A 288,358-nucleotide genomic window follows, 5' to 3' on the forward strand; every position below is an offset into this window, starting at 1 on the left:
CAGTTCTCACGGCAACCCTAGCCTCTTCCACCCCACCCCCAGGCATGATTTTCTCTCTTAAAATTTTATTTTTAATTTGTTGTGATGAATGAGTGACACCTCTGACAGCCGATTCGCGGAGATTAATAGAAACGACACAATATTTACGTCGGCGCTACGAACAATTATCCTGCCATCTATCTCTGAGATTATCTTCCTGATTGAAAACTACTCATCCATGTAATCGGAATTATTTGGAATTAGAAGGGAATTTATAGCCCCCCTGAAGCACACTCTCTCCCCTGGCGTCTACACCCCGGGCTCCATCATTCTCTCGTCCCTCCTCAGGGCCTTGGCCTTCTCTTTCGTCTTGGTGACGAGTAGCGAAAATTCTCCTCTCTTCCAGGAGGCCCTCTTTTCAGGGCGGTGGGCCTCTCTCTGGAGTGGCTCCAGGGCTGTGTGATGAGGGGTCTGGATGCGGTGGTCGGTGGGAGGGAGCCTCTCGGTGATGTGGGAAGAATCAGGGGTCAGCAAGGGCGGCTTGTGAGCTCAAGACAGATGAACACAACCTGAAGAAAGAGGTTAACGTGAGGGCGGAGAAGAAAGGTGACTTTGGGAGGCGCACGGAGTCAGGTTGTGACAACTGTGAGGAAGCCAAAGAAGCAGGCTAGGGCTCTGAGAACGACGCTGAGATTGTGGTGGAGGGGCCCCTTGAGGAGGCTGAGTAGGGTGGTCCAGAGCTAGACCCTATTAAGGACCACTTTTGGGTTGCAGGGGTGGGGGAGGGGCGCGGCATCACAGCTTGTGCAGATCTTGGGAGGCCAGGGAGTGGGATTCCGTATATGAGAGAACAGAGATGCTACGGCTGTGTTCTTTGTTCTCTGCCTACCCCTGCCTGCTTGCCCGGTGACTACTGAATCAGAGAGACCTCGATCCGACTCCTCATGCTGCCACTTTGAAGCAATGTGACACCAGGCAAGTTTCTGAACCTCTCTGGGCTTTAATTTTCAACCTCTAAATCTCCAATTTATAATCCTCCCCCTAAGAGTGTGCACGATCTGTAAATTGAGGAGAGGACCAGTACCTGCTTCACAGGTGTGTTATGAAGATTAAATGAGATAATGTATGCAGAGGGCTTGACACAGTTCCCTGTATACAGGAAAGACCCAATGTGTGTGGGCACCCCACAGGATATAAACATAAGCCCTGGACCCCTTTAGGAGATAAAGACCTGGGCTCCAGGAGTAGCCCTGCTTGCCAGGTTCCTTTCGCCACCCTTGGCATCCTCATCCTGCTGACCGGCAGCCTCCTGCTCCCCTCCCCCTCTCTAGTATGTCCTGGTACCTGCAGCCTCAGAAAGCAGACAGGTGCTTGCTTTGATGGGTGCATGTTACTAGCTCAGAACCTCCTTCTGGTAGTTCTCCTGTCTTCTAATCCTTGTAACTACTCATGTGTATTGAACATACACTTCCCAGCCACTGTTTTAAGTTCTTCACCAGTATTTAATCCATGTAACATCCCCATAGGCTGAAAAAGTGGAATTGTTAATTGCTCAGTCATGTCTGACTCTTTGTGACCTCACAGACTGTGGCCCACCAGCCTCCTCTGTCCATGGAATTCTCCTGGCAAGAATACTGGAATGCATAGCCATTCCTTTCTCCAGGGGATCTTCCTGACCCAAGGATCGAACATAGAACGTCTGCATTGCAGGCAGGTTCTTTTTTTAAAAATTAATTAATTAATTAATGTTGTTGTTTTCTGTCAGACCTCAGCGTGAATCAGCCTGTAGGCAGTTTCTTTTACCTTCTGAGCCACCAGGAAAACTTTATCCCCACAGGCTATGTGCTATTAATTCGTAACATACCCATTTTACACATGAGGAGCCTGAGGCCCTGGGAGGTTAGATAACTTGCCAAAGCCACATGGCTAATGTGCCGGGCAGCCTCTAAGATGCCCTCACTGGTCTCTACCTCAGGCATTCACACCCATCCTTTGTCCTTGGATGCAGGCTGGACCTGTTCCTTCTTGTTTCTAGAGAACAGAGTAAGACAAAGTGATGGATGCCACTTTAGAGATTAGGTCCTAGAGACAACTGCTGGGTCTCTTCCTAGCTTCGCTCAGGTCCCTTGCTCAGGGGAAGCCAGCTGCTGGGCTGTGAGCTGCTGTCTGGAGAAGCTTCAGGGAACTGAGGACAGCCTTTGGTTAACAGCTCATGAGGAGCCAAAACCTGCCGACAATGCTGGGAGTAAGTTTGGATGCAGGTCATCCCCGGTGGGACCCTAAGGTGTCTACAGCACCTAGTCAGATACACTTTGAAGGTCACCTTGTGAGAGATGCTGAGTCAGAGGACCTAACCAGGAAGGTCCCAGGCCCACACAACCAATAAGATAATAAAGGTTTTAAGCTGCCAAGTTTGGGGAGAATTTGTTACACAGCAGTGAAGAACCTGTACAACTCATAAGAACTGAGTCAGTACGTGGACCTGGGCAACCTGACTCCAGAGCCTGTGCCCTGGACCACTTTGCTCCCTGGACCCTGAGGAGTTCTCTGGAGCTCAGCCACTCAGTTCTGCAGTCCTGTCTGAGATGGGCAAGCAAGCTCACATGGCTTTTCATGTTGTCACAGATTCAGATTGCTCTTAAAGAAATGTCCTGGTTTGAGAGAATAGCAATGAAACATGTGTATTACTGTATGTGAAATAGATGACCAGTCCAAGTTCAATGAATGAAGCAGGACACCCAACGCTGGTGCACTGGGACAACCCTGAGGGATGGGATGGGGAGGGGGGCGGAAGGGGGTTCGGGGCCGGGGGACACACATGGACACCCAGGCTGACTCATGTCAGTGTATGGTAAAAACTACCACAGTACTCTAAAGTAATTAGCCTCCAATTAAAATAAAATAAAAAAAAAAGAAACGTCCTGATGAGAAGTAACTTTCAAACACCACCTGGACAATGTCTCTTCTCCCTGAGACCCTTAGGGTCAATTTAACCCTGTCCAAGAGAAAGAGGAGAAATATATATTGTTTAGGTCTGCTGCTGCTGCTACTAAGGTGCTTCAGTCGTGTCCGACTCTGGGCGACCCCATAGACAGCCGCCCACCAGGCTCCGCCATCCCTGGGATTCTCCAGGCAAGAACACTGGAGTGAGTTGCCGTTTCCTTCTCCAATTGTTTAGGTCTAGAGAAGCTTTATTCTTTAGGCAGCTGATAGGCAAGGAACGGGAACTGGTAAAGAACCCACCTGTCAATGCAGGAGACATAAGATAAACGGGTTCGATCCCTGGGTTGGGAAGATCCCCTGGAGGAAGGCATGGCAACCCACTTCAGCATTCTTGCCTGGAGAGTCCCCTGTACAGAGGAACCTGGTGGGCTATGGTTCATAGGGTCGCAGAGTCAGACATGACTGAAGCGACTTAGCACGCACACAGGCAAGGAAAGAGCTCGCCTTGGTGAAAAAGGGAGTGTCATCAGGGGACCCTGGTGAGAGGAATCTCTGATAGCATCCTCTAGAATGCTTCCAAGCCAAGGAGACCTCCTGTGGTCTATAACAAGCACTCAAGGGCTGGCAGGACTGGTCTTCAGCAGGGAAATGGTCCTTCACCTCTCACACTGGAGCCCAAGCTTACCCCACAGACATGAGCTCATCACCTCTGTGTCATGGAGAACCCCCTTCCCTTCAAGGACTCCCATCCACACCCAGTCCCTTTCCCCTGCCTGTGTCCAGTGTGTGTCCTGGAGACCTAACAGGACCGGGCAGAAGAGACGAGGGAGGAAGCAAACCTAAAACGATGGGTACGGTTACACTTTCTCAGGAACCACTTCGGATGCAAAGCGACGATTCTGCAGAGGACCAGGGCAGGGCCCAGGGACAGACTCTGAGCCTTATTTAAAAACGACAGTGAGATGTCTGTATTTGTTTGGCAGTAAGGATCGTGGGGGCAGGGGGGCGCCGCGGTGGGGCCGTTGGGGTCTCAGCCACCCCAAGCCGAGACCCCAAGCTGATCGGCATGAACTCTCCTCTCCTTGGGCAGCACCTGGCACTGGAACCAAATCAGCCCAGAGCAAGTCCTCAGGGAGCAGGCTGCCTCTTCTTGAGAGGGGCCACGGGGAGGGGGCTGCAGGCGGGGAAGTCATCGGGGTAACCAGCCTTAATAAAGGTAGAAGATGAAAGGCCAGAGGGGTGAGCTGGAACAGGGGAGTCGGGGCGGGGGTGGGGGCGGGAAGGAAATGATTGCGGGAGAAACAGATGCGATTGAACAAGACTCCTGGAGATGGATTTCCCTGCCTTGGTCCACACTCAAATCCCTGCGCTCAGATTAATTAGCAAGGAAATATTTTCCTGTCTGCAGAAAAAGGCTGCTGGATTGCCAGTGGGACACGAGGGTGGGCAGTCTATCAACTAACTACTAATTAGGTTACTTCCCACTGCTGTTGACATGCTGGGGACACGTTCCTGGGCCAAAATAAAGGAGGAGGGAGGAGGGGGGAGGAACAGAGAGAGAGAGAGGTACAGGCCACGATCCTCTCTGCTCATTGTAGGAAACTATTGGCTGAAATTAGAAAGGAGACCTGGGTCCAAAACCCAAAGGGGAGATGGCAGAAGAGAAGCAGTGCTCTGATTAGCACACAGCACTTGGCCAAGAACTGCACTTGGGCTTGCATTGTGCGAGGCTGTCTAACTCTGAAAGTATGCGTAGAATGGCAGTCCCTGAGAAGCTCTGGGTGGGAATTTGAATGACGACAGTAATGACAATGGGTGCTTTTTGAGCCTTTACTACCTCCCTGTAGCACTTCATCCATTCAAGTATGAAATGAGGGATGGGTTAAGGATGGGAGCTTGACATTCATTTTCCTCGTCGTTTCTCATAACTAGGGAGAAAGTATTTTAGTCCCTTTTATAGATGAGGAAATTGGGCCTCTGAGAGGTGAAGTAACTTGCGCATAGTCACACAGCAAATAAGAAGTAGTGAAACTGAATTTCGAACCTCAGGTGGTCTTGATTCCAGTCCTGCCTGCCCTTCATCACTGTTCAATGGATAATGCACATTCAACAAAGACATTGCCTTCCTTTGCTCAAGTTCCCTAATTCTATCCTCACATTCTCGAGGCATGTTTTCCAGTATGTCACATGCGGGAACTTTAAATGTCCTGCAGGAGGGCAGCCATTTCCCGAGGCCTGAGGCCACCATCTAGCCCTGTATTTTAGAGAACTGAACAGGGGGAGTTGGCCAAGCCTTTCCACTGGCAGCGCCATCAGGTCATCTGCATTGTGCGCGCGTGGAGTTCGCCTGTTTCCTTACACTCTCTCGTTGCAGACAGGACAGCGAGTGAATCAGCTGCTATGTAAAGCAGCTCATGGCTATGTCCTCTCCAGGGCCAGTCCATCCTCCACCCTGCACCCTTTCCTTGTGAGCAGAGCGGGATGCAGGGTACCACCCTTCTGCTCTCTGGTTGAACCTCCTGCCTGGTGAGTTCTGCTCTGCCCCGCCTTTCTTTCTTTAAGCACCTCCTGATAGTTAAGTGGCTCTTTGTAGCCTGGTGTCCTGCAGTCCATGGGGTCACAAAGAGGCGTACGGGACTTAGCGACTGAATAGCAACAATTGCAGCCTATGGACAAGTTGGTAAGTTTCTTGAGGCCAGAGACTCTGTCCTGTTCACCTTTGTGTTCCCTGAATGTAACATTGTCCCAGGGACCTCATGGAGAGTGTTCCATGAATGTTTGCCAAATGAGGGGGTGAATGCCTGGATGACTCTTATTTGGCTCACATCCAGCCTGCCTCCAAATGTTTCCCTAATTTGTAATATTGCACCAGACACCGGTACTGGAGCGTCTAAGGATTCTCCGCTAAGTAAGTATGGCAGGAAGATGACAGTGCCCCTAGGATGACATTTTACCCTGTGTGCATCCGAGTTCCCTCTTAACATTGAAAGAGTGCGGACTTTTGCACAGAGGAGTTGCTGCTGCTGCAGACGGTGACTACAGTTCAGGCACTGCTGGGCCTTTGAAGGCAGATCCAGACCTGAGGGCCTGGCATTGGGAGACTGATGGCCGGAATAGAGAGATACATCAGAGTGGCTGGGAACGAAAGAGTGTCCAGAAAACCTGCTTCCTCGGAGCGAGTCGTGTGTGCACAGAAGAAATCTATCCACAGAGCGGTGAGGTTGCAGAGCAAGTGGGTTACCTAAAAATAGCAGCATTGGTTTCCCACGTTTGGAGATGGATCTTCTGTGAATCGTCTTGCCTGGTTTGTGCACCTTTGCTTATTTATTGAGGCTCAGAGAAAAGAATGAAATCATTCACCTGAAGAGGGAAATCTACAACCCCTTCTACAATGAGCAACCAGACAGAGCAGCTGAGCTAGAATCTTCTAAAAGCCAGAGGCCTGGGGCTGGCTGGGAGGCAGGCAGGCAGGCCTAGGAACTTCTCCTCCTGCCTCTACGCCACAGGTGATGGAGGGCAGAACCTCACTCCAGTCACGGGGGAGTTCGATGGAAAAGGCATATATATACAAAAAGTGCCCATAGATCTGTAAGAATATGTATCTTTCGGATGGAGAGGGGTACATAAATGACTTCACCCAGCACAAGGCACCTATAGTAGGTGCATAATACATGTTAACTAGCGAGTCAATTGGGTGGGAGTGAAATCAGGGTGGGAAGAGGCAGGGAGTGAGAAATATAAAATAAAACAGCTGTCATGTTTTTTAAGAAAAAGGATGGATTTTTGGAGTTAGGAAGATTTGGGTTCAAATCCTAACTCAGCTGTTTGCTAACACTGTAACCTCAGGTAAATCACTTGCCAGAATCACTGTCTTCTATAAATTTTTTAAATGTATTTTTAATTGGAAGATAATTGCTTTATAATATTGTGTTGGTTTCTGCCATACATCAACATGAATCAGTCATAAGTATACACACATCTCCTCCCTCTTGAGCCTCTATAAAATTTTAAAAAATATTTATTTTCATTTATTTATTTGGTTGCACCAGGTCTTATTTGTGGCATGCGGGATCTTCCATCTTTGTTGTGGCATGAGAGTTGTTTTTTTTTTTTTTTTAGTTGCAGCATTTGGAATCTAGTCTCCTGACCATGGATTGAACCCAGGCCCCCTGTGCTGGGAGCATGGAGTCTTAGACACTGGACCACTAAGGAAATCCCTATAAAAAAATTTAAAAGGGGGATAATAATACCTATCTCACAAAATTGTTGGGATTATTAAGTGAAATTATACATAGAGAGTACCTATACAAGGCTGAGTTCAGTAAATTAGAGCTATTTTTCTTTTTATTACCATTTGTTATGAAGAGCACCAGCAGGGAGGACCTTCAGATTACTAACTAAATATCACTTTAAAAAAGAATTCAAGTTAAAGATGCCAATTTTCCCCAAATTGATCTATAGATTTAATGAAATCCCAAACTACCAATTTTTTTAAAAATAGAAATTGATGGACATATTCCAAAATGTACATGGAAATGCAAAGTCCTCATAAGAAACCAAAGATGAAAGAGCTATACTACTGGATTTCAAGACTTAAAAGTTATAGCAGTGAAGTATTGGTGTAAGAATAGACATATTAATGAATGAATTAGAACAGAGAGTTCAAATGTAGACCTATAGATATTTTGGGGTGATTTTCTACCTAAGTGCCAAGATTTTCAGTGGGGAAAGGATAGTCTTTTCAACAGATCATGCTAGAATGGCTGGCTATCCATTTGGAGAAACTACAAAACCTCAGTTCTTCTTACCTTATACCATATACAGAAATTAACTCAAAATGGGCTATAGATTTGTGATGGCTAATTTTACATGTCAGCTTGACTGGGCTGCCCAGATATTTGGTCAACCAGTATCCTGCATGTTTCTGTGAGGATGTTTTGGATATGATTAACATTAAAATCAGCAAACTGAGTAAAGCAGATTCATCCAATCAGTTGAAAGCCTGAATACAACAAATATCTTATACTCCCTTGAGTGAGAAGGGATTCCTTCTATTTCCTGCCTTTGAGCTGAGGCATTGACTTTGTATTGCCCTCGGAGTTGACTGAAACATCAGCTCTTCCTGGGTCTCCAGCTTGCCAACTCACTCTTCAGATGTTGGGACTTGTCAACTTCCATGTTTCCAAGAGCCAATTCCTTATAATAAATCTCTTTCCATAAAGATGCCGCTATATCTCCTACTGGTTCTGTTTCTCTGGAGAACCCTAACATGAAAAAAACAAAACAAAGCAATTGTCTTCATTGAAAGACACAGTGGTAGATCGAATGTTGGCCTCCCTAAAATGTCCATGTCCTAATCTTGGAACTAGTTAATATGTTACCTTACATGGTAACAGAGACTTTACAGATGAGATTACATTACGAATCCTGTGATATGGATATGTTCCTGGACTATCCAGTGGGCCTCATATGATTGCAGAGGCCCTTTTAAGAGGGAGGCAGGAGAGTTAGTGACTGAGAAGAGATGTGATGATGGAACCAGAGGTTGCAATGATGCGGGGCCACCAGCCGAAAAATGTATGCAGCCACTAGAAACTAGAAAATCAGTTCTTTTCAAACCTCTAGGAAGAATGCTGCCCCACCAACACCTTGATTTTAGACTGTGGAATTGATCTCCAAAACCATAAAACAATAAATCTGAGTTGTTATTAGCCACTAGGTTTGTGATAACTAGTTACAGCATCAATAGAAAACTAATACAGATACCACTGAGAAAACACACACACATAGGATTTGTACCAAGACTACATAAAGTTTTATAGCTCAATAATAAGGCAAGCAACCCAATTTAAAAATCGACAAAAGATTCAAGCAGACAAAAGAAGACATACAAAAGGCCAATAAGCACACAAATAGATGCATAATATCATTAGTTATCAGGAAAATGCAAATTAAACCATAAGATACTCTCTCATGATCATTACAATGGCTAAAATTGAAAAGACTGCCAATACCAAGAGTTAATGAGGAGCTGAACCAATTGGGACACTCATTTATTACTGGTGGGAGTACAAAATGTTCAGCCACTTTGGAAGATAACTAGTTTCTTATAAAGTTAAACAGATTTACTATATAACTGAGAATTAGACTTTGGTAAATATTGCTGTTTTACCTGTTTTATGTATAGTTGTGTGTATCTGTTAATCCCGAACCCTGAATTTACTCTCACCCCCTGCCTGTTCCTGTTTCCTCTTTGGTAACCATCAGCTTGTTTTTTATGTCTGTGAGTCTATTTCTATTTTGTAAATAAGTTCATTTGTATCACTTTTTTAGATCCCACATATAAGTGATATCATATGATATTTATCTTCGTCTGACTTACTTAGTATAATAATCTCTAAGTCCATCCAGTCGCTGCAAATGGCATCATTTCATTATTCTTCTGGCTAAGTAATATTCATGTATGTACAGCATCTTCTTTATTCATTCATCTGTTGATGGACATTGAGTTTGCTTCCTTTATTGTAAATAGTGCTCCTTAACATTGAGGTGCATGTATGTTTTCAAATTAGTGTATTTGTCTTTCCTAAATAAACGCCCAGGAGTTGAATTGCTGAATCATATGGTATCTCTATTTTTAATTTTTTAAGAACCCTCCATCCTGTTTTCCTTAGTGACTGCACCAATTTATTTAAATTCCACCAAGAATGTAGAAGTTTTCCTTTTCTCCACACCCTCTCCAGCAGTTATTATTTGTAGACTTTTTGATGTTGGCCAATATTTTCCTCTATGGTTAGTGCTCTCTATGACCAGTTTAAGGCATCTTTACCTACTGCAAGGTTATAAAGATATTGCCCTGTTTTCTTCAAAGAGCCTTATTGATGTATCTTTCACTGTTAGTTGTTAAATCTGGAAATGGCTTCTGTGAATGGATATCCAAGTGACCCAATCCCATGTATTGAAAAGGCAACAGTTTCTTACTTCATTGCAGCTACAACATTGTCATAAATCAAGTAACCCATGTGTGGATCTATTCTGCTTCATCTGTCTCATTTTCTGTCTTTGTATCAACACCATATTGTCTTTTCTTGTAAAGTGGTTGTTTGGTTTTTATATTAGGGCAATGCTGGCCTCATAGAATGCATTAGGATAAATTCCCTTTTATTCTATCTTCTGAAAGAGATTGTAGAGAGTTGGTATAATTTCTCTCTAAATGTTAGGTGGAATTCACTATAATTCATCTGGATCTGGTGCTTTATGTCTTGGAAAGTTATTAATTATTGATTAATTTTCTTTAATAGTATAGGCCTATTCAGATTGTGTATTTCTTCTTGTGTGAGTTTTAGCAGATTGTGTCTTTCAAAGAACTGGTCCATTTCATCTAGGTTATCAGACTTGTGAGTATAGAGTTGTTCATAGTATTCCTTAATTAACATTTTAATGTCCATTAGATTTGTTTGATATATTCTTTTTCATTTCTGATATTAGTAATTTATGCCCTGTATTTTTTTTTCTTAGTTTCTTTCTTTTTTTTTTTCTGGCTAGCGGCTTATTGATTTTATCGATCTTTTCAGAGAACAGCTTTTGGTTTCATTGATTTTTCTCTATCAATTTTCTGTTTTCAATTTCATTGATTTCTGCTCAAACTTTTATTATTTCTTTTCTTCTGCTTGCTTTGAATTTAATTGCTTATTCTTTTTCTAATTTCCTAAGATGGAAGCTTAGATGAATGATTTTAGATCTTTTCTTCGTTTCTAACATATGGATTCAATTGCCCTCTAAGCACTATTTTTACTGCATCCCACAAATTTTGATAAGTTATGTATTCATTTTCATTTCATTCAAAATATTTTAAAATTTCTCTTGAGATTTCTTCTTTGATCTATGTGTTATTTAGAAGTGTGCCTACTATCTTAATTAGTGGAACTTTGTAAAGATTCTTCATATCTTTGAATAAGTCCTCAAATTTTGTTTTCCTTTGACATTAGGGGATTCTTTTGAGCCTTTGCATTTTCATATAAATTTTAGAATCAGCTTGTCAATTTCTTAAAAAAACTGTTTGGGATCTAATTGGGATGACACTGAATATATACATCAATCAATGAACAATACCCTCCTTATAGTTCACGAATATTTCTTATCCCTCCATTTATTTCACTTTCTCTCGATAACTTTGTAATTTTTTATGTAAAAAAGTTTTGCACATCTTTCATTACATTTACTTTCAAGTATCTGATTTTTAAAATGTTATTGTGTGTATGTGTGTGTTAGTCGCTCGATCATGTCCGACTCTTTGTGACCCCATGGACTATAACCACCAGGCTCCTCTATTCATGGAACTCTCCAGGCAAGAATACCGGAGGGTAGCCATTCCCTTCTCCAGGAGATCTTCCCAACCCAGGGATCGAATCTGGGTCTCCTGCATTGCAGACAGATTTTTTACCATCTGAGCCACCAGGGAAAATGGTATTGTAAGTGATATATATTTTTAAATTATTTATTTATTCATTTTTGGCCGCACTGGATTTCCATCGCAGCGCAGACTTTCCCTAGCTGCGGTGAGAAGCGGCTACTCTCTAGCTGTGGGGCACAGGCTTCTCATTCCAGTGGCTCCTCTTGTTGCCGAGCACAGACTCCAGGCACACGAGCTTCAGTAGCTGGCGCGTGGGCTCCGTGGTTAGCGGCATGCTGGCTGTGGAGCGCTGGCTCGGTAGTTGTGGCACATGGGCTTAGCTGCTCCGCAGCATGTGAAATCTTCCCGGACTGGGGGTCTAACCCACGTCTGCTGAATTGGTAGGTGGATTCTTATCCACTCTACCACCAGTGAAGTCCGTAAATGATATATTTTTAAACTCCACTTTCTAATTGTTTGGTTCTACTATACAAAGGCAAGATTAACTTTCATGGATTGGCCATGTATCCAAAGACCTTGCCAAATTCACTTATCCTAATAGTTTATCTGTATTGTTTTTGTATTTTCTGCGTAGATAACCATGTTACCTGCAAATAGTGACATTCTTATTTCACTTCCAATTCTTACATTTCTTTTCTTTTTTCTTTGCCTTACTGCTCTATTATCCCAGCACAATACTAAACAGAAGTAATTTCAGTGGAATCCTATCTCATTCTCAATTTCACAGAGGGAGGAAGGGTTTTAATACTTTATGATTAAACATAATGTTTTTTTTTGTAAACTTTAGATGGATACCCATTTACATAGTAAGGAAGCTCTCATTTATTCTCAGTTTATTTTAAAACCTATGTCTAATAATGTTAATATCTGGCTCCCCTGTGGATCTGCTTCTATTGTCTTTGTCCTTTTCTTTTTTTAAAATATTTTTTAATGTGGACCATTTTCAAAGTAGTTATTGAATTTGTTACAATATAGGCTCTGTTTTATGTTTTGGTTTTTTGACCATGAGGCATGTGGGATCTTAGCCGGCCAGGGACTGAATGCACACCCTCTGCACTGGACGCTGAAGTCTCAACCACCGGACTGCCAGGGAAGTCCCCTGTCTTCTTCTTTTGTGTGCCAGGAAATTTTATTCGATACCAGATTCATATAAGAACAATCATGGAGGCTCTGGGCAACGTTAAGTTCCTACAGAATGGTTTAACTCTATCATCTGGAAGGTGGCTAGGGCAGGCAGATTACCTCAATTCAATCAGATACTGAGATGACCCAAAGCTGAATTTAGACTTATAAAGTTTTGTTCTACCTCTAATGCTTCTTACTCTTAGGGTGTAGCCCTTCAAAGGTTCTAACTGGGAAGTTCAGGATGTTTCAAGGCCCCTCCCCAATGACCAGCTGTTTTGGAAGCTCTCCAATACCCTCAAATAGAATTCTGTATTTTATCCAGCTTTTCTATTTGTTCTTGGTGGGGACACTGGTCTAATACAAGCCACTGCATCCTAGTGAGAAGCAAAATATAGCAAATTTTTTTTATAATCTCTAAAACTATATTTAGGCTCTGATCCAAGACTAAAATTCATACATTTTCTGAACAGTATTTATCAAGTTTCTACTTATAATTTTTTTTTTTTTTTTTTTTTTTTGCTGAGTTAAAGTAGGAAATAAAGCACAAAAATCATCATACAAGTGTACCTTGGAGATATGGTGGGTTTAGTTCCAGACCACCACAATAAAGCTAATGTTACCATAAGTTGAGTCACAAAGCTTTTCATTTCCCAGTGCATGTTAAAATCATGTGTATACTATACTGTAGTCTATGCCATAGCATTATGTCTTTGAAAAAACCAATGTGCATATCTCAAATTAAAAATACTTCATTGCTAAAAACAATGCTATCTTTTTGCTGATGGAGGGTCTTGCTGTGATACTGATGGCTGCTGACTGATCAGTGCTGAAGGCTGGGGTGGCTGAAGCAATTTCTTAAAATAAGACGACAACCAAGTTTGCTGCATCGATTGACTCTTCCTTTCATGAATGATTTCTCTGTGACAGGCAATGCTCTTTGATAGCATTTTACCCACAGTAGAACCTCCTTCAAAGCTGGCATTAGTTCTCACAAATCTTGCCATTGCTCTGTCAAGCAGGTTTATGTCATATTCCAAACTCTTTGTGGTCATTTCACCTGTCTTCACAACATCTTCACCAGGAGTAGGTTCTATCTCAAGAAGTCACACTCTTTGCCCATCCGTAAGAAGCAACTCCTCATCTGTCAAAAATTTATCATGAGCTTGTAAAGAAGTTGTGGTGCATATATACAATAGACCATTCAGTTCAGTCGCTCAGTCGTGTCTGACTCTTTGCGACCTCATGAACCGCAGCACACCAGGCCTCCCCGTCCATCACCAGCTCCCGGAATCCACCCAAACCCATGTCCATCGAGTCGCTGATGCCATCCAACCATCTCATCCTCTGTCGTCCCCTTCTTCTCCTGCCCTCAATCTTTCCCAGCATCAGGGTCTTTTCAAATGAGTCGGCTCTTCACATGAGGTGGCCAAGGGATTGGAGTTTCAGCTTCAACATCAGTCCTTCGATGAACATCCAGGACTGATCTCCTTTAGGATGGAGTTGTTGGATCTCCTTGCAGTCCAAGGGACTCTCAAGAGTCTTCTCCAACACCACAGTTCAAAAGCATCAATTCTTCGGTGCTCAGCTTTCTTTACAGTCCAACTCTCACATCCATACATGACTACTGGTAAAGCCATAGCCTTGACTAGACGGACATTTGTTGGCAAAGTAATGTCTGCTTTTTAATATGCTGTCTAGGTTGGTCATAACTTTCCTTCCAAGGAGTAAGCATCTTTTAATTTCATGGCTGCAATCGCCATCTGCAGTAATTTTGGAACCCAGAAAAATAAAGTTAGCCACTGTTTCCACTGTTACTCCATCTATTTGCCATGAAGTGATAGGACCAGATACCATGATCTTAGTTTTCTAAATGTTGAGCTTTAAGCCAACTTTTTCACTCTCCTCTTTCACTTTCATCAAGAGGCTCTTTAGTTCTTCTTCATCTTCTGCCATAAGGGTGGTGTCATCTGCATATCTGAGTTTATTGATATTTCTCCTGGCAATCTGGATTCCAGCTTGTGCTTCCTCCAGCCCAGCATTTCTCATGATGTACTCTGCATATAAGTTAAATTAAGTAGCTCCTCCATTATTATAGAACCACTAGAGTTATCCTCTTAAAAAACAAAGCTAGATTTGTCATATATCTGTTTAAAAGCCTTTTCTGGCTTCTGCATGGCTAGGAGGGGGACTTTTGAACCTAGGACCTACACAGTCCCTGACATCTCAGGTACAATTTAATGTGTGTCATTGTATGTGCATTTTTTTTTCTAGGCATTGGCTCATAGCTTTGTCCAGATTCTTGAAAGTGTCCTTGACTTCCACAGGCTAAGAATCATAGACTTGAAGGGTAACATGCCATCTCCTTTCTTTAGAATACAAGGTCTGCTGTTATTTAACTTCAGTTGTACCTGCTGTTGCGCCTCAGTATTTAACAGAACATTTTTTGAACCAGGTCGTATTGTACTACTCAGTGCTGGGCGTTGTTGTGTGTGCTGGAGAAAATGGGGATAAACAGATGGAACTCACCTTTCATGAAGGGCTGAGATTAGAGAGGATATGGAAACAGAAAGCAAGAGATACATAAAGAGAATAATATATTTTTAAAAAACCAGTAAGTGATACTTGGGAAGTGGAAGTAAGATTATATGAATGGTAGTGAGAGGTTACTTTAGGCGGTATTGTAAATTGGCCAGTTGGTCAATGATAACTCTTAGGTTATTTTTTTTTTTTAGGTTATTTTTAATGGGAGTAGCTAAAGAAGCTTGAAGAGGATGAGTGTTAGCTATCCCGCATGATTTCACAACCATGTTATAAGATTAACCACACCCTGATAGAGACATTCATGAACTAAACTTCTACCAGGAGTCAGGCACTAAATGTCATATACCTATTCTGTAGGCTCAAAGAAATCCCAGCTCTCTGTCCTTTTAAGTGCTCCCCAAAATACCAAGATTCCAAAGTCAGGATTCTTGCTACCCTAAAAGCCCAACAGCAACCAGAATTTTCCACAGTTCACAGCTGGCTAATGATAGAATAACTTGGGATTTGACTTAGAGAGTCTCCTCAATGGATAAAACCTACAGACTCCACTGGTTTTGTGTATTCTGTACATACAAGTGGGGGAGAACGTTTTCATACATTTAAGCTAGCACAGCTGTTTTCTTCTTTGGGGTTCTCCCAGAAACAGACCCTGAGACAAAAGCTTGGGTACAGATATGTTATTTCTAAGATGATTTCAGGAAGCACAAGTGAAGACGTAGGGAAAGTAGAAGAGGAAAGAGAAGAAAGACAGCAAAGGTTTTGCTAAGGAGAAAGTTATTGCTGTGAGTATTGTTGTTCAGTCACTAAGTCGTGTCTGACTCTTGCAACCCCGTGAACTGCAGCATGCCAACCTCCCTGTCCCTTACTATTTTCTGGGGTTTGCCCAAGTTCATGTCCATTGCTATGAGTGGTTGGACCTTAACCCATCGGGGACCCATTGGCACATTACAAAGAGCAAACTTCAGAATCTTTCCACCAAAGGACAGACAGACTGGGGTATTTATCCAATGACTCCCATCTCCTATCAGTTGAAGACTGCCTCTGGGGATACTGACTCTCCTGGCTAAATCTGCTTTTAGCAGAGCAAGCTCCAGGGGCGGCAAATGAGAGTCAACCAGAGAAAAGATACAATGGCTTCAGGTGGGAGGTGGCCAAGCTCTCAGACCCTCAGATGCAGGTAAACCCAAATGGGCAGAAGGGTGATGGGGAGGGGTACCCTCTCACAGGGATCTTGAAAATTTCACAGCAGAACTTATTTCTAGTTTACTAATAAAATCCCATTTCTGACACTGACTGTACTACTTAGCCAAGTGTTTCTTGTTGATCTAGACATAAATACCAGGTGCTCTGACCATGAGCTTCCCAGCTAACTGGCAATCCTCATCCCACACTGTGCATTCTTGATTGAAATGCTAGCTGTCCCTAGCTCTTAACCCAAGTCTCACACACATAATACCATATTTTCATGCTGGGGTCTTAAGGTACCTTACAGACTCTCTGACAGGTGTGTAGCCAGGGAAGGCGTCTTGGAGGAGGTAACCACAAAGTTGAGATCTAAATGACAAGAAAGAGCCAGCGGGACAAGGCTGAATGTTTCAGGCACAGGGACCAGTTCCTGTCACTTCCTCCCCCTCCCTACTCCTTCCTGGGCAAGTCAGAGCTTTTTATGCTTTTGTTTGTCTGGACCTGAAAAACAGCTCTCACCTGCCTATACACTTGAAATGTCCTTTGTATACTTCAAAGCCCAACTCAGATAGTAGGTTCTCAATAAACATTTGTCCCATGAGAAGCATCAGTAAGTTGGGCAGGTGGTCCAGGATAATGAGCCAGGGTTGGTTCCTCTTCCTGAGCCACTGTATTCAAGTCTTCACACCCCCCACCCAGCTCCTCATCTCCAGGAGTACCAGGAAGGGAAATGGTAAAAATGCCTGAAAAGGGAGAGACTTTCTCCTGTGTGCTGAGCACAAAAGCAGGACTTTGGGGATACACCACAGCAGAGGGTTAGCCTCTCCCATTCCATGGTTTAATGTGTAACTGGTCACCTTTCCTGAATGTCAATTTCTTTTATTTGCCAGTAATACCATTCACCTTGTTCGGTCTCCTTGGTTACAATGCACAGTTGCAGATTCCCTGCAGATGCTTTACCAGCCTGGCCACCTAGGCTTCATGTTGATTGACAGGGACTTTGACACCTTGCCTCCAGCCCCAGGAGCCTGACTAAGGCTAGACTTCCCAAATCCCCCAGACATGCCCCCCAAACCACCCTTACCCAGGGGCCAGCTTCTAAGAGCCTTGGATATTCTTTGAGGGTAAGAGCTTTGGGAGCAGGGCCTGCATCTCATACATTGGAGGTGCTCGAAGAATGCCAGCAGAGTTAAACCAAATTGCTCTCCCTTCTTCTGCTAAATTTCCTTCATTCGAAGATGGTTTCTGCCTCCTGGAAGAGATCACACTAACCTAGAAGCTTGCCCACCTTCCCTTCCTCCTCTCCTTCAGTGAGCGTCTAACATGTGTCAGGCACAGTGGGGCCTGTGGTAAATAAGTCATTCCAGGCAGCTCTTTTAAAGTGAGTTGGGGGAGTTGGGGGGCGAGTCAACAAGTCAACGTGGTGACCTCGGATCTTGGGAGATGCTCAAACGGAAATAAGCAGAGGCCACTGATGAAGGGGAGAGGAAGGGAGTCTGCTCTGTGGAGGGCAGTCAGGGAAGGGGCCATTGGAGGAGGTGCCAGAACACTTGATGAGCAGGTCAGTGCCTTAATGATACAAGCTTTTGTTTCCTAAAAAAAAAAAAAAAAAAAAAATCTGTAACTAATGACATAAAGTTAACTTTTCTTCCTTTTGGTCATGAGTACATGGGTATTTATTACCTTTGGCATTTTTTTCTGTGTCAAAAAAGCCTTCTGCATGAAATCATCTAACTGGAAAGTTCTACTTCAACAATTCACCATTTGTGACTCGTGAGCTGTAGCTCGTATGAATGATGAGTAGACACCTTGAAGCATCCACACTGGGTCCCTGAATGATTCTCTGACCCTTGTCTTGTGGCCACCCAAACCTTTCTCCTCTTCTTTTCCCAGCAGACTCTTATTCATGCTTCAAAACCCAGCTCAAATAACACCTCCCCAGAAGCCTTCTAATATTTTTTCTTTTTATTTATTTAGTGAATTTATTTGACTGTGCCGAGTCTTAATTGCAGCATATGGGATCTTAGTTCCCTGACCAGGGATCAAACCCATGCCCCCTGCATTGGGAACATGGAGTCTTAGCCACTGGACCATCAGGAAGTCCCCAGAAGCCTTCTTTTACCTCCTCTTAAGGAGAGGCAGATGTTCTATGGATGGTGGTTACTCAGTATGTCGCTTATATATTTCTAATAACTCTTAGCATATTGTTTCATAGCTTATTTGTTTGCATACATAGACTCTTCCAAAGCATCCTCTGAATCTCATTCAACTTTTTATCCTTGGTTTCTGGCACAGAGCACACAGCACATTGTAGATTCTCAATAATGATTCTCCGTGATGCCTGTTGGATGAATGAATGAATGTTTAACCTTCAAGCAACAAGCTCTCCAAAGAGTATTAATAGAAGATATTTGCATACAAGGAATATGTTAATTAAAATTAGTTTTATTTATTCATTCATGCAAACTCAGCAAGAACCCCATTTGGCTGCTGTTAATGTTTAGCCTGATTTACTGTAAGTACTAGAAATATAAAAAATGTGTTTCTTTTCAAAGGAAAGCCACAGTTCCTCCTGGCTTTTCCCCTTCCCTCCTCCCATTTATCTGAATTAGTAAAGCTTTACTTTAGTTCAGGTCTTTTCCTGAGACTTGCAGGCTGGTTGCATGGTAATTTAATTACTTCTGAATCTACCGAAGGCAAATACCAAGCAATCTATGGGGAAAGATTATGGAGTTCCAGGTTATTTATTAAGTAAGCCTTGGTAGTCCTTGGGGTGGTAACCTCACCCCTTATACCTGCCCCTTGGGGGAGGGAAACCCAAGTAGAAAAGTCTACATTTTGGAGTATGCCAGCAGGGGAATGGCAGAACCCTTCTATAAAGACCAGCCAAGATAGAGGGATGCTTAGCTCCTCCTGAAACTCAAGGGTTCTTCCTGGAGGGACCCAGATTCATAAACACAGAGCAGCTTCCTTTTCTTTCCAGGAAGGAGTTGCCTGCCTCATTGAGCAAGTTGTTGGGGGAAGTGTGGGCCTGGAGGGGAACTGACTTGGTTCATAGCCCAGTTCTGCCTCTTTCAAGGTGGGAATGTTACAGGGCTTCCCTCTGCCTCAGTTTCCTCACCTGTAAAGTGGGGGTGAGAATAGTGCCTCCACTTCATAGGATTCTATGAGGATCAGAGAAGCTAACACATACGAAGTACTTAGAACAGGTACTTAGAATAAGTGCTCAGGTATAAAAGGAACTCTGCAAGAAACTCATCCACGAGGCCAAGCTGATTTAGACTGTGATGTTCATTGCTGTCACTTGTCCCTTGGCTGCTTCCTCACCTCTGTCCCATCTGCCTGGGTGTTCTTTATTGTTCAGTCACTAGGTTCTGTGCCGCTCTTTACCACCTCATGGACTGCAGCACACCAGTCTTCTCTGTCCTTCACCATCTCCCAGAGTTTGCTCAAACTCATGTCCTTTGAGTCAGTGATGCTATCTAACTGTCTCATCCTCTGCCACCCTCTTCTCCTTTTGCCTTCAGTCTTTCCCAGCATCAGGGTCTTTTCCAATGAGTCAGCTCTTCATGTCATGTGGGAAAGTATTGGAGCTTCAGTTTCAGCATTGGTCCTTCCAATGAATATTCAGGGTTGATTTCCTTTAGGACTGACTGGTTTAATCTCCTTGCCATCCAAGGCACTCTCAAGAATCTCCTCCAACACCACAGTTTGAAAGCATCAATTCTTCAGTGCTCAGACTTCTTTATGGTTCAATTATCACATCCGTACATGACTACTAGAAAAACCATAGCTTTGATTATATGGCAAAGTGATGTCTCTGCTTTTTAATACACAGTCTAGATTTGTCATAGCTTTTCTTCCAAGGGGTAAGGGTCATTTAATTTCATGGCTGCAGTCACCATCTGCAGTGATTTCAGAGCCCAAGAAAATAACATTTGTCACTGATTCCACTTTTTCCCCTTCTATTTGTCATGAAGTGATGGGACCAGATACCATGATCTTAGTTTTTTAAATGTTGAGTTTCAAGCCAGCCCTTTCACTCTTCTCTTTCACTCTCATCAAGAGGCTCTTTAGTTCCTGTTCACTTTCTGCCATTAGAGTGGTATCATCTGCATATCTGAGGTTGTTGATATTTCTCCCGGCAACATGATTCCAGCATGTGATTTATCCAGGCCTTTTGCATGATGTACTCTGCATATAAGTTAAATAAACAGGATGACAATATACAGCCTGGTCTTACTCCTTTCCCAATTTTAAGCCAGTCTGTTGTTCCATGTCTAGTTCTAACTGTTGCTTCTTGGTCTACATACAGGTTTCTCAGGAGACAGGTTAGGTGGTCTGGTACTCCCATCTCTAAGAATTTTCCAGTTTGTTGTGATCCACACAGTCAAAGGTGCTTGTGTAGTCAATCAAGCAGAAGTAGATGTTTTTCTGGAACTCCCTTGCTGTATCTATGATCCAATGAGTTTGATCTCTGGTTCCTCTACCTTTTCTAAACCCAGCTTGTGTATCAGGAAGTTCTCAGTTCCCATACTGCTGAAGCCCAGCTTGAAGGATTTTGAACATAGCCTTACTAACATTCAAAATGAGTGAAATTGTGTGGTAGTTTGAAAACTGACCTTTTTCAGTTCTGTGGCCACTGCTGAGTTTTCCAAATTTGCTGACATACGGAGTGCAGGACTTTAACGGTATCATCTTTGAGGATTTGAAATAGCTCAGCTGGAATTCCTTTTCCTCCACTAGATTTGTTCTTAGTAATGCTTCCTAAGGCCCACTTGACTTCACATTCCAGGATGTCTGGCTCTAGGTAAGTGATCATACCATCATGGTTATTTGGGTCATTAAGACCTTTCTTGTATAGTTCTTATGTGTATTCTTGCCATGTCTTCTTAATCTCTTCTGCTTCTATTACGTCCTTACCATTTCTGATGTTTATCGTGCCCATTCTTGGATGAAAAGTTCCCTTGATCTCTCCAGTTATCTTGACGAGATCTCTAGTCTTTCCCTTCCTATTGTTTTCCTCTTTTTCTTTGTACTATTCTGGCTACTGTGACTTAACTAAATGAATATCATTTTGTAAAGTGTTACAAAAATATGCAGGCTTTTTTTCTGGCCCAAACACTAACCATGTGGGGGCAAGGTAAAGGTGGGGGACTTGAATTACAACTAGGGGGAGACAGTGACAACTTATCATCTAAGTCAGAGAACTGGAATAACCAAAACTATGAAATCAAATTCACACCATTGATATTGACTAATGTTTGTGTTTAGGGATTCTTAACCTGTGAGGTCTCAGGACTTTCTGCTCATTTATATCCAGTTTACATTAACTGGTTCCCAGCTTGCATTGCCATATTTAACATTACCCTCCCCTCCCAATACCTCACTTAGAACACTTTGGGAATGTAGGTTGTGGATACATATTACTAATAGTGATGTAGTTATTAGGCAATAACTAATGATGATGTAAGTGATTAAAATGCATGTCATCTCCTATAACGAGAAGTATGTGATTCTTGGGTTGATTTTGGTTCAGCAGGTCACCGATTCTGTTAAGGACCCATGTCTTTTCTCTTCTTGTGCTCTGCTATTCTCTGCATACTGGCTTTTTGTCTTCAAGCTTCTTTCTTCATGGTTGCAAGATGGCCTTTGCAGCATTTCCTAACCCTTTCTCCTTCCTTCTCTCTCTCTCGATCATGGAGGAAAATATTGCCTAAATGTCCCTTCTCCCCAAACAGACTCACCCTGAAGTCTCACTGTCTAACTGGAACACAGGGCAACCTCTAGCCTTGTAAGGGGGACTAGGAAAAACAAGTGGCATTTTTCAGACCTTATATGTATGATGGGCCCAGCCAGCAATGAAACGCAGTGGGAGAAGACTGTAGCCAACCAATTACTCAAGCTCCTCTTCTATAATTCTCATCTATGTTCCCTTTCCCCAAAGTCCCTTCCAACTCATGTTAACTGGCTGGTTATTTTTTTTCCCTGGCAGAGTGTCTATAGGTTCCTAAGTCTGGAGCTGCTACATATTCCTGCAAAGGTCGTGATCTGTTTGATTCTAGGAAGTTCGTGTGGCCCATTACACATGCGGAGCCTCCTGGCGTGTGTACTACTCCACCAACAGGCCTGTGGACCATTTCTCCCTCAGTCTACATTGATCTCTGACCTCACCCTTCACCTTCTCACTAATTTCCTAATTCGTTAGTTTTCATTCATGTAGTCAATAAGCATTTATTGATCACCTGATAAATGCTGGGACCTGGGACAGGCATTGTTTGTTGGCCATGCAGACGATGAAATGTGTGCATTAGTTGCTTAGTCATGTGTGACTCTTTGCAACCCCATGGACTGTAGCCCACCAGGTTCTTCTGTCCATGGAATTTTCTAGGCAAGAATCCTGGAGTGGGTTGCCATTCCCTTCTCCAGGGGATCTTCCTGACCCAAGGATAGAACCTGGGTCTCCCGCATTGTAGGAGGATTCTTTGCTGTTTCAGACACCAAGGAAACTAGTGGTGGGACTGAGGATGAAATAAACATGCAAAAAGCAAATCCTCATCCTCTAGAAGCTGCATCCTAGGGGTGGAGACTGAAAGTGAACAAATATTGACTGTGTGATAAGTGCTGTGGTCGAGCATGCCACACAGTCCGCAGGACAGAACAAGGGGTGGCTGAAGCTGGGAAGGCCTTCCAGGGGAGGTGACATTGGAACTGGGTTCTGAAGTTTGCATGCCATGTTTCAGGCAGAGGGATAAAATGGAATGCAATGTTGTAGAGGAAAAACCTCCACAAGGCAGGATACAATGAGCGATGTGACCGGTCTTGTTGCTCAGTTGTGTCCGACTCTTTGCAACCCTACGCACAGACTGCAGCATGCCAGGCCTCCCTGTCCTTCACCATCTCCCAGAATTTGCTCAGGCTCATGTCCATTGAGTCGGTATTGCCATCCAACCATCTCATTTGGTCTAGAGCAGAATTGTTCAGTATAGTTAGAGCCAGGCAAAGAACCTGGATTTTTTTTAATACATGATTTTTTAAATTTTCATGTCTTTATTTTTGGGCTGTGCTGTGTAGCACACATGTGGGATCTTAACTCCCCGACGAGGGATCGAACCTAGACCTGCAACCCCTGCACTGGGAACACAGAGTCCCAACTAATGGACTCCCAGAGAAGTCCCAGGACTTGAATTTTATCCCAAGGAACACAGAGAACCATTCAAGCAGGGGTCCATGGCAGAGAGGCCTCCAACCGTGGCTAGATAGGAGCGCAGCCTTCTCAGTTAGGCAGTGTATGCATGCTAAATTGCCTGTCACGTCCAACTCTTTGTGACCCTATGGACTACAACCTGCCATAGGCTCCTCTGTCCATGGGATTCTCCGGGCATGAATACTGAAGTGGGTTGCCTTGCCCTCCTCCAAGGGATCTTCCCGACCCAGGGATCGAACCTGTGTCCCCTGTGGCTCCTACATTGCAGGTGGATTCTTTACCACTGAGCCATCAGGGAAACCCCCACTTTGCTGTGGCGTGAGGCAAACACACCCAAGAAGACGGCATACAACTCAGGGCAAAGTGGGATGAGGGGGGTGGCTGGAAGGAGATGCACAGTTGGTGGTAGGCGACCTGCAGGTAGGGGCCTGGTGGCCAGGGAGTAGACTGGCAGGATGTCACACATGAGCTGGACCATGAAGAATGAACAGGAATTAGGGAAGAGAGAGGGAAGGCGAGGGAGCTAGGACTGCGCCCCTCAGGGAGCGCTTGTTGATGGGACCCCAAGCAGGCTGGATGAGCAGCAGGGTGGGATCACTTGGAGTAAAGAAATGGGAGAGACTGGGAGGAGGGCTGGGCCTGGAGGTCTTTGATTTGTTGACTTGGCCCCGTGTTAGTTCTCCCAGTGTTCCCCCATCCCTGTTCTGGTATGTGCCGCTCCTCTAAGAGTGTAGGATCCCCCAAGACAGTTGTAGGTCAAAATCCTGGGTCTGGCAGTTCCCAGACAAGTGGGGTTCCTGGTCGAGAGGCTCCGCTTCCAGTGGGGAGGGTAGTATTTGCCTCAGTGGGGTACCTCCTCGCAGGCCCGAACATCTAGGAGGGGATCGACACCCGCCTCCCGGTCCCTCCCTTGCAGGACATCCCCGACCGGAGCTGGGTTCATCCCCAGTCTGCCAGTGGAATGCTCCCGGAGGGAAGAGCAGGCTGTCCCCACCTCCACCCGGCCCTCGTGTGGAATGCCAGTGCCTGCAATGGCCGCCCCCTGGTCTCCAGGTCCCGGCGGGAGATGATTAATGACCCAGCTGCACTGATGTGTTGTATTTAGGTCTATTCCTGAGAAGATAGATTTTTCTTTCCAGATCAAATGAAGGCAGCCCTTCTCCGGGCTGCGGGTCCCTGCCTGCCACTCCCGATGGCAGGAGGCAACTCTGAAAGGTAAATGAGTTGATAAGCCAGTGGGGCAGTGGTGAGTGTACCTTCAGGGGACCTTGTGAACAGTGTAAAGTCACCTTGATGTGTCGGGACTAATGACGCTGGAGCAAGCCAAACGGAGTCTGGTGGCACGGAGCCAGGAGGCAACCTGCGTGCCTGTGGCATGGAGACGGGCTGCCAAGGCCTCCCCTCCGTCTGCCTGTGTCTCTCCCGTGGTGATGCTCGCTCACCTGTGACTCATACTGAGGAGTGCAAGACATGCAGCTCTCCTGTGTAAGAAGCAATGTTACAGGTTGAATTGTGTTTCCCCCAAAGATGTTGAAGTCCTAACCCTCAAGACCTGTAAACATGACCTTATTTGGAAATAGGGTCTTTGCAGATGATCCCGTCCGGGTGAGATTATTAGAGTGGACCCGAATCCAATATGACTGTGTCCTTATAAAAAGGTGAAACTTGGATCCCCAAACAGACAATGTGCACGGGTTGAATGCCATATGAACAAGAAAGCAAAATTTGGGCTGATGCTTCTACAAGTCACAATTTCCTAGCAAACCACCAGAAACAAGGAGAGAGGCCTGGGATAGATCCTCCCGCTTGGACTGCAAGGACATCAAACCAGTCCATCCTAAAGGAAATCAGTCCTGAATATTCACTGGAAGGACTGATGCTGAAATTGAAGCTCCAATACTTTGGCCACCTGATGCAAAGAACTGACTCATTGGAAAAGACCCTGGTGCTGGGAAAGATTGAGGGCAGGAGGAGAAGGGGACGACAGAGGATGAAATGGTTGGATGGCAACACGAACTCGATGGACATGAGTTTGAGCAAACTCCAGAAGTTGGTGATGGACAGGGAAGCCTGGCGTGCTGCAGTCCATGGGGTCACAAGGAGTTGGACACGACTGAGTGACTGAACTGAACTGACATTCCTTCAGAAGGAACCAACTCTGCCTACACCTTGGTCTTGGACTTTTAACTTCTAGGAATGTGGGACAATCAATTTCTGTTGTTGTAAACCACCCAATTTTGGATATTTAATATGGCAGCCCTAGCAAACTAATACAGGAAATAATAATTGTCTGTCACTGTCACCAGGAACCCCATAAGAGGAAGTGGCACATTGTGGGTGCTCCTGGGGAGTTAGCAGGTCTGGAGGCCAAGGAGGCTCACCCCTAGCCACAGGGACCAAAACCGGCGTAGAGGCCGACAGATAGAGACCACGGAAAACAAGAGGTGTTGACGAATGGTCAGGCTCCTTGTTTCTACAGGACAGACATGTGGGGGCAAGAGGTTAGGAGGAGGCCACATATTATCTGAGTCCATTTATATATAAGAAATGTCCCCAGTAGGGAATCCATTCAGACAGAAAGCGGACTTGAGACTTCCCTGGTGGTTCAGTGGTTGAGTCTTCGCCTTCTAATGCAGGGGGCTGCAGGTGAGAACCCTGGTTGGGGAGCTAAGACCCCACCTCCCTGGTGGCCAAAACACCAAAAGAGAAAAACAGAAGCAGTAGTGTGACAAGTTCAATAAAGACTTTAAAAATGGTCCACATCAAAAAAGTCCTTAGAAAAAGAGAAGCAGATTGGCGGATGCTGGGGGTGAAGAGGGAGAAATAGGAAGTGGCTGCTAATGGGTACAGTGTCTCCTTTGCGGGTGATGAAAATGTTCTGGATCCAGACAGTGGGGATGGTTGCACCACCTTGTGACTGTATTCAATGCCACTGACCTCTGCACTGTGAAGGGGGTAAAAGGCTAAACTTTGTGCCATGTGAATTTTCAGCCAGTTCAGTCACTCAGTCATGTCCGACTCTTTGAGACCCCATGGACTGCAACATGCCAGGCCTCTCTGTCCATCACCAGCTTCCGGAGTTTACTCACACTCACGTCCATTGTGTTGATGATGCCATCCAACCATCTCATCCTCTGTTGTCCCCTTCTCCTCCCGCCTTCAATCTCTCCCAGCATCAGGATCTTTTCAGATGAGTCTGTTCTTCCCATCAGATGGCCAAAGTATTGGCGTTTCAGCTTCAGCATCAGTCCTTCCAATGGATATCCAGGACTGATTTCCTTTAGGATGGACTGGTTGGATCTCCTTGCAGTCCAAGGGACTCTCAAGAGTCTTCTCCAACACCACATGTGAATTTTAAATAGTAATAAAAAGTATATATATCACGTGCTTAAAAAGTTAGTACCGAAAACTCAAGAAATCCCAGAGTTGAGGTCACGTTTGAAGGAAGGAGTAGAGCTCATACTCGCAGAGAATGATAGGTTCAGTGACTGGGGTTTCACTGACACTTTGGTCACTCTTTTCAAAGCCACATTCTGGTCAGCTGCTGGATAGTAGCTCGAGGAGGGACCCTAAGTCTTCAAGGACACTGAGATACAGAATGCTCAGAATACCCAAGGTGGGCAGAGAATCTCGGGGAAAGGGAGGGTGTGGTCAAGGGAGAGGTGAGAGGTTTATAAGCCTGGCTCTTTGGGTGTAAGGGGGTCTAGGTCTCCTGGACCCTTCTATTCTTGCCCTCACTTGCCCCTCGGTTTGCACACTAAACGTTAAAAGATTCCACACAGTCTCCCTGACCTCTGAACTCTGACCTCTGACCTCTGGCCAGGCTCTGCAGACCCTTTCTGTGGTCAAGTGTTGGCCCTTTCAGCTCTCCCTCCTCAAGCTGTGGGGAGGAGCCAAAGCAAGCTCCAGCGAGGTGGCAAAGAGGCATACATGGGGGCTGGTAATGCTCCCTGAAACACTAGTGGAGGATTCTCACGTGCCAGGCACTGTGCTACGCACCTCCTCGCATTGAGTCATTTTGTCAAAGTGACAATCTGAAGAGGCTGACACTTAGAATTTCCACCCTGCGGATGGAAAACTGAAGCACTGAGAAGTTACGGGATTTCACCAGTTTCGCAATACTAAGTGGAAGAAGCAAGATTCCAACCCTGGGAGTCCTGATCCGGTGTCTGCATTTTAACTACTTAGGTGTGTGTGTCTGTGTGTGCGTCTGCCCAGGGGGCCTGGCTCTGGAAGCTGGAGATGCTTTACAATGAGAAAATGGGGCTATAAAAAGCCTCCTGAAAGCAAAGGCCTGTGGCCTCCCGTGATAATGACTAGCATTTCACCAGAGCCCTGTGTGATCAGAGGGAGGCCCGCTGGTTATTAGCCGGTCTCCCTGGGCCACTTAGCTGGGAGCAGACACCAAGACTTGGTTCAGCTGGGAGAGCTGAATCACTAGGAGTGATTCAGAGATGGGCCTGACAGTGAAAAGCCAAAATCAAGGTGCCACGGGGGCTTTCTGGTCTTCCCAGGGGTCACAGTGGTGAAGAATCTGCCTGCTATTGCAGGAGATGCAAGAGATGCAGATTCAATCCCTGGGTCAGGAAGATCCCCTGGAGTAGGAAATGGCAACCCGCTCCAGGATCCTCGCCTGGGAAATTCTATGGACAGAGGAGTCTGGTGGGCAATATAATCCAAGGAGTTGCAGAGAGTCGGATACATTGAACAACTGAGCACACACAATCACACATACAGGGGCTTTGTAAGGAGGATGCCTTGAAGGAGGCATAGCTTGGTTCACCCCATTCACTGAGCGTTTTACAACAGGCAAGGCATGGAGCTGGAAGCCGGTGGTGGCATGGAGGTTGGAGAGGGTGAGGTGCTTGGAGAGGATGCAGCCACAAAGACTCACACGTGATTTCTGCCAGAAGTCAGGGCAGGGTCAGCGAGAGTCTGAATGGACACAGCTGGAGGATTGGAAGAGAGAGCAGATAAGTCTGCATCAGAAGAGAAAGGTTTTCCCCTGGGAAGGAGCCTGGAATGAATGTGAGCCCCAGTGGCCATAGCCCTAGTCATCAGCAGGGGAACTGATCTAGAGCCCCCTGCCTCTTGGCTGGGTTATCTGGCTTCCTAGCAACTCTGTTCACTGAGAACCCCATGAGTGTTCTAGCCTGGTTATTTATTTATTTTTGGCTTTGCTGGGTCTTCACTGCTGCACGGGCTTTTCTCTACTTGCGGCGAGTGGGGGCTACTCTCTAGTTGCGGTGCACACGCTTCCCATTGTGGTGGCTTCTCTTGTTGCAGAGCATGGGCTCAAGGGCTCGGGGGCTTCCGTGGTTGCGATTTCCGGGCTGAGGCGCTCAGGTTCAGGAGTGGTGATGCAGCTGCCCCTCAGCACATGGGATCTTCCTGGACCAGGGATCCTGTGTCTCCTGCATTGGCAGGTGGAGTCTTAGCCCCTGAGCACCAGGGAAGCCCTTCAGGCCTGATTGGAGGGAAGTGCTTGGTGGCCACAATGGCCTGATGCTCAGAGCAGGTGAAATCGTGGCTCAGCGGTAGGCCAGTCAAGACTCTATCTGCCTATTGTTCAATTCCTAATTCTCTCCCTTCCCTGGAGCACTCTCATAATACAGACGTTTCTAGAGTGAATGTCTTGGTCCAAATGAGTGATTCAAATGGTGGGTATCTTAGGCATCACTCTTCACTCACGCATTCATTCAATCAGTTAGTCAGTCAATCCATACTTCAGGGGAGTCTTCCTAAGTGTCAGGTATCATGGTAGAGCTGGCCAGGCAGTGGTAAATAAGACGGACACGTGTCTTTCCCCTCTGGGAGCTTATATTCCAATGGCAGACTGTCTGTGCAAATGTTTGAGGTCCTGCATATTAAATAGGTTTTGACTTTAACAGACTGGACACCCCAGCCTCAGATTATCTGCTAATCTGGAGAGTAAAGAATTAGATGTAACATGAGGATGAAATTCCACTTCATTTTTTAAAAAGTTAGAGATGAGGACGTTTTAAAGGATGATAAAATGCCTATCCCTCATCACACCCAGCAAGCAACTGGGCCCATCCATGACCCTTCTTGAACAGGGAGCCTCATCTGAAATTCTACCTATATCTGTGTGCACAGGGAACCAGAGCACCAAGACAGAGGACCCTGCTGTGACCAAAGGAGGTAGCCTGCAGATGGCAGGAGTCCCTGGGGTAATCAGGAGCTCACCTGGTGAGTGTGGACAGTCCACACTTCCGTCATTTCTCCATTATTCTCCTCTCTTCTAGAAACTTTGCCCCATGCCTCAGCTTTCAGAGTTGGGCTGGACCACCCTGGAGAGGCTGCCCCACCTTTGCGCAAACTGGAGCAGCCAGTGTTTCTTAGAGCCTCCTTACTATCCCAAAGACTGGGAATCTTTTCCCCAAGAAGAAGCTTTGTCAAATAATTCAGTCTCCTAGGAAATCTTTCTGGAAGAAGCAGAGACAGCAAGGCCCCCATGGCCTTTCAACCTTGGGCAATTCTGTCTGGAATGTCACCCCTATTCTTTTAAAACCCACTACAGCTGCGAGCAGCCCACTGGGCCCTGTCATGCCAGGCACAGGTGACCCCAGTCCCAGCCCCTAACCTGCACGTCCTCTCCCCTTTCCCCACTCCAGGAATGTCCTGTGTGTCCCCCCGAAAAGCCTGCCTGGCCTCTGAGCTAGGAAAGCTCTGTCTGCTCCCTCCCTGCCTCCTGATCTGGCAGGAGGCATGGAAACTTTCGTGGAAAGCACTTGGGCTGACGAATGCTCCCAAGTCAGGACTTTGACTCCAGCCCTGATCGGGCCAGGAGCTCAGGATGGGGATGGGGGGTGGGGGTGCGGTGGGGGGACGGGTCAGACCCTCCTGCCCATTTCCCTCCTTGCTCTCTCGGCCGTCCATCACCCCTCGGTTCTCCCGTGACCCCAAGTCCTCCGCTGGAGAAGTAACTGCCTTTCACACTTTCCCTGGTTTTTGTCCTCTCCCCATTTCCTCCTGCCCTTCATTGTATATTTTTCTTCCCGGCTTTCCAATGCCCATCTGCATGGAGTCTGCATGGAGCTCGGTGGGGTTGAAAGTCTAGAGCTTTTTTTGCTGTTTTGTTTAAGACCTGGTTATGGTTGTGGGATCTTTTTTTTTTTTGTCAGCTGCCTGTTATATCAATCACGGAGTCGGGATCTATTTATAGGTTGGGAGTACTGTGTCCTTAGTCACAAAGAGACACAGACAGGGGACTGTCAGCTGGTGCTGGAGGAGCTGAGCGACGAGCCATCAGCGACTGGAAACAGCTGAGGGGAGCCCCTTCCCCGCCACCCTGTCCCCCCACCCCAGCCCCAAGCATGTAAGTACCGGACCTTTCCTACCCTCCGCCCCTGACTCTGCCCTGGACCCTTCTGTCCTTTGCCCCACACCACGCTGCTTTCTTCTCTCTCTCTCTCTCCCCCTCTGTCTTTTTCATGGATGAAAATATCTTCCCCCTCGCCTGCTCTCTCATCCTGGGTTTCGGCACCCTCGAGCATCTCTGGGTGACCCAGAGGAAAATGTTGCCTCTCGCAGCCTGTCCTGGGAAGGGCAAGAGGGACCTGGAAGGGTGGGGAGGGACAGTTACACAAACTCATTTGGAAATCAGTAGGTCCTCTTTTAGTTTTTTTATTTGTTTTCACTGGGAAAAAGTAAGTAAATCAAAAGGGCAAGGGAAAGTTTACATGCGACTCCGCGGGGTGGTTATGTCTCCCAGCGTGAAAACTTTCATTTGCTGGCAGCTCCGGCTCTGGGTGAGCTGGGAAGGTTACAGAGGGAAGACCCAGTTCACACAGGACAGGTGATGATGGAGGGCTCCCGGCAGACTCGGCTTCAGCCCGGGAGCTTCCTGGTTCAGAGGGGAAATTATGAAAGTCCCGATAGCCAGCTTTTCTATAGCGCCTTAAAGGAAAATGACTTTTTTTTTTTTTTTTTGCACGGAGTTTGCTTTGAGAAGTTGGGATGAGAGCTGACACTTTGTCTTGCCTTGCGGGCTTTTGTTGGCTCACTCATTTGGTATGTTTTCTTCATCCTGAAAGGGGAACTGGGGTAGGGACTGGGAGTGGAGGAGGATCCGAAAGGATAGAAGCCGGGTGTGGAGTGCCATGGAACCATTGCTCCGCATCCTTCGAGAAGGAAAAAAGTTGATATGAGGGTCCTTGTCAAAGCCATTCTTGTCTCAGACAAGCAGAGCACAGACTCTGTGAGCACGCCGGCAACTCCTAGAGACGGCAGTCCCCAGGTATTGTCTGCTGGTCCACACCACTTAACACGCCAACAGCTTCCTGTGAAACATTTGGGGCTCTAGTTTCTGGAAACTGCATAGTGTTAGCTAAAAATGCTGCAGTTGGGTAGATTTGTTATATTTATAACAAATATATATATAACAATATTTATGAAGAAATAGAAGCCCTAAATTTTGGGAATAAAAAAGCGATGATGTTTAACGTATATGATATACAACTTTAAAATGCATCCTTTTTTACGAGACAAATAATACCTGAGTCTCTATTTACTAATACAATGCTTCCCATAAGCTACATCGTTAAGCACTACTTTTTGATTTCTTTGGGAAAACAAGATCCCAACTCATCAATCTTTACAACAATTTAAAAGCAGTAAACAAAACAGATATGTCTGGACTGTTTTGATTAAAAACAAAATCATGTTAACAGCAGAACTGACTTGAAGAAAGTTAAATAATATGGACGCCGGCATATATTTAGAGAGGTGGTTTGATCTCAGTTTTATTTTGACCTTTATGAAACTTTCACTTTCCTCCTCTCGGTTCTGTATTTTTATCAGTGTTTATTTAAGATTATTAATGCCTTTAATCCATTCATTTATTATTTTGGAGGACAGAACATGTGAAGTTTACTTTCTAATCTCTTATTCCTTCCTGATCCCCACTAGGATTTGAAAGTAAACTTTATATGTTCACTATATTCACTGCTAGAGAAATTAGAAGAAAGAGTTTTGTGTAAAATCAGGAGAAATGTCATTATTTCAAAACTAGTAGGGAAAGTAGAGTCCCAGAAATCGAGAGGAAAAAAAAAGGAAATGGGCATATTCTGTACCTAGCATTATTACTTTCTCTAGTCCACAGACTCTGTTTTGATAAACATATCCTGCAAAGGTTTCCCATAATAATACTGAAGTGGGATTTGGTGGGTGATTGTTAATTAAAGCTCAAGTGAACCAAGTGATTGAGACATTGCATTCAGAAACCTCAGCAGCCAGCTGTTTGCAAAATTGAACTGTTAGGACTGTCTGATCTCAGTGGCTTTTTAGGTAAAAGTGTGAGATTCTCCAAACCTTTTCATACAAGAGCAAGCGGTTCCCTCCACTCCTCAGCATGCACCCTGGAGCCTGCCGGTCCCAGATTAAATGCAGTGGGGGTGAGTCCCGCGTTTCTGAACAAGTCCTGTGTTCTTATTAGTGTTATCGGTTGAGACGAGAGAATATTTGTTGTCATATGTAGACAAGAACTGCTGCTTCCTTTGGCCACCTGTGGACACTTTTAGGTGGAATGGGAGCTTGTTTGGCAGTATGCTGGAAGGCCTGGCTTTCCCCCTCAAGTTCAGGATGTGGTTTTGCCCCTTTGGACTTACATATAGAGATGCAGTTGGGGAAACTGCAAGGCTTTTGCATAAGGCAGCCTGTGATTACTTAGTTTCTGCTTCAATAGCGATTAATTTTATGTGGACCAAGCTCCTGTCAAACTCATTTGTTTTTTTTCCAAACTGATTTCTTACATGTAATTGGTCACGGGGCTGTCTGTGACTTCAAGTCAGTAAAATCTCCCCCGTTCCATCCTCATCATTGTTTATTTCTTTGATGTAAATTCACAGTCGCCTGTGTACATGCTGCTGTTTTATGCGTCCCCCACCTTCCGCCAGCTCGTAGAAACCCAGCCCTGACCTCTTCCCAAATGGGGGACAGTGGGGCCAGTGAGCAGGTGCTTTGGACTACAGCAGGCTCAGGTGCAGGGCCATCAATCTCGAGGAAGAAGGAACTGCAAATACCTGGAAAGCGTTCCCCTCGTTCAAACGATTTCCCCTCCAAATATCTCACAAATAAAAAATGGCAGCTGGCAGGATTTTTCAACCAAAGCCCAAGTACAGCTGTTTCTCCTCATCACTTCACCTCTACAGTGTATCTGTCCATCTTTTTCTTATCTCTATTTTTACATTTCATTATCCTCCTGTACTCTCCCGCTCTCTCTGTCTCCCCCCTCCCTTCCCTCCCCCTTCTCGCCTTTCCTGAAAAACACATTTCTATCTGGCACAGAAAATAAACTCAGATTGTGGGTAGTTATGTTAATCTAATTCAATCCTCAGCGGGTTAAGAGTGAAATTCTAATAGTGGAGCTGTTGAGGGCTTTTTTGTTAATGGCTTGGGGATTACATTGAGTTAAAGGCTCATTTCCTAATCAAACAGAGAGGGAGAGAGTGACTCCGAATATTTATGAGTCTCCCAGTGAGAATTTAAACATTCAACTCCAAAAGCAGGGTTTCTGCAGGAGGAAAGAGTTAAAACCCCTCAGGGCTGCTGGGGAAAAAAATTAAACCAGTTAAGCCATCAGCATTTCCAGGCTGCTGTGCAACTTGGGCCAAGTGGAAGGTGGAAGAGAGAGAGAGGGGGGATCATTTCACAAAGCGAAGATGGAGACCGTGCAGAAGCTCTGCTGTGTTCAGAAAAAGAGCCCCCCGTAGCAGACGCGGATCCTGGGTTCACTCAGGCCCTGGAGGGGCTGTGTGCCTTCAGCTCCCCAAATCAATTCTCTTCCAGTCCGGAGGTGAGCACGTGGAGACAGGAGAATGGCTCAATTTACAGGCAGTGGGAGAGTTCCCCCAGCTGCCTGGTGGAGCTGGTGGGGAGGATCTCCCCCACTTTGGCCCCATCTCTGAAATGCAGAGGGCGGGCTTTCCCCTCAAGAGCAAACTGGCACCCCCACTGGCTTCCCCTTTGCCCCGTGATCTGTCTGAGTCCCTCACCTGCACACACTGCATGCCAGGACCTCAAAACCCAGCTGGTTCACTGTGCCTAGAAGAAAGCAGGTGGAACACTCCCATCTCCAGCCAGAGAAGGCACGGAGCAATTTGGCCAAGGTCAAGCAAGGTCAAGGCCAAGCTGAGGTCAGGAGTCCAAGTTCTGGGCAAGTGTACAGTAGAGGAGAGGGGAATGTTGGAGCCATATGGCTCCCCGGGACTGTAGCCTCCTTCTCCAGCTTCGGGGATAAGGGCAGGAATCCCTGATACTGGAGGATACTGAGTGCTCTGCACACTTGGCCTTTTTTCTCCACCAGTCAAGTGAGCAGTTTCTAGTCCTTTCGCTTGGCTCTTTCCCCTGCTCCTTGAGGTCAGCAGCGGCTCTGAAAGCTACCTTCTGTCCACAGGGTCCTCTGGCCTTCTGTTTCCCTCTGACCTGGGCACTGTCCTTTCTCTTCGTGTCTCATACTCAGTGGCCATGAGCCCTCAGGTCAAGGTGGCCTTTGAAACGTGTCCACACCAGCTCTTCTGTGACGTCTTCCTTACCTGGTTGGCATCGTCCTCTTCTTGGGGCCCCAGTTGAGTCCCACCATCATTTCATTCACCCCCACGGGAGCACTGCTCCTGTCAGCCTCGCTCACTGCATCAGGAACCCCCTAACTCTAGGGGCTACATAGCATTCCTCTTTGTAAGCGCAGCTCACTGGCCTGACAAGTGCCTCCGTGGATGGCACAGAGCTGTGGTTAAGAGTGTACATTCTGAGTCAGACAGCCAAAGTTCAAGTTCCAATGTTACCTTTTCTCAGCTGTGAGACTTGAGCTACCTAATCTCTTAAGGGCTCCATTTTCTCATCTGTTAAATGGGGGTAATTATAGAACCTGGGCTTCCTGGGTAGCGGTAGTGGTAAAGAACCTGCCTGCCAGTGCAGGAGACTAAGAGCCTCAGGTTCAGTCCCTGGGTTGGGAAGATCCCCTGGAGGAGGGAGTGACCACCGACTCCAGTATTCTAGCCTGGAGAACCCCATGGACAGAGGAGCCTGGCAGGCTATGGACCACAGGATCACAGAGAGTCAGACACGACTGAAGTGACTTAGCATGCACGCACACATAGAACCTACCCCATAGAGTTGTTGGGCAGATGAAGTGCATGTGGAATGTTAGCCTTTTATCTAGTAAGTCTCAGCCTTTTTATTTGCTCAGCACAGAGCAGTCACTTCTGCTCACACCATGTCACACCATTAAAAACACATCCTTATGCCTCCCACTAAGGCATATCTTAGCTTGGACTGCCGTGACAAGACACCATAGATGGTGGCTTAAGCAATAGAAATTAATTTTCTCGCAGTTCTAGAGGCTGGTCCAAGATCAGGATGCCAGCATGGTCAGGTTCCAGGGAGGAACCTTCTCCTGGTGGACTGTCTTCTTGCCGTGTCCTCACATGGAGGTGAGACTGAGAGCTCTGCTTTCTTCCTCTTCTCAAAAGGACACTAGTCCCATCAAGAGGGCTCCACCCTCATGACCTCATCTAACCCTAGTTACCCCCTGAATGTCCCACCTCCAAATACCATCACATTGGGAACCAGGGCTCAGAATCTGGGTGGGGACACATTCAGTCTATAACAGGCTGTTTTCTCTGAGTTTTGGTGAGCAGAGTCCTATGTCAGCAAGACTTGCAGCTTCACCCTCCAGCAGGCCATTGCAACTGGAAACCAGAGTTCAAGGCACATTGGCAACACACCCTGCCCCAACCTGGAAGGAACCTGGGGCTTTAAACCACGGTGAAGAGCAGAGAGTGGGGGAGGGTGAGGGCCGGACCACAGTCCTGAGTCAGGGAACAAGGCCTGACTCTTTTCTGCTCTGTCGGATCAGAGTTTGGTCAACTCGCTTGGCCCCACTCACATTCCAATGAGCAGCTTTTGTTCTTGGCTATCCAAGTCTCTCCTGCACCTTCTCCATCCTGCATTCTCCGATGGCAGTTCAGTCTCGACCCCCAGAGCAGGGCAGACGGATCCCAGCTGTGAAGCCCACCGGGCTGTGCTTTCTAGGCAGCAGGTGCCTGCTCTCAACAGAGTCACTCGACCAGTGAATCCAAAGGCCACCTCACCCCATGAGGTGTCCTCTCCTGGGCTGCACCCAGTGCCGATGCCCTTGACTCTCCCTGTGTGTCTTTGCAGAGACTCTATGCCTCAAGGCAGTGAGCCCTCCTCTCTTTCTTCCCCCACTGGTCAGGCGATCCAAGTAGGAATGCAGTGCCACCCATGTTCCTCTCCTCTGCTCTCCTTCCTAGAGTTGGAGGTACTGCTATTAAACACTAAAGTTGTCACAGCCTCCCTTTTGCCTCCTTGCTATCAGCTTTGGAGGCCCCAGTGCCAAGCGCAATGCATGACACACAGTATGTGCTCAATAAATGCATGCCAAGTGACTTGCACGGAGTCTCTCCTCGCAAGGGGGCCCTCCCAATCCCTCAGTCATGGGAGGGGGAAGTGACTTGAAGCTATGAATGTTCAGCTGCCTTAACTACATCAGCTCCTGACCTGGTGACTGTGGTCCTGCCCCAATCCTTCTCTGTTCCTCTTCACATTTCCTCCATCCAGGAAAAACAAAAGAGGGCAAGGGAGAAAGAGAGAATGAGATGTGTCTTTTATGCACATGTAGACAAACCTTCGCTGGAATTTCATCCTGTTCAGTAAAGAAGCTTTGTCTAAGTCGATGTCAAATTTAATTGCTAAACTGGTATCTGTCCTGTGATGGTTTCCGTCCCCACCCCCTTTCTGGGCGGTGCCTGCCTCCTCTGGCTGCTCTGCGTGGGGCCCCGCGTCCCTCTCCTTTGCTTTAACCATGCTGGTCCTGGGCGGTGCACATGAGAGGGAGACCCTCCTTCTGAAGTATTCCAGAGTGTCTGCTTCCATTAGCACAGACAAGGCTTTGGAAAGGTGGCAACTGGGGAACATCATCTTCGATACTGGATTCTTCCCAGAACAGCATTTGTGCTCTTTGGGAAGACAGGGGAGGGAAAACTCAGGCTGTCAAGGGTTAAATGAGAACAGTGAAAAGTCTAGGCATCTCTCGGGGGGGCTGGTTGCTGGCTGAGACAATTGATTAGCTTGGCTTAGTGATCTTTCTAGCAATATTCAGGAGTGAAATTATTGCTGATTAGGCTGCATGTGTGTGCATGTGTGTGTGTGTGTGTGTGTGTTAGGGTTCACGGCTATGAGGGGAGTAGCATATGATCTGAGATAGCAATGTTCGGGATTGTTTGCTCCGTAAAGAGTCTCAGGAAGAGACCTGTCAGCCCACGTGTATCTGCAGTTGTGTGAGAACTCTGTGTGGGTACCAGTCAGCTGGGAGGGCAGGCTGAATGGTGCACAGAGCCTTCTGTTTGCTTTCTTTTCAACTTCCTGTGATATTAGAATTATTCCAAAATACAAAGTTATTAATGAAAAACCGCGAGTTCCCTAGGAGCCCAGTGGTTCAGACTCCAAGCTTCCCCTGCCAGGGGCCTGAGTTCGATCCCCAGCTGGGGGACTAAGAGGTGGCATGCTGTGTGGCGTGGCCAAAAAAAAGGTTAAAAACCAAACTCAATGAGAGGGAAGTCCGCTGCTGAGGGCTGCTTCCACCTGTGTCTCTAGTGGATGGAGGTAGCAGCCAGGTACCCCGGGGAGAGGCAGGTGCCAGGTGGGTTCAGTCCGGTTCACCCCCGGGCCAGTGATAATTAAGGAGCACAGGGCCTCAGTTCCCTGCATCATAGCATGAAGGAGTGGACGAGATCTCTTAGGCCCTCCAGCTCTAAAAGGTTATATTTTAAAACCATTGTTCATGGCGAACCTGGTTCGTGGTACTCCTGACGTAACCGGTAATTACAGCTCAGCCTGCTCGTGTTCCTTTAAAAAAATTAATTAATTAATTTTTGACTGTGCTGAGTCTCCATTGCTGCAAGCGGGCTTTTCTCTAGTTGCGGTGAAGGAGGGCTGCTCTCCAGTTGTGGTGCCCGAGCTTCTCCTTGCAGCAGGTTCTCTTGTTGCAGAACATGAACTCCAGGGTGAGCAGGCTTCAGTAGCTGCAGCACGCAGACTTAGTCGCTCTGCGGCATGTGGGATCTTCCCGGACCAGGGATCGAACCCACGTCCCCTGCACTGGCAGACAGATTCTTAACCACTGGGCCACCAGGGAAGTCCCTGCCCCATCCTTTAATACAAAACCCTGGGTCCAGACTTTTGACTTTTGGGGGGCTCTGTGCCTTTGCCAACTCAGTCAGTCCCTACCATCTAGCATCTTCCTAGGCCTCTTTCACTTCTCACCTCCCTCTGTCTGTTAAGTACACCTGGGCAGTGAGCAGAAAACTGGTCAGGCCTTCTTTTTCAAAAACAATTATATAAACTCTGCATTTTTAATTTTGCTTTCAATTTGTCACCACCATGATTTTATACCTCAGTGGTCCTGATACTCCTCCCTCACAATCGTTGGCCCCAGAAGTTGCATCCAGGCTTCTCGGCGTCTAGAGAAGCCCCAGGGCCAGGGTCCTGCTCCTCAAGGTTTACTCAGATCCTTTGGTGGGAGCATGGTTGAGATTTGGGAAGAGGGTTTCCAAGCAGGATGACCTCGGCAAGTCCCTAGCCCCTACCTACCTTCATTTCTTCACCAGCAAAAGGGGCTGAAACCTGGGCTGAGGGCCTCACAAGATTGGTGGGAAGCTAGCATAAGAATCAGAGGGCAAAAGAAAGAAAGAAAAAGAATCAGAGGGCAAGCGCTCCTTAAGAAAGGGAAGTGCTTACCTGTTTTAGACTAACTTATTCTGCTGCACACTGACCTCCGTGCAGTGGTTTGGGTGGTGTTAGACAAAACGGGTGCTAGATCCACATTGCTGGACCCATGTCCACCTCGTACCTGCTGCAACCTGGACAAGCTTCCCACCTTCTCCAGTCCACTCAATTTCCTCATCTGTATAATGGGTATGGTAAGACCACCTGCCTTGTGGAGCTATTGTGAAGGTTTAAGGAGATCCTTATAAAGGCCCTTGAACAGTGCCTGCTCAATAGCAAATTTGGAAAGCTGTTGTTGAGGGAGATGACATTTTGGTTGTTGTTGTCATCATTTTCTGGGTCCTGTGCTGAAAAGGTCAAGAGGGTGGAAACTTCCAAAGTCCTTACATTCCTCCCAGCCCCTTCCCAGGCAGCTTATAAGTGCAGCAGTAGATGCTACTCTAGAAGTGGTTTTAATACATCCCTGGCCCCCCGCAATTCCCTGCATTGTCATATCCCATAATCAAGTCAGCATCCTCCCAGTGTCTGCCTGGGCTTTGGTGTGGTCTGGCCAAACCTGTTCTCCCTCATGGAACTCTGTTCTTCATGGCCTAGCATATATGGCTGCTGAAGTCCAGCTGTGAGATTTGAATAGATGGGTTTTCTTTCTTTCTTTTTTTTTTTTTTTGGCTACACTGGGTCAAATTGTAGCTCACAGGATCTTCACTGCAGCCCGAGGGCTCTTAATTGCAGCATGCGGCCTTCCTTGAGGGGTGTGGGATCTAGTTTCCTCATCAGGGGTCGAACCCAGGGCCCCTGCATTGGGAACATGGAGTCTTAACCATGGGACCACCAGGGAAGTCTCCGAGATGGGTGGTCTTGTGCGTCCAGGAGTGCAGTGGTGTCACTGGAGTGTGTTTTCTGCAGAGACAATTCCTCCTCCTGTACAACGTAATGGAGTGGGGATAGCTTATTTACCACATATTTGATGGTGCATATTTAGGGAGTGCTTAGCAAGGAAAGAAAAATGGGAATAGATAAGAGTAGTTTCTGATGTCTCCAAGGGGGCCAAATTGGTACATTTCAAGGGACTTGTAGAAGCGACATCACGCAATCTTAGGGGAAATTTCCAAATCCAGACTTGTGACCGGCCTGTGTGCTGTATGCATGTGCATATGCTAAGGGTATTGTGGTCAGTCAGCCATGACTCTCTTCTTTCCCCGTCTCAGGCTGAGAGTAATCTTGAAGGAACATGTAATTACTATTTACTCCAGGGCACTCAATTGAGAACACCCTCATGTAATGACTCTTGAGTTAATTCTGCCTTCGGATGCCCATCTGCTGTAGCTCCTCTGGAAGTCAGTGGGAACCAGGCACCATGTGGAAAAGGATCGGGAGATGGATATTGGTCCCTGCAAGTTCAAGGTCTGCTCTTGAACAACAGAGATAGGTCTTTCTCGCCAGAATCTTCCCTTGGCTCTCTGCCCTTAGGGACAGAAGCAACCGTTAATCTAATGGGCCGTCTTGGTGGATTTGAAGAGTCAGCAGCGTTGATAAAGGAGAAAGGCATTCAGGAGAATTCTAGAGCTAGGACTGTAGCATTTATATAAAGTTGAAAACATGCAAAGATGCTGTACTTCAGCCTTTGGGGGAGGAGAGGGGTGAATTCGCCCGATCATTGAAGGTGGAGTGTGGGGGCAGAGGGAAGCCAGGTGGATGCGTTATAACAAGACCTGTGGAATCCATCTGCTAAAAATATCAGATTGATATAGTACCTTGAAATGTGATACTCTACTGATGATGCAGTTGGACACTGTTGTGGAGGCTACCAAACCGTTTATGGAAATAAAACTGATTTGTGTGGCAGTATATGGAACAAGCTCTTACATTTTCCCCAGAAGCCACTGTCCTGCTCCCAGCTCTGCCACTGCCTGATGACTGTGTACACTTGGTTTCTCTCTGCCTCTGTTTCTTTATGTGTAAAAGAAATGGGTGGACTAGATCACTTCCAAGTACCCCCCCGGATGTGTGATTCCGAAGCTCCCCTGTGCCCCACCTGGGCAGCGGTCATCCTGAACCACAGCTGTCTGTGTGGGGGTTTCCCATTCAGCATGAAGGCTCCGTGGGCAGGGACCGCTGGTGCTATTACCCAGCACCGAGCCTGGACGTGACACGCACTTGCCTTTGAAGGTACTAACGAAAGAACTGGCACAACTGAATGCCAACGCCCCCAACCCGAGTATCGACTTGGCTGCTTCCAGAAATGCCACAGGCCTGGCTGATGGCTCCCCATGGCTTGAATTTCCCTGCTCTGTCTTCTCCCTCATTGGGCAGGGCGGGTGGTTCGTGCCTCCATGGTGTGAGTTGGAAAATCTTCTAGCAACATATAAATTGAGCTGCTGAAAACCAACCCCCTGGAAACATGGGTTTTAGGAATGACACGATTTCCCAACTGCCATACCTGCTTCTTTGTATGACCATTCTGCTGTGCCTTTTTTCCCCCTCTCTCTCCATCATAGTCTATTAATTTAAAAATATTAAACTTGGAGACTTGCTAAATAAAGAGACCTCAGAGCACAAAATATCCCTTATCCATTTTCTGGGTCCCTATGTGCTTCCTTATACAGATTTTTTTTCTTATTTTTTTACCAAATGGCCTTGATTTTATCATTAATCTCTGTGTGACAATTCTTTTTCTCTAACTTGTTTCTAAAATAGTCTCCCGTAAGTCCCCAACTCCACTTCCATTGATCCCTTGTGCCCCTTTCACTTCTGTCTTTGCTGTTTCATGAAACTTATGAAGTGATTCCTTTATAAGCTGGACCCTTGATCTCAGGCCCCTTTCCGAGTCTTCCACCAAAATCTCCCAGAAGGGCGGTTCTGACAATTGGACTTTCTCAGCTCAGGTGGTCTTGGGTCGCTGTCATTTCCATACTGAGCCTGGGGACATGCTTTGTTCTCTATCCCCTAAAACCTCATATTTTCTTTAACTAGCAGTTTTCCCATTGCACATGAACCACATTACAAATTTAAAGCCTTAAAAAAATCTTCAGCATCATTCTTTTGCTCCATGTTGTGAAGAGTTCCATATTTTTTTTTCCTGACAATAGTCTCACTGAATGTTAACAGTACCATTACCTGGTACCTAAACATGACATTTCCTTAATACATTCCTTTATAGCTTCCTTGCATTGCTGTTTACTGCTTGCTTCGTTTTTTGACTTTTCCACATGTCCCATCTCTGCAACTACTCTTCAGAGTATGGGAGAAGGAAAGGTCTTTATCAAGGGCCTGTTATGTGCCAGCAGCTTTACATAGCTTATCTTACTTTGTCCCTGTAACGACTGAAAGACCTAAGTTTTATTATTATTCCCATTTTACAGAAGAGGAGACAGAGGCACTGAGGACCTTACTTAAGGTGACCCAGGGAGTGAGTTGTAGGCTCTGAAGTCACCCTATGAGGTATCACAACACAGTGCAGGACGAAGTACAAGCAGCCAACCACTGGAAACCACACCAGTACCCTTGGGTATCATTCACATCAACATTGCACTTGGCCCAGCATTTTTGAAGTTTTAGTGTTTTTATTTGTTTTCTTGAAAAGTGTCGGCTGTGTCCCTTAACAGACCTGACGAAAGAGCCTACAATTCTAGCTCTTCTTCCCCAAGTCCCTGCATCCTTGTAAATATTACAAAGCAGATGCTTCCGCCAAGGGAGACCCCTGCTGATTACCCCTTAGCTCTCCTTTGACACTGCTAAGAGTCTTTCCCCTACATGAGGGGGGCCTCTCCAGGGGAACTGCTAACTATATTGGTAACATGTAGACCTAACCTGTGGCTAAAATGGGCAGACTTTAAAGGCTCCCATGATGCAGTATGCTCTTTCAGAAAGCATATTTTGTTTCTCCTGCTTTATTCTGACTGTTGCTTGCCTGCTTCCCCATCACCTTTCCCACTTCTGCCTTTATATCCTCCCTCCAACTAGCCCATCAAGAGTATTTTCACTTTATGTTTCCCGTTTTGTCTTTTTCCCCACCTTGCTCTAGCCACACATCATCTGTCTTGACTTTGTCTTCTGAGAGCTACATCTACTTTGTAAATTTGACCCTCGAGCTGCACCCTTCTCCTGACTTCCTATGGGTTGCCATGCATCCTTCCCTCTTGTCTGGGCTGCACCATCTGTAATCCACACATTTTTTTTTTTTTTAATTGAGGGAGTAAGACAAGGGAGGAGAGATCTCTCACCAATGCCAATGCCACAGCCTTGGATCGCTGGACTTCCTGCCTAGTCTCCTGTGAATTTTAGCTCCTTTTGATCCACTCACATTGGCTCTTGGGATACTAATCACATCCCAGAGCAGAGTTATAGTATCTCCCCACCTTGGGTGGAGTCCAGCGTGTGCTCACTGTTTGGAACAAATTGTTTCTCATTTCCCTGTCCATGAGCTTCCGTGGGTACAGGTTCATCGGATTTCTGACTTTCCTCTGGTTTCCCTCATCTTTAAGGGGCCTTCACAGCCTGCAATCTGCCTTCTGAAGACAGTGGGTGAAGGGTGATGAGTGGTCATCTAATGGATGTCTTAGTCACTGCTATGATTCCTGATGTTTCTCGCTTCCCCCCTGTCCCCGGTCCATGGTGTCATCCTGAGAACCTCCACTGAAGTTGCTTAGACAAACCAGTAGAGAATTTCTCTGAAATACTCACTTGCCTTGGGGACTCGGTTTCCCGCCTTGTCTGAGGTTCTTAGGGTCTCCAACCCTCCATCTGCATTCCAGGAAGAATATGAAAGTTCTGTGTGTGTTGGGGAGGGAGCTGGTTGTTTGACAGGACTATGGTTGTTCTTGGTGGAGGCCAGTAGCTCCCCAGCTGTGTCAGGCAAAGTGTTAGTATGAATTGCAGAATCTGCTGGTCTTCTGAATCAAGGCCTTGACCTGGGCTCTGCTTCCCCAATAAGAGGGACACAAAGAACACCAGCAGTGCTCTTTCCTACTTCTGGGGCCTTTGCAGATCCAAGGCCAGCATTTTCCCCAGATTGGGTGAGTCTTTTGCTTAAACTGTTGCCTCTTCCTCTGATGGATGTGCAGCTGTCTCTTCTAGATATTTTGGCATTTGCCTTGTATGTGGTTCCACTGTTAGGGGAACCACAATGACTGAAACCACTCATCCTGGCCAGGCGTCATAGTAACCATCATCATGAGTTATTTTACAACAGGAGGATCTGGTAAAGAACATGAAACTAATAGGCCACCACCAACTGGAAGAATTTGGGAAGAGTCAAAAGGAGACACCACATGTCCTACTACCTCCCAGCACCCTTCCCGCTGGACACCAACTGCGTCCACTGCAGAGAGGCGGCATAAGGCAGGGTCCTGTGGAGGTCTCAGTCCCTGCGCCTCCTTGTGCGTCTCTCTGGAATTTGATGGTGGATTTCATCACTACCCAGGAGGAGCCCCAGGAAGCGCTGTTGCAAAGCACCTGGGTATTGAAGTTGGCAGGCTACAAACCCAGGGACTCTGAAGATACCAAAACCTGGAGCTGCCTTCCAACCAGCTGCATGGCTCAGCAAAGGCAGAGGAAGAGGGAGTCACTCGCCACCTCCTACCTTCACTCCGTGGGAGCTAGAAACAGATTCAGAAACAGTCTCTTCCTCTTCCATAGAGGATGGCTTCCCTCTAGGTCCCTTGGATGGAATGAAGAGTATCCTCGCAGCAGAGACTCCTGGCCTATGATATGCCTTGAGCCAAAGGCCAGGATAGGGCATGTAGGCACTACCTGTTACTGCGTGTGTATCAGTTGTGTCCATGGACACAAACCCATGAACTGTAGCCCACCAGTCTCCTCTGTCCGTGGGATTGTTCAGGTGAGAATACTGGAGTGAGTCGCCATTTCTTACTCCAGGGGATCTTCCGACCAGGGATCAAACCTGCGTCTCCTGTGTCTCTGGCATTGGAAGGCGAATTCTTTACCCCCGCGCCACCTGGGAAGCCTGCTTACCAAGCAGCATGCTTATAAATGGCCATATGCCTGGCTCTGTGTGAAGAACATATGGAAAGAGCAGTTCTTGGGTTTTGGTTTTGAGTTCGAAATTCGTTGGAAGGGGCTTGAGAAGGGAGGGGTCACCTGCATGCGTTTACTTGGTTGTAGCCTGTCTGGCTGCCTCAGGGGAGAGACCAGGGGATGTGTAAGGAAAGCAGAAACCTAAGGGAGGAAACCTTGTATACTGAGGGACCATGCTTAGAGAACAGGGCAGGGTCTTTGTGTATCACTGCATCTGATGGCCTCTGCAAACCCTGAAGGACTTGTTATCTCCAAAGTGCAGCTGAAGGAGCACAGGCTCTCCCATCAGCCTACCTGAGAGCGCTGCAGACCTACGAATGGCAAATGTGAGTTTCAAATCATCTTTCATCCCCTCTTTAGTCCACATTATCTCATTACTAAATCAACAGGGCTTGGGTACCCCATTCTGGGGACACTGGGGTCAGGTCCCTGAGGGGATGCTGGCCCAGCAGGTCTAGGTGGCCCAGCTCATCACAGCCCCCGAGGGCTTGATGCTTCTCCTCCATGAGCGCCTCTGCCCTCCTCTCATCCACCCACCGTCATGCACATCCATCCTGCACCTTTCCCGAGCCCTCCCCCAGAAGATGCCAAAACACATCTTCTCTGATATTTTCAGACACCTCCACCCCAGAACTGCCCTAATGGTTCAAAGCCCAACAGTATAGTACCGCCATCCCGAATGTTCAGCACCCATCATGATTCCCACGTGGAATTGTGCATGCAGAGCATAAAGATGTTCACGGCTGTGCTCATGGATACAGGCGCTCATTCTGTGTGCCAGCTGTCCAGCCCTTTGGCCACACAGCTTGCAGCATCATAGATCCTCAACCAGGGATTGACCTGGGCCTCGGTAGTGAAAGCACCGAGTCCTAGCCCCTGGACCACCAGGGAATTCCCTGCTCAGCCCTTCCTTACACATCCACCCAGAATGCCTCCCACAAGTCTGTCCCCAACATGGTCTGTATTCTGCACTACCAAAACAAAAAGAGAATTTCAAACACAGTGACGCCCCTGTGCTGAAGGAACCTGCCCGGGGGCCTGATGTCAGCATTGCTGTTGTGCAGTTGCTCAGTTGTGTCTGACTCTCTGCAGCCCCATGAACTGCAGCATCTCAGGCTTTGCTGTCCTTCACTGTCTCCCAGAGCTTGCTCAAACTCATGTTCATTGAGTCCGTAATACCATCCAACCATCTCATCCTCTGTCATCCCCTTCTCCTCCTATTCTTGATGTTTCCCAGCATCAGGGTCTTCCCATCAGATGGCCAAAGTATCAAAGTTACAGCTTCAGCATCAGTCCTTCCAATGAATATTCAGGGTTGATTTCCTTTAGGATTGACTAGTTTCATCCCCTTGCTGTCCAAGGGACTCTCAAGAATCTTCTCCAGCACCGCAATTCAAAAGCATCTTTTCTTCGGTGCTCAACCTTCTTTACGGTCCAACTCTCTCATTTGTACATGACTACTGGAAAAACCATAGCTTTGACTATACAGACCTTTGTCTACAAAGTGATGTCTCTGCTATTTCATATGCTGTCTAGGTTTTAGACTAGAGCCAACCTGGGCTCCAGGGCTGGCTCTGCCTTGTCTTCGGTTCATTGTTTTCTGGCAAGTTCATGTGCAAAGGGGATGATCAAGTCCAGTCTCGTGGGGTAGTTGTGAGGATGTAGTGAGGTGAGGCAGGAGGAAGCATGAGCTGGGGGCTGGGCTTAGGAGCTCTGCTCTCCTCATGGCTCAGCGTCTAAAGTTCTCAGACCTCGAGGACCACGGGAATTCCGAGGTGGTGCAGTGGTAAAGAATCTGCCCGCAGTGCAAAAGACACAAGAGATTCCAGTTCGATCCCTAGGTCAGGAAGATCCCCTGGAGGAGGGCATGGCAACCCACGCCAGTATTTTAGCCGGGAGAATCCCATGGACAGAGGAGGCTGTTGGGTTACAGCCCATGGGGTCGCAAAGAGGCGGACACGACTGAGCAAGCACACATCCACACACATGTGAGCACCATAAGGTTTTCATGGATACAAACCCGCCAGGGCTGGGGGAGGCCCAATGACAACAGGACTAGTCTAGTCTGAACTTCTACGGACTCCAGAATGTGATCACAGACACACTGGAAGAGAGGAAGAATGAGGTTTGCTTTGGAAGATGTTGCCAAGGGATTCCTTGAACCCACTCGTCCTTCAGGTCCCCATGACACATTGCAAGGGCTACACAGGTTTCATCCCTGGCTGGGCCAGGCACAGAGTGGGAGAAGAAAGCACCTTCCTGCCAGCAGCTCTTCCCAGAGCCTGGCACTGGCACGTTTGCTTCCCTAGGTAGACGGAGGGCTCTGGGGTCCACGGCCACCATCTGCCGGAGTCACTGTGCTCGGGCCCAGCACCAGCTTGGTCTCCAGGACCCCAGCCCCAGCTTTTGGCAGTTGCCTGGGCTGAGTGACCTCACAGCTGTGCCCTCAGCCCATCGGGGGCTTATGTTTCTGTGTCTCTTGGGGGCCTATCCTGGTTGCCTGGCAGAGGGCCCACTGTGCTTCAATACCAGAGGCTCGCATTGCCTGGCCTGTGCCAGCATTTGGCGAAGGATCCTCAGCCGGGAGGCCCTCTCACACCCCTGTCTGCCTGCATCTCCCACCAGGGGCACGGACCCCAGGTCAGGGAGGGCTCTGCCAGCTTTTCCACTTCTCTCTGACAGGTCTGTGTGCATGTGTGCTCAGCTGTTCAGTCGTGTCTGACTCTTTGTGATCCATTGGACTATAGCCCGCCAGGCTCCTCTGTCCGTGGAATTTTCCAGGCAAGAAAACTGGAGTGAGTTGCCATTTCCTTCTCCCGGGGATCCTCCCCACCCAGGAGTTGAACCCACATGTCCTGCATTGGCAGGCAGATTCTTTATCACTGAGCCGCCCGAGAAAGCCCCTGACAGGTCTAGAAACTCCTTAAAGAAGATATCCATTCACACATGAGTCAAAGGGGATAATGGTATAGAGGCCTCTAAAAGCAGAGATACTTGATAAATTATACTGAAAGGATACTGACACTAATCTAGGGATGGGCTTTTTCTAACCTGACTCCATGTAAAAGCATACAGCTTGCAATGATGACAGGGAAGGGAGGAAGAGGAGGGAAGGGAGGAAGAGGCAGTCCCCTTACTGAGTGAGCACACACCGTGCTTGGTGCTCCAGGGTCCTGTCGTTCCTTCTCAAACTCAGCAACCCTAGGAAGCAGGTGCTATAATCTCCCCATTGTACAGATGAGAACGATGAGGCCCAGAGGAGTTAAACCAATGCTCCTAAGCCACACAGCTGCTGAGTGGCAGCAACATGAGTTGAGGCTAGTTTCTCTAACATGTATGCTTTTTTTCTTTGCATGCTTTTATATACATTTCAATATTTGAACCACAAGTATATATATATATATATTCAAAAACTTAAAAATGTTTAAAAGTAAGTGGTTGATAGTATATGTTGCACCTTTCTTGCTTTGTTTTGTCTTCCAGCTTTTTTTTATTATAAAATGTGTATAACATAAGATTTGCCATCTTAACCATCTTTAAGTGATATTTTAAGTTCATTCATATTGTTGTGCAACTCTCACCACTGTTTGTCTCCAGAACTCTTCTCATCTTGTAAAACTGAAACTCTGTGGCCATTAAACAATACTTCCCATTCCCTTTCACCTCAGCCCCTGGCAATAATGGTTCTATTTTCTGTCTCCATGATGAAGACTGCCTTGATTGATTACTTTATATAAGCAGAATCATACAGTATTTGTCTTTTTGTGACATATTCCACTAGCATGATGTCCTCCAGGTTCATCCATATTGTGGGATAAAGTAGAACTTCGTTCTTTTTTTTTTAAAGACTGAATAGTATTCCAGCGTGAAAGACAGGGAGGTCTGGCATGCTGCAGTCCATGAAGTGGCAAAGAGTCGACACAGAACAATGACAAAGTGTTCCACTGTGTGTATATACCACTAACTGTTTAACTCTTCATCTGCCAGTGAACACTTCGGTTTTTTCTACATTTTAGCTATTATAAATAATGCTGCTATGAACAATGATGTATAGATAACTTTGAGGCTCTGCTTTCAATTCTTCTGGATTATATACTCAGAAATTGAATCATCCGATTGTATGGTAACCCCATTATTAATGTTTTGGGGAAGTGCCATACTGTTTCCATAGTGACTGTATTATATTACATTCTCACCAACAGTGCACAAAGGTTCTAATTTCTCCACATTCTCGTCAACGCTTAATGTTTTTCCACTTTTTAAATTTGTTTATTTTGGGTTTTTTGGACAGTAGCCGTCCTAATGGATGTGAGGTGCTATCTCATTGTGTTTTTGACTTGTGTTTCCCTAAAGATTAGGGATGATGGTCTTTCACATGCATATTGGCCATTTGTACACCTTCTTTGGAGAAATAGCTAATCAAGTTCTTTGCCTGTTTTTTAATTGTGTCGTTTAGGGCTTTTTGCTGTTGAGTTTTGAGTTCTCTATATATTCTGTTTAATCCCTTATTAAATATATGATTTGCAAACATTTTTTCCCCATTCGGTAGGTTGCCTTTTCACTCTGTTGATGGTGTCCTTTGGTTTTTTAAAAATTATTACTAGTATTTTATTTTGACTGTGCTGCATCTTCATTGCTGCGTGGGCTTTTCTCTAGTTGTGGCAAGTGGGGGGCTATTCTTTAGTTGCAGTGTGAAGCTGCCTCATTGCGGTGGCTTCTCTTCTGCAGAACATGGGCTCTAAGGTGTGAAGGCTTCACTAGTTGGGGCTCCTGGGCTCTAGAGCACAGGCTCAATGGTTGTGGTGTGCTGGTTTAGTTGCTCTGCAGCATGTGGGATCTTCCCAGATCAGGGATCGAACCTGTGTGTCCTGTATTGGCAGGCGGATTCTTTACCACTGAGCCACCAGGGAAGCCCCTGATGATGTCCTTTGACGCATGGAAGTTTTTAATCTTTATGAATTCCAATTTGTCTTTTTTTCCCCCATTTGTCCCTTTGGTGTCATATTCCAGAAATCATTGCATATCTATTGTAATGAGGCTTTGCCTATGTTTTCTTCTAAGAGTCTTATAGTTTTAGGTCTTACATTTAGGTCTTCAGGTGAATTTTTGTGTACGGTGTTGGCTAAGGGTCCAACTTCCTTCTTTTGCATTTGGATATCCAGTTTTCCCAGCACTGTTTGTTGAAGACTATTTCCTTATTGAATGGTCTTGACACCCTCATCGAAAGTCATTTGACCATATTTGCCAGGATTTATTTCTGGTAACACTTACACTTTTAACTGCCTTTCTTGCACTGTGTCTCAACACTGTCCAATACGTAGTGGAATTATGGAGTATCAAAGCTGTAGGAGACCCCAAACAAGTAACAAATACTTCCCCATTCTGTAGGTGGAAAAACAGAGGCCAGTAGTCAGGAGTGTTGGTCCAGTGCTCACGCCGATACAGGACTTTGTGAGGATCCTCACCTCCTGGAGAGAGCAGAGGGTTTGCTGAGATACTTCTCATGCATTTTCACAAGTACTCCAAGTGCACTCCTGTGTTTTAGGAACCAGAAGTGTAGAATTGGCTCAGCAGTACGGTGTGCTGCTGGGAGGCCACTGAACCCCCCAACCCCCAAGTCAGGGTCCACGACCACCATCTCTAGAAGACTTTGGATGATACTCCCAATCCAGGCACAAGAGCAGCAGGCAGCCTAAAAAAGTGTGGGTGTGTGCAAACCCTACCGTGGCCAGGGGCCCCCTGGGCCCTCAGCACACCTCCTAGGCCCTGCCCTCACCTGCACCTCCCTCCTGCCCTTCGCTGCCCTTCAGCCCCAGGCACTAGCTCTGCTGAAGCACTCTATTTTCCTGAACGCGGGCCAGGCTGGGTGGCACTCCTGTGTCCCGTGTCCCGGCTCCCACAGACACATTTATGACTGTTTATCCCCTTCTCAGAGAAGCCGCCTCTCACATTCCCCTACTAGAAGTCACCTCTCGAGCCCGGGTCATCCTGGACCCTGGACCCCCTTCTACAGTCTCTCGGGGAAATTTATAGCTAGATGTCTTCCTGCCAAAGCTGAGATCTCTTGAAACTGTGTTGTGAACATTCAAAAGAATGTCCTAAAGGAATGTGTGTGTGTGTGTGTGTGTGTGTGTGTGTAATCCTCAGTGCACACAATTGTTACTTAAAACACTCTTGTGAGTCCAGTTCAGAGAGACAGCAACGACTGAAAAATCAGGTTGTGAAGGGAACTGTCTGCACAGCATGGCTGGAGAGAGTTGGGAGTTTCTTATTCAGCTCCTGTAGACTCAGTCGCTCAGTTGTGTCCGACTCTTTGCGACCCCACAGCCCACCAGGCTCCTCTGTCCATGGGATTTTTTCCTGGCAAGAATACTGAAGTAGGTTGCCATGCCCTCCTCCAGGGGATCTTCCCACGCCAAGGATCGAACCCACATCTCCTTGCTTTAGGCAAGTGGATTCTTTACCACTGAGCTCCCTGGGACCTCCCCCTCAGATAGCCAGAAGGAAAACAACTGGCTATCTGTTTGGCCACCAGGCCCTACTAACTCCAGCGTTAAATTGGATTTTTCTTTCTGGGAAAGGGGCCACGGATGGGCTTGTTTTAGCCAGGGCCAGGGAAGGAGTGAGAAGGAGGTGGTTGCCGGCTGAAGAGTAAATAATCGAGTCAGTCTCGGGTTTAATCCCCCTGTGACCTCATGCCCTTGACTGGCACCCCCACCAGGCCTCCCTGGTGCTGGCAGGTCACCTCTGTGCCCCCTTCCCCAGCCCTGTCCCTCTGCAGGGAGCTGGCCGCGCCCCTCCACACCAGCGAGCGCAGCTGGAAACAGCTGTGCGCTGCACGAACCATGTCCGGCCTCATCCAGGCACTGACCTATGCAAACCCAAGCAGAATTACAGTCGCCCATAAACAAATTAGCATCCTTTAAAAGGTGAAAAGCTCCATAAAATGTCAGGGTTTTGTTTACGGCTTCGAGGTGGGGGGGACGGAGTGGGGTGGGGAGGTGGGTTAAATTGCTGGGGTGCCCATGTGGCTCGGGCTCTCCTGCTTCCTCTCACCCCCACCCCGGGGGTGCGGGTTGCGAGGCGACCCCGGCGTTCTCAGGCGCACACAGCCCCGGCCTTAGATGGCCGCGCAGTCCGTCCCGGTCCTGCCGTTTGTTCCAGCCAGCCCGGGTCCCAGCAGGTGTTCCCTAATTAGCAATCTCTTCATTTCCAATCAAAGCACAAAGCGGCCCCAAAAGCCTGTCTTTATGAGGGAGCCGGCAGCGGCTAGGGATGTGCGGGGGGATAATTGTCTTCGCCAGTGGCGGCAGTAGGCGGCTTGGCTAATTCATTATTGTAATAACTTGGCTCGTCCTTCGGGAGGTGGGGGCGGGGAGGCGGGGAGGGGACGGAGCCTGGCCGGGGGCGGGGCGGGGCGGGGTGAGGGTCCGGGCGAAGGGGTGGGGACCGGAGGAGCGAATGAGCGACGCCCCTGCCCGCGCCCGTCTCCCCCACTGGCTGGGCACCCACTTCCCACGGGCGGGCGCCTGACACCGGCTTGCCAGCCCTCGGGCGGCAGCCACGCGGTGCAAGGCATCCGGACTTTCCATGGTGCAGGGAGGGGCCCTGCGTTTCTGAAGAGGCTCTGGGCTCTGAGAAGCCTACAGTCTGTGACCCTCCAGGGCCTGAGGGGCTGAGGCCCAGAAATCTTAAGGGTGGGGGCCCCCGGAGGCAGGTGTCTGTCTCCCCGAGGGCCGAACCCCTGCGCCTTGACTGGCATCCGGCCTGGACACGGTGACGGGGGTGGCCACTGAGAATGCCCCCAAAGAACGGCCTTGCACTTCAGTTGGCAGAACGGTGTGGGTGGCCACCCCAAAGACCCCTCCAAGTCTGCAGGGGCCACCCAGGCGGCTGAGAGCGCCCCTGAAGGGAGGCTGAGGGGGCCCCAGGCCGGGCCGCCCCTGCGCTGTGTGGGACACTCTGCCTGCCGCTTTCTCCCGCAGTCAAGCAGGTGCCTGGGAGCCGACGTTTGCAGAGGCCCTCCGTGCCCTGGCGGCTGTGGGTCCTCGGTCAGGTGCGGTCGTCAGGTGACTCTGTGAGGCATTCGGAATTCCAGCCGAGCTTCCATCCGAAACCAAATACGGGAGAGGCAGGAGTGGGGGGAGGGCCGGGGTGTCCCCAGTGGGGGAAACAGCCGGAGCAAAGGCACAGACTGAATTCCAGGCCTGGGGGGGCGGGGGTGAAAGGAGGCAGGTCCTGTGGGATGGGGGTGGGTGAGCGGGCAGGCTGAGGGCGCACGGAGATTCTGGTTGGCCCGTGGGGGCCCTGACTGGCAATGGTGGGCTCAGCCTTCATCTCAGTTCAGTTCAGTTCAGTTCTGCCGCTCAGTCGTGTCCGACTCTTTGCGACCCCATGGACTGCAGCCTTCATCTCTTGTGCCCCCAGATCAACAGTGACACAGCCCTGCTAGAGAGTCTGTGGGTGGCTTTGCCCTGCCCTGGAGGAAAGGTGTTAGGGTAAACCTCAGCTCAGAATTCAAGGAAAATAGCCTGGACAGGAGCACAGACCTCCAAGGGCTAACACAAGAGGGCTAGGCTCTCCCAGTTTCCTCCCTCTCCCCTGTAGCTGCCAAATCAAATCTGCTCCCGGGGGAACTTGTGAGGGGTCGTTAGAAATGGACCAGCCCTTGCCTGACTCCTCACAGCCTGTCTCTGAGCTGAGTGTTTTCCTCTGGCCTTAGTGCTGGGTGGCGACCACCCAGGGGTTAGGATGGGGGGTTCTAGAGTCAGAAGACCTGAAATCATATCCTGGCTCCATCAGCTAGGCACCTTTAGTGTGCCTCGGTTTCTTCATCTGTAAATTTGAGATGAAAGAGTCCCTAGCTCTCACGAGTTAACATCTGTGAGGTTCATAGCGCAGAGCCAGCTGTGGGGAGGGCTCTAGCTGCCTAGTACCTGCTCATAAAGACCTCAGGATGGGATTAAGAGGTACCGACTGAAAAGTGAAGTGAAAGTGTTAGTCGCTCAGTTGTGTCTGAGTCTTTGCAACTCCATGGACTGTAGCCCACCAGGCTCCTCTGTTCATGGGATTCTCCAGGCAAGAATACTGGAGTGGGTTGCCATGCCCTTCTCCAGGGAATCTTCCTCACCCAGGGATGGAACCTGGATCTCCTGCATTGCTGGCAGACTCTTTACCGTCTGAGCCACCAGTAAGTAAGCTAATAGGATATATTATAGCACAGGGAAGAGAGGCAATATTTCATAATAACTATCAGTTCAGTTCACTCAGTCGTGTCCGACTCTTTGTGATCCCATGGACTGCAGCATGCCAGGCTTCCCTGTCCATCACCAACTCCTGGAGCTTGCTCAAACTCATGTCTGTCGAGTCAGTGATGCCATCCAACCATCTCATCCTCTACCATCCTCTTCTCCTCCTGCCCTCAATCTTTCCCAGCATCAGGGTCTTTTCCAGTGAGTCAGTTCTTCGAATCCGGTGACCAAAGTATTGGAGTTTCCGCTTCAGCATCAGTCCTTCCAATGAACACCCAGGACCAATCTCCTTTAGGATTGAGTGGTTTGATCTCCTTGCACTCATAATAACTATAAGTAGAGTATAATCTTTAAAAATTGTAACTCACTATGGTGTACACCTGAAACATATAATATTGTAAGTCAACTATAGCTCAATGAAAAAACCACATGGGGGTGGAGAGGAGTTTTCAGAGTGTCAAGATCCTGCTTTCATCCTTTGTTTCTTTTTCCCTCCATGTGCAGTGGGATGGTGGAGACTGAACTTGGACCCTCCGAGGTTCTCAGGTTGAAGGATGATGCGGTGAGGTGAGGGGGGCGGGCTCTATAGCAGTCTGTCCTCTTGTCCAGGGGCTAACCTGGAGATCTCCACATTGACCTGTAGGTGGAGGCCCAGCCTTGTTCCCTCTCAGCCCCGCCCCCCGTCTGTGTAGTTCTGAAGGGGAGGCCCTGTGGCTGGTTCCTAGACCCGAAGGTGAAGAGGGGTGCCTCCTTGGCTGTGCTGACTAGGAGTCTCCTTGCTCTTAGACTTGGTCTGGCCCACAGGCGACCAGTCCCCAGACCTCTCAATGGTCATTGCCTTGGGGCAGGGAGCATTGGCTCCCTGTCTCTCAACTCAGCTTAAGAGTCAAGAAAATCAAAAAACCTCACCTATAGCGCTGCCCCCGTCACCCACCGCCACTTTACAAATCATTCTTTCCACAAATATTTATGAAGCATCTATTATGTGACTAGTGGGAAGAATCAATGCTACCCGAGTAAATGAAAGGATGGTTGGGGCACCCTCTATCTGAGGTACCCCGCCACTCCAAGAAGGGGACGTTTAAGCTTCAGCCTGAGTAACTGGGAGAGAGCTAAATTAGGATCCGTGTGGGCTAGAGCGGTGCTGTCCAATGGAAATAGAATGCAGGCCACAGATGGACGCCAATTGGGTCATTTAACATTTTCTAGTGGCCACATTTTTAAAAAGTCAAAATAAACAAGTTATATTAATTTTATATTTTACTTAACTCAATATAGCAAAATGTTATCAATGTGTGATCCGTGTAAAATCTATTGCTGAGATATTTTAGATTCTTCTTGCATCATATTCTTGAACTCTGGTGTCTGTTTTACACTCACAGCCCTTTTCAGTTCGGATTAACTGCATTTCAAGGACTCAGTGTGTGGCTGCCGAATTTGGTAGCTCAAGTCCAGGGATTAAGGATACAAAGTCTGGAACCGCTTGCTAGCTGTGTGACCTTGGGCAAGTTGTTAAACCACTCTGTGCTTAGGTTTCTTTTATCTGCAAAATGGAGCAGTCCATAGACTCTGTCCCTTGAATTTCTTATGAGAATTAAGCTCATAAAGACCTAAAACAAGGCCTAGAAGGCAGAAAGTGCTATCCGATGTTAGCTATTAATAAGAAGAATTAGAAAACTGAGAATAATAAATCTCTGAAGGAAGATGGTCAAGGCAGAAAACGAAGAGCAGGAGGAAGAGTGGAAAGGCTGGTGGCCAGGCAGCATGTTGAGGAGCAGTAGAGGAAGCCAGCAGGGCGACCACCATCATGTCCAGTCTTGAAAAGATTGGTTTCCTTTACAGCTCCGTGAGCAGAGCCTGAGATCAGTTCAGTTTAGTCACTCAGTCGTGTCCGACACTTTGTGACCCCATGGACTGCAGCACACCAGGCCTCCCTGTCCATCACCGACTCCCAGAGTTTACCCAAACTCATGTCCATCGAGTGGGTGATGCCATCCAACCATCTCATCTTCTGTTGTCGCCTTCTCCTCCTGCCTTCAATCTTTCCCAGCATCAGGGTCTTTTCCAATGAGTCAGCTCTTCGCATCAGGTGGCCAAAGTATTGGAGAGAAAATTCTAGGTGCCGAGATCTGGCCTGACACCTGTTCCCATCTCAAGGGTTGGGGTGTGAGCCCCGGGTGGGGGGCCTGGTGTAGCCCTCAGTCTTCCCCGTCTTGCTCCGACTCTGAAACTGTTGCATATCTCCCACTCACAGCCGTCTGGGAAGCACCGGGGCATCAGCTGGAGGGGGAATATTAATGATTCAATTTTCAACCGGGTTCCACTCCAGGGCCTCGCCTGCGACATGCATTTTTAATCATAACAAAACAGAATGACAAAGGGAGTCATTTGCAGCACGGCAGCCCCTGCTGGCTGGCCCCCCTGAAGGGTCTGCTCTGGGGGAGGGGAGCTGACTTCCCAGCCCACGAGACCGTCCCCATTCTGCTGCCAGGATTGCTCCCCGACTTCAGAGAGGGCCAGTCTCTGTGCCATGCCCTGCAAGTCTTTCTTTCTGGGCTGTGACTCTCTTCAAAAAGCGGGTCATGGGGTTGGGGGAACCAGAAACACTTGGGTGCCCATCAGCTATGGCTGGTAGAAGCTGGGAGAGACTTGAGCATTGCCCTAAGGATTCCGGCTGATTCATAGGAAGAACAAGGAACCATGGGGGTGGTGAGGGACCATGCCGGCCTGGAGGCTGTAGAGGATTCAACCTGCCCATCCTTCCAGGCCTGGAGTCACTCTTCTTTCTCTGAGCCTCTAGCAGGCTTGGGGGTGGGTACACAGAGCTGGCCTTCTGGGCTGACCTCACCGTGGTGGTACCTGGTGATTGGCTGGCCCTTCTCTGATGGAGGCGGTGCCTCAGTTCCCTATTGGATCACCTTCTGCCCTTCTAGCCCATCCTCTTTGGTGACTAGCGTTGCACCAGGTCAGTCTGGAATGCTCTTCTTCACTCTTCCCGATATCTTTGAGAGTCCAGGTTTCATCCCATCTCATCAGTGAGCCTTCCCTGATTGCACGACCCCAACAGCAATCACCATCAACCAACTCCTGGTCTCCTCGCCAAACACGTTACCCAAGTCTGCACCACTCCCTGGGCACTTCTGCTGTCCTCTGACCATCCCTCTGTTCATCCTGCTAATCTCTGAGCACCCAGTATGCACCAGGCACTCTGCCTGCTCGCTCCATCTAGTGAGGAAGGCAAATGGTCAGCCATGAACCTTTTCACAAGATGGGAAGTGCTGTAGCGGGAGGCATAAAAAGAGGCTGTGGGGACACGGGCAGTATGCTTCCATGCATACCTGCTATTATTTTCACCAGCATTTAGGGAGGACCGGCTATGTGCCAGGCACTGTGCTGGGTGTGGCAGCTACAGTGATGAAGAAAACACACGTCTCCACCTTCACAGAGCTTACACTTTGGTGGAGAAGATGAAACAAATCAACAGGTGTCCCATGCTCCCTTTTATATCTGCATTGTGTCTTGTACACAGCAGGTGCTCAATAAATGCTTGCTGGCTGTTTGGTTCTAAGTTGCCTAATGCTCGGGCTGTGCCATGTTCTACCCCCTTGCTTTACGTTTATGAGGCTGGGTCCTGCCAGGGGCCCCTGGCCTGCTTCAGCTAAGCTCTGATCTCAGGTGTGATAAATTAATAATGGCACCCACCGACATTTATTAGGTTCTCCTTATGTGTCAGGTGCTAAATACTTTGCCAATACAGGTAATACAATCTTATTTAATCTTTACAACTCCATGGAATAGGTACTATTATTCAACCCACTTTTATCGAAGAAGAACATCAGGCACAGAGAGGTTAAGTCACTTGTCTGAGGTTGCACAGCAGGTAAAGGACAGAGCTGGGATATAAACCTAGGCATTGGGCTTCCCTAGTAGCTCAGCGGTAAAGCATCCACCTGCAATGAGAAGACCCGGGTTCAACCCCTGGGTCAGGAAGACCCCCTGGAGAAGGGAATGGCAACCCACTCCAGTATTCTTGCCTGGAGAGTCCCATGGACAGAAGAGCCTGGTGGGCTACAGTCCATGGGGTGGCAAAGAGTCGGACACAACTGAGCGACTAACACACGTGCACACACTCATTCTGACTCAACTCTGTGCTCTAACCTACACTGTCACCCGGCATCTGCCTCCTATCACATGTAAAATAGATCACAAAGACCTTTTTTTTCACCCCATTGGCAGAAACTTGCAGCCTTTTAGTTGACAGCCATTGCTAGCGACATCTAGGCTGTGTACCACACCCTCCAAGAGTCACAGAAGGCAGTGCTTGGGGGCCTCCGAGGTGCCCTCCTGCCCCGCTCTCGTGATTCAGCCAGAGGGAACAAGGGCCAGCGATGGGAAGGGACCAGCCCAAGGGCTCAACACCAAGTCTTGACCGAGCAGCTCTCCTGCCCCAGGCTAGCCCCAGCCTTGGGATGACTTCCTGAGCGACGTTTCAGAGGGGCTTGTAGAGACTGGCTGGCAGACAGCTGGTCTGAGATGGAAAGGCAGAGAGGCCTGTGACCGGTCCCTGACCCCTTGAGTCTGCATCTACCCTTCAGCAGTCCTTGGGCTCCACTGACCTTATTCATGGCTTCTTGGGCCCATTGCTCTCTGCCCTCCTCACCCTACATCCCCTGCTTCATAGCTGGCACCTCCTCCCTCCCTTCCATCGTCTTCCTCCTGGGGTGCCAGACAGCCTGTGCTTCTCCCCATGTGGCCAAAGTCAGGAATGGGAGTAGGGAGTCTGCCCAAGGACCCTCCTCACTCTTCATCCATCCCAACACATGTGCTAGCCTGTGCTAGGCATGGGGATATAGTAGTCAACCAGACAGATGGAAGTCCTTTTTCTTGAGGATCTTAACATTTGTGTGTGTTGAGGGGGGCAGATAAAAACAGAACAGAACCAAACCTAAGATAATAAATGCATTTAGTATATTACATAGGTAAGTTCATGAAGAAATAGGAAAGCAAGAGACCCAGAGAGCCCTAGCTATGGTTGAGCAGAGACCTGAGAAGGTAAGGGAGGGACCCCTGCAAAAGTCCAGAGGAGAGCGTGTCAGGCATAGGGCACACACAGCAAGTGCAAAGGTCCTGTGGTAGAAATGGGCCCGGTGTGTTCAAGGTACCGCAAGGAGGCTGGTAGCTGCTGTGGAGCAAATGAGAAGTGTAGAAGGAGATGCCATGAGAGAGTGAACCTCCAAGGATGGATGGACACCCTCTGATGCTATTGACTGACGGTGTCCCTGAGAGACAGGAATCAGTTGCAGGGGCCCTGAGGCTGCCCGTCCAGTGACTGGGACTGAGGCTTCCCATCCAGTGGGTGGGAAGGAGGCTGCCTGTCCAGTGGGTGGAGGTGGAGGAATTTCACTGTAGAGTTAGTCTCCCTGAGCTGCCCCTTCGTGAGGCAGCTCAAGATATACAAGAGGGTTTGTGAAAACCACTAGCAGGTAGAAAAAGTTCACCATCTTTCTGAAAGATTTTCTGAAAGTCTTGGAAAGTTTCTGTCTTTCCAACCCCCGCCTGTTAACCAAGGGAGTTCTAGAAGAAGATTGGTCTACTTACACCCCTGGTCCTCCTTTCACCTTCCATGGCACTGTGGGTGGAATGCAGAGAACTTTCTAGGGGATGGGGAGTGCGTTGTGATAGAGGCAGGTGCTTCCTTTTTCATCTGACTGAAGCTCCATCACCTGGAATTCTTGACAACAGAAATGATCTTTCCCTTCACTCCAGAAAAGGAATTTTCAAAGCTCCTGATCTCACACCGGTGCTAGGAAGGAGGCCTCAGTCAGTCACTGACTTTTTCTAGGAACTGTGAGCTGCTGGTCATTGTTTCGGGGGGACTGTCCCCAGGGGGATGCTCAGTGAAGACAACCTCATTATTTACCACCCCGCCCTGCGTCTCCTGCTTGCGGGGAGGTGGGGGTCCCTGATGTGACTCAGGATCCCACGGGGACACCAGCAGAGGGCTACGGGCTATTTTGCCCAGTGGAGCCTGAGGCTTCCGCTTTCTGTGTTTACGTTGCCTCCTCCTCCTTCCTACCTCCAGCCGCCGCCTCTCTCTCTCAGATTTAAGGGCAGGTTTTATTCCCGAGCTGCCTGAGGGCTCCTCTTTCTGATTGTATTAAAGTCTCCGTAATTCTCCCCTCATTAATGATTGGCATATTTTTACCTCTCACGGAAGGAGCTTCAAGGCGACTCCCGGGGGGCCCCTACTCTCCGAATGAAACGATTTCATCCTGCTCCAGAAACGCATTAAAAAGGGTTCGTCAGGATCTTATCGCCAGTTAGAGAAAGCTCATCAAATTACATGTTTGTTAGCTGGTACAGCACTGTGTCACCCCATCGAGCCAAGGCTGGGGTGGCCAGGGACAGAGCACCCTGACGGCTGGAGGAGGGCGGCCCAGCCCCTGTGCCCCCAGCTGGCACCTTGGGATCAGTCTGGCCCTGCAGAAGAGCTGGGATGAGCTACTGGGACACCTAACCCTAGTCATCTGTTCCTCAGCAGTGACGGCCCCTCGCAGGTACCTGCGTGTTCTCATAGACAGAGGGCGCATCTCAGCCCCACACCGCCTGTTCTTGGCGGAGCTGAGAAGGAAATTGCAGTCTATTGCATGTAACATATATGTTCTCCCCTACTTTGGGAGAGGTGAGTACAGAATATTTTGTTTCCCTTTGGCCAGTAGGTGTTGTTTAAAAACAGAAAATAATACTTTTAAGGAAAAAAGTACAGAAAATAGTATGTAGCTACCACCCCAAACTGACAACTGATACTATGTTGTTATCTATGTTTTGTGTTTTAATAACAGAATTCACAAGTAAATCAGAGACTCCTTTGTGCCCAACCCCCAGCTCCATTATTTCCCTCCCTTGCCAGTGACAAGTATCATGAATTTATTAACCATCCTTCTAGGCCCTTAAAAACTCTTTAAAATAACATATGTGTATCCAAGGACAGTACAGTCTACTGGGTGCAATTGCTTATTTCCTCTCCATAGCATCAGGGGTGTCAGTCAGCATAGATTCTGGCATCAAATTGGTGGCTTGCAGCTCTGTGACCCTGGGCGAGACATCTACCTTCCCTATGCCTCAGTTTCCCCACCTCTAAATTGGGAATAATAACAGCACCCACCTGATAAGATGTGCGGTGAGGAGGAAGTGAGATGTAACAAATGCACTTAGTGCGTGCCTAGCAGGGGGTGAGTGCCAACAGATGAAAGACATTTGTCACTGCCATCCTCTCTCTTGACCATCAAGGGGCCCGTGTGGCTTCTGGGCTCCACCCCTGGTGTACGGGTCCAAGCCCACCCAGCTCGAGGCTGCTGAAGGATGCTCGGTGTCCAGCTGCATGGACATGGGTATGCTTTGCGAGAAATCCTGGAAACTACCATTCGCTGTAGAGAGAAAGCGGGCTGAGTGGGAGGATTGGGCCAGTTATCCCCCGAGCAGACCTAAGCCCCAGCGGAGGAACAGCTCCCAGCCCGACCAGCCCGAGGCAACAGGGGCTCTTCCAGCTGCGTGGCTGCCTCCTCGGCCCTGGAAAGGGTTCAAAAGGCTGAGCCGCGCGCCCCAGCCCCACCACATCGCACAAAAGGACGTATTGATTGGTTTGTAGGAGCATTTCCTGGGGTCCTTTATATCTCTCTCCCTTGCCACCGTAATGAAGAGGCTGCACGCACAGAGGAGGGGAGAGGCCGGCACACATCCTATCCGGGTGGGATTTCTTCATCTTATCAATCAGGGCTTTAATTAGACACGTCCGAGAGGGCAGCTCCATCTTGGGGCAGGCAGCAATCTTTATCAAGCGTGCCTCATCTTTAATTACCGTGTACTGACAGATAACATTTGGGGGGCAGGCTGGGGAGCCCAGGAGGCAGGGAAAGGACAGCAGGGTCTGGCGAGTGGCCATCCCCCCCAAGGAGAGCATCCTTCCCAAACGACCTGGAAGGATGGCTCTGGCTGTGCTACCCAGGGGCAGGGGGCACATGGCGTCAGATAACAGACCTCAGAATGATTGCAGGCCAGGCCAGGAGATGGACAGACATGTGTCCCCATGTCTACCCTCTGAGCTCCTGATGCATGCTTCTTCTTTCCTTTAACTCTGAATTTCATTTTTTTTGCTCAGTGTTTTTAATGACATACTAGAAAGAGCAAGGGAATTCCCGGGTTGAAGGCTATGGCCTGGCTTCTTGGCTCCATGTCAATCAGTTCCTGTGACCTTAGACAAGAAGGTTGACCTCTCTGGGCTCAGTGACCTTCGCCGCACAATGGAGAGAGTCAGGCCCACTCGTGGGATTGCCATGGCTGTGAACTGAAATGCGTGTGCGGGTGTGTGTGTTTCCCTTCTAGCCTGTCTTCCTGCCCCTCCCATCCATCTGGTGAGCAGCTTTTATTAGGGAGTGGGGACAGCCAACGTAATCAAAGATGAAGTCGCCTGCCCTTCTGGGATGAGTCTTCTGCTCAGCAGTGTTGAAAATCATCAGGGATGATGGACCTGGGGGTGGAAAATGAGGTGTAGAGTAGCCGGCTGGTGGCTCCTGCCTCGGGTGAGGTCTGCTGGCTCAGAGGTGACAGAAATTACATGGGCAGTGGGGGGACCTGAGTGGGGATGCTTGCGCTCTCATGAGTGTGTTGAATGGTTTAGTCTCCCTGAGCCTCAGTTTCCTCCCGAGAATGGGTGTAATCACTGCTCTGTCTTGGGGCTGGAGAGGTGGCATGTAAAGAACCCAGACTCGGCCCAGCCCCGCACCCAGGGAGTTGCTGAGTGGGTTAATCGAGATTGACTGTGATTGCCTGACCCCACCCCCCCACTTCTAATCCACGTGTGCCCGGCACCTTCTGAGACCTGGCGTTTCTCAGAAGAGAAGCCTGCGTGGTGCTCGCCTATCTAGACAACATCCTGGGTCTTCCTTCACTGGTTCTCAGGCTGGGGGCTGAGGCTGGCCCCTTCCCCACATACCATACTGCAGCCTCCTTCACAGATACCTCAGATTCACATTGCTTTGCCCAGGCCCCCGATAACCAGTTCCTGAGATCACTCTCTGTGGCCTCCTGTCCCCCCAGACTTCCCAGCTCTTCCGACACCACTGGAAACTTGTTTCGAGGCCCCTTGGTCAGGATTGAGAGGCAGACTTGGCTTAAAAGCTTTCAAATGCTTCCAGTCTTTAGGGTCCCAGAAAGGGATGGATTCGGGGTTCTGCAGTAGAATGGAGAACAGAGGCTCCATGCTAGCTCTTTACAAAGCATTTAATTGATCAAAATTGCCTTTCTCGACAGAGATCTTAATCCCTGCTCAGAGAGGTGAATAAACTCACCCACTGTCTCTCAGAGCCAGAATCTGAACCTACCTCTAGTGGTCAAGTTCTCTCCTTTAAACCACTCAGACAAGCAAGTGGCGAACATTCAAAACCGCAAGAGACTGGGTACCCCAGGTTTGGGGAGAATCTGAGAATGTCCCTAGATGTTAATTCTTGGGCGATGCTTTTAACAAACCCAGACTCACCTTTCTCTAAAGGGAAAGCCCCTAATCTGTTGAAGAATGGCATAGAAGGTGGTGCTCTGGGAGGCAGAGTTCATGGGCCCTGAAGACGCCTCGTGAGGATGTTGACCTTGTTTGTGAGCTGATTGGGACCCCAGGGTGGAGTTTCGGAATGCCAAGCTGTTTGGAACACAGGAGGACAGGTGACGGAGGAGGCCACGAAGGTGTACAGTGGGGTAAGCCTCAGCCTCACCTTAGACCCATCAGGGTGTATGTGCAGAGGAGGAGCTAACACACGGACCCACCAGAGAACAGAGAAGGGCTTGTGGGCGGCAGAACGGGTATTCACGAGGAGTGAGCCGTGAGCCAGGATGCTGCCCAGGTGGGTGTGAGCCACCTTCTCCCCTCTGCCTCTCCAGATTACGCTCCTTTCAGAAGAGGCGGCATCCTAGCAGGAAAGAAGGAACATCACGAACAAGATTGGGGATCAGGGGAAATTTGGAGAGAGCCCGAGGCAGGTCTGAGGGAGAAGCCCTGAGGAAAGGAAAACGCTGCTGATCACTAAAGGCATCCCTTCACCCAACACACAGCACCTGACACATACCTCCACCTGCATCTTTCCCCTGTCACCGGCTACCCTGAGAGGTAAGTGATAGGATCATCCTCTTTCATCCAGATGAGGAAGCAAGTGCCTAGGAGCATGGGCTATGGGACCATAGGGTCCTGGTTTGAATTCGGTCCAAATGAGCTCTGATTTCCTCATTTGCAAAATGGCAAGAGTAATATCCATGCCACAGAGCTATAAGTTACATGTTAGAAAACACGTTACTTAGCATGTTTTCTGGCAGAGTAAGAACTTGATAAATAGTAACTGCGTGGATTCTTCATTCATTCATTCGCTCATTCACCCATCAAGAAAATACTTGCCAAGCACCTACTCCATGCCAGGCATGGTGCCAGGTCCTGGGATTGCAGCAGCGAACTTGACAGCCAAGTTCCTATACTTGAGGCACTTATGTTCTAGTGGGGAGATGGGAAAGTGACCGAGTAAATAGCGAGATCCGTGCAAAATGGAATAAACAGCAACAGACGAATCTAACAGGGTGGTGGGAGATAGGGGCTGGGGAGACGGTGGGGTCATCTAGACAGGGTGGGCAAGGAAGGCGGTTCAGGACTTTCTGACATCCGCACGAGTGTGAGAATGACCAGGGGTGCCAAGAGCAGCCCAGGTAGAGGGAACAGCCTGTGCAAAGGCCTGGGGTCCTGAGAAGGTTGAGGGACAGAAAACAGTTGGAAGGCAGTGAGGAGGAGTGTGGTCCAAGAAGAAAATGGACAGATGGATCCACAGGGCCTTGTAGGTCATGGTGAGGAGCTGGTGGATTTTTCTGAACTTGGTGTGAACTCCTGGAGTGGTTTTAAGTACGGGTAAGATGGTGTGATGCAGTGCTTTAGAGGATGGAGTCTGAAGCCAGGCTGTCTGGATCCCAGTCTTGCGTGACCAACCCCCTCCCCAAATGTAGTGTTTTGAAACAGCAAAAATCATTCATCTTGCTCACAAATCTGAAACATGGGTTTAAGGCTTGGGGAGAATAGTTTATGGCTGCTCTGCAAACCTCAAATTGGGGTTGAGCTGCAGTGGATGGCTCCCCCACAATCTAGCAAGTGGTGCTGGCTGGTGGCTGGACTGGCAGCCGGCAGCCTTGGGTCCTCCCCCACGTGAATCTCTGCTGCTTCGGCGTCCTCACAGCATGGCACTTGGGTTCTGAGCGCGAATATTCCAAGCCCATGGCTGCTTCTGATCTGGCTTTAGAAATCACATGTCATCACTTCTGCCTCATCCTATTGACTAAGCTAGCCACTGGTGCCAGTCCAAATTCAAGAAGACAGGAGTTAGGCTCCATTTCATAACAGGAGGAATAATAAAGAATTTGTAAGCATGTACCAGGGAGTTTGGAGAGGCAGGTTTGGTCAGAGATAGATTAGGCAAAACCTTGTCAGTCACTGTAAGGAGTTTTTATCTTATTCTAAGTGTGATGTGAAGTCACTGGGTGATTTTAAACGGGGCAATGACAAATGTGGTGGGTGATAGCCTGGATTCTAGAATTAGGCTACCTGGATTTCAGTGCCTGAACTTATTAGCTGTGTTTCTTTGGGTGTTTCATAGCTTCTCTGGGCTCAGCTTCCTCATCTGTAAAATGGGATTAGTAATGGTACCTACCTCAGAGGGTAATTGTGAGGATGAAATCAGCGTAACTCTTGCCTGTAAAGGATGGGAACAGTGCCTGGCACATGGCATATGCTCAAAACCTGCCCTGTTACTATCAGATCTATGCTGTTAAACCCTTGCTGTGGCTGCCATGCAGGGAAGGCCTTGCAGGATGACTTGAGAAGGATCAGAGAGACCCAGTTAAATGATGGAGGCAGGACTTGAATTTAGACCTTTCAGGCACTCTGCACACATTCGTCTGCTTGCGTATTTGCTGTGTGCAGGATACTGCCTGTGCTCATTTCCTAAGGCTGCTGTCACAAAGTACCACAAACTGGGGGACTTCAAGCCACAGACATTTATTCTCACAGCTCTGGAGGCTGGAAGTCCCGGATCAAGGTGTGGCAGGGCCGCGCTCACTCTGCAGACTCTGAGGAAGGGTCTGTTCTCTGCCTCTCTCCTAGCTTCTGGTGGCGACCCGAATCCTCGGCATTCCTCGGCTTCTGGATGCACCGCTCCCGTCTCCGCCCCTGTCTGACGTGGCCTTCTCTGTGTCTGTCTTTCCGCGTCCAGATTTCCCTCTTCTTATGAGGATGTTTGAAAGTGAAAGTAGCTCATTCGTGCCCGACTCTCGTGACCCCATGGTCTACACAGTCCGTGGAACTCTCCAGGCCAGAATACTGGAATGGGTGGCCTTTCGCTTCTCCAGGGGATCTTCCCAACCCAGGGATCCAACCCAGGTCTCCCACATTGCAGGTGGATTCTTTGCCAGCTGAGCCACATATATAAGGATGTTAGGGCCACCCTAACCCAGCATGACCTCACCTTAACTTGATGACATCTGCAGAGATGCTATTGCTATATAAGGTCACATTCATTCATGGATGTTCATTGGATGCAGTACATTGTCAGGGCCGTTATCGGGGCTGAAAGGGTAGAAGAGCCACAGGTTCTGCCCTAAAGGTGAAGGGAAACTGCTACGTGGACAACTGTCACACCTGGTAGGGAACCGCTGTGTGTTCCCTAAGGGAGTGTTAACACCCCTAGCCTGCTGAGCCCCTAGAACCCAGGCTTCTCTCAGTACTTTAAAGGCCAGACCTTGAAATGACTTCGCCCAGCCAGGGTAACACCCTGGGCTTCCTGGGTTCTAAAGTAGGAGGCAGAGAGGATAGGAGCTTTTTTGTCTGCTGAAGGACTCCTCTGGGGTGAGGCCTCAAGATGCCAGGGCGCTAGGTGCTCAGCGAGCCGGCTGGGATCGCTGACCCCCAGACCACCGCTTCCGTGTCCCAGGCAACCGTCTCTGCCGTTTCCGGGAGGGCTGGGGTCCACATGACTGGACCCTGGGGACATCAGACTGGCCATTCCTACGGGCTGTCCCCCCGCCAGGCTGAACCAGGCCCTGCATGGTCTGAGGAATATGCCCGGGATCAACCAGGATCCCGTAATTGGACTGTTGTTCTTTCATTTTGCCACGTCGTAGTGTGCGGATTATAGACACCACATGCTATAGATTTCCTGTCAGACCTCATGAATCAAGCCCCACTGTCTTATTTACTGTTGGCCAGCGGCTGTGAATAACATCGCCCCCAACACACACGCTCACAGGCACGTGTTCTTGCAAACACTGCCCGCAGCGCCCCTGGGCTGGGTCTCCAGGTGCCATCGCCGGGGAGTCAGCAGGGAGGGAGCCTCCGCTTCCCGTCTCCCACCCCCCCGGCCCCCGCCCCTTGGAACAAGCTAGAGGGTGGCTGAAAGGAGATGGTTTCATTTAGACTCTGTTTTTTTCCCCCTCATCCAACTGGGGGTTATTCTCCGCGGGTTTGAGGAGGAGTCCAGCCTCTGGACTAGCCTGCTGTCAGTCTACGCTGTGCGTGCAGGTGGTGAGAAGGATTAATATCACGTACAAGCCCTGGGGCCAGAGACATGGGGCTTAAATCCCAGTGAGGCCTCTCAATACCTGTGCAACCACCAGTGTGCTGGTACCTGTTCCCCGAGACCTAGTTTCCTCATCTGTAAAGTGAAGTAATAATAGCATCCATTCATGAATGTGTGTGTGAGAGAGAGGAAGAAAGACAGTGAGAAAGTGAAAGTCACTCAGTCCTGTCTGACTCTTTGCAGCCCCACGGATATTAGCCCTCCAGGCTCCTCTGTCCGTGGGATTCTCCAGGCCAGAATACTGGAGTGGGTGGCTGTTCCCTTCTCCAGGGGATCTTCCCAGGGATCGAACCCAGGTCTCCTGCATTGCAGGTGGATTCTGTACTATCTGAGCTACCAGGGAAGCCCAAGAATACTGGAGTGGGTAGCCTATCCCTTCTCCAGGGGATCTTCCTCACCCAGGAATCAAACCAGGGTCTCCTGCATTACAGGTGGATTCTTTACCAATTGGCCTACCAGGGAAGACAGAGAGAAGGATCATTAAATAAGAATTCAGGTGAAGCCCTCAGCACAGGCTACATACTATTAGCTATTATTATGGATGCTTAATGCTGCTGCTAACTCACTGATCTGCCCGGCAGCTCTTCCAGGCAGGTATGACTCCATTTTACATATCAAGAACTCCAGGCTCAGAGAGGCTAAGTAATTTGTTCGAAGTTGCACAGCTATTAAGTGATGGAGCCAGGCAGGACACAAAGCCAACCTCGACAGGCCCCAAGGTCCAGAGTATCTCTGTTAGGTCAACTTCAAGGTCAAGGACTCCAAGCAAACAGTTCAGAAGGAGCCTTTCTCCCGCACCGAGTTGCCACCCAGTCAATGGCCAAAGCAGTGGCCCCCTGCTCCTTTCCTCCTCTCTCCTGCCCCTGCAGGGTCTGTTCAGAGGGACATTTCTCCTCCCGTGGAGCTTAAACCCTGATCTTGTTGCTCAGGGCTAGTGAGAGGTTAGGGGTGAAGCGGATTGGATTTTTGTACAGAGTATCTCTTTGACTTACAGCACGCCCATCAGACGGTTAGCTGTGGAGGAGTTGCACTGTGTGTGTCTAGTTCACTAACATTCCCTGCACCTGAATCCTGGGCAGGAAGTACCTGGGTGGTCAGATGGGTGGATGGATACATCCCTATCAGCTTCATAGGAAAAGTGTCTGAGTGTATTTCGAATTAAATATGTGCCACATCTCCCGCTGGACTTCTCTTGTCCGGTATTCTTAATAACAGCCACTTCAAAGTGGCACAAACCTGGAAAAATCGTCATTAAAATGCAAACTCCTCTGCTTTAATTTAGACAGAGATGCTGGCTCCCAGCAAAGGAAACACCAATGACCTTCCCCCCCACCACCACGCTGCCAGGCACAGCTGCTAGACTGGCCCCGGCCTGGGGTCTGGCTGGCTGGTCCCCAGAGACTTGCAAGGGGCTGGATTTTGAAGGCAACAGAGACCCCCCACCAGAACACTGTCCCATCGCAGCCCTGCAGGCTGATGTCTTACTTTTCTCTCCTGCGTCTTCAAAATACAAGTCAGGAAGGGGGACTGGGCTATTTTTTCTGGGCTATTCCACAGTCACCCGTGCTAGACCCCAGACTCATTCTTGGCTAATTTCATTCTTCAAGGCAGTGTGGTTCCTGAGAAAGCAGGTCCCTTGGTCTCTCCCAGCCTTGGTTTCCTGATCCAGAAAATGGGACTAAGAATATCTCAGGGATATTAGGGAGGGATGTTACAGTCTGGAGTCCTTGATGCTTGCCCAAGTCTAGGATAAAGGATCATATTCCATGTCTTTTGTGTCGCCCCGGGCATACAGATCATGTTAAATACATATGGACCTGTTGGTTGCCACCTGGAGCTTCGGAAATTCTAAGCATAGGTGTTAAAAAAAAAAAAAAAAGAAAAATTCTAAGCATAGGTGTTTTGGCTGGGGCTGGATATGACCCCGTCAAGGCATATATTAGGCCCCTTTTGTCTGGAAAGGTAGACACATTCCTTCTTCCCCCCAAGAAGAGAAACTGCCACACAGTCATGAAGCCACCGGGCGGATAGTGTCTGAGTGAGACGCACCCTCACCTCCAGGCCTGTTCCGTGAGTCATCTCCAAACAGACCCCTCCCCGCTCCCTCCGCAAAAGCTTTCACTGGCTCCTTCTGTGCCCAGAGGAAATGCTTCATCCTCAAATGTAATTGTGTCTGAGGAGGTGTCCTCTGCAACCAGGCGGGTCACGGAGCCCACAAGTGAGTCAGCGCATCCGGGCGGAGTTAATTAAAGTGGGGAGGGAAGGATGGGGGGGCGCTGCCCGAGTCTGGAGCAGCCTGGCTGCAGCGGGCGGGGAGATGACTCCCAGGAGGCGAGGGCCCAGTGCAGCCCAGTTTCCGGCTGTGGTCTGCTGGGCTCCAAAGGGTGCGAGGGGCCGTGGTTGCCAAGGCGTGATCCTGGCCTGGGCCGGGAGAGGAAGCCAACGGGGAGGGGGAGGCCTCCTTGGCTCTCCAAACTAGCTCCATACTTTGGCCTAATACTGGTTTTTCCACTGTCCTTCGGATTCTGTGCACAATTTGCAAGGCGGGGAGGGGTACTTCTCTTCAATTGCTCTTCACCCAGAGAGGTGTGGCCTCGTGACAAATGCCCAAGATGTCCAGGGCCTATAATGGTACCTGCACATTGTAGGCACTTAATTGACAGCTTTGGATGGGAGAATGAGGCTTAGACTCTTCAATTGGCGTTCATCATGGCTGCCAGCAGCTGGGTGGGTTGTAAGAGAAGAATGCAGGCAATGAGTTGGTAAACGGCAAAGGGAGAGATGCGTCCACGAGGATGTAAATTCCACAAAGGCAGGGTGTCTTGTCTGTTTTCTCACTGCTGAATCCCTAGCACCTAGAGGAATATCCGGTACACAGTAGAACTCATTAAAGTTTTGTTACATGATGAGTGAACAGAGGAGGAAGGAAGGAAGGGAAGGAATAGGGGTGTCCGAGGGGAAACCATGAAGCTGTGGGGGGGCCTGATGAGAAGTAGGGCCTGGTGAGAGCCGTGCCAGTTTCCCCGCATCGTCCTCCCTTCCTCATCCTCATCCCATTCATTGGGTACCTATTCACAGGGAAGACAAGCGTTCTCTTACCAAATGCTGTGGAGGTCTCTTCTCTTCATCCTTCCCCTTGCTGCCGCCTACCAACCTGCTCTGATTTCTGAAATATCCACTCCAGGGGAGGTTCCAGCCAAAAGTTGTCCCCAGTCCCAGGTGGGACATCTGAATGGAACGTCTGCTCTTTTCCTTCCCATGTAAACTGGACCAGATGATCCAGAAGGACCCAGCAGTGGGCAGGGTGGGCCACGTGCCCAGCTTCCTTTGATGGAGGAAGTCACAGTGAGCTCCCGCCCTCACCAAATTAGCGGTCTCTCAGGGCTGCCTCTGAAAGTCAGGCTGCCCAGTCATTTCAGGGAGCTGAAGGGCCAGAGGGAGGCCTATAGGACCATCCAGGAGAGTCCAAGTGAGGGTTGCAAGGGCCCCAATCTCCCAGGATAACAGAGGCCACTAGGTCCCTATGTGTCTGCACCTTCACCGCAGATAAGGATACAGTTTTGAGACCTGGCCCTTTTCGCATCACCAAGCCAGAACGTGCTATGCCAACAGAGTCAGTATTCTGCCTCCCGGAACCTGGAGCTCTCAGCAAACCAGGCTCTATGAGAGCTACCTGAAGGCTCTTTGTGGGGTGGCTGCTGAGACGGGGGCGGGGCCGTGTGTGACTCCCCACGAGGCTCGTGCCCTCTGCCTGCCACCGTCGTGGGCCACCTGGACACAGCTGGATGGACTGGCATGAGGCTGCCCCTCCCTCGGCCTCTCCCCGCCCCGGGAATCAACAAGCAGTACAACAGTAACCGGGGCTTTGGCGATGCTGAGTGTGGTTGGCAGAGCCAGGCTGGCAGGTGAGGTGTGGGGGCCTGGGCACACCTGCCTGCTATCTGCCCTGCCTCTGCCAACCGGAGGCACCTTTGTCACCCTGGGGGACCATGGGCTAGTTCAGACAGGCAGAGGGTGGCCGTGCTGAGCCCGCAGGCTGGGGATTGATGTTGTCGCAGCCAGCGAGCTCTACCAGGAAAACCCTGACCCTGACCATTGTGGGGATGGGGTGAGGAAACCAGTGGGAGGATAAGCCTGGTTTATCCCCATTGATGTTAATACCATTAGTTTCCTAGGGCAGCCATAACAAACTACCACACACTGGGTGGCTTAAAACAGCAGAGATGTACTGTCTCACAGTTCTGGAAGTTAGAAGTCTGAAATCAGGGTCTCAGCAGGACCAGGTCCTCTGAAACCTAGAGGCAAGAGCCTTGCTTGCCTCTTCCTAGCTTCTGGTGAAAGCCTGCAGGCCTTGGAGTTCCCTGCCGTATAGCAGCAGCTCTTCAGCCTGTGTCTCCACCGTCACATGGCCTTGCCCCGCATGTGTGTGAATGTGTGTGTCCGTCTCTTCTCTCCTTATAAGGACATGAGTCACATTGGATGAGGGCCCATCGTACTCCGCTGTGACCTCATCTTAACTTGATTACATCCGCAGAAGCCATATTTCCAAATGAAGTCACATTCCTGAACATGGGGGTTAGATTTTCATAAATCATCTTCCAGTTCAGTCACTCAGTCGTGTCTGATTCTTTGTGACCCCATGGACTGCAGCACGCCAGGCTTCCCTGTCCATTGTCAACTCCCAGAGCTTACTCAAAATCACATCCATTGCGTTGGTGATTTCATCCAACCATCTCATCCTCTGTCATCCCCTTCTCCTCCTGCCTTCAGTCTTTCCCAGCATCAGGGTCTTTTCCAATGAGTCAGTTCTTCGCATAAGGTGGCCCGAGTATTGGAGTTTCAGCTTCAGCATCAGTCCTTCCAATGAATATTCAGGACTGATTTCCTTTAGGATGGACTGGTCGGATCTCCTTGCAGTCCAAGGGACCCTCAAGAGTCTTCTCCAACACCATGGTTCAAAAGCATCAATTCTTCGGCGCTCAGCTTTCTTTATAGTCCAACTCTCACATCCGTGCTTGACTACTGGAAAAACCATAGCTCTGACTAGACGGATCTTTGTTATTGCAGGTGGTTTCTTTACCAACTGAGCTATCAGGAATGCCTATATATCATCATGAGGGGACACAATTCTACCCATAATAACCATTCGTGCCCTTCCTTCCAGTAAAGATCAGGAGTATTATCTCATAGGTGGCACCCTATGCAGAAAGCTTGGTTTCCTTTCTGTTCAATCCACATGGCCTCTTCTCATGAGGCGTCTAGAAACAAGAACTGAGTTAATGCCCCTGGGGACTCCCGAGCTGATGAAGGTCAGCTCCAAGAAAGCAGGAGTTTTCATCAGTCCTGTTGAGTCCCCAGCACCTAAACAGTGCCTGGCACAGAGTAAGTGCTGGATAAAGATTTGCTGAATGAATGCACGTTGGTGGTGGGAGTGGCAGAGGCGGTCAGGGGTAACTGTGTGACCTCATAGAAGTCTCTTATCTTCCTGACTCACGCATAAAATGGAAACGAGGACACACAATCCACACATTATTGGCAGTATGGTGTGGGACTGATATGGTGTGGGACTGATGTCCTGGCACACAGTGAAGTGAAACTCGCTCAGTTGTGTCCAACTCTGCAATCCCATGAACTACACAGTCCATGGAATTCTCCAGGCCAGAATACTGGAGTGGGTAGCCTTTCCCTTCTCCAGGGGATCTTCCCAACTCAGGGATCAAACCCAGATCCATCTCCCACATTGCCGGAAGATTCTTTACCAGCTGAGCCACAAGGGAAGCCCACAGTAAGGCACACAGTAAGCGTTCAGTAAATGCTAATTAAATCAGAATCTCTTGGAGGCGGTGGTGTGGTCTTGGAGGTTTACAGCTGGAGTGATGCCGACCTGCGAGTGGAAATGTAGCGCCGCACTTCTTTCCTGCAGGGAAGGGTTGAGCTGCTTTAACCAGTGACCTGCCAGTGAGAAAGAGATGAACCCTCAGGCAGAAGGAGGAGAATGCATCGCTAGAGCGATAGTACAGCGTGGTCCATAAGGACACAGGTTCTCTGTGACCGTCCCTGAGGGTTCAGATCCCAGCTGTGCTGAGACTCAGTTTCCCCATCTCTAAAGTGGGGCAGCAGCAGCATCACTCTCCTAGGGTTCTAGTGAAGATTAACTGCAGTGTGTGGTACATAGTGAGCGATATGTACATTTAGTATGATCAGCATCAATTTTGTAAGTCCTCTGCCCTGATTGCTCCAGACTAGGTCCCTGGAAAACCTGGCCCTTGAGTTTCCGGGCTGACTTCTGGGGATGCAGGCTCTCTTTCTGGCCCCCGGCCCCACGCCATGCCAGCCCGGCGCGCACGGCGCGCACCAGCCCACCCGCGGCCGCCCCACCCGCGCCCGCAGCTCCGCGCACTCTGAGATCCAGCGCGCCCTCTGGTGGCGCTCGGCCTCGGACGGGCCAGCCGCGCTGAAGAGTCCTCGGTGGTCGAGTCCTCGGGCTCGGAGGCTTCCGATTCTGAGGTCCCCTTGACCGCGGCTTTCCTTCCTGCCAGAGAGCTGCAGGAAAAGCTCTGTCTCTCTGCGGCCTCCCTCGCGCGCAGGGCAGCTGACTTGGAGAGTCCAGGGGCCGACCCAGCCTGCAGAGAGCAGGAGACGGCGGGCAGAAGGCCCCCACCTCATCCCGGTGGCATCACGGACTGCCTTCCCGGTTCTGCCGAAAGGAGGGAGTAGAACTGAGGAATGACGCTTAGACACCTCCTCATACAAATACTTTTTTCCTTAATATGATGTTGAAATCGGCTAAAAGGGCCTGATGTCTACAAATTTGCCCCTTCGGGGTTCACCCCAGCTATCTTGGACTATCAAACCATTTCCAGCCCCTAAGGCTGGAATTCGTGCCCTGTCTGTTATGTGAACCTATTTGGGCATTCCAGCCTCGGATTTCATCATCATCTCTAATGTTATCTGGCAGCAAGCCCATGCCAGGCTGGCTTCTAAGTGTTTAATGTGCATAATTCCTTCTACCCTAAAAAAAGTCAGACCTAGAGGGATAGTAACACCTAGGAGGAAACTGAGGCTCAGAGACCTTAGGGATGTCTGGAAGATCAAACAGAATGAGGGCTTGGAATCCTAGCAGTCTGGCTCCAGACTGATGTCACCACCAGTGTCCTACTGCCCCCGGGTGAATTCTGCACTGTGGTACTGCGCCCTGCCCTTGAATGTGGATGCCCCTACCTCTCCATCTAAAATGCCTGTCCTCACCCCTAGGACGCCCGCTTGGCAGACTCTCTGTGAGTTCTTCCCTGCCTCTCTTTGGCTCCCAGGCCCCCACCCTCGGCCCCATCTCTCTATGTGCCTGTCACCGTGTTCCTTGTTTGCCTCTGCTAACTGGGCTCTGGAGTCGCTGACAGCTGAACCATTTGCTGTTCATCTTTGCTCTATCAATGCCAGGCACACAGCAGGTGCTCATTGGATGAAGCCAGGCTCAAACAGCAGCTGCCTTCTCCAGGGACATGTATCACCATTGCCTTTGAAGTGGGAGGAAATGCACATTAGTCCCATTTTAAAGATGGAAAGACTGAGGGGATATTGCCTTTGAGGCAACTCCACAAGCTGAACCAAACAGGTGTGCTTACACAGTCCATTGCTCTGTGCTCAGCTTCTCAGACCCGGGATGAGTGAGAGGCAAGGATAAGGTGAAGAGCTGACCCATGAGGACCCGTGAGGTGGGTCACTCACGAGGATGGAGGGTGGAAGGGTTTGTGGGGGGAGGTCCTGGGCTTTGTCTGCCAGGCCAGGGAGGAGAAGATTTAAAATCAGCATTTGTTTTATTCACCAGGGTCTCCTCTTGAAAGATCTCATCCTTTGGGTCCATGCTCCTTCCTTTCCAGTAGACTTCTGTGCAGGCTGAAGCATGGACCGCGTGACCAAGGCCGTGGAGGAGGCCAAGTAGAGGTTGGAGGAGTTGAGAACCCAGGGCAGCTGGGGACCTGGGATGCAAGACGGGCCCTGGGGTGTCTCACTCCCTGTCCCCCTTAATGACTGCAGTGGTTGCCTCATTCTGCCTCCCAGTCCAAGCCCCACCACACCTCTCTTGCCCGCATCCTCATTCAGTTCCTCTACTCCATCCCCACCGTACTCCACTGAGCCACGTCACTAAGTGCTGACTTGGTATCCATGTGGACCACAGCAGGAATTTCTGGGCCAGTCCTGTTTTTCCTGCCCTGGTGGACACTTCTTTAAGAGAAAAATCAGGTCTTCTGTCCTGTTTGATTCCTTTCAGTGGCCAGCACCATGCTGGGCACTAGTGGATGCTCAAGAGAAGACAAGTTGCTTAATTTATTTTAACCTCAGTTTCCTCTTCTGTAAAATGGGGATAATATATCCATATGTGTGAGACTGCCTACATCTGAGTATCTAGCAGGGAGTCCAGCACATGGGAAACAAATGTTCAATGTTAGTTTTCCATGTGTGTGTGTGGCTATGTTAGTCACTCAGTCGTGTCTAACTCTTTGTGACCCCATGGAATGTAGCCCACCAGGCTTCTCTGTACAAGGGATTCTCAGGCAAGAATACTGGAGTGGGTAGCCATTCCTTTCTCCAGGGGATCTTCCAGACCCAGGGATCGAACCCAGCATCTCCTGCATTGAAGGTAGATTCTTTACCACTGAGCCACCAGGGAAGCCGTCCCTGTCAAATCAAGCCGGCTTAGTCCCCGACTCCCTGATCTGATTGGGGGCAAGTAGAACCTACTACCTTGGACTCCAGTGGCTGGTGTTCAGAGGTTCAGGTGCCCTCTCCTTTGCAACCTCAGGGGACTGGAAGGAGGGGAGGGCTGGGAACTCCCTAGGCCCCAGCAAGGTGGAGTGTCCCCTCAACATCCAACTGGAGCTGAGGAGGCTGAGATAGAAGTTGCCAGTGTGGCGGCCATGGACTTGATCTGCTCTGGGGTCCTCATCCCCCCTCCACCAGAAATGGACTAATGAATGAATGGTGGGGGAGGGGGAAGAAGCTAGGGACAGGGTTAGAATTTCATGAGTGATGGTGGGAAGGGCTTGGCAGACACATCTTACCCTTCTCCATGGGCTGTGTCTTCAAGTGAAAGCATAGGCCCCCACGGTGTGGACAGGGTAGGTTTCCTGGATGTGCTTAAGTGTTTCCTCGTGTTAACTCATTTCATCCTCGTAAGAACCCTGTGATCTGGGTACTGTATTTCCCACAAGGAAACTCAGAGAATTAACTCTGGAAACTGTGCTCTCCACCACTGTTATACTGTCTCCAGGAGGACAGAATGAATGTTTTCATTTACACCCCGCAGCCTGATGTCTTTTCCATCCCACCTTTTTGGCTCATGGCCTGGGCTGGGGGTTGCGGGGAGGGGGCCTGCCAGTGTCTCATGGCCCCAGGTGCGTGCTCTCTGCTCAGACCTCCCAGCTCGGAGCTCCCTTGAGACTCTTGGCACTGCCCATGCCTCAAGGGGAAGAGGAGAGTCCCTGGGAAAGAGAACAACAGTCCGTGGATAAGGAACACTCCTGCCCCACCCGGCCCACACACAGCCCTGCAATCGCTCTGGGCGGCTGGGCTCTGTGGCTTTAACTGGGTGCTACTCCCTTGTCCATCTGTCTCCCTCATGATCTCTGTCTCTCCTGAGGAGGGGAACAGGCTTGTTCGACTTCCAGTGGCCACTAACAGCTTCCTCTGGGGCTCCCTGGGGGAAGTGAAAGAGTGAAGTCGCTCAGTCATGTCCGACTCTTTGCGACCACATGGACTGTAGCCTACCAGGCTCCTCCATCCATGGGATTTTCCAGGCAAGAGTACTGAGTGGGTTGCCATTTCCTTCTCCAGGGGATCTTCCCAACCCAGGGATCGAACCCGGGTCTCCCGCAATTGCAGGCGGATTCTTTACCATCTGAGCCACCGAGGGGGATGGTCCTCAGGGAAGGCTTCCGCTATCCTTGAAAGCCCCCTCCTCCCCACGTGCCCCTGGGAGAGGGTGGTCTGGGCTCCTGCCTGATGTTCCTGCCCAGCTGCACAGCAGCTTAATGTGAAGGGGTGGTAATTTACTAGCATTCCCCACTCCTCCCCTTGGTTACCAAAAGTCTGAGTTCACAGGAGGGCAGGAGAGAAGAATCCCTATCCAGAAATGTAAGATGCTGGGAGGAGCTCGGAAATATGCAGAAGTATTACCCAAAACTAAATGAAGTTTGTATTTTAAAAACAGTACAAATAATAAAGAGCCCCAGTAAAATAGTCAGCCTTTGACTCAGTAATTTCACTTCTGAGAGCTGATTCTAAGGCAGTCTCATTCCAGAGAAGAAGGAAGCAGGAGGCCCAGAGAGGTTCATTATAGAAGCAAACAGTTAGAAGCAAACTCTCCTAAATTTGGGAGAATGGTGAAATAAATAGAGACTTTGATATGATGGTATCATGTTGGATCCTTTTATTTATTTATTTGGTTGCGGTGGGTCTTAGTTGTAGCTCATGAGACCTTTCATTGGGGTGCATGGACTTACTTGCCCTGCAGCATGTGGGATCTTAACTTCCTGACCAGGGATCCAATGCATGTCCCCTGCATTGGAAGGTGGATTCTTAACCACTGGACCATCAGGGAAGTCCTTGGACTCTTCTAAAGTGATGCTTATGAAGCATGTGTAACTGGGAACATGTGTACATTGTAACTAAAATATTAAGCTACATAAAATGTATGTGCGTAAGGGAATAAGCAAAAACCGTAATAATGTGTGTGGTGACTTTCTTTAAAATTTCTTTAAAATTTAAAATTTTTTGCCTGGAAAATCCCACAGACAGAGGAGCCTGGTATGCTACAGTCCATGGGGTCGCAAAGAGTTGGACACGACTGAATGACTTCACTTTCCTTTTTTTCTTTTTTCTTTAAAATAATTTTATTTGATTGAAATACTCCTACAATTTAAAAAAAATAAAGAAACGAATGAGGCAGGGATAGTGGCCAGAAAGGGGCATCTGAACGGCCGGCAGTGTTCAATGTCTGCACCAGGTGCTGGGTACCTGGATATACTCATTTCATGAACATTCCATGTACTGTACACTTGGGATACGTGAACATTTCTGTATGTATGTGACTCCAATGAAAAGCTGCAAACAAAAAGAAAAAATGATATATTAAAAAACAGAAAGGCTTACCACTTCATGTTTAATTGGATACACTCTGAACTGTAGCCTAATAATGAGTAAGGGTTTCTTTTTCTCCTAAAATTTCCTCTTGTTAAAAATTAGTAATGACTGTTTTTAAAAGTTATTTTCTCTGGGATTGTTTGAAGCCAAAGACCTGGACAACAGGAAGGCTGATTTAAGTACATATAGTACGTAATGGCTGTGAAACCTCAGATTTGTGGTTTCCAAACCAGAACATGCATCCGAATCTTCTGGATGAGTTGACTGCTTGTTAACATGTAGTGTTGGTTCCCACCTAGGTCTGGGAGGGGGCCAGGAATTTGCATTTCTAGCAAGTTCCCAGGTGATAGTGATGCTGCTGGTCTGTGGAACCCACTTTGAGAATCACTGCCCTAAGATAACCCTCTGGAATTCCAAGCACAATGGTAGGGGAGGGCCATGAGTGTCAAGGCATAGTCTTCCTTCTGCAAAACCAAAGCTGGTGTTAGGTCTTGCTGATCATAACTCTGTCACACCGGAAGACGTCAGTGCCTCCAGTCATCTGGCACTCGACTCTGTGCGGAAGGAATTGATTTTAACTGACCTAACTGATGCTTTCCAAAAACTCTAGCCAAAGCTGGTATTGGTGTTGCCAGATGTGAAAGGGGCATAGAGGCAGAAGCATTCAAGAATGGGGGAGGTACGAATTAGGATGCCTGGCATTGTATCTTTAAACTCAGCTGTGGTGTTAGAGAAGACTCTTGAGAGTCCCTTGGACTGCAAGGAGATCCAACCAGTCCATCCTAAAGGAGATCAGTCTTGGGTGTTCATTGGAAGGACTGATGCTGAAGCTGAAACTCCAATACTTTGGCCACCTGATGCGAAGAACTAACTCATTGGAAAAGACCCCGATGCTGGGAAAGATTGAGGGCAGGAGGAGAAGGGGACAACAGAGGATGAGATGGCTGAATGGCATCACTGACTTGATGGACATGAGTTTGAGCAGGCTCTGGGACATGGGTTAGGGTGGACTCCAGGGGTTGGTAATGGACAGGGAGGCCTGGTGTGCTGTGGTTCATGGGATCGCTAAGACTCAGACACAACTGAGCGACTGAGCTGAACTGAACAGAGTGCCTTTTTAGGGGGTGAAAGAACAATAGTTTACTGAGGACTTACCCTAGGCCAGGCACTATGCTGAGAGCTGTGTGTGCCGTGTCTCAGTTCATCATCAGAACCACCCTCCAAGGTCAGTAGGATCACTGTCCCCGTGGCCCGCCCAAAGCCCCATGGCTTATACATGGATGCGTGGATGGAGGCCCAGGAGCAGAGCATGTGGCCCTGTGCGGGCAGAGCTGTGGGCACACAATCGTCACCCTCCCTCTTCTTGGAACTGTCTGCAGCAGTGACCAGGGAGTAGAGGTGCCAGGGCAGGCTGCATGGGCAGCCCAGGGAAAGAATGGATTCTGTAGGTGGGATTGGTGGAGGAGGTAGTCCCTGGGGAAGGCAGGCTGGAGAAGAGAGGAGGAGGGGACACTGAGGGAGTGGGTGGGACGGTGGGAAATGAGCCAGGAAGCAAGACACCAAGGGCTGGGTGTGCTGGGACTTGGGGATGAAAGAGGGCTTCCCTGGTGGCTCAGACGGAATGGAAGAAATGCAACGGAGAGAAGCAGAAGCCCCAAAGGCCCTCTTCTCTGCAGATCCTGTCCTCAGGGGTGGCTGGATCCAGGGCCACCAGGACTCCACCCCTCCTTATTTTCTGACTTTTCTACAAGGGACTAGGAAAAAAAGGAGTGGCTAAGATTAGGCAGTAGTCATGAATGGATGTGAGAGCTAGACTGTAAAGAAAGCTGAGCGCCGAAGAATTGATGCTTTTGAACCGTGGTGTTGGAGAAGATTCTTGAGGGTCCCTTGGACTGCAAGGAGATCCAACCAGTCCATCCTAAAGGAAATCAGTCCTGAATATCCATTGGAAGGATTGATGCTGAAGCTGAAACTCCAATACTTTGGCCACCTGATGCGAAGAACTGACTCATTGGAAAAGACCCTGATGCTGAGACAGACTGAGGCAGGAGGAGAAGGGGACGACAGAGGATGAGATGGCTCGATGGCATCACCGACTCAATGGACATGAGTTTGAGTAAACTCCAGGAGTTGGCGATGGACAGGGAGGCCTGGCATGCTGCAGTTCATGGGGTCTCAAAGAGTCAGACACGACTGAGCGACTGAACTGAACTGAAGACTGGGCAGGCTGGGCTCAGGCTAGGGTGGCCTGAGGGTGCTGCAGAAGTGCTTTGAGGCATCTTGGGTGGGAGGCTCTCCAGAGGCTGCTCTTCCTGCCTCCTCTGGGAGAGGGTGGCTAGCTGAGAGTGTGCTGCTGGCGTCCTTGTTACCTCGCCATGTTGCTCTTCTTCTCTGGGGGCCGCCTGAAGTGTGAGGGTGGCGATCCCGCCCCGTGCAGCTCTGCCTGATGGTTCCGTGACTCTGTGGGACTCCTGTTGGTACCTAGATTTCCTCCTATAGGTGCTCACTCTTCACCCCTGCCCTCTCCCTGAGGATCCAAGACACCTAGGTCTCTGCAGCAGACCCTGGCCTGCTCACCTGCGAACGTGGGGGCAGGGGCTGATGGTCTCCCTTCCTCTTTAGGGCACCTCATTGAGTCTACAAGGCATCTCAGAGACTGTGGGGAACCCCATTCAGTCTATTCCTTCGTGGACTGCTATATCATGAAACTCTGTTGCATTGGCTGGCATTTCATGGAAGCAACCTTAACAGAAGATAAAGATTCACTTTAGTTCTGTCCCCTGGTCTCAGATCTGTTCGCACCTGCCTGCCTTTCTGGGTTGTTCCATCCTGAACTGCAAGGACACATTATTATTCATCTTTATTATCTGTTTATTCCACAACCCCCACCCCCCATACACCACAGCAAGAAGGGACCCAGGAGTGTTACCCAGAAGGTGGCCTGACTTTCTTTATTTCCCCCTCACCAGATGGAAGGTACTGCTGTGCCTCTGAGCATGACCTCACTAGAGTCATGAGATAGTTTCCAGCAGGGGCTTTGAGATGGCAAGCCCCTCGCCACCCCTCGCCACCCCCACCCCCAACACACACACACACACAGCTTGCACCTTGCTTGGAGCGGCTGCCATTCGGCCTTCCTGCAGACTCTCTCACATTGTTGGTCATGGGATCGTGAAAGGACACATTTGAGAAGCCATTTCTGTGTTTTCATTACACTAAGACCTTCCTACATGGGAGATGGTCTCCACACATCTCCAAGATGACTTGGTTACCCAGGGCCCAGACAGGCGGGGTCTGGGGCTCACACACCTCTCTGCCTGGGCTCCTGTCTAAGGCCAGTCAAGGTGGCCGCGTTGAGAGGTCCCTTGAGATGAGAGGCTGGAGTGCAAGGCCAGCCCAGGTAGGCAGTCCCCTCTGCCCCTCTGTGAGGTGAGGTGAGTCCAGTTGTAGGAGACTACACAACTCTGGTCTCCTCATTACCTCCTAACTGGTCCTTTGGAGAAGGAATGTCCAGGAGGTGGATTTTCACATATTGATGACTCTTCTTCCAAGATTAAGAAGTGAGAGTAGTGTACACATTTCTGAGGGTTGCTTGGATGACACCTGATGATATTAAGGTGTGTAAGAGGATTTCCAAGGATGGAGTAAGCCTCAGAGGCTGTAGGAATGGCAGTTCCTTGGACCCCTGTTGAAAGACTCAGATTCCAGTGGAGTGTTAGGTCGGCATGAAATTCCATGTTTGAATCACAGCAAAGATTAAAAGCAGACTCAAAGGCATCTCCAGTGGGTGTTCCTAACTGTGTGGCCTTGACCTTGATATTGCGTGCGAGTCTGCAGCTCACCATGATAGACCGGGCATTCCACACTTGGACTCTGTGGCTGGGAAGCTTGTGGTGAGGTGGGCAGAGAGTGGCCTTGCTAGGAGGAGCCGTGCTCCCATCACAGCTTGGAAGATGCTGTTGCAGAGCCTCCCATCTCCAGACCCGCAGGATCAGGAGCAGCAGTAGAGCAGAGAGGGACGCTGTGAGCGGGACTCATACGGGCTGACTCAGTGAATAAGGTTAGCCAGTGGCTTCGTTATAGCTCAGTGGTGGCTTCTCTGGTGGTTCAGTGGTAAAGAATCCGCCTGCCAATGCAGGAGAAGCAGGTTTGATCCCTGGGTTTCGAAGATCCCCCGGAGGAGGAAGTGGCAACCCACTCCAGTATTCTTGCCTGGGAAATCCCATGGGCTCTCAAAGAGTCAGACATGACTTAGTGACTAAATAACACAATCGCCTTAGCCTCAGCTGTTGTCTTTTCTGGAGGGCTAAATGCAATGTGAACAGTGAATATGTTCTGGGGAGAAGATATCTCTATGAGCGGCAGAGTTGAGGTCAGGACCCCCATTCGGGAAAGGACGGGGTGGAGCCAGTGTCTGTTGGTCACAGATTCTGTGCCAGCTACTGAGCAAAGAGCACTATGCCCCACTGAAAGTGAGGCCGCTCAATCGTGTCCGACTCTTTGTGACCCCACGGGCTGGGGTCTGCCAGGCTCCTCCACCCATGGGATTTTTTTCAGGCAAAAAATTGGAGTGGGTTGCCATTTCCTTCTCCAGGGGATCTTCCCAACCCAGGGATGGAACCCAGGTCTCCCATACTGCAGGCCGACTCCGTATCGTCTAAGCCACCATGGAAGCGTATACCCACACTACCACGCAACAAACCATTTTATTTATTTATTTATTTATTTATTTATTTTTTCCATTTATTTTTATTAGTTGGAGGACAACAAACCATTTTAAAGACAGAGGAAATGTGGACAAGGAGGTTGCATGTTATCCCAGGATCACGGAGCTAATGAAGGGCAGAGTGAGCGTTTGAGCTCAGATCGGCCAGACGCCAATGGCAGACTCTTTACTGGTGCTTCTTAACTGCTTCCCCCGACACAGACAGCAGGAGAAATTTACCTGGAAGTTGTTTCCCGTGGCATCAGAGTATTCCTTGTAATTCACAAGCATTAGTTGTATCTTGATTCACACCTTCTGCTCCTACTCAAAAAAGCACTTCCCACACAAGTGAATGCAAGTGATATTATTAAGTGCCATTTAACAGTACTATGTACAAAATGATTAAGAATATTATGCTTGCAAATTTGGAGACTTTACCAATATTAACATTCCTAGTAACTGACTTCATACTAGGTGTGTGTGTGCTCAGTCATCAGTCAACTCCGACTCTTTGCAACCCAGTGGGCTGTAGCCTGCCAGGCTCCTTTCTCCATAGGGTTTTCTGAGCAAGAATACTGACGTGGGTTGCCCTTTCTTCCTGCAGAGGATCGTCCCAACCCAGGGACTGAACCCATCTCTCCTGCGTCTCCTGCACTGCAGGCAGATTCTTTACCGCTGAGTCACTGGGGAAGCATCTTCGTACCATGCCTGATTTGAAATCCACCTGTACGTCATGACACTGTTTGAGAACCAGCCAGTTGTACTGCCCATGATGACAAGTTTGGTCCTCGCTCACCTATGCTGCAAGGCCAGACATCTGAATGGGGCTGGTCTCATTCTGAGTGGCAAAGGGCATTGATAAAAAAAAGCAAGTGTGTTTGGGCAGGTTGCAACTTTCCCTCTAACTTCCCCTCCAAAGGGGATGGCATTCTAGGCCAGGATCTGATTTGTAGTAGTAGTGATGTTTCTTGTTTTATTTATTTATTAGTTGATTGATTGATTCAATGCTGTTTGGAGAACAGTGATTTTTTTTTAAATATACCTTTTCCTGTTCTTTAAAAAAAAACTTTTTATTTTGTATCGGGCTATAGCCAACTAACAGGGGGCTTCCCCTGGTGGCTCAGAGGGTAAAGCATCTGCCTGCAATGTGGGAGACCTGGGTTCGATCCCCAGGTTGGGAAGATCCCCTGGAGAAGGAAATGGCAACCCACTCCAGTACTCTTGCCTGGAAAATGTCATGGATGGAGGAGCCTGATAGGCTTCAGTCAAGGGGATCACAAAGAGTCGTACATGACTGAGCAACTTCACATTCACCATAGCCAACTAGCAATGTTGTGATAGTTTCAGGTGAATAGTGAAGAGACTCGGCCATACATATACATGTATCCATTCTCCCCGAAACTCCTCCCCCCAAGATGGATACAGTACAGGTACCACGTACAGAATGAGTATAGAACCATGGCTGGTTCTCAAACAGTGTCATGATGTACAGGTGGATTTCAAACCAGGTATGGTACAAAGTTGCTTTGTCAGGGGCTCAGCGATAAAGAATCCACCTGCAATGCAGGCTGCCACAAAACGTTAAGCAGAGTTCCATGTGCTATACAGTAGGTCCTTGTTGGTTATCCATTTTAAACATAGCCATGTGTACATGTTGAGCCCAGATTCCCTAATTATCCCTTCCTCCCATTCTCCACCTGTCCCCCCCCCAGCAACCATAAGTTCGTTCTCTGTCAGTCTTTTTTGTAAATAAGTTCATTAATACAATTTCTTTTTAGATTCCACGTATAAGGGATGCCATGCAATATTTCTCCTTCTCTGTCTGACTTCCTTCACTTAGTATGACCGTCTCTAGGCCCATCCATATTGCTGCAAATGGCATTATTTCCTTCTTTCTTAATGACCGAGTAATATTCCATTGTGTGTGTGTGTATCTCCTTTATCCATTCCTCTAGTGATTGACATTTAGGTTGCTTTCACATCTTGGCTATTGTAAACAGTATTGCAATGAACACTGGGGTGCTTGTATCCTTTTGGATCATGTTTTTCTCCAGATATAAGCCTAGGAGTGGGATTGCCGGGTCATATGGTAGCTATATTTTTAGTTTTTTAAGGAACCTCTGTACTGTTCACCATAGAGGCTGTACCAGTTTACCTTCCCACCAACAATGTAGGAGGGGAGAGAACCCTGATTTTTAGAGAGATCGTTTTGTCAAAGAATGAGCCAAGGGGGCTTGGAGGTTCCATAGAGGTGGTTCATGGACTTCCTGGAGGTGTTGGTGAAGGACTGAGACTGGGACCAACTTATCAAACATAACAAGCTACTTTTTTGCTGCTTTATGTAACAGTGCTGCGTATAGATCCATCCCATGAAAGGCTCTTTGGGGCTCTTTTTGAAGTTTGAAAACCACTGCTTTAAAATGATGCTTTTATGATCCCATAGGCAAAAGCATTCCTGCTGATGGGCAAGTCCCTCTCCTGTGACCCTTCATACTGGCTGTCAGTTAAGAGTTTCTAAATCTAAATCTCTGTACAGACGCATTCTCTGGGGCAAGAAGTGAGTCTCCCCAGCGGAGCGGCTGGGGTAGCTAGGATCCAAGGAACAAAAGGGAATATGCACTGGTGGATGTTGGAAGAAACAGCAAAATAAATCCACCTGTTTGATCTCATGATGGCCTTTCAGACTGGAAAGGGAAGGAATATGGGGTAAGGAGCCCCTCCCTTGTTTTATTAGGGACTTTATTCTTCATCCAGAGGGACCTCCTTCTATCTTGGGTGTTTGCAGAAACTATTTGTATGCATCCAGGTGGTTTCAGAATTGCTGTCGATTTGAACCTGCTCCAATGAAACAAATTGGCCCTAATGGGGCCAAAGCAGGGCTTGGCAGTAGATTGTCTTTCTTTTCACCACTCCCTCTGTCTTCTTCCTGCTGCCTTCACCTTCTCCAAGTCATAGAAAGTGAAAATTCACCCTTTGGCATTCTGCTTAAAGTTATGTGGCAGCCTAGATGGGAGGCAGGTTTGGGGAGAATCAATCCAGTTCAGTCGCTCAGTCGTGTCTGACTATTTACAAACCCTAAGAACTGCAGCACGCCAGACCTCCCTGTCCATCACCAACTCCCAGAGCTTACTCAAACTCATGTCCGTCATGTCAGTGATGCCATCCAACCATCTCATCCTCCGTCATCCCCTTCTCCTCCTGCCTTCAATCTTTCCCAGCATCAGGGTCTTTTCTAAGGAGTTGGTTCTTCGCATCAGCTGGCCCAAGTATTGGAGTTTCAGCTTCAGCATCAGTCCTTCCAATGAATATTCGGGACTGATTTCCTTTAGGATGGACTGGTTGGATCTCCTTGCAGTCCAAGGGACTCTCGAGTCTTCTCCAACACCACGGCTCAAAAGCATCAATTCTTTGGCGCTCAGCCTTCTTCACAGTCCAACTCCCACATCCATACATGACTACTGCAAAAACTATAGCCTTGACTAGATGGACCTTTGTTTGTAGAGTCTCTTCTTTTTAATATGCTGTCTAGGTTGGCCCTAGCTTTTCTTCAAAGGAGCAAGTGTGTTTTAATTTCATGGTGGCAGTCACCATCTGCAGTGATTTTGGAGCCCCCAAAAATAAAGTCTCTCACTGTTTCGATTGTTTCCCCATCTATTTGCCATAAAGTGATGGGACCGGATGCCATGGTCATGATCAATAACCTCAGATATGCAGATGACACCACCCTTACGGTAGAAAGCAAAGAACTAAAGAGCCTCTTGATGAAAGTGAGAGAGGAGAGTGAAAAAGTTGGCTTAAAGCTCTACATTCAGAAAACTAAGGTCGTGGCATCCAGTCCCATCACTTCATGGCAAATAGATGCGGGAGAGGAGATGCATATATGCGGATGGCTGAGTCCCTTCGCTGTTAACCTGAAGCTATCACAACATTGTTAATCGACTGTGTGTGAGTGCTCAGTCGCTTTAGTCATGTCCGATTCTTTGCGACCCCATGGACTACAGCCCACCAGGCTGCTCTGTCCATGGGATTGTCCAGGCAAGAATGCTGGAGTTGGTAGCCAGTCCCTCCTCAACAGATACAATGAGAGTAATGACACCCAGCTCAAATGTGAAGTGGGGTGGATAACCGTGAGTCAGAACAGAACAGTGCTGAGTGCCCAGCATAGAGTGATGCTCGGTAAATGGTCCGTCCCCACCACCCCCTCCACCCCCATCACTGAAGAGTCATATTAGAGTTGGTGTTCTTCAATGAACAGTAGAAAAAAAGGAGAAAATGAAAATGCTACAATATTAGTGATGGACCAAAACAAGGAATGGATCGTATCATGGATAAGAAATAGAGTTTCTGTCTTTATTGTTGGTATGAGATCACGGGCAGAATTATTCAGTTGGAGGAAGATAGAGTAAATGGAGACAAACTGCAGGTGCTGAGGGGCTATGTGGACACTTTCTGGGCTCAAGGAGGGTTGAAGTGAAAGTGTAAGTTGCTCAGTCATGTCTGACTCTTTGAGACCACATGGACTGTAGCCTACCAGGCTCCTCTGTCCATGGAAATCTCCAGGCAAGAGTCCTGGAGTGGGTTGCCATGCCCTCCTCCAGGGGATCTTCCCAACCCAGGGATTGAACCCAGGTCTCCCACATTGCAGGCGGATTCTGTACCATCTGAGTCATGAGGGAAGCCCAAGAATACTGGAGTGGGTAGCCTATCCCTTCTCCAGTAGATCTTCCAGACTCAGGAATCGAACAAGGGTCTCCTGCATTGCAGGCTGATTCTTTACCAGCTGAGCTACCAGGGAAGGTCACAGGGATGGTTACTGATGACCTATTTGGACATGGTCCCCTTAAAGATGAAGGTGAAAGTGAAAGTCGCTCAGTCGTGTCCGACTCTTTATGACCCCAAGGACTATACAATCCATGGAATTCTCCAGGCCAGAATACTGGAGTGGGTAAACCTTTCCCTTCTTCAGGGGATCTTCCCAACCCACGGATCAAGCCCAGGTCTCCCGCATTGCAGGTGGATTCTTTATCAGATGAGCCACAAGGCAGGTATCCCTTAAAGATACCCTAAGAAAATGTGGTCGGTCACCTTTCTCTGATTCTCAGGACCACAGCCCAGCCGGGGACAGGAAGAGACAGATCAACAGACAATAGGGTGGGCAGACCCTGAATATTTGATACCTGGATCTGCCGTCCTCTACAACCAATTTACACTGAGAAATAATCAACTAGTCATTAATGATAATCATTATTTTCCTGACTGTTGATAATCTAAAAATAAACTCTTCAAAATCATGACTACATTTCAATGTTTCAATGTTATTATTCCAATTCAGTAAGATTTTTCATGTAAAAGCTAATATTTGAGCTTACAAATATTACATCTCACAGTTCTGTTCACTGTTTTAAATTTTAAGTGCAAATAAAAATTTCGCATAGAATAACAAGACTGAAGTAAGTTGAGTTCTTTCCCTGTCTCTAGAAATCCATTGTTTACTCTGAATTTACCATTTAGACACAAGGATGTATTTAGGAAGTACCACAGGGGGCAAGACACAGACAGCCCTTAAGTGAGCTTGGATGAGCCCACGTTTTTAAGAATGGACTCTTGAAACACCCCTAGAGCTAAGGGGAGCTAAGTTTCTGTCTGTGTGGCTGACTTATTACCTTCTGTTGGAATGCAATTTGTATTAAAGGACAAGTAATAAGAATATGCTAATTTGAAGCTTACATGTATCATTAAAACTCAACAGCAACTGCAACAGTTCTGTTTTGCTTTTTTGTTTGGCCCATGCCACACAGCATGTGGGTTCTTAATTCCCTGACCGGGGATCGAACCCACCCTCCCTGCATTGGATGCACTGGAAGCAAAGTCTGAACCACGAGACTGCAGGGAAGTCCTGGGAAGAGTGTTTTATCACTGATGTCGTTTTGACTTGCTGGAGCAAGGTGAGAACACAACGTAGCCTGACTTAAGAGTTAGCCTTACACTGCTTTTACATCCCGTCAGACGGTGACCCCCTTCTTGCCTGCATCCATGGGTAGCCAAGCGCCACCAACCTGCCGATGGTACAGCCCAGGTGTGGCAGACACTGTTGTTTGCCTTTCCTGCTTCCTCCTGTAACAAGTGAATCTTGCTTGTCACTGAACATTAATGTTCTCAGGAGCAGACAGCCTCTCCCCCAGCTTCAGGGAGTAAATGTATTTTAAACCAGTCACGGCAATCATTTCTCCTCTGACAGGGACTGGTTTAGGGTGAGTGTGGTTCTGGATTCTGGCTGAGAAGATGTGAGGATATGTCTGCTGCAGCGGGAATGGGGAGAAAGATTTTCCTCTGGAATCAAATGAAATCAAGGCAAACAAGCAAAAACAAACTAGAGACCCATGGGGCCATTTCTCTCAGCATAAACTCATATATGCACACACCCCCTTCCTGGCGTTGACAGGTTGGGTGAGGAAGTGGTACCTGGGCCACAAGAAGCATGCTTCGCCTCTAGGGGGACCAGGGAAGGTGACGGCCTGTACGCTAAGGACAGCCACCCAAAAGATGAATCCACCTGCCCCTGGAGACTTCTCCACGTGAGGCCATAGACCTGTCCCTGAAGCCACTGGACTCTCCCGGTGCTTGAGGCTCAAGCTAAGCACAGAGGTGTGTGGGTGCACACGTGGGGAAAGACGGTCACCCGAGGAAGTGGCTCAGCTCAGGATGAAGAAAACCAGGGAGAAGGGAGAACGCAGTATGGACTGGAAGAGAAGGGGGTGGAGAAGGGACACGGGGCCAGGGGCTCCTGACAATTGGCTTCAGATGACACCACTGACCTGAACCTCTTGGCAACTGAACCAGAACCAAGCTGACTGAATGGATGGACGAATGGGTGGGTGCGGCCAGGTCACCTAGGCCTTTGTAAGCCAATGGGGCTGTTACTAGTGCAGTGCCCACCTGTCATAACCCATCAATCATCACGCTCATTACGCTCCTCCTCCCCAACCAAGCAAGGCATAGTAAATAATAAAATAGTGTGAACTGCGAGAAAGTCAGTGGCCCTGAGCCACTTGCTGATTCAGTCCTGATCTCAGCCCTGGTCCCCTAGAAAACAGAGCCGGAGGCCAGCTGATTCGTGTTGATGTACGGCAAAAGCCATCACAATATTGTAAAGTAATTATCCTCCAATTAAAATAAATAAAATTAAAAGACAGGAAAAGAAGAAACACCAAAGGAAAAAAAAAAGTGCTGACACTTCATTGGAGAAGTATAAGGCCTGGGAACAGAGGGTGATGGAAAGGGGAGGGAGGCGAGGTCAGATGCCAAGTAAAGTGATGCGATGTGTACTGTGCTGGCTACCACGTGCCTAGCTGGTCTCACAGAAACCAGCAGGGTGTCTGGCATGCATGTCTCTTCCGGAGGGTTTATAAAGAGAAATCACACCATGAAACAGTGCTCAGAGGGCAGGAAGAAAAGGGAAGAATTGGGGCAGCTACCCTCCTGAACTTCTAGGGTGCATGGTCTGGCACCCTCAGTAAACCAGCCCTCATGGACTGGACGTGGAGGTGAGACTCAGCCTGAGTGGGGTGCTGAACCAGAGAGAAAAGAGAGGCAGCTGAGGGGACCAGCGGCGACACCTACAGTGTGTGCGTGTGACTCGGGCTCTGGACATTCAGTGCACAGGGGCAACCCATCCCACCTGGTCCCACCTTTGTCCCTCGCCGTGTGGGGCTCAGACAACCTTCGGGAGGCCTTGACACCTTCTTCACCGCTCTTCCAGTCCTTTCCTCATCACCCTTCCAGTCTGCTTTCGAAGCAAGTCCCTGGGGGCTGCGCATAAAATTCCGTCAGTGCCAGTAGTAAGAGAGAGTAAAGAGGAATTATGGCTGCTCCTTGCTCGGCTGGGTTTTGCAGAATTACCCCAAAGCAGTGTTTATCATGCCATTGAGCTGGAGGCCCATGCTTAATGTGCTATCTGTCCTGACCCCAGATCTCTCTCTGCATCGCTGCCCTTCCACCAGCTCTCCTACAGTCCGGCTCATTCTAGGGTCATTGCTGACAAGTGTATTACCGGTGTTTATCCATATTAAATCTTGTACCATTGACTGCCTTCTTCTCTATTTCTCTAAACCCTCTTTGATCCTACTGCAGTTTCCCTTCCTGCCTTGCCTCGTCCTTCTTGGAAAGGCAAAGCCTTCTAAGACAGGCGTTCTAGTGAAGCTTGTTGCTAATTGTTTACCAAGAATGAAGTTGTAAAAGGAGGCCCTGGCTGCAAGGCTGGAGCCTTCATCTGGAATTGGTACTGACCCATTCATAATTGCTTCCCAGGTGGCGCTAGTGGTAAAGAACCCATCTGCCAGTGCCAGAGACATAAGAGAGGCAGGTTTGTTTGATTCCTGGGTTGGGAAGATCCCCTGGAGGAGGGCATGGCAACCCACTCTGGCATTCTTGCCTGAAGAATCCCATGGACAGAGGAGCCTGGAGGGCTACAGTCCATGGGGTCACAAAGAGTCGGACACGACTGAAGTGACTTAACACGTACACATTGGTAATTACCTCTTTCCAAGCAGTGTGGACTTCACTGATGGGACTGGCATACATTTGGGAAGGTAACCGCTGGCCAGCACTTTTCTCATGTGAAAACATAGTCGAAAGCTCTCATCTTGTTTTACATAGCTCGAGCACTTTACAGTTTATAAAACACTTACATTTGATTTTTCCTACAACCTAAAAGCGTGTGCTGTTTTTCCCTCTCCATAAAACATTTTACTCGAGCAAAAAATAAAATGCATTTTATTCTAAAGAATAATGAAATAAGAAGTTCTACCTTAATTGAGCCATTAGGAAATGAAAACGCATTTCAGTGTTCCCGGTGTTGACTTTTATATCATTAATGCTCGGGAGACAGGCTCAGTCAACGTGTTTCTTTGTTTCCTGCTAAATGGCACATTTAACATGTGTATGTTAGCTTACAATTAATTTTCCCAGTTTCACATATTTAATAATTTCTTTGAGGTATTTATCTCTGAGAGTAGAAATGTACTGGGAGGCATAATTTGTTGAGTTTGCCAAACAAATTCTTCATTCTTTCTGCGGCCAGTGTTGACCATGAGATTTTGGCAGTTAAAACTCTCATCCAGCATAGGAAGGGAATGATTTCAGTGAGCCCAGACTCTTGCATCTTTCCATACATAGAAAAAACGCTAAATTCCTTAACTTGAGATATCTGGCTTCCTTTAATTAACAATCATCTTTTGATGTTCAGACTACCTGTCCTTCGTTGCAAAACTTCTGTATGTTTTGGCTCCTTCCCTCGCCTCCTCAGAGCAGTTCTGTCAGGGTCACTTGAGATGCTGTCTCAGGGGCTTGCAGTCCTAAAAATTCCCACCGAATAAAACATAACTCTGAAAAAAATACCAAAAAAAAAAAAAAAGCTATCGTCAAAGAAAATTTGACCTTTACCAATGATAAGGCCCTAGAAACAAACTGCTTGCCTGATATTTGAAATTGACCATGTTTTATGCACAAATCGATGCAAAAGTCACAAGAAATTGGATGTTAAATTAATATGTTACACAGATGAAAATAAGGTTAGATTTCCTTGTTATTAGTTTTGATAAAAACCCACCATCCACTGTAATGGAAAATACTTAGTTAGGCAGCTCCTTCATTCAGTCAATAGCGAGTTGTCTAATGCCTCTTAGGTACCAGGCGCTATCAAGGTACATTCTTCTTCTCCTCCATTGACCCTCGTCCTCATTCTCTACCTCCTCCTTCTTCCTCTCTTTGTATTCCTCCTCCTGTTCCTCTCTTTTTCTCCCAAAATTTGGCAGGTGGCAAAGCTCTTAGAGTCATGATGTGTTCCTATTCTCCTGGAGATGAGGAGGGGGAAAGATCCCTGTTTCTATGGAAGGACAGAGCCCACCTTCCTGCCTGCTCACCGCAGTCACGATCTTGCACAAGGAAAGGAATCTTTTGGGCACACAGAGGACTTCAATATGCCATTCAGCTGTGTTGGTCAGAATGGAATCTTGAGACTCAGAAAAAGAAAAAAAAATAATCACAGAGCTTTGAAATATCTGGAAGTTATTCCTCCAAGACCCCTGGTAGGGGTTTCAGATAAGGAAATGGATAGCAATGGTGGGAGGGACCCCAAGCATTTATCCACTCAAGACGTCGCCCCCTTCACATGTCATCTTCGGTGTCACGGCTGCTGTGCCAACAGGACACGAGCCTTCTTGCCCCAATAATGGCCCCTTACAGCTTCAGGAAAAGCCATCATGTTTCCGCAGCATTTATCTGTCAGCAGGAGACTATTATGGGAGCACAAACTCGCATTGTATTAGCGTTATCAGTTCATTATGATCCTTGGGACGAGTGCCAGCCAGTGGGCTGCCAGTCTGCTGACCAGCACGGGGGGATATAACTCCACATCCCCAAATTCAAGCCTTGAGAAGACAGCGGGCCCACAGGGGTGTATGGTTGGGGACATTTTCTCTGGCTGGGATTTCACAGAGCCCTGATTTGATCAGCACGATCCCCAGAGATGCCCAGGTCAGACTCACTGTCCAGGCTGGGCCCACCTTAGTCCTCACGGACCATCAATGGATGCACTTTCCCAGCTCACCTCCCCCAGTGCTTACCCTGGGGTGGAACAGAAACAGGCTTGGATTGTGACTCAGACAGTTCCACGGAGGCACCCTCTCCTTCCGGGGCTGGTGGTAAGGAGTAACTACATGCCTTGTAGGCATCATTCTCACCTGGAAATGGTGCAGTGAACGTGGATGCGGTCGAGGGACAGGGATGCTATAAACAATTAGTGTCTCGCGTTCACTGTGCTTAGGGAGTACGCGGCAGGATCTCCAGAAATTCCTGCTGGGTCTTGTCTTTTGTGATGAGGCCATCAGGTCCTCCTGCTGGGTTGCCTGACTTGAAAGAGGAGAAAAGCCTCCTCATTGTTGGACTGGACAGTAGCCAGTGCAGGGAGGGGATTCAGGAATCTGAGAGACACTGCTTGCTGCTGTTGTTTCCTGGGCGGAAAAGACCAGTGTCAGAGCAGGGTGGGGAGGCGCCTCGAGACAGGGACACACACTCCAAGGGCGGAGATCCTCGCCACACTTGCGGCAAGGGGTGATGCTCTGGGTTCAGCTGCATAGATTATGGCAAGGCAGCTTGAGCGGTCCTCAAGACCCGGGTACAGGCACTCAGACAGCCCATTCTAGGACTCAGCCAGACTGGCATGGGAAAGAGCGGGTGGTTAGTGTGGACCTGGCTTCGGCTATTTGTGAGACACTGGCTGCTTTTTGTACCCAGGGGAACACAGGTCTGGGGGACAGAACAGGCTGAGCAGTGTCTGGGAATCTTTTCCTACTTATCTGCCTCCTGGAACTCAGCCCCAGGGAAACCACTTGGGGAAGAGTCCACACCCTTAAGGGGATGGACACAGAAGCCTGGGTGTTGTGTGTGTGTGTGATGTGTGTGTGTGTGTGTGTGTGTGTGTGTGTGTGTGTTGCCAAGGGCATGGTTCTAGTTTGGCTTCATAGTCCTTAGGAGAGAACTTGAATTTGGGGAAGGAGGGAGAAGAGAAAGTGAAGAGACCTACATACAAAGAGTTAGGAGTAGAATAAGTAGAAATACATGCTTTGCCAGGGCTTTGTTGTGTGACCTTGGGTAGGTCACTCCACCACATAGGGCCACTTAAAAATTTCCTTATTTATAAAGTCTGATGATGGTTCTAAATGATTCCCCGAACCCTCCCCACTCCCACCCGCCCCAGCCACAAGGTCTTGTGAATGTAAGAAATGTCTATTTAAAGGAGTTTGTCAAGAACAATGTCAGCTGCTGTTCCCCTTCTACCCTCCACAATTCCTATGTCGGATGCCTTTTGTTCCATTCTCCTTGGGCTGACTTGCCCATCTGGGGCTGCCAGTATGGGGACAGAGGAGAGTAAAGAGGTGGCTTAGAGCTTTGTGCTGGGGTGGAGGTGGACGACAAATAGCACCTGCTCCGGGTGAACAGTGGAAAGATTGAGAAGATGATGGGTTGAACAACTTTCAAGCTTGCCCAAGTGCTCTGCCCACCCCAACCCTACCCCCTAGTACCACCTTTGCTTTCTGGAGAAGAGATGGCTTCAGCCAGGCCATGCGAAATGCTCAGGTCCAGAGCCCAGGTATGCTCTGCACTTGCCCTCCAGCTAGAGGCCTGGAACCCACCTTGGCTTTGGGAAGGAACCCCGTGAGCTGGCTGGGGACGGAGGGGAGGAGAGAAACTGGTCCCATAAAGAGTGTGCGTCCTGGCCACACTTGCCTGGGAAACCACAGGAGAAGCCTGGCCCTGCCGGGCTGGATCAGGTCCCCAGGGTGACCGTGCCAGTGGGCCCTCTCCTCCCCTGCAGGGGAGTCTGCAGGCGCACACTTGCCAGGGAGGGAAGGGAGGAAGAACTCTGCCCCAGGGCTGTGTGTGATGGGGCTGGACAGTCACTGCGGAGGAGGAGGACGTCCAAAGAGGGCTGGATCTCAGGGACCTCTTTCTCGCCCTGGAGGACAATCAGCTAGGGCCCAGGGGCGAGGCCCTTAGTCACCTGCGTCCCCATGCCTTGAATGCAGACAGTAGTTAGGTGGGCAAGAGCCTAGCTTTTTTAATGTTAATTTTTATTGGAGTATAGTTGATTTACAATGTTGTGTTTTTCTGCTGTATAGCCAAGTGAATCAGTTATAGATATACCCACTCTTGTGTAGATGCTATTCCCATATAGGCCATCACAGAATATCGAGCAGAGTTCCCGCTGCTATACCGTAGGTACTTATAAGTTATCTATTTTATATACTGTAGTGCGTATATGTTTTGAGCCAACACAGACTTTCTGCTTTCCCTCATTTGCACCCAGTGGCTTTGCATCCACTCCAAGCTGTGAAGTTGTCTTTCTTTTCACGTTCCACTGAGTGTGCTCTATCTCCAGTTTACAAAAGGCACCCCCACCGCAAAAACCCAGTGGATCTCATACAACTTGTTAGGAGCTAAGTCCTTGTGGGGCAACCAGCCTGTCCCGACAGCAGACGGCCCCCGCCCCACTCTAAACTGCTATGGTCTAACATTTCATTCAACAAGGTTTTAATCAAGCAACTGCCATGTGCCAGACACTGGTAAGCACTGGGGATTCTCCAGTGAACAAAAACAGACACGGTCCCTGCCCTTATAGGGCTTACAGTCTAGTGGTGTGTGTGCACGCATGCATGTGCAGGGGGTGGTGTTAGTCATACCAATATATGTATAATTGCAAACTAATAAATTACCTTAAGCAAGGCAAACAGCAGAAGCTTCTAATGTGATCTGGAAGCTGGGGCGTTCTGGGTGGCAGGGACAAAGCCTGAGGGGGCCATCTCATGGGCTGAGACGGGGTGTGGAGACACACAGGGGTTTGTCATCTGGGGCACGCTGATTGGCCATGGGGAAAGACTGGGGTCTCTTTCTTAACTGCAACAAATTGCGAAGGGGACTTTGGATGTTCATTTTACAAAGTGCTTCCTGGCTGCTAAATGCTCAGCTAGTGGATTTCCAGGGGCCAGAAAGGAGGCAGAGAAACCAGTGGTGGTTGGATCCCTGCAGCCCTCTTTCCATTTCCAATGTAACCAAGTACCTATGTGATTAAAAAAAAAAAAAAAATCCAGGGCTGCTGGGGGCTCTACTGACAGAGCCGACATCTTCATCCATCTCTCTGTGAGATACCTGCCGGCGTCCCGAGCCTGGAGAATCCCACGCGGTCCTCCACTTCAGCACATAGGAAAAACCTCAGCTCGGTTTCCCAGCCTGCACGAGCTTCCATTTATCCAAGTCAAGTATCATCTGCCGTCCTGCTGCCCATTCCCCATCCCCTCCCGGGCGGTCGGCCCCTCCTGGGGTTTCTCACAAGCCTCCTGCTTTTAGTCCTGAAGTGCTTGAACACTGACTGCAGTTACAATCCATTTAGACTTTATTCTGATGATAAAATGATGTTTTCCCCCCTACTGCTCATTGTCTTTTATAGAATATAGGAGAATAAGGTGGTGGTCTCTCTTGAGGGCTTTTTTCCCCTCCCTTTTAGATAATTCTAAACCTATCTCCTCCCCACACTCATTTGAACCATCAAATTGATTATTATCCCTGTGGCTGGCACATCTCAAAAGACTACAAGCCCCAGAAGAAGGACTGGGGCTCGGCTTACAGCTGGTTTTAGTACAGTAATATTCGGGTTCATGGAGAGAGCAGCAGACAGGGATGCAGGTATGTTCGTAGCTGGGGATTCAGGTGTGTATGTTGAAGTGTCTACTTGTGCCTTGAAGTGGATGTGGCTGGTAAGTTGGTTGTTTTAACCATAATTGTGTTTTTCTAAGCAGACAGGAATTTATTTGCTTGTGTCTGTGTCCTGGGAATGTTTCTGAGGGTTGCCAATGAAGAGAACATCACTGTATACATCTTGAGAGTGTTTTATAGAATCAAGCCCTGCCGTCTAGTCGTAGGAGAGCTGTTCAGAACCCACTGGCCCAGGTGATGAGAACTGGGGAGGGAATCAGTCCCTCTCTTGCTGGGGCTCACCTACGAGCCTGACCCTTTGCACTTTTGTGCACCAAACACCAGGTGTGAGGTTCTGAATTTCTAAGGAGCTGGCCTCCTCTTTTTGATAGGCGGGAGGAGAAATGGGTCTCGTTTTTAAATTTAAAAACATACCCTTTCCAAAGAGCTGAGAGGTGAGTTTGCTAGACCTGCCAGTTAAAAGATCAGACTGGGGGTTGGGGGTAGAGAGGATATATAAAGGGCACACCTTTCAAGTCCCCAGCCACACCAGCCAGTTGGGCTAAAAAAGAGAAAAAAAATTTTTTTTTCTTTAATGGCGAGAGGACAGGCCTTGCGGCTCGACAGCACAGTTCTCCTACTCCTCCGGAGGTGGGGACCTCGCGCGAGCGCCGGGTTCCATTGAAGTCTCTCTGGCTCACCCCCCTCCCCCCACCCCAGCTCGATTCTGTCACTTTAAGTCCAGCCCCTGAGAGATAGCCAATAGGAGCCAAACCGTACATCAGTCTCCCAGCCTTAAAGCTACAGTAGGGTTAGTGGGCTCCAGGTCTCTGGTGCCCGAGCCGCCTCCACCGCTTCGCATCCCCTCTGCCAGCGCAGGAGTGTGTGCCCGAGTGCGGGAGCGCTGGGCTGGGCGCGCACCGCTCTCGGCCTCCCTCGCGCCCCGCCGCGGCGCTTCCATCCACCCACTCCGCCTCGGCCGGCTCACCGTGCCCCTGCCCGGACTCGCGCCTCGCCGGTGCCCTTCACTCGCTCTTCCGCGTGATCTCCCCGCCGCCTTTTCTCTACCAACTGGGAATGCTAAAACGGGACTGATGGACGTGTCCGAACTCTGCGTCCCTGACCCCCTCGGCTACCACAACCAGTAGGTGCTCGGCTTCTCCGTCTGTGTCTGTCCTTCTGCCTGTCCCGCCGGCTCTGTCTTGAGTGTCGCAGTTCTTCTAGGCATTCTTGAAGTGGCAGGGACCCCGGGGTTGGGGGGTGGGGGGAAGGTGAGGGCACCTGGGGGGGACGTCGGAAGGGGAAAACCGCACACTTTTCTGGGTTTCCTTCTGGGGGTGAACCCGGCTCTAACTTTTCCCTCACCACCACCCCCTCTTTAACAAACCCCCACTCTTAAGTAAGAGCAGAGCTTTTCGCCTTCACTCCGATCGTCCCCCGCGGGGAGAAAATATTTGAGTTTCTGTGGAATGGGAAGGAGCGAGCCCAGAACAGGTGCGGGGATGTCTCAGGGATGTCCCGTTCCCACTCGGGAAAGCGTCCCTGCGGGCCCTTTGACTTTAATGTTTATTTTCATACTGGGGACCAGAAACGGTCCCGGCAAGGGGGCGAAATTGAACGTGCCGCGCAGATTTGGAAACCGTGGGCGGCGAGCGCGGTCTCGCGCTGCGGTCCCAGAGCGGCTCCCCGAGGGCGCGCACGCGGCGCGGTGGACCCAAGTCCCCCAGCCACCCGCCCCCAGGGGTGCGGGCGGCGCGGCCTGGTTAGACTGTGCCCAGAACGCCCCGCCAGGGGATGCCCGCCTCCCGCCAGGAGTGGGGACAATCGGCTGGACGCTGCAGCGGAGGCAAAGTTGGTTCGCGGCTTTAGACTAGGTGGTGCCGGGTGATTTCCGTGCCACGGGGCGGCTTTGCGCTCGCCTCCCTGGAACTTGGGGTTGTCTGAGCCGCGTGCCCGCGGGTGGCCGGTGGGGGCTGCGGTGCTAGACACCGGGTTACCGCAGGTCCCCGGACTTGGGCAGCTTGCCGAGTGCGCAGAGTGGGGAAGCGCACAACTGATTCCCCGAATGGTGGAACGCTGCCCCGCGCGACCATCCTTGACTTTGCGCGGTTCTGCTCCGGCCACCCGCCGTTCTCCTGCCAGGGCCCTCAGCGATCGTCGCCCCACCTGCCCAGGTACCTGTCCCGGGCTCCCCGCGTGCGCTCCCGGCGCCGCCGCGCTCCCGGCAGATGTCCGGGGCGTCTGGGTGTGGGCGCACTCCGTGTGGTTCCCCCGGAAGGCTTCAGATAATACTACAATGAAAACTCCAGATTCTCGTGGACCTGCTTAAACTTCTTGCTATTCTTCCTCCTCTTCCCCCCCGCCACCCCCCGAAGCTAGCTGAACTACCAAAGTCAGTTCTCCTTCGGTCATCCTTTCCTTTTTTGTATCACCCCCTCCTCCCAGGAACCACGACATTCCTAAAACAATACTCTGGATAACGTGGGGTCCCAGTAGCTGTGATTACGCCCCGCGCTGAACAGAATACCTCCACCCCAGGTGGACCGCGCGTGAGAGAGAAGGCGACTCCACAGCAGCGTCTCCTGGGGGCAGGGACCGCACGGTCCAGCCTCCACGCTGACCTTTTTGATTCCAGTTTGGGAATTTCCCCGGGCAGAGGGTCCTTTAGGTGCCGCCAGAATTGAAACAGAGTGTCAGAAGAGGCGATTGGATTAGGAGATGAGGGGCATCTTGGATTCACATTTCCATCAGTGTGAAAAGTGGCTTTTAATTCTGTTTAAAGGTTATACGATCCCAGCTTGTATGACTGGTGCGGTTGGGGTGGGGGTTTGTTCCACACTATGGTGCTCCCTCCGTAAGGGAGGGGGAGCCCCCAAAGAAACCTCCCCAGTAGGTGAGACTGTGAACTGTGTGTGATGCTTGTGGGGCATTTCCTTACATAAAATTACCAAGTAAGACAAATATTGGATATTTAAATTATTTAGTTTTCCCCTCTCCAGAGGTGACTTCTTTAGTTGAGCTTGAAATATCTATGTATTTGTCCCTGGCTCAAGTCACAGTCAATAAATATGAAATTTCATATGGGGAAGTACATCTTTTGATTATGTTGACCAGGAAAGCAAGGAGAGATGGGGGATTTAGCAGCTGGGTAATTCATCGAGTTGACGGCAACCCTGGCTTGAGTTTCAGGAGAAATATGGGCAAAGAAGGAGTGTCAGGGAAGCGGCAAAGGCGAATGAGGTAGCTGAGGTCCTGGGTGTCTGGGAAGGGTTTGAAGTGGAAATCAATTATAAAGTAAGCCTGATAGTGATTTGGACTCCCTAGCCTTCTTGGTGGTTGTTTTTTTTTTTTTTTTTTTTCCAAAGAATTAGCTTCTCCCTCCATGGGGCACAGGAAAAGCCAGAAAGGTGCCTGCTTCGTCTACAGAAGATCTAAGCATCCCGGTGAGATGCTGTTTCTCAGAGTCCCAAACCTGCTGGGCAGCAGTCCAAGCATTAGTGAGCCGGGCCCCCACACGCAGGTGCGTGCCTCCTGGAGAAGGTGTACCTCTGCTATGGTTACTGGGGTACAAAATTGCCAAGGACAAGCTTGTAGAGGTCGGAGGCTGCCGTTGGGGGAGGCAGCCTTCTGACCAGCCCCCCGCCCCCGCTCCACAAAAAGTAGCGTTAGAGGCCCCCTGGCAGCAAAGTGACAAGACACAGGACTGCATTCTTTGGTTTGTTGGAAGGACGGTAGCATGAGTCCATCCATTATGGTGCCGAGGTTTCTCTGGGAACATATACAAGAGTAGGTGGGTTCGCGTGCTCTGTATGGATAGCTTCTACCTATTTGCCTTAGTTGACATTTCTGGACTTGAATAAAAAAAAAAACCCAAGGGCGCAGGGACCACAGTCCAGCGAGGAAGAACTCCGCAGACTTCCCTCTCACCTGCTAATATACCAAGAGTGAGCTTTAATATTTTAGTGTTATTTTCACTTTCCAGGTGAGAAATTCACTCACACACACACACACACACACAGATACACTGGGACCTTCATACCTCTCTCTCCTTCATTTTCCTTTTCCTGTAGCCGATCCTGTAGGTGACTCCATTAGCATTTCTAATCAATATTTTATGTACATATATAATCAGCCAGAGTCGGAGTGAGCGTGCTGGCTTGTGTGGGCCTGTGTACAAATGCGTCAGGGACGGACCCGATGGAGAGCCTGGGCAGACAATCCGGGGAGTCGGGGCTGGGGGCGGTGGGGGCTTCGTCACCCACCATCCGATGACCACTTTGCTGATGTTAAAGAAACAGAAGACAAACTGTCCCAAAGGTAAAATATGTGGGTTCACACGTAGGAAAAATGCCACATGGTAATTCAGAATCAGTGACCCAGAGAAAAACAAAGGGGGAAATTAATTTTTAATGGTACATTTAAAAATAAATCAGCGGGAGGACATTTATCTTGGCTTTCTGAGGGAGGGGCTCTAGGAAATAAACCTTTCTGTGGCTGCTCCCCCCTTCTGGAAGGTGTGGGCTGCCGTGGAAGAGGATGGGCTCGTTCGGCCTGAGGGCGACAAGCTTAACAGGGAACAGGAGGCGGAGGCGAGGGCCCCAGTCCTGGGCCAGGCCCTTTCCAGCTGAGTGAGATCTTGACATCAACTGGAAATTTCCTCTCGGAACTCATTTCCGCAACTCCATTTTAGAAACAGTCCTCGATTTTTACCAACAATTGGAACATATGAAAAAGATGTTTCTTAAACAAACATATATGAAGAAACAGACTGACCCACCAAATAAGAACCTTTTCATTCTATTGATTTGGTGGAATCAATACATATTCCATTTAGTCTGAGAGAGGAGAGACAGAGGGGACTTTCGGGGAAAGCTCTGTGAGGGAAGTGGCTGTGACAGAGATTTCATGTCACAACCCTGCCTTCTCCGAGTGTCCCGGCTCTAGCCCAGGGGGCCCTTGTGACTCTGCTTGATTCGTGTTCCTGATAATGGGACATATGGCCAAATGTTTTCTTTTCTTTTTTGTTTTAAGCCCCTTCCTCAGTCCTCTACAAAATGCCCAGCTTCTTTAGAGCACAGCGACTGGGAAGGTCTGTACAAGCCTGGCAGCCCAAAGGAAGGTGTGGGGAGGAGAGGCATTGCCAGCGTGTTTGCATGGGGGTGGCCGATGGAGCTGGCTGTGTGAAGGAGCAGGGTTCAAAAGGAAAGCTAGTTCAGCCAGACATTTAGACAAGAGCCGGGATGCTTTTGACCAAGTTCTGCAGCGCCCTTCCCTAGAATGTGTCTACCAGACGCTTTAGGTGGTTTTCTCAATATGATTTTTGTGGTTCTCATTTAAGAGGACAGAATAGCAGAGATGCGGAGCCTAATCCACTCCTTCAAAGTAAAGTCCAGCCCACACCCTGAACACCCCAGGCTGGTGCCTTTTCACACCTACCGGCCATCGTTCAGCTCTGTCTCTCTTCCAGCTTGACCAGGAGGTCTGCCCAAAATTTGTCAGGACTCCTCCCAGCTTTACTGGGAGCTTCTGGCTTGAAGCTGGGTGGCTTTTGGCCGAAGAGTCCCCTGGGGAATGCACAGCTTGAGTGCTGAGCCTCCAATGTCCTCCACCAGAGCATGTGTGGGGCGCCAGCAGAGGGTCCACAGACCAGGCCAGGAAGCCCCGAAGGGCTCCGTTTGAGAATGGGCTGGGAGCAGACAAATCTGAGCTCATCTCCTGCCCGTGAGGCCAGTTGCTGACTTCTAGGGATAAACCGAAGGTCCGAGTGCTGGTGACCTCTGATTGGACTTCCTCTCTGGTGACCGTCCCCTTTCTCAGGCCCAGCAGCCTTGGACCTCCGGGGAACCGTCATATGCCTGGTCATTCCTCGGAGGAGGGGTCCATGGGCCCCATGGGCTTCTGCTGGCCCCGGTGTCCCCCCGTGTGGCTGGGGTGGCCTGCGGTGGGCTCACATCCTGGTTGTCCCATCCGCTGGTGTGGCCATGTCCCTGCGCAGGGAGGTTGCGGTGTTTATAATTGCAAATGTAATTAGCAGACCAGCTCTGGGGGACTGGGATGCTCAACTTCTCTGCACATCAGAGTGACCCCTGTGCTGGCTGGCCGGCAGATTAACCCTTCCCACCCACCCACACACGCTCCCCGCGCCTCTAGTGAGGCCGCTGACCTTTCCCTAATAATGGCAGGGCTGTCCCGGGGAAGGGGGTGGCCGGGCCAGACTGCTTTCTGGGAGAGGTTGTCAGGGCAGTGCCTGGGAGAGGTCAGTCACTGGGGGCGTGTTTCTTCCCTAGGCCACTGGGCATGTGACCCTTACCACTTGTGACAGTGTGACCCCCCCTCCTTTGGCAGGCTGGAGTATTTCCTGGCACACTTCCTGGGCCACACTGGAAGGAGGTCACTGGAAGACTGTGGGTGCATGCTGGTCAGTGGCTCTAGGGACTTCGCTGGGGGAAGCAGGGCTCTGGAGGGGCCTCCTTGTGACTGCCGGCTGGCTCCCAGGTTCTGCAGGGTGCCCTCACTCCCGATGTGTGGGGGGCAGACTGCAGGAGAACACGGGCTCAATTTGTCCCTGGGAGCAGAGACCACACACCCCCTCCCCGCCACAACCACCCACCCAACGAAAGACGCCGACAAACCAGACAAGCGGGAAACTTGGAGCCCACGCATGGCCCCCAACCCCCGCCCCTCCTGTGAGTGCACTGGTGTGTCTGCCTACCTAGAGTGCCTTTCTGTAGGATCAGGATTAGAACAGAAAGGATTTTAATAGCCCCTCTACTTATAAGCATTGGCTTAAGGGAGTGTCAAGCCCTTTTTTGTTGCCGTTAACACCCTTGATACAGAGGATGTCTCCAAACCCCGAAGCATCAAAAGCCGCATCCATTCCTAGGAAAGTGTCTGTGTGTGCAGGTGTGTGAGAGCCACGGCGGGGCTCCCCTTTCAGAGGGGAGACGAGGGGCTCTGCTGCTTAAACCCGGCCCCTGCTGACCTGCCTTTTACCCCTTGCCTGGATTGAGGTCAGGCTGTGGCCACATTCCAGCGAGGGGCTGTGCGCCTTGGGGTTTTTCCGTGGTGTGGGAGGGAGCCCAGAGCGACCCAAGGGGGCTGGCTGTCCCTGCCATCGGAGGAGGTCAGTCTTTCCTAAGAGGCTTTCTTCGGTTCTCTGGGCCTGGGTAGGGCTGGCAGACCCCGGAGAGGGCGAACAGGCCGGGCTGCCCTTCTCCCGGAGAACAGATGGCCACACGCAAAGGGGCAGGCAGTTCTTCCCCAGGTTCCCGGCTAACCCTTCTCTCCCTGGATATGGCCATCGACAGTCTTATCGCTAAAGGTCAAATGTGTTCTTACGTCAAGGAAAATCAGACTGGTTTTCATTTGCCCATGGGACTTTCGATATGAAACTGGATGAGGTTAAAAAAAAAAAAAATCTATTGGCTAAATGCCTTAAATTCAGGATTGTGTGGTCTCGGGTTAAAATAAGCTCCAAGTAAAAGTTTTCCTGGGGGTTAGAGACGTAATTGCTTTTTCATCTTCATTTGCCATGCTTTTTAACCTACACACGTTTTAGTCCCAAAGAATTTTGTTTTCCTTCTCTTCCTCTCCCCCGCCCCTCCTTTAAATTTCTCTCCTCTGTTCCTTATGACTTTAAAAATATTCGTCTTTTCAACACTGTCATTCAGAGTCCCCAGGATTGAGCCTTTTCTGGGAATGGTTTTCTGGATAATGTTATTTTGTTTCTCAATGTCATTTCATCCAGAGGTCAAAAGGCAGTTAAACAAACTCCAACAAGGTTTTGTTTTTATCTCCCGGTTTTAAATGTGATCAATTTTCATTTTAAACTATATCAGAGTCCTCTCCTGCCAATTACAGTAGCAGCCAGCCTCACGCCTGACCATCAGTGTTTACTGAAACACTGCATTAAAATTGCACGAATGTGAAGTGCCCAATTAGAGTCAAGTCTTCCTGTCTAGGAAGCTGTGAGTTTCAAAACCCCAATGCTAAGTGTTATTTTATTTTTTTAACTGCTTAAAATGACTTACATTCATAATGTTTTTTCCTTTTCTTGTTATACAATTCTTAAAGTATTATATTTACTTACGTTTATGTTTTTGGTGTTTTTACCTGGCTTGTATTTTTAAAAAGATACCCAGCAAAAGGTTTTAGAGCATCACTGGTCTTTTCCCGTGTTCTTGGTTTCCGAAAGACAGAGAACAAGAAAATACAGTCCTAAGGAAACGCTGTAGTTGGGGGGTTGAGGAGGTGAAGAGTGACGTTTCAAATGAAATTCTCTCATATCTTTCAATTTAACATTTTCCTTTGTCTTTACTTATTTTTTCCCTTTATTTTCATTCCAACTTGCTCTAGTTCATGTTTTATCCCTCTTTGGTTTTACATGTTTTAGAGGAAGGAGTATAGGGTGTGTGTGTGTCTACCTGAGCGTGTGTGTAAGTATGTGTGTGTGAGTGTTTGGGTGTGTTGGAACTGTTTCGAGGTGCTGAGCATGATTAGTTGAGAGAAGTCCCAAAGCAGAATGGCTGTTACAGGCCACCTCATTCTTCTTCAGCCATCAAGACCTTGACCCACCAGTTGCATTTGGTGGGGACAGCTAAGAGGGTAAAAACCTCCTGTTGAAAGCACATTCCAGGTTGGTCGTCTGTTACCCGAGGAGGTACGGCTGAGAGGGTGTCAGGATGCCCCACACTTTATTCGAAGTCAGTTTTTCCATCTCTCCGCTCTCTCACTTCCTCACACTTGGAGCTCTAGTTTGGGATCCTGGTGATGTGAGTGAATGAGCCGGTGTATGCTTTTGTTTTTGCCATCCTAATCGATAGGGAGGAAACATTCCTTTTGACGGTGAGACATCTCTTCAGTCCGCATGCAGAGTGCAGTATCTATCCTTTTCCTTTAGCCTCACTCTTTGTCGTTTGTCCCTTGGGTATGTTGACATTGTCTACCTAAGCAGTCAGGCTAACAAGCTTTGGCAGAAAGAACACCTCTTTCACAGAAGTAATAGCAAGAATGCAATGGTTGTAATAATTATAACAGTAATATTAACAGCTTGCAGCTTTTTCTTTCCCAAAAGCGCCGAGCAATTCTCATGACCATTCCCTCATAGTAACTGGATGAGGGTTGCTGTGTCTTGCCTCCAAACATAAATGTTTTTCTGCAAGCATAACGTACCAAGGCTTCAGGTTTGCATGTCTAAATTCATCCAGGAGCAAAGAAAATGCCTGGTGTCTGAAATATGAACAGACGAGTAAAGGAGAATGCAGTGCTCGACACACAGCCCCCTTGAGAAATGCCGGGTGTGTTGCCTTTGAACTGGGAAGGCAGAGATGTTTCTTGTAAAGGATTCTGACCCTCCTGTCACGACCACCTGAGATCCATGCCATGCTCTGCCTCTCCTTGCCCCCGTGTTCCTTAGTTCCTCTGGCTGCGATCTCAGGAGAAGTTTGCAGACCAAAGGCACACGGAGGACGAGGGGGTTATGACTTGGCACATGTGAATAGCTGGGAGCAGAGCGGGGTGAAGAGAGAGGCAAAGTCACCTTGCCACCCTTGATCGCCTTCTCAGCCGTTCAGCGTCTCCCAGGGCTTTCTGTCTCTGTTCCTGGGTACCTCAGCCTGCTCTCTGGATGCAGAGATCGGAGGGAGGGTGTCCGGAAGCCAACCCCTCTGGATCCCTGTGACCCTTTTGTGACTTTTCATGGCGACACCCGGACCTGGACCAGCTGACGTGCAAACTGCTCATCTCTGCGTTACTTCTGAAATTGGCTTGGCCTTTGTTATTTCCTCTCTCATCGCTGCCCCCCTTTTTTTGTTTGTGTGCCTTGGAAATAGGAGACGGCCTCAGACACCAGCCTAATACTATCAGCCAAACATAATCAGGGCCACCTGAATATACCAAGGTCCCAGGACTGTCTGTAATTTTTTTCTACTTCAATATTCTTACTCATGTTCTTACTCAATTTCCAACCCCCCCCCCAAATACCCAACAACCCAAAGCTTTGGGTTATTAATTGATTATTATCTGATTTAACAAACAAAACGTCCTACCCCACAAGGAATCCCAGCAACACTCTGGTTGTGCTGCTCAGGCTGAGATCTGCTTTCTTCCCCCCCTCCATCGGTGAGAAACGTTATAGCTTCAATTCCCTTGTTGGACCCTGAGTAAAAAATTAATTCATGAATAATAAAAACCAATCAGTCTTGTTGAGTTTAAGAAGGATTAGGAGAAAGGGTGTTTTTTCTTACAGCGAACATTTGGAATCTGCATGTCATTGTCACCAAGTGTTCAGGGTGGCTTGAGTGTGCCTTTATTCACAGCAAATGAGCTGTTTATTATCCCGAAGTGTAACACGTCTTCCTCAGTTGTAAGGCCAACTTATTGAAGGTTGTTACACGGGTTTCCCACCCAGTTCTCTCCCACAGCCCCATACAAATCAGTGATAATTCACTGAAATTAAGACAGTTTCCTGTGGAAGTGGCACACCATCAAATAGCAACAGACCTGGCATTGCATTATGAATAAGCTGGTTTGTTGATGGAGTGGAGTCTGTCTCTCTGTTTCCCTCCCCTTTCTTTCCCTGGGAAGTAATTGACCAGAAATTTACATGCCTTTGCAAGAAGTACTGAAATTAGACTTGTAGATACTCTTTTTTAGTTTCCAGAATAGAGTCTACCTCCCAGGGTGGCTGTGAAGATTAAACAGAGGTAATTCACAAGTGTCAGGCACATAGTGGGTGTACATTAAACGTTTGATGTTCTTACTAATTTTTTGATGTTATCTATTGGGAGTTACTTTTCATTCCTTTGATACAACTGCACAATGAGAGTCCTTCCTACTCAGGAGCGAGATTGGGGTGCTTGAACTGATTACTTCGTTTAATGCGATCAATGTGGCTTGGGTTTCCATATGTAACACAAGGGGATTATAGAAGGAATTATGACTTGGGACCCAAGGTGATGAATAGGAAATTTCCTCTGAATGAATCCCTCTATCCTTGGACTGTGGGTAAAGTTGCCCAGTAAAATACAAGACCCTTGGTTGCATTTGAATTTTAGATAAACAACAAATATTTTTTAGTATAAGTATGTCCCATGTGATATTTGCTAAATCTGGCAACCCTACCCATGGGTGTTTTTCTTAAACTGATCTGATAAAGAAACACATTTCCCTTATTTTTTTCTACTTTTTACAAAGCTTCAAAGAACAATTATATGCAGTTTTTTCAAACTGCTTTTTAAATGATTATCATTAACTTTTTGCCGACATTACCTTGTTAGGTTGGTCATGTCCTTAGACGTTAGTGGGTACAAGCCATTTCCGTCATCCAGATATATTGATAGAGTAGCAGTCAGGTAAACACGTCTGCTGAATGAGGTCTTCTAGCACAGCACCCAGAGTTACTGAATGTTGCCTTAGGGAGGAACAGGGGAAGCAGAGTCTTTTAGGGAACTTGTCTCTGCATGGTGTTTCTCTGCCAAGCAGGTTGAGGGACTGGATTACTTACTAGGAGCTGACACCCCAGCAGTTGGAAGCTACACTTGCGGCGGAGGCTGACCGTTTGGAGACATCCCCTAAGAGGGTGTGGAGGAAACAGCCCAGATCAGTGTTAGGTGGTTAATGCAACAAGGACAAGGGCCCGAACCTGATACAGCCAGTTGAGGGCATGGGTGAACTGGGACACACCAACAGGGGACCAGCGAACCCCAGCTTTCCCTCACCTGCCTCCCAGGGCAGCATAGTGGTTTAGCCCAGGGAAACACAACCATTGTTTTAAGCGTGGTACCCTCATCGCCCAGAGTATGGGGAATGGAAGAGCTCTAGAGCCCCCTGCAGGCCATCAGTGGCACTGCACCTCATGGGTGACCGTCCTGCTACAGAGCCTCCTGAGGGTGGGACCGAGTGTGGAGGATCCCAGAAGGTGAACCTGTAGAAACGCAGGATCCTAGAGGACTGGGTGCAGAACCCCGGATTCAGAAAGCAGCTGTGGTTTCAGAACTGCCTTTCAGAGCCACACTCCACGCTTTTTAGCATTGTAGTTACTTCCTAGTCTGGTATGCCTATGACCTCCCACTATGCACACGAACACACGCAGGGCGCTCATCACCTCCGTGGTTTGCCGTGACCTCCAGACAGGCTGGGCAGTGCTCAGGGCTCACTCAGCCCCAGAAAAGCCCTCCCTCCAGCTGCTGAAAGTGCAGAACCACCACGGCCAGCGCTATTTTCAGAGCCCGATTGACACTTGCTGTTCAAATTCTCCTCTCTAAGATACCTGACTCCCTGGGGATCGTTTTAGGATTTGCTGGAAGAAAAGTCTTGGGGAAGAGGAGAGAGCTGAAATAAACTGCAGTGTCAGAGGTGGACAATTGTAATAATAGTAATAGTAACCGTTGTTAACATTTATTGAGCGCTTACTGGGTACCAGGCTTTGTCCTAAGATCATTTCATGTGTTAACTCACTGCTTCCTCACAGTAACCCTATTGGGGTTAATTGGAAAATAGGAACTAGGTCCTATTACCATCCCCATTTCACAGGGAAGGAAACCAAGGTACAGAGATGCCAGGTCACTTGCCCAAGGTCACGCAGCTGACAAAGCTGGGATTTGCTCAGGGGCTGGCTCGCTGCGCACCTGCCGTCTAACCAGTGTTACACATGTTACCTGTCACTCACTGGGCCTAGAGTTTTAGCCTTCTAACTTCAGCTTTCAGACCACCCCTTCTTAACTGTGTGGGTCTGACACTTAGGTAAGGTTTGGAGAGGAGGCAGAGAGGAAAATTGGACTTGTCTTATTCCAAAAAGGCAGGGGCAGAATGCTCACAGTGAATTGGACCATGTTCCCACCCCCCACGCCCTCAGTCTGTGTCATGGGCGGAAAGGAAAGCTGGAGAAAGGAACTTTTGGTCTTTCTGGCCTCATCCTCCAAGGGGCCATGGGCAACCTCCAGAAGCACCCCCTCATGCCTCCCTCCGAGTCTGTCATCAACATATGCTGAAGCTGTATTTTCTCCCATCTCAAGCCCTCCCACTCTCTCATCACCTGCTCTCCAATAACTCCTAAGTCTGAACCTCAGAATCCTACTCTTGTGTCCAACTTGGACTCCCGGGTGGACCTCCCACCAGCACATGCAAAGCAGAATTGCAGCATCGTCCTCCGGATTGCCTCTCCCTGTGTCTTCCTTGTCTTGCCCTCCACTGATGCAGAGACCCCCAGCCAGGATACAGAGCGTGTTTTCAGTTCCTCCACCTCCCTTTCATTGTCCAGTCCCCTCCTCAGTTGGCACAACACATCCGTCTATTTTTTTTCTTTTTTTGTTTTTGACTCCCCATCCCTGCTTCAGTAATTATGTTTGTTTTCTATGCCTGTGAGTCTGTTTCTGTTTTGTAAATAAGTTTGTGTCATATTTTAGATTTCACATATAAGTGATATCATATGCCATTTGTCTTTCTCTGTTTGACTTAATTCACTTAGCATGACAATCTCTCTGTCCATCCACGTTGCCATAAATGGGATTATTTCGTTCTTTTTTAAATGACTGACGTCTATCTAAATAGACACCTCAGAGCTACTCTCCCCTGTTTGTACTGATGGATATCCCCAACCCTCAGTCTGCCGGGCGACTTTCTATTTATCTTTTAAAACCCTGCTCATATGTTCCCCTCCTGATGAAGTCATCCCTGACCCTTTCCAAGGAGAAGGACTCTCTCTTTTTGCAGTGACAGTCTGGCCCATGCCCCTGCCTGGGTTGTAACCTGTTGGATTTGAATATCTGCTTATCTTATCCCACTACACCATCGGCCCCTGGAGTATCAGCTCATCTCTGTCCCCACTGCCTAGAGCAGCACCTGGCATGGAGTAGGTGCTTGATGCACATTGGTGGGGTTAATCTAGGGAGATCAGATATAGGTCAAGGGGCATTCTGGGGCCATAAGAGGCAAGTAGATGGCTATGGGAACAGCAGTGTCAGGAGGGCCCTGGCCCCACAGCAGCTATTGCCCTGTTGATGGATGAGGGCAGACCTGGCTGGCTAGGTGGACTTCTGTGCCCTTCTTGAGGGCAGTATAGTGTAATGATTAGGAGGGAATGCTCTGGCTCCAGATTGACTGAGTCTAAATCCTGGCCCTAGTAGTGTACGGGAACCAGCTCAAACTGACTCAGGAGAGTCGAGCATTAAATTTTTAGGATTTTTTTAGCTGATTGTTAAACACAATCGTTATTAAAAATGAAATTATATAAACTTACTAGTTAATACATTGTCTTAAAAACAAAGGTAATAAGTATTCAAAACTCACTTGGTTGTTGTTCAGTTCAGTTGTTACGTCGTGTCTGATTCTGCCACCCCATGGACTGCAGCACACCAGGCTTCCCTGTTCTTCACCGTCTCCTGGAGTTTGCTCAAACTCATATCCACTCATGAATCGGTGATGCCATCCAACTATCTCATCCTCTGCCACCCTCTTCTCCTTTAGCCTTTAGTCTTTCCCACCATTAGGGCCTTTCCCAGTGAGTCCACTCTTCCTATCAGGTGGGCAAAGTATTAGAGCTTCAGCTTTAGCATCAGTCCTTCCAATGTATATTCAGGCTTGATTTCCCTTAGAATCAACTGGTTTGATCTCCTTGCTGTCCGAGGGACTCTCAAGAGTCTTCTCCAACACCACAATTTGAAAACCTCGATTCTTTGGCATTCAGCCTTCTTTATGGTCCAATTCTCACATCCATACATGGCTACTGGAAAAGCCATAGCTTTGACTATACAGACCTTGGTCAGCAAAGTGATGTCTCTGCTTTCTAATAGGCTGTCTAGGTTTCTCATAGCTTTTCTTCCAAGAAGTAAGCGTATTTTAATTTCACGGCTGCAGTCACCATCAGCAATGATTTTGGAGCCCAAGAAAACAAAATCTGTCACTGTTTCCACTTTTTCCCCGTCTATTGCCATGAAGTGAGTGATGGGACTGGATGCCATGATCTTAGTTTTTTAAATGGTTGAGTTTTAAGCCAGCTTTTTCACTCTCCTCTTTCACCGTCATCAAGAGGCTCTTTAGTTCTTCTTCACTTTCTGCTATAAGAATGGTGTCAGTTGCATATCTGAGGTTGTTGGTATTTCTCCTGGCAATCTTGATCCCAGCTTGTGCTTCACCCATTCCAGCATTCCCATGATGTATTCTGCATATAAGTTAAATAAGCAATTTGACAATATACAGCCTTGACTGTACTCTTTTCCCAATTTTGAACTAGTCCATTGTTCCATATCTGGTTCTAACTGTTGCTTCTTGACCTGCATACAGGTTTCTCAGGAGACAAGTAAGGTGGTCTGTTATTCCCGTCTCTTTAAGAATTTTCCACAGTTTGTTGTGATCCACACAGTCAAAGGCTTTACCATAGTCAATGAAACAGAAGTAGATGTTTTTCTGGAATTCTGTTGCTTTCTGTATGATCCAAAGAGTGTTGGCAATTTGATCTCTTGTTCCTCTGCCTTTTCTAAACACAGCTTGTACATCTGGAATTTCTTGGTTCACATGCTGCTGAAGGCTAGTTTGAAGGATTTTGAGCATAACCTTACTAGCATGTGAAATAAGCACCGTTGTATGGTAGTTTGAACATTCTTTGGTGTTGCCCTTTTTTGGGATTGGAAAGAAAACTGACCTTTTCCAGTCCTGTGGCCGCTGCTGAGTTTTCCAAATTTGCTGGCATATTGAGTGCAGCACTTTAACAGCATCATCTTTTAGAATTTAAAATAGCTCAGGTGGAATTCCGTCACCTCCACTAGCTTTGTTCATAGCGATGCTTCCTCAGGCCCACTAGACGTCACACTCCAGGATGTCTGACTCTAGGTGAGTGATCACACCATCGTGATCATCTGGGTCATTAACATTTCCATTATTCTTGTCGTGAGAACCCCATGAACAGTATGAAAAGGTAAAAGTCACTACTTCTCATATTTTACTGCCTTTATGTACTTGAACTAAATTTGCATCTAGTATGTCTGTATGGTGGGAATACTTTTATTACTGCCCATTTCTGTACAGCACCTGTCATGTCACATTGGTAGCTTGAAACTGACCACAATGGGGGTATTTATACCACAGAAACAGGCAAATCAGTCTGCCTTTTCCAGCCGGTTCTTAAATATTTACCATCACACCGTTGTCTGGCTTCATGACATCCCAGCTCTGTGACCCTGGATAAGTTACTTAATCTCTCTGTGCCTCAGATTCATCATCAGTGACCCCCTTCAATGCTGTTAAGATTAAAAGTTGATCACTATAAAGTAGTTAAAGCAGACACTGGTACAGAGTAAGTGCTCAAGAAATTTTGGCTGTTTTTTTAGTATTTCTTTCCCATGGCTCCAGGCATGTCCCTGTTGAAATTTTATCAAAACTCATGACCTTCCTGGATAGCACAAGGTGAGTTTTCTCCTTAGACTGTAAGATGATTGCTTTTTCCCTGCTGAACCCTTGCCCATGGGGTTTAACTGTAGTAGTCTAAAGCAGGAGGCAGAAAGCACTCGTTTTCCTGGGAGACAGGCCCTGTCACGCTCAAGCCTCCAGGCCAGGAGAGGAACTGGGACCCCCGCAGTCACTAATGTGGCTGAATGGGTGAGGCGGGCGCAGGTGAGGTCAGGAGAGAAACAGAGCAGATGCTAAGGATAGCCAAAGTCCAGGGTGGAGGCAGCCTGTGTGGTGTCTGCAGTGGGTCCCTTAGACCATATGAGAGGGTGGCTCCTTTTCCTGGAAATGCTGGGGAATGTAGCCGTGCTGGAGGAGGCAAGAGTTCCTCTGGTTTGGGGAGCTGGGGGAATATTTATTCCAGAGCATCTCCGCGTTAGTGCACACGCTGTAGTCAGCTTGCCCTGGGGTTACACTGGCCGTGCTGCAGTGGCTGGGAAGCCGCAGGAAAGTGGGAAGGAGAGAGCTTGTGGTCCACAGCGCCCAGCACAGGAGAGACCCAGGAGAGGGCCAGAGTGCACCAGGCTCTCCTGGACTCCATCTCAACCGGTTTCTCAGGCCCCAGCCCTCTCTGGCCTCAGAGGTCTCTGCACTGGCAATTCCCTGGAAACTGCTTCTGGCTCAGACCTTTGGCATCAAGAGGCCCAGCTCAGAGACTCGGTCACAGACAGCCGACTTTCAGCGGTGAGAGGACCGCCAGCCTGCAGACTCGGGAACGGCTAGACCCGCACAGCTTTGCAGGCCAAGGGCGCATCTCATCACCGGGAGCTCGTTTCATTCTCTGAATCCTTGGTCTGTTGAGAAATGACTTTGCCAAGGAGGAGACAGCCTTGAGAATTACACCATCCTTCCCACCTCTGTGTGAGTGTTGTCCCATCACCCTGAGCCCCTTAAAGGCCTGAGTCCCATTTATTTGTGAATCTGCAGCACAGGGCCCAGGTGTGGAGGAACCTTCAATAAATAAGAGGTGAAAGCTTGAATATCTTTTGAGAAAATCTGTGCGTTGGACGATGGGCCACCTGTACAGTTGTACAGGTTGTCCACTGACCAAGAGTGCCTGGTTGAGGGAGCGGGTGAGGTCTGAAGCTACTTTTTCTGATTCCCTCCAGGGTATACATGGCAGGGGGTTAAGCTGTGAGTATTCAGGGCCCAGAGGGGCTGAGGAGTCCTGAGCCCTGACACACACTGGGAACAGCCCACTGACTTACACATGCCCTGGTTCTCTAAAGGCCACCGTGTTTCCATCTGCCCAGCACCACCCTTGCAGCCTGGATTTAGAGCCTGAGAAGTCTTCGGAAGCCTTTCTGCCCTGTGTTACTGCAGTTCTGAGTGGGTCCCCGCAAGCAGGTGGGACCAAGAAGGGGCCCCCAAGCCCTGCTCTTGCCGCTACTATCGCAGCATGCCCATGAGAAACCATGGGCTGGGCCCCTGTGTTCCCAGACTCGAGGGGCCTGGTGGTATGTGGGTGTGGGCAGGCAGGAACCCTGGCCTTCAGGGATGTTGGAGGGAGAGTGTCACATGGTCCCTGACCACGTGAGTAGATTTCGGGGGGTGCCAGATCTTAGCCACTTGGAAGGGAATGGAGCTGCTTTGTTGGCATTTGATCAGGGGCTCTCCAGCATGATCTCTTTATCAGTGATGCCTCAGTAAATTAGGGGTCCCTAGTGCCGAAAAATTGATGTTTTTGAACTGTGGTGTTGGAGAAGACTTTTGAGGGTCCCTTGGACTGCAAGGCGATCCAACCAGTCCATCCTAAAGGAGATCAGTCCTGGGTGTTCATTGGAAGGACTGATGCTGAAGCTGAAATTTCAGTACTTTGGCTACCTCATGCGAAGATTTGACTCATTGGAAAAGACCCTGATGCTGGGAGGGATTGGGGGCAGGAGGAGAAGGGGATAACAGAAGATGAGATGGTTGGATGGCATCACCGACTCAATGGGCATGAGTTTGAGTGGACTCTGGAAGTTGGTGATGGACAGGGAGTCCTGGCGTGCTGTGACTCATGGGGTCGCAAAGAGTTGGACACGACTGAGCGACTGAACTGAACTGATCCCACTTTTAGGGAAGAGGACCCTGAGGTCCAGAGAGGTTGAGCAACTTGCCCAAGGTGACGGGGATCCACGTGAAGAGCCAGGCCGCAATTCCAGATCTGGCTGAAACAGTGCAGTCCTCCAGACAGCCCCTTCCTGACATTTCTCCCGCACCGATAACATGGTCCCAAGCTGCCCCAGGAAGGGGAAGCACAGCCCTGAGAAGGGCATGTGGCTCTTGAGCTGCCCCCTGGGGGCAGGGGCCCCCAGAAGTGTGGACCTCGGTGCCCGTTGGGCAAGAGGAGGAGTAAAGTCCCACCCGCTCGCTGCTCCCAGCTCAGCCTCCCAGGACACTGTCGGCCTTCGTGGGGAAAAACAGCTGAGAGTGGTCCTCCTGCTTGAGCTGGAGCTCCTGGCCAGTGCCTCCGAGGGCCTCCACACAGCCTGTGCGGAGGAGATGTGCCAAGGGCCAGTTTCCTGCACGTAGCCTTCGGGGCACGAGGAGAGGGAGCCAGCTTTGGTTTGTCTGATGCTGTGGCCGGTGTTTAGCAGGCTTGGGTTTGGCTTTGAGGTTTTCCCTCTCGTGTAAATCCAGCTCCACCCCTGACCAGCAGAGCAATCCCAGGAAGGACTAGGGACCACAGTGGGGGACCTGCCCTGCTGCACCCCCCCACACGCCGGGGACAGGCACCCCTCAGCAAAAAGGCTCTCATCGCCTTGGGAAGGGGCTCAGCTTGGCCTGATTAGATGCCCCAAGTGTGCTCACGGCCATCAGCCTTGTTCACCCCTCTGCTGCCCCTCCTGACCTCCTAAGTCTTTATTCTGCCAGTACTTTACGGTGGTAATAGTTAAAATAATAATAATAATAATAAATAGTTACAGTGGTCTGAAATGGATTTTTTTTTTGAACAGGGTCTGTAAATGTATTTGTCTAAAATATGTTGCATGTTATGACATCTAGATATTGCATGAAATATCTTTATGGCAGGAGATTAAAGTTACCTGGACCAGAGGGGTCCCAGAAAATAGGGACCCCTGGCAGCGAAGCCAGGCCCACTCAGCCCCTGAGTGCCCCGCATGGGTAGTAGGTGGGACTCCCTACTTCCCAGAGGGAAAAGGCAGATCCTGGGGGCTAGGGAAGACCCAGGAGGCTCATGGCTGCCTTAGCCCCCTTTTGACAGATGGGGAAACTGAGGCCCTGAGCGGATGAGGGCCTTGTCTACAGTCCTGTAGCTCACGTGCAGAAGCCAGGCCCGGCCCTGCCCCACGCTTGGTTGTGCATGGCCTGACTTTCTGAATGTAAATCCTCTTTGTCCTCTGGCTTCAGGGAGGGCCTCCAGGCCTCATGGTCTGGAAGACCTGATCTGTGAGCCTCAGGACCAACCAGGGCTTGTCACCGTCTCTCTATTCCGCTATCATCCTGTGTACCCATGCCCAGGTCAGGCAGAGAATCGTAGGGGTGCTGGACAGACTCAAGAATTCCAATCTTTTAAAAATATCAAAGAATTGAGGGTTTCATTAGACGGTCCTAGGCAAGGAGACCTCTCCTCCTCATGGTTCCCCTGCCATCCGTCCCCGATGCAGGCCTATGGGCCCCTTCATATTTCTTTCCTTGTGCATCACTTAGGCGGTGCTCTGCTCTTGGGGACCACGGTGGAGACAGCAAGGAATTCCTCTCCCAGCACATGTGGGGGAGAAGGTGGGTGATTTGAGCCACATGATAGTAATCACCAGGTGCTCTGTCTGGCTCCCACGGGCCCTCCTGGTGCCTCGCCCCATGGCTAGCACCAAAACAAAAAAAAGAACGTGTTGCCCTGTTGCCCACCCTGTGGGCACTCTCAGGCAGCACCCCAGCTGCTGCAGCCCATGGCCGAGGTCAGCACCTAACTGGCCAGCCCCGACCTGAGGTTAGCGTCAGGGTCTGCAGTGTTCATAAATACACCTGGCCAGGCTGGCGAGGCTAGAGAAGGCCTCCGAAGAGGAAGGAGAAGGAATCCTTTCCTGACACCTGACTCACGCTAGTGGACCCGCAGGAGTAGACCGTCCTTCTGTGATGCAGTGGGGAGGGCAGAGCCTTTGATGTCAGACTGGGCTGAATTCACCAACACCCCTGGCTCCGCTTGCTGGGCAGCCTTGAGTGAGTCACCGGACCTCTGTGCCACACTGGCATCATCTGAAAAACAGAAATGATAACCCGTCCTTTACAGGGCCGCAGGAAGCTTTATCACAACAGTGCTTATTAAATGCTCACACAGGGGTATTGTCAGGACCTCACAAAGTCCATGACGCCCTAGCATTCTCTGTAAGCATTCTGCAGTCATTGGAAGGAAACCTGCAAACTCATGTGAAAGTATGACTGAACTGTGAGTTTACTATGTATTTTCCAACTGATGAAGAATACAGGTACCAGGATTATGATAGAGGGGAATCAAGAAAGGTTTTGATGTTCAAAAACCCTCCTGGGCATTTTAGGTGGATGCCTTACCCGCTGAGCTACCAGGGAAGCCCTAGGTTCATATGCAAAGAGTGAAAGTGTTAGTTGCCAAGTCGTGTCTGGCTCTTATTGACCCCACGGACTGTAGCCTTCCAGGCTCCTCTGCCCGTGGAATTCTCCAGGCAAGAATACTGGGGTGGGTTGCCATTCCCTTCTCCAGGGGATTTTCCCAACCCAGGGATTGCATCTCCTGCATTGCAGGCAGATTCTTTACCCCTGAGCCACCAGGGAAGCCCATGGAAATACAGACAGCATAGAGTTAAGTGGAAAAAAGCGGATGGCTGAGTAGCATATATAGTCAAATCATAGGTATGGGTTTTTAAAGTTCTAAATCCTGGGCATATGCTTTGGGAATTTCTGGAAGGAGACACAAAAAGCTGTCCTTTGAGTTACCTCTGGGGAACCTTCTTAGGAATCCTGGAGTTGGGAAAGATGTTTTTCTTTCAACCTTACCCTTTTGGTTGTATGGAAGTATGTACTCTCCATGAAAACAGTTTTAATTTAAAAGTTGACAAAACTGACTTAAGTAAACACGCTCGCAAATGCACCTAAGAAAAACATCCAAATGAAAAAAGGATCATCTACAAACTTGGAAGTAAGTGCTCTGGACAGACAGACTTCCAGAGACAAGAGTTCTGTCCTTCTCCGCTTCCCTGCCCACCTGCTCCCCGTTGGCCCCCGCGGTGCTCAGCTCAGCACGCCACGGTGGGTCATCCCTCTGCCAGCAGCAACTGCTGAGACAAACCCTGGTGCAGGTCTGCCCGCAGGCTGGGCTCCCAGGGCTAGAGCTGACGGTGGATGAGGCAGCCTGGCTCTCCTAGGCAGGCAAGGGTTGGCCTCCCTCCCTCCCTCCCGAGTCTTTCTCGGCTTCATGCCCGGCAGAGCCAGGTTGGGGGAGTCGCTGGAGGAGCTTGATTGGATGAGTGGGCGGCTGTCCCCCGGCCTCGGAAACCATTAATCTTGTGTCTCCTCGGCCTCCCACCCACTGCCGCCCTGGCGCAGACAGACTGTAGAAAGGACTTGAAAGGAGCCCTGGGCTTCTCTCTGAGGTGGACCGTGACCCTGGAACGTACCATCTGGTTTTTCTGTGTGTCTTCTGACACCAATCCCCAAGGTCGGGACCCATCAAAGAGAGCTGTGTCTGGTGACATTTCTTATTGTTATTCCTTGGGCCAGGCCTTCTGGGTTCAAGGTCACAGGTAGATGCAACCTCTAGGGGCTGCCTGGGGGGCCTAGGGCCGCCCATCCTACTGTGGATGCCTTGGGTGGGGTTGGGGGTTTACACTGGGAGACTCAGGACCACAAGACTCTATTCAGGGCTAGGCCAGGGACCAGAACTTCCTGGGGCTCCCAGCTCTGTGTTCCCAGCACCAGGTACCCAATCTGGGGTGTCAGCAAACTGTGTGACATTGTGCAGAGTTTGATGCTGGCACAGGAATCTCAGCTTTAGTCTCAGATCCATATTTGCTTTAAGAAGGCAGAGGTTGCTGGCTTTAGATTCATTCCAAAATAGAATTATTGGGGGTAGGGTAATTTGGGGCAAAGGAGAGTGTCTTTGATTAACCTAGATGTTTGGTACTCAGAAGTGGACTCTTTCAGAGCAGTGAGTTCTCCATTGCTAGGGGTATGTAAGTAGAAGGGGAACCTGTTTGGATTGAGCTCACTGTTGTACACTTTGCCCTTTAGGAAAAAAAAAGAATCCGTCATTTCACATCAGTGGGGAGCAGATGGTGGACGTGCACGGGGCCACGTTGGACAGCATCTCACCTTTTTACTTCTGACCTTTCCAGCATGGGGCAGCACCTCGTGAGCTAACTTGCACTTATTGGAAAGTTCGTTCACTCACCCTAAGAGCTAACACATATCTAAGTGTTTACTGTGTGCCAAGCACAGCACTGCGTGTTTTTACCATTTTTTGTCTTTGCACCCTGACAGTACTGCAAAGTGGGCACACATATTTTTCTCATTTGACAGATGAGAAGACCAGAGCTCAGAGAGGTTGAGCAGTATCCCCAAGGTCAGAGAGCTAAAACAAGGCAAAGCCAGGATTTGAACCCAGAACCGCCTCCCCGTCCGCTATGCTGGACACCCTCGTGGGTGACAAAGGGTTCCCCCTGTCTTCTTTGCTCCCTGTCAGAAATTGTTTGCTTCCCCTTATTGTCACTGTTTATACTATCAGTTTTAGAGGCTGTCAAGAAACTGGGTGGTCTCCACTTGGCTGCTTACTGCCCTGGCAGGTCTAGGGGTGGGAGGGGGTCAGGGCTGCAGGGGAGGATGCCCAAGGGCTCACCCTTGGCAGTAAGGGGGCATTCACCCAGGGCTGGAGGTGCTTAGGGTTGGGCATCTCATTCAGAGCCAACCTTCTCAGGCATCAGACATATGCTCACCGAATTCTTGCAACAACGCAGGGCATCTTTCTGTACAAACACTGAAACCAAGGCCCAGACTGGCTGCATGGTTGATCAGCTAGTGGACTGTGGAGTCAGAGTCAGATAAGGGTCTACATGATTCCTAACTCCATCTCTCCACTGCCGTCCTGCATTTTATACAGTTTGAACTCTGCTGTGTTGTTGAAGGGATGTAGGGGATCAGAAAGGGTGCATTTACATAGGTGGATGAAGGCCATCCTAATCCCCCTTTTCCAGGTGCAGACCCCGAGGCCCCAGAGTGTCTTGTTGGGGAGAGAAGTTAGGGACCCAACTCACCGTCAGGCCTCTCTATGTCCCCTGCTCCAGTCTTCCCTCTTTGCGGAGATGTCCAATCAGCAGATGCTGACCATTTGGGAGGAAATGGTCACGTGACTGTGCACAAGGGGAGGAGACTGGATGATCTGTTGGCTAGATGTTTTACTTATTGTGAAGTCAGTATTCACATCTTGATTTAAACAGGTGGAATTCTTTGACCAGTCCAACAGGACACTCCCTGTGTGGGAGTCTGAGGCCCTAGCTTAGCTCCTTTGGCAGATCTGTCATCGTAACTAGACATTAGCCTCTGGATAATAAGGATAACAGCACCCCAGCTCTTTGGGTACATGGGAGGGTTGGGTGAAGTCAAGACTCCAACCATGGTGAGACTTGACTCCCTGCAAGGCACAGTCTAGCAATGTCTCCATCTCACTCCGCCTCGTTGGGCCCTCGGAATCTGCATCTCTCCCCTGAGCATGCCTGCTGCTGGCGAGTCTTCTCCCCATGGTGGTGGATTTCATTTTCAATGCAACCAAGGTCATTGGAAGGCAAGTGTGGGGAATTAGCTGGGTGACAAAGTGATTTCTGATTACAAAGAAAAAGTGAGTGTGTGACTCTCTTACTCTGATAATCTGGCTCTCAAGGCAGTTCCCAAGAGGGGCTTTTAATAATGCTTTGACCAAAGACAGCATCGCCAGGACCTGGGCAGAGATGCCCAAGGTGACCTTGTGGAAGGGGGCAGCACTCTCCAGGTGTATAAATATCAGTTGGTCACAAGTGGCCTCCTGACTTCACAGTCACGCCCCACTGCTCCTGACCAGCTGCCACTGTTGGTGGAGCAGACTTGGGGCAACAAGGTGGGGGGTGGAGGGGGGTGGTTCATGCAGGTGTCCAGGGGAGCTTGAGTAATTGTGGTAGCCATGGGTCAGGTTCAGTGCCTGCTCCGTAAAGAATGAGTCACGGCTCAGCAAGATGCCTGTAACTTTCCCATGTTACTAGCCAGATCTGCAGATTACCCAGCAGAACCCACGCTGCTTTGGCCAGGAGGGCCAAATAAGCCAGACCTTTGGAGAGTCTAGCTGGAGGCAAAAGGGAAAAAGGACACCCACCCCCTCCCAACCGCTGGAGCATCATTTGCTCTTGAGAATTAGCCTGGCAGTGGGAGCCCTAAAAGTTGGCGTTTAAATCCCTTTTTCTTGTACTGCCATCCCCTGGCATTTTGCTTCTGGGAAAACTTCCAGAGGAGCCCTTCTGGGAAAGGTAGAAATTCAGAAGTTCTGAGTAAGAAAACGGCAAGCCAAGAACATAAAACTTGGGGAGAAAGGCAGAGAACCCCGAATAGCGGCACATGGACCTCAGAGACTGGTCTGAAGACTGTCAGAGATCAGAACAAAATGAGGCAAGTAAATGTAGCACCGGAGCCTTCCAAAGGCGGTCACTTCAAGGGCAAGGCTGTCTCCATGATTCTGTGATGATGGCCTTCCTCATTTGGGATGCTAAAATGGCTTTTCTTTCTTTTTTAAAAAAATGGTTCTTCTTTTATGAAATGATGGTCATTCTGAGTTCTTCACGCCCCCCCCCCCCATTAAACTTCTTACTTGATGAAATAGTCAACTTTGTATTGGTTCCCAAATTTGGTGGTAGTGGGGTTGAGTGGGGTTTGTTCCGTGAGACTGAAAGATGGGGAACCATTGGCCTAGGACCTAGACCCCAGACCCCAGACGTCCATTAGCTAGGCACAGGCTTTGTAGGGAACCTGGGCAGCAAGTGTGATACAAGCGCTCCTCGCTGATACTTTTCAAGGGAGAGGCTCCTGTGAGATGGGGCTCCATCCACTCCATCTTTCCCCCTTGCAACTCTGCTCTGTGACGTTCAAGGGGCAGCTGATTGGAAGTCCCAGAGAGGGGAGAGCTCTTCTCTGCTTTGGCCAAGCGCCATCCTCACCCCCGCTGGATTCCACCCCTGGCCTCCTGCGAGGAGGAGTGGGGGGAGATGCATGTCTCAGCTGCATGTCTGAGAAGAAAGGCTCCTGTTACCCGTTGTGTTGATGGCAGTTCAGGGCCAGCCCCTGCACAGGCCATCACAGCCCCAGATGCTCATGTGAGAGGATCCAGAGGAGAAAAGCGCTCAACTCCTAGTGTCAGCTTGTGTCAAAAGAGATAAAGAAAATCTGAAACAGACTGGGAATGGTCATTCATGAAAGAGCTCAGTCCAGTCCTTTGCGACCCCAAGGACTGTGCAGTTAGTTCATGGAATTCTCCAGGCCAGAATACTGGAGTGGGTAGCCCTTCCCTTCTTCAGGGGATCTTCCCAACCCAGGGATCAAACCCAGGTCTCCCACATTGCAGGAGGATTCTTTACCGTCTGAGCCACAAGGGAAGCCCAAGAACACTGGAGTGGGTAGCCTATCCCTTCTCCAGTGGATCTTCCCCACCCTGGAGTCGAACTGGGGTCTCCTGCATTGCAGGCAGATTCTTTACCAACTGAGCTCTCAGGAAAGCCCCATGAAAGAGCACACCTTCTTAATTCCCATTCCAGCCTTTTCATCCTGGAAAGTGTAAAGTGTTAGTCACTTAGTCCTGTCTGACTCTTTGCAACCCCATGGGCTGTAGCCCACCAGGCTCCTCTGTCCATGGGATTCTCCAGGCAAGAATACTGGAGTGGGTTGCCATTTCCTTCTCCAGGGAATCCTCCCAGCCCAGGGATCGAACCTGGGTCTCCCACATTGCAAGCAGATTCTTTACCATCTGAGCCACCAGGGAAGACTTCAGATTAAAGGACCCTGATGAATAAGGACCACAGTGATACATTGCTTCAGAGAGCACCCCAGGGTTTAGGGTGAGGGTAGCCCCACTTTCTGGGCAGTGAGAGGGAGCCAAGGCCTACAGCCCTCTTCAATTCAGACCCTCAACTGCAGAATTCCTTGAAGCATTTGTGAAACTTAAGGGCTGCGAGATGCTCTCAAGAGAAAGAAATTTCTATGGTTGTGGGTTCTCCAGAGAATCAGAACAAATAGTGTGTGTATACACACACATATATACATATATGTATATATGTTGTTGTTGTTCAGTCACTAAGTAGTGTCTGGCTCTTTTGAGACCCCATGGACTGTAGCCTGGGGGGCAGTGGGCCATTCATGCACCACGTGAAATGCATAGCTGAGCAGGATCTGTCACCAGCAAGGGGGATCGTGGGCCAGGACACTCTAAGTCAATCTCTTCTGCCTTTCCCTCTGAAATATAAGCACATTTTGTTGTTCAGTCGCTCAGTCATGTCAGACTCTTTGCAACCCCATGGACTGCAGCATGCCAGGCTTCCTTGTCCTTCACCATCTCCCAGAGCTTGCTCAAACTCATGTCCATTGAATCAGTGATGCCATCCAGCCATCTCATCCTCTGTCATCCCCTTCTCCTCCCACCTTCAATCTTTCTCAGCACCAGGTTCTTTTCCAATGAGTCAGCTCTTCGCATCAGGTGGCCAAAGTATTGGAGCTTCAGCTTCAGCATCAGTCCTTCCAATGAATATTCAGGGTTTATTTCCTCTAGGATTGACTGGTTTGATCTCCTTTCAGCCCAAGGGACTCTCAAGAGTCTTGCCTGGGGAATCCCATGGACAGAGGAGCCTGGCGGGCTACAGTCCATGGGGGTCGCAAAGAGTCGGACACGACTGAACGACTTAGCACGCATGCACTCAGGAAACTTCAGGTAGCTCTCCCAGCCTTCTCCCCCTTCCTCTCCCCTTCCTCCCCTTCTCCACCTCCTCCTCCTCCCCCCTTTCTCTGTCTCTTCCTCCCTCCGCCTTCCCATCCCCTCCTTTCCCTCCAGTGCTCATTTCCCCTCCCCTCTCCTTCCCTCCTTCCCTCCTCCCCTCCCCCCTTTAGGTCTCCCTGCCTCTCCCCCTCTTCTCCTCCCTCTTGCTCAGTATCCCCTCCAGGTCCCTGGTGCTCAGAGTCATCTCTGGCTCCAGCCCAGCCTCTTGAATATCCTTAATGATTTTTACCTCCCCACCCCCCCACCCCCCGCCTCGCCCCGAGAGACAAAAGTCATTCAGAACCAAGTACATGAGCCAGGTTGTTGACCGAGTTGGTCACTAATCCAGAGATGATAAATGAGGTGTAGTAATCAGACTAATTTTTTTTTTTAATATTAATACTTTTTTGAAGATGGCCCAGTGCCCAGAGGGTGGGAGGAACTGCCTTCTAAGTTCTCCTGTGAGGTGGTTTGTGAGCTTAAATGCTGAGTTTAGGAAATGGCAACCCACTCCCGCATTCTTGCCTGGAGAAGTCCACGGACAGAGGAACCTGGCAGGCTGCAGTCCATGGGGTCGCAGAGTCGGACATGACTGAGTGACTAACACGCAGATACACGCACACACACATGCTGAGTTTACGGGCATGATCGGAGAGGGTAGAGTGTGCCTGGCAGTTTTTCCCAGTGCACCCAGGGTGAGATATCCATGAATCTCAGCAAACAGATCCCAGAGGGGAGAGGGAAACAGACAAAGCCTCGCATCTCCAGGGGCCTGTGTCAGGTTGGTAAAGCAAGGTGAAGTTAGCTCTCCTCTGCCAAGCCTGTCCTTTGCCTTTCAGATGTCTCTGTGGGGCCTCGGCAGGAACCCCTCCCACTCTGATTTCCTCTTTTTCTTGTGTGCGAGCCTGATTTCACCATGTGCTCACTGCCTGCCTGGGGGAGCAGCTACCCAGGAGGCCAGGCCCTTTCCCTGTGATGATGGATCCCTGCAGAGGCGGAGGTTGCTCCCGGGGGTTCGCCCTGATACCCCTGGGCATAGTTGGAGTGGGAGAGAATGGCTGTCCTGCCTCCCAGACTACCTCTTGCTGGGCAGGGCTCCTTTCTGTCTACCCTTGGGCTGCATTGCCTCTTCCTGCTCAGCTCTGGGAGCCCTGATCTGGGGGCCCTGGGCGATGAGCTCAGTTTGGAACCCTTGCTGCTCTCATAGCTTAGAATACAGCCTTGCCCACTCCCCAACAAGGGTGTTTAAAATCTTCACAAATTATATCAAAGCGTTTGTATTAAATGTCTCACTAAAATGATTTTCATTGTAAAAGTTACTTGGAAAGGTTAAAAACCCTTTGGAATTTTGGTGATGCAAATAACTCATTGACTTTACAATAACCTCTGATTTCTTGCAAATCATTAAGTCAACTCAGAAATTCTTACCAAAAAAAAATCTAATCTACTGATTATTTTCAGATGCGATGAAATGTTTATGAATACATCATTAACAAGGCAAGTTGACATCATGTTATGTTTTGTGGACATTTATTTAAACATTGAAACTTTTTGATTTTGCATGTTTTTCCTTTTCATATTGAGGATTAATAATATTTTGCGTATTTCAAACATGTGAAGGTCTGTGAAAAAGTTCACGGGCCAGGGGCTCTGTGTACATACAGCTGAGTGGACAAACCAACCCTATTCCACCTGGGGAGTTTCAGAGTAAGGAAGGGGCAGGAGGGGGAGGTGAAGAAGGGGGAGATGATGCCTGGAGAAGCCCAGGGTCTCCAGAGAGCCAACTAGGGTGGTGGGTGGAGCTGGGGCTAGGGGTTGGGGGGCTGTGTTCTGGATTCTTCTCTGATGTTTAGTTGATCTCACGTATAAAAGGGCTTTGATGCCTTTTTCTGTTGCCAGGGGTGCTTCTCCTCTAGCCCTCTAGATGCGCATTTATTTCCCTCCTTCTCTTCATTCAAGACCCTACTCAAATGGACACATGTGTATGTATGGCTGAGTTTCTTCCTTATTCACCTGAGACTCTCACAGCATTGCTAACGGGCTGTGCCCTTGGTGCTGCTAAGTCTTTTCAGTCGTGTCCGACTCTTTGCAACCCCGTGGACCGTAGCCCAGCAGGCTCCTCTGTCCATGGGATTCTCCAGGCAAGAATACTGGAGTGGGTTGCCATTTCCTCCTGCAGGGGATCTTCTCAACCCAGGGAGCGAACCCATGACTCTTATGTATCCTGTAAAAAAAAAAATGTCATCTTAGTTAAAATGACACTTCATCCTTCTCCAATATATGATGCAATGTTAAGGACCCATTAATACTATGAAGACAAAGGAGTAGGGAGGGTCCTCTGTTATGCATTAGTTTACTTGCACGTGATCTGTCTGGAGCCTCTTGCCGAATGGGATTGTTTTGTTCACGGTGGCTTTCCAGCACCTTGGACAGTGCCTGGCACCTAATAACTCCGCACTACTTGTTGACCCCTTAAATGAGCGAGAATCTTTGTCTGCTGCCTCCAGTGGCTGTTGGGAGAATCAGGGGAGAAAGATGCACTCCAGATGATCAACTACTGTGCCAGCGGCCCCAGGAGTCAGAACACATTTTCTGTTTGCAGACAGGTTTCCGGGTGTCCACTACATGGCTCACAGAACAGCAGTTCTCAAACTTGTCTCTGTGACAGTCCCTTGGAGAGCATATTAGGGTTTCCCAGGTGGTACAGTGGTAAAGAATCTACCTGCTAATGTAGGAGACCACGTAGGAGACTTGGGTTCGATCCCTGGTCAGGAAGGTCCCTTGGAGTAGGAAAAGGCAGCCCATTCCAGTACTCTTGCCTGGAAAATCCCATGGACAGAGGAGCCTGGTGGGCTACAGTCCTTGGGGACACAAAGAGTTAGATATGAATAAGCAACTGAGCGTGCACACACGGAAAACATATTAAAGTGTAGGTTGAAGGCTCATGCCCAAGGATCCTGATTCCGTGGGTCAGGGGCAGAGCCTCGGCATCTGAATTGAACAAACACTCTGGGTGATAGTGTTGCTGTTGGTCACTAGACCACACAGGGTGAAGCCCTCCCCAAGCACCAGTTGTAATTTTCACTTCATTTTGTAGATCAAGACAAGAACCCAGAGCCCCTGGGCTGTCTCAAGCTGGAATGTAGTGTGACCCTGGAGCCCACAGTTCCAGATTTGGTGGTTGATGGGGCTGGGGGGCTGCCCTTCTTAAGGGGCACTGAGTCCTCTGCACAGAGAAATGTGACTGGTTTGGGCATCCCTTGTCCTAGTCCCCCTGTTTCTTCTTTAGAGACTAGAGGATCGAGGCATTGCCGTCACACAGGCAGCTCGGGGATGTACATCAGGTCCTGCAGGGCCAGCCTGGCTTACATCAGCCTGCAGCCTTCATCTCTGGGCAGCGACAGCGGCTGTGCTGTCTGGGAGGAGCGGGTCTCGGTGCCCCCAGGAGGGCAGGGTTAACCGGTGACTGCCTGATGCCCCTGGCACAGGGCACAGAGCTGCTGGCATTGGAAGCTGAAGCAGCCCAAAGCTAGTGAGCCCAGTGTGGATGGAGGCAGCCAGTTGGCTGCTTCTCTGAAGCAGGACAGATCCTCCCAACCTGATGTGCTTGTGCAAAGGGCTTGCAGATTCCTCTGGTACAACCCCTGGCTGGGTGGTTATTGACGCTGGGCCGTGGTTCCTGGCCACCCAGGCCTCTGATGGATTCCAAGCAGCAGACACTGTGCAAGTCACAAATGTACCAGCCACCTGTGAGGACAGGGTATCCAGCCGCAGTTACATCCGCAGAGCAGACTTGGGATCCCCAGGTCAGGAGGCAGGTTTGAGGAGCCATCGGGCCTTGGCCCAGAAAAGAGTGCAGGTGGCAGCTGCCAGTCCTCTGGCCTCACTCACTGGTTCATTCTTTTGTTCATTCCACAAAGAAGTATCAGGCACCTTCTATGAGGACACAAAGATGCAGGAGACGGTCTCTGTCCTCAAGGGACTTAACCAATAAACGCTGCCCCGAGGTACAAGCATTTTACTGCAAGCAGCCACTGCATGCTTAGTGCTGCACACAGTTCAGTTCAGTAGCTCAGTCGTGTCTGATTCTTTTCGACCCCAGGGACTGCAGCACGCCAGGCTTCCCCGTCCATCACTAACTCCTGGAGCTTGCTCAAACTCACGTCCATCGAGTCAGTGATGCCATCCAACCATCTCGTCCTCTGTCATCCCCTTCTCCTCCTGCCTTCAATCTTTCCCAGCATCTGGATATTGGAGCTTCAGCTTCAGCATCAGTGCACACATTAGGTGCCTAGGAAATCTCTTTTGAAGAGCTCGAGGTGCAAGAGAATATCGAGGAGGAAGAAGGAAGCAATGAGGACAGTGCAAGGGAAGGCTTCCCAAGGGAAGAGGGAAAAAGCATTCCAGACAAAGGGGTCAGAGTTATAAAATATTTGAGGCATGTCAAGCAATTTGGTGAGGGTGGTGGTATAAAGGAAAGAAGTAAGAGCTAACTTTTATTAGACATTGAGTCCCAATCAGGCAATGTTCTGAGCATGTTACACATGCTCTTAACCCTCAGGTGATGCAACTATATAATGGGAGTGATAGCAATTTCTTTAACCCTTGGAGATTGCTATCACCCCATTATACAGCTGCATAGCCTGAGGCCCAGAGAGGTTAAGTTAGTGCTCCAGCCCACGCAGGTAGTAAATGGCAGAGCTAGGTGTTATACCACTCACCAATTGGTACTTGATCAATCTGAGCCTTGATTTTACCATCTGTAAAATGGGATACCCAGGCTCTTCTTGTGGGATTTCCCAGAGGGATAAAGAAAGTTATGCACAAATACACATGGAAAAATTGTCAAAAGATACAAGATTCACAGACAACTTAGTAGCAGGGGTTACCGTGGCTGAGTAGCGGGCCAAGAATTAGGAGAACAGACTAGTTGCTGGATCACTTGTTGGGCCTCTGGTTTGGTTAAATGACAAGGAAACTTAATGTGAAGGACCTGGGGTGAGGGTTCAGTTTGGGAGGAAGAAGAGAAGTTGAGGCTAGTGTCCCTGGAGAAGGGAGGGCATCTGTCTGTAGTGGACACTCCCCCACTCCACCGTGACCCCACCCCACCCCTCTCTCTTTGAGGGGAAGGACTCTGGGGCCACAGGCCTTCTCCTTATACAATGTGTACATTTTATCTCTGCAAACTTCTTGCAGACTTGGTTTAAAGATCTCAGCTCAATACCATTAGTGTCTATCTGCAGCGGGCCCTTTGTAAAATTGATTAGAAAGTGGGCTTTTGCATGTGGGGTGGGGGTGGGGGTGCCTAATCGGATTTGAGCACTAGATGGTATCTAATTCCCTGCATCTAGCAACTGGCTTGGGGACCTCCCTGGGAGCCAGGGCCCCTAATTTGGTTTGCGAATACATTAGCCAAACAAGCTGAGGGGGCTTCTGTGGGGAGAGGGTTTGGGGAGGGTGGGGCAGGGAGACGATGGAAAGGCTGGGGAAATGAAAGAGGTGCTTTCTGCCCAGGTCCTGGGTGTCGCTGTACCCAGGACTGCCAAGGGAGTGAATTTCTGATGATTTTAGCCGAGCCAGGAGAATGAAGCAAACTTTTAAAGTGACTTGCATTCCTTGCCAATTTATTAAGCCCCTATATGTATCCTTTTTTCATTTTTCAAATTTTTCTAAAAAGTAACTGTTGTGTTTAGTCGTTAAGTCATGTCTGACTCTTTCACGACCTCATGAACTGTACCCACCAGCCTCCTCTGTCCATGAGATTTTCCCAGGCAAGAATATTGGAGCGGGTTGCCAATTCCTTCTCCTGGAGATCTTTCCAATCCAGGGATCGGACCTGCGTCTCCTCCACTGGCAGGCGGATTCTTTACTGATGAACCATCAGGGAGTTTGTGGCGTTAGTGGTGGTGGTGTTAGTCCCTCAGTCGTGTCTGACTCTCTGCGACCCCGTGGACTGTAGCCCACCAGCCTCCTCTGTCCATGGGACCCTCCAGGCAAGAATACTGGAGTGGGTAGCCAGTCGCTTCTCCAGGGGATCTTCCTGACCCAGGGGTTGAACCTGGGTCTCCTGCATTGCAAGCGGATTCTTTACCCTCTGAGCCACCAGGGAAGCCTGCTAATACTCACATGTATAACCAAAAAAGTCAAACACTTTGAGAGCACAGGCATTGAATGACTCGTGAGTCGTTCTTTCTCCCCTAGTCCTTGGCTCCACAGTCAGCCTTCACATGGAAACCGCTGTTACTAAGTTTTCTGTGAATCTTGTATGTTTCCTCAGGCTTTCAGTGTGTGTTAACAGCTTTCTTAATCCCTCCCAGAAACCTGCAAGAGAAGCCTGGCTGTCTCATTTCACAGATGGAGAAATGGAGGCTAGGATTGGTAAAGTGCCAGCTGGTGAGTGGTGAGGTCAGGATCCAAGTTGTCAGTGGCCTGGTCTTAAGTCCTGTGGTCTTTTCAGGGCATCACGTGCCAGTCCTGAAGAGAGAGAAGACAGCTCAAACCTAAGCCCTTGGATTTTTATTTCTCCAACTCTTCTCTTGAAGAGCTGTGCTGCCATTTTGCCCATGTGTGCCCAAGAAAATTCAAAACAAGGGGGGAAACTTGCAAGGGCATCTTGGTGGGAGACTCCTTCATTTCAGCAGCCCTCAGGAGAGGGCGTTGAGTGAATTCTTCTCTGTTTCATCAGGGTCTCATGGGTGTCTTCCTTCTGTCCCCTTCTCTGCCTGGCACTTGTGTGTGTGGAGGGGGATGAAGGTGTGTGTGAGTGACCGTGTGTGCTATAAAATACCTGTGGGTCTTAAAACCTAAGATCAGCTTCTAGTTAATTACAGATGGTCCTGGTTGGTTATAGATGGCAATGGTATCAACTTCATAAGGTTCTTGGGAAGTCTGAATGCTATGCTGGCATGGTACCTAGCCCGTGGTAAGCTCTCAATATTAGCAATGATTAGTAATACTGGCTAGGTAACCCTTCATGTATTATTCAGCTACTCTGTACAAGTTACCTCAACCAGAATATAAGAATAGTATTGTTCTTGTGTTATTATGCCATTATTTCATAGCTAATATTATTTAAAATATAATCATATTTACATACTGCTGTACTCTGTCTGACTCTTTGCGAACCCATGGACTGTAGCCCACCAGGCTCCTTTGTCCATGGAGTTTTCCTGGCAAGAATACTAGTGTCAGTTGCCCTTTCCTTCACCAGGGCATCTTCCTGACCTGGGGATCAAACCCCCGTCTCCTGCATGGGCAGGCGGATTCTTTACCACTGTGCCACCTGGAAAACCCAGTTACATAGTGGAGTTTTTTAAAAGCAGAATTAGTGTAATGACAGGCAGACAAGAAACGCTTGAGAAATGTGATCTCACATTTTTGTTCCCTTCCATTTACCAGCTTTAAATCAAGATCTCGGTTCTCTTTTGTCTCCATTCTGAATCTTAATTTCTCCAGGGCTGAAGGAGAACAGGGAAAATCAATGCAGTCCGGAGGGGGCGGGGCGGAGGGAGGGCAGGGTTTGGGGAAGGAGTGGGGAAAGGGGGTAAAACCTCCCACGTGGAAGGTTTTGGAGGGACCAGAGGACCTCAGCTCTGATGCTGTAGAGTAAAACTCAGAATTATGTAACAGCTGGATTACGGGGCGATTATTAGCTTTGCTTAAAGATTTTCCGCTTACCCAAGGATTAGCTGCGGGGTTCCTTTAAATAGCCGGCTTTGCTCAGGCATCTGTACTGTAAAGAAGCGGGGGAGGGCCAAAAAAGGGGCAGGGATGGCTAGGCAGGCTAGGCAGTTCTGAGCCTGCCTGCCGGGTGATGGTCGTTTTACCTCGTGGAGCCTCCGTTTCCTTGATGGGAGAGAGGAGCAGCGGCCCTGAGGTGCCGGCAGGAAGACCTCCAACAGCTGGGTCAAGGCTGTGCGGCACAGCTAAGGCGCCAGGCGGGTCAGACCTGCCCCGGAGGGCGTGGATGTCCAGCAGCAGCCCAGCGGATGCTCCAGGGCCCCGCAGCCGCCCTGCCAGTGTTCCAACATCCAGGCTCCCTAATGAAGCCCCCAGGGATTTTTCTGGACCCCCGCCCGCCCCTCCGTCAGCCTGTCACGCCTTCAGTTGCCTGGCTTCCACACACCCCTCTCCCAGCCATCCCAGGATACCTCTGATTCCTATCCCTGTTTACCGTCTGTGATTTTCACCTGGTGGTGGGGCTGCCTAGAGGCCATGCCACACCTGCTTTCCTTATTGGCCTGGCTAACACTTTACTTGTCCTTCAAGGCAGCCTAGGGGACGACACCTCCTCCAGGAAGCCTTCCCTGACCTCCTTCCCTTGAGAATGGTTAGACACCCTTGCTTTCTGCTTCAAGGGTCCAGTTCATAGGCAGGTGTGAGTCTATCATAGCACTATTAGGCACTTTATCGTCAATGTTCATTTGTTTGACTCAGTCAGCTTGTACCAAATGAAGTTAAATAAACAGGTAGTAACTATTTTATGTGAGGTAAATGTGCTTCATCCCCAGGCACATAGAGCACTGCTACCCCCACCCCCCACAAGCCAGGGAGCAGGGAGCATGTCCTTAAGAGCCAAGCCCTGGTGTTAGACCACAGGACTCCAAATGAACCCTCATTCTGCACCAGCTGTAGGAGGTGTAGAAGGACCAAATTACTGTGTCCCTCAGTTTCCCCATCTTTAAAGTGGGGTTGAATAGTTCTGACCTCTTGGGCTTGCTGCTAAGATGAAGTAAGGGCTGCACTTACAACGGTACCTGGACACTGTTCTGTGCTAGGTGGTAGGTGGCATTAGAAAACTCTGGAATCCTGCCCCTGCAGACCCTGCCCAGGCCCCTGCCTGCTCCCCAGGGTTGCTGAGCTTGCTGTTTCTCTCTCTTCCTGGCTCCACTGAACTTTCTCACTTCTCTACCCGCCCTAACCAGTCAGCACGGAAGTAATCCAATTTTACTTGATTATTAGTCATTACTTTCTGCTGCTGTTTATGTTTATTACTTTTTTTTAAGTGTTTGAGATTTAATTGAGTTGATTGATTAGCACCATCACTGATTGGAAGGAGATACTCTGTAACCCTCTCCTCCCTCCAGTCTGTACCTTCCCCCCCAGAGAGGACCTGGGCTGGTTGTTGGGGTCCAGGGCACCTGCTGCAGAGAGGCAGAGGCGTGACTTGGTGGAGACGGCACCTGGCCCTGCCTGGCTGAGTGACTTGGGGTGAGCTCCTTACCCTCTCTGAACCTGTGTTTCTTCCTCTGTAGAAAGGTGATTGAACTCCATGACCCATCTTGTCCCTTTCCACCCAAAACTTCTATGAAAACTCTGCAACTAAATACCACCGTCCCCCACCCCTGCCTTGCTCTGTGAATCATTCATTCACTCAGCATCACTGAGAGCCCATGCCCAGCACTCAGCCAGGTGCCGTGGGGTCCAGATGTGAGTGAAACCTGGGCCCCGCCTTCCAGGAGCCAGATAAGCAGCAGACTGCAGCATTGATAAATTACCTGTGGTCCAAATTCAACAGGGTTTCAGAGGGGAGTCCCTAACTCTGGAAAGCTGGCGGCGGGGGGTGACCTCAGTCCACAGCAAAACAAAACAGACTGTGATAGAGAGAGGTGACCTTGATGGAGGTCCCCCTCTGTGCCAAATACTGTGCTTAATCTCTTTCTTCTCATTTTCTCTAATCCTGACAGCAACACTGTGACTAGCAGAATGTAATAGCGACTTTATAGAAGAAGCAGTTGAAGCTCAGAGAGGCTAAGTGGCTTGCCTAATGCCACACAGCAAGTAAATGACATCTGAACAATATTAAAACATGTCCTGCTTATGCAGTTTCCCACCATGTACAATGTTCAATCGTTTGAGAGAAGTTTTTTAAAAGTTCAGCTAATTTCCCCAAATATCGTTTCTCTTTTAATTTTTGCATGATATCTTCCATGCATACTCTTTATGCTGTGAATAGACATGTATATCTCTCCAGGGCAAAGGCCCTGAGGTGATGATGCCCTTGGCATATTTGGGGACAAGAAAGGAGGCTGGATCGTGGGGATAAGATGGAGGTAAAGTTGGAAAGGCAGCCAGGGCTAGAGCCTGGAGAGCTTTGCAGACCGTGGTGGGGACTGGGTTTTATTCCTAACAGCTTTCACTGATGTCTTCCAATCCCTGTTATTTCTAACATCCACAATTCAACCCAGTGGGCGTGGCTTTATTTACCAACACTGAAGCTGTTTTCAGTGGGGTATGTATGTGTGTACATGTGTTGTGTGTGCTTTTGAAGTGACTGACTATTACATGTCACTGTCACATTTCAAGCTTGTGGCTTTGGCTTCCTGTGAACTTTCTTTTTCTTTTTTTTTTGGCCACACCATGAGGCTTGCAGGATCTGTGTTCCCCAGCCAAGGATCAAACTCAGGTCTGGCAGTGAGAACACCATGTCCTAAACCCTGGACCACCAGGGGACTTTCCTGGTCAACTTCCTTAGTCTAAAGCAGTAGGAATTGAGGTGACTGGTTTGGTGTGTGGTCACCTGTGTGACTAGACTGGTGTGGCGAGCCCACGGCTTGAGGTGGAGAGAGGAGAAGGTATTCTAGCCAGCAGGTCTCTGTGTGCAGAGAAGCAGAGTCAGGAAGAGGAAGGCTTGTCTGGAGGCCTCCGGCCCTGGAGGAGGAGTGAGCAGGGAGGTAGATGCCTCCGAAAGACAGGTCAGCACGCATGGCCCTTCACCTTCTCTTCAAGATGCAAAGTTGGAGCTTGTACATTTTTTCCCGTTTTTTAAAAAATTTTGTACTAGAATAGTTTGCCTTTGCAGAAAACTTGCAAAGATAGTGCGCACTGTTCCTGTATACCCTATCCAGGCTTCCCTCTCACTGACTTCTGACGGGTACGCTCGTCACAATGCTGAAAATGGCTTTGGGATGTTACTATTAACTAAATGCTGAACTCTGTTCAGATTTCGTCCACTTCCCACTGCTGTCCCTTTTCTCTTCCAGGACTCAACCCTGCATCCCGTAGTCACACCTCCTTAATCTCCTCTGGTTTGTGACAGCTTCTCAGACTTTTCTTAGTTTTCATGACCTTGACTGCTTTGAAGCTTGCTGGCTGAGTATTTTGCTTTTGTATTTTTTAAACTTTATTTTGCCATCGGGAATCATGATGTTGAGAGGCAGAGAAATGGCCGAGGTCAAGCTCAGAATGCAGGAGTTGGAAGGGCCCGGGTTCAAATCCTGACTGTGCCCCCAACCCATGAAGAACCCTCCCGTTTCTCGGTTTCTCTCCCCTTACAGTGGGGTGAGGCTGCCTCCCTCGGGAAGGGGGATCTGGCGACGGTTCCCTGGTGGATGCTAAAGTGCTCAGAAATTCAGGTTTCCTCTTTGGGGGACCCCTGATGGGACCAATGGCCATGAAGACCTTGTTCACTCCTCTCCAGGAGCCAGGGTTATGAAATGCCAGAGTGAGGAGGATGACGGGGAGGGTGTGACAACTTTTCAGGAAGCGGACACTTTGCAAAACTTTTGAAAATAGGATCATAATTTGGTCCCCGCAGTAACTCCATGAGGCAGTGAGGTGGGTTAGACCTGTTAGAGTCCCTTGGACTGTAAGGAGATCCAACCAGTCCATCCTAAAAGAGATCAGTCCTGAGTGTTCATTGGAAGGACTGATGTTGAAGCTGAAACTCCAATACTTTGGCCACCTGATGCGAAGAGCTGACCCATTTGAAAAGACCCTGATGCTGGGAAAGATTGAGAGCAGGAGAAGGGGATGACAGAGGATGAGCTGGTTGGATGGCATCACCGACTCAATGGACATGAGTTTGGGTAAACTCCGGGAGTTGGTGATGGACAGGGAGGCCTGGCGTGCTGTGGTTCATGGGGTTGCAAAGAATTGGACATGACTGAGCTACTGAACTGAACTGAACTGAACTGAACTGAAGAGATGAAGAAACTGAGGCTCAGAGACCATCAGAAATCTGCTAAAGGTCATGGAGGAAGGAAGGGGCAGAGCTGAGACTTGAACTGAGAGAGCCCGGATTTGGTGTTCCTCCCAGCTCAGCCTGGCCCGAGCTGGCTGGTGGGCAGGGCAGGTGGCGCTGGGGTGGATGTGGGTGCAGAAGTCGTGCTTGCCTGATCCTGGGCTGGAGGGGGTCTGTCGTGTGGAGCAGGTGGACTGGCGTTTGGCTGGGACACGTGGACGGGACAGGGCAAGAGAATGGAGACTTACGGATTCCCAGTCTCTCCATGTCGCCTTGATCTCAGGCTTTGTAGAACAGGCAGTGTTCCATTTTGTAATGTGGATTTTCTCTTTCTCTTTGGCGATTTTGTTTTTAACCCTTGAATTACCTGTGAAACCAGGATGAGCAGAAAGCTCATGACTGGGGCCTGCTTCCCAGGGACACCTGGGGACTAGTGCTCTCTCCAGTGCCTTGCGTCTTCTGGCCCCTCCAGCAGATGGCTAGGCTGTCTCCATTTTCCAGAAAGGGAAATGAAGTGACTGAGGCCAGAGAGGGCAAGTGACTGCTTCAAGAACACACAGCCTCGGAGCCGGGGCAGAAGCCTTATCAGTCACTGGGCTCTTTCTACTCAGCATAATAAGAACCTCAGAAGACCCTTGTTGCTGTTTATTTCTTTAAAACCGTGAAATGTAAACTACAAAACGTTCCACCTTTGAAAAGGGGAGCTGTCTGTGTGTGTGTGTGTGTGTACTATGAGGACAAAGAACAAAGCAATTTTGGCACTTAGGACAAACAGCTGAAGTGTCAGTTGCTCAGCTATGTCCGACTCTTTGCGGCCCCATGGACGATAGTCCAACAGGCTCCTTTGCTCATAGGATTCTCCAAGCAAGAATACTGGAGTAGGTACTCATTCCTTTCTCCAGGGGATCTTCGCAACCCAGGGTCTCCTGCATTGCAGGCAGGATCTTTACCACCTGAGCCATCAGGGAAGGTAACATCTCCTCTCACTTCCACCACGGCACATAGAGGGTGAAGGGGTGGGCTGTCCTTTCTAAAGGAGCCTCTGAGGCCTGTGACTGCCTTTCCCTTGATATTTGGGTTCCCATTCCACCCACTTTGCACTTTCTACATTCATGGCCACCGCCTTGTAGCTCTGCCCAGGAACGACACGGCCCTAGCAATTCTGGTTCTATGGGATGTCTCTTCCGCGCGTCCCCCATCACTGAGTTGTGCCCAGTTTTCAGATCTCTGAAGAGCCTAGCATCTCACTGAGCAGGCTGCGTGTTCACCTGCCACCTCATTCTCTTAGCCCTGGTATCTGGCCTTGGGAAACGGGTCCCCATACCTGGGTGGTCCAGAGAAGTGATTTTGCAGAGGCCTGCTGTCTTAGTCTGTCTGTTCAGGATGCCATAACAAAATGCCATAGACTGGGTGGCTTAGGAACAACAGAAATTTATTTCTTGCAAGTCCAAGGTCAAAGTGCTGGTAATTCAGTGTCTGGTGAGGGGCCACTTACTGGTTCATAGAGAGCTGTCTTTTCACTGAGTCCTCACACGATGTGAGGGGAGGGAGCTCTCTGTGGTCTCCTTTATAAGGGCCCTGATCCAATTTATGAGGACTCCACCCTATGGCCCAGTCACCTTCCATAGCCCCCCAGTACCGTCACATTGGGGTTCAGGTCTCCACATATGAATTCTGGGGGGAGGACATACACACTGTGTCTATGACACCTGCTATCTTCTTTCTGAATGTCAGTAATTTCTGCCCCTCCTCCCAGCTGGGACTCATTAGGAGAAAGCGTTTCTCTTCTGCCCCCTTTAAAGACCTGTCTGGCCAAGAAAAGGAAGAAGTAGCTGTTTGGAGTCATCACATTTCTTCAGAGATGGTCCTTGATCTTCTGGAGGAGGCAGGCTGGGCAGAGTGACTGAAACCCCCAAAGTGGGTGTCAGGATGGATGAGCATTCAAGACCAACCCTTCAATGTACCATAGCAGCTGTGTGGCCTAGGAGCCTCACCGCCTGTGCTCCCATAAATCTTCCCATCTGTAAAACAGGACTAGAAATCCAGAGTTATTGGGAGGATTAAATAAGTTTGTATGTGCAAAGCACTCTGTGAGTAATAAGTGCCTGCTCAACAAAAAAGTTCAGTTCGGTTCAGTTCAGTTGCTCAGTTGTGTCCAATTCTTTGCGACCCCATGGACTGTAGCACGCCAGGCTTCCCTGTCCATCACCAACTTCTGGAGCTTGCTCAAACTCATGTCCGTTGAGTTGGTGATGCCATCCAACCATCTCATCCTCTGCCCTCAATCTTTCCCAGAATCAGGGTCAATTCCCAGTGAGTCAATTCTTCGCATCAGGTGGCCAAAAGTATTAGAGTTTCAGCTTCAGCATCAGTCCTTCCAATGAACACCCAGGACTGATCTCCTTTAAGATGGACTGGTTGGCTCTCCTTGCAGTCCAAGGGACTCTCAAGAGTCTTCTCCAACACCACGGCTCAAAAGCATCAATTCTTTGGCGCTCAGCCTTCTTCACAGTCCAACTCTCACATCCATACATGACCACTGGAAAAACTATAGCCTTGACTAGACGGACCTTTGTTGGCAAAGTAATGTCTTTGCTTTTTAACATGCTGTCTTGATTGGTCACAACCAAGAAACAAGAAAGGAAAAACAAGAAAAGAAATTTAAAAAAAATATATTTATTTTGGCTGCGCTGGGTCATTGTTGCTATGCGCAGGTTTTCTCTAGTTGCTGAGGGTGGGGGCTGCTGTCTAGTGGTGGGTGGTGCTTGGGCTTCTTGATGTTACTACAGCTTCCCCTGTTGCAGAGCACAGACTCTAAGGGGCGCGGCACACAGGCTTGGTGGCCCCGCAGCATGTGGGATCTTCATGAACCAAGGTCGATTCTTAAGCACTGGACCACCAGGGAAGCCCGAGAAAGGAAATTTAGTATAATTACTACATTAAATAATACAGCAACATTCTTTTTTTTTTTTAAATCTCTAAAGGGCTTCCATGTCTGTTTTCTTACAGTCTTCACATCCAGCCAGGAAAGTAGGGTGGTTTTTCTTGGATCCAGTTTACCCGTGTGGCACCTGAGATGCAGGGAGTGTAGTGGCTTGTCCAAGGCCGCTCAACAAAGCAGTGGGGACGCTGAGGCCTGACCCTGTGGTCCCAGGGATGTCCCCGTCTGGCACACGTGCCGCCCCGAGGGCCTTTCCTGCAGGCCTGACAGCAGCCCCTGGCCCTCCAGTGCTCCATCACGAAGGACAAGGATGTTTCTTCTCGTCCCCTTCCAGGAGCAGCTGTCCTCCCCACCCCACTCTGACTTCCCAGGGAAACTGAAAGGATTAGTTACTCATTCTGATTGTTTGCGACCCCATGGACTGTAGCTGCCGGGATCCTCTGTCCATGGAATTCTCCTGGCAAGAAAACTGGAGTGGGTTGCCATTTCCTTCTCCAGGGGATCTTCCCAACCTGGGGATCGAACCTGTGTCTCCGGCACTGCAGGCAGATTCTTTACTGCCTGAGCTACCAGGAAACTGAACCTCCTAGCGAGAAGGGCCTTAATCCTGTTTGGTACTGCAAGGGGTGGCTCGCCTCTCAAGCCAGTGACAGGGCTGGTGTCATTGCCAGCAGCATCTTGGTGGGATGAAGGTTGCATTAGTGAGCAGTCATTGAAATGCAAAATAACATTTTGATCGAGCCAGCAGGCTGTTTATTTATCAGATCAATAGTCAAAATGCCCCATCTGAGGAGTCCTCCTGATAAGAGACAGCATTTCCAAGGGCAAGCCTGGTGAATCCCGCCCCTCCTCACTCCCAAAGGCTCAGGTTAAGGGAGGGCCAAGGACCCTGGGAGTGAGTCATTTCTGCTTCCCCCTTTCTTCTTACATGCAGTTTTTAGAAGAGACTGCTAAGAGTCAAACTATCAGACCATCCCTGCCGTGGCTGGAAGGACCTGCACCCAAGTTCTGGGGAATCATATCAACAGCGCACGTTTATTGATGTTGCGGGAAGGGGGACCGCTTCCAAGGTCTGACAGCGGGTCTTGTCTGACACTCGGAAGTGAATTGTTCAAGGAGATACATGTGCTGACGAAGCAAGAGGCCTCATTGGGAAGGCACTCAGAGCAGGAGGGTGAGGGGACCCTGGAAGACTGCTCTGCCACGTGGCTTGCCGTATCAGGTTTTATGGTGATGGGATCAGTTTCCAGGTTATCTCTGGCCAATCGTTCTGATTTAGGGTCCTTCCTCATGCACACATCGCTCAACCAAAATGTATTCCAGCGACAAAGATTCTGGGAGGGTATGTGGACTGGCATTTCCTGTCTACTTTTGACCTTTCCCAAATTCTTCTGGCTGGTGGTGACTTGTTAGTTCTGTGTTCCTTACCAGGATCTCCTGTCGTAAAATAGCTCATGCAAATGGTTACTATGGCGCCTGGCCAGGGCAGGCAGTTTTAGTCAGCATTTCCCCTGACACTGTTCAGTTCAGTTCAGTTCAGTTGCTCAGTAGTGTCTAACTCTTTGCGACCCCATGAACCGCAACACGCCAGGCCTCCCTGTCCATCACCAACTCCCGGAGTTCACCCAAACCCATGTCCATTGAGTCGGTGATGCCATCCAACCATCTCATCCTCTGTTGTCCCCTTCTCCTCCTGCCCTAAATCTTTCCCAGCATCAGGGTCTTTTCCAGTGAGTCAGCTCTTTGCATCAGGTGGCAAAAGTATTGGAGCTTCAGCTTCATTGACACTCTGTTGGTGTTTCCCATTTATTGTGTCATTTAATCCTCAGAACAGTTCTCAGAGGTAAATATTAATCTCTTTATAGTACCCATTTTGCAGATGAAGAAACTGAGGCATGGAGAGGCAGCACAGTGAGTGACAAAGCCGGGATTCAAACCCGAGTGATCTGGGCCCAGAACCCTCGTGCCTGGGCCTGCTTCCGTCCCCTCTAGGGGGAAGGGAGCAGTCATGGCTATTTTTCACTTATACAGAGTCAGTTGAGGCAGGCTTTTTCTAACCCTACATCCCACAGGTTTTTATTGATTACATTGCTTCCTGTGTTAAAATATCTTCTTTAACGTTTCAAAACTAGATTTCTTGATCAGTAGATCTGAGAGGCTAGCTTCTCAAAGTTGCTTCCAAACACATTACATGGTTTGGGGCACTTAAGTAAATAAATAAAAGTAAGAAAAATGCATGCATCATTCGCAAAGTCTTTCCACCAGGACTAGTGGAATTTGGTGGGAACTGAGGGTAAGTGTTAGTCCTTCCGGGGGACTGTTGGCTGGATCTCTGCTCCTGAGGTCCTGGCTGGCTCTCTTGCCCTGACTCTGGCCTTGTCTTGTGGCTCAGGCCTGCTTCTGTCACAGCCAGAGGGGCAGACCTTGGGTAAGCCTCACATCCCACCTAACTCTCACCGTCTCCTTCACTTAACAAACATTTTCTGAACATCTGTTGTACCAGGAAGCGTCCTTGACTGTGGTGAACAGCAGAGAAAGCAGACACAGTCCCTGCCTTCTTGTCCGGGGTGGGGTGTGGTGGGAGGGCACAGGAGGCCAGTGTGGCTGGCCTAAAGTGACCCCAGGGAGGAGTGGGCAGCTGCGGAAAGGACCCCTGCCTTCCTGAGGGTGTGATGGGGATGCCCTGGCTGTGTCGAGCCAAAGAATGTTGGGACTTACTCCCCTTTGCCTTGTAACTCACTCCAGCACTTTCTGGCTGTGTCTTCCCTGCCAAGATATTTAGCCCCTCTGGGCCTCTGTTTCCTCATCTGCAAAATGGGAGAGTAACAGGTTGTTGACAGGAACCTCGTGCATGTAGTTCCGTGACCAGCACAGAATGAGCCCTCCTGTGGTCACCATGACAGAGCTCAAGAGCGGGTTCCCAGTTGGCCGCAATGCCAGGCTCTCAGCTGTCCACCGAGTTACGACATCTCTGTGTCATCTGCCCATGCTGCCCGTTGGCACGAAGGCTGAAAAATTGAGTCAGGGAGAGAAGTGGATGCTGGGAGCCCCAACCTTCCTGTGTCACCTCTGCGGTGGATAAGGCCACATGCAAAGGGCCAGTGCTGTGAGCAGGCGGCAGATGGAAGTGTGGTCTCTCTCCCTGGGTCTGCACACTGCCCTGCAGGAATGCACATAGGAAGCAGGCAGTGAGGCCCAGGAACAGCACACACAAAAGAGCCTCAGGGGTGTGATCGCACAAGCAGCAGAGTAGAAGTCAGCCGTGTGAGCCGAGTGCCTTAAATGCCGATTCCATCTAGGGCTGCATCAACAGAAGTATAGTATGGAGGATGAAGGAGGTGTCGGAACTGCTCTGCACTGGTCAGAACTCACCTGAAGGCTGTGCTTTTTTTTTCTTTTTGTTTTTTTGATGTGGACCAAATTTAAAATCTTTATTAAATTTGTTACAATATTGCTTCTGTTTTGGGTTTTTGGTTTTTTTTTTTTTGGCCACAAAGCATGTGTTCCTAGCTCCCCAACCAGGGATCAAACCCACAGCACCCTGCACTGGAAGACGAAGTCTTTTCTAAAAAATTAATTAGTTTTTGGCTGTGCGGAGTCTTGATTGCTGTGTGAGGGCTTTCTCTAGTTGCTGAGAGCAGGGGCTCTTCGTTGCGGTGCACGGGCACAGTAGCTGTGGTGCACGGGTTTAGTTGCTCTGCGACATGTGGAATCTTCCCCGACTAGGGATCAAACCCGTGTCCGCTGCACTGGCAGACTCTTATCCGCTTGACTGCCACAGAAGTCCCTGCGCTCTGTTCTGATGTTCCTTTTTATGAGGAGTAAACAGAGCAGATGGGTGATTCTCCAAGGAGGGCAAAATGTGAGCAGGAGTGATTCTAGGTCCAGGAGATGCATTCTGGTGAGGACAGGACTCAGCAGGGAGCAGGAAGCCGCCTTTAGCCATCTGCAGGCCTATCAGGTGGAAGGGGGTTAGGCTTGTTCTGTAGGTCCTAGGGGAAGGAGTTGTTCAAACTGTAGCTGAAAGTTATAGAGAGAAGCTGAAAGTTCCAGAGAGAAGAAATATTTAGGCTCTTGACAAAGAACTTGCAAAAAAATTCTAAGTTGTCTAAAGATGGAAGCAGCTGCCACCTGAACTAGTGACCTCCTTATCACTGGGGGCTTCAGCCAAGGCAGGTGGCCGCGGGACAGACCAGGGGTGCTTTGATTTCCTGCCTGGTCCAAGCACCGCCGGCTGGGCGAGGGCCCTGCCCGCGGGCCTCCAGGGGTCTTTCTGCTGTTCCTCCAACTCAGAGCTCTCCCGCCATGCCTCTCGCCCTGTCTTTGCTCCGGCTTTGCTTAAAATGTCACCTCCTCAGAGAAGCCTTTTCTGGCCACTGTGTCTGGATACTGTTCTATTCTGCCATCTGTGCCTGGCCCTTCTCTTTCTTCATAGTTCAGTTCAGTCACTCAGTCGTGTCCGACTCTTTGCGACCCCAGGGACTGCAGCACGCCAGGCCTCCCTGTCCATCGCCAACTCCCAGAGCTTGCTCAAACTCATGTCCATCGAGTTGGTGATGCCATTCAACCATCTCATCCTCTGTCGTCACCTTCTCCTCCTGTCTTCTTCATAGTGCTCGTGATTAGGCCGTTTTACTGGTTGTGTTTGTTAGAGTGGGTAACACTAGTTATTGTCACATAGTCAATACAACCCCTGTTTCAGCGGCTTAGCGTGACAGGTGATACCGTGCCCACCTAACATTTTGGGGAAGCTGCTTGGCAGATAGCCTTTCGTGAAGTTTTTCATGGGTCCAGGCTCCTTCCAACTTGTGGGTCTACTGTGCCCCAGGTCGTTGGAGTCCCCTCCTGGAGCCTCTACCTGGACCCTGTGTGGCCTGCGAACGGGGAAGGACAGAGAGAGGAGGAGTTGGGGCAGGGAGTGGCCAGGGGAGAATTTGATGGGCCAGATGGGGGAGTGGTTTACATTTCTTTGCCCACATGCCCTTGGCCAGGACCCAGTCTATGGACACAGCTGACTGCAAGGGAGACTGGGAAGTGTGGTCCTCCTGTGTCTAGGCAGAACGTGAAGCTGCTTTTAGTGAACTCGTGGCCATCTCAGCTATACTTATTATATTTCATTGAATCTATGACATCATAGACACCATTATTTTTATAACCACTAATTAAATGAAACTATGGCATGCCATCAATTCAAGATGCATTCTGATTGCCAAGATGTTAAAATATGAAAAAAAAAAAAAGGGAAACTAGACCAAAAAAAAAAAAAACTGAATAAAAGGGTATAGCTTAAAGTCAATGAAATATAGTGTTGCCACTCCTTGAGTACAGAAACCTGTTCACCTTGGACACCAATCCATCCTTGGGGCTAGAACGGTGTCTGGCACACCATGGATACTCAAGGAATAGTTGAAATGAATGAAGGAGGGAGGGGGCGAGTGGATGAATGGATGAGATGGCTGGGGGGTGGTTAGCTGTCACCACCCCCCGTTTGAGCTGCCACAGCAAGGAATCATGCCTCATCGCCCCCCGAGCATAGGCACTGCCATGCTGTCTGGTAGCTGCCAACTGAGGCTCCTGGGGCTCTGGTCCTGGCAGGCTCCCTTCTCTACTGCCAGCTTCCATATTCATCTTTCTTGCTGCACCACGGTGTGAAGTATGACCTCGCTCACACTTGGAACAATCTGTCTTACGGCCTTTGTCCCTGGAGAGGCAGCCGTGACACCAACGTCTCAAGGGAGGGACACTGCCCAGCGTGGGTCAGGTGCACGGCTCTGGGTACTCTGCTGGGCCAGCAGGTAGAGAGCCTTACAAATGTGGCAATGCCTATGGCATCTTGGTGTGCACGTGGGAATGAGAGAGAGAGAGAATGCTGGAGCTGGTTGGCAGCTCCCAAAAGAGAGGCTGGTTAGTTCCAATAGTTGGTTCTAGTAGCGCCTGAGTAAGGAACCTCTTTGTCTGAAAAGGGACTTTCTCAGTGCAAGCTGCAACATGCAGAGAAGCACACAAATGCATGATTAAATGGTGGATGGACGGATGCACGATGGATGAATGATGGGAAGGGGAGAGGGAGCAAGACAGGCTTGCTTCCTGTGGGACAGAACTTTATTAGAGACTGAATGGAAATGTCTCCTCATTACCAAAAAGAGTGCTAATAACAACTGCTAGCGGTACTTACTGAACACTTTCCCCAGGTATAGTTCTAAGCTCTTTTCTGTATTAACTCACTAATCCTCAGGACTACCCTATGAGATACATATGATAATTATCACCATCCGCATTTTACAGATGAATAAACTGAGGCTCAGAGAGATTAAATTACGTGTGAGAGACAGAACTGGAATTCAAACTCAGGCAAAGCCGGCTCCAACCACTAAGCTCTATGACCCAACACCATGGCACCTCTAGGATTAAATATCATCTGAAAACTGCCGAATCTGTTCAGTGACAGTAGGTGGGATATTTATGCCATATCACTGCGTATTATGGGGTGAAAATGAAAACAGACTCAAGAAGAGTTTAGATTCCTGGATGTCAGATCTCCAATAGTAATGGAAAGGAAGATCGCTCGAGGTGTGTTTGGGGGCATCTTTTGAAATTATGGGCTGTCCTTCCTCCAGACACATCTGTGGTGTCAGAGGCCAGAGTTTAGCCAAATGGGCTAAAGTGAGAGCCATCAGGTACTTTGGGGTCCTGCATGAGGGCACTCCCGTAAGAGGACCGGGGTGAGGGCTGAAGTTTTTAATTGGTCTGCCCAGAGGGGGCCCCTCTGTCTAACCTGCACACAGCCACAAGAAGAGCCAGCGATTGTCCACTGTGAGCCGGAGCTCTGCCAGGGACCCCGGCCCTCCCAGGTTCTCGGGGCAGCCCCTCAGTGCCCAGCAGTCTCCTCCTGCTTTGGCGAAGCCTCTCTCTTCTCATGATGATGGATGCAGCCTGGGACATCATGGATAAAAACCTCGATTGAAAGGCACTAATTACCCATCATTATTTTCCGTGCCGTAATTTGTGTGGAACGAGATTTCAATCAGTTGTCTGGGATCAGCCTGGTTTTGACTAATCTTTCTAACGACAAGATGCTTAATTACAGATTTTTGCCTGAGCTGCAGCATACAGGGGGAGGCAGGCTCTTACTGAAGCCAGTCTGCAATCGGGTCATTTTGTAGTCTTTTAAGTCCCAGTCTTAAGGGAAGAGAGAGAAAGAGAGCATGAGGAAAACATTCCTAAGGAGACCAGACAAAAACCAAGCCAGCACAGGACTGGTGCTGCGGTAGCGAGGTGGTGATGGAGGGTAACAGGTAGGCGGAGTCAGCCTGTTCCCCTGCCCAGGTCACCTCGCAACTGTGTCCCCAGGCAGCCCCCAGCCAGCCTGACTCTCTAGTAAAGTGTCTTTGAGTGAGTCACAACTTCTGGGGGCTTCAGCTCCTCCTCTGAAAGTCACCAGGTCAGCCAGGAGAATCTCTGAGCATTTATCATGAGCTGATTCCCGCTGTGCTGGTGTCTGTCCAGGAAAACGGGTCCAGCGTTGAAAGACATGCCTTGCAAGATTTCATGAGAGATAAAAACACTATGTATTGAAATGGTTGTTTCAGACTACTGCAGGGGAAAGTCAATTTGAGTTAAAGAAATATATAAGTGTAAGGGGAAAAATATATACATATATATATGAAGAATGGACTCAGATGCATGAAACTGGATTAATTGCAAGCCTTGGTTCATAATACTTCCTTCCTCCCCACCCCCACCCCTCCCTCTCTTCCTTCTTCACTCCCTCCCATGTGATAAGTGCTCATGAGTCTGTGTCCCAACAGGAATGCTGGGGACCTTGTCAGTTACTCACATTTAGCCACATGGTCCTCCTCATCTTTTCCCTTCCCACAAAGGCTCATTCTGCTTTCTCTAACATTATTTGTAAAGGAAGTTTAGCTCTGTTACTTTCAAGTGCCTGGGGGACTGATTCATAACAAATAAAGCCTTGCTGGAGGGTCTGAGGGTCTGCTTTAATGAACAGCTCAGTGGCTCCTGGTTAGCAAATTAATTATTGGGAATGTACATAAGAGTCTATCAAGTGTTCAGAAGCTATTTTTCTTCTCTAGAGTGGATTCTCGTTTCAGGCTTATTTATCCTATTAATTTTCCTAACCCACTATTTTTCTCTCCTGGTTAATGGTAAGTTCCTTGTGGAATTATCCTCAGTTCTAGAAATGGGGACTTGATTGAGGGAAGAGCTTTGCTGGGTCTGCTGCCAGCTGCTGGATTTTCTGGGAGGGGTTTCATGGGATAATCATAAGAGAGACACTGTCCACAGAGAGCTTGCTGGACCCCAGCATGTTCTAAATGTCTTGCCTACATTATTTTTGTTGTTCAGTCGCTCAGTCGTGTCTGGTTCTTTGTGACCCCATGGACCACAGCACGCCCAGCCTCCCTGTCCTCAGAGTTTGCTCAAACTCATGTCCGCTGAGTTGGTGATGCCATCTAACCATCTCATCTTCTGTCGCCCCCCTTCTCCTCCTGCCCTCAATCTAGCCCCTGCTCACCCAGAACAGCCCTATGAAGGAGGTGCTGTGATGGAACCAATTTACAGATGAGGAACCTTGAGGCCCAGAGAGGTTGACCTGTTTACTCAAAGTCAACAGCTACTATGAATGGCTCATCTGACATCAGAGCAATGGCTTGTAACCATTAAGTGGCTTGGGGGCTTGTTTCTGCTCTTACAGGGCAGCCTGGCACAGAGCCAAAAGCTTATTCTGAGGGCAGCCCCTCTGCGTGTGACCCCAATTCTGGTGTGTGGTGGCTGGACTCTACTCCGCAGAGGACAGAGAGCCAGGTCCTAGGCTAATCAGGCTGGCCCATCCCTCTTCCCTCCAGGAGACTTCGTTCCTCCAGAAGTTTCTTTTCTTTTGCCTGCCCGCCAGCAAGTGGCCTTAAGGGGGGTAGACCCCTGGGATTCCAGCTTAAAAAATTGATCGCTTTCTTGTTGATTCCCTGGAGTTTCTCTTCCTCTAGGGTTAGGGTTAGGTTCATGACAAAAGAGCTGAATGGTTTGGGTTTCCTTCGGAACTTCCAAGATGCTGTTGGTCTCTGTACTAGGAAAACCTCCAACCCACTTCACTGTCCAGCAAAGTGATTATCTGGCGGAGGCCGAGAGTAAGCTCAGGCAGCCCAGGAAGTCAGGCCCCTCTGGGGTAAGGGCCCCACACTGGATGCAAAGAGGAGCGGGCCTGGGTCGGCACTGGGGGGGCCATGTTAATCAGACGGTGGTGACATTGAGGCCAGGGCAACTCTAGCTGTGATCCTGATACGAGCTGAATTACACGGAAGAGAATGCCTCCGGGGACTTAGACCACTGACTATTGCTCTTTCAAAGGCAGCTCAGATGGGGCAGTGGGCCCCTCCTGCAAAGTCAATAGTCATCGACCAGTTGGGAACTGGGCCCCAGTCAACCACAGATGGTGGACTCCATGTGACCCTCTCCTCCCTCTGAGATCTTCCCTCACCCAGCCTCCCATCTTTCCAGCTGTCTGGGTTCTTCCTCCTGCTGTACTTCAGCCTCCACCCTCTGGGAACCCCCACCATCCACCCTCTGGCCTTCCGTCTTCTCAGCTTCCAGGCCCCTTGCCTTCCCCCTTCCTTCCAGTAGCCAAGTCAGTGGTTTTCAACTGGGGGTGGACAGAGACAAGGATGCTGCTGACCGACCTGTGGTGCGCAGTCTGGCCCACAGTGAGGAATGACCAGCCCCAAATGTCACTAGTGCCTGGGCTGAGAAATGCAGATCAAAGCTTCCCTGTGTTGCTGCCTTGCAGGGTGAGTCAAGGGGCCTGGTAAGTCTTTATGCCTCTGATTTCTGTTCTCTCCTCCTCCTGCAGTTGCTGTTGCAAACTTCCTTCCTTTTGCTAGATCTCCCATTCCATAGAGTGTGGAGAGGCTGCCTGGGAGATGAGAGAGACCACCTCCAAACTTCCCCTCTGCACAGCCAACCTTCCTTCCCCCTCGTACTGCCTCAGCTCATTTCTCTTCCAAGGCATCCAGATTCCTTGCGGACTTCCATCGGGTCCCCTGACCGCCTGTGTTATTCCTATAGGTTTCAAACTTAACTCCCTGAGAATCACAGCTGGGATGCTAAAAACAAACCAACACACAGAACCAAAACTGCAGATTTCTGGGCCCCACCTACAGGGATGAATGTTCAAAATATGACTGGGCTTCCCGGGTGGCTCAATGGTAAAAAAAAATCTGCCTGCCAATTCAGGAGACACAGATTCGATCACCGGGTCAGGAAGATGCCCAGGAGAAGGAAATAGTAACCCACCCCAGTATTCTTCACTGGGAAATCCCATGGACAGAGGAGCCTGGAGGGCTACAGTTCATGGAGCAACAAAAGAGTCAGATATGGCTTGTCGACTAAGCAACAACACGGGGTCAGGTCCAGGAAGCTACCTGTTCGACCAGCACCTTGGCTGACTCTGATGAAGTCTGGACCAGAATTTGAGAGGTTGGTCATCTCAACCTCTCCATCTTGATATGCTCTTTACCATTAGCACGTAACCTAGAGTCACCATAGAATTCATTGTCTCCTCTGGGGAAACAAGGGGAGTGGTGGATAATTATATTGGGTCAGTAGGTGGGATCAGGGTGGCTTCGGGCAAACTGGAAAGTAATTTTTAAATTTCTTAAGTTCCTTACGTTCTTGACACACCTCCTCCTCATCAAAGAAGCAGATAAATTACCTCCAATAACAACAAAAACATTCCTTCTCTGCCTCCACCACCCCTGATTCAAGTGGATGGTGTTGTGTAAAGGTGTGCAAGGAAGCCCCCACCTCTACCCTCTCCTCTGCCCGGGCTTCCAGAAAGATTGCCTTCCTTCAGTGCCTCCTGCAGCCCTGGCCGTATGGCTCCCACCCCTGCCCATGCCAGGACGCTGCCCTGGGGACGTCACCAGCCACCTCCTGACTGTTCACTGAAGGGGAAAAATGCACTCCTGACTTCCCCTGACTTTGCGGCTGCACCTGACCGGCTGCTACCCCCTTCTCCATGGCTGTCTTCACGTCCACAACTCACTCTCTCTTCTCAGCTCCTCTGGCCACTACTTCTTGGCCCTTTTCCTTCCCTTTGTCTTGACATTTTGCTTTTGAATTAAAGAGTGATGTCCAGAGGTTAAGGATGGGTGGGGGGAGGGGACAGGTTTCCTGGAGGGAAAGTGAATGCAAATACAAAGGAATGAGTGAATGAATGAAACCAGACCTGAGGGGCATGCTGGGTGAGCCCCTGTTAGTGTAGTGTTCCCCACCGCACCCCCTGCCTTGCGCTCGGCACACATGTGTTTGTTTAGTATCTGTCCTTCCGGGGAGAGGACGAGCTTCTTGACATCATGAGCTGTGCTGGGCATGTCCCCCTATCTGGTCAGCCCTTGGCACCCTGGTGCCCCGAGTACGTGATGGTGCTTCTTGGAATAGACATTCTACTCGGGCCAAAATGATGGTCACCGAAACAAGAAGCCTGCAGGAATGAAATCATCAGACTCTCAGCTGGAGCCCAGGCACTAAATTAGTAGCTGGATTTCTGTGCCAACCCTGAGGTGAGGGGCAAGTTTGCTTCCTTTTCAGTCCTAGAGTCACTTGGCCAGGGCCTTGAGGCGACAGCCTGGACAGGGTGCGTCTTGGCTGTTCAGCCCACTAAAGCATGCTTTGTGCACCTTGAAGCCTTCAAGGCGAGGGCTAGGAGGGAAAACCCAGGCTTAGGGCATGAAACCACTGCCTGGCCTGTGTGTCCATCAGGGCTGGCTGAGCCGTGAGGTTGGGGAAGACGGTTGGAAAATTGTTCACTGGGCATAGCTGTAGGGCTCTCCAACTGCTTCCCTCGGGCACAAGCTTCTTGTACACCCGAGGGACAGATCTGAAGTGGGTGGTACATAATATGTGCTCACTAAATAGCAGTTGCGATAATTACTGCTGACCTCAAGTGTCTTCCAAAACCTCTGGGGCACTCGCAAGCCTGAGGGAGGAGGGCTTGGGTCTGGGAGCTGACTCGTCCTGAAGTGTTTGTCACAGCAGGCCGGGCATGTTCCTGGGGACTGCAGATCCCTAACGCTTGCTCCTTGGGAAAAAAGCTATGACCACCCTCGACAGCACCTTAAAAAGCAGAGACGTCACTTTGCCAACAAAGGTCCATATAGTCAAAGCTATGGTTTTTCCAGTAGTCATGTACGGATGTGAGAGTTGGATCATAAAGAAAGCTGAACACTGAAGAATTGATGCTTTTGAACTGTGGTGCTGGAGAAGACTCTTGAGAGTCCCTTGAACTGCAAGGAGATCAAACTAGTCAATCCTAAAGGAAATCAACACTAAGTATTCATTGGGAGGACTGATGCTGAAGTTGAAGCTCCAATACTTTGGCCACTTGATGCGAAAGACTGACTCATAGGAAAAGACCCTGATGCTGGGGAAGATTGAGGGCAGGAGGAGAAGAGGGTGAAAGAGGATGAGATGGTTGGATGGCATCACTGACTCAATGGACATAAGTTTGAGCAAACTTTGGGAGATAGCAAAGGACAAGGAAGTGCTGTAGTTCGTGGAAAGTCAGACATGACTTAGCATCTGAACAACAAAGCCGCAGTGGGAGGGGATTATAAATGTAATAGCGTCTAGTCCACTCTCCCTGCAGGCCCAGCGCACGGGCATAGTAGGGAGTGAACCCACAGGCACCTCTGTGCCTGCTCAGGCCGATGGTGTTTCCTGAGGACACGCCAGGGACCTGCTGATGGGTGGACGGGAGGCAGGTGACCATGTGGAGCCTGGGGACATGAGAGGGCACCTGTCAGAGGTGTAAAAAAAAACAGAGGAGACGTCCAATGGGGTGCCCTCTGCCGATGTAAGGGAAACTTGGGGCTAGCAGAAGAGGTGTCTCAGAAGACTCAGGAATATTCAGTTTGAAACCAGAGAGACCCGGGAGCCTCTATCTCCAAACACTACATTCCAGTAGATAATAAAACAGTAGGAGCCTCTTAGGGATCTTTTATCCTTCTTATCAGAGAGAGCTCTCAACTTCTGATTAGAACTGTCTGCGGGGCAATGCCTCCGGACACGTTCAAGTGTAGATGGATGGGACAGCCCCCTGGGAGGGGCAGTGACTATGAAATCATTGGTAGGACCGGGGACAGGGGAGGCCCCCCCCCATCATGATCGCCTTGGGTGGTGTGGGTAAGTGTGGCCAAGGTTGTGTTGTGAGGGTGGGCTTTGTGGGTGTGATAGGAGAGCCCCTTCCCCATGTGGGGACCAATGCTTTCTTCAATGAGCTGCTCAGAAAACAGGGGGCTACCTCTGAGCATCATTAGAGGTAGGACTCCAGCACTGGGACTCCCAGCTCCTCCAATTCGAGGACCCTCCCTTCTTCCCAGCCAGGGCCATCTTCGCATGAACAGGGCTGAACTCCCACCCTCTCCAGCCCCCTTCATTCTCCAGGACCTTTCCTTCTTAACTTCCCCCTGCTGCTCAGGCATCCGCCATGGCCTCCTCTGAAGCTCCACCCGGCCAGGCCAGGACATGGACAGATGGACAGATGGACCCTGACCCAGCCTCCTGACTCCAGGGCCTGCCTGGCCCAGAGCTCTGGAGTGTGGGCTGCGGCTGGGCTTCCCTGAGTGCACTTCCCTGCCCTTCACTCTTCTTGCTCACATGGGAGAGAAGCCCCTCCCCTGGTCCTGGGAGTCGTATTTTGTCTGCCTTCTCATCCACCCATCGAGGTTCTGGGAGGAGGGGTTTTCCCTGTGGGAAATGTTTTATGACCCTTCATGGTGATCCTGCCTTGCTGTTCTTGCTCCTTTGACTCTGCAGTGAGGCAGGGGCGCTTAGAGGTGGAAACTTAAGGTTAAGAATCAGTGGGGTGATGCTCAGAGTCAGGGTTGGAGGGCTCCCTTGTGTTGCATGATGGAGGCAGGGTCTCTTGAGGGGGAGGCTAACCTCTTCTGGGGCGACAGAGGGGAATGAGAGAGGGGGCCTGGGGGCCACCCTCCAGATGTGCCCCGGCCAGAGGGGGTCCCCAGAGGGCGGCCAGTTTGGCTGATGCCTTGGCCACAAGCCCTGCCTCTTGCCCTGGCCGGGTGACTTGGCACATCTGGTCCCAGTCTCAGTGATGGTGGCCTTCAGGGGGAAGCTCCAAGGTTGGGTTACCTGCTGCCCCGGGGTGGGGGTGGGGAGGTGGTCAGGTGAAGGGGTCATCGGGTCGTGGTTCTGAGGGTGTCTGGTCTGAGCGCTGTCACCTTCGGACTTTAAAATCTATTACTGTTGCGTGGGAAGGTTGGCCAGATATTTTGGCTGAAGGTTACCACGTTTTATTCACCCTTTAGGCCAGCAGTTTGCAGAGGGGTGGAGTGCCTCATCTGAAGTTTATTGATCAAACATAGTTTTCATTTTGAGGACTCAGAAGGTTCTGGGGGGTAATGCCAGAAACTCACTCTGGCCTGTGCCGTCTTTTTTTTCCCCCAGCCCAATTGACCTCTCCCCAACCCCCGCCAGCATTTTATCTCACCAATACCTTAGCATAAGGCCCCTCCCAGCCACCCCACCCACCCAGTGCCGGGAGCCCAAAGCTAATTCCTGGGGACGTCACACTCACCGCACCCTCTCCAGCTGACTGCTGCTTTCTCTGTCCCCAGGCTGCTGAACAGGATGTCCGCAGACGATCGGCACCTGGGCTCCAGCTGCGGCTCCTTCATCAAGACCGAGCCGTCCAGCCCGTCCTCGGGGATCGATGCCCTCAGCCACCACAGCCCCAGCGGCTCGTCGGATGCCAGCGGCGGCTTCGGTCTAGCCCTGGGCGCCCACGCCAACGGTCTGGACTCGCCGCCCATGTTCGCGGGTGCCGGGCTGGGAGGCACCCAGTGCCGCAAGGGCTACGAGGACTGTGCCGGCGGCCTCATGGAGGACTCGGCCATCAAGTGCGAGTACATGCTCAACGCCATCCCCAAGCGCCTGTGCCTTGTGTGCGGGGACATCGCCTCCGGCTACCACTACGGCGTGGCATCCTGCGAGGCCTGCAAGGCTTTCTTCAAGAGGACCATCCAAGGTGCGGGGCCACTGGGCGGGCCAGGGAGAGGTTTGGGTGCGGTCCGGCAGGGAGCCAGTGATCCCCCAGAGCGAGCTACCGGCACAGGTCTGGACGCCTCTGAATGCCAGGTTCCAGAGGCTCTCCTTTCCATCTCCCGGAGCTTCTCATCCTGAGATTCTGGACATGGGCTCTAACTCCCGGGCTGTTGTTGAAATGACATTCACCCCCTTAGGGGACCCCGGAAGATCTGCACGAATGCCTCGGTGTGCCTAGGATGGGAAATACTGTCAAATGTGTGACCCTAAAGAGCTGATTCTAGGGGGGGATATGTTAGCAGCCCTATTTGCCCTGCAATTCCAGACCTCTTGAACTGTAATGGGTCTCTCATTTTGCTCCCTGGTGGCTCAGACAATAAAGCGTCTGCCTACAGTGTGGGAGATCCGGGTTCAATCCCTGGGATAGGAAGATCTCCTGGAGAAGGAAATGGCAACCCACTCCAGTATTCTGACCTGGAAAATCCCATGGATGGAGGAGCCTGGTAGGCTACAGTCCATGGGGTCGCAAAGAGTTGGACTCGACTGAGCAACTTCACTTTCACTTTGTAATTGCACAAGTGGACTATGACTACTCTCTTTATCTTTAAAGAGTCGGGGAAGAGCAAGGGGAATCTCCCCATGACCGCTCACCCTGTCCCATCCCTGAGTGTCCCGTCTTTGAGGGCTTTTCACAAAGCGTGTGCATATTGACTGAGTCATGTTCCGACGGCCATGGGGTGGCTGCCTCTCTCAGTGGGTGGGAAGGAGCCCTCCAGTGCGCTCTGAGAGGTCAGTCCTGGGTAAATTGGGGATAATGATGGCTGCGCGTGGTAGCCAAGATTCTTACTACAGTAGGTCACAGGGAGAGCCCTGGCTTCCTGCATCCCATCGACATCTGTGAGTTCCTACTAAGTGCCAGCCTGACGCTAGGATAGACCAAAAGCCCTGCTCGTGGAGGTCACTGAGATGAGCAGATGCTGCCCCCTGGGGACAGAGACTGCAAACCAGACTAGAGAAAACTCAGGGATGCTTTCCTGTCCCTGCCCTGCCTGGCGGTCCGAGGGTATCTGCCCTTTCCCCCCTCCCCAATTTCTCTTTTGGAAGAGACAGGCTGAGCTTCCATGGATGATACTTGGTTTGTTCACTCAACAAATATTTGCTTAAATTTCCTGTGAGAAGTTACTTATTAAACTAATTAAGGGTCTTAGGATGTTTCCAGTTTTATGTGTTAGTTGAAACGGTGTGCTGACCTGTCCAACTGCTGGGTGGGCTTCCGGGTCGCCCAGCTCCATCCCTTACCTTACTGATCAGTGCCCTTGGGGGCTGCCTCAGTTTCTCTCTGCTTTAGTTTGCTCCCAGGAAAGGTGAGATGGTGTCATGGCTACCTCACATAGAGCTGTTAAAAAGAGGCTTAATTATATACTATACATATATAATGCATTGTATGTACATTATATATATATAATGCATTATATATGATGCATTACATATATATATAAAGCACATATGTAAATAATGCAATATATATGATGCATTTTATATATATATATAAAAAGCATTTATGTTTTGGCCTGGCACTTAGTAAGCACTAAATAAATGTCTGCAATTATTATTTTCACTTTTGCAGTATTCCTTAAGACACTACGGGCTTCCCTGGTGGCTCAGAGGTTAAAGCGTCTGCCTGCAATGCGGGAGACGCGGGTTCGATCTCTGGGTTGGGAAGATTCCCCTGGAGAAGGAAATGGCAACCCACTCCAGTACTCTTGCCTGGAAAATCCAATGGACAGAGGAGCCTGGTGGCCTACCCTCCACAGGGTCGCAAAGAGTCGGTCACGACTGAACGACTTCACTTTCACTTTCTTTCACTTTAAGACACTATTACTTAGACAACAGACATAATCTGTTTTATCTTACAAAGCAGGTTTTTGTAATCTCATTAAAGAGTACAATTGTTTTGACTTAGCAGGATTTAAACCATTTTAAAGTGAAGTCGCTCAGTCCTGTCCGACTCTTTGGGACCCCATGGACTGTAGCCTACCAGGCTCCTCAGTCCATGGAATTTTCGAGGCAAGAGTACTGGAGTGGGTTGCCATTTCCTTCTCCAGGGGATCTTCCCAACCCAGGAATCGAACCTGGGTCTCCCGCACTGCAGGCAGACGCTTTACCGTCTGAGCCACTAGGGAAACCATTTTAGCTATAGATAAATTTATTTATTAAATGGACCCTTTAAAAATATAAATATGGCAAATATTCAAATAGTACAAAAGAACAAAGCAGTAAAAAAGTAAGTTTTCCTAGAACCCCAGGCCCCAGTTCCCTGTACCTTTCCTAGAAGGAGCATGGTACCAACTTCTCTCAGCAAATACTGATGGAGCCCTTTTCTGTCCAGCCCTGCGCTAGCCTTCAGCACCGTGAATGGATGTATGCTGGTCCCTGCTAGCCCTGGGAAGAGGCCCTGGAACTTCTAGATGTGAAAAACACTGTGTGCAGTTCTAAGTCTTAGCCAGGCTTGAAATCCCCCAGTTCCATATCCAATCAATATCATTGGATATTGGACGGATAAACATGAGATGTTTAAAACAATTTAAGCCACTGAAAGAGGAGTGTTTTTCTTCTCAAATTGGGAAGTAATCTTGGTAAGATTGCCACTATTTGAGACTCCTGAAGGTCAGTTTTTGAAAAATTGCCTTTTAAGAAACAATTACATTTTCTTCTCTCCTTGTCCTTTAATGTACTGGAGAATTCTGGATCAAATTTTCTGAAAGCAGAGGCTGGTGTCGACTCAAGAGTCATGCTACACCCTCGACAGCAACCTGGGTGCTGAGAACATTCTCAGTAAGGGCCCACAGGAAGGATTTGCAAATAGTCTTCATTATTTGCTCCCACGAATAGGATAACGATCTTTTCCTAGAAGCCCAAAGACAAACAGCAGCATTTAGTGCCATCGGAACTGGCCTGCTCTTGTCCCTTTTCTTAGTCACAAGAAGAGTTATTCATTTACAACCAGAAAGACATATCTGTCTGGAACAGAGACTATCCATCTAAAGCTGATGGATTGCTCTGGTTATTTTATCAATTCTTTGATTTTGTTCTAACAAAGATTTTGATTTTGTTGTCTCTGAGCGTAATAGTTGTAGGAAATTTGGAGAAAATGGGACAAAATATAAAGAGGAAACAAATTACCTACAATTGGACAGCCCTAGAGATGAGCTTAGAACCAAGAGAGCATTAACTGAGTCCCTGCCCTGAGTAAGGGGCTTCCCTGGTGGCTCAGGATAAAAAGTCTGTCTGCAATGTGGGAGACCCAGGTTCGATCCCTGGGTCAGGAAGATCCCCTGGAGAAGGAAATGGCAACCCACTCCAGTATTCTTGCCTGGAGAATCCCCAGGGACAGAGGAGCCTGGTGGGCTACAGTCCATAGGATCACAAAGAGCTGGACATGACTTCACTTTTCTTTACTTTCCTGAGTAAGGTGCTTCAGGGAAAGACAGAGTACCTGCCCTCAAGATGCTGGAATCAAATGCTTAGAGCAGGTGAGGCTACAGGCGTTGCCTTAGGTTTCCAGCCCAGGGCATAGTCTCCTAAGCACCTCCCCAGTTAAGGAGGATATTCCTAGTCACATGCAATAATAGTCCATTTGCAAAGTAAATGCCAGGACAGCTCTGAAAATCATGCTAAGCTCACAACCTCCAGCCTCCCTTCCCTCTTTAGATTCCTTCCATCTGCTCTATTCAGTGGTTACGCTAATAGGAGAAGAAATTTATGGGAACCAAGGAGTCACAAGAGACTTAAGGAGAAAGCCCTCAGAATCCCATTCCCTGCCTACAAATATTTATTGAGCAGTCACTGCTTGCTGGGCTCACAGTACTCAGCACCGTGCTGGGGGCTGCCTCTGTGGGGATGGGGGAAGGGGACGGGAGAGGCGGGCAAAGTACAGTTTGCAGGCAGCTTCCTGCTTTTGTAAATCAAGTTGTCTTAGTACAGGGCCACACCTATTTGTTTACATATTGTCTCTGTGTTGGTGCTTTGGTGGAGTAGCAGTCAGACGTTCAGGCCACAAAGCATATAAAGGGTTTACATTTTCTGGCTTTTTGCAGGAAAAACAAACTTACAACCCCATGCCCTTTGGCATTAGGTCCCTCACAGGTCTTCTGCTCGCTGTGAACTTGATGGTTAGGCAGAATGCTGGCTGGACAGATCAAGTTTTCCTCATCCTTGAGTGTGCTGGCATCCCCAGGCTTATCCATCAGGTCCCTGAATTTGGCCAATGTGAGTCATCCTGTCAGAGATGGAGCCCTTTTCTGTGGCTGGCCCAGACAGGTTTCTGGGCTGTGGTACTGACCCATAATAGTGAAAACCTTTGTCATGATTACTGCAGTGATGAGGGGGGCCTTTTGAGGGACCACCCAGGGGTCCATGCCAAGCTGTACCCCCAAGCCCTGACCCTCTCAGCAAGGACCCTGCCTTCTGTTTCGCTGGTTGCCCCTCATGTGTGCTTCTGTGAAGCTTCTGCACTCGGATAATACTTCCTCCACTGTACCGTCACTGCCATCGCTCGTCTGCTTTTCCAGGATCTCCTGAGGGATGGCATTACATTTATCTTGATTTTTCCACCAAGCCCCATGCCCTTCCACAGTACCTGGCCCATTGGAATTTCTCAAAGTGTCTGAGTAGAAGGCGATCCCCAAAGTGATCTCATTTTCCCAAGGGCAAACCAAAGACGCTTGGCTAATTAATATAAGTAAACCTTTAGGATCTAGATAAAATAGTCACATGTTTAGTTGTAAGCATGCTTATTTGTTATACTTGCATATTTTCAGTCACATTCTGTAAGACCCTGTATTATGTTTTGAAAAACCTTTTCTTTTTCAAAAGGCAGGGTTAAGCCAAAGTTTCACATGGCTCTTTGATGAAAGTGTCTTTGCCTTCTCCAGAGCCACTTTCCAAGTCGAGTTGCTTAGCGTGGTGTTTCAGAGCACACTGCCTTCCATCTCTGTTTCACACACATCCGTCTCCATTATGGGAGATTTTGTGAGCCTGGATATGCTGCCGTCTCTCAAATTTCTATTTGGAGCCCTAAGTACGTTTCCTAGATCACTAGGATAGTTCTTTTTCAGTTGTGTCAGTTTTTAAAAATTGAAATATGGTTACTTTACGATGTTGTATTAGTTTCAAGTATACAGCAAAATGATTCAGTTAAACACATATATTATTTTTTAGATTCTTTCCCACTATAGGTGATTATATTGAGTATAGTTCTCTGTGCTAGCTAGTCAGTCTTTGTCGTTTACATACTTGTATAGTTAGGGCTTCCCAGGTGTTACTAGTGGTAAAGAACTCACCTGCCAACGCAGGAGACGTAAGAGATACAGGTTCGATCCCTGGGTTGGGAAGATCCCCTAGAGGAGGGTTCAGCAACCCACTCCAGTTTTCTTGCTTGGAGAATCCCACGAACAGAGGAGCCTGGCTGGCTACAGTCCATTGGGTTGCAAAGAGTTGGACACGACTGAAGTGACTTAGCATGCAAAAAAGTAGTTGGGTCAATTTATAATTATGGTTTCCACAACATATCAGGTACTACTTTCGACTCCCAGTGTTTGCTATTGGGAACAACTAAATTTGTTTTAAATTTCTTCCTGCCTTTGTTACTGATTCAGTCGGGTGACAGGCCTCGATTGGGGTCTTCTCAGGGCAATGGGTCTCCTCAAATTGCTATTGTTCAATATGAAGTGACTGGCACAGCACCCCTGATATGAGAGACATCTCACAAAGACCCAGATAGAAAGCAACTTGCTATTTTCTAAAAAGCAATGTTTGAGGGGACCTCCTGTCTTACATCGAAGCTTGTGAAGCAGTTGTTCGGTTCTTTCGTGACACTTTACGAAGTCGCAACCCTCATGCCAGGAGCTGAAGACACAGCCATGGGTCCTCCTCTGTGGACTTGTATTCTAGGTAAGGGTAAGGCAGGCAGTAAACACGGTAACAAATAAAGAAGCAAAATGACAGACCCAGACAAGCGCCGCACAAGAGAAAAGCCGGTGATGAGAGCCAAGCGGGCTGAGTGTTAGTCGCTCAGTCGTGTCCTCCTCTTCTCGACCCCATGGACTGTAGCCCACCAGGCTCCTCTGTCCGTGAGATTCTCCAGGCAAGGATACTGGAGCGGGTTGCTATTTCCTTCTCCAGGGGATCTTCCCAACCCAGGGATCGAACCCGGGTCTCCTGCATTGCAGGCAGGTTCTCTACCACCTGAGCTACTGGGGAAGTCCAAGGTGGCTGAGAGAGGGGATCTAAGAGGATTAGGTAAGACCACATAGAAGATGACTTGAATCCTGGAGCCAGCATTCCAGGCACAGGAAACAGCAGGCTTGATTCAGAACCAGGAGGAGGGCAACTGTGGCTGTTGTGAGTGAGCAAAGGCCAAGTGGAAGGAGAAGAGGCTGAGAGGCAGACATAGTCTTGGGGCCTGGTGAGAGTCACATTTGAATTTCCTTCTAGAAGGAATGGAAGCCGTTGACAACACACGCTGCTCAGCCACGAGGGCTGTGCAGAGGGTACAACCACCCTGTCCCCCTCCCTTCGTTCCCAGGTCACCAGGAGGCTCCTGGAGCAGCTCCTTAAGATGGGGAGGAACAAGAAAGAGGCCCTGGAACCAAGCTACCTCTGTTCACCTGGGGCCCAGCTGCAAGCCTGGAAGGAAACTCCCCAAGGAGACTGGGCGGGGGGTGATTGATGCGTTATCCTGCCTTGGATGGCAGCCAGGCCTTTTGTTCTGGAGAAGGAGGCCTGTGATCCCAGGGGAAAGAGACTATGACAAGGATGCAGAGAAAAAGCCAGGAGTAAGTAGGCGCTGGAAGTGGGGTGCTGTCCTAGGCCTGATACTCGCCAGCCAGCAGCTGACCTTGAGCGGGGCCTGGGGTGCTCTGGCCAAGGTTTCCTCATGTACACAAAAAGAGTCAATTAAACCCACAAAAATGTTACTATCTGCAAGGCACTGGGGGACTGTGAGGAAGAACAATCAGGGACCCTCTTTTCAGAGGCACAGCCAGGGGGAAAGTCAGGTGAGACGCAGGGTGAAAGTCCGCCATGCAGAGCAGCGAGGACTTCCCAGAGGAAGGAGCAACTAAGCAGGAGTGAAGAGTGAACGTGCTTGGCAGAAAGAACAGCAAAACGGGCCCACAGGAGTTGATTGCCCTCTGCTCAGGAAGGGAGTAGGTGAGGGGCTGGAACAGAGCGTGGGACCGGATGTCAAAGGGCTCCACAAGCTGTGTGAGGGAAGAGGACAGAGGAATACTTTGGCATGAGCCACTTCAGTTAGTTTAGACTCCCAACTTTAGTGGTGTCAACTTGGACAAGTTATTGAGTTTCTTTGGGCCTTAATTTTCTTGTCAATAAAATGGGATTAACGGGGCTAATAAATACCTCCTGCTTTTAGAATATTCTTGTAGAAATTAAATGAGACATGCAGGTACAGTGTGTACCTTAGTGTCTGGTATATGACAGCTTAGTGCCTGGTATTAAATAAATAGGATTTGTTCTTTGTTATTTATATTTGGCAATGAGAAGCCGTTGAAGATTTCTGAGCAGGGAATTAATCACATCTCCTTTTAGAAAGGCAATTCTGGCAACGAAATGGGAGAGTGTAAGGTCGGGCAAACCAGTTAAGAGGAGATTTTAATAGTCCAGTTAAGAGATCTAGTTAACAGCCTGCTTTGTTGTTGCTTAGTCACTCGGTTGTGTCTGACTCTTTTGCGACCTCCATGGACACAGCCCACCAGCTCTTCTGTCCACAGGATTTCCCAGGCAAGAACACTGGAGTGGGTTGCCACTTCCTTCTCCAGAGGATCCTCCCGACCCAGGGCTTGAAGCTGCATCTCCTGCATTGGCAGGTGGATTCTTTACCACTGAGCCACTTGGGAAGCCCTCCCGCCATATAACTTCTCTGAATTGGGCCGATTACTGTCTGCTATGTGACAACGATACGTGGTTGTCACTGCCTTCACAAACAGCTTAAAAACTTGCAGAAAGGGGCCAGTGACCTGGAATGAAAGCCCCGAGACAACAAGGGACACTTGAAAAGCACAGCATCATCTGCTCCTTTGTTAGCAGAGATGACAATTCCGTGGAAAAACATGAAAATAATGACTTCGATCAAAAATTATTCATTCGGGAGAGTCACACTGAGAAATTTTAGCAATATCTTCAATTTATTTTTCTTATCTTTTCCCTTTCATGTATGCACAAGAATGCTATATGATTAAATCTGAACCTAAATCTCAGAGAGCTCTTTTAATAAGGGGGGAAAAAAAAGAAGAAAATGCTAGTGGCAAGGAAGCATAGCCAAACTTTGATTGGCAGATGTTTTCTCTCTCTTTCTTGGTGGTATGTAAAACAATGGTGCAATCTTAGTGTTGAAAGCATCTTAGATTCTATGCAATAAAAACAGAAGCGGTCAGAAACCTTGCAAGAGTCCCTGCAGAGAAGGGAGATGAAATCTAACAGAGGAGTGGGTTTTAAGAGGTGTGATGGGCGTCTGCTGCTTCAGGAAGGACCAGGAAAGGAAGGCCCAGGGGAGGGGATTGCATTTGACACCTGGGAGGTCACCGTTGAATTCTAGGTTTCTCTGCACGGAGGCTCTTGCTTTAAATTCATTTGATTGACAGGTATTTCAGGTGGCCGGCACTGTACTTGAGGTACAGAATTAAAAGACCTACCCATCTCGATCCCCAGTAAGCACACAGTTCAGAAGTGAGGACAGCATGCAAAATCCTGAGGATGAAACATTAAGCTGTTGCTTTCAGTTGGGGGGTCGGGTGGGGAGGGGAGTGATGGGTGAGGCCTTTTGGGGGGCGAACAGGAAGGGGCATATAAACCTGCCTGGAACAGAAAAGAAGAGGGTGTCACCAAAAGAGGCCCTGGGAGTGCAGAGGCTCCAAGGCTGTGGAAGACTTTACCAGGAGGCGTTTCAGCTGGAGGGAGGTATGAGATGGCTCAGAAGCTCCGCGTGGTCTCCTGGAGATGACAGACTGGGGCCTAGGTGGAAGCGAGGTTAGCGTGGACTGGTCAGAGGTAGCCAGACCATAAAGTGCCTCATGTGCTTTTCCTGGAGGTTATATTTTATCTTTACAATTAATTTTACAATTAACTTTAATTAATTTTACAGTTAATGTTAAATTAATTTTTAACTTTTATCCAAATAATGCGTGCACATAGTGTAAAAAGACTCCAAGCGTAACTCATAGTGAAAAATACCCCTTCTCTCCCCTTCCCCTGTGATCTAAAGTTAGCCGTTTAAGAAAATCTTTCTTCCAGCCCTTCATCTTCTTAGTTACTAGTTTGACTTTACAGCTCTACTTACTGACTTAGCAATTTCATATTTTTTCTTGACTTCCTGTTATGGAAGATGAAGAGTTAGTTCCATTATACAAACCCTCCCAACACACATACATTTCTCCATCTTCCCATTGTCTGAATATGGTTATATCACACTTTTAGGTTAAATCTATTTGCCTACTGCTGATTCCTCCTGAATGTCCCCTTGACTTTTTTCCTGGTTGGACCCTCTGTTTTCCAGATCGTGCCTCTTCCTCTTTTTGGCCCTTCCCTTTTGAGGCGGGACTTACTCTAGAAGGTACAGCACATGTAAAATTGTTGACATCTTGGATGTGTGGAAATGTCTTTACTCAATCCTTCAACCCATATATTAGATTCTAGTTGAAACTAATTTCTCCCCAGAATTTGGATCCCATGGCTGCCCTGTCTTCTAGCTTCTAGTGCTGTTGTCAAGAGATTTGATTCATTCACTTAGAAAGCGTATATTGAGGCCTCACTCTTTCTTAGGTATGGTCCTAGGTGTTGGAAAATAGCAGCAAACAGAGTGACAATAACCAACCTAAATAAACAAAGTCATATGATGAGTCCTAAGTAGAAAAGCAGAGTGGTGAATATGCACGTGAGTTCTGTGTATTTGTGTATGCACAGAGAATTTTTCCGCCTTGTGGTCTGAGATATGATGACCAATCTTACTCTTGATCCTTTATATTTGGATCCTTTGTATTGGATCCTTGTATTTACTCTCTCACTGAAAGTTTTTAGGGTCTCTTTTTGTCTTCCATGACACAAAAAAAATCTATGTTGTGTGTGTAGGTCTTTTGTAATAATATTGTTATTATAATTTTTTGTTTTGAGGTATTTGTAGATTCCCATGCAGTTATAAGCAATAATACAGAGAGAGCCTGTGTACATCCAGTTCTTCCTGTGGTAGCATCTTACATAACTATATGTACCGTACATAACTGTTTGTAGCTGTGTGACATAACATATACGGGTTATGTAACATAACTATATATATTTAATAGCAAGATATCACAAGCAGGAAATTGGCATTGATAAACATCAACCATAATCAGATTTTACTAGTTGTACTTACTAGTGTGTGTATGTGCATGTGTGTTCTATGCAGTCTTATTACTGCAGATTCCTATGACCACCAATGCAGTCAAGATACAAAAGAGTTCCATTACACGGCGTTCCTGGCACCACCCTTTTATTTACAGGCACATCACCTTCCCTTTTCTCCCCTCCCTGACCTTGCAGTCACTAATGTGTTCTCCACCTCTATAATTTTCTCAAGTTCTTTTTTCATTCATGCTTAGACTCTCAGCAGGCCTTTTGATCTAGAAACACATATTCTTTAGGTCTTAAACATTTTCATCCCTCCCCTCCTTCTCTTCCTCCCTTTCTCTCTTGATCATAACTTCCTCTCCACTGTCTGCTCTTTTAAAAACTGGTAAGAGTTGGATATTGAGCTTCCAGGATCAATCTTCTAATTCCTGTACCTTTTCTAGCCTACTCTCCAAAATTTTTTGTATTTTTAATTTCTATGACCTCCATTTTATATTTTCTTTTTATTGCATGCTGTTCTTGTTTCATGAGCACAGTATTTTTTAAATTAATCAATTTATTTTTGGCTGTGCTGGGTCTTTGCTGCTGTGTGGGCTTTCCTCTAGTTTTGGCGAGCGCGGTCTACGCGCTAGTTGTGGACCTTGGGCTTCTCATGGCAGTGGCTCCTTGTTGCCAAGCACAAGCTCTGAAGTGCTCAGGCGTCAGTGGTTGCAGCTCCCGGGCTCTGGAGCACAGGCTCAAAACTTGCGGCATGCAGGCTTAGTTGCTCCACAGCATGTGGGATCTTTCTGGACAAGGGATCGATCCCATGTCCCCTGGCAGGTGGATGGCAGGTGGATTCTTTACCACTGTGCCACCTGGGAATCCCTGCTGCTGCTGCTAAGTCGCTTCAGTCGTGTCTGACTCTGTGTGACCCCGTGGACAGCATCCCACCAGGCTCCTCTGTCCCTGGCATTCTCCAGGCAAGAATACTGGAGTGGGTTGCCACTTCCTTCTCCAGTGCATGCATGCATGCTAAGTCGCTTCAGTCGTGTCTGACTCTGTGTGACCCCGTGGACAGCAGCCCACCAGGCTCCTCTGTCCCTGGGATTCTCCAGGCAAGAACACTGGGGTGGGTTGCCACTTCCTTCTCCAGGGAATCCCTGAGTACAGTATTTTTACCTTCTCAAGTCAGTAGCGTACTGACGATTGCTTGTAGAGGTTTTAATACTCTGCTTGTCCTGGTTTCTTTCCACATGCTTTTCCTGCTGCTTATTCTGGTTAGCTTTTATAGTGAAGGCTTTCCCAAAGTGTAGCGATAATCCTTGGCCAGTAGGGATTAGAAAGGGCAGAAGGAGTTCTCCTTCGGCTCATTTTTATCTGCTGGTCTTTCCCCTGATGCTGTTTCTTCTTCCCATCTTCAGGTTGGGGAGCAGGAGGTGGAGGATGGGAGTGGTGGCTGGAGTGTCCATCTGGCTGCTAGGATTCTGGAAGTGGGCTTGGGGAGTGAAGCTGAGTAGTCTCACTGTTCGGTATGTAATATTCAGTCATCCTCTTTTCAGCTTCAGCTTCCCTCTGCTCTCAGCTGAGCCTCATGTTCCCGAGTCCCAGTTCTCTTGCTTATGATCTCTGGAGATTAAGTTGGTTTCTCTTGTGCAGGCTGTGGGGAGATTCTTGGTGGCCACATGAAGTGGTGCTCTTTAAAAACAGTTCAGTTCAGTCACTCAATCGTGTCCGACTCTTTGTGACCCCATGGACTGCAGCACGCCAGGCCTCCCTGTCCAACACCAACTCCCAGAGTCTACCCAAACCCCTGTCCATCGAGTCGGTGATGCCATCCAACCATTCTTATTCTTAAATACAGACTTCCAGCAAATTCCCATTTTCAATCCCATACCTCCCTCCATCTTCTGCTGTGTCTTCAACACCTGAGGCTTTTGAGGTCCTGTGGTACAAAGGGCTTATTTCTTATCTGGAATCCCCTCTGGCTTCTTTGTTTTCAGTGATGCTCTTTAAATACTTCCTTCGTTCTTTGGTGATAGTTCTCACTCCCTGACTGCCCTTGAGTGGGCTCTTGGGAAGGCCTGCAGACTTAAGTGTCAGTGCGTGTGATGAGCCAGAGGTCCGGTGAGGCATTTTGCACAGGAAAGTTAATACCATCTCTCCAGGGTCAGTGTGGGGGTAGAGAGACTGGAAGTGAGTGAGTGATAGTCGCTTAGTCGTGTGTGACTCTTTGCAACCCCGTGCACTGTAGCCCGCCGGGCTCCTCCGTCCATGGAATTCTCCAGCAAAAATCCTGGAGTAGGTTGCCATTTCCTCCTCCAAAGAGAGACTGTAAAGGACATGGAAATAAGAGGAGGCAAGTGAAGGGACCTCCCTGGCAGTCCAGTGGTTAAGACTCTGCAGCTCCATTGCAGGGGGCACAGGTGCAGTCCTTGGTCGGGGAACTAAGAGCCCATATGCCAAATGGCACACCGAAAAAAGGAGGCAAGTGCATTAAAGGTGAGGCAAGAGATGACGGTCGTGAAAAGGAGCTGCAGCAGAAGGGGGGAAGGAGGCAGGAAATATCAGGCAAGTAGGATGGAAAAGACCTTAGCCGTAACAGAGAGGGATGCATCGATGATGCCCTCTCAGTTTCTGACCCAGGTGGCAGGTGGCTTAGTGACGGCTTTGCTGAGACAAGGGATAGAGTACGAGCAAGTCTGGGTGAGGATGGCTTCAGCTGGAGAAGTATGAGAAATTCACAGGAATTCCAGGTGGAGGGATCTGGCAGGCAGGTAGATGTAAGAGTTTGATGCTGCCTTGTCCTTGCCAATTACATCAGCTGAAGCCAGCGGCATGAATCAGATCATCAGCTGGAGGGCAAGGAGGAGGGAAGGGTGGAGAGCTGAAGACCATGCCGAGATGGCAGGGATAATCTCTGTCCCTCAGGAGTCATATAAATGAGGGAGTGGGACCAGCCCAGCCCATCACTCCAGAGCTGAAGACGGTGGCCATTCAGACTCTGATGTTAGCCAGCAGACTCAGAGGCCATAAATTCCTCAAGAACTGTTTATCTAAGCCCTGCAGCCCCCCATCCCTGAGCCCCTGGAGAGGACTTACCCGCTTTTCTGCAACTGTTCAAGAACAGCTGATGGGGTTGCCCCTGGGCTTTTCCATCTCCTGGGCACAAAGAGAGTTGATGGTGGAGGGTCCCCCTTCACCTCAAGGTCTTACTGAAAATCCAGATCATTCCTGGCTCCCTCCCACAGGCACACACACAATATCAACTCTGAGGTCTATCCATGGGAGACCCGGTCCTCATGTTCTTAGATGTCAGAGTGGGTGGCTGGGCTCAGGTCTGACACCCAGAAGGGGGTCACCCTGGAGTCCTCTGTCTACATGTACCCTGACAGCCCTGATGGATGTAAAAATGAGCATGTTCACTTTGATTGCTTGCTACCCAGTGTGTGCACTTCACCAAGCCCTTGATGTGCTTTCTGTCCCTGAATCCAAAGAACTTTAGGAGATGGGAACATACTGTGCCCATTTGACAGATGAGAAAACTGGGGCCCAGAGAAGTCGAGGGATTTTGCCTGAGGCGGAGTCTGCCTGCGCCTATGCTGGGCACACTCCCAAGTTAGAATGCTGAATTTATGCTAGATGCTGGCCGTGTCCCTGTCCTGGGAGAGCCCACCCCCAACCCTGCCACCCCCCAGCCTTGATGAGTGTGTGTGTGTATGTGTGTCCCTCCCTGCTCCTGTGCTCTCCTAGACTGCCCTCCAGAGACCACAGGAATTCTGATGAATTAATCTCATCACTTTATCGAGAAGGCACTTACAGAAATTACAAGGCAAGGCCACCAGCCTGGGTTTGCTGGCAGCCAGCCGCTGGGGCCATAAAACAAATTGAAGGGAACAAAAATAAATAAATAAAATTAGATTTCTCTCTCTCTCTCTCTCTCTCTCTCTCTCTCTCTCTCTCTCTCTCACACACACACACACACACACACACACACACACACACAGGGTCAAGAACATCTCTAGGTTCTTGTTGTTAATGCTTAGACTCTTGTCAAGGGAGTACACCGGTACCAAATCAACAGACACTTATTGACCCCAGGCTAGAGTGACAACCCCGAGAAACCCAAGACCTGTCCTTCAAGGGATTGACAGGGCTGGCCGAGGGGCTGAGACCAGCAAATGCAAACACTTAGCTGCCTGGAAGCGACATCTCAAGGTGGCCCAAGTCCCCATGCCCCAGGCCCCATGAGCACACAGCCCAGTGGAGCGGAGCAGAACCAGAGCCTTCATTACCAGGAGAGGGAGGTGTTCACTTGCAGCATTGTTGGGAAAGTGAAAGATGCAACACATGAAAAGCAGAACTGCAGCCGCTTCCTAACGCCTACTGTGTTCATAATGCCTACTGTGTGCCAGGCACGGGGACTATGGGGAGGAGTGGTCTGGGAGAAGGAGACAGTGGTGATCCGGGTGATGGACAGAAGGAGCACCTTCCCACGGGGCGCGAGGCGAGGAGGTGGAGGGATCAGGGTGCACTTGTTCTAAGGCGCAAAGGCCTGGGGGCCTAGGAGGTCTCTGAGATCCAGGAACTGATAGTTTCATAAAGCAGTGGGGAAGGTGAGGCTGGAGGTGTGGTGGGCGAGTGGGCTAGAGGCCAGGGACAAATTCTGCAGAGCCTTCTAAGCCAGGACAGATAATTGGCTTATGTATGGGGTTTCCTCCTTTCTTTCTCTCTTTTTCACAATGTGTTAATTTCTGCCATACAGCAAAGTGATTGTTATACATAAATATATCCTTTTTCAGATTCTTTTCCATTATAGGTTATTATAGGGTATTGAATATATTCCTTTGGGCTATACCCAGGTCTTTGTTATCTGTTTTATATATACCAGTTTGTATCTGTTCATCCCAAGTTCCTAATTTATCCCTTCCCTGTTTCTCTTTTAAGTTTATCATGCTTATGTGAATATTGAAATTATTTCCCTTGAAGTTACACAAGTTACCTATGAGATGATTAGGGTCAGGTCATAGAAGGGAGGGGCACACAGACTCTTTCTTCTCTTTACCTCCTATCCTCCACAGAGGATGACCTCCCGACCCCCTCCCCACAGAAAGATGGTGCTGGCTGGGCTTAAGAATGAGAAAGAGAGGGATTTCCCTGGTGGTCTAGTGGTTAAGACTTTATGCTTCCAATGCAGGGGGCACAGGTTCGATCCCTGGTTAGGGAACTAGGATCCCACATGCTGTATATTGGAGCTTAAAAAAAAAAAAAAGAATGAGAGGGATCTGTAAGGTGCTCCAGGCACATAGACATCTGTGAGCCTCAGTTTTCTTACTGGTGAAAAATGAGGCTCAGAATCCTCACTGAGCTGTGGTGAGTACTCTGTATATTAGGCACCTCGTAATTGGGACTCAGTAATGTCATTGCTTGGGGGGGCTTCCTTGGTGGCTCAGACAATAATGACTCTGCCTACAATGCAGGAGACCTGGGTTCAATCCCTGGGTCTAGAAGATCCCCTGGAGAAGTCTGAAGAATCCCATGGACGGAGGAACCTGGTTGGTTACAGTCCGTGGGGTCACTAAGAGTCAGACACAGCTGAGCGAGTTTCACTCATTCAATGTCATTACTCAAAGCATTTTTTGGTGGTAGAAATGGCTCATGCTTGTTCTCAAAAAATCCGATAGTAAGTGGTTTCCAAATGCAACGTGTCACAGTGGATGACACATGGGACTCATGGGGAGACTGAGACCTCAGTCCCCCCTTCCTCTAGACCTCAGTTACTAGGTTGGTGCAGGGGCCTGTCTGAGGTCCTCAAGCTCCTTGTGGGGTGCAGGGGTGGCACAGGGGCTCTGTGTGGCCTCGGGTAGCTCACTTCCACTCCCTGGGTCTCAGTTTCTTGATCTGTGAAGTGGGGCACCGGTGGGTCCCAGAGGGTCATCGTGAGGATGGAGGGAGCACATAGTAGGTGCACAATAAAGGTGGCTATTATTACTGCTAAAATGGAGGGGTTATGTGTGGGAGATTCCGAGGACAGGCAGGCCTGGGAGTTGCCCTTTTGAGCCCTATCGTGAGCTGGGTGTGGCCTTTCGGAGGCTGCTCTGTGCCAGGCAGCATCCTTGCTGGGCGAGCTGGGTTCCAGAGGGAGAGCTGGGCAGGTGGTGTGATGGGCATTACTTACCCCTGCTCCATGAGGAGGTGGCACCTGGGTGGGGGTGGGGCAGACAGTTTGTACCAGTTCAGAGTCTGTTCTCTGAAAACCAGACTCAAGCAGACTGCATCGACTGGGAAGGGGGCGGGTGCTGAGGAGGCAAAATAAACACAGAACAGCTCTCCGGTCCACTGCGGCCCCCGGCCGCCCACCCTGGGCCCCCCTCGGCCCCACTGCGGGCTCCCTGCGGGCCCCTGCAGCCCACCGTGGCTCCCCACGGCCCGTCATCCTATACTGTATCTTCCTCGTGCCTGTCTCCCCTGCTCCTCTGACAATTCCGCTCCCTTCCCGCACCTGCCCTCCCCCCAGCCCCATCACCTTTCCTTAGGCCTCGAGGCTTGTTACGGCTGCACAGTGCACATTTGTGAGATGAATGTGGACCGGGGAGGGTGTTCGGGACAGAGGCTGCACCCAAACGTTAGAAATGCAGCTCCAGGGACTGCCCTGGTGGCCCAGGGGTTAAGACTTCATGCTTCCAGGCCAGGGAGCATGAGTTGGATCCCTGGTTGGGGAACTAAGATCCTACATGTCAGGGGAAGTGGCCAAAAAATAAATAAATATAAGAACTGATGCCAAAAAATTCATGATGAACAACAACCAAAAAAAAAAAAAAAAAGAAAGGCAGCTGCAGCCTCTCCCAATCGTGCTGTCAGCGCTCCCGGGAAGAGGCCTGAAGAGGAATAGTGGCCTTCCCAGAGCATTTGAAAATCAGTTCATCGTCTCAGACGGTAAAGAGTCTGTCTGCAATGCGGGAGACCAGGGTTCAATCCCTGGGTCGGGAAGATCCCCTGGAGGAGGGAATGACAACCCACTCCAGTACTCTTGCCTAGAGAATCCCAATGGGCAGAGGAGCCTGGCAGGCTACAGTCCATGGGGTTGCAAAAGAGTCAGACACTTTTACTTTCATCTTGAGCAAGACTTATACAGTTCCATGGCTCAGAACCACTCTGGAAACCTCCAGTTTCTCATCTGTAAACTGGGGATGGTCTGAGCACCTACTTCATGGAATTACTATGAGTGTTTGGTAGGTCGTTCTTTCCGCAGGTTTGTCTTGCCTGCCTTCTTTGCGGCAGGAGCTGATTTCAGGCCATCTCGATGATGTGGTGAACAGCACACCTTGTCTTTTCGGGGCTCACAGCCTCTGCAGCACAGGGCCAGGTTCATGGAACTCATCATTATCACCCATTTAAGGGGGTGACATGGAAAATTAACCTCAAATTCCCTCTGTAGCGAGGAACTGTGCTTATAAATTCCCCAGCTTCCGTTGAATTGTGCTTTACAATTTTTAAAGCAGTTTTACATCCATGGTCTTGCTTGATCCTTCATTTAGCAGTTATTACAACTGTTTTGCAGATGAGGAAACTGTGACTCGGTGAGAGAGAGAGAAGTGATTTTTCTCAAGGTCAGCCAAGCTGGGTGGCCTGGGCCTCAGTCGTGGGATGTGGGAGGCAGGCCCCTGGCCCCTGTGGGCTCAGAGCTGCCAAGAAGCTTTTCCCATGAGTTGGGGCCCAGGCTGGAGGGCAGAGGGCCGATCAGCAGTGGAATAAAATTTCTCTGCCTTGGATAAAACGTCAGCTCAGTGAGTTTTGAGGTCCCAGGTCAGTGGTGGCTTCAAGACTGGGTGACCAGGGCTTCCCTGGTGACACAGTGGATGACAGTCCATCTGGCGGTACAGGGGACACGGATTCAAACCGTGGTCTAGGAGAATTCCACGTGCTGTGGAGCACCTAAGTCCGAGAGCTACAACTACTGAGCCCTTGCACCAGAACGACTGAGGCCCATGGGCCTAGAGCCTCTGCTCTGCAATAAGAGAAAGCCATCTCACACGCCCACGGCCCTGAGAAGTCTGCACCACAACTAGGGAGTAGCCCCCACTGGCCTCAACTAGAGAAACCCACGCATCAATGGAGACCCAGCGCAACCATAAATAAATAGAACACCGCGTGCGTGTTAAAAAAAACTTTTTTTTAATTAAAAAAACCCTCACATCTTGTGCTGAGCTTGTTTGAAACTAGGTGACCATTCTTCAAAGCTGTGGCTGCCTGACTGATGGGGTCTCTGTGTTTAAGAGAGCTGGAAACACCCTGAAAAGTGCCTAGGAGCACTTCATCCTTTGAAAGCCACTGCTCCGTGGGAACCTCGGGGGTGGTGGCGGGGAGCGGTGAGCTGGTCAGTGAATCCCCATCTAGCCTGTGGCTGGCGGGTTGGAGCGGCGGGCCTGGATGCACCCGGCAACACTTCTGTGTCTGCTTCCAGGCAACATCGAGTACAGCTGCCCGGCCACCAACGAGTGTGAGATCACGAAACGGAGGCGCAAGTCCTGCCAGGCCTGTCGCTTCATGAAATGCCTCAAAGTGGGGATGTTGAAGGAAGGTAAGAGCCCCCCTTTGGCCACATGGGGCCAAGCCGAGACCCAGGTCCCAGGCGAGCTCGCCTTCCCCTGGTGAGGCTCAGACCTCCCAGGAGATGCCAGCAAGCTCTGGACGTGCTCCCCGGGCAGCGCCCAGACACAGGTCTCTCCCTGCAGCCCAGGTGAAGGCCCGTCCCCGGGGTTGCCATCTCACCCACCCTGCAGGTAGGTGTGCAGCCCTCCAGCCTCTGCAGAGCTCTCCACACCCTCGGGAGCGGGGTTTGGGAAGCAGGGGTTGGAAATTCTCCACCAAGGGTCCTTTGGGGGGTCACAACCCCACTCGGCCCTTAGAAAGTTGGCTTGGTGCTGCTGGGAAAGGCTCTCCTCGGGAACAAGCACCCTCTCTCTCCTCCCGGGGAAGGAAGGCTTGAGATGCTCAGTGGCCCATGGAGTGTGGGGGTGCAGAGACTTTAAGGCCGAGGATGACTAGTCCGTGATCTTCACCTGCCAGGGTCAGCCTCTGCTTCGGCAGGTGCCCCGGACGGACGTGGGTCACCCGGCAAGTGCGTTCCTTCACCCCTGTCCCCTGCCCTCCCCCTTTCCTGCCTCTGTCCTGTGCCTCTGTTTCTCCTCTAGCGCCGCGCCATCCAATACGGCAGCACAAGCCACGCCTTCTAAGTGTAAAACACACCCCAGACTCCAAAGACTTACCAGGATGGTGAAAAGGCCTGTGAAATATGGCAGTAATAATTTTTAAAATGATTACGTGTTGAGATGATGATAATCCGGGTATACTGGGTTAAACAAAACATATTATGATATTGACATCACCAGCTTCTTTTTAACCTTCTTTAGGGTGGCGAGTAGAAAATTTAAAGTGACTGTCCTTCTCGTTATTAGGACAGCATGGCTCTTGGTCTCTCCACCACCTTCTCCGTCCACCTGCTCAGGCTGATGACACTGAGTAGCATACTTGGAAATGGGGTGTGTGTGTGTCTGTGCGTGTGTGTGTGTGTGTGTGTGTGTGTGTTTCTTTCATTCCACAGCTTTCAAGGGGACAATTCTTACAGATTAGCTTTTATGATGTGGGGCCCAGGGATCCTTCCAGAAATGGGAGGAGGCAGGAAAAAACCTGTGCTGATGATCAGATGATCTGATCCTGAGGGGCTAGAAGGGAAGGGGACTGGAATGCAGGCCCTCGCTGGGAGAGGCTTCTACAGCCCAGCCTTGAGGAGCCCAAGGCCCTTCTCCCAGCCTCTTCGAGGGCCCAAATTTAAGGTGCTTTGTCCGTAGGATGACTTGGACACTGTTGTGATGTGGAAATTGGGGATCCCTCCCTCTGTCTTCCAATCTGGGCTCCTCCTTCACCTCAGGTCAGCCCAGTTCTTCCACAACCCCGGTGTCGACATGTCTCATCAACTTTTAAACTGTGTGTCTTACTCGTTGCTTCATGTAACACTTTTGATATGGAGAAGGCCACTCAACTCTTACTCACAGGTCAGCTGCTCTGCAAAGTAGGAGTGGAGGAATCGACCAGTCAGTCCTCTTCCTAGATTAGAAAGAGGCTGCACTGGACCTGCTGAAAGACTTGTCTATTTATCTGATTCTACCCAATTTTGGTCCACCCCTCCGTTGGGGGGTGGGGGACTCAAGCTAGCGCCTGAACCAGGTCCTCTGATTTCTGCACCAGGTTCTTTCTGCTCCTCCAGAGCATCTTGGGGCTCACAGATGAGGAAACTGAATAAATGTCCGCAGACGCGTGCCTTAGCACTGGTCTCCTGACTTCCCTCCTGCATCCTGCTAGGAACCAACCAGAGGTTTTCTCAGCCTTGGAGAGACTCCTTGCTCTTAAGTTTGTGAGGATGTTCTGGGAAGCCGGTGTGAGGATCCTGACCCAAGCTGGGGACCAAATGTCCAGCAGCCTTTCCTGGGTGGTGTGTATAGCCTTTCTTGGCATATTTCACAGCATCTGAAGAACTGAGAGCTGAAGGAAGCTGATTGCTGTCAATATACTCCTGAATTTGAAGGGGGACAAAACCGAGTTCTATAAGGACTCACGCTGGTTTGAGGGGTGGGCATCCCGGAGCCTAGGGTCTGGAGCTTCCCCGTGCTCTGCTGTGTCTCCTCCCCACAGCACAGGTCAGGGTTTGGGTAGGCTGCCAGTCCCAGGGACGGAGAGATAAGGAAAAAGTGGGGATGGCCACTCAATCCCTGGGCCACCTGGCAACCCTTGAACAGAGTTTTTTTAGGGACTACCCCGTGATGGGAAGAGAGTTGGGGTACTTCCTAGTGGCCTCCAGAAAGGGGGAATGATGAGGGCGATCCACACAGGCCCGGAAGCAGACAGCCAAGGGCGCAATCCATCAACAACAGCAGCCCAGCCATTTAAGAGGAGTGAGATGGATGCTGTGTGCCCCAGGATGCTGGCATGGGATGCTGGGGGCTGGGGGGAGCATGAACCTGAGATCACATGCAGAGTGAGTGTCGGAAGCTGCTGGCGGAAGCCGGGAACATGTGTTAGGTGAGCTTCCTGGGGTCCGGCCCGAGGTCCCTCAGGAGCTTGGGTCCCAGGAGGGGGCGCGGACCCTAGAACGCTTCCCTCCCCGGCCCTGCCCTGCCCCCACAGTTGGTGGGGGAAGGTGACACAGAGGCTCCAAGGCTTCCACTTAGCTCATTGAGCTCGTCCCATGGTACCGAGCCTTGGCAAGATGCTGGGATCAGGAACTCCACAGGGACCGGCCCCTTAGGAGGAACGTACCTTATTGCCAAGTCTGGGTCTCTGCCAGGCAGTAGCTCTTGGCAGCTGCCCTGGCTCCTGCTTTTGTTTGGGGGTGCCATCCCCCACGCCCGTCCACCTTGGCCCCCACCATGACAGGGAGACCAGGTCCCCAGAGTCAGCGCAGACTCCCTGCCTCCCTCTGTCTCCTTTCAGACTCTGACCTGACCCTGAAATGCAAACTCCTGTCTTCCCCGAGATGGCCTGCCATCTTCAAGGCTCCACGGTGGGCCTCGGGCTCTGGGGAGCCAGGCTCTGGGCTCTTGGGTCTTCTGGGGGAGGGGCCCGGGGAAGTGGAGAATGGAAGGCCACCTTCCCCCTCCTCCCCACCTGGTTCCCTCTTCTATCTAGCAGCTCTGATTGCCTTTTATAGCCTTTCTTTTCTTAAGTAAAATGACCTGAGAGGTTGCCACATGATTTGGGGAGGGGGAGCACCTAGCATCTGCTAGGGAAATCAGAAGTGGGGCTTTCTTTGGCTCAGCCTCTGCCTCAAGGCTGCTGTTGGCTCTGGAAGCTTCAGCTGTGGAACCTAGGTGATGTCCAAGGGTCTGTCTCACTTTAACCCAGTGTTTGAAAATCTGTGTCTTCAGGGAAAAGGGTAATGATTCTCTTTATAAGAAACCGAATACAAAATCTGTTCTGGGCTAGGAGTTGGTGCCCACATCCTCTCCTGACTCTGAGGTGTCCTTGCCATGTCTATTGTTTCTCTCACACCTGTTTCCTCATCTGTGGAGCAGGGGTGTTGATGCTGAAACCTGTTCTCCATCACCAGGCCAAGGTGAGGCCCAGATGGGACAACTCCTTAGTAAGATCCTCTGTGGGCTGGCTTTAAGAGGTCAGCTTCCCTGACACATTAAAACAGTATTAGATTCAAAGATAATCTCGTTTTGTGCTCAACTTTTCGGCAATCTAACCACTGTGTTAGGCGGGGCATATTGGTGTCCAGCTGCCCTGATTCTCTTCCTGTATTTGCTGGCGGGAGTCTTGGAGGTGGCATCTGCCTTGGGCGGACCCCATCTAGGGTCTAAAATGAGGATGAGAGGGGCTCCCTTGGGAGGACCATGGAGACAGTCTCCCCTGATGGGCGAGGGTGCGGCCTGATGGCCCCTAAGCCAGGAGAACCTGGAAAACCATTTGCTGCATTTCACAGCACCCCAGCCCCCGGCCGCCACATCTGGAAATTCAGCAAATCACCCTGCACAGATTGTCCCTGCAAACTTCTCCTTCTCCTCACCTCACTTTACCTCCCTCAGGCCCCCAGCCTCCCAGGCCCGCCCCATTTCCTCCTCCCCTCAGCCCCTGGCCTGCCTTTCCCCAAGTGTTTTCTAAAAGATATTTGATTTCCGTGAAAGCTGGGCTGCCGTCCATGCAATACGCTCTCACTCTCTTTGTGCTTGTCGGGAAGGCAGAGGGCTCCTCCAGGGATTCTGGGTAATTGGGTTAGTGGCCAACTCATGTCAGGAAATTAAAAGGCAGCCCTGATCAGGTTCCCCCTGCATGGGATTTAATGGCTTTGTATTTATAGAGTCTCCTGCCTCTAGCCCATGCCAGAAATACCACTTCTCTGGCCCTATGAATGAAGAAAGAGGATGAGAGATGACTTGCCTTTAAAAATTCTCTTTCTTTTCTAAAATACATTAGTGTTCTGAAACAAAACAACTCTTGAGCACTTCAGAGAACAGTTTTGAACTAGAGCCCAAGAACTCTGATGGATGTTTGTATCGCCCTGAACCACTTTACACCCTACAGGCACGCATGCACAGGCACACACAGCTAGCTGATGGGTCCCAATATCTTCCCATATGGCCTCACACCTTGGGCCACTCAGGCTCGATGACTTGATGACTCTGGTTGAGGAACTGTGGATTGAATGAAGCCACAGAAGATGGTCTTGTCTGTGCCGAGCTCTTATTCCTGTTCATTCAGGGCTTTGGCTCATCGGACATTTGATAACAGTTTCAATGGTCATATAGACCCTGTAAAACCCCAGTAGCACATTTATCAACTCCTTGGGTGATTTACTTCTTAAACCTCCCTCTCCTCTGTGAAAGGGAAATGTTAATAGTGCCTGATTCCTCTTGCTCCCCATTCACCAGGGAAAGCCCCTAGAGCTGTACCACAAAGTAAGATGTCAGTCATTGATTTGAGAGACTCCACAGTGTGCTAAATCATTGATTTCTTCTGTGTTCCAGAGGGCAGTTTTGAATCTCCTGTAGCTTCCCTCCCTCCCTGCTCCTTGGCTGATGACCTTGCTTCATATTTGCTTGAGAAAATAGAAACAGTTAAGTAGGGAATTTCTAAACTTCCTGCTGTTGAATCCACAAACCTTCCCACTTGTTTTCCATCTTCACTCTTGATAGAGGTGTTTCTATTCCCATCAAAAGTCAGTCTCCCCACCTCTGCTCTAAATTGCATTCCTCTTCATCAGGGGCTTCACTCCTACAGTATCATGTCTGCTTCCAGCCCCATCAAACCCTTCCTCACTGCTGGATCATTTTCATCAGCACAGAAACAAAATTTAATTTAAAAAACCCACAACTGTACTTAGGGCTCCCCTGGTAGCACAGCTGGTAAAGAATCTGCCTGCAATGTGGGAGACCTGGGTTCAATCCCTGGGTTGGAAAGATCTCCTGGAGAAGGGAAAGGTTACCCACTCCAGTATTCTGGCCTGGAGAATTCCATGGACTGTGTAGTCCATGGGGTTGCAAACAGTGGACACAACTGAGCGAGTTGCACTTTCACAACTGTACTTTGATCCAAACTTTATCTCTGTTCAGCTACTGCTGTCTTACCCTGCTGCCTTTCTCAATGAAACTTTCCTGAAGAGTTGACAGCACTTAACTATATCCATCCACTTTAAAAATAAAAACAAACAAAAACAAGCAAAACAGTCCCATAAAAAGTAAGCATTGAGTAGATCCAGAAAAATACTTACAGTATATTATATTAGTTATGTCTAAACTTCTATATAAAGAGACTGCCTCCCTCAAAACAAAAATCTCAGACTTAAGCAAGATGGAATTTTAATTCTTTCTCATTGAATAAAATAGTCAAGAGAGTCAAGGGTGATCCAGGACTGTTTAGGCAGCTTTACCATCCTTAGCAAGTGGTTTCCACTTGTGGACCCAGTTATCCCCATCTCCCAGACAACCAAAAGGAAGAAAACCCTACATCAAATCATTCCAATGGCAGGAGCCAGAGTGGAACAAGTTCCTTCCATTTACAACCCATTGGTGGAATCTAGTCACATGGCCACACATCTGTGCTAGGATGTCTGGGAATTGTAGTCTTTAGCTGGGACTACCATGTGTCCAACTAAAACTGTGTCAGTATGGTAAAAGAAAAGAACATATCTTAAAGGACAGGCATTGTTATTGGCCAAAAACACATGTAAAGTAGGGAAAATACTGGTACTGTCCATGCTGTCTAAGAAAAAAATTTTACCCTTATTTTTGAGGTTCCCTCAGTGTCTGAGCCCCCATTCATTACTTTCAAGGGCAACTATTATCATGATTTCACATTATTTTTCCTTGCCTTTCTTTGTAGTTTTATCATAGGTTTGTATCTTGAATCATATTGTGTTTTTAGTTTTAAATGAAGTTATGCTATACGTATTCTTGGTTATTTTAGTATTTCTGAGATGAATGCTTCTTGTTGCGTGGTTCTGTAATTCATTTATTTTCATTTTTGTATTATAGGAGTCAGCCGGATACATACATTTGGCTTTGTGGGCCAAAAGGTCTCTGTTTATTTAACTCTGTTGTTGTAATGGGAACACAGTCATAGACAATATGCTGCTCTTGTTGTTCAGTTGCTCAGTTGTGTCCAACTCTTTGTGACCCCACGGACTGCAGCACACCAGGCTTCCCTGTCCTTTACCATCTCCCGGAGCTTGCCCAAACTCATGTCCATTAAGTCAGTGATGCCATCCAACCATCTCATCTTCTGTCATCCCCTTCTCCTCCCGCCCTTAATGTTTCCCAGCACAGGACTGTGCTCCGTGAGGTGCTTATCTGAGCCTGTCCCCAATTTTTCCATATATTCTGGCCATTTTATTAGTCATTTTTGCATTTGTTGGTATTATAAAAATCTCATTTATAGCTTTCTTCTCTTTATGGAGTCCTTTGATGGACAGAAGTTAGTGATTTTAGTAAATTGGATGTATCAGTCTTTTCCTTTATGGCTTGCACTTCTGTGTCAATTAAAAAAAAAAAAAAAAAAAACGTGTTTTCTTAACCTGCTACTATAAAGATGCATTCCTAATCTGCCTTCCCCATGTTGGTCTTGGATTCTGTTGGACTTGACTTTTGAGTACAGTGAGCTGGCTCTGGGATGCAACTGCTTTTAGGTGAACTGTCAGCTCTAGGGTGTGGGGCAACTGCCTAGAATGTGTGATTGAAAGGCTTCTTAGGCAGAACCCGGGATCAGTAAGCAAGAGTGCCATGATTGATTAGCAATGTCTGCCACAGACTAGGAAACGGAGGGTGGTGGTGTAGCTGACAGCTTTTCGCCTTGACTGATCTAGTGCAACTGAGTTCAAGTGATTTGCCCAAGGCCACACAGCTAGTAAATAATCAAGTGGCTGATGGGGGGGTGGGGGGGGCGGGAGAGGAAGAGAATCTAGTCTCCTTGGTTATACAGGAATTCATTCTGTTTTAAAAGATGTATTTAGCTGTGTTGGGTCTCGGCTGTGGTATGTGAGATAGCCATCGCATCGTGTGGGATCTCTCACTGTGGGTCACGGGCTCTCTAGCTGTATCGTGTGGGTTCCAACGCGCCTGGGCTTCAGTCGCTGTGGCACGCACACTCTCTGGTTGTGGCACTCAGTCTTCGGAGTGCGCACGCTCAGTAGTTGCAGTGAGCGGGCTTGGTTGCTCCAGAGCACGTGGAATCTTGGTTCCCTAACCAGGGGTCAAACCCTTGTCCCCTGCATTGCATGGCAGAGTCTTAACCACTAGGTCACCAGGGAAGTCCCAGGAATTCCTTCTAAGAAGCCCAGTCCAACTCATTGTAGATACCTTGGCCAGTAGCCTAGAAAGAAAGTGAAGTCGCTCAGTCGTATCTGACTCTTTGTGACCCCATGGACTGTAGCTACCAGGCTCCTCCATCCATGGGATTTTCTAGGCAAGGATCCTGGAGCGAGTTGCCATTTCCTTCTCCAGGAGAGCATCCCGACCCAGGGATTAAACCCCAGATCTCCCCTATTGAACCCCAGGTAGGCAGATGCTTTACCATCTGAGCCACCAGGGAAGTCACCAGTAGCCTACAGCCTGTCCTCAGCTGGGAAGAAGAGGAAGGGAATGGAAAGAGAGACTGGGCTGACACAGCTTTTCCTGGTTTGCTGTCCAGTTTTAGAGATGTCCTGGTAGCTGGGAATGCAAGGATAACTCAGTCTTGCTGAAGTGTCCTTGGGGACGTAGTGCTCTGGGTGGGGAGGGTCTGGAGGAGAGAGCAGCAAGAGAGTGGACACTGCTTTAAAAGGCAGAAGGCTAGGACCTCATCACCCAGTAGCATCTTACCCACTCTGGAGCAGCTGGCACAAGCCCTGGAGGACCAGGCGGCATGTGTTTATCCGCCTGCAAGGTTTCATCTCTGAGCTTGTAGGGGGCCAAGGGCGAGGCACTCTTCTTATTATGATATGACATCAGGGTAAAAGGCAGCCCAAGATAGCTGCGCTGCCAGAGACAGCTAGGTGAGCTCACCTGTCACCCAGAAACCCCTGCAGGACAGGTGGCTGAAGGGAGCCCAGATTGCGCAGGGGCTGTGGATGAGTGTTTAGGGCATTCTGCTAGGCTGCGAGGTGGGCATCAGCACGTCCACGTGACCCACAGCCCCTAGGCCCTTTAGAGGGGGTTGCTCCTCTTTCTGGAGATGGGTCAGCTATAGTTCGATAGAACTTATAGGTAGAGAGTCAACACCTAAGTCTCCTGGAAGGAAAACTGCTTAGACAAAAGCACCGTGTGAAATAGGTTTAGTGCAGTGCTTCCCGGGCCTGGTAGGTAATCTGAGTCACTAGAGGAATGATTGCAAAATTACCCTTTCCCATATAGCTCCCCTATTAACTTAGAACCAGTTGACTCAGAACCTTGAAGGGGGTCCTGTGTCGTTCAGAGGCTCTCAGGACATTCTGATGGTCATACGGGATGGGTGGTCTCAAGTTCAGAGCAAAGATGATACGGCTTGGAGATCAAGCTTCAGATCCTCCCTCTGAATTTTTCTGGCTGTGTGACCCTGAGAGAGTTACCTGACCTTTCTGAACCTCAGTTTTCACTTGGACATAGTAGTAATCATATATTCCCTCTCCCTCAATTTTGTGACACAGATCAAACGAGATGTAGAAAGAGTTTTGCAAACTGCACAGCATTGTAGACATCATTAATAAACCAAGGATGTTCAGTTGGGTGTGTGTGGGTGGGAGCGGGGTGGGGTGGGGATTTCTAGGGGGAAGAGAAGGGTCTTGACTATGACAACTTTGCAGTGTCAGGACTGGAGAAGACTCCGGCTCAGAACCCTGCCTGCGTTTCCTGTGGGAAGAGAAATGTGATCCGCAGTGCCTGTCACAGGGACAGGCTGTGGGCCAGGTGCGGGGCCATGCTTTCCCCAGCTTTACCTGGTTATTTTTAGTGCCTGGGATAAAAGAAAGAAACTTAAACTGCATCCCCCCCACCCCCCAGCTGCTGCCGCCCCTGCATACTCTGCTATTTTTACTTCTGAAAGGCTGGGATCTTGGCCAGCTTAGGGAGGGCATTGGAGAAGAAAGCGGGGAGTTGAGGGGTGGGGGAGCAGGAATTATTTACTTCCATTAAGAAAAAAGTCAGAAGCCTGATCACATCAAGTCAGCAAGTGGACATCTGATCTAGGGCGCAGCAGCCGTCAGCTCTGGCTGCTCTGACGTGCGTGCGGTGGGTTGGAGAGGTCAGCAGATGGGACAGGGGCTTGGGGGAGCTCCCCCTTACCAACCTCCCCTCCAGCCCCAACACCTCCAAGTAGTTTCTTCCCAGAGCAGTCCAGCAGCTTCTTCGATCTTTCCTATGCCCTGAGCTGGGAAGTGAGATTGGGCATTTCAAGTGCAGGGAGACCAGCCCAGTGATGAGGCTACTGGGGGTTGGGGACTGTGTGGCCTCAGCTGAGCACATTCAGGGGGGTACCTGTGTTGGCACCGTGTGCCCTTGGGCACAGTATTCTGCGTCTCTGAATCTTGGTTTCTTGAGAGGTTTTGTTTAACACATCTGACTCCCAGTAGTTATAACTATGGAGAAGGCAGTGGCACCCCACTCCAGTCCTCTTGCCTGGAAAACCCCATGGATGGAGGAGCCTGGTAGGCTGCAGTCTGTGGGGTCGCGAAGAGTTGGACACGACTGAGCGACTTCACTTTCACTCTTCACTTTCATGCATTGGAGAAAGAAATGGCAACCCACTCCAGTGTTCTTGCCTGGAGAATCCCAGGGACGGGGGAGCCTGGTGGGCTGCCGTCTATGGGGTCACACAGAGTCGTACACGACTGAAGCGACTCAGCAGCAGCAGCAGTTACAACTAAGGGGATGTGTTTCTCTTCGCATGAGATGAGCTGGCAGTTCAAGGCAGACACTACCACTTTCCTAGGCAGATGAAAGGAAAGAGATTCCTATTAAGCGCCTACTGTGTACTGGGCATATTACTATTTTGATATAATTACTATCAGTTCAGTTCATTCACTCAGCTATGTCCGAATCTTTGCGACCCCATGGACTGCAGCACGTCAGGCCTCCTTGTCCATCACCAACTCCCGTAGTTTACTCAAGCTCATGTCCATTGAGTCGGTGATGCCATCCAACCATCTCATCCTTTGTCATCCCCTTCTCCTCCTGCCTTCAATCTTTTCCCAGCATCAGGGTCTTTTCAAATGAGTCAGTTCTTCAAAGCAGGTAGTAATTATGTATGATTACTATATTGAGATATAATTCACCCAGGTAAAGTGTACAATTCAGTGGTTCTAGGTATATTACATTATTTTAATTGTGGCAAAATATATACAACAAAATTCACCTATTAAAAGCCTTAAAATTTTTTTTTTTTGCTATACCATCTGGCTTGTGAAATCTTAGTTCCCCAACCAGGGACTGAACCTGGACCACGGCAGTGAAAGTGCCACGTCCTAACCACCAGACCACAAGGGAATTCCCTAAAAACGATTTTTAAGGAAAAAACAGTTTTACATACTGTTGGCGTTAAGCACATTCAGTGTTTTGTGACCATCACCAACACGTGTTTCCAACACTTTTTCATCATCCTCAATAGAAATGACAATAACGTCCCTCTCTCTGTCCCTGGCCCCTGGGATCCTCCAATCTACTTCCTATCTGTTACAGATATTATTTTTTTTTTATTAGTTGGAGGCTAATTACTTCACAACATTTCAGTGGGTTTTCTCATACATTGACATGAATCAACCATAGAGTTACACGTGTTCCCCATCCCGATCCCCCCTCCCACCTCCCTCTCCACCCGATCCCTCTGGGTCCTCCCAGTGCACCAGGCCTGAGCACTTGTCTCATGCATCCCACCTGGGCTGGTGATCTGTTTCACCATAGATAATATACATGCTGTTTTTTCGAAACATCCTACCTTCACCTTCTCCCACAGAGTTCAAAAGTCTGTTCTGTACTTCTGTGTCTCTTTTTCTGTTTTGCATATAGGGTTATCGTTACCATCTTTCTAAATTCCATATATATGTGTTAGTATGCTGTAATGATCTTTATCTTTCTGGCTTAACAGTTATTTCTTATAAGTGAAATCATGCAGCATCTCTCCTTTCGTGTCTGGCTTATCTCACTTAGCATAATGTTTTCAAAGTTTCTCGATGTCGTAGCAAGTATCAGAACTTCATTCCTATTTCATGACTGAATAATATTCCATTGTATGTATAATACCACATCATATCAATGGATGTTTGTGTTGTTTCTGCCTTTTGGCTGCTGTGAATGTCACCAAGAACATATGCAGATGAGTATCTGTTCAAAGTCCTGATTTCAGTTCTTTTGAGTCCAGACCTAGGGTTAGCTGGCATTTCCACAAGTAGTTAAACAAATTTTTAATTAATCTTTTTATTTTGATATAATTGTAGATTCATATGTAGAAATAATGCAGAGAGATCTCGTGTTTACCCTTTACCCAGTTTCTCCCAATGGTAACATCTAAACTATAGCTCAATATCCCAGCCAGAATATTTACTTTGATACAGTCACAATATGGAACAGTTTCAAGGATAAAGTATTTTTAATAATGATACTATTGGCTAACATTTATTGAGCACTCCCTATGTGTCATCTACAATATTTTAAGTACCTTACGTGTATTAACTCATTTAATCTTCACCACAATAAAGGTAAGTGCTACTGTCATCCTCATTTTACAAGTGCAGGAGTTGAGGCACAAAGGGGTGAAGAACATGCTCAAGGTCATTAAGGCAGTAAGGGGTAGAGTCAGGTCTGACCCTAAGATCTGTGCTTCCTCTTTTTAGAGGCACAGACCCCTCTGGGCCTCTACACAGTTGCAACTCTCAAAACAAGCACAGTCTCCAGGCCAAGCTGTAAGTGACAGCCGGGTAGGCCCCTGGCTCTTTGCAGCCAGGCATTTTTTTTGGCCACACCACATAGCTTGCAGGATCTTAATTCCCTGACCAGGGATCGAAACTGTGCTCCCTGCAGTGGAAGCGTGGAGTCTTAACCACTGAACCGCCAGGGAAGTCCCTGCATCCAGACTTTACAATGGAGCATCTCAGTGTGAACCTGCTCACTCACTCTGTTCACACGGTCTTCCCCCCCTGCTCCTGGGGAAGGGTGACCAAGCACAGTCCACCTCCCCGCTGTCTTGCTCAGGGCCAGGCAGGAACAGATGTCCCCTCACAGAGCCACCAAAGAGGATTTTATGAAGGCACTACTTACAGAGCGGAGGGTGGGATCGGGGAACCAGCCAGAGGTGGTGATACACCCTGAGACTAGCAGCAGCAGGGAGCATTTGATAATCTCAGCCTTAACAGACCAGAGATGAGTTGCTCCAGGAAGCCAGAGAGAACAGGCTTGTACTCAGTGGTCAGAGTTAACACTTCGGGCCCAGCAGGAAGGGAGTAAGGGTTAAGTACCCCTCATTCCAGCTCTCTGATCGAGGCACTGCAAACCCAGCAGGAAGCCAGAGACCAGAGATCCCTGGCGATGGGGCAGGGCTGACTTGGGTAGTAGGCGGGACTAGAGGAGCCAGCTGAGGACAGCTGGGCAGAAGGCTGCTGGTGCAGAGGTGTAGCTGGCTCTGACAGGGTCTTCTGCCCGATACACACCGGTGGTTCTCAAACCGCCTCCAGGCAGGATTCCCCCACCAGCAATGAGGGAGTCTGTTCTCTGCTGAGGCCACACAGACTGCAGGACGCTGGGAGGCACAGCTCCAGGGCACCATTCAGATGAAATTCTCGGCGATTGGTCCCCAGGGATGTGTGGCCCTGGCCCCCCCACTGCTGGTTTCTTCTATGACCAGTGACTCAGGGCCCTTCGAGAGACGCCTGGGCTCTGGTGTCAGATCGCATTCCTTCCTATGAGGCTTTGGCAAGTGACTCACTGTCCCCCATCTGTAAATGGGATAATAATAGAAGCTCCCTCATAGGGTTGTTGCAATCCCTAAAGGAAATATACACATGCAGGGCTTAGAGCAGGGGCAGGACCAGGGAGCAACTGGTCAGTAGGGGTGAACTTCGGCTTATACTTGTGTCTGTTAGATTTAAGGGGTTACCATGTTGGCCAAGAAGGGGGACAGCTTCTTATCTGGGCCTGGACTCAGCTAAAGGCCTCAGTCTTCACGGTACATGCATTCCAGTAATTATCAATCTTTTTTGTATTCAAATGACACACTAATGAATACTTAATTTTGGCCTGCACATGTTAAAGGATTAAACTGTACTAAACAGTCATTAAAGCAAAGGATAAGTATTTATTATAGTATTTAGAGATCTGGTACACTTTACCTGAGAATATTATTGATGCCTTTTTAAATTCAGAAAGTATCAATAAGATGATACAATCTAATAATCCCAGGCAGTAACTGTAAATTACTTAGTATTTTAATATGCTCCCTGAACCTGCCTTTTAGATATTTCACTAATGTAAGAACACTAACAATGAGTTTACTCTCGTTTCAGTTTCAAATCCCCAGCTTTATTTTTTTTCCATTTGCTGTTTGTAAAGACTTAAGTATCCTAATTTAAAAAGTAATTGCGCATTCTATCAGTGAAAATTGCTTTTTGCTGCAAGTTACAGAGAACTTGACTGCTAGTGGCTTAAGCATCAATAAATGAGATTGATTTCCGCACCAAACAAAAAGTCCGGAGATGGGTGATTGCACAGACTTCTCGGTCACAGTGTCAGGGGCTCAGGCTCTGCCTTTCTTCTCTGGTGTTTGGTGTCTTTACATGGCTGCTTCGTGGTTGCAAAGGGGTTGCCACAGCTCTAGGCTTCATCTTCCAGGTCAGGGCAGAAGGGAGGCAAAAAGAGCTGCACCAACAATGTCTGTCTCTCTTATCAGAAAAGCAAAACCATTCCCAGAAGCTCCCACCATAGGCTTCCCCTTATATCCCATGGGCCAGAGCCAGGCCATATGACCAGCCTTGGTTACCGGGGAGACTGAAAATGTGGGAAACAAAATTGCTTGGACTAGCTAGAGCTCATTGTGTCTATGAAGAAAATCTGGATCCTGTTAGCATGGAAAAGGGGAAATAGAATGAAAGTTGGGTAGACAACTAATAATGTCTGCTTGACCCAATGGTTAGAATTTGGTGATCCACCTCTAAAGGATTCATGATACAACATGCTGCTGTATCTCTCTGGATGAGGACTCAGTCCATACCATTACCTCTTAGGAAGGGGCTGCTTCTTGTTCACTAAACATGTGCAGCAGAGTCAAGGGAAAAAACACACACATTGGCAGATAATAAGTATAAACATAGACCAATGTCTGTTTAGGCCGAGTGCCAAGGAATTCAGATCTCTGTCCACTGTCTCTGCCCTTGAGGGACTGAACCTTCTCAGGGCAGAGCAGATCACATCAATAAAGACAAATGCGTAGAAGGCAAGGAGGTGACCGGCCTGAAAACACTGTACAAATGTAGGAAATAGAGGGCGCTTGGCTGTGGAAGGAGGGTGACCAAGGCTGTTCAAGTCCATAAAGGGTTGTCTTGTGGAAGGGAGGTAATCCTGTGGGATGGAATGCAGGGTAGGAAGTGATCTGGGGACAGAATTTAGGTCAATACCAGGGGAAATTTTCAGGAGGAATGGGTTGCCTTGAGAGAGTGAATTTCTGGAGGCTGGAGAGACAAATGGAAGCTGGGGGAAGGATCAGACCTGGACAGTCTTTTGTTTTTTTGGTTGGAAAGGCTTCATTTTAACGGGCACATCACTTTACTCAGACACTTGATTGCCTTCCACAAGTTGGGTGCTGAACCGGGACTGCAATGATAAATGAAAGTCCTTGTCCAGGAGTTTCCCACAATCCACCAGGGAGATGGGCGCGTGGTGTACAGTGGTGAAGAGTTGTTTTGACCTTGGTGGCTGTAACACAGAAAAGACAAAGGGAGCCCAAGAATGGCATGGTCAGCTCTGCCAGGGGAGTCTGGAAAGGTTTCCCAGTAGAGAAAATACTTGGACTGGGCCTTCAAAGGTGCGTCCAGGGTATGTACTGCCTTTGAGGGTGGTTGGGGCTTTTCATTTGGTGGGGGGGTGCCCATCTGCCCAATCCCAGCCAGGGTCTATGACCCTGGATAGCTCTACCCTAAATGGTCATTGACAAACCCTGACTGTGGGGCAGTGTTATGGGAAAGGGAGATCTCTGAACTAGGGCAGATGGGATCCTGTCCTCTAAGAGCCTGTTGAGTTGGAGGTGGCATGTGAAGTGCCGGGACACAGAGTCGTTGGAGTGATGGCCTCTCTTGGCTGCTGGAACCACTTTCCAATTTACCAACCATTTTCCCACTATTTTGTCTTTTGTCACAAAAGCCACATGCGGCAAGCAGAGCTGCTATAACCACAGCTTCCATCTCTACACTGGGACCGAGGCCCTGAGAGCCAACTTGGCCGAGGCCGCCCAACCTGTAAGGGCTGAGCCAGCCTGGGACCTCGATCACTGGATCCTGTGGGTTGAGGGATTTGGGTTTGTGAGCTGAGCACGACTTGGAAAAGCAGATGGGAAGCAAGGAGATCAAACAAACCTCAATACCAGATATCAATTTGTGCATAATCAAACCCTACAGGCTCCTTTTTTTTTTAATCAGAATAACCTGATAATCAATACACTTATTGATTGGAGCTATTGACCATTGTGCTGTCAAGATCTAGAGGAGAAAATTTAGAGAGTTCATACCTGCTGTGTCCTGGGAAGTCATACCCTGGAATGGCAAAGAGCTTGGGTATTGGTTCATTTATTGGGCAAATTACTAAATCTCTGTGAGCCTCAGTTTATCTTGTAATAAGATAATAACCCCTGCTGTATACCTTGTGGACTAAATACAGCAACACATACAGAAAGCCCGCCATAAGATTGGCTGTTCTCATTCTCATTGTCAATGTGATTTACCGGAAGTTTGCACACAACTTGGGGGAAGAGTACTAATGATGGTGACGGTGATGGTCTTAGTAACAGCTCCGTTTTCTAAGCACCCACGTGACACTGGGTACCACAGCAGCCCCTGGAGTAGGACGGTGAGCAGCCCCTGGTCGTAAGGAGTGCCTAATTAGGAGAATCCCAGTGTGTTATTGGAGCCCGGGAAGAAGCACCCAGCCTGGATGGGGGGCTGGGGGTGGGGGCAGGTTGGAGGCAAGTTCATTCGTGCATGTATCAAGATTTTCTTGAACACCCACAACGTGCCAGGCCCTGTGTGAGGACAGAGTGTATTAGATGGGGAGGCATGGACAGAGGTGGCATATGCCCATCTCCTTGCCCCACTGGGGGGTGGGTGCCTCCTTTTCCCCTTGTTGAGCAGCTCCCTGTCCTGTTGACAATGGTCTGGGATCAGGCAGCCTGGGTGGGAGGGGGGAGTTCATGAGACTGGCTTCTAGCAGAGAAAGCCAGTGAAGTGGAGAAGGGCCCCACTCTGGACTCCAGGTCAGACCCTGGCACATAGTAGGTATTCAGGAAACTGGGATCCTCACGGTCCTCTATGCCTGCTGCTTGGCGTTTTCACTCATGGTCTTGCCAGCTTTCCAGGCGGAGAAGCCTGGTGGAGGGCTGGACTCTCCTCGGGGGTAGTAGGCAGGGCTGAGCTGCTTTCAGGTTGGGTCACAGGACGGGGTCAGGAAGACTCTTCATGGTACGGGGGGCCATCCTTCCTGCCTTCACATGCCTGCTCCTTCTGCCCTCCCAGAAGGCGCTGGGAGGGGTGAGCCGGAGTCCCATCGGCACACGGGTCTCGGTCTTTTGCTGAATGGGATTCGGCTGCCCCGTCAAGTTCCCGAGGTGCTGATGGAAGTGGATTATTCAGCCACGTCTGCTAGGAGACTGTGGTGCAGCCCAGCTCAAACTCTTCCTGTGCGTACGAATCACCCTGCTGAAATGCTAGCTCAGCTTCCACCCGGGGCCAGCCCTGAGAGCTTGCAGAAGAAGCTCCGCCCTGCTACTGCTGCTGCTGATCAGGGACCACCCTTTGAGAAGGAGGCGGCGGTCGGTACCCGGCACACACCTGCGGAGGGTTCTATGCGTGTGCTAACCTGCCACCTCGTGACTGCGGCTCTGCCCAGGGCTTTCTCTGGCCGCCAGAGCCTTCTCAACGCAGACCTGTGACTTGCCAGTGACTGTGGGAGAAGTGGCTAAATGCCCCAGTGGCCCTTGTCCCCAGCCCCGTAGCTGAGGCACGTTCTGCACTGCCTCCCCGGGTCCGCGGTGAGGCTGAGCCGGTTGTCCACAACAGTCATCCACTCAGGAACACACTCGTATTGACTTCCTCCCTAAGATTGCCTCCCAGATAAACCGCCTGCGTTATCTCAGCATCTGATCCTGGAGCACCCACTGCAAAGGTGGCCAGTTGAACCCATTCTGACACTCAACACAGAAGGGAAGTTCATTGTCATCAGGAGGCTTAAGGACCACGCTTAGCCAGACAAGGGCCAAGGAAAGCCCATGAGAGCCCAGGCACGGGAGATGCCCTAACCAAGAAAGTCTGGCCCAGGGCTGCCCATACCCCTGCAGCTGAGGAGTACTGCTGGCCTCCTTAATAAGAGGACAAGAGGGGAGCTGCCTTGAAATAGGAAGCAGGGGTGGGACGCTGGGTAGACCCTGTCCTGGAAAAGAAAAGCTTTACCACAGCCGTGTTCAGCATCAAGTACAAAAGCGCCAGTTGTGGGGTAAAATGAACACTGCTGATGAAATGCCGAGCGACTGGCCCCCCCAAAAGACTTTCCCTCTAGGGCAGCCTGGCTGGGTGGGCTTACAGCAGCCTCCCGGCCCTTAGCACACCCCCCAGGAAGATGGCAGAAGGTAGGACTGTCAGGAGGAAGTGCCAAGGAAAGACAGGGCCCTGAAGACCAACTGGCTGGAGCTCTGTATTGTGATGCTGTTGACCTTTGGGGGAAGGACGAGAAGGTGAAGCCACCGAGCTTGCTCCTCTGGGGCCTCGGACTCTGTCTTTGACTTCTTGCGTGTTTCAGTCAAAGTCCATCTCCTGGTGAGGCAAGGAGAGCCGCTTTGCTTATGGTGTTCTCACTTGCAGCTAAGTCGATGGGCTCCATCCATCTTTTTAGGGCAGTCCATACAAGTTGGTGGCTACGCCTAGGTGTGTGTGCCCTCGGGAGAGGAACCCACAGGAGGTCCTGTCCACCCCGCCTGCTGGCGGGGGTGTCAAGTGGTAACAATGTGTGTATCCAGAATGCAGGGGCTAGGAGTGGGGTGGGTTTCCTGAAGGTGGTACGAACTCAGTGACAATAAAGGGTCTCCCTAGGATTGGGCCTTACTCCACCGGAAATGGGTGTCGGTGTGGTGTGGCCACACCTGCTTTCACTTGCTGTTGACATCCTTCTAGGCACTGATGTTCCAGGTGTGACCAGGCCTACCTGGTTCCCATCCGGTGGGGTTTGTGTAGAAGACATTTATGTCTGCATTTATGTGGAAGACAGATGTTAGAACTGAGCCCTAGAATTTCTGAGGGTGGGATCCAGAAATTGACACCTATGATGAGTGTCCACCATCTAGACGCTTCTTGTATGAAAAGTTTGAAAGTCATTGTTTTAGCTCTTTGGAAGTGTCACTCATGGCAGGGATTTCTTTCCTCTCTCGGCAAGCTAACTCAGTCCTGCTTGGATTCATAGCAGATCTAAAATGATGCATCATCTTTCCGCAACTCTTGGAGGAGTGCTTTTGCTGTGCTTTGCCTTCTGGAAACAGAAAGACTCAAGGGCTGAAGTTTGCTTGGGAGAGATTTCAGGACAGAAAGGCAGGACCAGGCCTAGGGGAAACCCGGATGGGTCATTACTGTGAAGACGATTATCTTGGGATTGTCCAACCACCTGGCCTGAGGCTGGCCATGGGGCAAGGTGCAAACAGCCATCGGGGTGTAGCCCTGAAAGATTTAGCCATTGCTGGTACTCTGAAGTCAGCACTGACACCGCTGATGATGTCGAACAACTCTGAGACCTTCTCCTTTTTTCCTCTCCAACAGGTGTGCGCCTCGACCGAGTGCGCGGAGGCCGCCAGAAATACAAGCGACGGCTGGACTCAGAGAGCAGCCCGTACCTGAGCTTACAGATTTCTCCTCCTGCTAAAAAGCCATGTGAGTGCAGGGCAGTCTGCACCCCTTTTGCTCTGTTGCTGGAACATCTGGCGTCCCTTGGGGAAATGCCGCCTTCACACCGCTGGGTTATGGGGGCACTGAGGACCACCGTGGGGGGCAGCAGGGTCTGTCCTTGGCATCGGGTACTTCAGGCTTCATTCAGAAGATCTTTCCTATGGGATTTACAGAAAGTGAAAGTGTTAGTCGCTCAGTCTAACCCACCAGGTTCCTCTGTCCATGGAATTCTCCAGGCAAGAATAAAGGAGTGGGTTGCCATTCTCTTCTCTGGGGGATCTTCCCAACCCTGGGTCTCCTGCATTGCAGGCCGATTCTTTACCATCTGAGTCACCAGGATTTACAGAACGGTTTTCTAAATGCAGCATGATTCCAATCTCCAGAACATGTCCCCTCACCTCCCATAGGACTTGAATCAGGGTCCTCTCAAGAGAATTCACCAGGCAGCTTCCCTTGTTGGGATATTTCCGAGCAGCCAAAATCATCACTGCCAGCAACTTTGTGGAGTCAGAAAGGGAGGGGGTGTGGGAGAAGGATGGACTGGGAGTTTGGGGTTGGTAGGGATGCAAACTATTACACATTGAATGGGGGTGGATGACAAGGTCTTACTGTAAGCACAAGGAACTACAGCCAATGTCCTGGGATAAACCATAATGGAAAAGAATATAAAAAAGAATGTGTGTGTGTATATATATGTGTGTGTGTGTATGTGTGTATATATAAAACTGTGTCACTTTGCCATAGAGCAAAAATGAACACAGCATTGTAAATCAACTATACATCAGTAAAATTAAAAAAAAAAAAATAAGGAAAAATGAAGAAAGGGAGGGCGGGAGGCAGGGTGGAAGGGAGGCAGTCGGGTTTAGACATGTTTGACTTTCCTACGGCTCCCTGGGACCCATATTTCCTTCCGGAGCCATCTCAGGCTCCACCTTGGCCTCCTTCCTCTTTTCCCAGGCATTTACATTCTCCCTTTGGTCTTTGCAGTGACTAAAATCGTCTCCTACCTGCTGGTGGCTGAGCCAGACAAACTCTACGCCATGCCTCCCCCAGGCATGCCAGAGGGTGACATCAAGGCTCTGACCACTCTCTGTGACCTGGCAGACAGGGAGCTCGTGGTCATCATTGGCTGGGCCAAGCACATCCCAGGTGAGCCCCACAGACTGGGGGAGGGTGTAGGCAGAGACTAGCAGCTCTGCTCCCCACGGCTCTGGTTCTGATGTATGGGAGCCCGGAACCCCGGAGCTGTGTGGGACCTTGGCAAGTCTATTCTTCTCTGGGATCCTTTCTCTCTTTGTGGGATTGGAGGTGAAAAGGTATTTGGAAGGTCCAGTGATGCTCCTGAACTGATTAGCATTCTAGTGGGGCTATGATTGCTTCTACATTAGGTAGCAATCAAAGCAAGTTCTTTGGATCCTTAAAGGCCAAAGAACAGGGTTTTCTCCTTATTGATCATATACTGGGAAATAACAGAAGAGGCATTGACTCTCATGTTTCCTATTAGTGAAGTGGAGTGGTTAAGAACGTGGGCTTGGGAATCAGATTGGGGTTCGAATTCTAGGTCTGCAACTTGCTAGCTGCGTGACCCAGGGCGGGTCACCTGACCTTTCTGCACACAGGGAATACCAGCACTACCTCCTTCATGCACTTTGACGTGGGGATGAAATGCGAGCGTGTGTGGGATGCTTTTGATACATCCTTGATGTCAGCCATATGCTCGCTATTGCCTTTTGCCTGATCCTAAGGGAGGCCAGTCTCTTAATTTGGATCCTATGATTTTAAGATCATTTCTGGCATGAGAACATATGTAATGAACAGGTTTTGGGTGATCCAGACTTCTCGTCATTGCCTGTGGCCCCAGGCCCCTCCTTCAGCCTTTTTCAAACTGGATGAAGGGAGGAAGCTGACTTTTATAATTTGTTTATGTAGACACAGATATCCACATCCTCTACATCACAGCTTTGCTGAGGGGCTTTCTGAAGTCTGTGCAGTTTGCTCCTTTAGAGTTCTGACAGCTTGGCTCATGGTGTCGGGGAGACAGGCAGTGACCTATGGTAGACTCGGATTCTTCCTAGCTATGTGACATGGGACAGTTTATCTTCCTGTCTTGTAGATCCCTTCTGTGTTTGCCACTGGCTCTGAAAGATGAATACGGCATTCATGGTTCTGTAGCAAAGGTGTCCTAAACCTCAGATGCCGAGGCCCACAGTTGATTGGGGCAGGTCAGAAAGTCCTTACGTAAGATGCTATGTGCACGACTTACAGGAGTGAGCCTTCGGGCGGATAACAGCTCAGAGATGGTGCTGGTATCCCCGTTGGCAGGAAGCCTAGAATTCCTTCGGCAGGGACTCCCGGACTCAGGGCTGGGCTCCCTGGGGATCTGGGCTGGAGCGCCCTTACTAAGGAGCTCAGCCTCTTGGGATTACACACTCAGTAGTTTTTTAATCTGCCCTATGCTGATTCAGCAACAGTGTAGGGTCAGGCCACTGCTTAAGACACCTCAGCCTGGATTGCTCCACTAACCCAGGGCCAAATGGGGCACACCCCCCCACCCCCACCCCGCACAACCCCACTTCCCATCACATGCTCCTCTTCCAGGCTGAGCAGATAACTGCATCTCAGCAATGGCTCAGGAGTGGCTCCTGGTGGACCCACAGGTCACTGCCTCCTTTTTCGACCACCTCGTGCCCACAGTGCCTCCCAGGGGGTGGAGCAGAACCAGGAGTCACTGCCTCCCTTGCACCCATTTTCCTTCCCACCCCCCAGCTCCATCTCTTGCCAGTGCCCAGCCAAGAGGCCAGTGAGCAGAGCAGAATGGTTGCTGAAGATTCAGGCAGACCTGGGCCCTCCTCCCAGCTCTGTCCTAACTGGCTTAGAGAGAGATACTTGGTGCCCCAGTGTTAGATGCTTTATTTTTTCTGTGCTTCAGAGTCCCCACTTGTGAATAACAGCCCCCCAACCCCCCACTCTTTGGGCTGCTGGGAGGCTATGACACATGTAGCCCAACACAGTGGGTGCTTGATAAATGGCAGAGACCGTGACCATGGTCGCTGTCGTTGCTAATAGTATTAAAAGCCTCCTTTCACATCATCATTTCTCCTTGTCCAAAGCTGAATTCTTTTTGATTAAAAAATAAAATAAACATAGGGGCTCATTTGTCTGTCTCAAATGCTAATTTGCTTATTTTGCATACATTTGCATGCTGAATTATTTGGGCCTGACCTTCTAGTGTTTAAGGTAAAATTAATTAATAAGGTCTCCTGCCACTGCATGTAAACTTCATATTAAGGGTGATGACATAATCAAGTGCCTGATACAGTTAAACTAATTGACTTAATCCCATCTCAGATTAGATGAAAAACTTATCTGAAGACCTGCTCACTGGCCCTTAGAAAGAGAGAGTGAGAAAGAGAGCAGGCTTATACAAGTCAGAGCCCCATCCTGGGGCTTGAGTCATCAGCTGTCCGTCTTGCTTCCTGGACGGACAGAAGGCCTGGCTTCTTAAGTCGGCTCAGATTAGTGCTCTGGAGAGGAGTCCAAGCCACTGTCCTGAATTAAGCACAGGAAACCATACCTCATGACTCAGTGTCATCTGGTCCAGAGCCTGGCACACAAAGAGTGCTTCATGTCTGCTTTTGCATGCATTTATTGAAGTGAAATAGCAATCGCACACATTGCACATGAACTGTATGTAAGCTCTCTTGAGGGATTCCCAGATGGCGTTTGTGGTAAAGAACCCACACGCCAATGCAGGAGACTCGGGTTTGATTCCTGGGCCAGGAAGATCTCCGGGAGAAGGGCATGGCAACCCATTCCGGTATTCTTGCCTGGAGAATCCTCATGGACAGAGGAGCCTGGCAGGCTACAGTCCGGAGGGTTGCACAAAGTCAGACACGACTAAAGCGATTAAGCATGCACGCACAAGCTCTCTTGCTTGGAGTTGTGGCTGATCCAAATAATTCAATTCATTTCTGCCCTAAGGGTCTCCTTGGGGAATGATATAGATAATTTTAAAAAGATTTTTTTCATGGAAAATTTCAAGGGTAGAGTAGACCAAATACTATGATGAACCTTCATTACCTTGTTTCAACAATTATCCCCGAAGACCAATCTTGTTTCTTCTCTACCCACCCATCTCCCACCTCCTGTATCTCACTCATGAGAAGGAAGAGGCTTAGTTATCAAATGCAGCAGGAAAAACCACAGGATGGAACACAGAGGCAGGAGGGATGCCATGGGCTTCAGCACATGAGTTGAGCTGGGCCTTCAGGATTGATGGGCAGTGGCCATGGAGGAAAAGTCCAGAAGGGCATCAGGTGCCGTGCAAGGAAGCAGACATACTCATGCGGCACTGAGTCACCAGCTTAGCCAGAAGGAAGGGTCATCTGAGCACCTCATCTGAGCACAAACTCATTGCTAGCACCCCCACTGCGTTTCCTCCATAGTTCAGTTTCAGTTCAGTTCAGTTCAGTGTCCAACCCTTTGCGACTCCATGGACTGCACCACGCCAGGCTTCCCTGTCTTTCACCATCTCCCAGAGCTTGCTCAAACTCGAGTCCATCAAATCAATGATGCCATCCAACCATCTCATCCTCTGCTGTCTCCTTCTCCTCCTGCCCTCAATCTTTCCCAACATTAGGGTCTTTTCCAGTGAGTCAGTTCTTCCCATCAGGTGGCCAAAGTATTGGAGTTTTAGCTTCAGCATCAGTCCTTCCAATGAATATTCAGGACTGATTTCCTTTTGGATAGACTGGTTGGATCACCTTACTGTCCAAGGGACTCTCAAGAGTCTTCTCCAACACCACAGTTTTAGAAGCATCAATTCTTTGGCGCTCAGCTTTCTTTACAGTCCAGCTCTCACATGCATACATGACTACTGGAAAAACCATAGCTTTGTCTAGACGGACTTTTGTCGGCAAAGTATGTCTCTGCTTTTTAATACACTGTCTAGGTTTGTCATAGCATTTTTCCAAAGAGCAAGCTTCTTTTAATTTCATGGCTGCAATCACCATCTGCAGTGATTTTGGAGTTCCGTGAAGTGATGTTTCTGAACACACTCTTCTACAAGGGTGCGTTCAGTGGAGTAGCTGGGGGTGATTGGGATTCCTTCAGAATAGCAGCTCTTCTTTTGTTTGAGTCAGTCTGCAGTTGCCCATCCCTAACATAGGCTTTCCCCTTGAGTTGAATTTTCCAAGTATTAGGTTGCCTAGAGGACAAGCCCAAGTCTTTGGAGTGTCCACCTCTGGTTCCCCGGGAGGGAGAGATGAGAGCAAGAGGCAGCACAGGCAGTGGTATCACTTGATGAATTGCCGCCCCCAGATGTTATTAACTATTATCCTCCCTGCTCAGGCAGCCCCAAGGGTGCCCCAGTCAGACAGCACCCCCCAGCCGGCCCTGCCTGGCCCAGGTTGACGTGTGCATGGCTTCTGCAGGGGAGCCCCCCAAGAGGCCTCCTCACAGAGGGTCCCTGGGCGGCCCTGCGCCCAGGTAGCCACCGTCTGGCTCACCCTGGGGAGAGAACGCCAGCGGCCGATGAAATATAGGCTGCCGAGTGACAGCAGCTGTGTCTGGAGTGGCCTCAGATCCTATAATTATATCTCCCTTTATTACCTCTGCTAATGGCCCTCCAGGTCGACAGAAACGATAATAAATTAACAGATTATGAACTCCACTTGCCGCAAATTATGTGCTCTTTTTTTTTTTTAAATTCTAGGAGCTCATGCTGTCAAATCACTGGGGGATGGGATCTTGGGAAGAGCCTGAATGTTATTAGATCAGTTGGTGCAGATAAAGCAACCTTCCGGGGGGCAGCAGAGCTCAAGGTGGGAGAGATGGGGAGAGAGGGGGAGTGGGCAGCCCCCGGGGCCTGGGGCCACACGCAGCCTCCTCTAGTAGCCCCCTCTGCCTCGGTATTGCAGGTCACCTGATGGAGGGGCAGACCCAGCCCAGGAAAGCAATGCAGAAGTGAAGGGTGCACTGCTCAAGGGCAGGGAGGAGTGCTTCAGCTCCTTTGTTTGGGTTTAATAAAAGAATACTGCTTCCAGTAAAGGGGTGGCAGAAGAGTGGAAGTGATGTATTCCAAATACCCATCTTTCTTTCTTTCTTTCTTTTTTCATTTATTTTTATTAGTTGGAGGCTAATTACAATATTGTAGTGGTTTTTGTCATACATTGACATGAATCAGCCATGGATTTACATGTATTCCCCATCCCGATCCCCCCTCCCACCTCCCTCTCTACCCGATCCCTCTGGGTCTTCCCAGTGCACCAGGCCCGAGCACTTGTCTCATGCATCCAACCTGGACTTGTGATCTGTTTCACCATTGATAATATACATGCTGTTCTCTCGAAACATCCCACCCTTGCCTTCTCCCACAGAGTCCAAAAAAATATGGAACGCTTCACGAATTTGCATCTTTCTTAAGCAGCATTGTATCTGTATAGCCACTGTGTGTGTGTTCCCTCCCCACCATGACTCATCCTGTAACACTGCTTTACATTCTGCTGTGTTCGCTTAGTTATATCAACTAGTAGCAATTACTGTGTGCTAAGATGTGTTCTTCTAAGTGGTCTGTGCATTAGCTCATTTAACCCAAACAAACCCATGGAGTAAGTATAATTATTATTCCCATTTTAGGCACAGAAAAATGTGCCTAGGGTCACAGCCAGGGGGTCAGCAGAGCTAGGATTCCAACAGACAGGCTGGCTCTGGCATCTGTACCCTTAATAGTTGCATCCTTCTTGGGCAATGAGTATATTTCCACATCTGTACAAATGGTTCTCTCTTGTGGCTTCTAATGTACCATTCACCTAGCTAATGATTACATTTAGTACGTTTCTACTTAAGGACGTTGGTTGCATGCAGCTTCTTGTCTGCTTTGGGTCCTTACAAATGGATCTAGCAAACACCCCTTCCACATGTATATTTGTGTGTTTATACATACTTCTCTTTCTAGGAGAAATTCCTAATAGTGAGATGGCTAGGTGGATAGGGGCATGCCTTTTATGTTACGGTTAATTTAATCTTACTTCTTCAACATACAAATCAAACCAGGCAAAAATGTGTATGGAGAACTAACTCTTAGGTCCATCCCCAACCCTCCCCCTCCTTTCTCCCAGAGGTCATTTTTACTTCTCTTTTTTTCTTCGAGTGTTTCTTTTGTCAAACATTAGAAAATATTTGGACTGTTTCAAATATTAGAAAATATTGAATCTATCTTCCCCCTCCCCACACCCCTGCAACATGAAGCCGCCTCTACCTGCCGGGCAGCACTTTGGTGTGTACACCTGGGTTTTCAACACCATTTCCAGCTCCTTCTGAAGCTGTGTCCCCAAGGCACTCATCCCCTCCACCCCCGCCACACCTCCACCACACCCCCTGCCCTGCAGGCCTGCCTATGACTCACGTGGGATCAGCAAAGGCAGCTCCACCCGGAATCCTGCCTGGAGGACTAAGAGGGGCCGACCCTGTTCTCTTGGCCCTTTTTCTCGTCTCCCAGGAGTTGAGGCCCGGTGGCATCTGTCCGTTCCCTCTTCTGTGCTGGCAAGGTTTGTGGAGCCCCTCTGCCCCAGGCCAGGTGCTTGGAAGTGGGGGTGACCATGCTCCCAGGAAACCAGAGGTGACAGCCATCCATGCAGACACGCCCCACTCGCCTTTCAGAGCTCAGCCCCAAAGCCTCTTCTGTAAAGCCACCCAGACTCTCTCTCGTTTGGGCCAGACTTGCCCTTTGCGTGTCCTCGGCCTTTCCTCTCGTGGTAGCTCTTCTGACAGTTCTAAACCTCACAAGACACACATCGGGGTGTGTCTTTCCCTCTTGACCGAGCTCGTGAAGGCAGGGCCTGGCCCTGGTTCAAGCTGGCCGTTCTGTCCCCGGTGTCCAGCACAGGGCCTGGCACTTAGTAGGTGCCCAGTAAGTATCTGTGGGGTGAGCAGAGGGGCAGAGCTCATGGTCTCCTAGTGATGAAGCTCACACAGGTCTTTTCTCCTTCATTTCCAGAAGCCCAGCTCGCCCTCCTTCTCTGCCGCCTCCCAATTCAATTGTCTATTAATTTCGCCCCGTCCACCTCCTACATCTTCCCTCCCAGTCTGTCTGCTTTGAGACCTGCACCCCCAGTGCAGTCCACACGTCCGTGCATACACACACACACACACACACACACACACACACACACACACACCCGTGCTGGCTGATTGGTATCTGTTAATTAATGTCGCCCCAGGCCTCTCCCGCTCAGAGGCTCGATAAGGGAAATTGGATGTCCATTTCTATCTCTTTCATTACCTCCCGGCTCTCCCCACCACTGCAGGCAGCCACACGTCGTCTGCTCCCACGCTGGGATCTAGACGACAGCACACACCCCTGACCCCTCTGTGCCACAGCCTGTCCCCCGAGAAGGCACAGCCATCCACACTGGCCCCGTGGCCGCAGTGTAATCGCTCCAGCTCTGTGGGCGGTCACCTGGGGGTGCCAGCTGATGGGTGGTGATCCCAGGCCCCGGGGGGTGAGAGATCAGCCTGTGAACAGCAATGATCAGACTAAGAAGGGTGTTCATTGGGAAAGAGGGACCTGCTAGTGAAGGGGGCTTCATCCCCTGGGAACCCCCTAAAGCTGAACTCTGGTTGCACTGGTTGGAAAATAAGGAGGGACAGTGGCTCTCAGAGACCCGGGGCAGCAGATGAGGGTGGGGTAGACTCCATGGAAACCCAGGCCAGTGGGCCAGTCTGGAAGTTTGGGAGCCCCGGGGCCTCAGTCTGTGGGGGAGAAGAGTCACGAGAGTAACAGCTGCAGCCATCGCCACCTTCCTGGCTCAGCTTTGCTGAGCACGGACTGTGTGTGTGGCCGGGGTGGGGCAGGGGAAGATGGGGGTACAGGGGCGCGGTGCTAAGTCTTTCCTCCGTGCCAGCTCTCTTTGTTCTCCTGTCACCCCAAACCAGAACCCCGCATCTAAGCTGGCTGAGGTTCTAGGTCAGCAAGAGTCCTCCATAAGGAGAGTTACCCCTGGGGAGATGGCTTAATCTCAGTTGTCCATGACAGACATGGGGAGCAATGACTCTGTGGGTACCTTTCCTTTTTGGTGTGTCTGGCGCAGTTGGTGTTGGAATCCACCCCTGAGTTTCTGGTGGAAGTTACTGCCTTGTGTTTAGTGATCAAGATATTTGAAAATAAGCTTTCTTCCTCCCTCCCTGCTCCCTTCTTTTCCTTCTTTCCTTTAGTTTTTCTCTTTCTCTTAAATTGTTAATTGACTTCACCTAAGTTAAGTGCACATATAATGGAGTTCCAGTGTATCATTCTTATTTCACAGATAAAGACTTTTCATCTCATCACTAATAATAGCAAGAGCTCAGTAAATGTATGTTGCATAATTGTTGTCTCATTTAGGCCTCATAGTGGCTCTCTGAAGCAGGCACTACTGTTATACCCATTTCACAGATGAGGAAACTGAGGTTTGGGGAAGTAGCACAGCTCCTCTTAGGTCAGCCTATGGGTAGTAAATGAGGAATTGGGATTCAAGTCCAGGCAATCTCCAGAGCACACTGAACAAGATGGTGTCATAATTCTGGAGCTTTCCCCACCCCCAACCTTCTTTCACTCTGGACGCAGCCTCCATGCTCATTGTTGTTGCAACCCCTTGGACTACAGCACGCCAGGCTTCCCTGTCCAGACTTTGCTCAAACTCATGTTTGGTGATGCCATCCAACCATCTTATCCTCTGTCGCCCCCTTCTCCACCTGCCCTCAGTCTTTCCCAGCATTAGGGTCTTTTCCAAAGGGGAAACAGCCATGATCCAAGCTCACAGGATACAGGACTGCTTAGGACATCGTTAGGTGAAGAGTGATGGCCAGGCCAGCAGGGCTGACTTCTGGGAGGACAGGCTGCCCGTGATAAAGTCCCCCCTGACTCCGAGGGCTCTGAGCACTCAGCAACCCCAGCTGTGGTCACTAGGGGGGCGCTGGCTGGGAGCAGGTGATTCCTCCTTCCTGGTTTTGGGCCCCTTGTTTCTGTACAGCTGAGGCTCCACCCGAAGGATCAGGTGTCACTCTAAAACCCCATGCCTCCCCTGCTTTGAGCAGAGAGGGGGATCTGGAAGCTTCTCGGAGTGGAGGGGATCCTGTCCTGCCACCTCCTGATTCTATGTATTCAGGGGCTCCTTAAATTACAAATACCTTTGGTTAATCAAAAAGCCTCCTGGCACATTTGAAAACTACCATAGAATAACAAGGATAAGGACAATAACAACTGTCAATGTTGACTGAGCTCTCGTCATGTAACTCTTTTCCATGAATTCCACATCTGACCCATTCACCGAGGAAGGACCGTGAGTCCAGCAGGTGGAAGGGAGGGGCAGGACCCCCTCCTCCTCTGCCGCTCCCCCCACTCCGTCCACCCACCTGACCGCTGCCACCCTGCTGGCCCCCTCTCCCGGCAGGCTTCTCCAACCTCTCGCTGGGGGACCAGATGAGCCTGCTGCAGAGCGCCTGGATGGAGATCCTTATCCTGGGCATCGTGTACCGCTCGCTGCCCTACGACGACAAGCTGGTGTACGCAGAGGACTACATCATGGATGAGGAGCACTCCCGCCTCGCGGGGCTGCTGGAGCTCTACCGGGCCATCCTGCAGCTGGTGCGCAGGTACAAGAAGCTCAAGGTGGAGAAGGAGGAGTTCGTGACGCTCAAGGCCTTGGCCCTGGCCAACTCAGGTACGGGCAGGGGTGGGGCCTGCAGGGGAAGCTCAGAGAGGTCTTAGGGCCCAGGGGAGCACACACAGCTCTGGGGCCAGCGATTAGGGTGGCTCTGAGCAGGAGTGTCATGATGATGCTAGAGCTTCTTGCCACCAAAGGTTGTGCAGGGGATGGCCGGAATTGCAAAGGTGGTGACGAAGACTGGCATTGGTTGAGTCTTTCCTAAGCCCTCCCCTGGGCCCTTGCCTTGCAGATCAACACAGGGGTTAAGGGCACAGATTCTAGAGCCCAGTTGCTAAGAGTCAAATCCTGCTTCTGTCACTTGGGCAAATCTGTGCCTCACTTCACTCTGTGCCTCAGTTTCTTCATCAGTAAAATGGGAATAATAAACAGTCCAGAAGATTCCACCCCAGAAGACTGTGGAAGGGATTTATTTCTGTAAAATTATGCTTACAACATGCCTGGCACATAAGTACTCAGCCTATTAAATCAATTAGCCATGAACCGATTTCGTCTTACAATTCAACCCTATGAGCAACGCTCCTATCATTTTAACCCCACTTTACAAATGGAGAAACTGGGGGCTTGGAAAGTTGAAGCACATTGCCCAGGGTCACACAGTCAAAGAGTACTGAACCTAGGACCTAAGCCCAGGTCCTCTTATTCCAAAATCAACTCCAAGCTTATACAGACTCCTTAAATCTCCTACTCAAATTGCTCAAGCCCAAGAGAGAAAACCTTCCTAGCATTAAAAAGGAGGCCTCACTCCAATTGTTTTAGCCTCTACCTACCAACTTCTGACTAGATTATCTGGGAGCTTAAATGTAACCTGTGTCCACATTTAGAAGGTGTCCACCCTCTGCAGGTACCAGACCAGGTGCAGGGGGCTGGGGTGGGGATTGAGGAAGAAGGAGAGAGGCAGGCTCCCTGTCCTAAAGAAAGAGTGTCAGGCACGCAGACACTTAATTCTGCTGCTGGGCGCATGCAGTAGTCAATTGCTCAAGTCTCAGTCGAGTTCAAATGGGACCCAAGTTTGAATTCTAGCTCTGATACTTGGTAGCAGTGTGGCAACCTTCCTTTGTTCTGTCCTGTGTGTGAGCTCTTTTGTTTTTTAAATGATCGACTGAAGATAAGCACTTAGCTCTGTGCCTTGCCTAGAGGAAATGTTTTTAATTATCATTATTAATATTCGAGGAAACAACTGTTATCAGTGTATGGAAGAAGGAGAGCTGGCTCCAGATGTACAGACAGGATAACCAGCTGGTTTGCTTAATGCTGTCACACTTTCACTGGAAGTTCCATGTCCTAAGAAACCGCAGTTCCTGGAAAACCAGGACAGCTGGCCCCCTAACAAATGGCTTCATGGAGAATGCAGGGGTTGCTCTTGGTGCCCCACTCAGACCGCCCCCTCACTAGCTTAACACACCCGTGCCCCAGCTGCTGAATTTTGCTGCTAATAGCCCATGGCTTCTCCCTTCACCAGAGACCTAGCCTCACCTGCCTTGTTTGGAGGATTCCATCAACTCCCTGCACCACACACACACACACACACACACACACACACACACACACACACACACCCCTTCAACCAATGGCACACACACACACACACACACACACACACCTTCAACCAATGGCAGGCACACACAGGAGAACAAAAGGCTGGACTCCTGGAGTGGGACCAGAACCAAGCCAGGCTGTCTCCCTACCTTGCTTTCTCCTACCCTTATGCTATCCTACCTCCCACCTTTCTTTCTCCGCCTTTTTTTCTCCTGAGAGCACACTCTCCACAAATCCCATGCACCTGAACCCCTATGTCGGGCTCTGCTTCTAGGAAACCCAACCTAATAGAGGGAAGCTTTTTTTTTTTCCCAGTTCAAATCCCTTATATTAAAAAAAAAACTAATGCAAAATAAGAATTAAACATTTTACATACCTCCGTAGAGACCATTTACCTACACCTTACGATTCCAAAATTGCAATGTAGGCTTTGTTTGAGAATGCTAATGCTATTGGGGCTTTTTTCATGCAGTTTCAGGGCGACAGAGTAACTGATCAGGTAGAGTTCCATAGAGTTCCACACACCAGCCCACCCATGTCCTCTAGGCCCTGTGCACCCTTTCCCCTACTATTAACATCCCGGCTTAGTGTGGTAATTTGTTACAATTAATGAACCAATGCTGATACATTATTATTAACAAAAGTCCAGAGTTGCCAGCAGAGCGCACTCTTTGTATTGTCCGGTTCTATCCGTTTTGACAAATGCAGGAGACAGATCTCCGGTCATCACATATCATACAGCCAAGTTTCACACCCTCACAGTCCTGCACGCTCTTCTATTCAAAGGGAGGCATTGTAGTCAGCGGTCACAGAGGGGCTGGGGGTTTGGGTGGGCAGAGAAGGAGAGGAAACCTGTAGGAGCAGAGGACACTGGGGAGCACAGAGAGATGCAGCAAGCCTGGCCAGACCCCCAAGGGCACATCCTTGTTGTTGGAGTCTCCTGACCGCTTCTCATGACAGAGACCTGGAGCTCACGCTTGCCCGGACCAGGAGAAGAGTGTGAAGAGGTAGGAGTCTGCTCAGCGGTCACCTCACTCCCCCCACGAACAAACTGCAAGGGCTCTCTGAGGTCTATTCAGCTCTGCCAGCAGCTCTCGTCTTGATCTCAATACATACAGACAGACCTGCACACATGCACATCCAAGTGCATGCGTGCACACACACACACACACAAATACGAAACTCCTAAGGACTGACGGGCTTCCCTGGTAGCTCAGTGGTAAAGAATCTGCCTGCAACGCAGGAGATACAGGAGACCCGGGTTGAATCCCTGAGTCAGGAAGACACCCTGGAGAAAGAAAGGCATGACAACCCACTCCAGTATTCTTGCTTGGAGAATCTTGTGGACAGGAGAGCCTGGTGGGCTCCAGTCCACGGGGTCAGAGTCAGACATGACTGAAGCGACTGAGCACGCATGCAAAGACTGATGAGCCCATCAGGAACTTCAGCTAGCGTCAAGCTCTGCCTGCGTACATGCTTTGTTGTGAGCGACAGAGTGCTGGGAACCTGGACTTCTTGGCCCTGTGGTGTTTACCAGGCCATCCTGCAGCTCTCTGTAGATCCAAGAGCTCTAAGTGGGAAAAGAGGAGTTTGTGATGCCCCTGACCTTGGCTGAGTCATGGAGTGATCAGATGCAGGCAGGAAATAGAAAAAGAACAGGCCTATTGAGAGATTAGGCTAGAAGAGCCGTTGGTGTTAGACTGGCAGCTCCAGGACTGTGAAGGGAGTGGGGTGGAATGGGGTTGGTATAGGCAGCCTTGAAAGCCTCTGGGGACATGGCCTGTCCCCAGCAGTGAGGGGGAAGTCATCCAGGCAGATAGTGTGTTAGCTGGAGGAGAAATGGGCCAGGAGATCATTGCAGTGGTCCTGGAGGCAAGTCACCATGGGTGCCTCTGTTGAGGTTAAGTGGACCAGAGCACCTCAGAGGCTGTTGCCCCAAAACACGTCCCCTTGGGAGCCAGCGGGCTATCTTTCACCCCCTCCTGGCCTCTCTAAGGCTCCTTGACAGCAGAAAAAAATTCATAGCCATTGATTTTGTAATTAACAGTTTATCAATGCCATCAATACAGACTCGCTGATAGATTGCAAAGAAATTAATCTTGCAATGTTATTTTATTTCATTTTCGGTCGAAGGCAGCTGCCAATTTTGGCCTCCTTGGGGAGGGTGGGGTGATGGGGAGAAGAAACTGGCAGGAGGCATGCTGTCTGGATGGACAGGTCGCAGCCTTACAGGGACCATGCTCTGAAATCAGCCAAGAGTGTAGGAATGGAGCCAGGTTTTTTCCCCAATTGCCAAAAGGAAGAGTCCTCACTGCCGTAGCAACAAGGGGCAAAACATTGTGCGGGAATCTCAGGTATAGGGCCAGCCCCGCAAGGGCAGCTCCTGCCTTCTGAGCTCTCAAAGTAATGATAGTAACGACGTTTATTAGGTGCTTACGAAGTGCCTGATGACATGCTAGGTCATTTAGCCTTCACCTAGGAGGCGTGCACCCTCATTTTCTCCATTTCACAGACAAGGGAACAATCTCAGAGAGCCTAAGTAACTTGGCCAAAGTCACACAGCATCTAAGGCTCCAGAGTCTCACCCACCTCACTCTATTGATGTTCCCCCAAGAGAAAAGAGGCAGGACCTGTGGAGGCATGGGCTGAGTGCAGGGGCCACAAGGTCAGAGGGAACCACTGGGGTCAGCTAGTTGGTACAGCTGCCCGCAGCAGTCTGGTAGCTAAACAAACACAGCACAGAAAGAAAAAAAAAAATTAGCAAACACAGCATGCAAAGAATTGTCCTGCTCTTTTGAGGAATTCAGGAAACTTGCTCAGCCTTCCTTGGTGACCCACCCCAGCTTCCAGTTCACTTCACCCACATGCACCCTTACCCTCCCACCTTGGACAGGCCTTGGGTGCTACAGTTCAGTGTGGAGGCTCAATATCTTTAAGGAATGTCAGAAGAAGGTGGGTTATTTTTCCTGAGGCCAGGAAGTGGGCTCCACTTTGCTTTGGCTCAGACCCAACTATAACCCAGCTCCCTGGGCACCTCCTTGCCACCTCTGCGATTTAGGTAAATTTCACTTGAAATTCATGGCCTGAGTCCAAAGCCCTCCCTAGGATTGTCTAGAACTCCCAATAGCATCTCCCCTCTTTGTGCCCTACCACACTCTCTCAGTTCCCCCATATGCCCCACCTCAGGGCACCCAGACACAGGATTCAGCCCCTTTATCTGTGTACATGTAACTGTAACAACTATTCTGTAAGGTCAGTGAGCACACTGAAGACGTGAGCTGGTGCCTAGTGGTAGCAGTAACAATAAAATCACGATGATGACTCTAATGGTGATGATGGCGGTGATGTGACTGATCACATCATATGACTGATAAGCTGATATCATGATGCTGATAAGGTGGTGATGGTGATGATGGAGGTGATGATGGTGGTGATGGTTATGGTGATGATGGTACCATAGTTGGGCACTATAGTACCATACTTGTGACAAGTACTATTTTAAGCCCTTGATGGGTATTAACTCATTTAGCCTCTCAAAGTAGATCTAGCTATTATGTGACCTTTCACAAATGAGGAAATGAGGTGCAGAGAACTGAAACAACTTGCTGAAAGTCACAGAGCTAACAAGTGAGGGCCGCAAGATCACAATTCCACCACTTTGGCGCCACAGTCCCCCCAGGCACCTCTGGGGCAAACCCTTCACTGCTCATGTTCAAACCCTTCACTGCCACCTCCTGGTGGTTTTCTAAGAAAAGTCCTCCATGGACACAGATCTCTCCCTGGGTGTGAACCCCAGCTCTGTCATTGGCCTCTGAGACTTCAGACCGGCAGCTTAACCTTTCTGAGGCTGGGTTTGTCTGTAAAGTGAGGGTCTGGAAGGCTCTGAAAGCAGTGATGGGGGCCCCCTACACCCAGGGCTGCGCTCCGCAGTGGCACCGCTGATGCCCACCCCACTGTGTCCGCAGATTCCATGTACATCGAGGATTTGGAGGCGGTCCAGAAGCTGCAGGACCTGCTGCACGAGGCGCTGCAGGACTACGAGCTGAGCCAGCGCCACGAGGAGCCGCGGAGGACGGGCAAGTTGCTGCTGACGCTGCCCCTGCTCCGGCAGACGGCCGCCAAGGCGGTACAGCACTTCTACAGCATCAAACTGCAAGGCAAGGTGCCCATGCACAAACTCTTCCTGGAGATGCTGGAGGCCAAGGTCTGACGGCCCGGCCTGTGGACGAACTCCCGCCCAAGGACAGACGGATGGACCGACGCAAACACCTCCACAGCCACCAGCCTCAACATTCAAGTCCTGTATCATGGCCGCGAGCCGTCCCGGCGGAAGGGGCTCCTCGCCTCCTGGCTGTGTGCAGAGTCCCGGGTGCTGGAGGGGCGGGGGTACGGGGATGGGAAGGCAGGTGCGGGGTTCATCTGTAACTGGCTTTTTTTTTTTCATTTGGTATTTTTTTTTTCCTCCGCCACGGGCAATGCCAATGCCTGGGCCAGAGCTGACTCCCCCCTGAGGCTGGAGACCACCCAGGAGGAAAGGCCCCGTCTCCCCACCTGATCACCAAGAGGCAGCACATACATTTCGTAACCACCTCTCCGACATCCCCCCTCCCCTCGGCCTCCGCCCACGGCCTGGGCGGGCAGTGATGAGTGCCAAGGACTCTGGCGTACTCAGGCGGGGGTATACTTTAGGGGGCTTTCCTCTCCCAGAAAGCAGGTACTTTCTTCCAGAGGGCCTGCCTACTCTGAGGTTCTGCCTCCCAGGAGGCCCCACGCCTTCCACAGTCCATACAGCTTCCTCCCTCCATCCTTCACCTAGGCTCCCAGGCCAGCCCAGCTCACTATCTGGGGACTAGCCTCCAGAGCTCATGGATTTTCCTGGTCACCCCGCCCCCTTGGTGCACCCCCCACCCGCCTGACACCGCTGCCCCAGGGCCCGCTCCCTTTCTCCCCACCCCCAGGAACCCCACTGCGACTTCCTGACTGACCTCAGAGCTCACCCCCACTGCGGGTTCCACCAGCCAAGACTTCAGGGGTGGGGACGGTGCTGGCTCAGAGCAGAGCAGGGTCCAAGACACCATGGCCCAGCGCCCCTGCTTCTGCGGGCTTCTCCCGCTTGCTGGGGACAGTCCAGAGCAGGTGGGCCTGGGGAGCTGAGGGATGTGCAGGGACCTGGCCCCTCCGAGGGCACCCTGGGTGCTTGATTCTAAGCTGGCAGCTCTGGGAGGACCCGGGTGGGATAAGGAGAGGCCCAGACCAAGCTTTGCTGAGCACAGAAAGGCCCAGAATCAGAGATGCGCAGGCAAGGGAACTCTGAAGACAGGGGCTTCACAGGGGTCACCAGCCTGCCTGATCAGTGGACACCAGGATGCCCCCTCCCTTGCCTTCCAAAGGGCAGGGTGAATCAGTGCTACAGGAGGGTTTGCACCTGCCATCCTTGGACTAAGGAGGTATAGAATAGCTCCCGGGTACACTTAGAAGCCAGCTTTCTGGCAGGACACCCCTGCCCCCTACCAGACCATCAGGCTGCTACATGAGGTACCAACCACACCAGGTTGCCCAGGACCCATTTTGGCATTGAGAATCTATTTCCCAGGAAATCCTCCAGTCCTGGCTGAATGGAAACAGTGGGTCACCCATTTCGGTGAGTGGCTATGGAAGTTCATTATAACCCACTCGGATTGGGGGGAGGGCACCTTGAACACACCATCCGGGGCTCATGGGGTTGGCTGAGAGCAGCTTAGAGGACCTCCCATGGCTGAAGGAGTTTCAAGCATCCTTCCAATCAGCTGTCTTCTAAAGCAGGGATCGGAGCAGTCCTGCCAGGGACACCTGGGGAGTCCACACACATTCTACCCTGACCTCTCGTCACCCTGAGAGGCAGGCAGTTCCCACCCACCCAGCCCCAGAACCAGGGGACCCGGCGTCCTGTTCCACAGCCTCACAGCCTTCCAAGGGAAGCAGCTACCGCTGGTTCTGCCTCTCCACACCCACACACGGCTCCTTCTGAACTTCTGCCAGGATGTGCTAAGGTCACCCCAGGTGTGAGAGCTGGCTAAATCCCATCCGCTGCTCTCAGATACCTTCATGGAGAAAATGTCAGGGGTTCCAAGAGACTTCACAGACCAGAGAAGTATGCCCCCTCCCTTTTTTGCCTGTGGGTTCTTCAAGGCCAGAGTCCCTTGTCCGGCAACACTGGAATGATCCAAGGTGGCTGCTAGCGTCCTGTGCAGTCTCTGATCTGGGCAGATAAATGCACAGGCGCCTCTGAGGGACCAGGGGTAAAATCCAGGCCTGCTTAGCTGTTGGGGGCCATTCCTTGACATCTGCCTGGAGAGATGGGGGTCTGCTGTGTGGGAGCCTCCCCCAGCCTCACTGTGTTGTGTGCTCAAGGAGGCAGGGAGCAGAGGGTCGCATCTCATCATCCCCGTTCTGTGTAGGGTGGTCGCTGCCCGAGCGTGAGGACCTGAACTGTGAGCCGCCGCAGGGGCTGGTTCACAATTGGTCTTCACTGTCCATCTTTTCTAAAAAGGACCTCTGATTAACAGTGCAACACGTGGTTTGTGGTGGGTGGGTGCTGCATGCACAGGGCAGCTTTGCCTTGCCAGAGCTTATGCGTCTGCCACTGTGCCAGCGTTAGAACCCCCTTATAGGAAAGGGGGGCCGTGGGCCTGATGGCTTGGTGCCACTGAGGTGGCTGCTGCTTTTACATTAAAAATCTCTCATGGCAACAGGAAATGTACCAGGAACGATGAGAAGTCTGTTCAGTGGGGAAGGCCGTGGTGTGTACTTGATGGATCCGTTGGCATTCCGAGAAGAAGTTTACGGGCCAGCTTCTTAGTTGGGAGCCTAGCCAGCTTTTGGGACCTCCCTGGGAAGTAGGGAGGAGGTTGGGGGGTAACTTAGCGGAGGATGTGAAGTGAGGAGAGTTTAGGACACCCCATCCCCCCTAAACAGAACAAAACTGAAGTTTCCCCCCAAATCCACTGTTCCTGGAAAATCTGTAAAGAGGACATAGCCCTTCTCAGTTGTACTCTCATGATACAGGTCATTGAAATGAACCAAGAAATAAAATGGAAAAAAAAAAATCCAACCACGGAGAAGGTGGTATTGGCTGGGTTTTGTTTGGTGCCCGTGTCCCCACTTTTTCTCGAGATTCTAGACTGGCTTCGGTACGTGTGAACCTTGATAAAGGCTTGTAGTTTTGGTACAGAGGAAGCTTCAGTGATTCCCCAGGGCACAATTTAAGAACCGACTAGGAAGACCAGAGCCGGATGTTGGGTGGGAGGCCATGGCAGGGCCGTAGAGGAGCCAGAGTCTGCACCTGCCCCCGGGTCAGGGGCCACCCTTCCCTCCAGACTCCCCCCAGTCCCTCGAAGACAGAAGGCGGAGGGGGTCGTGGCGAGGGGACAGAGGCCCATGCCCACGCAAGAGCACCAAAGAAAAGCACTATGTGGAGATTGTTTTATTTTCTAATAAGGATAATGTGGCTGGAATGGCTTCTTAAGATGTATATATTTTTTAAAATGACGGTCCCTCATTGCGTCACCCCCCTGTACGTACTCCCACCTCTGTATGTGTCCTCCCGAATGCCCTAGGAGTCTTCCCTTCCTGGTCCCATGTATCTGGAATCTAATAAATAAGGAACGGCCTATCAAGAGAGTCTCTTAACACATTATCTTGGCTGGCGGGCTGTCCCCTGGACAGCACTGCCCGCAGGTCTCAGGCTGATGCTAGGAGAGGCCATCGGAAGAACCAACTCGGACTTAGGCTTCTCTGGGGGTTCAAATGGGCATAAAATGTGTGTTCAGCAGCAAAATTCAGGGATGTAAATTAAGCGGTCTGAAAATCTCTTCTACTTCTTTTCAGGCTTTGAAACAATAAAAACGAGGCCCTTTAGCCCTTTATTATTTTCATTAGTGTCAGAAGCATCAGATAAACGTGAACCAGACACAATCCATCGCCTTAGGACTCTGAAGTGCGTCTGTGTGTGTATGCACACGGCACAGACAGTGCAGAATGCCCTCGCGTTGCACCAGCACACACTCAGGTCCTGTGAGAGGCAGAAGCAAGGGCCTGAAAGAAATCGAGAAGACTCTATCAGGATGCTTTTTGTTGCGAGTAAAAACACCCCAGCTTATAGGGGCTTACTGGACTCATTGCATTGGATAGATGTGAAATCTCCAAATGGGGGCAGGCATCAGGTCGGGTTTGGTCCCGAGGTTCACAACGTCAAAGGACTCTGGCTCTATGCCTCCGATTCTCTCGGTTCTGCCCTCTTCTCTCTGTATGCTTTGTCTTCAAACTAGCCTCTTTAATAGTAACAAGAAGACTGCCAGCTTTTTATTTTGCATCATAAGTAGAGAGGAAAAAAAAAATCTTCCTACAACCATGGAAAATATCTGGGCTTCATTCTTAATCCCAGTGAATTTTGTGCCTATCCTCACTGTGACCACCTTGGGGTGGGGCCAGTCCCAGACATCAATCTAGCAGCCTCACAGAAAGAGTTGGTTTGAAAGTCTAGGAGGCAACCAACCAACCATGATACCCACAGAACCCACACACCTAGACAGCTCAAGGTCTGATCCACTTTCAGTGAGGAGTCAAGTTCCCTGAAGCTCTTGGAAGAAAGGAGACACATGGCAGTCTGAACCCAACACCTAGCGAGTCTTGAGCATGAAATGAGTTAAGTATTCGTGGAAGTGAAAGTACCCAATGTGGATTATTTTAGGTAAATTCTCAATTTACCTACATCTGGTGCGTGTATACATGTATGTATCCCCACGCCCCTCCCCCATACACAGCTGGTATTCATTCTACTACCTTAAGAAAAAAGTTAAGAAAAACAGTCAGCCATAGCATTATATAATGTAATAAAAAATTAGAAATTTTTATTGGACTATATTTTAGGATTTTCTGTACTTCGGTTTGCCTAGATAATTGTGATCAGACTACCTAACAGCTCATTTTTTCATCCATTTCTTTATCTCTCTTCATTTGTCCTCCCAAATATCCCTGCTTTGTGTTAGCAAAGGATTTGAAGCATCAAAGGGGGAAAAAACATAACTAAGGGTCATTCATTCTGTGCCAGACACTTTTCTGGGCAAAGAGACTCCACCAGTAAAGAGAAAAGGCATGATCTCTATCTTCATGGTGCACACAGTCTAGTGGGAGGAAGAGAGAGAATGAGCACAAAAAGTAACCAGGTTATATAGTTGGTTAGAATGTGATAAGTTCCATGAGAGGATAAAGACAGGCTGTGGAGGGGAGGGGTGGATGGAACAAGAAAAGGAAGTGGGGACGTCATTTTAGAAGGAGTGGCCGGGGCAGCCTCACTGAGAATGTTTCAATGAACAGTAAGTTGAAAGGTGAGGGTCACGTGGGCATCTGTAGGAAGAACTCCAGAACTCTTCCTGCAGAAGCAGAGGGACCAGCATGTACAAAGGCCCTGAGGTAGGAGTATGCCACTGTGCTCAGTGAACATCAGGAAAACAAGTGTGGTGGGAGGGACGGGAGTGGCATGGGGGAGGGAGCACAAATCATCAGGGGGTTTGAGGCCACAGAAGTGTGGCTTTCACTTTAAGTGGAAGATTTTGATTAAAGAAGAGCTATGATCTCATCTCAATGGGAGTCTTTGGCTGATGTGTTGATGACAAGTCAGAGAAGGACAAGGATGGAAGCAGGAAGACCAATTAGGAGACCACAGGTGGGGTGACCACGGCTTAGACCAGGGTAGGGGAAGAACAGGGGCTAAGAAGTGCTTGGGTCTTGGATCAGTTTTGAAGCCACCAGAATTTGGTGATAACGTTGGATATGGAGTGTGTAGGGGAAAAGGGGGACATATGTGATTTCAGAGATTCTAGCCCCAACAACTAGAAACATAGTGTTGTCATCCAATGAGGTGAGAATACTCAGTGAAGGCAACTCTAGGGGCTGGCTGGGAGAATTAACTCTGTTAATTTGAGAGTCTATTGACAATCCAGAAGCGACATCAAGAAGGTGCCAGGTGTGGGGTTGGCTAAATAGGGAAGAAAGAATGAGCCTCCCTAGAGAGCAGATGTCAGCACGGACCATCTTCACCAGCCGTGAACTCTTTCTTTCATCTAGCCAACAGCCGCCTTCGCTCTCTACCTAGCCTCAAAGGCAGAAGAGTGGAATTCATCTTAGAAACAGATTTGGGGGAGCAGAAGGGGCTTAGTAATTACCATTTTATACCCCTACTTGACAGTTGTGAGAAATGAGCCTAAATTATAATCTCATCCTTGAGTCTCAAAAACTGTGGGGTGATGGACTGCTTGATTTGATTTAGACTCAGTTCAGTTCAGTTTAGTCGCTCAGTCGCATCCGACTCTTTGCTACCCCATGAACCGCAGCACGCCAGGCCTCCCTGTCCATCACCAACTGCCGGAATCTACCCAAACCCATGTCCATTGAGTTGGTGATGCCATCCAACCATCTCATCCTGTGTCATCCCCTTCTCCTCCTGCCCTCAATCTTTCCCAGCATGAGGGTCTTTTCCAATGAGTCAGCTCCTCGCATCAGGTGACCAAAGTATTGAAGTTTCAGCTTCAACATTTAGACCAGAAGTTCACAAAAGGGGCCAATTTTGCCCCCAAGAGTATACCTGGCAATATCTGGAGACATCTTTTGTAGCCACACTGGGGGCGCTACTGATATCTTGGGTGCAAGCCAGGGATGCTGCTGGACATCACACATTGCACAGGCCAGGCCACCACAAAGGACAATCTGACCCCAAATGTCAAGAGCCCTGAGGTTGAGAAACCCTGATTTACATATATTCTGGGCATTATCAGGAAAAAAAATAACCCTATGGTTGCAAGGAACAGAATTTGGAAGTGTCAACTGTCATTCCCAAGCTCTTCCAGCCCCAAGATGCCACCTCTCCCTCACCTGGTCTTGCTCTGGCCCTGATAGGTCTGTCCGGGGCAAGCATCCCACACTCTATGTGAACTGTTCCCACTCAGACTCAGTCCAGAGGTGCGAGGAGAGAGGGTTTCAGTTCTGCAGTTTCTGCAGTCAGGCCAATCTGGTTGCCATTTATATGCAAACATTTTGGGGGGAAGAAAGATAGCACCTGTGGCTTCATGTCTGGAAGCAGTGGGGAGCCTTTGTAGTAGACCATGTGCTCCCTTTTTAAGGATGTTAAGAATGAGAACGTAGGTGCCTCCACCCTCTCTTCCTCTTGGCCCCACGTGACCCTCCCCATGACTGTCCTTACATATTTGGCTCTGTTTGTGGGCTTTCTCTTATCATTTCCTTCCCTGGCCTGGGATGGGCTGGGAACCTGGTGCAGAGCCATTCAAAGTCCCATGTCTTATGGTCTGGAAGCCAAGTCTTCTCTACAAGAGGAAGGGTTAAGAGTCTTGAGAGACCTTTTTCCAACTTATTTTTTCCAGGAAGTTCTGCAACCATTTCCCCGCGTCTCAGCCCCAGTCCTTAGCTCATCGGTGCAAAGATGCCCTTGGCAGCTGTCACAAGCCAAAGCCAGGGCACTGTGGCTCTCACTCAGCTACTGAAGAGTCTCTCCCACCTCCCCTATGGAGAAGATGGACCACAAGGGCCTCCATCCCCTCCTCCCACAGACGCACATGACAAGCCCTAGAGTCAAGTTTGGAGCAAGGCTGAGCCAGGGTCTGACATAAAGGAGAGAAGATTCCAGACTGGGCCCCACTCTCAAGACTCGTTAAATTACATGTTCCAAATAAAGACACGATACCACATTCAATGCCTGTTCTTTGGTCACTTCCAAAGGAACAACAGTCCAGCCACCACAAATAATTAAAAAGTGACATTGGTCTTACCCTTGGCATACCCTTACCACCACCAGCAGGATGTTAAATGATCGCAGCAAAACTTCATCAGAAACCTTTTTTCATCTCTCTCTCTCCTAGGTAGCACCTGCTCAGGGAAGTCTTTCTTGTGCACTCTGTCCCAGCCCAGCTCCCCCTAACTCAACCTTCGGGGTGCCCCTTCTCAGCTGTCCCGTCCCTGATTCAGCTCTTTGTTACCTAGATCATCTCAGCCTCTCCAGTCTCTTTCCACTTTCTTGCACAAGCTAAAGAAGAGCTAGAAGCTGATCCAACAAACGAAGTCTCTCCTTGAGCAGAGGGCATGGGCAGAGTGCAGTGGAGGAAGACTGAAAACCTCACCATGTCATATACTTCATTTTGCCTCGGACGCAAATTCACTTCACCCCCAAAGAACAGATGCTACCTGGAATCCCAGAGAGCTGACCCCTTAAGCTGCCCTGAGGTTCCACTGTATACACTGTGGTTCCACAGACCCAGGAAGTGCCCTTCCAAGGACCCACCTCCAGACTCAAAAGGCGGTGGCTGTTTTAGGGGAACACCCGGAAGGCAAATCTTTTCTGATCCAGGATGTACCATCTTTTCTTAGTGAGGCCTGACAAATTCTAGTGACTTTGGCCCCCTCTTTACTCATTCATTCATCACCTGGCATAGGACTAGATTTTGGGGTATGGTGGGGACCCCTGGTTTAGCAGAGAAGATAGACATCAAACTAGTGGTTTATGAGGGCATCTTATCCAGGAGACTTTCAGCAGCATATGAGCATGTGTAACAGGGCAACCAACCTGGTCTTTGGAGGAGCAGGGTTTGTATAAGTAACTATCCTTCAGGAGCAGGTAGAGGGTGAGACCTATAGGAGAGGAGGAAGCCAGGTGAGGTTGGGGAGAGCATTTCCGGGAGAGAGACATATACAGAGAGAGGTTGATATGCTCTGGGCTTGTCCAAGAAACTGGAAGAAGACCATTTGATTGGTTGGTTGGTTGGTTTAGTCATTAAGTCATGTCCAACTCTTGAGACCCCATGGACTGTAACCTGTCAGGCTCTTCTGCCCATGGGATTCTCCAGGCAAGAATACTGGAGTGGGTTGCCATTTCCTTCTCCAGGGAATCTTACCAACCCAGGAATCGAACCTGAGTCTCCTGCCTTTCAGGCATATTCTTTACCCACTGAGCTATAAGGGATTGATTGGTTAGTTGGTGGCAAAGGGGCAGAAGAAAGAAGGCTGGAAATCAGAGGGGCCAGACTGAATGTGGCGCAGTCAGCCTCGTTAAGAACACTGCTGTCTATCCCAGAACAAGTGAGAAAGTCTGGCAGTGTTCCAAGCAGAGAAGGGCCATTGTCAGATCTGTCTCTCCCATCTACAGACAGTGGGTCAAGCTTTCCATCCTCCATGGACCGGTTATGGATGTGAAGCACAGTCTTGGGATTCAGACTGGCCTAGGCTCGGAAGTCCCTGTTCTGCTCTTACTGGTGGTGTGGTCACAGCTAGGCACCTCCCCTCCCTTTCCATCTGCACAATGGAGCTTACTGTACCCTGTAAAGATGCTAACGGGTTACTTGTTCGTGGGACCCCAGCTGCATCCCAGACAATTATACATATTATCCTGTTTGTTCCTCAGGATGGGTATTTGACGTGAAGGCTGCTGTTTTCATGTTATGAGTAACTAAATCTCAGAAAGGTTCATCAACTCACATAAGGTCACGGAGCTCAGAGTGGAATGCAAGTCTGTATTGAGTTAGAGCCTTCTCTTGTGGCTCAGCTGGTAAAAAATCCACCTGCAATGCGGGAGACCTGGGTTCGATTCCTGGGTTGGGAATATCTCCTGGAGAAGGGAAAGGTTACCCACTCCAGTATTCTGGCCTAGAGAATTCCATGGACTGTGTAGTCCATGGGGTCGAAAAGAGTTGGACACGACTGAGCGACTTTCACTTTCACTTTTCACCGTTCACTTCAGCTCAGTTCAGTCGCTCAGTCATGTCCGACTCTGTGACCCCATGAACCACAGCACTCCAAGCCTCCCTATCCATCACCAACTCCCAGAGTCCACCCAAACCCATGTACATTGAGTCGGTGATGCCATCCAACCATCTCATCCTCTGTCGTCCCCTTCTCCTCCTGCCTTCAGTCTTTCCCAGCATCAGGGTCTTTTCCAATGAGTCAGCTCTGCGCATCAGGTGGCCCAAGGATTGAAATTTCAACTTCAGCATCAGTCCTTCCAATGAACACTCAGAAGTGATTTCCTTTAGGATGGACTGGTTGGATATCCTTGCAGTCCAAGGGACTCTCAAGAGTCCTTTTCACTTTTTTCTTCTCACTGTATTTAGTTCAATTAAAATCTCTCCTCTTAACCACCACCCCATATATCAGACTAATTATTTAAGGGCCAGACACAGAGCAGGCCCTCAGTAAGTGTCCTTTCCCCGATCTTTCCCACATTAGGGAGCCACAAGACCTCACAAAAGCCACATGAACCACAGATGTCTGCTCCGTCCCCTGCCAGGGCCAGCTTGCTGCCCATCCAGATCAGCTCACTAATATTCAATATTTCCAGCTGGACAGGGAGGCTTCTTCTGTGCCATGCAGCTCACATGTACGATTGCAATGGGGCCTCTGGAGGGGGGCCTTGCTATGCCAGTTAAGTGACTTTGCCCAAAATCACGCCCCTTGTAGGTCACTGAGCCGGGGTGATGCTGCTGGCCTTCAGGCCGCATAGTGTGTGTGTGAACCTGTGTTAGTTGCTCAGTCATGTCTGACTCTTTTTGCCCCCATGGACTGTAGCCCTCCAGACTCCTCTTTTTATAGAATTCTCCAGGCAAGAATACTGAGTGGGTAGCCATTCCCTTTCCCAGGGGATCTTTCTGACCCAGGGATCAAGCCCAGGTCTTCTGCTTTGCAGGCAGATTCTTTACCATCTGAACCACCAGGGAAACCACACCACTAGGGACAAAATTCCAGGAATTTCATACCTTGTTCTTTTCCACTTGGCTTTGAAAACATTCAGCCTAGCCTCATAGGCCAATATTGTAGGGATATTTCTATCATCATCCTAAAGGTCCCTGGATGGAAGGGGTAGACTCATTTACCAGAGGAAAAGCCTTGGTTATATGCTATCAGAGGTCAGAGCTTAGACAGAAGGGATCTTATGTCCCCAGATTAAACAGAGAGGATCTGAAGTTATCCTGGGAGGTGGAGGTGGACAGCGATGTGGGGAGCAGGTATTTTGTGTCCCTCAAATCATGCCTGGTGTGTGGTTGGTTCTGTCTAAGGTCACTTTCCTGTTCACAGGTCCCCTGCAGCGTGGACATGGGGAGGGGGTGCCAGTGTCTGGCATGGAGGAGGAGGTGGGTGGTCCCTGCCTGGACCTGCATCCTATGTCCTCTGCATCCTATGATGCAAGTAATCTCCTGCTCCACACCGCCATCACTACAGGAGGGTGGGGTGGGGGAGGGGAGTAAACAGGAGACAAGTAGAGGAAAGTGACCTGGGACAGATGTGAAAAGTACTGCCCCCCACCACCAAAAAAAAAAAAAAAGAGAGAGAGAGAGAGAGAATTTGACTCAGAGGAAATGTTCCTGGAAGGAGACAAAGCTCCCCCAGCTTCCTCTGGAAATTGCTTTGTTTAAAATGCAAAGTGCAGATGTGTTTAGATGACATCTCAACATCCATCACCCTATGCAAATACCGACCCTGGGGAAGAGGAGCCCCTGTAAGTCACTCAGATCCCCTAATCAAGTGAACGCGGTGACGGCAGGCTGAGGGGGCAGCACAAGGGTGCGTGACAGCTTGCCACCCAGGAGAGGGGCTCGATCAGGTGCACGGGGAGAGGGAGCTCAGCCCTGGTGTGGGAGGGGTGGGTGAGTGGGTCCACGTCTGTGGCCAGCAGTAGGGATGAGCTAAGTCAGCGCATGTACACACATATACACACACACACACACACACACACAGACACACAGACACACAGACACACACACACACACACACACACACACACCCTTGCCCCGGGTTAGCTGCTCTTGGATGGGGTTATAGGGTGTGGGATGCTGCTGCAGGCAATTGAAGGACAAGCTCTAAACAAGGAGATGCCAGGCTCAGGGACAGGGAATTAAATCCTTCTTGGGGAGTGGAGAGGATGCCCTGTGCCTGATCACTCTGTCCCAGGAAAACTGGGGAAACTGAATGCCCGATTGGAGCTGGGGTGGGGCTCTTCAACCCAAGCCCACCATCTGTTATCTCAACCAGTGGTCTTCTAAGTGATACTCCAGATTCAGCTTGTATAACTTCAAGGACAAAAACTTACCATCCTGGTAGGATTAGCAGAAAAAATCCCAGATGCTCAGTTAAATTTGAATTTCAGACAAACAAGGAATAATTTCTAGCATAGCATGCATGCATGCTAGGTTGTTTCCGACTCCTTGTGACTCTATGGACTGTAGCCTGCCAGGCTCCTCTATCCATAAAATTTCCATGGGCTGCAAACACTGAAATACAGAATGACCTCTGTAACACTGCCCTTGATAAAATGCACCTACCATGACATGCTTTAGATATATTGTTAAAGTGAGGTGAGTTGCCATTTCCTCCTCCAGGGGATCTTCCCGACCCAGAACCCACATCTCGTACCTCTCCTGCGTTGGCAGGCTGATTCTTTACCATTGAGCGACCGGGGAGGCATAGCATGTCCCAAATACTGCATGAGATTTTTGTTGTTTATCTGAAATGCAAATTTAACTGGGTGTCCTGTATTTTCATTTGTTAAATTTGGCCACCCTACACCTTAGACAATCCATGCCATTTCTGCACACATCTAATCACAAAGTTATGGGTTGAACTCAGTTCTGCCTTCATTTTCACTTCATCCCCATCCTGGTTCTGCCTTCTGGACCATTTGCAACAACTTTGCTTCCTTCCCTTGATCTTTCAGGGGTTCCCCCTACCTCCCACCACTGATACATGTCCTGCATACCCAATCCCATCTTAGCTTCTGCCTGTGGTCCTCAACCTTGGGGAAAACCACTCAGGCTTGCTGTTAGCTCCACTCCAAACACACATTCATTTCTCTACTCAACAACTATTTGTTGAGTTCCTGCTGTGTTTGATACATGGGTAGACATTAAGGAGCCAGTAGTAAACAAGATAAGTATGGTCTCCGCTTCACTGGTGCTTCCATACTACTTGGGTTAGACAGGTTTTCTAAAAAAGAAGCAGCAGCAGTTAATAAAGTGAGTATAAGTGTGAGGGATAGAAAGGGAAAAAGGAGCTGAGATGGAGAGTTATGGGATGGGGAGGAAAGTTACTCCAGGTGGGAATACTGGGGAGAGTCACTCTGAAGAGATGATATTTAAGCCAGGCTCTGAAAGATGAGAAAACGTTAACCACACAGAGTGAGGGGCAGTGTGTTCTAAACAGTAAAAACAGCATGCGCAAAGGCCCTGGGGTGAGACTGCATCTCAGAATGGGGCTTAATGTTAGACAACTCTGTCATTGATCAGAATTGTTATTTTACGTTTTAGTTTATATTTTTCATTTTTCTTCATTAGATATTCCGATTCCCAGTATTATTGAGGCTGGCTCTAAGTCAGTTTCAACCTTTAGCCAGGTGACCTCAGCTCCTGATTCACTAAGAAGATGGAGTCAATGCAGCTTCCTTTTGTCACCAAGTTTCTCTTTATGGTCACACACCAGTTTCTTCCTTGTCTTTGTTCTTGAGGGCTTCTCTGATAGCTCAGTTGGTAAAGAATCTGCCTGCAATGCAGGAGACCCCGGTTCCATTCCTGGGTGGGGAAGATCCCCTGGAGAAAGGATAGGCTACCCACTCCAGTATTCTTGGACTTCCCTGGTGGCTCAGCTGGTAAAGAATCTGCCTGCAATGTGGGAGACCTGGGTTTGATCCCTGGGTTGGGAAGATCCCCTGGAGAAGGGAAAGGCTACCCACTCCAGCATTCTGGCCTGGAGAATTCCATGGGTTGTATGGTCCACAGGGTTGCAAAGAGTCGGACACGACTGAATGACTTTCACTTTTGTTCTTGAAATAAGATGAGTTCTGACTTCCTTCCACAGTCAGCCCTTCCCCTAGCCCTTTTGGGGCCTTTGCTTCATCAGTTATTTCCTCTCTCTTGTACCTTCAACCTTGCCCATTCCACTGGCTCCTCCTCTTACACCTTCAAATTAGCTCAAATTTGATAGCTCCAGCTATCAGACTTCCAGACTTCCAGCTGTCATTTTCATCTCTTTGTGTTCTGAAGATATTGACACCTTCATCTTTCCTTCTCCTTTCTCTCTTCCCCCACGCCTTCTGTCTTCCACCATCTCCCACCCAACAGCCTCCGCTCCCTGAAAGGTTGTCAGTGCTGCCTCTCCCAAACTTTCCAAACGTGTGTTCCTTCTCCCTGCCTCTGCACAGGCCTGTGTTCTCTTGCCTGGGACTTCCTAGTTATTTCCTGGCCTGAATGCAAGGTCCTTTGAAATCAGGGACTTGTCTTACCTATGTTTTACCACCCAAAGCCCCAAGCACATTACTTTGCCCAGACGAATTGCTCAGGACATATTTATGGGCTGAATTCAATTGAGGTGTCTCCTGGAGCACTCCTGGGAGCCAGTGTGGGAGATTTCCTCTGGGGCAAATGCAAGAGGGCTCCCCTCAGGGGCAGAATGAGGAGGTTGAGTTGGAGATGGGGATGGGGAGAGCGAGGGAAGGAAGGGGTAACAGGCAGAGGGTGCCAACTTTTACAAGCGGATGATAAATGATAACAGCGCTGGGAACAAAACCAAACATCTTTCATGCTGTCAGAGCAATGAAGCCAGCACATTCCAAGACGCAGGCACCAGGCAATGCCTCGCTTTCAGAAGAGGCGCGGGCTCTCAGTTCCCTTCTGCTCAGAGTCAACAGCCCAACTCATCTTCTTTGGGGTGTCTTCTGAAACTGGGGGAGATGGGTACCCTGGGGTTGGTGAGAGGGAGGGAAGTCAACCCAAGCTAGCTGTCCTTCTCCATGTCCCCTTCCTGGGCAGTAGTAGCCTCATGTGACCCTATTGCTCCCTTCCATACCTGGATGGCGCTAGTGGTAAAGAACACACCTGCCTACGAAGGAGACATAAGAGACATGGGTTCGATCCTTGGGTCAGGTAGATCCTCTGGAGAAGGGCATGGCAACCCACTCCAGTATTCTTGCCTGGAGAATCCCGTGGACAGAGGAGCCTGATGAGCTACAGTCCATGGGGTCATAAAGAGCCGGATGCGACTGGAGCAACTTAACACACACACACACACACACACACACACACACACACACATGTGCCTGGGGTCAACCAGATGGTGCTGGCTTCCATCAATGTTGCAGGGCATTTGTCCCACCCTCTTTTATAGAGCATCTAAAATATTAAAGATACTCCAAGAACAAGCAAATTGAAATACACCTGCTGTATTTCAGTAAATCACCTGGGGTGATGAGAAGATCCCAGAGACTTAACTGTGCAGTGTTTTCTTCCTTCGTCCATTGTAGAGTGTGAAGTGGAAGAAGCCATGCTCTGAGAGTTGGAGAAACCTGCCTGGATTTGGGGCCTGACTTTGCCATGGAAACGTTGTTTGACCTCTCTGGGTCTTGATTACCTAACCCCTTAACTTGTTGGGTTGAGTAAATGAACTCTAAACCACCTTGCATTTTTTTTATTATGTTATTCCTTGTGCAATTCAGCAATGGATAGCTGTGGTTTTCTCAACCTTTTTCTCTCTTTATGATAAGAGCACCCCACTTCACCCTTCCCTTTCCACATGGTCCTGGCAAGGCTGTCGATCATACTGCCTTCCCCAACAGGCGATGAGGCCAGGAGCCAAGCTCAGCCTATCAGACTCTGAGGCAGGGTCACCAGATGGCAGCCCCCCTAAAGGACCTGCCCTCAGTCCAGCTACCCAGCCGCCCAGTTGCTGTCCTTCCTAAGGTCAGATTCCCCATCACCTCAGTTCTTTACTGTCCAATAAAATCCCCTTTTTTCTCCAGGGTCACTGTCTAGCGCTTACAATCAGTAACCTTGATGATAAATTGTTAGAATCTTGAATCAGAAACTGACTGGAGATGACACAGATTGAATTGTCAAGAAAACTGCCTCTTGTGTGGGGAGAATTTTAATAGAGAAAGAGGTAGTAATCTTGCTAAACTTTACCGTCTGCTCCTGGGAGTAAAGGACATACGTCTAGCAATTATGAATCCTTAGGAGAATTCCGAGAAAACTCTGAGGTCCCTTGAGAGAATGTCATATATGCCAGTGACTCCAGGCATTTAACACCAAGGGAATTCCTCCAAGCCTGAGCTCAGACGTGGGTGCACCTGTGACCTGAATGATGCTTCCCAGCCAGCAGGCAAGGCCAGGTGAGTCAGCAGTTCATATAACTTCAGGAACTGCCATTGATCCAACACTGTCCAAAAGCATTTAACAAAGAAGGAGATATTGAGTGCCCTCCATGGGCTCATAGAGCTGGTCTGGTCATAAGAAACCCTTCGCAAGTGTGTTATTGAATGTCTGAAACCTTGAGTAGATGGAAAGAAAAGAACTTGAACAAGAGTGGAGGTCAGAAGCTTCATCTTTGCTAAAAAGATCTGAGTATGAAGATGGTGAAGGGAGGTCACCTGTGCACCTAGGGAGCAGGCCTGGAAAAGAAACACAGCTTTGGACTTTAGTCCCTCCCTTCTAGGACCATGTTTCTCAAAGCACAAATATGGAATGTCTTCCGGTGGCTTATGGATATTAAATTTTTTTTTATTTTAAAATTTTGTTTTGCTTTATTTGAATGTGTATTAGAGAAAATATCACTAACCTGTCCAAATATGATCTACATATATTTTGCCTCAGTCAGTCGGTTCAGTCGCTCAGTCATGTCCTACTCTTTACAACCCATGGACCGCAGCACAACAGGCTTCCCTGTCCATCACCAACACATGGAGCTTACTCAAACTCATGTCCATTCAGTCAATGATGCCATCCAACCATCTCATCCTCTGTCGTCCTCTTCTCCTCCTGTCTTCAATCTTTCCCGGCATCAGGGTCTTTTCCAATGAGTCAGTTCTTCACATCGGGTGGCCAAAGTATTGGGTTTTGGCTTCAGCATCAGTCCTTCCAATGAATACTCAGGATTGATCTTCTTCAGAATGGACTGGTTGGATCTCCTTGCAGTCCAAGGGACTCTCTAGAGTCTTCTCAACACCACAGTTCAAAAGCATCAATTTTTTGGTGCTCAGCTTTCTTTACAGTCCAACTGTCACATCTATACATGACTACTGGAAAAATCATAGCTTTGACTAGATGGACCTTTGTTGGCAAAGTAATGTCTCTGCTTTTTAATATGCTGTCTAAGTTGGTCATAACTTTTCTTCCAAGGAGCAAGTGTCTTTTAATTTCATGCAGTTACCATCTACAGTGATTTTGGAGCCCCAAAAAATAAAGTCTGTCACTGTTTCCACTGTCTCCCTATTTGCCATGAGCTGGTGGAAACTGATGCCATAATCTTAGTTTTCTGAATGTTTTACTTAGGAAGAGGCTAAAGTAGGTACATAAGGCTAAAAAAGTGAGGTGATTTGAATAAAGATACTAAGTATGTAATAATATAAGTGGGATGTGAATTTGGTGACCTTTGTGAAAGAGCAGTTAGAATAATGAAGTTGGGCAGCCCTTCTGTAAGAGAAGCTCTGAACTGCCCCCCACTTCCCACCCTGCCCCTGCACTACCTCCAAGCCACCCCATTCCTCCTCTGCCTGGCTGGCTGAGGAAGCTGTCTTGAGTATCTGAGATCCTCCAGGCACGGGCGAGGGTTCGTTCACCGCGAACCCTCAGTGTCCAATGCATGGCTGGCAGATAGGAAGCACTGACAGACTGAATGATAGTCTTATGCCCTGCCTTGTTCTAAAAAACAATCTAAGCAGCCAACACAGAGTGGACTTGTGCAGAATCAAAGCATGACACAAATCCTAGCCTTTCTTTCACAATATACTTATGCTGTCCAACTGGTCAACCACATACTTCTCGTTAGGTTAAAACCAAGCCTTTCTGTCTATTGTCATCCATCCCATTGCTACTGCCCAGGTCAGGCCACCAAAATATCTGTTTGCTGCTATCTCCTATTTGTTGTCCCTGTCTCCAGTCTTACCCCATATACGCCATTTTTTTTTTTTTTACCCAGCAACCAATGGATTGTTTCCAAAATGCAGCACCAGATCCTGATGGCTTCCTGCTGCTCCTTTCAATGTGTCTCAGAGAAAATATCACTAATCTGCCCAAATATGATCTACAGATATTTTGCTTAGGAAGAGGCTAAAGTAGGTATATAAGGTTAAAAGTGAGGTGATTTGAATAAAGATATTAGGTATGTAACAATATAAGTGGGATAACAATATAATGGGTTAGTGCCTGGAGTTTTTCAGGCAAGAGTACTGGAGTGGGTTGCCATTTCTTTCTCCAGGGGATCTTCTCTACCCAGGGATTGAACCCGGGTCTCCCACATTGCAAGCAGACGCTTTACCCTCTGAGCCACCAGGGAAGGCCAAAGTATTAAGTATGTAGCAATGTAAGTGGGATAGGAATTTGGGGATGAATCAATAGTCCTCAGAATGGAAGACAAAGCTTATCATGACCTGGCCTCTGCCTACTTCTCCAATATCATCTCTTACTAATTGCATCCCTTACCCCTCACCAGCCACATTTTATTTTTCTCTGAAAGCATCTTGTGCCTATACCTTTGCACATACCAATCCCTCTGCTCGAAATGTCCTTCCTTTCTTCTTCTTCCTCATTCCTCCTCAATCCTCAGGATCCACTGAAGCTTCATCTCTTTTCAGAAGGCAGCCCAGGACATCCCTGGTGATCCAGCGGTTGACAGTCTGCCTGCCAATGCAGGGGACATGGGTTTGATCCCTGGTCCAGGAAGATTCCACATGCCACGGGGCAACTAAGCCAGTGCCCTTCAACTACTGAGCCAACACCCTAGAGCCTGCAAGCTCAACTACTGAAGCCTGTTCTCTGCACACCATGCTCTGCAACAAGAAGAAGCCCCATCAATGAGAAGCCCATGCACAGCAACTAGCAAGTAGCCCTGAATCGCTGCAACTAGAGAAAGCCAGTGCACAGAAGCAAACACCCAGCACAGCCAAAAATAAAATAAACAAATAAAAATTTTTAAAAAGAGAAGACAGCCCAGACTTCTCAGTCTAAATTTTGTGTTTCCACAGCAACTGCATTTACTTATCATAGTATTTACAATAATGAATCCCAATTTTTGTTTACTTGGCTATCTGCCTCATAAGCCTGTAAGGTCTTTGAAGGCAGGGTCATGGCTTATTCACCTTTGTATCTCCAGAATCCAACCCAATGATGGACTGAGAACAGGCCCTCAGCAAATATTTGACAACTGAGTAGATGATGGCCACAAGCCTGGGGAAGCTCATGATAAATGAGCTTGAAACCATGGAGCCTCTTAAACTCACTAATGCTATTCACCAAATATTTCTATCTTTCCACTTGCTCAGCAGACAGCAGGATTGCACTCCTTGGCCCGCCCTGTGCCACAGCCCGCCCCCCTCACATGGTAGGGACCATGTGATTTTTCTGATCAATAAGTTACAAGCAGGATTACCAAGCATCACTTTTAGGCTGAAGCGTTTAATGCCAGAACTCTCCCTCCCTCTATTTTGAAAACCTGCAATGATCCAGATGGTGGCTCCTCCATCAATCAGAACCCTAGAGTACCAACAACATTGAGTAGAGCCTCCTGCTGACCTGTGATTAGCATGCAGGGTAAGTGAGAAGAACCCTTTGTTACAGTAATTTTCTGACCTTTTTTTTTAAAAAAGCCAGTATAACCCATCACAACTAACACACCCATGTAGCCCCTAGGGCTCGAAGGACTTTAAGCTATATTCTATCCTTTTATCCTCATTCTGGGCCAGTTCACTGCCCATGTTGACCACAGTCTAACCAGCCCTATCTTGCCCAGAAACTAGGAGGAAGAAAGAAAGGAAGAGAGGGAGGGAAGAAGCAAAGCCATCATTACCATTAACCAGGAGTCCCGCCCAACAGCCACTTTGGAGACATGGCTTCAAAACTGTGAAGTCCATGGTGAGTTCACTGTCAGCTATGGCTGGGCACCAGCTGACCTGATTTTTCACTTCCTGCTCTAGCCTCTGAGTCCTTGGGTCCTGGTGTGGGTCTGTGCTTCCCTGGCAGCGTGGGGTATGTGTACCATACAAAACCATACATGTTCCAGGCCTTCTCTCTTACCCATTACTCTTTATTAAGTCTAATTAGAATGCCAATGAATAACATTATTCTAATACACCATGTAATGATTAAGAATAATGGTGATTTCCACTTTTCTTTCCCCTTTCCTCCCCCACCTTCTTTTCCTCTCCTCCCACAGAAAAGCAATGTTTGATTCTTTCTGATTTTTTGCTTGACTTTATTTTTCCACTGGGGCCTGGAAGAGTATTGGCTGGGTAATGATGCCAGTGGTCATCTCATTCTGGCATTTTTGTCACTGGATTCTCACTGCCGGTTACAGAACATGGCATCAGATGTTGCCAGTAGAGATGAAGACAGCACAGAGAGGAGAGCAATCTTGATGGAGTGGACACATTGGGAGGATGCTCTTGTGGACATTTGCTCACTTTTTCATGGCAACTATGCAGGGTAAATGATATTACAATATCATGGCAAGACTGTTCAAGCTGGGCAATATTGGACATGCAAGATGGGTATGCTGCTGCTGCTAAGTCACTTCAGTCGTGTCCGACTCTGTGCAACCCCATAGGAGGCAGCCCACCAGGCTCCCCCAGCCCTGGGATTCTCCAGGCAAGAACACTGGAGTGGGTTCCCATTTCCTTCTCCGACACAGGAACGTGAAAAGTGAAAGTGAAGTCGCTCAGTTGTGTCTGACTCTTAGCGACTCCATGGACTGCAGCCCACCAGGCTCCTCCGTCCATGGGATTTTCCAGACAAGAGTACTGGAGTGGGGTGCCATTGCCTTCTCCAAGATGGGTATGAGAGGTAAATATAAAGGACAGAAAAAGGAGAATAGAGCTGAATTGCTCTCCCTAGCCCCTCTCCCCACCAACAGCGTCACACATACACATACTCACAGGACATTACCAAGTGTAGAAAGCTCTTCCACCCAAGACCTGATCACCTGTTTGCACAGACTTACCAGGATTTGCAGGTGGAAGTGGCGAACTTGATATGTGGGAATTAAAGCTCCACTTCCTCAAATAGAGAGCCTCCTGTCCTCACAACGTCCATCCTGAATCCAGCCTTGAGATGGAAGGATCCGGAAAGCCCGCTGTTAATCTACGATGCACCTCCTCAGTGGGGGTAACGAGCATGGGCTCTAGAATCAGGAGGATCTGGGCAAGTCTCTTAGCTTCTTTGAGCCTCGGTTTTCCCACATATGAGAATGGGAATTATCATGCTTACCTCATCAAACTGATGATTCATATAGAGTGACTAGAACATGGTAGGCACTTAATAAAATATTAACTATAGATAAACTGAGTCTTCATTCATATGTGTTACTTTAGATCTTAGAAAATAGTTTCACTGGGTATAGATCTTAGGTTGACATTTTGAAGATAATATCAACACTGTCTTCTAGTTTTCAATATTGCTATTGATAAGTGACCCATTGCCTAACTGTTATTCCTTTGTAAGTAATCTGTCTTTTCTCTATGGCTACTTTTAAAATCCCTTTTTCTTTAATGTTATGCTATTTCACTGTGATGTATTTGGAATGAATGTCTTTTAATTTATTGTGCTCAGAGTCTGTTGAACACCCAGGATGTGAGGATTGATGTCTCTCAACAACTCTGAGAAATCCTCAGGTCATGTCTCTTTCAAACACTGGTTCTTCTCCATTCTCCTTCCCTTCTTCTGGGACCAGAGACAGGGGTATCCTAGATCGCACACTGCCATCCATGCCTTTAACATCTTTCATATTTTACATATCTTTGCCTCTTTGAACTAAATTCTGGAAAATGTCTGAATCTCTATCTTTCACATTTATTAGTATTTCTTCTTTTCAGTTGTGTCTAATCTTCTGTTTGACCTTTCCCTTGAGACTCAAAGTTTAAGTATTATATGTACAAATCACAATCTACTGATTTTTATCATTTTATCATTTTATCAGTTTATCATTTTATCAGTTCAAAGGAATTGTAGAAACTTTACTCCCCTTTATATTCCTTTGCCCTCCTCCATCGTTATATAATTGCTTTAAATATTTGCTTGTGGCTCAGACTGACACGACTTAGCAGCAGCAGCAGCAGCTGGTAAAGAGTCCACCTGCAATGTGGGAGGCCTGGGTTCGATCCCTGGGTTGGGAAGATGATCCCCTGGAGAAGGGAAAGGCTACCAACTCCAGTATTCTGGCCTAGAGAATTCCCTGGACTGTATAGTCCATGGGGTCACAAAGCATAGGACAAGACTGAGAGACTTTCACCTTCACACACATTTAGAGCCATATCAGACTGTTTTTTTGCTTCAACTGTCAAATGTAGTTTAGGAAAATCTGTTGTACCAATATTTACCCAAATCTCTGCTTACTGTATTCTCTCTTTCTTCCTCATGTTTCAGAGTTCCTTCTTCTACTCTTTCCATTTAAAGAAATTCCCTTAGCCATTCTTTTAAGGCTAGCTGTAATGGCAACAACTTACTTCAATTTTCCTTCATCTTGGAATGTCTTGACTTCCTCCTTTTCTCGTGAAGGATTTTTTTTTTTTCTGGATGTGGGATTCTTGACTGATGGTGCTTTTCTGTGAGCACTTGAAAGCTGTTGGGCCACCTCCTTCTGGACCCATCTTTCTAATGAGAAACCTGCTGCTATTTAAATTCTTTTTTTCCCTGTGTAAGTTACATGTCATTTCTCTTGCTGCTTTCCAGATTTTTTTCTTCGTTTTTAGTTTTCAAAAGTTTGACTATTTTGTGTGTTGGTGTGACTTTCTTTAGGTTTGTGCTGTTTGTGATCTTCTTAACTTCTGAACCTCTAGGTTTGTGTCTCTTGTTAAATTTGGTGAGTTTTCATCATGATTTCTTTTCAACCACACCCTTCTTCTCTCCTTCCAGAACTCTGATGACACAAATGTTAGCTCTTTTGTTAGGTGCATGGGCCTCAGTAGTTGTGGTTCACAGGCTTATTATATGTAGAAATTGCATGTGGAATCTACCCGGACCAGAGATCCATTTCCCCTACACTTGCAGGTGGATTTTCAACCACTGGACCACCAGGGAAGTCCTGTTGTTTCATTTTCAAGTTTACTGATTCTTTCATTTGCACGCTCTACTCTGTTACTGAACCCATCCACTGAGTTTTGTTTTGTTTTTTTTTTCCTTTGGTTATTGTACTTTTCAGTTCTAAAATCTTGACTTGTTTTTATTTATATTTTCTATTACTTTTCTGAGACTTCTTTTTTCTTTCATTTTTTCCAAGCATGCTTGTTGTTTATTGGAACATTTTAAAGTTAGCTGCTTTAAAAATCTTTGTCAACTAATTCTAACATCTCTGTCATTTGGATGTTGGCATCTATTGCTTGTCTTTTTCTTTTCAGTTTGAGATCTTCCTGAATCTTAGTATGATACCTTTTCATTAAGACCTGGTATTATATTATGAAACTCTGGATCTTATTTAAACCGTCTCTTTTAGCTGCATTTTTTTCTGACATCACTTCAGCAGGGGGTGAGGCAGGTACAGCCTTGTACTGCCAGATGGGGACAGAAAACAGGGTTTCCAGAGGGATGGGATGGAGAGGGAGGGGGAGGGGGGATCGGGATGGGGAACACATGTAAATCCATGGCTGATTCATGTCAATGTATGGCAAAAACCACTACAATATTGTAAAGTAATTAGCCTCCAATGAACAAAAATAAATGGAAAAAGAAAGAAAGAAAGAAAGAAAACAGGGTTTCTTATTACTCCTGGGTGAGGGTGGTTCCTCCCGGCTGGGAGGAGTAGGAGTGGCTCATTATTGCTCTCCACGTGGACTCCACTGACACCCCAGAGTGACGGAGGGGCTTCATTACTGACTGATGGGGGAAAGGGTCCCAGCTCCCTACATGGCCTTCCCTGACACTATCCTGAAGCGGGGTTTGGGAGCCTCATCACAGCCTGGCAAGGATGGATGTCTAGGTTCACACTTGGCCTTTGTTGCTGAGAGAGGGGTGCGGCCTCAGTTTTCCTATGGTATTTGGCTAGAATATTAGTTACCAACTAAAAGGTTTTGTCTTGCCTTTCCGGATCCTTTGGATGGGAAGAGAGGGCTTTCGTAGGCGCTTTTAAAATGCTGTGCTTATTGGTGTCCGCAGGTTACCAGCTTCTTCAACTTCCTTTTGGGGGGTTATGAGACAAAACGAAAACACAGAGAATGCACCATAATGTTGTGCTTTGGGCCTCAACATTCTTACCTGGTCTACCGTCTTCTCTTCACCTTTCACAGCATTTTAATGATTGTTTTACATGGAATGTCCAGGGTTTCTAGTTTTACACAGTGGAAGTAATAGGGGGAAGTATGCCTATTCCAGCTCCCCAGAAGCAGAAATCCTATTGTATGACTTTTAAAGTTAGAAAAAACAGTGAGTGTATATGGGTGTGCGTGTTTGGGAGCATCAAGATGCAGGCACATCAAGGCTCACCACTGGTCTCGTGGTTAGGGGCCAGACCCTGGACTGGTACTACCACTGGGGCAGAACAAAATAAGGGGCAACTCCGCCTCACGGAGCTCACCCTGGAGAGGTGAGGCCAGCACGTAGGTAAATAAGTACAAGACCAATTATACTTGCTGTGATGGAAATAGACCCCAGGAAAGAGTCTGGTCAAATCCTCCTGGTGCCTGGCTTCACAGAGGAGAAGATGCTTGAGCTGAGTCCAGTGGAGCTCCAGGCCCATCCCTAGGAAAGACCCACTCTTGGTGGGTCAAGGTGGGGGCATCACATTTGTGGGAGTGAGGAGCAGGTGAGCACTGAAAAAATTAAAGAAATATAGAGAATATAAAGAAAGCTGAACACTGAAAAATTGATACTTTTGAACTATGGTGTTGGAGAAGACTCTTGAGAGTCCCTTGGACTGCAAGGAGATCCAACCAAGTCCATCCTAAAGGAAATCAGTCCTGAGTATTCATTGGAAGGACTGATGCTGAAACTGAAACTCCAATACTTTGGCCACCTGATTCGAAGAACTGACTCATTGGAAAAGACCCTGATGCTGGGAAAGATTGAAGGCAGGAGAAAGGGATGACAGAGGATGAGATGGTTGGATGGCATCACCGACTCAATGAGCATGAGTTTGAGTAAGCTCCAGGAGCTGGCGATGGACAGGGAGGCCTGGTGTGCTGCAGTCCATGGGGTCTCAAAGAATCGGACATGACTGAGCAACTCAACTGAACTGAACTGAACTGAGAAGCAGGTGAGAGCATCTGCAGCAAAATAGTTTAGAGCAGCACATTAAATTTTAATGTGCATGTGAATCACCAGGGTATCTTGTTAAAATGCAGATTCTGGTTCAGTAGATCTGGAACAGGATCTAAGATTCTACATTTTTTTTTCTTTTTTTCTTTTTCTTTTTTAAATTTATTTAATTTTTTTTATTAGTTGAAGGCTAATTACTTCACAACATTTCAGTGGGTTTTGTCATACATTGACATGAATCAGCCATAGAGTTACACATATTCCCCATCCCGATCCCCCCTCCCACCTCCCTCTCCACCCGATTCCTCTGGGTCTTCCCAGTGCACCAGGCCCGAGCACTTGTCTCATGCATCTCACCTGGGCTGGTGATCTGTTTCACCATATATAATATACATGCTGTTCTTTCGAAACATCCCACCCTCACCTTCTCCCACAGAGTTCAAAAGTCTGTTCTGTACTTCTGTGACTCTTTTTCTGTTTTGCATATAGGGTTATCGTTACCATCTTTCTAAATTCCATATATATGTGTTAGTATACTGTAATGTTCTTTATCTTTCTGGCTTACTTCACATTGTATAGTGGGCTCCAGTTTCATCCATCTCATTAGAACTGATTCAAATGAATTCTTTTTAACAGCTGAGTAATACTCCATGGTGTATATGTACCACAGCTTCCTTATCCATTCGTCTGCTGATGGGCATCTAGGTTGCTTCCATGTCCTGGCTATTATAAACAGTGCTGCGATGAACATTGGGGTGCACATGTCTCTTTCAGATCTGGTTTTCTCAGTGTGTAAAAAATATGGAACGCTTCACGAATTTGCGTGTCATCCTTGCGCAGGGGCTATGCTAATCTTCTCTGTATCGTTCCAATTTTAGTATATGTGCTGCCGAAGCAAGCACAGATTATACATTTCTAACAAGCTCCCTAGTGATGCCCATGGTGCTACCAGTCCATGAACCACAATTTTAGTAACAAGAGTACAGTATAGACTTTGGAGTCAAAGTGTTCAAATACTGGCTCTGGCACCAACGAAAGAGGCAAGGCAGTTAAACTCCCCTCAGTTCAGTTCAGTTCAGTCGCTCAGCCATGTCCGACTCTTTGCGACCCCATGGACTGCAGCACACCAGGCTTCTCTGTCCATCACCAACTCCCGGAGCTTGCTCAAACTCACGTCCATTGAGTCAGTGATGCCATCCAACCATCTCGTCCTCTGTCATCCCCTTCTCCACCTGCCTTCAATCTTTCCCAGCATCAGGGTCTTTACCAATGAGTAAGTTCTGCATTTATAAAATGAAAATAGCAGTAGTTCCTGCCCTATAGGGCTACACTGAGGACTAAAGAGGCGATGTATGAACAGTGTCCGGTATGTAGTCAGCACGCAGCGAAGTAGCGAGCACCAGGCTCATTTCTCTGTGGTTCTCCAGCTGCCCTCCCCACCCCCCGACCCTGATCACTGGTTGCACAAGGCTACTGGGGCTGTATGGGCCTGGTGATGGCACGTGTAGGGTTAAGGCTTGGGCTCTTGCCCAGAGAAAAATGTTTTGTGTTGAGGAGTTGCTGCTGGGAAGGAAAAGGAGGGGGGAAAGAAGGCCCCTTTTTTATTATTCTGAGGTGCATTTTAATTTGCACAAGCGACGTTGTGTCTGTGATGGATGGCACAGAGGGAAAAATTACAGCCCAGGAAGCCCAGCAAAGGGGGAAAAAAATAAAAGAGATCTAGCAAGGATTAAAAACAGTGCATTGTGATACTGCATCCTGATCAGGGGCTGGGGGCTGGGGAGGCCCGGGAGGAGGTGCCCGGGGTGGAAGGTGCCAGGCAGTTTGGTTTTCTTGCCTCTGACTTCCTCTTTTTGCATTTGATTCTCCGCTCCCTGGTATCACCATCATCTCCGGGTCACCCAGCTGGGAACTTTTAGGGCAACCTCTTTGATCTTTTCTCCCAATAACAAAACATGGGGACTTCCCTGGTGGCCCAGTGGTTAAGAATCCGCCTGCCAATGCAGGCCACACAGGTTCGATCCCTGGTCCAGGATGATCCCACATGCCGCAGGGCAACTAAGTCAACACACCACAACCATTGAGCCCACAGACGATGACTGCTACGCTGGGGTGTCTAAAGCCTGTGCTCTGCAACAAGAGACACCACCACAGTGAGAAGCCCATGCACCGCAACAAAGAGTAACATAACCCTTGATCTCTGCAACTAGAGAAAGCCCGCGCACAGCGATGCCAAAAATTAACTAATTAATTTAAAAAAAGAAAGTCCCAAACCACTACTCCTAACATCCTCAAATACAAACAGAAAAACTCTGCAGGAACTTTGGCACGCTTCCTCTTCTGGGGTCGTTGGACATCATAGCAACACACAAGGGCAGAACCAGAGCAGCCAAGAATTAGGGATCTAAATAAGACAGCTCATGTCCTAATTGCTCAGAGTAGATCATTGATGGCCACATGGAAAGGAGTTACAGACATCCTTCTCCTTGGCAACTGTTAGCAGTAGCTCAGAGCATGGTTCTGGAGTGGGATTCAGAGACGTGGGTTTGCAATTTGACTTTTCTACTTAACAGCTGTGTGACCTTGGGCAAGTTACTTAACCCCTCTGTTTCTGTTTCTTTAACACTAGAATAGGGATAAAATAGTACCTGTCTCACTATCTTGCAAGGACTAATGTGAAGATCAAATAAAATAGTGAGATTCTACCTTGGAAAAAAAAAATATTGGCAAGCAAGATTCACAGGGGTGAATAGAGTTAGGAAGGGCAGTGATTCTGGCAATAAAACTGGCTGACCAGGAAGCCAGGCAGTCCAAGCCAATCCAACCAAAGGCAGACAGGAGGCCTCCACATTCATCTTCAAGACTCTCAGGGAGAAGACCTCGAAACATGCCTGATCCAAGAGTTGATCTACTTCTATCCTCAGCTCAGGGCAGCTTCCTCTTAACAAGTCCTTGGAGGTGGAGGGGGGCGGGTAGCTGGCCATTGTCTTCTAATGTCCCCAGCTGAACTAAGGGAGGCTGCCCACCCTCTTTCCCTTTAGGAGTGACATTCAAGCAAATCTAAAGCTTCTCTGTGCAAGACACCCACTCCACAGCCTGCCACCTCTTAGCCACAGCTGGGCAGGAAAACAGCAGTGATGTTTCTCATAGGCAGCTCACTAAATGTTGATGATGCAGGAGTAAGAACACCTTAGATGTTGTCAGGGACCCTCATGGGACACTTCTACAATTAGCAGCTCTCTTCCAGAGCTAGACACCTCTCACTTCCTCACTCACTTATCAATAATCCATAGAATCAATAATTGTTGACTACTTCTTTGTGCCAGTTTTAAGTATCATATATATATATATATATATATATATTCAATTAATCCTCAAAACAATCTAAGAGATTTATAATGTTATTATCCACTTTTTATAGATAAGGAAACAAAAGGATGAGAGAAATTAAGAATCTTGCTCAAGGTCACAAAACGTAGATACACTAGAGCTGGGGTCCATCCTCAGATAGTCGGACTTCAGAGCCAAGGGTTCTGCCCTCTGCTGTAACAGAGGACATATACGACACTAGTATGTCATAGGTGCACAGGACACCTGCAAACCCTCCTGGGCATATACGAGTACTGTAAGTTAGTTTTCTCTGAGCTGTGTCCGTACTGTGAATACGAACATTGAAGAGTTGATTTGAGTTATCTGGGGCTTCCCTGGTGGCTCAGACGGTAAAGAGTCTGCCTGCAATGCAGGAGATCGAGGTTCAATCCCTGGGTGGGGAAGATCCCCTGGAGAAGGAAATGGCAATTCACTCCAGTATTCTTGCCTGGAGAATTCCATGGACAGAGGAGCCTGGTGGTCTACAAGCCACGGGGTCACAAAGAATCGGACGCGACTGAGGAACTAACACTCACTTTCATGCTTTAGGGTGGGGCACAATTTGCTGGCGTGAGTGCCCAGGAATTACCAAGAAAGATTCTGCTTCCCTGGACTTGTGGGAGCATTGCCCTGTGCATATATAAGAGACCACAGACAGGGCAAAATATTCAATCAAGTGACAGAAAAATCAACAACTGCTTGCTTTCAGAGACTCTGAGAACTTTATTTTCCTGTCTTTCTAGTAACTGTTTGCCATTATTATTATATGGTGTTCTCTTGAGTCTTCTTCTGCACTTGGCTCCTGGGATACCCATGTTTTTCTACCACTCTGATTTCTTTTCCCCATCCAGCCCCCTGTGGGGTCTGAGTTTTGGGGAAGATTTAGGACCACAGGGAAAAGTCTTAAAGACAGTTCCTTTAAAGGAAAATGCTCTGAGATGGAGGCATAAAGCCCAATGAGGAAGCACTTCCTTGGTTGTGCCTTTTGTCACCTGTGAGACAGCAATGGAGGAATCATCTGCAGCTAGATGAGCCAGGCTAGAGTCTTGGTCTGCTGTCTGACCTCTCTGAGCCTCAGTTTTCTGTTTCATAAAGTGAGATAACTCTTATTCTTTCTGCTTCAAAGATTGTTAAAAGAGCTTAAAAAGTTAGTAAAGATTGTTACTAGCTGTGATCCAGTCATCAAATCTAATTAGCCATAGAGGATGACTTCCTGTGGGATATCAATACAAGATAAGGTTCCTCTTCCCAAGACTCTCTCCACCGTGAACAACTGTGAGGAGTCTGAAATTCTACCATTAGTGATGTACTTGTTTGGATCTACCATCATCCTATAAAAGCATGAATCCTTTGGAAGTGATGATATCTTCAGTTTTATCAGGTTATCCCTTAGAGAAAGGGTTGTTAATATTTCTGGAAGTAAGACCAGACCTTGTTTGAGAGTCTGATGAAATCTATAGATGCTCTATCCAGAAACATGCACAAATTTGGGGAGGTGGAATCATAAACCAGCTTCCTTGCCTTGTCCACGGTGCAGTCGGTAAGGAGCTTGGCTGCAATGGACATCTGCTCTTTATGCTTGCCCTGCGGGCCCATCCTCTGCTTTTGGTAACAGCTACTTACTTCTCCTTGGGGACCAATTACAACAGAGAGGACCAATTTTCTCAAACACACCAGTGACTTCTCACCGTGAGCACCTGCTGGAGGGCTCTCTCTGCCCACAGAAACATGCTCAGGCTATGTGCCTGGAGCAGGTAAGACGTGTGGGGAGTTAACACCCCCAGGAGCAATCCTTAGCTGAACATCATTTGTGCACTGGTGGGTAAATGCCCCACTTCCTCAGCGGTCAGGTGGGACAACTTCAAAGCTGCTTCCACACAATCTTCTGGGGCCCTTGGTGGAGCTGAACCCCAGTGGCCCTTAATGTAACCTGCTCATTAACGCCCTTCTATTATTTCTTCACTTCCCCATCTGCCTTTTCCACGCCCCTAATGATGGGGGCTTCCCTGGTGGCTTAGGCAGGAAAGAATCCACCTGCAATGCAGAAGATCTGCGTTCAATCCCTGGGTCAGGAAGATTCCCTGGAGAGGGAAATGGCAACCCACTCCAGTGTTCTTGCCTGGAGAGTTCCATGGACAGAGGAGCCTGGCGGGCTACAGTCCACGGGGTTGCAAAGAGTTGGTATGACTGAGCAACTAACACTTTCACTTTCAACGATGCTTTCTGGGGCCACCTTCCAGATAAAACACCTCCCCCCAAACCCTTATCTCAGGGTCTGTCTTTGGGGGAACCTAACCAAAGACCCCACTTTCCCACCATCCTTGGTTCACAAACTTGAGGTGGAGCTAATCCTACCCCTTTTCTTGAGGTGGGCACCTGACCCAAGCAGTGGCACTGAGGTCATCCCCGGGACTTTTGCAGAAAGCACAGCAAAGGAGGCACTGCCTTTTTCACTGGGGTCACTGTCTGCAAAGACCAGGAAGGCCTGGAGTTACCAGGGTCAGCCTTGCCACCAGGTAGAGAATGAGCAAGGCCAAGAAGGCTGAGAGAGGGAGGAGGGATGAAAGCACCCAGGGCTCAGCTCCACGTGGGACCACACCTACCCGTGCACCCTTCTGTGACATGAGTCAATGAAGCCCTTAGCTGGCTTACAGCGTTGTACCTCCTTACTCCAGGAGGTGATGTTCTTCAAAGGACACTCGGGAGTTTCTTGTGCTATCTCTCCGGGTCTGCAGCTTCCGAGGTGGCTGAGTGCAGGAAACCCATGCCAGCCCAGCAATCCCCTGGAGAGAGAAGCATATTCTTATCGTTACCCCCAAGCAATGCACCTCTGATCGGGACAGGGGAGGGCTCCCCTTCCTGGCTTGTGATCCTATCTCCTCCTCAGTGGGTCCCCAGGCTAGACAACAGGCTCACGGGAGTCCAGGGCCACTGTCCTTTGCAGGCCTTGTGGTGGGAGCTTTCAGAGGCAGAGCAGACATGATTCAGCCCCAGACACGGGGTCTGGCTAGGTTGGAGCTAACCTGTGTCGTGTCTGCATTGGCTGCCTCCACCTCAGCCCTAACCTTCTATTCCACTGGGATGTCAAGATAAAACACTCAGCACTGTGCCTGGCACATAATGAAGCTCTATTTAATTAGTTAAAAAAAAATTTTTGCCATGCTACAAGACATGTGGAATCTTAGTTCCCTGACCAGGGATTGAACCCAAACCCCTGCCTTGGATTGAACCCAAACCCCTGCATTGGAGCAGGGCTTCCCTCATAGCTCAGTTGGTAAAGAATCTGCCTGCAATGCAGGAGATCCCGGTTCAATTCCTGGGTCGGGAACATCTGCTGCAGAAGGAATAGGCTACCCACTCCAGTATTCTTGGGCTTCGCTTGTGGCTCAGCTGGTAAAGAATCCGCCTGCAATGCAGGAGACCTGGGTTTGATTCCTGGGTTGGGAAGATCCCCTGGAGAAGGGCAGGGCTACCCACTCCAGCATTCTGGCCTGGAGAATTCCATGGACTGTAAAGTCCATGGGGTCCCAAAGAGTTGGACATGACTGAGTGACTTTCACTTTCACTTTCCTGCACTGGAAGTGCAGAGTTTTAGCCACTAGACCCCTAGGGAATTCCAATGGGGCTTTAATAAGGGGCAGCTGTTACTATAGTACTGTTACTACTATTGCTGTCTTCACTGCCCTCCTTGGGTCAGGTCCTTAGCACTTTTGGATTTTGGCAACAGCTTCTTAAATTTATCTTGTCACCAGTATTCCCTCCTCTTCACATCCAAACTCTGTACTGGGGGACCTGTGTCCGCCCCTGATTGGATCCTACTCTTCCTCTCTAGCACGTGTTTCCTCATCCATCTTTCTCTGAATACACTGGACCTTCATTTCTTGCTCGTGCAATTCTGCCTGCCTGGACTATTTCTCATACCTTACTATCAGAATTCTGCCAGTTCTTCCAGGTAATGTCAGCGATCTTCCCCTCTGTGTTAGTCAGGTTGGTCTCAGTAACAAATAGCCCCTAGATCTCCGTGACACGTGAGTGCATAGGAAAGGGTCCTTCTTCACACACATTGCAGTTTCACCATGGTCTGCCCCGTGGAACCCTCACAGGAGAAGCCAGGTTCCACCATCTAGAAGGCAGCCAGTGGGTGTCACCCATTCCACCCAGGTGGTGAATGGAAGGCACACAAAGTGTTCTCAACCCCTTGCCCGTGACTGATTCAGGGACAAGGCTGGGCTAATTTCAGCCGACAAGATGTGAAGAGAGACTTCTTGGGGCTCAGGGGGAAAGATCTTCTTCAGTCTCACCAGACAGACAGTCCCACAAAGACAGGCTGCTCAAGAGCAAAGCCACACAGCTCCCTAGTGGGTGTTGCATTTGTTTCCTGAGACAAATCCTGTAACAAAAAATAGTTTTAAAAAAATAGAAACATGTTCTTTTAGAGGTCCAAGGCCAGAAGTCCAAAATCAAGGCATTGGCAGGATTGGGAGACTGTAGGGGAGCATCCTTGCCTCTTCCAGCTTTTGGAGGCTCCAGGCATTCGTTGGCTGGTGCTTGTATAATCCAGTCTCCGCCTCTGTCTTCACATGGCCTCCTCCTCTGTGCCCATGTCCCCTTCTGTCTGTTATAAGTATGTGTGCATGCTAAGTCACCTCAGTCGTGTCCAACCCTTTGCAACGCTATTGACTGTGGCCTACCAGGCTACTCTGTCCATGGGACTCTCCAGACAAGAATAACTGGAGGGGGCTGCCATTTCCTCCTCCAGGAGATTTTATAAGTTGTAGGTTATAAGTATACCTATTGTTAGATTTAGGACTCAGCAGGCCAATCTAGGATGATCTCATTTCAAGATCCTTAACTTAACTATATCTCAAAGGACCCTTTTCCAAATAAGGTCATATTCATAGGTTCTGGGGCATGGATGTATCTTTTGTGGGGACCCCTTTCACCCCACCCCAGTCATTTACCAATTTTGAGGAAAGCCAGCCTGAGAACAACACTAACATGTTGGGAGAAGGCAGAGCCAACAAAGAGCAAAGAAAGCCAGCGTCTTGATCACTCCGTGCCTGAAGCTAACACTACCTCTCCACTTCCTACATGTGAGATAAGTTCCTTTGTCAGTCAAAGGAGGTTTTCTATTACATGCACCCCTCAGCTTTGACCACCTGCATTTGTCCCCATCCCTTGGGGATCTTGAGAGATATTGACCTGGACTCAGATTTCTCTGGCCAGGTAGACCTTGGTTCCTCTGGTCGTGGGCACCCACTGCACAGCACACACTGTTTCCTGGGGGTAATTCTGTCCTTCAGCTATCTCTCGGGTTTCCCACCCTCCCCTGTTGGTGTCACTCTGGCTGAATTATACATGAAGCTCTAATTGATCAGTCATTAACCTCACCTTCGTGGAGACCATCGATGTGATCAGGAATCTGCCTCTGCTGAGCTCACCTCTGCCAGTAGCAGCCTGGGCCCACCCCTCGCCCCTGCAGTTCATGGCTTCCGTTGATCACACCTTTGTTCATAGGCCTTCAGCCGAGCCCCATCCCAGAGACGGTCCCTGTCCATGCCAATTTAAATCAATTTTGCCAGTCAGATTTCATGAGACACTGAATCAAAAGCTTTTCGAAAAATCAAAAAGCACTAAATCTTCAACGGACCCTCTTCCCACTAACATTACAAATTAGTTCGAATAAAAAAGCATTATGGTTTCCCGGCATGACGTCTGCGTAAACCTGCCATCTCAGTTTATGGCTCAGGCCTCCGTTGCCCTCCAGCTGCTTACTGGATTTTCTACTCGTAAAATTTATCGTAAATTTTTAATCATAAAATTTGTTCTATGGCTTGCCTACAAACAGAACTTATGGCTTCCCTGGGGTGAAATTGCTGGAATCGGTTTTCTTCCCGTTTTTCAAGCCCAGTTCCACGTTTTTCCTCTCCAAGCGGTCTCCTGTGGTTCACTCTCTTTTTGAAAGTAGATGTCAAGAGTTCCTGAAGTTCATTAGCTAATTCTGGCCAGACCTCTCAGTTCGTGCGCTCTGATTTATGCATCTCCCTAGCATTTAATTTTTCTAAGTGACCCTTTACCTGTTTTTTTTATTATGACTTACTAATTGCACCCATTTCCTGACTTTATTTTTCTTATTAAAGACAGGTTTTAATAGGTGGTTCATTTCTCAGCCTCTTAAGGGCCCTGATTAATTTCACTCACCTCCCAGTCACTCAGGAATGGATCCCCTTTCTTGCTAATATTTCTTTGCCCCTGACCTGACAGGTCTGGAGTTTGTACTTGAGTGGCAGGTAGATGCCGAGGTATAGGCACAGGGTCTGGTTCAAATTCTGCCTCCACCACATCTAGGTTGCATGACGTTACCTGAACTTCTTTCGTCTAGTTTCTTCAGCAGTAAAAGGAGGACAGTGGAACCAAAATCCTCATGGTGGGGGACTTTCCTGGTGGTCCAGTGGTTAAGAATCTGCCTTGTAAAGCAGGCGATGCGGGCTCCATCCCTGGTCTGCGAACTGAGATTCCCAAATGGCTCGGAGCAACTAAGCCCACACACAACTGGAGTCCATGTGCTGCAACAAAAGATCCCACATGCTGCAACTGAGACCCGACGTGTCCAAATTTTGAAACAAGAAAAAAACTCATGGCGTAATTCAGAGAGACAGGGCAAGCTGTCTAGGTCCTAGCACGTGGTAAGCACTTAGTAAACGTTAACTATGCTTTGTAAACACTATGCTTTGGGAGAGAAACTCTCTTTCATTTAAATAGTCTCATCTAATTCATCCTTTTCTGAGCAACTTCTATGATTCTAGCATTCAGTCAGGTTGAAGAGGGGGTGGTTACAGAGCAGAATACCATCACCTGGTTTCCAATCCCAGGTTCTTTTCTTGATAGTACACTACCTACCTCCCAGCTCTCAGAGCCTTAGTTCTCAGCCTCTGGCTGCAGAGAATTCCAGGGCAAAGAAACAAATTTGAACTCTTGTGCCCATGGGGGCCCACCTGCCTTATCACTCATGGGCACTGAGCTGGCATGCGATCTTGAGTCCACTGACTCTCCAAATCAGGACTTTTCAACGTTGGCTGCTCTCTGGAATCACCTGGAGAACTTAAAAAGATCCCGATGTCCAGGTCATGTCTCAGAGCCAATCAATCAGAATCTCTGGGGTGGGACCCAGGCATCCGTTATTTCTGAAAGCTTCCCAGGCATTGCCAACCTGCAGCCACAGCTAAAAGGCTACTCTCTCACGCCAATGCTTCTCAAGCTCTGGAGTAAACTGGAATCACTCAGAGGGCTTACTAGCCATCAAATTGCTAGGTCCATTCCAGGTTTTCAGTAGCTCTGGGATGGGGCCCGAGGATTACATGTCCTAATGAGTTCCCAGGCACTGCCCTGCTGGACCACATGCTGAGAACCACTGCTCTCGATGGCCTGACTCCCATCTCACCCAATCACGCAGATGCTCCTGAATGTCCGATCTGCTGTGCATCTCCCCTCTGCGTTACCCGCTCTGGTGAGACCCCTGCCCCCAGAGCTCCATACAGACCCTGTATATACAAGAAGAGAGGACTTCAATAAAATAGGAGACATGAGGAAATTCGGCCTCAGATAAATTGGATTGATTATGAAATGAAAGGGCAGGGGGCAGAAGAGTTAATTAACTTGAATGTCTGTGTCACTTATTTAATATATCCCTTCAATAGTGAGAGGTGATGATTTCATCCCGTGACTGGCAGCTTTGGTCACAGCCGAGGAAGACAGGCCACATTGGAAAAATCTGCTCTCAATCAGATCTGCCACTTCGGATGGTGGGACTGTGGCCAAGCTGCTGACGGACCAGTTTCCCACTCTGAAAACGGAGGGTTATGACGATGCTTGCTTCTACTAGAGCTGTGAGGCTTAGATGAAGAAACATTTGAAAGTGCCTGCTCAGTAAACGGGGTGCATGGCTTTCTAAGTGGCACAGTGGTAAAGAATCCTTGCCTGCCATTTCAGGAGACGCAGGAGATGCAGGTTCAATCCCTGGGTTGGGAAGATCTCCTGGAGTAGGAAATGGCAGGGGATTTCCTACTCTGTCCATTGAAAATTCTTGGAATTTCCCATTTCAAGAAAACTTTGCCTGGAGAATCTCATGGACAGAGGAGCCTGGTGGGTTACAGCCCATGAGGTCTCAAAGAGTTGGACGTGACTGCGCGCACACACACAATCGATAAATGGCAGCTATCATTATTACTATTATTAATCCCATATGATAATTCTTGGCTTTGCTCCTTTCAGTGCCCCTCGGGTAAATATTCTCAGCAATGAATTATGCTTACAGTTTAGTGGAGGGAACCTTTGTCTCATCCAATTAGCAGGGGCACACGTATTGGTTAATGACAGCTGCTGCATTTACACGGGTAGCTCAGAACCCAGTTCTATGATGTTTTGACAATCATCTTTAGCCCAAGTTTTCTGGTATGTTTTTCTCCTATTACTTAACTCAGTCTCATTCATTACCACTAGCTAATTTCATCTCTCCACTGGCTTCTCAGATCTCCCAAAAGAAGCCCTGCCATTCTCTGCTGTGTCTCACTGGATGGCCACTCAGTCATGCTTGATGGTGGATGGATATGAGATCTAAATGAATATGAATGACCTAAAATCCTACAGAGCAATGAGTGATTTAAAAGCAGTAAATTATTAAATGCATGGAAAACATGAAGAGTCTGGGTCTCACTGGACTCATCTGTGAGGTGGAATCAATTCTATTTTAACTAACATTGGATGAGAACAGGGAAGTCAACAGTGAAGAGAAAAGAACATTGCGAGTCGTGAGTTCAGATTCCAGACCTACCTGCTCCTTCCCTTCTCGCTCTTTAATGGGCAGCGTCCTCAACCTCTCTAAGCCTTGAGCTCCTGAGGTGTAAAGTGAAATTAAGGATGTCTCCACTGTGGGCTCCTGTGAGGTTAGCAGGTACGACATGTGTGGGTATACCCGGCATAGTGCCTGTCCCCTTGGAGGTTCAGTTAACCCTTGACTCTACTCTGGCTTGTAAGGATTTGGATCCAACCACCCTGCAGCTTCCCTAGAGCCAGGCTAGTGGGGGGAGGCGGAGGAGGCAGGCAAGGCACCTGCATCATTTAAGGAGACCCTAACTCTCAGGGTTGTGCAAGTACAGGGGGTCAGCCCAGAGAGTCATCTCCTCCTTAAATGATACTCCTAAGATACTTCATTTGAAGCACCTTAGTCTCCACCTGGGGCTTCTGCATGACTTTTAATATCTCCAAACTCTGTACATAATTTAATTTAAATGACCGTCATGAAATTGGCTTGGAATCTTCTTTGAGGGTTCTCAAACCTACTGGAATATATAGTTTTCAGATCTAATCAAAACAGACAGCAGGGCTTCCCTAGTGGTCCAGTGGTTAAGAATCCAATTGCCAACACAAGGGACATGGGTTTGATCCCTGGTCTGGGAAGATCCCACATGCCACCGGGCAACTAAGCCCAAGGGCCACAACTTCTGGGTCTGCACTCTAGAGCCCTTATGCCACAACAACTGAGCCTGTGTGCTGCGTCTACTGAAGTCTGCACGCCCTGGGGTCCGTGCTCACAATGAGAAGCCCGCACACTGCAGCTCGAGAGTAGCCCATGCTCGCCACAACTAGAGAAAGCGCGTGCACAGCAATGAAGACCCAGCACAGCCAAAATAAATACACAAATGAACAGGTTAAAAAACACGATGGTTAAGTGGTGATGCTAGCTCAACACGCAAAAGCCCAAGGGCGGCAGGGCTGGATTCCTGTCCCCATGGAGGGCCCATGCTACACCTCCCAGTCCCACCTGAACACAATCCTTTCCTTCCTTGGCTTGTCAGGTTTGGACCTCTCTCATCTCCATGAGGTAGGAAGCTTAGTTAGGGTTCTCCCAGTTAAAGCAATTATGAGATGAGGAAATGAGTGAGTTCTATAAGGTCCCCAAGCTGATCAGATTTGATCAGCACAGGTTAGACCAGTATTTCTCAAAGCAGAGTTAGAGACCGCTGGGGGTACTTGTCCATGTCCAGATTTCTGGGCCTGGGCGCTACAACAGACCTCCCGATGCAGTCCCTGGAGATGGGACTGGAATGGGCGGAGACACTCGTGGAGGTCCTAACTTCACTGACTTCTGTGTCCTGGTCCCATGTTGGCCATCACACCACATACCTGGGTGTCCAGGACAGAATGATGCTTTACCAGCCTGTAATATGTGCACTGTGGGTGCTGCTTTGTATGAAGTTATAAGTCCACTGATACAGCAGCTAAGCATGCATTTTTATAATATTGGGAAAAATATAACTGCCACCTTAAGTACACAAGTTCATGAATTTTTGCTTAAAGTTAAATTTTGAAATCGATTTAAAGTTGATGCTAAGAAAAGATGGCACATATAGTACTACAATTTGACCAAAATTGTGAAAGTGATACACAGTGATTATAGCGTGGAAAACACAGCTTTGGGTGATTCCAAGTCAGGAACAGAAATGAAGCTGGAAGGCAGGGTTGCTTCTAAAGGAATTTTTAATGCCCTGCAGAGACTCACTACCTCTGTGCATCAACCACGGCCAGCAGCCCATAAATGGCATGATAAATATTTACAGCGACCATTGTCATCATGCTGGCTGCCAGCGGGAGTGTGAAGTTCTCCTCTTAGGGACAATCCACAGCCCATTCCAACAGGTTGTCAGAACCCTAGACTCAAATCCATCCAGGGCTGCAGACCAGGAAGCAGGCCGAGGATGGACATGGCATCCTTCTCACACCTTCAGAAGGCTTTCCCGGGGCCGCTGCTACCCGGGGAGGTTCTTCCCCACAGCTTCCCAAGGAACCAGTGCAGACGGCCAGGTAGGCAGGGGCCTGGGATGTGGGCAGGGGCTTTGTGCAAGGAAGAGATGACAGAGAAAGAAAGAGAGGAGAATGGGGGCGGGGAGGGGGGAGACGGGAGGAGAAAGAAAAAAGGAAAAGCCGGGGGTAGTGGGGGGAAGGCATTTGAAAAATTAAAAGGCAAGTCCCCATCAGATGGTGTTGGGCAAGGAAAGCGTGTTACAGGCAGGAGTAATTGGTAATCGGAGCTGATGTGAAGAAGAGATGATTTATGGGAGCATGCAGACAGGGGTGGAATAATTTTTGGAGCATAACGGGGAACTTACTGAACGCCTGAAACTCAGCTACTTATCCACTCGTTCTTGTGATGAATTAGCTCTTGTTTAAAGTAACCGTGGCTCCATTTTTCATTCTGATTACTACACTTGATATCTTTCTCTCCCTCTGTTTCCCTCTGACCACTGCCCCCTTACCAGGTTCTGGGTGCAGAGGCACCGGCTTTGTAGAAACACGTCACTCCTCCTCCTTACCCCCACCCCCATCCCCTATAGCAATATTAACTCTGAACAGCCAAGTCTAAAAGCACTTGAAATACACGAAGATTAGGAGCAGGCAGAATTAGCGAAGATTTTAGATGCAAGGCTGGCCTGCTTGTGCATCCTGAAGAATGGTGATTCCTCCGCTATCTGATATGAAAATTCTCTCTCCCGGCCCGTCTACTGTCCTTAAAAGTGTGCGGTCGAGAGCACACCATCCACTTGGCTGGAACACTCCTTTCGGGATGGAAAGGCTTTTGAGGACCCTGGCAAGCTTCACAAGAGAGAAATCAAGACAAACAATGTCCTACACCAACTACCCCTCCTGGCCAACATTTTAAAAATTCAACTTAATCAGTTTAAAATTGATTTTGTGCAAAAGGTCTAGGTATACCAGGATCAAGTTTTTATTATTAAAATTTTTTTTCTTGAATAAATATACCACCTTCAAAAACTCAGGCCCCCATGTGGTCCAGTCTCAACACAAATTTCCATTGAGGAAAAAAAAAAAGGCAGTGTGATAAAAAAAAGTGATTCGTGCCAGTTAAATATTTATAACAGTTGCTTGTGAAAATAACAAAGGAAAAATATTTATCTGACGCTCGGGAAAAATTGCTAAGACATTCTTGACATCCTTTTCCTTCCAAAATGATCAACATTAAACCACGAGGTTCTCCAAGCCGCCACGTGTGGCCCCAGGTCAGATTGTTGCCTGAGCCCAAGGGGGCTGTGCAGGCAGTGGCCCAGCCCTTCCCTTCTTATCACTGCCACCCATCCCTCAAACCCGGCTGCCTCTGCTTTTTCTCCTATTGGTAACTAGACACCCTCCTCCTCCTCGCCACGGGGCCTTACTGCCTCCCCCATCTCTGCCTTCACCTGCCTCGGGCGTCATTCTTGCCATCCATTGGCGGTTCTATCTCAGGTCTGTTGAGATCTTTCCTTTTTCAGCAGACCCTTGGTTCTGCCGACTTCTGCTCCAAAATGACCTCAGCACCGGGGCCTCCACTGTCTTCTCTGAATTTCTTGACTCCTGTACCACTGGTTCATTGGAAGGACTGATGTTGAAGCTGAAGCTCCAATACTTGGGCCACCTGATGTGAAGAGTTGACTCATTGGAAAAGACCTTGATGCTGGGAAAGATTGAGGGCAGGAGGAGAAGGGAACGACAGAGGATGAGATGGTTGGATGGCATCACCGACTCAATAGACATGGGTTTGCGGGGACTCCGGGAGTTGGTGATGGACAGGGAGGCCTGGCGTGCAGCGGTGCATGGGGTTGCAAAGAGTCGGACACGACTGAGAGGATGAACTGAACTGAACTGCACCACTGGGCCTGTGGGAACCTACACTCCCTACCTCCAGTTGCTCTTTGGCTCCTGACTCTGGCCTCCACCTTTAAATGCAGCTTCCCGGAGCTCCCTTGGGGCTCACGTCTACACTGCCGGCTTGTTTGGCAATGTTCGCTCATATTCAGACCCCAGCTCTCCTGGCTTTGGGTCCCCTCTCCACCTCGGTGATTCCCCTAGGCGTTGGAGGGAAAGGGGAGAGCGGAGGAGGCCGGTGGGGAGCAGATGAGAAAGGCTTTGGATTTAGAGTCAGGGCTCTTAGCATCCATTCCCCAATTCTGCCACTGATTCTAGGCTATGGGTTTCCCTCTCTGGGAAATAAATAAAGTTTCCTTGTGTAGAAATAAAGAGATGAATAAACTAGTCATGAAGATCCCTTCCGGTGTCATGTTTGAGAGCATGTGGTTTGCAGTCAGGCTCAGGATCACACCCCATTTCTACCCCTCTGAGCATCTGTAAAACTGACCTCCCGGTGTTTTATGAGGATTAAACGAGAGACTGACTACAGAGGACTTATCACAGTGCCTGGCACTCGGTGAACCCTCAGTGTCCGCTGCTAATGTGATGATGACTTACCACCACTCTATCATTGAGCTAACCTTAGAAAGCTTTCCGTTTCTTGTAGGTTTATACAATCAACCTTTCAGAGCCACATCGCAGTCTTTATTCTGGTTTATCACACTTGTTCAATAAGACCACTCCCCGCAGTGGACAGTGCGACTCTCCATTCAGCCAGCAGGGATATCAGAATGGCACGGCAGGAAGAGAGAACAGCCCCCAATAGCGACTGAGAGTCACTCTTGCTTCCACTAATAAGAAAACATCCATCAAGAAGGAGCTGGTTCAACAGGCCTGGCACTCTGGGAGATGCCCAGTTAATCTGTCATCAGGGCTCGGGTGTCCTTCCCGAGCTTGGGGAAGCGTGGTTGGGTGCAGGGCAGGGAGGCGCTGGTCTTGACTGACAGAGAACAGAATCAGGGAACTGGAGAGACAGCAAGCAGGGCTGAAGCCAAAACTGAGAAGTTGTCAGATGGTCCCACCTGTCCTGCAAACTCAGCCGCCCCCCAGCCTGAGTGGGAAGCTGGATTCAGAGGGGGCGCTTACCCTGTGGTGACCTGACCCTTCTCTGGCTGGTTGGTGGGTTCCCTGCATGTCTGGCCACCAGGCATACATTCTAGAAAGAATACAGACATCTGGCTCCTCCAGCAGCAGAGAGGACTTGAGCTCCCTGTTTCTAGCCACAAAGGGCATTTTCCTTTGTGCTGGAGGTCATCTTACTGGCTGGAGCTTGAAGATGAGCAGTTCCCCTGAGCAGAGCTGGCAGCAGCCTTTGATTGCTAGAAAGCAAGACCGACTGTATACCTCGGGCCCAGTGAGACTCAGCAAGCTCACACTGGCCCACCTGGGACTCAAAATTCACTTCGGTCCTCCATTCATCCATTCCGAAGACAGTTATTGAGTGCCAATCAGGCGCCCAGCCCTTGATAGGAGTTGGAACTGACTCAGATCCACGGTTGGAAGACCAGTGAGCCAACCTATCCTTGGAGACAAAAAGCCATTCAGAGCACTTGCTTTTCCCCTCCGGCAACAGTAGGCCAATTCCAATAGCTGGGAGCCACTGGAGAACAGCAACAGGGCTGTTCTGTTCGTTGTTGTCACATCAGCGATGAGTGCAGTGCCTAGAAACTAGAAGGCACTAGGAAAACTTCCTGGAGGAGATGCTTCTTCCAAAAGCGTCTGTGGGTAGATGGCTCCTGAGCGCCCTAGACCAGACAGGCCACATCTGCAGCTATTCCTCTCCAGGGTGTGTTACACACACACACACACACACACACACACACACACACACACACACCACCTATGAGGCTTTGTACCGATGCCCAGCCAGGCCTGACGTGCCTTGTTATAATGGCAATGCCAAGAGGTTGGATGGTGATGGTGATGGTGATGTTCCTACTCCAGCTGAAGAAATCGAGACTCAGGAAGTTTAAATGACTTGCTTATCATCACACCCAACTTCCAATGGAGAAGAAAACGGCAACCCACTCCAGTATTCTTGCCTGGAGAATCCCATGAACAGAGGAGCCTGGTGGGCTACTGTCCATGGGGTCACAAGAGTCCAACGCGACTTAGCAACTAAAACACTACCACCAACTTCCAAAAGCTGTCTTCCTGGAGTGTCGGCATAGAGGACACCATCAAGGAGTTTGGAGTGAGGATGTGGAGTCTAGAAAAGCTTAGGGAAGGGCAGGAGGAGCCAATGCTACCAGTTTGGGAACCAGCAGGAGGTGGGGCTTCCAGCCTAGACTCAGGATGGACCTGTGGTGTGTGTCCTTGGGTGGGGGCTTCAGGATGAAGACCTCAGAGCCCTCATTCCTTTCAGTTCAGTTCAGTAGCTCAGTCGTGTCCGACTCTTTGTGACCCCAAGGACTGCAGCACACCAGGCTTCCCTGTCATCACCAACTCCTGGAGCTTGCTCAAACTCATGTCCATCGAGTTGGTGATGCCATCCAACCATCTCATCCTCTGTCGTCCCTGTCTCCTCCCACCTTCAATCTCTGCAGAGTAATAATTCAGCAACTCTGATTGGCTGCCGGCTTGCAGAATGGGGTGGGTAGGCTGAGGCTGTGGCAAGATGGAGCACTAGCTATGTGTATTTCCTCCCAGTGACTGTGAGCAGACTAAGATGGGCCGAGAGTCAGTTTTCGCAGGTGAGGCCAAGGTGGGGTCAGGGACCCAAGCTGTGTTTGTTCAGTAACCGAGCCTCCGTCTTCCCCAGTAGCCCCTGCCTGTTTTAAGGTGAAGCGCAGATCTTTAAGTTAATAATTAGCTTGTCACAAGCTCATCAATGCCCCATCAAGGGAGTGGCAGAAAGGCAAGGAGGGGAGGCGGGGGAAGGGAAGAGGGCCCAGCCCACACACCCCAGGCGGCTGCAGCCCCTGCTCACCTGGCCCATAATAAATAGGATGAAAGGCGCTCCTGATAAATGCCCGTGTCAGGGAGAGATTTTACCTTCACTCAGAAACAATGTAATATCTCGGCTATTACCCCAAATAATTTATCAATGTGTAATAGCTTTGTGCAGACCTCAGATAGGAGGGGAGCTGCGCTATCAGAGATGGATGTAGCCTACCTTCGGCTTTTAATTTTTAATGTTCGCAGCCAGCTTTGCATTAAAGGCCAGGTGTCATATAAAGCCTTAATGTAAGAGGGGAGTTCATGAATTCTAATCAAGGGAGGAGCGCTCCCTGGCTGGCTGCTGTCACCTCCCACTGTTCTTATTGATCTTTTGTTTTCTCCCCTCCTGTTCTTCCAGCTCTCCTAGCTCTCCCCTCTGCCCCCTCCACCTCATCCCTCCTTACCCTCCCTGCCCTGGGGACCCTTCCCCATCCCACCGTGGGCTTTCCCCCGCCCAAGTCTCAGCCTTTTCTTCCCCAGAAGAGGGTCTCTGGCTGGATGGGCCGGGCAACAGAGATTCTACAACATCTGGACCAGATGGCCAAACTCCAGTGTGCAAAATTCCATTCCCTTTCCATTCATTCATTCCATTTTTTAAAATTTATGTATTCATTTCTTTTTCTTTCATTCATCCAAAAAGTAGTTTTGAATGCCCACAGGGGTCCAACTCTTTGCTGGGGCGCATGGACAAGGTTAGAGGCCAGAGAGGTGGCTTCTGTCCCTTGTTGTTCAGTCACTAAGTCGTGTCTGACTTTTCGACCTCATAAACTGTAGCTCCTCTGTCCTCCACTCTGCCCCTTAGAGGGATGTATAACCTAGTTGGCACAAGGCTCCTTCAGCCAATACATGTGTACTCGTGACTTGAGATGGCTACATAAGATTTAAAGGAAACCCTCAAATGGCATAGTCTCAGTGAGGTCTTAGAGGACAGTCTTTTAAAATTTGAGTGCCTAACTGTGCATACACACACCCATGCCCACCCCTGTCCGCATTCATTGTCCCCAGCTCTGCTACATCCTCCCCAGGGTGCTGACCACCTTCTGCCATATTTTGTAAATTGTGTTTATTTTGCTTAGGATCTGTCTCCTTTTACAAAAATGTAAGCTCCATGAAGGCAGGAATTTTGGCCTATTTTGGCCTGATGTATCCCTGGTGCATAGAACAGTGCCCGACACATAGTGGATGCTCAGTAAATACTACTGATGAATTAAGCGATCAAGAGTCAAGCTCAGAAAAGAGCAGTGGTGTCTGGGCAGTAGGAAGGGGAGGCTTCCAGCCGCAGGCCTCTCCAACTCTTCTGCCCGGAGCCTGTTCTCGCCCTGGGGAATCCTGTTTAAAATGCCGCTGTAGTTCCCCACAGGAACCACAGTCTTCCTCTGGAAGATTCCACTTCTCCAGGGGATCAAACCCAGGTCTCCCACATTGAAAGTGGATGCTTTACCGTCTGAGTCTAGGTGTGTGATCACTCACTCCAAGATCAGACATCCTGGAGTAACAAGCCAAGTGGACCTTAGGAAGCATCACTATGAACAAAGCTAGTAGAGGCGATAGAATTTCAGCTGAGCTATTTCAAATCCTAAAAGATGATGCTGTGAAAGTGCTGCACTCAATATGCCAGCAAATTTGGAAAATTCAGCAGTGGCCACAGGACTGGAAAATCCCAAAGAAAGGCAATGCCAAAAATGTTCAAACTACCACACCATTGCACTCATCTCACACGGTAGCTATGACCAACCTAGACAGCTTATTAAAAAGCAGAGACATTACTTTGCCAACAAAGGTCTGTCCAATCAAAGCTATGGTTTTTCCAGTAGTCATGTATGAATGTGAGAGTTGGACTATAAAGAAAGCTGAGTGCCAAAGAATTGATGCTTTTGAACTGTGGTGTTAGAGAAGACTCTTGAGAGTCCCTTGGACTGCAAGGAGATCCAACCAGTCTGTCCTAAAGAAGATCAGTCCTGAATATTCATTGGAAGGGCTAACGCTGAAGCTGAAACTCCAGTACTTTGGCCACCTGCCATGAAGAACTGACTCATTGGAAAAGACCCTGATGCTGGGAAAGACTGAAGGTGGGAGGAAAAGGGGATTACAGAGGATGAGATGGTTGGATGGCATCACCGACTCAATGGACTTGAATTTGAGTAAACTCCAGGAGTTGGTGATGGACGGGGAGGCCTGGCGTGTTGCAGTCCATGGGGTCGCAAAAGAGTCAGACACGACTGAGAGACTTAACTGAACACACGCTAGCAAAGTAATGCTCAAAATCCTCCAAGCCAGGCTTCAACAGTAGGTGAGCCGTGAACTTCCAGATGTTCAAGCTGGATTTAGGAAAGGCAGAGGAACCGGAGATCAAATTGCCAACATCCATTGGATCATAGAAAAAGCAAGAGAATTCCAGAAAAGCATCTACTTCTACTTTATTGACTATGCTAAAGCCTTTGACTGTGTGGATTACAACCAAGTGTGGAAAATTCTTAGAGATGAGACTACCAGACCACCTGACCTGCTTCCTGAGAAATCTGTATGCAGGTCAAGAAGCAAGTTAGGACATGGAACAACAGACTGGTTCCAAATTGGGAAAGAAGTATGTCAAGGCTGTATATTGTCATCCTGCTTATTTAACTTATAAGCAGAGTACATCATGAAAAATGCCAGGCTGAATGAAGCACAAGCTGGAATCAGGACTGCCAGGAGAAACACCAATAACCTCAGATATGCAGATGACACCACCCTTATGGAAGAAAGTAAAGAGAAACTAAAGAGCCTCTTGATGAAAGAGAAAGAGGAGAGTGAAAAAGGTGGTTTAAAACTCAATATTCAAAAAAAGAAGATCATGTGAAACTCCAATACTCTGGCTACCGGATGTGAGGAGCCGACTCATTGGAAAAGACCCTGATCCTGGGAAAGACTGAAGACAGGAGAAGGGGGTGTCAGAGGATGGATAGCATCACTGACTCCATGGACCTGAGTTTAAGCAAACTCCAGGAGATAGTGAAGGATAGGGGAGCCTGGCATGCTACAGCGCATGGGATCGCAAAGAGTCACACACAACTTAGCAACTGAACAACAACAACAATGAATGAAGGATCCCTTCATGGATCACAGCCTTGTCATGGTGAAGGGGCTTGAGTAACTCAATGCCCTGAGCCATGCCCTGTAGGGCCACCCAAGATGGAAGGGTCACAGTGAAGAGTTCTGACAAAACGTGGTCCACTGGAGAAGGGAATGGCAACTCACTCCATATTCTTGCTTAGAGAATCCTCTGGATAGCATGGCATCACTGACTCCATGGACATGAATTTGAGCAAACTCTGAGAGATAGTGGAAGACAGAGGAGCCTGACTTGCTGCAGTCTACTGGAATGCAAAGAGTCAGACACAACTTAGCAATTGAACAACAACAATGAATGAATGATGAATGAAAAATGTATGTGCAGGTAACTCCCACAGAAACCCCTCAAAGCTAAAGATATAAACGTTCAAGATACATTCCTTGGAATCACTTTTGGAGTTTCAAACAAACAACAAACCACCCAGATTCCTGGACCCACCCCAACCTTGCTTAGAGAGCCCTGGGGAGATTCTGATGTTAACAAGGCACAGATTCTTGGGCCCCACCCTGCACTAGGGCTGGCTCTGAACAATCGCCTCCAGGGACTGGAGGAGTCAGGGCAGTTTGGGAACACTCCTTGTGCTCATCCCCCCTCGAGGGCTTCAAAGTGAGATCACACTTTTTTCCAGCCCCAGCCAGTCTCTGAGGCCCTCCTCCAGTCCTCTGTGATTTTCAGGGCGGGAAAGGGCACTCCTGATCATTCTATTTCAGGGCTTCTCAACCTGGGTGCTGTTGACATTTGGGGTGGGATAATTCTCTGTTCTGGGGATGGTTCCATGTAGGGCAGGACGTCTAGCAGTAGCCCTGACCTCTACTCTCTAGATCCCTGCAACAACCTCTCCCCCCTCCAGATATGACAACCAAAAACTGTCTCCAGACATTGCCAGCTGTCCACCAGGGGACAAAATCTCCCCCAGTCAGGAATCGTTCCAGTCCTGTTTGGGAATCATAAAGGCTAAATTCTTGGCCCGAGAGAAGTGACACAGCTAAGATTTCAGAAAACCACTGGAGAGGCCAAGTTTTACCTTTACTCTCTAGGGCTCTTTTGCCTGAGCATAACAATTAAATTGACACGTGCTGTGTGCATGCTGTTGCTTCTGTTGTGTCTGACTCTTTGCAACACTATGGGTTGTAGCCCACCAGGATCCTCTGCCCATGGGCTTCTCCAGGCAAGAATACTGGAGCGTGCTGCCATGCCCTCCTCCAGGGATCAAACCCGCCTCTCTTATATCTTTGGGGATACCACCTGGGAAGCCCCTAAATTGACCTAAGACAGATCAACAGAGAGAAAAGCATACAAATATACTTAATAAGGGGACGACAGAGGATGAGATCATTGGATGGTATCACAAACGCTATGGATGTGAATTTGAGTAAGCTCTGGGAGTTGGTGATGGACAGAGAAGCCTGGAGTGCTGCAGTCCATAGGGTCACAAAGAGTCAGACACGACTGAGCAACTGAACTAAACTTATATTTAACAAATATTTTATGTGACACAGGAAGACCCAAAGAAATGGCAAAAACCTCCCTGCTTTTATATTAGATTGAACAAAGAGGGACCATTGTGAAAAAGTGACTTAACTATGAAGGGAGGCTAAAGAAAGATAATAATTATTTTAACAAGGTCTCTTTGTACAGTATTCTCTTAGTCTCAACTTTTTGTCCTTCATAAGAATGCTAGTTTCCTTGATATAAGGAAAACATTTTATTGGGGGGCGGGGGGTAGAGGGGAGGGCCACACACTGAGGCATGTGGGATCTTAGTTCCCTGACTAGGGATAGAACCAGCGCCCCCTGCAGTAGAAGTTCAGAGTCTTAACCACTGGATCACCAGGGAAATTCCCAGGGAGGACATTTGTCAAATGAAAATTTTATCTCCGACCTTTAAGAAGGGCTTCCCATGTGGCTCAGCTGGTAAAGAATCCACCTGCAATGCGGGAGACCTGGGTTTGATCCCTAGACTGGGAAGATTCCCTGGAGAAGGGGAAGGTTACCCACTCCAGTATTCTGACCTAGAGAACTCCATGGACTGTATAGTTCATGGGGTCACAAAGAGTGTGGACATGACTGAGTGACTTTCACTTTCACTTTTTAAGAAAAAGAAGGAAGATCAGAGTTTTTCCTATATGTGCTATTTTTCACATGCCTTTAACTCAAAATAGTCAATATGCCAGAGAGGCATCTTTTGGAATGGAACGTTCTAAGCTCCTTCATAATCAAAAATACAAATGAAAATTACATGTAAAAGGATGCATCACAACATTTTTTAATAATGGCAAAAAGCTGGAAACAGCCAAAGTGACTAAATATGCAAGTGATTTTTTTTTAATGTATGGCAGTTTATATGAATATAGAATATATAGAATAGATAGATAGATAGAATATATAGAATATATAAAATATATATAGAATATAGAATATTAGGCAGCCATGAACATACTGATATTAAAAATTAAAGATGTAGAATATGATTAAAGGTTAAATGAGAAAAATCAATTTTCACAGTGGGATGAAGAACATGGTCTCAATATTATTTAAAAAGTGAAAAGAGAAGGTCATAATTTTGTGCTATTTCACAATAGAAATGTATTTAATTTTTTCCTGATAAAACATCACTGTGAGAAGTTGAAACAATACAGAAAAAGTGAAAATTCTCCCTATACAGTCTACTTCCCTGTCACAACGCCAGACAAAGGTGTGAGGGCTCCCTAGGCTGAGTTGGACTTAATACTGGTTATGCTGATAATGGCATCTGGTCCCATCACTTCATGGCGAATAGATGGGGAAACAGTGGAAACAGTGTCAGACTTTATTTTGGGGGGCTCCAAAATCACTGCAGATGGTGACTGAAATTAAAAGACGCTTGCTCCTTGGAAGAAAAGTTATGACAAGCCTATACAGCATATTAAAGAGCAGAGACATTACTTTGCCGACAAAGGTCCATCTAATCAAGGCTATGGTTTTTCCAGTAGTCATGTATGGATGGGAGAGTTGGACCATAAAGAAAGCTGAGCGCCAAAGAATCGATGCTTTTGAACTATGGTGTTGGGGGAAGACTCTTGAGAGTCCCTTGGACTGCAAGGAGATACAACCAGTTCATCCTAAAGGAGATCAGTCCTGAATATTCATTGGAAGGACTGATGCTGAAGCTGAAACTCCTGCCCACCTTTCAAAGAACCGACTCACTAGAAAAGATCCTGATGCTGGGAAAGATTGAAGGAAGGAGGAGAAATGGATGACAGAGGATGAGATGGTTGGATGGCATCACCAACTCAGTGGACATGAGCTTGAGCAAGCTCCGGGAGTTGGTGATAGACAGGGAAGCCTGGCATGCTGCAGTCCATGGTGTCGCAAAGAATCAGACATGACTAAGCAACTGAACTGAACTGATGCTGATAACCCTAAAGTACACATTCAACAGCCATTTAATGCAAATGAAGAGAAACACACTTACTGAACAACAACAAAAAAATTCTATATTTCTATTTCAAAATAAATCATTTATTGAAATGAAAAATGCTTTTTGTTTTCAATTATTTGAAACAGAAACATATTTGAAACATGCAGAATATTATAGAAAAAATATAAACAAATTCTTAAATACCTAATGTTAACTTATTTGCTTTAGATCTTTTAATTTCTAAGAAATATTGTGATCTTATAGCTAATAGTATCAGTAATAAATCTTATAATATAAGATTAATAATAGATCTTATAGTATAAGTTTTACTTTCTTACATTTTCTCTCCCCAGTTCAGTTCAATTCAGTCGCTCAGTCGTGTCCGACTCTTTGCAAGCCCATGAACCACAGCACACCAGGCCTCCCTGTCCATCACCAACTCCCAGAGTCCATCCAAACCCATGTCCATTGAGTCGGTGATGCCATCCAACCATCTCATCCTCTGTCGTCCCTTTCTCCTCCTGCCCTAAATCTTTCACAGCATCAGGGTTTTTTCAAACGAGTCAGCTCTTCGCATCAAGTATTGGAGTTTCAGCTTCAACATCAGTCCTTCCAATGAACACCCAGGACTGATCTCCTTTAGGATGGACTGGTTGGATCTCCTTGCAGTCCAAGGGACTCTCAAGAGTCTTCACCAACACCACAGTTCAAAAGCATCAATTCTTTGGCACTCAGCCTTCTTTATAGTCCAACTCTCACATCCATACATGACTACTGGAAAAACCATAGCCTTGACTAGACAGACCTTTGCTGACAAAGTAATGTCTCTGCTTTTTAATATACTGTCTAGGTTGGTCATAACTTTCCTTCCGAGGAGTAAGCGTCTTTAATTTCGTGGTTGAAATCACCATCTGCAGTGATTTTGGAGCCCAGAAAAATAAAGTCAGCTACTGTTTCCACTGTTTCTCCACCTATTTACCATGAAGTGATGAGACCAGATGCCATGCTCTTGGTTTTCTGAATGTTGAGCTTTAAGCCAACTTTTTCACTCTCCTCTTTCACTTTCATCAAGAGGCTCTTTAGTTCTTCTTCACTTTCTGCCATAAGGGTGGTGTCATCTGCATATCTGAGGTTATTGATATTTCTCCTGGCAGTCTTGACTCCAGCTTGTGCTTCCTCCAGTCCAGCGTTTCTCATGATGTACTCTGCATATAAGTTAAATAAATAGGGTGACAATATACAGCCTGGATGTACTCCTTTTCCTATTTGGAACCAGTCTGTTGTTCCATGTCCAGTTCTAACTGTTGCTTCCTGACCTACATACAGATTTCTCAAGAGGCAGGTCAGGTGGTCTGGTAGTCCCATCTCTAAGAATTTTCCACAGTTTATTGTGATCCACACAGTCAGAGACTTTGGCATAGTCAATAAAGCAAAAACAGACGTTTTTCTGGAACTCTCTTGCTTTTTCGATGATCCAGCAAATGTTGGCAATTTGATCTCTGGTTCCTCTGCCTCTTCTAAAACCAGCTTGAACATCTGGAAGTTCACAGTTCACATATTGCTGAAGCCTGGCTCTTACTTGTACTTTTAAAAAAGGGTGTGGAGAAAAGGGAACCCTCTTACACTGTTGGTGGGAATGCAAACTAGTACAGCCACTATGGAAAACAGTGTGGAGATTTCTTAAAAAACTGGAAATAGAACTACCATATGACCCAGCAATACCACTTCTGGGCATACACACTGAGGAATCCAGATCTGAAAGAGACACGTGCACCCCAATGTTCATCGCAGCACTGTTTATAATAGCCAGGACATGGAAACAACCTAGATGCCCATCAGCAGATGAATGGATAAGGAAGCTGTGGTACATATACACCATGGAATATTACTCAGCCGTTAAAAAGAATTCATTTGAATCAGTTCTAATGAGATGGATGAAACTGGAGCCCATTATACAGAGTGAGGTGAGCCAGAAAGATAAAGAACATTACAGTATACTAACACATATATACGGAATTTAGAAAGATGGTAACAATGGCCCTATATGCAGGGCAGAAGAAGAGACGCAGAAGTACAGAACAGACTTTTGAACTCTGTGGGAGAAGGGGAGGGTGGGATGTTTCGAAAGAACAGCATGTATATTATCTGTGGTGAAACAGACCACCATCCCAGGTGGGAGGCATGAGTCAAGTGCTCGGGCCTGTTGGGCTGGGAAGATCCAGAGGAATCGGGTGGAGAGGGAGGTGGGATGGGAGACCGGGATGGGGAATTCGTGTAACTCTATGGCTGATTCACATCAATGTATGACAAAACCCACTGAAAAAAAAAAAAAAAAAAAGACATATCTAACAGATTAAAAAAAAAAAAAAAAGTAAAAATAAACAAATCTAAGAACAAAAAAAGAATAAGCCCCATGTTAGTGATAGGCCTGATGCTAGCTGGGATGCCTGGCACTGGTGGCATTAACCGTGACAGGAAACAGTGCTTTCAGAGCTGAGTTTCATCTCAGCCCACCCATCCAAAGTGGAGTGACTTTGGTTTTTTGTTTTGACACATGAACTCCTGTGAAAAATAAGTAAACATATTGCAAAGGCACTGAGATTATTCAAGCAAATGTTACAGTATTAGTGATTTAATAAAAATGCATGTTGACGATAAAAAAAAAATCAGTATATTGAAGGCGATGTAAGTTATTCATATGCACGTTTTTACTATATTTACTATATATATGCTTCCATAAACAATTTTTTCTTGCAATTAAAAATCACAAACTATATCAAATTGTTCTGATAGTCTCTTGCAATCTGCTTTTTAAATTTTGTGATTTTTTTAACTTGTCCATACACACATATATATATTCATTAATTTATTGATTTCAACTGCTAACTTCTATGACATTAAATCCTTAAACTACAGTTCATCTATTCTTCAATTGAAGTACAGTTAGTTTCTTTCCAATTTTTCTATCTCTAATAGTAACACATGAAATTCCTTATACAGATTTCCTTGTGTATTTGTGGGAGAGTTTGGTTCCTGGGTAACACTTCTCAAACTTTTTTACCTCAGGAGTCCTTTATCATCTTAACAATTCTTGACGACCCTAAGAGATTTTGTGTGAGGGTGTTACATCTGTCAATAGGTATCAGAGCTACCAGTTTAGAAATAAAACTGAGAATTAAAGAAATAGGTACTCATTAATTAAGACAATAATAAGCCATTCCATGTTAATATAGATAATAAATATTTTTTGTCTTTTTTTAAAAAATTAATTTATTTATTTTAATTGGAGGCTAATTACTTTACAACATTGTAGTGGTTTTTGCCATACATTGACATGAATCAGCCATGGGTGTACATGTGTCCCCCATCGTGAACCCCCCTCCCACCTCCCTCCCCATCCCATCCCTCAGGGTCATCCCAGTGCACCGGCCCTGAGCACCCTGTCTCATGCATCCAACCTGGACTGGCGATCTATTTCACATATGGTAATATACATGTTTCAATGCTGTACTCTCAAATCATCCCACCCTTGCCTTCTCTCACAGAGTCCAAAAGTCTGTTCTTTACATCAGTGTCTCTTTTGCTGTCTCACATATAGGGTCATCGTTACCTAGATAATAAATTTTTATAAAAATAATGTTTTTCAAAACAAATATAGTAAGATGAGTAGCATTTATTTTTACAAATCTAATACCTGTTGTATTATATAGTTTTGGTTGAAGTCTATAAAGAAAAATTGGCCTCACATAGATACATAGCTAGAAAAGGAAAGAGTAATTTAGTAGCCATTTCAGATAATTGTGGATATTGTTTGATAATTTGCCAAAATCCAACAAATGATTATTTCTTAAAAATCAGGTACAGTGTGAAATCTGAACCCATATTAATTAACTTTTTGTACATTAAAATGCAGGGCTTCCCTGGTGCCTCAGTTGGTAAAGAATCTGCCTGCAATGAGGGAGACCCAGGTTTGATCCCTGGGTTGGGAAGATCGCCTGGAGAAGGAAACAGCTACCCACTCCAGTATTCTGGCCTGGAGAATCCCATGGACTATCCGTGGGATCGCAAAGAGTTGGACATGACTGAGTGACTTTCACTTCACATTAAAATGCAATGGTCTATCTCGTACTCTGAGTTGATCTTTTACTCATGATTTTTGTAACATCACACATTGATTATTTGGGAAAAACATCCTGTGGATCTTCCAGTGTTGGCACACTTCAGCATACAATAAAAGTTCATTAACATCACCTCTGATCTTATCACAAAAGTCTTCGAGTGTGGGAAGCAACCTTGCTCATGGTGGCAGATAAAAGTTTCCTAAAATTTGAAAGCTCCAATTTTATCATTGGCAATGTATGTTATCAGTTGTTTTCCTTAATGTGAGTGACTCACTTTATTTTTGAGAAAATGTCTGCTAAATAGCCAAATCTGAATAACCATTGTGGGTTGTTTTGTTTTGGTTTTTTTTTTGGTAATGCAGCAAGGCTTCTGGGATCTTAGTTCCCCATCCAGGTATTGAACCTGGGCCCCAGGTGTTGAAAGCACAGAGTCCTAACCACTGGACCACTAGGGAATTCCCCAAATAACTGTAGCATGTGAATTTTTCTTTCAAGGAAAAGTAATGTTCCATGAGAAAACTGGCCAGCTGATCTTTCAATTCAAGATAGTTCCGTATGTGCTTCTCCTCCAGACAGTTGTACTCGAGTATTCGGCAGAAGGGCTTTCCTTATGTGCAATTCCCATTTCATCAAAAAGAATTTTAAGTCAAGGACTCTGGAGCCAAGATTTTTAAAAATTAAAAACTTTACAGCCCTAGGTAGAATATTCTTTAGTAAAACTGGTTTCCCCCTACAAAGTGTATGAGAATGCAGAATGCAGCGATGGCTGGGCATAGTTTGGGGCCACCACACTGATGCATGTTGAGTAATCAGTAGCCTTCTGCACCGTGCCTTTTACTTTTATACACTCAGAGCAAATGCTAACACAGAAAAAGAGACAGATAACAGTTAATATCATTTTGAAAAAAGTTTTGACCTTGTAGATCCCCTCGAAGCAGTTCTGGGATTAGACTTTGAGAATTGTTGCTTTAGAGTATCTAACCAGAAGCTGAATTGCTAGGATGGCTGAGCTGGTGATTCAGATGGTAAAGAATCTGCCTGCAATGTGGGAGACCCAGGTTAGATTCCTGGATCGGGAAGATTCCCTGGAGAAGGGAATGGCAACCCACTCCAGCATTCTTGCCTGGAGAATTCCATGGACAGAGGAGCCTGGTGGGCTACATACAGTCCATGAGGTCACAAAGAGTTGGACACACCTGAGTGATAACACCTTCACTTCCACTTTGGATGTGCACATCTCACCTTTACTTGTCACTCCCAAATCACTCTTCTTGTGGGTTTATTTACTCCCACCAGCAATGAGTAAGTATTCTCAGCTCCCCATATCCTGGTCCTTGCTTAGTGTAATCCAACTTCCCTTTTGCCAATACGGTGGATAGGAATTAGTGTCTCATTTTGACATTAACCACATCAGAGCATTTCAAAGATACTGGGAATGTTCTTTCAAATCAGTTTTCTAATCACTCATATTGAAATGATGTTTATTGCACCCACTAATAATTGAGGTAATTGACAAAGTTATAGATAAAATATAAAGTCTCTTTCAACATATGTTTAAGAGCATTTTTTTCCCTAGCTTTCTTGTTGGCAAAACATTTCCCACTTCTCTTCATTTCCTTTTGCAATTTTCCAAATGAGAGAGCTTCTGGGGAATGCTAGTCTAGGGTTTTTAATCATTTATTTCCTGTAAACATTGCCAGCCCATATGTGATTTGCTTTCAGAATTGCAGTTGATTCCACTACAGATGTGAGCTCACAGTTCTCAGGACTAGTGATGCTGCCTATAGGAGTTCCTTGCACCTTACATGAATAACTATTGAAATGCTCACAATGGGTTTGTAGACATTGGCAAACTGGCTGTGCTGGACTTCGTGAGAAATAGTAGACCAATCTTCAACATGACAACTTTCAGGGGACCTTCCAGGATAAGTCTGACTGTGTGTGGTTTTTGCTTTACATGTTGACTTCACAGGCTAACCCCCATGGAAGAAGCAAATCCATTCTAGATTTCCCTGGTGGCACAGTGGATAAAAATCTGCTACCAACACAGGGGACATGGGTTCCATCCCTCGTCTGGAAGGATTCCACAAGCTATGGAGTAACTAAGCCCAAGTGCCACAACTACTGAGCCCATGCTCTAGGGCCGGTGAGCCCCAACTACTGAGCTGCAACTATGAAGCCCCCATGCCTACAGCTTGTGCTCTGAAACAAGAGAAGCCACCACAGTGTGAAGCCCATGAACCTCAACGATGAGTAGCCCAGACTCACTGAAACTAGAGAAAGCCCGTGCGCAGCAACAAAGATCCAGTGCAACCGAAGTTAAATAAATAAAAGAAGCAAAGCCATTCTAAGTAGTTCCATGTGGGCCCCTGAAGTAACAGGCAACAAGTTTTTCATTTATTTCTGTAAGTTTACTGGTTTGGGGTCTCAGCATTTGTTCAACTAAAGTACGGGTTGGCAAACTTCTCTGTAAAAATCCAGATAGCAAATAGTGAAAGTGAGGTCGCTCAGTCGTGTCCAACTCTTTGCGATCCCATGGACTGTAGCCTACCAGGCTCCTCTGTCCATGGGATTTTCCAGGCAAGAATACTGGAGTGGGTTGCCATTTCCTTCTCCAGGGGATCTTCCTGCCGCAGGGATTGAATCCGGGTCTCCAGCATTGTATGCAGACACTTAACCGTCTGAGCCACCAGGGAAATGCTAAAAATCCAGATAGCAAATAGTTTAGGCTGTCTGAGCCATGGAGTCTCTGTTGCAGCTACCCACTCTGCGGAGGAGGGCACAAGCAGTCACAGATGACAGGTAAACCGATGGTGTGGCTGTGTTACAAAAATAGGATGAAGCTGGAGCTTGCTGACTCCTGCTCTAGACTGCTTCTTCCTCTGGTTCTCTGGACAAACCCTGTGCTAATCCTTAAGTGTCTATGCTTCCAGCATGCTGGCCTGCAGTTTACTTCTCATATAACTGTGCACGTGTGTGTTGAATCTTTAATGGAAAAAAAAAAAACAACTAAATACAAGATGTTGAAAATGGAGGCTTCCCTGGGGATCCAGTGGTTAAGAGCATGCCTGCCACTGCAGGGGACAGTGCCATGGAGCAGCTGAGCCCGAGCACCACGGCTTCTGAGCCCGGGCTCTAGAGCCCGCGTGCCGCAACTACTGAAGCCCGGGCACCCTGGAGCCCCGCTCCGCGGCGAGACGGGCCACGGCAGTGAGAGGCCCGAGGACCACACTTTGAGAAGCCTTCACTGGCTGCCACGATAGCAGCAGCGGTGCGCAGCAGGGCTGCGTGCTGTAGCAAAGACCCAACACAGCCAAGAATAAATAAAACAAATACTTTTAAAAGAAGTTGAAAATGAAGATAATGTGGATAAATACGTTCAGAGAATGCAAAAAAAAAAAAAACAAAAAACGATTCATCCAAATGTCCAAAGCTAATTTCTCTCTCTCTCTTTTTTTTTTGGCTGTGCTGCACAGCTTTCGGTATCTTAGTATCCCCCACCAGGGACTGAACCCAGGTCACCGCATTGAAAGTGCCAAGTCCTAACCACTGGACCACCATGGGATCCCCAAATCTCTCTGAAAGTCAGCTGATTTTGGTGTTTAATCACATCTACACAGTATCATCAGAGCAAACCTTCAACTAGTGTTTGAATAACTTGGGATTATGATGGAGGAGATCCAACCAGTCCATCCTAAATGAAATCAACCCTGAATATTCATTGGAAGGACTGATGCTGAAACTGAAGCTCCAATACTTGGCCCACCTGATGCGAACAGCCGACTCACTGGAAAAGACCTCGGTGCTGGGAAAGACAGAGGGCAGGAGGAGAAGGGCGTGAGAGAGGATGAGATGGTTGGATAACGTTGCCAACTCAATGGACATGAGTTTGAGCAAGCTCCAGGAGATGGTGAAGGACAGGGAAGCCTGGCGTGCTGCAGACCACGAGGTCGCCAAGAGTCAGACACAGCTTAGTGACAGAACAAGGACGACAATAACCTAGTTAAACTGATACATTAGAATAAAAATCATAAATACCAAACCCCAAGACTTCCCAGGGACCACATGGCCGTGAGTATCTGTGCACACAAGCAGTGAGGATCGTCTTAAGCTCGATTCCTTAAGCTCAGACAGGCTAGACAGGCAACTTAGCTTCTAGATAAATACATAGTGAGTCGGCTTTAAAGAAAACTTAGAGGCCATCAGGGCCTAAGAGAAGGCACATGCCCTGCTCAGTTAGGACAAGCCTTCGGCATCCCTAAGGCTCTGCTTTGGATTCACCAGAGCTTTCCAAACTGTGGGTCACAACCCACATGTGAACCATAAAATCAGTTTTGTGGTTGGTTAATCCACACTTTTTGTTTTTTTTTAACGAAAGGGAATAAAATAAAGATGGTAAATGCATCACACATGATAAGTGTTTCAGGTCAGGCTATGTTTGTGAGTGTATCTTTTCCCGTAACTCTGACATACTGACAGACATAAAAGGTCATGTACTATATGGCTAATTTTTGATAATGAGATTTATAAACATTAACAATTTAAATTACCCTGAGAATTTATACACAAAGAAAGGTCATGTATTATATGATTCCTTCTATATGAAATATCCAGAATAGGTAAATCCACATTATCAGAAAGTAGATTCATGGCTACCAGGGGCTGGGGAAAGGGAGAATGGGTATGATTACATAAAAGATATGAGACGTCCTTCTGTAGTGATGAAAACATTTTGTAGCTGGAGTGAGGTGGTGGTCGTACAACATTATGAACGCACGACATGCCACCGGATTGTACACTTTTAAAGGGTCAACTGTGTTATAAGAATGTCACCTCAATGAAAAATTTAAAAAGAAAGAATCCTGAGTGACACTTGGGGGCAAAGGGCAGCTTCTGTCCTTCCACGTACCCTAGGGCTTCACCCTTGCTGAAGGCTCCATCCTTGAAGACCACTGACCTCACACCAGCCAAAACAAGACAACAGAAGGTCCGGTTTGCAGGGAGAGAACAGGCCTCACCCCTGTCTTAAAGCTCCTGGCACCCCGCGCCTCCAGTCTGGCCGTGTGCCAGCCAGCGCCCTCCTCCAAGGGGGTGCATGGAACAGCCCTAGAGTGGTCCTGAGCTCAGCAAAGGTCCCCAACGTCCCTTGGATCCCCTTCCCAGGTCAGGCCCACAGGGGAGGCACTTCCCGGGTCCCCACTGGTGACCAGTGCTCCCAGCTCCTCTAAACAGGGTCTCTGGCTGTCGAGTCCGCGGCTAACATGGTGATTCTAACTGCCGTGTACTACAAATTAATTCATTCCTTTAGGCCTTGCTGTTCTGTAACTGGCTGTCACAGTGATCGCCCCGGGAGCTAATTGAGAGTTGCGATCCGTGGCAGTATTTCCATTAGCGGCATAATGACAGCAGGTGGAGCGCACACACATCTGTACATGGAAGCCAAAAAACACAGATACACACGCGCTCGTGGAAGCTAAACACACACACCAATGCACACACACACACAAAACTGATTAGCCCCAGCTTGTTAGCACAGAGACAACAAGGAGATGGTGCTGCCAGGGCTGCCCATATTTTGGGAGGCCTCAGTGGCTCAGAGCTGGGCCCTGGCATCCAGTAGAGGAAGGCAGGGGATGCTCTGGCTGTGAGCTCCTCCTAATGCTGGCGCTCCTCAAGGCTCCATCCAGGGGCCTCTGTTTCTCACCCTACCTCATCTCCTTCAGCCAATCCCCTGCACCCAGAGCCCCAGCTGCCCCTGTAGACACGTGATCCCCACTCAGATGACTCTAGCCCAGCCTCTCCCCCAAGCCTGAGTGCTGTGTATCCAGCTTCTTATCTGACACTCCCACTTGGAAGTTTCGAGGCCAAAAGTTTCGAGGCACTAAACAAGGTCAAAACCAAATTCATCATCTCCTCTCCTCCCCAGATACCTGGTCACCTTTAAAGTTCTCCATCTCACAGGGTGGCAGTCATTCTATTTCTCAAGCCAGAAGCCAAAGGATCCAGTCTGGACACCTCCTTTCCCTCATCACTGATGGCCAATCAACACCAAGATCTACAGATTTTCCCTTAAGACACCAGGATGCCTTCTTCCCCAATGTCTTTCCTTCACCTTCTCCCAGAAACTCAACTGCCTCACTTCATTATGCAGAGTAATCTAGGCCCCGTGATGGCCTCTCCTCTAGACTTACCTAACCTCCAAAGCTCACCGTCCTGCCCTGCAAAGACCATTTACTATAGGACTTGTCTTCAGCAACAGGACACATGGCAGGTCTTTGGACCTTTTTGTCTTTCTCCTCCTTCTCTCATACATGTGATAAAAGCTACAGGAAGAAAGCAGTAGAGAGATTTATTTCTATGTGCATTTGAATTATTCTTTCCTCCTTGGGAAGCAGAAACAGTAGTCTCTTTTGTTTTTTATTTTTATTTTTGGCTGCTCTGTATCTTCATTGCTTCATGTGGACTTTTTGTAGTTGCAGTGAGTAGGGGCTACCCTTCTTTGGGGGCACAGGCATCTCATTGCAGGGGCTTCTCTTGCTGTGGAGCACTAGACACAGGGGCCTCACTAGTGGCAGCACGTGGGCTTGGTAGTTGTGACTCGAGGGCTCTAGAGTGCAGGCCCAGACATTGTGGAATACAGGCTTTGTTGCTCCAAGGAATGTAGAATCTTCCCCGACCAGGGATCAAACCCATGTCCCCTGCACTGGCAGACAGATTCTTATCATCCACTGCACCACCAGGGAAGTCCCTCTTTTGGTCTTAAGTAGCATCTTTAATCACCAACCCTGGAAAGTTGTCTTCTGCCCATGGTGACCTTTAATTAGCTCTTTAGGCAGGGAGGCCTGGTGTGCCGCAGTTCATGGTGTCGCAAAGAGTCTGACATGACTTGGTGACTGAACAACAACAAATCCATGTGGACCCATCGCCTTAGCTCAAAATCCTTCTGGGTTCCCAACTGCCACAGACGGGCCATCTTTCCAGCTCCTGCCAGAGGCTCTCTCTCCCCGCTCCATGGCCATTTTGATGGTCAGAACCAATGGGCATGTTGAGGGGCCTCACAGTCCATCTAGTGAGGAAACAGAGGCCTCAAGAGGAGAGGGACCTGCCTGGGTCACCCAGCAGTGGTGAAGCAGCTGAGACAGAAGCTGGGTCTCTTGCCTCTTCCAGCCAGTTTACGGTGGCTGAGGTGGCAAGGCAGGCCCTACTTGTTGTGTACAAAGCGCTATTCAGGGACTTTCCTGGTGGTCCAGTGGCTAAGAATCCACCTGCCGATACACGGGACGTGGGTTCAAACCCTGGTCCAGGAAGATCCCACATGCCATGGGGCAACTAAGCCCGTGCACCACAGCTATGGAGCCCGTAGTCTGGAGCCTGAGCTCTGGAATAATAGAAGCCACTGCAATGAGGAGCCTGAGCAACTCAACGAAGAGTAGAGAAGTAGAGCAATGAAGACTCAGGACAGTCAAAGATAAATAGTATTTTTTTAAGTGCTGTTCAGCTACTTAAAAACACTTCCCTCACTTGTGTGTTAAGGCTGTTTCCAAATTTTCATTTAACCTTGGTCTCAGATTTTCTCCATAGGGTCCTGGAGAAAAAGGACTTGCACTGCCTCCAAAGTAGCACATAGCCAGCATGTGGCAGTGAAATAATAATAAACTATTACAAGAATGATAGCTTATGTGGTATGTGTGAACAATGGAACATTACTCAGCCATAAAAAAGAATGAAATCATGCCATTTGCAAAAATATTGATGAAGAGATAGAGATTTCATACTAAGTGTAGTAAATCAGACAGAAAAAGACAAATATCATTTGATATCACTTATATGTGGGATCTAAAATATGACTCAAGTAAACTTATCAATGAAACAAAAACAGACTCACAGACACAGGAAAGAACTTACAGTTAGCAAAGGGGAGGGCAGAAGGGGGAGATAATTCAGGAGTTTGGGATTTACATATACACACTATTATATGTGAAATAAGTAAACAATAAGGTTCTACTGTACAGCAGAGGGAACTAGACTTGACATCTTATAACAACCTGGAATGGAAAAGAAGCTGAAAAAGAACACATTTTTATATATGTATAACTGAATCACTTTCTGCACACTTGAAACTAACACAGCATGGTAAATTAACTATACTTCAATTAAAAAAATTAAGTGTGCCCTAAAAGAAATTTATTTTACTGGGGAAAACAAAGGAATGATAACTTTTAGACGTTTAGGCTTATGGAGTTCATTCCCATAGATCTCATCCAGGGAAGATTTTATCCCTTAGAGGACACTTGGCAACATGTCTGGAGACATTTTCAGTTTCACAATTGGGAGTTGCTTCTGATACTACTAGGTGGAAGCCTTAGACTTAGACTCCTGATTGTATTGAGATTTCCCAACTGCTCCGTTTGCTAGTTCTCTACCCCCAGCAAGCCTTGTCCTTCCTCTCAGGCTCCACTCACATCTGTCCTCTCCCAGGACACTCCTCAGATTACTTCTAGTTACTCATTTTCTGCTCTCCTTTGAACACGTAAACAAGTGGAGGTGGTAGGTAAAATGGAAAGAGCTTGGGGCTGCATGCCAGTTAGACCTCTTTGGACCTCTGGTTGTTTTTTTTTTTTTTATGTTAAGAAAGTTGAAAAGTTTATTTATAAGATCTTTTCTGTGGGAGGGTGAATAACGCCCCCCCCCCCAACACATCCATGTCCTAATCCCTGGGGAATGACTAATTCCTCTAAAAGCTAGCTACTGAGCGCTCACCAAGGCTGGCACTGATCTAGACACAGGAGGCACAGTAGTGAACGAGATAAATGCCTGCCCTCAAGGAGCTTGTGCCCTGCTTTGGGAGCAGCACTGGCCCTGCTGACAAAAATGTGAGCACACAGACGTCTGAACAAGGCTTTACGGTCTTCAGGGCTCCTTCAATAACCATGTGTGGCAGGCTGCCCCATCCCCTGGGAGGGACACTGAGGTTCGGGCTGAGGAGCCACCAATTTCCTTGCTGGACCCCCTTCCAGAGTCCTCTATCCAATCAACAGAGTATTTCCACACATAAAGCCTCCCTGAAAATGAGCTCTCAACTCAAAATTACAAAGCACGTGAGGAAATAATGTAACATGACTGAAAGTTGGCAGACATCAGAGATAAAATCAGATCCTCAAGAAATCCAGACAAAAAGACTACAGGCACAACTCTGGGACTAGACTAAAATCTTCTGAGTTGTGCTCTCTCAAAGGGTGAATTTTATAGCATGGGAACAGCATCTCAACAAAGCTGTTATTAAACGGAAAGACCACAGGGTGGAGACCACAATATACACACGTTTGAAATGATTAAAGTCACATTATCTTCTTCTGGAATTATTTAAGAATTAGAGAAAATGTATAATTGACATAAAATGTAAGTAGTATTAATTATAGTTATTCAGTGATTATTAATTTATTCTCATTTCCACATTTCCTAAGCTCCTTATCATTTATCAAAATGCCCCTGTTCTGTGTCCCATTCCATTAGAGCCTTAATACCATATTCTCTCAATTCTAAGATGCCATTGATTGCAACTGTTTTTAAAAGATTTTTTTAATAAAGCAATCTATCAAATGTACTTATCTACTATAAGTTGCACTCTGATTTTGGAAATATAAAAAATGTGAAAAACGTTTAAATTTATAGTACCTGATAAAATGATTTGAGGTAATGTGATTATGATGCTGCTGAGTAGCTGACTTCATGTTTTATGACCCTAAATCCGAGATTATCTGAAGGCTGGCAGCTAGAGGCTACCAGTGTCAGAGGTTGGACCGTGAGACTGTATCACAGTCATGCATATTTGCCCTTAAGGCAGTGGTGCTCATAGGTGTGAAGCAGGAGGGGAGGACACCACACAGGCTCCACAATGGAAACTATTCTCAGAGCATGCAGACAGTATCTGGCCCAGCGCTACATCGTCGATCAAGGACCCTGTAAGACTCAGCGTTTGGTGTCACCCGTCTTCCTGGGGCTTCTCCTCCCTTCTGAACACATTCCCTAGCTGTAAAATGGAAATGAATCATATTTTCCAAAGCACGACTACACGTTAAGGCTCATTTGGCTCAAAGTCCAGAAGGATGGCATTCTCTTTCTTCTCACCTCCTCTGTTCCTCCCCATGAGAGGGGATCAACTCTTCAGGAAAGAGGACTGTGGCTGGGGCAGTGTCCATTACAAAGATTTCAAGGATCTACCATTTCCCAGGATGACAAGGCTGGGACCAGAAGGGAGGACAGAGGGAGAAAAAGGCAAGGGGCAGGGAGATAAATGGAGAAGGGATTTTCAGGTGGTCATCCACGGCCTCTTTGGACCACCCTGAAAAACCATCTAACAGTAGTGATTTAACAACAGGATCTAACAATGCATGACATAAAGCTGTCACAGAAGTAAGGGTGAAGTTCAATCTCTTTCACTCAAGATGATGAAGCTGGAAAGTCTAGGCCATCAAGATAAGGATCTTAGTATATGCCAGTGTCTCTCAAACTTCACCAAACCACACAGACCACCTGAGGAGCTTGTCAAAATGCAGGTTCTACTTTAGCAGATCAGGGGTGATTCCTGAGATTCTGCATTCCTGACAAACTTACAGGGGATGCCCATACTGTTGCTGATTTAGGAACCGCACACTGGTAACAGTTGCATAGGAGGTACTGGACCAATATTCATTCATTTACTCATTCATTCAAGCACCCAAAAAAATATTTATTGAGCACTTATTATATGCCAGACAATATTCTAAGTGCCAGAGATACCGAATAGGAAAAAAAAAAAAAGTCACACACACACACACAAAACATAGAGCTTAGATTCTAAATGAACAAATATATGATTGAATCAATCAATCAGTGGTAGAAGCTTGTGGTTTAGTGCAAAACAGTAATGAAGACGCAATCAAACAAAATCTCTCCTGTGTCATTTATCTTGCAAAACCCACTATGTGTTCACTAAGGAAGAGGGCAGGAACAGATGAGAGGAGGGAGGGAAACCTGGTCACTCACCAGCAGTGTGACCTTGGGTGTGTTCCTGACTTCTCTGGGCTTCAGGTGGTTTTTTTTAGGATATAGTTATCGTTAAAGCTTTCCTTTTTTTTTTTTTTGCTGTGCTGGGTCTTCATTGCTATGCAGGCTTTTCTCTAGTTGCAGCGTGGGGCTTCTCATTATGGTGGCTTCTCTTGTTGCAGAGCACAGGCTCTCGGGCACAGGCTCAATAGCAGTGGCACATGGGCTTGGTTGCTCCACAGCATGCGGGATCTTCCTGCACCAGGGATTGAACCTGTGTCTCCTGCACTGGCCGGTGGATTCTTTACCCCTGAGCCACCAGGGAAGCCCTTCGGGTGCTTTGGAAGGAGGAGCCTATTCTAGCTGTACACCAGCATTGTGAGGATTAAACTAGAAAATGCACCCAAATCACCCGGTCCAAGTGCCTGGCACATGGTAGGCACTTGACATATGGTGGCTGCTATCATTTTACTATTTATCACTGACCCAAGTCTGAAAGTCAGCTGCCTGGCCTACGTCTCTCTCCCCCACCACTCCCACCCCACCTGGAGCTGACCCTCCCCCATCACCCCGTGCCTCTGGGAGCCACAAGGCTACCCTGATGAGCTGTGCAGCTTACTGTGAAATGCGCTGCATTTTCTCCCCAGCTGCCTCCTGATTGCAGTATTTACTTTTAATCTCCTGTGCCTCAATGCCCGATAAAAACTTTGTCACATTAGATGGTGACAGATGGGGGAGCGAAGGGAGGGAGGCCTGCGAGGGAGCGTCCGGGCCACTCAACAATCCTTCAGCACGCCAATTACGTCCTTCGGTGCTCCGCGGCGTGGGCACCCATGTCAGCGCAGAGGGAAATGGAAAAGCATAAATAAAGACAAAACCAGGCTCGGCGAGGCTTTAATCTGCAGAATAACATTTCTCATTTGTGTGAAATATCACTGGATTCTCTCCCTCTGCTCCGGGGGCACACATGAGTGCACACGCACAGGTCGGGAGGGAGACAGGGGTTCCCAGCCCCGGCGGGAAGTTAACTGTGTGCAGCGCGCCGCCTCCTCCTCCTCCTCCTCCTCCGAGCTGGCGTTAACCCACCCGCGCCCCCAACCTGGCTGTCAGGGCCATCGCTTCCTCGTGTTTGCAGGGTGTGAAGTGGAAGAAGGGAGACGGGAGCTGACAGAAAGAGGAATCTAAATGGTTAAGAAGCTATCAGTGTGATAATTATGAGTGTGCAAGGGAGAAGAAGGGCTGGATGGTCGGAATTGGTCCTGCTCTCACAATAATGGAATAATTATCTCCTAATAATCCGTGGATTGGTGCTCAACACTTTCCAAACCTTTTTCTTTCACGGGGTAACATCCTGATCCTCAACTCTGTGAAGCAATTAAAGACCCTCACATACACAGGGAGCTGTTCCAAGTTTGTTCTCTCTCTCTTCCTGGAGATGTAGCGTGGGAGAGTATGTTCAGGTGCCAGCACCGCAGTGACAAACCACCACAAGCTAGGCGGCTCAGAGCAATGGAAATGTCTTCTCTCACAGTTCTGGAGGCCACACGCCTGCAAGCAAGAGGTTGGCAGGGCCAGGCTCCCTCTGAAGGCCCGAGGGGAGGATCCTTCCTTGCCTGTCCCAGCTTCCGGAAGCCCCAGGCACACCTTGGCTTGTGGCAGCCTACCTCCACTTTCTTCCACCCTCTTCCCATGGCTCTCTCTCTGTGTGTCCAAATGTCCCTCTTTTATAAGGACACCAGTCACGCTGGAGTTCGGCCCACCCTAATGACTTCATCTTAACTTGCTTTTAAAAAGTCACAGGTACAGGGTTTAGGACTTATATGTATCTTTTGGGGGAACCGGATTTGACCCATAACAGAGAGGTACCGTCATGGGAAAACGTGTTTGGAAATCTGACCAGCTGTGTTCAGACATCAGACCTGTAGAGAGCTGCTGAGTCTTCTGCTCTAAGAGCGGGGAGGCCCTGAGACCACACTCTCCCCCGGAGGCTGGTGCGTGCGTGCATGTGTGCAGTTTCATTCCTGTCGGACTCTTTGCCTATTCTGGGTAATTCACGTAAATGGAACTTCACAACAGGTGACCTTTGTGTCAGGCTTCTTTCACTTAGCATCTTGAGGTTCATTGTATGGTAGCACGTATCAGTTATTGTTGTTTAGTCTCTAAGTCATGTTCAATTCTTTTGCAACCATGGACTGTAGCCCCCCAGGTTCCTCTGTCCCTGGAATTTCCCAGGCAAGAATACTGGAGTGGGTTGCCATTTCCTTCTCCAGGGTATCTTTATGACCCACGAATCGAACCCATGTCTCCTGAATTGGCAAGTGGATTCTTTACCAATGAGCCACCAGGGAAGATGAGTAGTACTTCATTCCTTTTTACAGCTAAATATTACTCCATTGTGTGGATATACCACATTTTGTTTATCCGTCATTCATTGATGGGCATTTGAGCTTCCATCTTTTAGTTACTGTGCCTGCAATGCAATTTTGATAGAAATTTTGTTAAAGTGGCTGTTTATTCCAGCCAAGTGGACATTGAAGGAACAGTCAGTATGGTTATTATGTTTGTATTCCAAATGGGCATTTATAATGGTTATTGTATGGAATGAAATGGAATAAAGGATTTCTAGAGAAGTCCTTTATCTTCCCTCCCTCCCTCTCACTTCCTAAGTAGGGAAAGAAACAATGAGAAAGATCTCTTTCTCTCTCAATCTTTATCACCCTCTTCTCCTGTCCCCTTCTCTTTCTCTTCCCTCTCTGCTCTCATCCATTCATTTATTCAACAAATATTTCTGAGGACCCCCATGTGGGGGCCCTGGGCAGCATTGCTAACTTTCAGCTCCAGGTCCCGGGAAATCATGGAATACCCCCAAACCACAGATGCCATTCAAGCTTCTGGTGGCAACTTCCCATTTGCCCTTCAGAGCAGAGAGAGCATGACTGGCACCTGGACTGGGCTTCCATCCAAAGGCCAAAGGGGGCCAAGTTCAAAAGGTGAAGAGACCTGGGGAGCTTCCAAAGATCCAACTGCTAACACCCACACGTCCCCAGTGAGGACAGAGTGCTTGTCCCCTGGAGGGACTCCCAGGAACACCTTGACCCTGATCACCCATGGGAGTACTGAAGACTTCACTTGTCCTGAGGCTAGGACCTGAGGCTGGGGGAGTCAGCCTAGTGGACTATTTAGGAAATGGATAAGACCTCTGGTGAGAGTGAGAGTAAACTGGGCAAAGGGGACTCCATCATGTATATAATATATATATGGCTGTGCTGGATCTTCACTGCTGCACTCGGGATTTCTCTAGTTGTGGCGAGTTGGGGGCTACTCTCTAGTTTTGGTACATGGGCCACAGATGTCTTCTCTTTGCGGTGTCTTCTCTTGTTGCAGAGTCCAGGCTCCAGGCACTCGGGTTTCAATAACTACAGTGTGTGGGCTCAGTAATTATGTTTCTCGGGCTCTAGATCACAGGATCAGATAGTTGTGGCTCATGGGCTTATTTGCTCCACGGCATATGGGGATCTTCCTGGACCAGGGATCAAACCCACGTCTCCTGCATTGGCAGGTGGATTTTTTACCACTGAGCCACCAGGGAAGCCCCATAATATTGTTTTTAATCAACATATATTTTTATGTTTAACAAAACTACCCACATTTTATTCTCACGTAGATTTAAGTCTTCTAAAACACTCCTTCTGTTGCCGTCGTAAGATCCTGCATAAAAGTCACCTTCAGGATCGGAGCCCACACATGTGGGGTTCAGACTTGAGATTCCAGATAAACAATACCCATGAGGTGACCAGTGGAGCATGCAATACAATAAGCTGGGGTACTTGGAAATTTTGGATTCCTGGGTCTCGCGTGAGAAGAGCCCCCTCTTTCTTAGCAGTACCTTCCCACCAAAGTCCAAGAGGTGGGTCTCACTGGTCCCAGTTTTTCTGGCTTGAATCAAGCTCCATCCTGAATCAATCACTTTGAACAGAGGTGGGAGCAGCAAGGGAACACTGTCAGCCAAGACAACTGGAGAGCAAGGGAGGGTGTCTGCTGATCGTGAAGGGAGACAGATTTCAAGTCCAAGAGGAAGCCCTTTCCAACAATGAAAGCCGATCAGTATCTGATAGGCTATGACTTAAGGTGTGAGCTCCGGGTTACGCGAAGTCCTCCAGCAGAGGCTGATGATCATAAATCAGGTTTGCTACTGAGGAGTTTCTATATCAAGTAAAAAGCTGGGGTAAATGAGGGTCTCACATTAGTTCTCTATGGCTACTGTAACAAATTGTCACAAGGGTAGTGGCTTAAAACAACACAGAGGGCCTTCCCTGGTGGTCCAGAGGTTAAGAATCCACCTTGCAATGCAGGGGACGTGGGTTCGATCCCTGGTCGGGGAACTAAGATCCCACATGCCATGGAGCTACTAAGCCCACACACCACAACTAGAGAGCTTGCATACTGCAATGAAAGATCCCACTTGATGCAACAAAGATCCTGGGTGCTGCAACTAAGACCCAATGCAGCAACCTCCACCCCCCCCCCCCCCGCCAAAAAAAAACACTCAGATGCATTCTTTTACAGTTTTATAGGTTAGAAATCTAACATGAATACCACTAGACTAAAGTCTAAGCATCAGCAGTGCTGTGCTCCTTTCTGGAGGCTCTGGGAACAGTCTGTTCCCTCACCTTTTCCAACTTCTAGGACCACCTGCGCTCTTTGATCTATGCTCCCCTTACACCTCCTTCAAAGCCAGCAACAGAGGGTTGAGTCCTCCTCCCATCACATCTCTCTGCTCTCTTCTTCTGCCTCCCTCTTCCATCCTGAAGGAGCCTTGTGATTATATTGGTCCCATCCAGATAATCCAGGATAATCTTCCTATTTGAAGGTCGACTGACTGGTAACCTTCATTCCATCTATAACTTTACTTCCCTTTTGCCACGTAATGTAACATATTCCCAGGTTCATGGGTTAGAATGTAGACACCTTTGAGGGCCACTATTCTGCTTACCATAGGACCTCCATGTCCCATCCCAGCCAGAGATTCAGTGGTCCCATAACTGGTTGGATTGTTGGGTCTTTTCTAGTAGGACAAAGATTCAGGCACCATCCGGCACAACAGTAACACTCTTCAAACCCCCTAGGAGCACATCGCATGTTAATTGTTTGCTTTGAAACCAGAAGGCAGGTTACACCGTAATTACCTCTTTGTGCCTGCGTGTGTGTTCAGTCACTGCAGTCTTGTCTGACTCTTTGCAACCCTATGGACTGTAGCCCACCAGGCTCCTCTGTCCGTGGGATTCTCCAGGCAAGAATACTGGAGCAGGTTGCCATATCCTCCTCCAGGGGATCTTCTCAACCCAGGGATCAAATGCACATCTCCTGCATTGGCAAGTGGATTCTTTACCCACTGAGCCATCTGGGAAGCCCACCTCTTTGTCTGTTAGCAGCAAGTACACTGCAGTCTGCAGGAGCTGTAGAATGACTGCGGGCTCAACCTCGTCTAAGGAAATGCTATTAAGGGTCTGTGTGACAAAAGAGCCATTACAGAGCACTTGAAATTACAGGGCTACCTGCATTAGAAAAGTCCCTGCCATCTCCCAGAGAGGAGAGAGAGAGAGTGTGTGTGGCAGATAGACAGCAAGGGAGGGAGTCTTCTCCCCTTGACTCCTCTCGGCTCCATGAAAGTTGGGGTGTTCTGGGCCTTGGCCCAAAGGTGGTGATATATAATAAGAGTGGCTCTTCATTGCTACTTCCTGGGTGACAGGCATGGAGCTGGGGCTTTACACATCCCAGAGCCAAGTTGCTGAGTGACGTGACTCCTTCAGGGCTTTCCCAGGCTGACAGGAACACGCCAGAAATGTGTTTCAAGGACAGTGGGGCTGAGGCCTCCAGGGATGGGACTAAGAGGGCTGAGTATGACCTGGGAAAGGCATTCAGGTGTCAGCCTGCCAGAACTATCCTGAGCCAACCTGCACCCTTGGCAAAGGCGTGCGAGGAGAAATAGCACTGAGCAAGAGGAATAGAAGAAAGAAGCTTATTTTTTAAAGCATGAAGTTTGGAGCAGAAGAGTGAGGCTGGGGACTTCCCTGGTGGTCCAGGGACTAAGAATCCATCTTACAAAGCAGGGGACGTGAGTTCCATCCCTGTTTAGGGGACTAAGATTCCACATGCCGTGGGGCAACTAAGCCCACACACTGTGGCTGCAGAAGCCTGAGCGCCACAACTAGAGAAAGCCTGAGGGCCGCAGTGAAGACCTGGCATTCAGTTCAGTTCAGTTCAGTCGCTCAGTCGTGTCCCCATGGACACCATGGACTGCAGCACGCCAGGCTTCCCTGTTCGTCACCAACTCCCAGAGTTTACTCAAATTCATGCCCATTGAGTCAGTGATGCCATCCAACCATCTCACCTCTGTCATCCCCTCTCCTCCCGCCTTCAATCTTTCCCACATAGCCACAAAGAAGAAGAAATATGAAGCTGGCTGTGGGTTCAAGTCAAGCTAAGGATAGTCTTGTCTTCCAGGTTAAAATATTTATTCCTTCACCATCAGGAACCATTGAAAGGGTGGGTTGGGACATGACTGTACCCTTTAGACAGATTGTTCTGTTGACAGTATAGAACTGGGGTCAGCAAACTTTTTCTGTAGAGGACCAGATAGTAAATATTAATATTTTAGGCTTTGCACACCATCTGCTTCCTGTCATAACAACTCAACTCTGCTGCTACTGTGCCAAAACAGCCCAAGACAGTATCTAACCAAATAAACGCAGCTCTGTTCCAATAAAACTTTATTTGAAAAGCAGGCTGAGGGGTCAAATTTTCCCATGGGCCACAGTTTGCCAACCCCTGGTCTAGATGATGGATTTGAGGAATATGTGTATCCCGTGCTGCTGTAACTCAGGATTCCCACCCACTGCTCTTGTATTCATTGGCATATTTAAGTGGATCATTGCACTGGCTGAAATAATAAAGATAATAGTCATTTATCATATTAATATAACTTTGTACAGTTTACAAAGCTCTCTCTGGTGAACTATTTCACATGACCCATGCATAAGTTGAGGACATGAAGACTCAGAAAAGCTAAATGACTTGCTCAGATTTGCACAGTTCGCAGGCACTTTTGAATCTGTTTGAGATCAGCTTTGCCAAGGATCACATCTCTCTCCCAGTTTCATGTTTTCCTCTTATTAATAAGAAAACATAAAGGCCAATTGAGCAGTTCAGTCTTTCAGGGTGTAGTAGGATGGTGGGAACTCCTACCCAAATTCCAAATTCCATAGTGCTGCCTGAAGAGCAGCAGGTGGTGCAGGCCCTGGGCTCCAGCACGAGGCTGGCCGCACAATGGGGAAGGTTGTGCGGATCATGGCAGGGTCTCATCTCTTGCTCTGCACCCAGCCGAGAAGATGACTCCTTCCTCAGGAGGACAGCAGCTATATCCAGGAGGTCAATGCCTGGGACCCGGCTTCAGAAATCTCATTCATTCATAAGGATGATGGTGACATCCTTGTTAAAGGAATACAGAGTTGAGGAAAGATATGCAGGGAGTGGAGATTCAAGAACTTTCCTGGAGTGGAAGGAACAAGGAAAGCTTGGCATTACAGGCCCAAATTCATGATGATAACCCCTGCCTAGAGACTAGGAGATGAAAACAGCAACCCACTCCAGTATTCTTGCCTGGAGAATCCCATGGACAGAGGAGCCTGGTGGGCTACAGTCCATGGGGCTGCAAAGAGTCAGACATGACTGAATGACTACGCACACAGAGGTTAGGAACCCAGCTCATGATAATGGCTCTTGGTGTATAAGAGGGAGGGGTTGGTGATTCCAGTGATTGGGCTTCCCAATTGGCATCTAGTGGGTGCGTCCAAGGACACTGGCTTCCAAAAACACGCAGGATAATCCTGCATGATAAAGACGGCCTCTTGTCTCACGTGAATTTCAAAACTTCTACTGGACATTCATGTAGTTGAAAAACCTGATCTGAATGATCTGAGCCTGTATCTGACCACTTTTTTACATACAAACACAAAACAATCTTCTGAGATGTTTTAACATTATTAAACTTCCAGCAGCTCAACTCTTGTAAACCAAAGTGAAACTCAACTTTGTTTTATTCAAGACTTGCCACAGACCATTCACTATTTTAGAAAGTGGAATCACAAAATGGAGACACAACCTACAGTATTTCACTCATTAGGCAGTATGTATAGCTCTGTACTTGGAGCTGTCAAATTTACAGTGAATCTCAAATAAGTGCAAGCTTCCAACTCCTTTTGTAAACTCTTAGCTCATATTTTGAATTTATTATAGACTGGTAGCTCAGACAGTAAAGAATCTGCCTGCAATGTATGAGAGCTGGGTTTGATTCCTGGATCAGGAAGGTCTCCTGGAGGAGGGCATGGCAACCCACTCCAATTTTCTTGCCTGGAGAATCCCATGGACAGAGGAGCCTGGAGGGCTACAGTCTATAGGATCACAAAGCACAAATGTACACATACATAGGTTATATTATCTGTGGATTGCATTTTAGCTCAGTAAAGGAGGCACTAATACATTTGGTAGAGGAGAGAGGTGGGATTGAAGAACTGGTGGGTTGATGCCATCCACAGCCCCCTGACCACCCCTGTCCCCTTGAACATAGCCTGGGTGTTAGCCATCTTTGTGCCAGAATATTTTAGCCCTTTGCTTCTCCCTCTCTGTCTTAACTCAGTTTGATAGGACAAATACCAACTGGGTGGCCTAAATGACAGTTACTTGTCTCTTATAATTCTGAAGGATGGAAGTCCAAAATCAGAAGGCCAGTTTGGGTTCCTATGAGGGCCCTCTTCCTGGCTTGTAGATTGCCTTTTTGCTGTGTCCTCACATGTCCGAGAGAGAGACAGCTCTGGTCCTTTCCTCTTCTTATATGGGTACTAATTCCATCATGAGGGCTCCATAATCACAACCTCTTCTAAACCCAATAAACTCCTAAAGGCCCCACCTTCTAATACCATTGCATCATGGATTAAAGCTTCAGCATATGAATGGGGAGGAGGGGAGGGAGGGCACAAACATGCAATCCAGAGTGCTTCATATACTGGTCTAGATTAACTTATTCAACAAATAGGGGAGTCAGATTAATTGTAAGACAGGGTGGTATACTCCCTATGGGGAACACAAAAGTGAATAAAGTGTGGTTCCTGTTCTCCAGGAATTCATAGCCTTTTAATTGTAAGACAGGCTGGTATACTTCCTATGGGGAACACACAAATGAATAAAGTGTGGTTCCTGTTCTCCAGGAATTCACAGTTTAGCTGGGGTGTTCGAAGACCCATTCCCTCCCATCTCCAGGATCTGGAGATAAAAATGCAGAAGCATCAACGGCAATGAGCAGTACTTTTCCAGCTCTCCCCACTACCCATTATTGGTCAAAGTTCATTCAGATGTCTTCTGGGAATTCCTAATAGATATGTCCTGTGGTCTCATTAACAAGCCCTCCAGCCCGCAGGTGGCAAAACCCTTCTGCCTCCTTGGGTGGATGCAGCCCAGCTACCACTGAGAACATTCGCCCTCATCAGCATCACCCCTGTGGCTGCTGGGAGGCTGAGACATGGGCACAGCCACCAATATTGCTGCCTTTGCCAGAACCTACCTTTACTGAGGTTGGCATAGGTGGTTGGCATCACCCAGGCCTCCCAAAGAACCCAGCATCCTTCCTGTACTAGGAGCTCCCGCCATGGCTACTGCTGCCACGTCCTACGCCATAGCCCCCTCCTGTCGTGGGCACAGCTAACACACTGTGCCCTGGGGACTCCCACGTGCTGGAGCCACCTCTGTTGCACGGAAGAGGGAAAATTCCTCTTAGCACCTCCCCGCTCCCCCCGACCCCTGCCAATGGTGCTGGCTTGTGCACCCAATTGCTCAAGGAGATTTGCAGTAAAGACAACCTTTTTAGGGAGGACGGTGAGGGCAGACTTAGGGTCAAGATGCTTGCTTTCACATCCAGATCTGCCATCGACTGCATGACCTTGGGCAAGAAATTAAGTTTCTGAGCCTCAGTTTCCATGTCAGAAACACCAGTAAGACAACAGCAACTATCTCATAGGTTTTGTATGAAGATGAATGATAATAATAAGGCTGAAATAGCATTTTGCATGAAACAAGAACTATTCTAAGAGATTTAAGCCTCACTTCTATTATCATTCCCCTTTTACAGAGTGGGGAACTAAGGCACACAGTAATTAACTTCAACTGCCAGAGGTCACATAGGTAATAAACGATATAGCCAGCGTTTGAACCCAGATCCTTCAGTTCCAGAGGCCACATACTTCACCTCTGTGCCACACTGTTCCCTCATGGGGAGCCCTGTTTTCAGTGCTTTGCTTGAAAGAACTTGTGTCATCCTACACAATCCTGGACATAAGAAATGTTATTATGCCCATTTTGCAGAGGAGGCAACTGAGGCAAGCAAGAATAAGCAAATAGATTACAAAAGATGATGCACTTAAAGTGTGTAGCATTAATTACATGTTAGCCTGCTTTTCCCAGGACTTAGACTTGCACCCAGGGGCTGGGCTGGAGGAACTCTCTGAGGTCTGGGATCTCCACGGTGCCATAAACCACTGAAATAAGGCCAAATGTGGTTAGTACCCCTGGAGTGACTTGGAACACCATCAAATTCTCATTTATTGACCATTTTTAGATCCCAAACAGTTTTTTTCCTGGTTCTCTAGAGTCCAAATGCCTTTGTTTAAATCCTAGTTTTGTTGCTAAGTCTTAATCATGCATAAGAAATATGACCTTTTAAAAATTCCACTTCCGCATCAATTATGAACATAAAATAACACCCTGCTCCTCAAAGTGTGGTCCATGGACCAACAGCATCAGCATCACCTGGGAGCTGGGTGGAGATGAAGAATCTCAGACTCCTCCTCAGGCCTGCTGGATCAGAGTCATTTTAGTAAGATTCCTGGAGATTCGTGTGCATAGGCATATCCAACCCGTAGCACTGTTAGTGGGAGGATGATAATGATGAACCCCAGATATTTAGATGGGGTAATAGACAACCAACTCTTGAAGTTCTTAAAGGAATGGGAATACCAGACCACCTTATCTGTCTTCTGAGAAACCTGTGTGCATGTCAAGAAGAAACAGTTAGAACCTTACATGGAATAACTGACTGGTTCAAAATTGGGAAAGGAGTACAACATGGCTGTATACTGTCAACTTGTTTATTTAACTTCTATGCAGAATACATCATGTGAAATGTCAAACTGGATGAGTCACAAGCTGGAATCAAGATTGCAGCAAGAAATATCAACAACCTCAGATATGCAGGTGATACCACTCTAATGGCAGAAAGCAAAGAGAAAACTAAAGAGCCTCGTGATGAAGGTGAAAGAGGAGAGTTAAAAGCTGGCTTAAAACTCAACATTCAAAAAATTAAGATCATGATATCTGGTCTCATCACCTCATGGCAAATAGATGGGGGAGGCTGTTCAGTTCAGTTCAGTTGCTCAGTCGTGTCCGACTCTACGACCCCATGGACTACAGCACGCCAGGCCTCCCTGTACATCACCAACTCCCAGAACCTACTCAAACTCATGTCCATCAAGTCACTGATGCCATTCAACCATCTCATCCTCTGTCGTCCCCTTCTTCTCCTGCCTTCAATCTTTCCCAGCATCAGGGTCTTTTCCAATGAGTCAGTTCTTCACATCAGGTGGCCCAGGTATTGGAACTTCAGCTTCAGCATCAGTCCTTGCAATGGAAATTCAGGACTGATTTCCTTTAGGATGGACTGGTTAGATCTCCTTGCAGTCCAAGGGACTCTCAAGAGTCTTCTCCAACACCACAGTACAAAAGCATCAATTCTTCAGCGCTCAGCTTTCTTTATAGTCCAACTCACATCCATTCATGACTACTGGGAAAACCATAGCCTTGACTAGATGGACCTTTGTTGGCATAGTAATATCTCTATTTTTTAATATGCTCTCTAGGTTTGTCATAGCTTTTCTTCCAAGGAGCAAGCTTCTTTTAATTTCATGGCTACAATCACCATCTGCAATGATTTTGGGGCCCAAGAAAATAAAGCCTGTCACTATTTCCATTGTTTTCCCCATCTATTTGC

The 288,358-nt window shown here is 48.6% G+C and overlaps 1 protein-coding gene and 3 non-coding genes across 5 annotated transcripts; 2 read left to right on the forward strand and 2 right to left on the reverse strand.

The window, feature by feature from the left end:
* The first annotated feature begins 30,549 nt into the window (after window positions 1–30,549).
* Window positions 30,550–213,974, forward strand: ESRRB (estrogen related receptor beta). Of its 2 annotated transcripts, none has more exons than XM_065941363.1 (7): window positions 30,550–30,732; window positions 155,140–155,549; window positions 174,411–174,527; window positions 193,944–194,054; window positions 195,057–195,218; window positions 204,497–204,766; window positions 210,274–213,974. In XM_065941363.1, coding segments are annotated over exons 1-7 (1,317 nt in total). In that variant the 5' UTR covers window positions 30,550–30,730; the 3' UTR covers window positions 210,519–213,974. The 2 variants fall into 2 exon arrangements, with proteins under 2 accessions (XP_065797435.1, XP_065797434.1); XM_065941362.1 differs by lacking the exon at window positions 30,550–30,732 and adding an exon at window positions 99,009–99,335.
* Window positions 157,678–157,749, reverse strand: TRNAC-GCA (transfer RNA cysteine (anticodon GCA)). Its single transcript has one exon. It is a non-coding gene; the product is annotated as a tRNA-Cys (tRNA).
* Window positions 171,101–171,173, forward strand: TRNAW-CCA (transfer RNA tryptophan (anticodon CCA)). Its single transcript has one exon. It is a non-coding gene; the product is annotated as a tRNA-Trp (tRNA).
* A 22,381-nt stretch (window positions 213,975–236,355) lies between the features above and the next one.
* On the reverse strand, window positions 236,356–236,462 carry LOC136172685 (U6 spliceosomal RNA). Its single transcript, XR_010664039.1, has one exon. It is a non-coding gene; the product is annotated as a U6 spliceosomal RNA (small nuclear RNA).
* Between the last annotated feature and the right edge of the window lie 51,896 nt (window positions 236,463–288,358).

The sequence above is a fragment of the Muntiacus reevesi genome, chromosome 7, assembly GCF_963930625.1.
Source record: "Muntiacus reevesi chromosome 7, mMunRee1.1, whole genome shotgun sequence".
Classification (NCBI taxonomy): Eukaryota; Metazoa; Chordata; class Mammalia; order Artiodactyla; family Cervidae; genus Muntiacus; species Muntiacus reevesi.

Excerpts from the sequence above, each read along its gene's own strand:
- ESRRB (XM_065941362.1), top strand. The coding sequence starts at position 99,286 with ATGGACGTGTCCGAACTCTGCGTCCCTGACCCCCTCGGCTACCACAAC. Across the intron at positions 155,550-174,410 it reads CTTCAAGAGGACCATCCAAG|GCAACATCGAGTACAGCTGC; the intron begins GTGCGGGGCCAC and ends GTCTGCTTCCAG. Across the intron at positions 204,767-210,273 it reads CTTGGCCCTGGCCAACTCAG|ATTCCATGTACATCGAGGAT; the intron begins GTACGGGCAGGG and ends CTGTGTCCGCAG.